Genomic DNA, 288358 nt, shown 5'->3' on the forward strand with positions numbered 1-288358 from the left:
CTGCTAGTTTTCAAGTAGCCCATTGCATTGCTTGCCATGGGAAACCTCTTTCAGAAGGAGAGTTTGTAAAACAAGCATTTTTAGAATGTAGTGCTACTCTGTTTTCAGATTTTAAAGAAAAAGACTTGATTATAAAGCTTATAAATGAGTTACCAATAAGTCGCAATACTATTAAAGATCGAGTAATAGAATTAGAAAGAAATATTTCTTCTCAAATACGTAACGACTTAAAGTCTGTAGAAATGTATTCGATTGCGTTAGATGAGAATACTGATGTAAATGGTTATGCACAACTAGCAGTTTTAGCTCGATATAATGGAGGCAATATAATGAAAGAAGAATTAATAAAACTAATAACATTGAAAGGAACGTGTACCGGTCTTGATATTTTTAAAGAATTTGATAATGCATTTAAAAAAGTGGAAATTGACCTACAAAAAATTGTTTCTGTAACAACAGACAGTGCTCCCAATATGGTTGGAAAAAACATTGGTTTTATTCAGCAGCTTAAGCAAAATATTAGACATTCTCTGATAGAATTTCATTGTATAATACACCAGCAAGTTCTATGTGCGAAGCAAGGTTTAAAAACATTTTCTAATGTAATGCCAGTTGTAATTAAAGTTATTAACTTTATAAACGCAAGAGGTCTTAATCAGTGAGAATTTGCACAATTATTAGAGGAAATTGAGTGCCAATATTCTGGAATTTTGACATATAACAATATTCGATGGCTCAGTTGCGGCCAAGTTCTTAATCGGTTTATCATTTTATTAGACGAAATAAAGCTCTTTTTGAATGAAAAAAAACAATAGTTATGACGAATTTTCAAATATAGATTGGCTAAATGATTTAATGTTCTTGTATGATATCACTCAGCATTTCAATTAACTGAATAAAAAACTTCAGGGACATGGACAAATTGCATTAATGATGTTTGAAAATATCAAAATATTTATGAAAAAACTTGAGATCTTTACTAAAGATTTGGAAATGAGCACCATGAAATATTTTCCTCAATTACAAAAACATTTTCAAAACACTAAAGATTTTGAAAATATATTCTTGACATTCAAGAAAATGCAATTAAAAAATATTTAACCACTTTGCAAGAAATAAAACAAGATTTCCATGAGAGATATAATCAATTTAAAAGTTTGGAAAATACATTTCGCTTTATTTTATGCCCACATAAAGCAGAGTACAATACAATGCAGCTAAACGATTTTATGTGGCTAGTTATCACTAACTTAGAAATGGAATTAATTGAATTCCAAAGCAGCATAGTGTGGAAAAATAAATTTGAAAACTTGATTTTTGAAGTAGAAGAAAAAATTTCAGAAAGTAATGCAGATAGGCCTAATGAAGATCCCACACTAAAAGTTGAAAATATTATATTAAACGCATGGTATTCTTTACCGAACTATTTTACATGCATGACGAAACTGGCTAACGCTCTTCTCACAATGTTCGGGTCCACATATTCATATGAAAAATGGTTTTCCTCAATGAATTTTGTTAAATCTTCCAACAGGAATAAACATGGAAATGAATTGACTGCAAAATGTATTAAAGTAATGAACACGAAGTATGTACCTAATATTAAGAAACTGTCTGAAACTAAGCAACAACAAATTTCGCAATAAATATACTTTTATCAACTTTATTACACATACTGTATCTGTAATTATGTTAATTATTAATGAAGAATATTTCAAAATAAAAGTGTTTTCTTTTATTCCTTGCTCATTCAAATACTTTGTGCATTGGCAATACTGGTCATGATGTCACCTGGTGCGGTACAAGGTATCAAATCAAGTTTCGATATTTACCTTTTTTTTAGCTCTTCACTTGCAAAAGTTCAAGTTATAAATCAAAAAGGAAACTAAAACTTTTTTGGATTATTTCAAAAGTGAGAACCAAAAAGATTCAACTGTCAACTTTATCTCTTAACAAAATGTTTGATGTTTCCAAATAATTGGCAGCCTTTTTACCACTCCCCCCCCTTTCTAATTGAGGGCACTAACTTATGACTCATGGGCTAGTATTTAAAAAATAAATAAAAAATAATTGACCCACTCTTCAAAACGTTCGCCCTCACTGTTCTATAAGGTGGAACAAACTGATAATGTTATCAGTTCGTTCAAATTCAAAATGGGAAGCATTCAAAGAATTAATCTTGAAAGCTACTAGGCTTTATATACCAACTAAGAAATATTGTTCAAGGTTTAGGCCTAAATGGATGTCAGATGAACTAATGAGATGGCAGAGAAGAAATATGCATGGGATACATATAAATTAATTGGTGAAATGGAAGCTTATGATAGATATAAGCTGGTCTGTAATCAAGGCACAAAGGAGATTAGGCAGGCAAAGGCAGACTATGAGATATTTTTTTGGCAAAGGATGCAAAGGAAAACAGCAAAGAATTCTTTACCTATGTAAACTGTAGAAGGAAAGGGATGAATCAGATTGGTCCACTGGATATTGATGGTTCAACTGTTGATGATCTTGCTCAGGTGGCTAACAAACTAAATGAGTATTTTACATCTACATTCGGCGCCTCAGTAGCCAGGTGGGAAGGAGCAGCAGTGCGTAGCACACGCTTCTTGATTAGACCGGGGTTCAAACCCGTCACCACCAAATACAGAGGATGCGGAAAGGTCATGGAATAACTACCGCATATCCCGGAGCAATATGGCCTTAGTTGCTAATGCTCCTAAAAACCAAATAACAAACAAACAAACATCTACATTCACACGAGTCGTTATTTAGGGAGTGTAATGCCAGAGGTGAATTGAACTCTGGCAGTGAGCTAGATCATTTTGTAATAACTGAGAGGAAAGTGGAGGAGAAATTGTTGAAGATAAACATTAAAAAGGCACCTGGGGTGGATGGGATCTATCCAGTTATATTAAAGGAGGCAGCAAAGGAAGTAAGCAAACCCTTAGCCATAATTATGAGAGCTTATTTGGACTCAGGGGAGGTACCCATGGACTGGAGATGTGCAAATGTGATCCCAATTCACATAGGAGGATCAAAGGGCGACAGAAGTAATTATAGACCTGTTAGTTTAACTTCTGTTCCAGGAAAATTAATGGAGGCACTACTTTTATTTGCAGGATCATCTAGACAAGACTTCAGTTATAGCTCGGACACACCATGGTTTTGTTAAGGGAAAGTCTTGCCTGACCAGTTTGATTGGATACTATGATGTGGTTACAAAGAAACTGGATGTGGAGAATAACTTTGATATCATATATTTGGATCTTAAAAAAGCTTTTGATACTGTTGCACATGGAACACTGCTGAACAAATTGGAGCAGTGTGGCATTGGAGGCAAATTGCTGCTATGGATAAGGGGGTGGTTGAGGGGGAGAAGACAGAGAGTGGTAATCAATGGACACTGCTCATCGTGGACTAATGTTATTAGTGGAGTCCCTCAGGGTTCAGTATTGGGTCCATTATTGTTTTCTGTATTTATAAATGATATTGATGATGGTATATCAAGCTTAATGTCAAAGTTTGCAGACGATACGAAGGTTGGCAGGGTTATTAAGGACACTAATGACAGTACACTGCTGCAACAGGATCTAGAAAAGTTGAGCAGATAGGCTGAGAGGTAGCAAATGAAGTTTAACATTGATGAATGTAAAGTACTGCATATGGGAAGCAGTAACCCCAGAGTAATGTATGAACTCCGTGGTACTATACTGACAGTGGTAGAGAACGAAAAGGTCCTTGGGGTAATTATACAGGCAGATATGAAGTTTCTGAGCAGTTCAGACGGTCTGCAATCGTAGCTCATGGTGTCTTGTCAATAATATACAGGAATTTTTCTAGCAGGCATAAGGAGATGATATTATCCCCTTGTATAAGGCAATGGTCAGGCCACACTTGAGTACTGTATACAGGTCTGGAGGCCTCATTTTAAGAAGGATGTAGAGCTATTGGAACAAGTACAGAGAAGGGCAACAAGATTAGTGAATGGAACAAAGTTTATTAGTGGAGTCCCTCAGGGTTCAGTGTTGGGTCAATTTTATTGTTTTCTGTATTTATAAATAATATTGATGATGGTATATCAAGCTTAATGTCCAAGTTTGCAGATGATACAGAGGTTGGCATGGTTGTTAAGGACACTACTGAATGAGAGATGCCGCTGCAACAGGATCTGTAAAGGTTGAACAGATGGGCTGGGAGGTGACAAATGAAGTTTAACATTAACAAATATAAAAGACTACATATGGGAAACAGCAACCCCAGAGCAATGTATCAACTCTGTGGTACTACACTGACAGTGGTAGAGAATGAAAAGGACCTGGGGGTAATTGTGCAGGCAGATATGAAGTTCTCTGAGCAGTGCAGATGGGCTGCAAGAGTAGCTCATGGTGTCTAGTCAATGATATACAGGAATTTTTCTAGAAGGAATAAGGAGGTGATTATTCCCTTGTATAAGGCAATGGTCAGGACACACCATGAGTACTGTATACAGGTCTGGAGGCCTCATTTCAAGAAGGATGTAGAGCTGCTGGAACGAGTACAGAGAAGGGCAACAAGATTAGTGATTGGAACAAAGGGTTGCTCTTACAAAGAAAGGCTTAAGTTTTGCAAATTACAGTGTCTGGAGACTAGGCACTGGCGAGGTGATCTGATAGAGGTGTATAAAGCCTTGAATGGTTTGAGCATGCTCAATGTTGACGGGATTCTTCCTCTTGCTCGGAATAATTACCTGAGAGGGCATAAATTCAAATTGAGGAAAGACAGATGTAGGATAGATGTGCGGAAATTTGCCTTTAGCCAGCGGGTAATTGGTTGTTGGAACAGACTTCCATCCCTTGTTGTGGAAGTTGATAGCCTAAATAAATTTAGGGCTCAGCTGGACAGGTATTTCGAACGAACGGAGGGGAAAGTGGAAGTTTTTTTTATTTATTTTTGGCTGATGCTGCATAAGCTTGCTTTCTTGCATCATATGCCTCTACTAATGCTAATGGGTTGCTCTTATGAAGAAAGGCTTAAGTTTTGCAAATTACAGTGTCTGGAGACTAGGCACCTGCAAGATGATCTGATTGAGGTGTGTAAAGCCTTGACACACAACAGGATCTTGAAAAGTTGAATGGTTTGAGCATGCTCAATGCTGATGGGATTCTTCTTCTTGCTCAGAATAATCACCTGAGAGGGCAAATTCAAATTGAGGAAAGACAGATGTGGGATAGATGTGCGAAAGTTTGCCTTTAGCCAGCGGGTAGTTGGTTGGTGGAACAGACTTCCATCTTTTGTTGTGGAAGTTGATAGCCTAAATAAAATTAAGGCTTGACTGGACAGGTATTTGGAACGAACAGAGGGGTGAAATGGGGGAGTTTTTTTTTTTTTTTTTGGCTGATGTTGCATAAGCTTGCTTTCTTGCATCATCATCATGTGCCTCTACTTGTTTGTTTGTTATTTGGTTTTTAGGAGCATTAGCAACTAAGGCCATATTGCTCCGGGAATATGCGGTGGTCATTCCCTTGACCTTTCTGCATCCTCTGTATTTGGTGGTGACGGGCTCGAACCCCGGTCTAATCAAGAAGCGTGTGCTACGCACTGTTGCTCCTTTCCACCTGTCTACGGAGGCGCCATGTGCCTCTACTATGCTAATGCTACTTTCTAGGTTTGGATGACAAGGGAAGTGATAGATGAATGTAACAGAATGGAGTAAAGAGATTAGTATTAATAGTGACAAATGATGAAAGCATGCATCAGCCAAAAAATAAAAAATCTCATTTCACCAATCCATTGCCTTCCATAGTTTGCCTAGTTCTTCCTTGAGTTTAATCAAACTACCACTACTTCCACCACAGTGGATGGTTGCTTGTTCCCAATATTAAGCCACAGGGGAGAGAGAGAGAGAGAGAGAGGTCAAAAAGAGGAGATTTGAGATTAGGAAGTCTCTGATATGGAATATTAGCATTTTCATATGCATAAATATGATCTTTGAATCAGAAGAATTCATAGAGCAAACAGTTGGGGTATATGTTATGAGTGTTGCTTGAGATAACTGTAATTAAGATTGTGTCAATAAAAATAAGTGGAGTTTTGCAGCTTGTAGATGGTAATGACAACTTGATATGACATTTCAAGATGCATCTTGTAGATGGTAATGTCATAATAAAAAATTGTTAATAATTCATGTGATTATGGACTATTTCTTGGATTTATGCCAAAAATATTGGATGGTGTAGTTTGTGTCATGTAACTGCTTGTGTGAATTGTCCTCAAAAGAGAGTTAAATGAGCATGTGTGCCAGTGGATGTTTATTAAAAATGTTTAAAACTTTAATAACTTTGCTACAAATAGCATTATTTGTAATTATCCCATTTTAGTGTTAAAATAAAAGATTAGATTTAATATTTAACCCTCACATTCATTTGAAAGTTAAATATTAAAATATGTGTTAGAAATGTGTCAGTATGGCTTTTAATGTCTCCAGCAAAAATTTTCAGTTTCATTCTGCATCACTGATTATCTTTTAATTGGAGAAGTATAGCCATAAAAAAAAAAATCTTACACAAAATGAACCATACATTTTACAAAATCATGTATTATTTTCCAGTAGAGTTTTGATTGTTTTTATTTCTGTTGCTGTGTGGTGGAAGTGACGTAATTAGAGAAATGATTTTTTCAATAACAAAACTGTTATTAATAATGATATTCATTTTCATTATCCATTATTTGCCTCCCTTGTTCTCCAAACTCATGGAATCACTGAGAACTTTGACTTTCTCTGAAACCTAACTTTCTCCAGTGTAATTTTTCTTTGTGATATTAATGTTCAGAACTTCAGCTGACTTTCATATGGATCAACTATTTGTAGGTATGATGCAGATTTTGTTATTATTACTAATATTCCCACAAAACCTTTTCATTTACATGCTACAATACCATAGAATCCTAAGTATTTACTCAGCATTTTTAATCTTTTCCTGCCTAACAAACCTTAAAAAGAGTAATTGAAAAACTAAGTTTTTCAATTACTCTTTTTAAATTATGCTTTTCTTATTGTGATCTTTAAACTCTGTTTTTAGTTTAACCAATGATTTCTCACACTACTGTTTCATGATTCATATAACCACAATGGATTATTGAGGTGAGTTGCCGTCTCTTTATTAAGCTTTGACTAAATGCATATTTCTTGTCATGAACTTCGGCATCTTAAGCTTTTGCTAACTCTTTTCTTAAAAGTACATAATCAATGTTAGTCACCCTCTAGGTTTTCCTAGGGTAATTCTATATTCTATTCAGAATATAGAATAATATGCCAGTTTATATGATATCTCTCCTTTTTTTTTTTTACAATAGTATTAAGATGATATCTCTTACATACAGTTGAACAGCTTATATGCTTCTGTGACTTCTTTTGTTGAGTGTTCTATAGGGTTAATATAATACTCTTGAGTGCTGGAAGGTTAATGTAATACTCTCCAATGTATAGATTCTATGCTCTTGTATATATAAAGTGAAGTAGCCTTTTGTTAGTAATATTCGATTAATTTGTTAACCCTAGGGTTACCATCTTCTGCACTCATAAAAAGAGGACATTTACATGTTTTGGGGCAAATAAAAGAGGACAAAAAGTTCATCTTGGATTAAAAAAGAGGACAGAAAAGAGGACAAATATATTATGCAAATAATAAAATAAAGACAACGTAAACCACATTTACTGATGTTTAAGATTAGTACATTCATATTTGTCTTGAGAAATTATTTCTTTCAATAGCTCTGGATTGCCTCTCAAATATGTGTAAAAATCAACACATGACATGTTTGAAATTGTATTGCAAAAACAAAATACCTTTTACAGAATTGACATTTAACCTATTCCTTTCTTTCGTCCACTGACTTTGCATTAGAGAGAATACTCTCTCTACATTTGCATTGTGAGGAGGAATTACAAAGAAAAACTGGGCAATTTTCAACAATTCTGAATGGATTCAATATTTTTTGAATTACTAAAATATTTGGCCTACTTTTCATGTATAAGCATGTTTTTAAAGTCGTTATTATTCATTTGACCCTCAAAAAATTTCTTCAAATTGTTAAATAGGTCAAAACACTTAACATCATCAATTGTTACCCCTTTGTCAATCAAGTAGGAAATAGAACATTCTACATCGTTCCAGCTTGGTACTGCATCCATTTTCATCCACATAAAACAAGAAATGGATTCCATATAGTGAAGCCACTTATCTAAATATTCCATGCAATTTCTATACAGATTTTTTTTGTATCACTAGAAAAATTTTCACATTCAAGTACAAGTTCTTCATCATGTTTATTGTATAGCATTTCCTTTATTCTTAATGGCATGAAGTTGTGATCCATCCATTTCGAGATAATTTCTTTCACCGAGACTAAGACATCTACCACTTCTGCAGCTGAGTTACTTTCTCTTTCAATTCATTGTATGTGTGTATGGAATACACTCATAAGTGATTGCATGAACCAAAGATGAATCTCACTAAATCCATTTTCAAAGAACCTTTTAATCATAATGGGAGGTTTTCTTGGGATAGAAAATAAGCCTGAAAAGCTGGAAACATATCTATGAGCCTTGTGATGCTTGGAAATAATGAAAGCCATCTCGGCTTGCTGTGAGAAAGGAGCTGTCTATATTCAATCTCAACAAACTCACAGTATTCCTTAAGCTCTTCAGTACGGATGTATAATTATGAAAATACTGATAAATTTTAAAAACAATGTTCTCTACATCAACTTCCCAAAGTCTGCGGCATTCTGAAGACAATTGTTCAAAATATGTGCAGGGCAGCCCACTCCAATCGAAGTCTTATTATGTAACAATTTCTTTAATTTTGCAAAAACATTATTCCCTTCTTCATTTCATCTCAGTCCTCCAAACATTGTATTGCAATTGTCCCCAGTGAATGCAATACATTTTTCACACAAACCATTATTTTCAAGAGTTTCTTTAACATATGTAGAAATGGTATCTGCAGTCTCCTTAGGCATCTTCTGTAATTTCAATTAATTTTGTTTGTAACCCTCCTTCATTTACATCAAAATACTGAATAATTAATGGGAAGATTTTTTTCAGAACCATGATTACTTCCATCAGTTGAGACCCCACAGTATGCAATTTTATTTTCTTTTAAAGTCTTTACAGTAACATTAAGAAAATGATTTGCAAGTACAAAGTTTACAATGGCTTCTGTCTTGGTTCTAGTGCAGGAAAATCTTTTTGCTATCTCAGAATCAAAAAATACATGTTTTTAACATGACAGTTTTGCAATCCATTGATTTGTAACTACTATGTGAAAAGCAAAGGTACCCTCTGCAGCAGCCAGATCATATTCTATTTTACCGACAACTTTGACAAAAAAATCTGTAACCTTTCCGAAGAGGCCTCACCTTGAACTACTTTCTTGTGCTTCTCAGTTTCAATGTGATGCTTCAAATGACTAACCCCTTTATTGACTACTGAAACATATGTCCCCATTCTGCAAACTTTACATTCAGCTTCCCATTCCTCTCGGCCAGATACAAAACATGGAAATTTGTTTTTCATCTCTTCTGTAAAAATGCACTTTCTTTTAGGCATTTTAGGGGAAGTATAGTCTTTATAATATTAATTTTTATAATTGAAATAATAATAAATATTTTTTATTGTAAGTAGTGAAGCATAAATTTTATTAAGGTTAGGTTATGTTTTACATTCACAACTAAACTAACCTAATTGCAGAAAAGTACCTACAGGTATAAAGATGGATAATAAATATTTTTGTAATTAAAGTGAAAAACAGTATTTTAAAAAAAGGTAAACTTTGGTATTAAATAAACTAGTCTGCCTCTTGATATACTTATCAAGTATATCAAGAGGCAGATATACTTATCAAGTATATCTGCTATACTTATCAAGTATATCAAGATATACTTATCGATATACTTGATATATTGATCGATTTGTATCAAGTATATCAAGAGACCTTGATATAAGGATCGTTGATAAGTATACCAAATTTAGTCGACAGTACGCAACTTTCGATCAATTTGGTGTGCACACAGCTCAAATCCACGTTTTCATATGCTGCAATCAATTTCTAGAGAAAACAGTCCCTCTAACCAATATTTATTTGACATGTTGGAATTCCTGTAATTTATATATCGTTTTCTAGCACACCATCTGATCTTCACGCGTTATCTACTCTCTAAACCAAAATATTGTATTGCTAGACTATATAAAATTTATATGTGCGTAAATTCTGAAGCAGCCGTGGGTTGGTAACAATCTCAATGCACTAAACTGAGCGTCGTCAGGGTCTTCTGCCTAATTTTCAACATGGAAAAAATTGAATTGAAGAATCGTCTCCTATTCCGAAAAAGATTCTGTATAACGTAACTCGGTAGTTTTCGTCAAGCTTGCATTAAAAAAATGGCGTATAATATCAAAATCCAGGCATTTAGACAAATTTATAAAAATCCACCCGGACAAAAATTTTAGACAAAAAATCGAGACAAATCCGGTTAAAAGAGGACAGATGGTAACCTTAGTTAACCCCCTTACTTGGCCCATAGTGGATCTGAAACTGTTGCCAAATTTGATTAATTAGTTGAAAAATTATTTTTGTGTGAATGTACTTGTCCATCTGTTTCATAAATTCAAAATTTTAGAACTCTTTTAATGTAGTTTAAGTAAACTAAATTCAAATAACAAGTTGTTTGAAGTGCGTGCACGTGTGTGTTATGAAAACTCCAAACACAAAAGGTATTAGAACCTATAGCTCTTAGTACCATGCGTGAGTTGAAGATTGGAAAGATGAAAGAAGATACTTATTGACATTAGACTTGGATTTCTGTAGATTGTAATTTTCAGGAATATGCATGAAGAGAAGTCATTCCAGAAAGCTGTTGGTGAAGGGATAAATGAGGAACAAGAAAAGTTCCTGTGGATAGTAAATGGATGTTGACTGGTTTGGAAGAGAGAGGGAGAATTATAGAATCCAATTCAGAAGAACAGTATCTATGAAAGTATCTATAAAAAAAGGCATGCAGCAGAAACAAAATCTCTGTGAGACAGAGTGAAGAGACCTTATAAGAGATGAGTCATTGATTAACCCGACTGCTTCTTTTGAATGGAGTCTAGAAGCCTGAGAGAGAGGTTTCAGGGTACCACCCAAGATGTGGGAACAGTATTCCCTGGTAGGTTGGATTTGAGATATATACAATGAGTAATTGTTTAGAAGAAAAGTATTACCAAAAGTGAGATTAGAAGTCAGGGATATGCGATCATGTATGGAAATCTGAGTGTCGTTGAAGATAAGACATAGGAGCAGAACAATCCTTTTTTCTGAATAATTGAATAATTGAAACCAAATTTCAGAATAATTGAAACAAACTAAGTTATCTTTGACACATTGGAGAATTACATTTCAGAAATTGGTAGTGGGTATTTGATTTGGAAAGTGGAATGTGCAATGTGCTATCATCAACAAAATTATGGATAGGATTTCCAGTCAATAAGATCATTAATATATAATGAGAAAAGAGTGGGAGAATGAAATGAACCTTGGGAAACCCTGGTATCAGTGGATAAGTTGGAAAGCAGAGAGCCACCTACCATCACCTGCATTGATGGTCAGAGAGAAAACTGGATATCCAATTGCAAAAAATGTCAACAATCCATAAGATGGAAGCTTATTTAGTGGAGACCTTCATCCAAACATGATCAAAAGACTTTGAAATGTTGAGAGCAACTGCTTGAGTTTCACCAAACTTTTCCACTGAATTTTCCCATATATGGTTAATATAAACCAGTATATTACTAGTGCATCAACACTGGCCGAACCTATGGAAATCATTTATCAGATGGAAGGGTTCGAGATAATTTAGGAGTTGGCAGGTTGTGGAATTTCCCCATTTCTTTAGAAAGAGTAGAAGTAAGTGCAATGGGATGATAATTGGATGGAAGGGATTTATCAACCTTTTTAGGAACTGGCTGGATATGAGCAAACTTCTAAGCAGAAGGAAAATACCAGTGGAATAAGAGAGTGTAAAAAGGTGACACAGAACAGGAGTAAGTTTGGCAGCACAGGTTTTGAGACTAAGTGGAGAAATACCATTAGGACCTGGAGCTTTCTTGGCATCAGGATTGTTCAAAATTCTTCTGACATCCCTTATTGATGGAAGACAAAGGAATTGAGACATATGCAGTGTATTGCGAATGGTAGGAGGTAGTTTACTAAGAATCATCAATACAAGAATTAGAAGAAAAGTAGGATGCTAGCAGGCTGGCTTTATCTTTAGCTGAGGTGGTAATAGTACATCAGGTTTTAACAGATGTGGGAGATGGGCAAAAGTTGTGGCCATTAGCTTTGGCAAAAAATCAGAATGGCCAACCTTCTTGTTTGGACAAGAAGCAAGTTTTTTACTCTTAGCCTGTTCCAGATCCAGTTTGGACTGATTAATAAAGACTTTACAATTGTTGTGAGCTTTGGTGTAGGGAGAAAATGAACCTGGAGATTTGGATGCCCAGCAGTTGTGATAAGAAACATTTTTCTCTTGAATTTAACCCTTCAACTTCAGCTTTCTGGAACTACTTACCTTCACTCATATTTCCTGAAAATAACAATCTACAGGAATTCATATGTAATGAACCCAGATCTTCAACCCAAGCATGGTACCAAGTACTATAGGTTCTAATACATCTCGTGTTTCGGGTTTTCATTAAAAAAAAAAAAAAAAAAAAAAACTGATCTGAGCAAACATTAGAAGATTTAAACAGTACTGCAGTCAAGGAAAAGAAGAATAGAAATCTTACAGATCATTTTTCATTCTTGCTATGCCAAACAACATGAGGCTGAGAGTGTACACAAGAGAAAGGTCATCACCAGGTTGTGATCTGGGGTGCCTATGAAGATTACTCACCTCAACCATGTAGTTGGAAGGAGATTGTTCGTGAGGAAAAAGGTCAAAAGTGTAGGTGGTGTCATTAGAATTGTCTGGTTTTCTGGTAGGAAAATGAACAATCTGTGCAAGGTCATTAGTAATTGCAAAAGCTTCAGCATCTCGACCAACTGGGTCTGCGTGACTAGAAAACTGAAGCCAGTTGGAGTTGTGAAAATTAAAATTGCCAAGGAAAATGGAATGGAGAAAGTCAAACTTTGAAGAGTGGAAGTCAGATAGATCCAAATGATTAGTGGAATTGAGAGATCAGTAGAGGCAACTGAATTTGACAGAATGGGATAGATTTTTCTAAGCTAGAGATGATCAAAAAGAGGACAATCCAAATTACTGGGAATGGCAGAACTGACTTATGCACAAGTAGCACTTTTGAAGTGAAAAGAATCTTACAGTGAATAATTAGCACAACTGAAATGAGCAGTGGTTAATTCAACTGATAATTAGGATTGTCATAAAAAGTGTTTGGCTTGGCAGACTAAGTGGAAATGGACATCATTGAGATTGTAACTGAGACCACATATATTTGTGAAATGAATAAGGAAGTGTTTGGGAGGCTTGGATTTTTTTTGCAGATAAGGTTTTGTTCTATTAATTTGGATATTCAAGATGCATTCAGTTCTAAAGATAAGATATGGCAGGACATGTTTCATAAAATAATGCAATTTTTAGATATGGCATACACGCAAGAATATACCCTGCTCTTTAACATAACCATTTACCCCAGGGGGCTTACATCTGGTGAATATGGGCTTGGAAAACCCAGGGTCCTGAGCTGGATATCATTATTTTTCTCTTTTTTGGTTATTCCCTTCTACTTCTGATTCTCTCTCTCTCACATATGGTAATGTGGGAATTTTTTTTTGGCTGGTGCAGCATAAGCCTCAGGCTTCCTTGCACCATATGGCTAATAATAATAACATGGCCTAGACCAGTGGTGTGCAGATTTATTTTGCTCGCAACCCCCTTTATTGAATATAAAATTGACACAACTCCTCAATGTAAACCCCGAGATAGAATGACCAAATTTTTAGAATCAAAATGGCATTTTATAAATTATATAGTAGAAATTTTTTTTCAAGTTCTGAGAAAGGAATAAAAACGTTGCTTCCTTTTTAATTTACACATTAAAATAATTGTTTAATATTTTAATTGAATACAGTAAAAACAGATCAAATTCTTATTCTTCAATTAAATTTACAAAACACTAAAAAATGAACAATAACAAATCAAAACACTTAATGAGCGGGATGAGCCTGGATAACCGATAATATTTGGTCCATATTTGACTCAATATTTGAAATTTCTAATCCCATGTCATCTGGATCAAGTCTGGAATGCTGTTTTGTTTTTATAGCTGTTAATTTTGAGAAACCAACCTCACATAACTATGTAGACCCGAAAGGTATCAGTGTTTATATTGCCATTTTCAGTAATTCTGGATACTCGTCTCGAAGAGAAAGCCAAAATTTTTCACAAGTTGTAGTCTTGAAACGAGCACGTAACGCTTCGTCAGATGACAGGTCAATAAGATCTTCCTTTTGCTGAATGGCAATTTCGGGGCATGAAGAAATATCGAAAGCAAAGCAAGCGATCACGAATCCAATACATCTTTTTTTCTGTAGAAACATTAAATCGTTTGGAAAAATTCTTAATTAGCATTGTCAGGTGGGTGGCAATGATATCCCTAAATTGTAAAATGTCAATATTATTGCTTTTAACAAAATCAGAAAAACGTGGGAACATTTCAGTATTGTTATGCTCAAATTCAGTTTTCCAAAGATTATGCTTCTCTTTGAAAGCTTCTGTTTTATCACTGAGTATTAATATATTTGCTCCCCATCCTTGAAGATTTAATTTACATTATTAAGTATTTTAAATATATCAACAAGAAAACTAAGTTTCCGAAGCCAGTTTTGATTTGTAAACAGTTGAGCAAGGCTCTCATTTGTATCTGATAAAAACAATAAAACTGTTTGAGACACTTTACCAGTGGACAACCACCTCACTTTCATGTATAAAAGAAGCGTTTCATAAGTGGATCCCATTTCATTGCAAAGAATAGTGAAAAGTCTGCTATTTAAACTTCTACTTTTAATGAAGTTGATCACACTTACTGCATCTTTCAAAACTTCGTGCAAATCAGTTTGCATTTCCTTCGTTACTAATGCTTCCCTGTGTATAATGCAATGATTAAAAACTATATTTGGAGCAATTTCCTTTACTTTGCCTTTTAAACCTCTATTTTCTCCTGTTAATGCAACCACACCATTAGTACAAATCACAACACAGTTGTTCCACATTAGATTATTTGTTTGAAAGAAAATATAACATCAAAAATCTTCTCACCCATCATTCTTCTTTCCAAAGCTTCGCAAAATATAAAATCCTTCAAAATATCTCCCTCGTAGCAGTATCTGACATATACAATAAGTTGAGCAAGGTTTGAAATATCTGTGGATTCATCTAACTGGGTCGGAAAACTGCTAGCTTGGGGGGAGACAAAGACCAATAGATTGACAGTAGCCACTGGCAGAGGTGAAAGAGATTCTTGCACTGCTTCTATTAGAATGAGCAGAAGCCAGAAAAACAAGATGCATGGTATTTCAGAGACTGCTGGGAGCCATTGCGGTACAAGTAAACACATGGGTTGTGTTAGGGTAGCTAAGAATAGAAACAGGTGCAGGTATACTTGCGTGTACACCAATGCTAGGAGTTTAGTAAATAAATTTGATGAATTTGAGGTATTGCTCAAAACATCGAAGGCAGATATTGTTGGGATATCAGAGACGTGGTGTCACACAGATATAAGGGATGCAGAACTGCAATTCGGGGAGTACAACGTCTACAGAAAGGATAGACAGGATAGGAAGGGAGGAGGGGTTATGCTATTAGTTAAGAAACACATAAAAACCAAGGAAGTGAAGCCAGTCGACATCGCTGGACAGTGCAGTGTGGAGTCAGTTTGGTGTGACATAAACATTGGGAGATCAAAATTGAGAGGAGGAGTGTGCTATAGACCTAATGACTCTGATGAGTATAATAAGGAACTGTACAGGGAAATAGAGTGGGCCAGTAAATCAGAGTGTCTTATAATGGGAGATTTTAATTTCCCAGATATTGACTGGAATTTGGGGGCTGGTTACTCACACACTAGCAGGACTTTTGTGGATTTATTGGATGATTGTTTTCTACATCAGCATGTTCGGGAGGCAACTAGAGGGAGTAATACTCTTGATTTGATTATCAGCAGTGATTCTTCATGCATTAAGAATCTGCAGATAAATGAACCACTAGGTGGCAGTGATCACAGTGTGCTGAAGTGGGATTTACTCAAAGAGGTAACTACCATTAGGTGTAAAGGGAAGGGTTATTGCTTCCGTAAAGGCGACTACGATGGACTGAGACAGTATTTAAATTCTATACAGTGGGACCAACTGATGATGTTACCAACAGCAAATTCAAAATGGGAAGCATTCAAAGAACTTATCTTGGGAGCTACTAGGCTTTACATACCAACTAAGAAATATTGTTCAAGGTTTAGGCCAAAATGGATGTCAGATGAACTAATGAGGCATATGGCAGAGAACAAAAATGCATGGGATACATACAAATTAACACATGAAACAGAAGCCTATGATAGATACAAGTTGATATGCAACCAAGTTACAAAGGAGGTTAGGCAGGCGAAGGCAGATTACGAGAAATCCTTGGCAAGGGATGCAAAGAAAAACAGCAAAGAGTTCTTTACTTATGTAAACTCTAGAAGGAAGGGGATGAATCAGATTGGTCCACTTGATATTGATGGGTCAAGTGTTGATGATCCTGCTCAGGTAGCTAACAAACTAAATGAATATTTTGCATCGACATTCACACATGAGGAGTTATTCAGCGAGGGGAATGCCAGAGGTGTATTCAACTCTAGCAGTAAGCTACAGTAATCTTGAAATAACTGGGAGTAAAGTGGAGGAGAGATTGTTGAAGATAAACACAAGAAAGGCACCCGCGGTGGATGGGATCTATCCAGTTATATTAAAGGAGGCAGCAAAGGAAGTAAGCAAACCCTTAGCCATAATTATGAGAGCTTCTTTGGACTCAGGGGAGGTACCCATAGACTGGAAATGTGCAAATGTGACCCCAATTCACAAAGGAGGATCAAAGTCTGACACAAGTAATTATAGACCTGTGAGCTTAACTTCTGTTCCAGGAAAATTAATGGAGGCACTGGTTAAAGAAGCACTGCAGGATCATTTAGACAAGACTTCAGTTATAGCTCAGACACTGCATGGTTTTGTTAAGGGCAAGTCTTGCCTGACCAACTTGATTGGATACTATGATGCAGTCACAAAAGAACTGGATGCAGGGAATAACTTTGATATTATATACTTGGAACTTAGAAAGGCTTTTGATACTGTTGCACATGGAAGACTGCTACACAAATTGGAGCAGTGTGACATTGGAGGCAAATTACTGCTATGGATAAAGGGGTGGTTGAGGGGGAGAAGACAGAGAGTGGTAATCAATGGACACTGCTCATCGTGGACTGATGTTATTAGTGGAGTCCCTCAGGGCTCAGTGTTGGGTCCATTATTGTTTTCTGTATTTATAAATGATATCGATGATGGTATATCAGGCTTAATGTCCAAGTTTGCAGACGATACAAAGGTTGGCAGGGTTGTCAAGGACACTACTGACACTATGCTGCTGCAACAGGATCTGGAAAGGTTGAGCAGATGGGCTGAGAGGTGGCAAATGAAGTTTAACATTGACAAATGTAAAGTACTACACATGGGAAACAGCAACCCCAGAGCAACGTATCAACTCTGTGGTACTAAACTGACAGTGGTAGAGAATGAAAGGGACTTGGGGGTGGTTGTGCAGGCAGATATGAAGTTCTCTGAACAGTGCAGACGGGCTGCAAGAGTAGCTCATGGAGTATTGTCAATGATATACAGGAATTTTTCCAGCAGGGATAAGGAGGTGATTATTCCATTGTATAAGGCGATGGTCAGGCCACACCTAGAGTACTGTATACAGGTCTGGAGGCCTCATTTCAAGAAGGATGTAGAGCTGCTGGAACGAGTACAGAGAAGGGCAACAAGATTAGTGAATGGAACAAAGGGGTGCTCTTACGAAGAAAGGCTTAAGTTTTGCAAATTACAGTGTCTGGAGACTAGGCACCAGCGAGGTGATCTGATAGAGGTGTATAAAGCCTTGAATGGTTTAAGCATGCTCAATGCTGATGGGATTCTTCCTCTAGCTCAGAAAAATCACCTGAGAGGGCATAAATTCAAATTGAGGAAAGACAGATGTAGGATAGACGTGCGGAAATTTGCCTTTAGCCAGCGGGTGGTTGGTTGGTGGAACAGACTTCCATCCCTTGTGGTGGAGGTTGATAGCCTAAATAAGTTTAAGGCTCAGCTGGACAGGTATTTTGAACAAACAGAGGGGTGAAGTGGAAGTGGGTTTTTTTTTTTTTTTTTGGCTGATGCTGCATAAGCTTGCTTTCTTGCATCAAATGCCTCTACTAATGCTAATGCTAACTGTATTGCAAAAATTGGACTTTCTCTCAATCGATTTAATAAATGAATTTTATGTTGTCCATGATATCTGTGGTGAGACTGTGTCTCTGTATAGAGGAATGGTTTTTAAATCATTGCTGTACTTTTCTCTATGTATAATTGAAATCATTTTTATTGCAGCAGGCAGAACAAGAGATTCGGCAATAATGTGGTTTCAAATTTTTTCCTATTAAATACAAAACTTCCACCGAAGCTCTTAAAGCTTTACAAGGAACTGCCATATGTTTCTTCATTAAAGATTTCTGACCTTGTATGGTGTCAGCATGGCTTTTGAAAAAGGATTGTTTTTTTTTTTTTTTTAATTAGCTCTGGATGTTTCATATGTCTTTTTAATTTAACAGTTATCATGCTTTTGTTAGCCAGTTTTTCATAACATATTATGCAGATAGGCCATTGCTTATTATGAACAACACTGTAGGTGAAGCCATACTTCATAAATTCCTCCTAATATTTTCTATCCTTTTTCATTCCTTTTGATTTGAAATATGATGGCTCTCTACCAGAAATTGATGGTTGCATTACACTTAAAATAATGTTAGTGTCCAAATTTTCACATGATGTAATATTTCTTACTTTATTAGCTTCTGAAATACCTGTAGAAATATTATTGTTGTCACTCCTCGGCCGTTTTGTTCTGATTACCCAGTTGTTCATGGTAAATATATATTTTTTTCTTCTTAAAAACAATGATAGTAACAATTAAGTGTGCAATATAAAAAGTAGAAAAACACATCCAGGTTGATATGAAAGCACCAAATTATAAAGTGCTGTAATATAGGAAGCATGCATGCATTAAGAGCTAAAGGGATTAATTGAGTAGTACTACTCAGTTGCTGAGTAGTACTGAGAAGCGCACTAGTCAGCTGCTTTTTGTATGTCCATTATGAGTGAGCAAATTAAGGCGTAGTAGTAGGGCTCATTTGTATCTCAGAATTTTAGCATTAGCATCAGTTGAGGCATATGATGCAAGAAAGCAAGCTTATATAGCATCAGCCAAAAAAAAAAAAAAAAACTTCCCATTTCACAAATCTGGTCGCTCCAAATGTTTGTCTAGTTCAGCCTTAAATTTATTTAAGCTATCAACTTCCACAACAACCCCTCGACGTGGGCACCTGTACGTGGTGAGGGGACCTCCCAGTGATGCTGCTGGTCTTCCAAATTAGCATCACTGGGATCCAATGCCCATACCTCGGTCCAGGGTTACATCATTGGAATCCGGCGTGTGCAGCCATGCACCGTGACCCATGGAAACTCGGAAAGCGGGATCCTGGTGGTTGAGGGGCCCAGCCTTGATACAGCACTTTGGCCCCCTGCTTCAACAAGACGGGTGGTCCTTACTGCTAGAGTCAACTGCGTTCCAATAAGTCTCTCTCCCTTTGGTCTTGGGACAGGATCAAGGCTTATTGGAAACATGGGTATGGTGCTCCTAATCAAACTGGGTGTACCCTCATAGGGCTCTGTGGTGAGTGAGGTACTTAGAGCATCGGAAATTTTTATCTTACTCATATGAGTAATTTAAATTCTATTTCTTCTGGGGCCCAACAAGGCCCCTACCTAATCGAGATGAAAACACAGAAAACACCTCTGTAAAAAGAGCCAGAACTGAGGATACACCACCATCAGTGACACCGCTCTTCCTCATTCTCCATTCCACCAGAGAGCAGTCAATTATGAAGATGTCACCCTTTATCCAGAAAGGATTAGAAGGGTTGGCAGGATCACCTAAATCTGTAAAATGACTGCGTACTGGCGACCTTTTGGTCGAAGCTACAAATAAGAAACAGGCGGAAAAAATCTTGAAAGCCACATCAATAGGAGGAATACCTATCACTGTAACCTCCCACAAAACTTTGAACTCTTCACAAGGTGTCATTTCAGAGTGGGACCTTCTTCATGGCTCTGAAATAGAGATCTGCTCTGAATTGAAAGAACAAGGAGTGACGGCTGTCAAAAGAATATCAATGTGAAAGAATGGGAATCTCGTCCCTACCCGAGTTCTCAACCTAACTTTTAACACCCCACGGCCTCCAAGTTCCATTAAGGCAGGATACTTAAACTGCCCAATGAGGATTTACATTCCAAACCCACTGAGTGGCCAAAAATAAGGCCACTCACAAACAGCCTGTCGTGGAAACCCTGTCTGTGCTTGATGTGGTGCGAAAGACCACAAGAGCAAGGAATGTTCAGCTTCCAAACCGATTTGTGTAAATTGCCAAGGAGAGCATCCTGCCTACTCCAGAGCATGCCAGCAGTAGAAGGATGAAAAAGAGATCCAAAAACTAAAAACAGAGCTGAATATCTCCTATCCAGAGGCTAGAAAACGCATCTAACCAATAAATAGCGGGAAGCCTTCATATGCTCAGAAGGTTTCTGCGAAGTGCGCTATTGGTAGACAAACTGAGATGACTATACCACCAAGAGACTCATTCACTCCGATTGCACGCTATTTATTGAGTTCACAAAAGCCCACCAAAAAAACACAATCAGCTGCCACTCCTATATCTGTACCTCCTAGTACCACCAAGTAGTAAAGAAGAGCCACCAGTAATACCAGAAACAATGGATGTAGAGGAAAAGGAGGTACCAGACGAATCAGTCTTGGAACTCTTTGTGGAGGAAAAAGTGGACACGGGACAGCGTCCATACTTCCCCAAAAAAGAGAAATCCAAGACTGACAAAAGTAAGCTCTCAGCACCTTGGAAGCCACCTGATGCCAAAATAATGGCTAAATTCCTACAATGGAATTGCCGTGGATTCTGGCAAAATATTGATGACATCAAGACCCTCCTGCAAAAGCACGAGCCAGTTTTCTTATGCCTGCAGGAGACTTACCTAAAGGCAAATGATGATCCCACCATACATAATATCACACTTTTTCGTAAGGATAGAATTGCCATTGGTTCTGCCCATGGAGGAGTGGCTATCCTTGTGGGCAACCAGACCTCAGTTCAACCTTTGATACTTACAACCAGCATAGAGGCTGTTGCAATTTACCTTACAGTGGGAATTTTATTAACCATCTATTCTATTTATTTGCCACCTGGGAGTGACATCTCCCAGAAAAACCTTGATGATCTTGTAATGCAGTTGCCTTCCTCTTTCTTACTTCTCAGGGATTTCAATGAACATAATACCCTGTCGAGTAGTGCTAGCATCAATGGAAGGGAACGAGTCATAGAGCGTATGCTAAATGACAATGACCTCTCCCTTCTAAATATTGGAACAAACACCTTCCACATGCCTACCCTTACGTTTTCTGCCATTGATCTATCTATTTGCTCTCCTTCTCTTCTCCCTTCACTCACTTGGGAAGTGGAGGAGAACCCACATAGAAGTGATCACTTCCCTGTGATAACCTACTTACACACTGGGAGACCATGTCTACCTTTCAGGTTACCATGGTGAAAGTTTAATCAGGCTGACTGGAGTGCTTTTCAACAACTGGCAAATTTTGACATCTCTGCTATCAGTCAGGAGCCTATCAATGATGCAGTCACGTACATAACAGAAAATATTGTCTATGCAGCTGCAACTACAATTCCAAAAACGTCCACCCAGTTTCCTCTGTTTCCAAAACCATGGTGGAATCCAGAATGCACAGCAGCCAAAAAGGCTCAAAACAAAGCTTGGGGGATATTTCGACGATATCCTACCACGGTCAATCTATTAGCCTTTAAACATGCATGAGCTAAAGCATGCTACATCTGCTGTCAGAGTCAAAAGGAATCATGGATCCGTTTCACATCATCCATCACCCAGATGACCAGCCCTAAGGTGGTCTGGGAAAAAATCCGGAAAAGGAAGGTTAAATACACAGCACATCCCTCATCGGTCCTGGAATATAATGGATGTACTATTGCAGACTCTACTGCAATAGCCAGTGCTCTTGGGGAAACATTTTCTAACATCTCTGCCAACATCGTCTTAAAACACAACACTGAAAAACAGGCCCTTAAGTTCACATCGAAGGGTTCTCACCACTGTTGGACCAGACAACATCCATTAGGAAATGATCAAACATCTTTCACCAGAATCCATGGACGTTCTGCTCTTCCTGTACAACAGAATCTTTCTTGAAGAGCATTTTCTGGATACCTGGTGCAAAGCAACTATTCTTGCTTTTTTCCAAACCAGGAAAGAATCCTAAATCTCCAAAAAACTATCGTCCTATTGCTCTGACTAGCTGTCTATGCAAAAATTGGAGAGAATGGTCAATGCTTGTCTCTTATGGTATTTAGAATCGAATGACCTTCTCTCCCACTTTCAGTGTGGCTTCCAAAGAAAGAGGTCCACACTGGACCACTTAATTAGACTGGAAACTTCTATCCGAGATGCTTTCCTATAAAGAGAACACTTCGTATCCATCTTTTTTGATATGGAAAAAGTGTACGACACAACTTGGAGATTTGGTATTTTAAAAGGCCTTTACAACCTTGGTCTAAGAGGTCATCTCGTGTAGAATCAGTTCGTGTAGAATCCACCTTTTCCCGGCCCTTTTGCCAAGAGGAGGGGGGGTACCACGAGGATCAGTCTTACGTGTCACGCTTTTTGCCATTAAAATAAATTCTATTTCTGAACAACTTCCTCCAACTATAAACAGTGCACTCTACGTCGATGACTTCAGCATATTTTCTCAATCATGCAATATGAGGGTTATTGAGAGACAACTGCAACAAGCTATTGATCATCTTAACTCCTGGGCCAAGGCCAATGGTTTCAGCTTCTCATCAGAGAAGACTGCTTACATCCATTTTTGTCACAAACGTAACCTCCACCCTGAGCCTGAATTACGACTTGGACAAGGCACCATTCCAGTTGTATCAGAGATGAAATTCTTGGGGCTCATTTTTGACAAAAAGCTGACATTTGTCCAACACATTCATCAGCTACGCAGAAAGTGCAAGAGAGGGCTTAACATTCTCTGCTCTCTCTCTTCTACCTCTTGGGGTGCAGACCAATGCACTCTACTCCGTCTATATCGTGCACTTGTACACTCAAAATTAGATTATGGGTCTCAGGTATATGCATCTGCCAGAAATAGCACTGTTTGTTGGCTTAACCCCATCCATCATCAAGCCATTTGTATTGCTACTAGTGTATTCAGAACATCGCCTGTCCAAAGTCTGTATGTCGAAGCAAATGAACCACCCTTGTCACTTCGACGAATGCAGTTGTCTCTACAATATGCCTTCAAGCTGAAATCCTTGCCAGACCACCCCACGTGAACATCAGTTTTTGAGCCACTATGGGAAAATCTTTATAACACACAATGCACTGCCAATCGCCCTTTCGGCATTCGTGTTCAAGAGCTACTCAATGAGCTTAACATCTCGGTAGACAAGGTTGCTCGATCACCAAAGCAGCCCCTTCCACCCTTGCATGCGCAAACACCGGCATGTGACTTCTCACTCAACATTGTCACGAAGTCTAATACTCCGTCTTCTGTCTACCTTCAGCTCTATTCACAACACCGTGCAGAACATTCTGAATTCTTGCCAGTTTACACAGATGGCTTGAAGTGGGATCTGCTGCTGTTTTTCCAGATAATACTATATCAGAGCAGCATTTACACTGCAGAGCATTTACACTCTTGACTGCAGCATTTACACTGCAGAGCTACATGCTATAGAGTTAGCTCTAGATCACATAAGAAAACACCGATACCAACAGTGTATTATATATGCTGACTCAGTGAGCCCACTACAGGCTTTATCAGCGGTGTCACACACTGATCATCCAATCCTGTCCCCGAATTCAGCAGATAATATATATCCTCTACGTAGGTGGATCCGATATCTGCTTCTGCTGGATCCCCAGTCACATCGGGATTAGAGGAAATGATTTGGCTGACACTGCAGCCAAATCAGCAGCCCTGATGGATAATCTTGACCTGTCCCCTATACAGACTACAGGCAAGTGATCCGTAGTAACTTACAATCTCAGTGGCAAGATTCGTGGTATCGCCTAATTACTACAAACAAACTATGTCAAATTAAGACTGTGATCCATCCTTGGCGGTCCAGCTTACGCAGGGATTGCAAAGAGGAAGTTGTTCTTGCTCGGCTCCGCATAGGATACTGTCATCTGACACACTTCTTTTTGTTGAGGGCTGATGACCTCCTATGTGTGAGCAATGTGACACCATTTTATCTGTTCAACATATTTTATGTGATTGTACCAGTTTTAGAAATGCTTGTATCTGACTGAGCCATATACACTCAGTCAGATTTTAATGACAATGACAATGTGTCAGCAGTTTTTAAATTTTTAAAATTGGTTAATATACATACTCATATAAAATATATAATTTGCTTTTATTATCTTATTGATTTTATTTATTGATATGCCTTTATATATATATATATAAGCTAAATTAAAATAGGATATTGCTTTTTCTATTATAGGATTTCATTATTTTTTTCTATTTTCTATTATAGGATTTCATTATTTTTTTCTATTTTCTATTTATAGGATTTTCTATTATTTTTCTTATTTATTTTAATATATATTTCAGTAATTTTTATTTCTCTATTTAATTTTTGGATTAATTTGATCATATATATATATATGTATATATATATATATATATACACTTTCGATGAAGTAACCTTTTTAAAAGGTTACCAATCTCGTGTTACTTGAATTTTCACCTTTTCATGGTGAAAATTCAAGTAACATGAGAGTAACCTTGCTGTTTTTGCGCCACAAAATTCCAAATCAAATCCACAACAATATTAGTCTGTTCTGTTCAACTACCCACTGGCTAAAGACAAACTTCCGCACATCTATTCTACAACTGTCTTTCCTCAATTTGAATATGTGCCAAATCAGGTTCTTAATCTGAGCAAGTGGAAGTATCCCATCAGCCTTGAGCCTGCTCAAACCATTCAAGGCCTTATACACCTCAATCAGATTAACTCGATGCTGCAACTTGCAGAACTTAAGCCTCTCTTGGTAAGAGCACCCCTTTGTTCCTCTCACCAATCTTGTTGCCTTTCTCTGTATATGTTCTATCAACAAAACATCCTTCCTAAAATGAGGCCTCCAGACCTGTACATAGTACTCAAGGTGTGTGGCCTGACCATTGCTTTACACAAGGGGATATATAGGAATTTTGCTAGTCTCTGCTAGCAAAATTCCTATTTATTATTGACAAAACTCCATGACCTGCTCTGGCAGCCTATCTGCACTGCTCAGAGAACTTCATATCTGGCTGCACAACTGCTCCAGGTCTTTTTCATTCCCTATCTCCCTGAGTGCAGTACCCATACGCAGTACCTTGCATTTATCAATGTTAAACTTAAATTACCACTTCTCAGCCCATCTGCCTAACTTTTCTACATCCTGTTGCAATAGCATACTGTTTTTACTGTCATTAAAAACCCTGCCAACCTTTGTATCATCTGCAAACTTGGACATTAAGCCTGATATGCCTTCATCGATACCATTGATAAATACACAAAACATCAATAGGCTCTGCACCGAACCCTGGTGGACTCCACTAATAACATTAGTCCATGTAGAGCGGTGTCCATTTAATACCACTCTCTGCCATCTCCCACTGTATCCCTTTATCCATTGCAGCAACTTACCCTTAATGCCATACTGCTCCAATTTGTAAAGCAGTCTTCCGTGTGCAACGGTATCAAAAGCTTTCCTGAAATCCAAGTACAGGTTGTTCCTGACTTTGAGTTAATTCGTTCCTAACGCACGCTCGTCAATTGGAAATTTATTACCCATAGACATAATATAAAAAAATAGGGGTTATGTTCTCAATAATGAAATTAGTTAGCTAATTAGTTTGTTTAAACAATGACTGATTTACCCAAAGAAAGGAAAACATAGCCTGTAAAATAAAGCAGATTATAATAATAAAGTAATTATTTATGACTTACAAATGTTAAAGAATGTTTATCCTTTGTCATCATCGCCTAAATGCACACTCGTTGATCACTCAGTATTGGCTTGGCACTCGTTGGTTTGTTGCACAAGGAGGAGTCTTCTTTGGAAATGCTTCAAGAGGCATTTGTTTCCAAGACAATCTTCTATTTTCTTTATCAATTTCAATAGCATATGTAAGCATTTTTTAATGGAACGCACAAATTGCAATTAACACAATTTGTGCGGAGTAACAAGGAATGAAGAGAAGATTCTGAAAATTTATTTGTTTTTTTGTACGATTGAAAATTTCAGTAAAGGAGAAACACATTTAGCATTAGTAGAGGCATTTGATGCAAGAAAGCAAGCTTATGCAGCATCAGCCAAAAAAAAAAAACAAAAAAAAACCACTTCCACTTCACCCCTCTGTTCGTTCGAAATACCTGTCCAGCTGAGCCTTAAACTTATTTAGGCTATCAACTTCCACGACAAGGGATGGAAGTCTGTTCCACCAACCAACCACCCGCTGGCTAAAGGCAAATTTCCGCACGTCTATCCTACATCTGTCTTTCCTCATTTCACCATAACACAAAATCACACAATTCCAGTTATTGGCATTTTTGCAAATGCAATAACATTGAGTTTATAATTGCTTGTAGTAACAGAAAAGCCCCAATAAACCAGAAAGTGCAAATTGTTTTTATTGTTTTATGGTTGTGATCTTCGGAAATGTGCTTTAAAAAAATATCACAAAGCCATTCAAAATTGGTTCTTATAACAGAACATGGGATAACGATGAAAGTGTAGTGCGTTTTAATGATTTGAATTGGTAACTAATGATTTGAATTGGTAACTAATGCAATTTTACACTATAAAAACGACCTTGTAGAGAGTTATATAGTGAAAATTTCAACTTCCGAGGTCATGGAACAAAATACCAAAAAACAGTATGTTATTGGGTTCACATTATGATATTTTCACTATATGATGGTGTCTCTGGAACAGATTAATATTGTAAAGCGGGGAACACTGTATACTACGCGCGTGGTTTGAAATGCCGCATTTTATGAATGTTTAACATTCATTTTTTGCAATTAATGTTCATATTTTTGATTTTGTTGATACAGTACTTGATACTTGGGGGGGGGGGAGATCGAAAACCCGGGAACTCATAAAGTGGGAACTGCCTGTATATGATATCAAAATTATTTTTTGCATCCAGTTCCTTTGTGATCACATCATAGTATCCAATCAAATTGGTTAGACAAGACTTCCCCTTAACAAACCCATGCTGTGTCTGAACCATTACTGCAGTCTTGTCTAGGTGATCCTGCATCATTTCTTTAAATAGTGACTCCATTATTTTCCCCAGAACAGAATTTAAAGTAACAGGTCTATAATTATTTGTGTCACCCTTTGAATCGCCTTTGTGAATTGGGGATACATTTGCACGTCTTCAGTCAATGGGGATCTCCCTGAATCTAAGGGTGCTCTCATAATTATGACTGAGGGTTTACTAACTTCCCTCGCTGCCTCCTTCAATATAACTGGATAGATTCCATCTACCCCAGGTTCTTTTTTTATGTTTAACTTCAACAATTTATCCTCCACGTTGCTCTGTTATTACAAAATCATTTAGCTCCTTGTTAGAATTTTTGTAAACTTCTGTCCTACCTTCCTTACAGAATTCCTAATGTGTGAATGTAGATGCAAAATACTCAATCAGTTTGTCAGCTATATGAGCAGGACCATCAACAGTTGAACCAACATCAATTGGACCGATCTGATTTGTCCCCTTCCTTCTAGAACTTATATAAGTAAAGAAATCTTTGCTGTTTTTCTTTGCGTCCTTTGCCAAGGATTTCTCGTAATCAGCCTTTGATTGCCTCATTTGTGACTTTATTACAGACTAGCTTATATCTGCGATAGGATTCTGTGTCACCTGATAATTTATATGCATCCTACACATTTTTCTTCCCTGCCACATGCCTCATTAGTTCATCTGACATCCATTTAGGTCTAATTCTTGAACAGTATTTCTTAGTTGGTATGAAAAGCCTAGTAGCTTCCAATCTTAATTCCTTGTAGGCTTCCCATTTAGAATTCTCTGTTTTAAACATCATCAGTTGTTTCTAGTGGTTCCTTTATCTGCAAATTCTTAATGCATGAATAATCACTGCTGATAATCAGATCATGAGTATTGCACCCTCTGATTGCCCCTCGAACATGTTGCTGTAGAAAACAATCCTCCAGCAACATGTTCAAGGGGCAACCAGAGGGAGTAACTCTTCAGTGTTAAGTCTCTAGGAGAAATCTCGATCAGCTAGTGTATATAATCTTGCCGCCTCTCCTCTACCAGTTAGTTTTTATGTTATTAGCTCGAGTAGTAAGGTCTCTACTTCTACAGTATTTAAAAAGTAATTTTAACAGCAAGTTTTTATCTTTCATGTGCACAAAAAATAAATTTATTTTAAAATTTCTGTGACACCCTTTAATTTATCTGGCAACCCCTCTGTGGGTTGTGCCCAACAGTTTACACACCACTGGCCTAGACAATGCCCTGACCACACACACACACACGCACACACACACACACACACACACACACTATTCACTAACTGGTATGGCACCTCCGTGGGCAGGAGCAGCAGTCTAATCAAGAAGCGTAGCACACACTTCTTGATTAGACCGGGGTTCGAGCCCATGACCACGAAATACGAAGGATGCAGAAAGGTCAGGGAAAGAACATCACATATCCCTGGAGCAAATATGGCCTTAGTTGCTAATGCTCCTAAAAAAAACCAAATAACATAAAAACTAACTGGTAGAGGAGAGGCGGAAAATTTATATACACTAGCTGATCTAGATTTCTCCTAGAGACTTACCACTGAAGAATCAATTATACTGAATGATGGAAGAGATGGGGATGGATTTGACAGAGCTCTGCTCTGGAGACCAAACATGGATTTCACCACTTCAAGCCTCCATTAGCAAAGTAGTGGGAGTACTGCACCAGTACCACCACTTTTACCAGAGTCATCTACTTAGTATCATCTGGTAACAGGGTGTGGATGCCGCACCTCTGCCCCTGCTTACATTGGTTCACACCTGGGTGGTGGTCACCTCCAAATATTAGGTACCATACTTCAGGACTTGAACACTGGGTTTACACCCAATGTTACTAACAGTCCCACCACTGTGAAGGTGCAAACAGAGGATTTAGTTGTTGTAGAACAACCAAATTCATTCTGCAACAACTGTTCTTCAATTTTTTCCCTTGACTCAAGTGTCACCCAAATATTGGCATTTTAGTCTCTCTATAGCAAGCCCTAGCTTGGCATAGCTGATAGAACGTCTGTGAATGAAAGCACCAGCTTGTCATATCTGAGAGAATGATCAGGGATAATGTTATAAATTTTATGAAGTTGAGATCTGATATATACTAATACATAGAAAAAACTGGCTATTTTAATCATAGCTTCAGTTTTGTTAACTTTTTTGCCTTATAGTGCTTGGCACACCCAAAGTCCTGAGTGGATATCATCATTCTTCTCTTCCTTGGTGATTCCCTTTTATTTCTGACTCTCTCTCTCTCTCTCTCTCTCACTCAGGGTAGTTCAGAAATTTTTTTTTGGCTGGTGCAGCATAAGCCTCAGGCTTCCTTGCACCATATGGCTAATAATAATAATATTAATAATATTGTGGTTTGTGCATGTGCAATGGAAGTGGTTATGCAGCGTACCAATTTGTTCTTGAATTCCAACACGTATCTTACTGTTGTTGCTTCATCCAGTTTGTATGGTTGCTGTGGTCATTACTCTTGAAAGAAAGTACTGTATCTGTACTGCTGCCTGTTTGACTGTTTTATAGTAGATCATTAAACCTTTTCTAATTCTTGATTTTAATATTTTCTTTATTTGCTTTCTGTATGACTTTCCAGCTGTGTTATTGAGGCTTTCTTGAAGAAACAATGAACAGTCAAATTAATTATTTTATATTGCTTGATTTTATTGTTTTCTTTCTGTCCACCTCCATGTAACTTTTTTTTTTTTTTTTTTTTTTTCTATTTATGCCCTGCATTAATACAGAACACTGAACAGCTCACTCTTGTTTCACTGATTACTCTTATCCATTAAGCTGCATCCCAAAATGATCACAATAAGCAGTGTGCACTGTATGCCTTATAAACAAGTTGTATTAGTGAAAGTATCTGAAATTCTAGTAAGTAGCCTCAACCCTATAAATAATTTGCAGTGATCTCTACCTCATCTGACAGGTGGGCTCACTTAAGGTTTTTTCCCTTATTATTCTAACTTATTAACAGCTGCTTATTTCTGATAAAAGCACGTTTTTTTTTTTTTAATATTAATTCTTAATAGTTTTGCCAATGCATTTGTGTATTGTACACAAACAAGTTATCAGTATTTCGAAATATATCTGTTGCATGAACTTTCTCTTTCAGTTTGTTGGTGTTTGGTTGACTGTCCGGTATCGTAACCAGAAAGATCCTCGTGCTAACCCTAGAGCTTTCTTGTAAAACTAACTATACTCACCCAAGAGGTATGGTCTGCTACTAACAGAAGTGTTTGTTATACCCTTGTATGGGATTACTGTCATTATTTCAAGTGCTGCCAGCATAGATGCTATCACTATGAAATATTCATTTAGAAACTGACATTTAAATTAACCATACTAACTGTCCTTTTTTTTTTTTTTTTTTTCATTATTCTCTCTGTAATAGTTTCAGCCCAAATACTTAAATATGTTTACATGATTAGAACATCAAAAATTATAGTTTTCATAGGTAAAAGCTCAAAATAGAATTGAATTGTATTAGAATTGAATCTTTATATGCTTAATTTAATGGTGTAAATGAGTTTGTTGCATCATGGATCAAAAATAAGAATCTAACAACTTCTAATAATCCAAATAAGCACTAATTCAGCATAATTGCTATGAAAAAGTCATTCAAGATTTAAATTGTTTAGCTTTGCTGTTAAATGCAAGCTTAAGGTAATCTTCATCTACTTTTGATTAGTGGATACATCCAATATTCCATGTTAGTGAAGTGCAGAGATAGATTTTGCAGTGAAAAAATCTGGACAAACCAGTTATATTTTATTGCTGCTGTAGTCTGAATTATATGCCATCACTTCTCATTAATTGTTGCTAAATTGATAAAATTGCAGAAAAATAATTTACTGTCTCATTGTTACATATTGGTCTGCCTGTAAAAAGCAAAAGATGTAGAAAATAACACAGACTAGTTGGTGTTTATAACTTTTTTTTAATACAAGCATTAAAATATTTTATATTATCATTTAAATGTTTAAAATATTTCCAAACCAACTGATTCTTATTCTGTGCAAATGGAGTAGGAAATAAAGATGTTTAAGCAGAATCTCATATTTATGTATATGATTTTATACATAAATATGAGAGTTTATATTCAGTGATGCACAAGCATTCTGTTTTGTATTTAGAAAAGTTTACAGGAAATTGATAAGATAGTTGATTTAATTATGCACATATTATGTTTATCTTATAGGTGGGATGCAAATAACCTTTAAAATTTTGTTAAATTAAAATAAGTAAATAAAAAAATAAAATTAATTTTTAACTAATGTAGCAAAATTAACTTCCTATACTATGTATAAAAATTTATTATTATTATTAGCCATATGGTGCAAGGAAGCTTGAGGCTTATGCTGCACCAGCCAAAAAAAAAAAAAAAAAAATTTGAGTTACCCTGAGAGAGAGAGAGAGAGAGAGAGAGAGAGAGAGAGTGTGTCAAAGGGAATAATCAAGAAAGAAAAATGATGATATCCAGCTCAGGACCCTGGGTGTGCCAAGCCCATACTGACCAGACGTAAATGAAACTACAACTGTTGAGATCATGTGTTTTCTAATAATTTTATTTAAAAGTTTAATTTTGTTATAATTTAAATCAGTGTTTTCAGACTCTTTTGAATCACCACTCATGCATTTTTGATAAAATAAATCTTTAAAAAGATATCAAATTGAACCATGTGTATTAATCCCACAAACATTAAAATAACCATCTGACAGACATTTTAATGTGTGCTTAGTGCCGTAGCCGAGTGATCAACCATGGAGTTCATAAGTACACATGCTTTGAGCTGAGATTCAAGCCCATGACTGCTAAATACAGTGCTCTTTCTTGTATTCTGTCTAACTTGTGAACTCCTGACTGTGGTCGTCCCGAAGTATAAACATAAAAGTTGTTAGGCCTGACATACCCAAGTGATCAGGAGCGAATGTGCAGTGGCACACGCTCATTGAGTGGATCGTGATTCAAATCCATGACTGCTAAATACAATTAATGATTATATTCATGATTTATCATAAACCTCTGACTTGGTGGTTATGCCAGAATATAAACATGAACTTTTTAGCTCATGGCCCTGCTGCCCTGATGAGAATAGACTAGTAATACATTGTAACCAAAAATGGACCCTTAATGGAAATAAAGATTATTTATTTATTTTATTTATTTATTTATTTATTTTTTTGATAAATCCCTTCCCAACTAGATACAAGATACAAGGTAGGGAAAGCCAACAAGAACAATGATATTTTCTTCTGTCACAAGCAGATGTAGAGAGGGCATTTTCTTTTTCTGCCAAAGTTTCCAATCCACCTTGGAATACACTCATGTAGTAATTCTGTTATCCATCCTGTAATCACATTTTTCTGGTATGGCTGACTTCAGTGAAATTTCTTCCAACTCTGAGGTTTCTGCTTCTAAATTATTACCTTCATTTCATTCTCCCTTGAATATTGTGCACCAGTTATCTGAAGAACTGGAAACTTTCGCATTCCATTATAATAGTAAAATTACAAAAGATGCTATGGCTTTTATGCAATACAGATAATGTTCTCTTGAGGATATTACAATCTTAATGCCCAAAATGGAAGGTTACTGCTAAAATTGATGAACTACAAACATGCCTCGTTGATCTCTCTTCTCATCACGTCTCCTATATCATTGCTTCCTTCTTTTGTTGATGTGTTCAAAAATTCTGCTTCCTCTAAATTACCTACACTCTGAATCAAACGGAAACCTTTCCATTTAAATCCATCTACTTCTTCTGAAACTGCTTCCTCCACTGCTGTTTCTTCTTCATCTTTTTTTTTTTTTTTTTTCCAGGTTCTTTATTTGTTGCCCAATCTCAAATTAGCAACCAAAATTTTATTATTTTAAAGGCCCACTGAAAACTTGAGCTTTAACACCATCCATGACATAAAAGCAGAAATAACTAAGAAAAAAAAACCTTAAAAAAAAACTCATTTAGAGAAGTTAAAATCAAGGCAGTGCAACTAACAAGAAATAAAGGAGTCACTTAGTAACTCCCAGGAAGGTAGTCAAAATTTTCTCCTGTCCTGCTTTCTCTTTTTGATACAGTTGTTTCCTGTGATACTCCAAAAAAAGTTAGATCTACTATTTTATTCTGTGACTTGGACAAGAACTATTCTAACTAAAGATTAATGTTTGGTTTATTTATATTATAAAAATCTGAAAGTTTCATATTTCTTAATAGGAGATTGAAAAATTACCTTCAGATTTAAAATTAGTTCCACCTATAATTCTCTTATAAACTGTATTCTTGCATTATCCACAAAAATTTACAAAGTTGTCTCTTCTCTTGACTGCCTGTCCTCTGGATGGACATTGCATAAATTCAAACGATTTACTATCGTTTCCAAATGTTATAATGCGATGTAAAGACATTTAAATCTTGCAAATTGGAATTCGCCTGTGGCTGTTGTGCTGAAACAGGATGAACCTTTGTTGACTTTTCATACAAAAATGGAATGTCCTTCATGCCTAAATTATAAAAGAAGAAAGAAAGAAATCTCATAATCATTCTATATAAGACCAGCCATCTCCCAAATACATTAGAACAACTGAACTTGTATGTAATAAAACAATTTATGGCTAATACACCCAAAACCTAAATGTTCCAAGAAATTTTCATTAAAAGTAGCTTAGTATGATGCAACACTCAAAATCTGATGCTAATGAGCTTCACAAATCATTTGAGCAAAACTCTATATAATCTGCATCCAGGAACTTTATTATATCCATGATAACTCTCGCATCATCCAGTGTAATCTCAATGATGCTCATTCCATCATAATGGGTTTTAATAAAGACAAGGACATTATGAAGATTACTGGGTTTTGTGATAAATTTTCCGCTCTTCTTCAACTGATGGATAATCTCCTTTTTCTAATCTTGTTTATGCCTACTTTCTGCAGATCTTCCACCTTTTCTAAGTATTTAAAAAAAGTTAGACACCATTGGAATTTCCCAACTGATAATTATGATTGATGCTAATACTTCATGGTTTTCCTCTTCTGATCAGAAAGACCTTTTTGTTAGAGAACTTTTTATTTGCCTATTACATTATTGTATTAAACCAACCAAATCAACTTACTATCTTCTCCAATTTGATACAGGAATCTAACATTGATTTTTACCATTGCCTCTCCTATACCTGCTTCAAATATTCCTAATTAGATATTCATTATTGATTTCAAATGTGACCACTGAGTAATTGGGTGTGAATTTATTCCTGCTACTTATATTAACACACACCTCCAAATGACATAATACGATTCTCATTAAAAATATGAAATGGCTGGCATTAGCATAGGCACATGATGCAAGAAAGCAAGCTTATATAGCAGGGGTGGCCAATGAGTCGATCGCAGATTTAATTTTGGTCAATCACAATGAATTTTAAATATACAGTCATCCCTCGATTTGTGCACCTTGTGCAATGAAATTTTTGAGATGGTTGATCGCGGCACATTTTAAAGGAAAAAAGTAGATCACATTACAAATTAAGTTGGCCACTCCTGTTATATAGCATCAGCCAAAAAAAAAGCCCATTATTTCACCCATCCACTCGCTCCAAATGTTTGTCAAGTTCTGCCTTGAATCTGTTTAACCTATCAACTTGTACAACGACAGATGGAAGTTTGTTCCAGCAATCAACCACCCGCTAGCTAAAAGTAAACTTCCGCACATCTATCCTACAAACGTCTTTCCTCAATTTGAATTTATGCCCTCTCAGGCAATTATTCTGAGCAAGAGAAAGAATCCCGTCCACATTGAGCATGCTCAAACCATTCAAGGCTTTATACACCTCAATCAGATCACCTCGAAGGTGCCTAGTCTCCAGACACTGTAATTTGCCAAAACTTAAGCCTTTCTTCGTAACACGCAACCCTTTGTTCCATTCACTAATCTTGTTGCCCTTCTCTATACTCGTTTCAACAGCTCTACATTATTCTTAAAATGATACCTCCAGACCTGTATACAGTACTCAAGGTGTGGCCTGACCATTGCCTTATACAAGGGGATAATCATCTCCTTATCCCTGGTAGAAAAATTCCTGTATATCATTGACAAGACACCATGAGCTACTCTTGCAGATCGTCTGCGCTGCTCAGAAAACTTCATATCTGCCTGCACAATTACCCCAAGGTCCTTTTCATTCTCTAGCACTGTCAGTGTGGTACCACAGAGTTGATACATTACTCTGGAATTACTGCTTCCCATATGTAGTACTTTACATTTGTCAATGTTAAACTTCATTTGCCACCTCTCATACCATCTGCTCAACTTTTTTCGATCCTGTTGCAGCAGTGTACTGTCATTAACAACCTTGCCAACCTTCGTATCGTCTGCAAACTTGGACATTAAGCCTGATATACCATCATCAGTATCATTTATAAATACAGAAAACAACAATGGACCCAACACTGAACCCTGAGGGATTCCACTAATAACATTAGTCCACGAACAGCAGTGTCAATTAATTACCACTCTCTGTCTTCTCCCACTGAATCATCCCTTTATCAATAGCAGCAATTTGCCTCCAATGCCACACTGCTCCAATTTGTGCAGCAGTCTTCCATGTGCAACAGTATCAAAGGCTTTTCTAAGATCCAAATATATGATATCAAAGTTATTCTTTGCATGCAGTTCCTTTGTGACTACATCATAGTATCCAATCAAATTAGTCAAGAAAAGACTTCCCCTTAACAAACCGATGCTGTGTCCTAGCTATAACTGAAGCCTTGTCTAGATGATACTGCAATGCTTCTTTAACCAGTGCCTCCATTAATTTTCCTGGAACAGAAATTAAACTAACAGGTCTGTAATTACCTGTGTCTCCCTTTGTGGATTGGGGTCACATTTGCACCTCTCCAGTCCACGTGTACTTCCCGAGTCCAAAGAAGCTCTCATATTTATGGCTAAGGGTTTGCTTACTTCCTTTGCTGACTCCTTTAATAAATCTGGATAGATTCCATCCACCCGAGGTGCCTTTCTTGTGTTTATCTTCAACAATTTCTCCTCCACTTTACTCTCAGTTATTACAAGATTATTTAGCTTACTGCCAGAGTTGAATACACCTCTGGCATTCCCCTCGCTGAATAACTCCTCATGTGTGAATGTTGATGCAAAATATTCATTTAGTTTGTTAGCTATCTGAGCAGGATCATCAACAGTTGAACCATCGATATCAAGTGGACCAATCTGATTCATCCCCTTCCTTCAATAGGTTACATAAGTAAAGGACACTCTTTGCTGTTTTTCTTTGCATCCTTTGCCAAAGATTTCTCGTAATCTGCCTTCACCTGCCTAACCTCCTTTGTAACTTGGTTACAGACCAGATTATATCTATCATAGGCTTCTGTGTCACATGTTAATTTATATGTATCCCGTGCATTTTTCTTCTCTGGCACAGTCTAATTAGTTCATCTGACATCCATTTAGGCCTAAATCTTGAACAATATTTGTTAGTTGGTATGTAAAGCCTAGTAGCTTCCAAGATTAATTCTTTGAATGCTTCCCATTTTGAATTTGCTGTTGGTAAATTCAAAAAATCAGTTGGTTCCACAGTATAGAATTTAAATACTGTCTCAGACCACCGTAGTCACCTTTACGAAAGCAAAAACCCTTCCCTTTACCCTTGATTGTAGTTACCTCTTTGAGTAAATCCCACTTCAGCACACTGATTACTGCAACCTAGTGGTTCCTTTATCTGCAGATTCTTAATGCATGGGCGCCTCCGTAGCCAGGTGGGAAGGAGCAGCAGTGCGTATCACATGCTTCTTGATTAGACTGGGGTTCGAGCCCGTCACCACCAAATACGAGGATGCGGAAAGGTTAGGGAATGACCACCGCATATCCTGGAGCAATATGGCCTTAGTTGCTAATGCTCCTAAAAAAAAAATAAAACAAAAACATCTTAATGCATGAAGAATCACTGCTGATAATCAAATCAAGAGTATTACTCCCTCTAGTTGCCTCCCGAACATGCTGATGTAGAAAACAATTATCCAATAAATCCGCTAAAACCTTGCTAGTGTGTGAGTGACCAACCCACAATTTCCAGTCAATATCTGGGAAATTAAATTCCCCCATTATAAGACTCTCTGATTTACTGGCCCACTCTATTTTCCTGTACAGTTTCTTATTATACTCATCAGAGTCATTAGGCCTATAACACACTCCTGCTCTAAATTTTGATCTCCCAATGCTTATGTCACACCAAACTGACTCAACACTGCACTGTCCAGTGATATCGACTGGCTTCGCTTCCTTGACCCTTGTATTTTATGTGTTTCTTAATTAATAGCATAATCCCTTCTCCCTTCCTATCCTGTCTATCCTTTCTGTACACATTGTACTCCCTAAATTCCAGTTCTGCATTCCTTATATCTGTGTGACACCACATCTCTGATATTCCAACAATATCTGCCTTTGATGTTTTGACCAACACCTCAAATTTATGAAATTTATGTACCAAATCCCTAGCATTGGTGTACATGCAAGTATACATGCACCTGTTCCTATTCTTAGCTACACTAACACAGCCGATGTATTTACTTGTTCCGCAATGACTCCCAGCAGCATCTGGAATCCCCTGCACCTTGTTTTCCTGGCTGCTGCTGATTCCAATAGAAGCAGTGCAAAAATCACTTTCACCCCTGCCAGCGACGACTGTTAATCTATTAGTCCTTGTATCCCCTCAAGCTAATAGTTTTCCGACCCACCTAACACAGTGCCTCAATAGCATCAGCAATCAAGGCAGTGTTAGGTAGTGTACAGGGATGTGATACACTATAAGTGTATCCCATCCCTGTAGACTTTGTAAGAGATGGATCAGTAATTAATGTGATTGCCCTCTTTTGAATAGAGTATAGAAGTTTTAGAGGTTTTGGGGGTACAACCCCAGATGTAGGAACAATATTCCATGGTAGGGCGGATTTGAGATTTGTATACTGAGTAGTTGTTTAGAAGAAAAGTAATGCTGAAAGAAAAAGAGACAACCCTGCTTTTTTGATGCAGATAAAGCAATATTTTTGATGTGTTTATGCCAAGAGAGAAATTAGAATCAGGGTAATCTTTAACAGAGATGTGTACAGATCTTGTCTAGAAATCTGAGTGATTTCTAGATAAGATTGTAGAAAAGTTTTTCCAAAATTTTTCAAAATATTGAAAATTCATAAAAATGAAAGCTTTGAACATAAATGCATTCTTTGGCTTGGTTGCTCAATATAAGAGTGAAATTATTTCAAATAGGAATTAAACAAAAAAAAAAACTTGCTGATATACCATCATCAGTATCATTTATAAATACAGAAAACAACATTGGACCCAACACTGAACCCTGAGGGACTTCACTAATAACATTAGTCCACGAAAAGCAATGTCCATTGATTACCACTCTGTCTTCTCCACTCAACCATCCCTTTATCCATAGCAGCAATTTGCCTCCAATGCCATACTGCTCCAGTTTGTGCAACAGTATCAAAGGCTTTTCTATGATCCAAATATATGATATCAAAGTTATTCTTTGCATCCAGTTTCTTTGTGACTACATCATAGTATCCAATCAAATTAGTCAGACAAGACTTAGCATTAGCATTAGCATTAGTAGAGGCATATGATGCAAGAAAGCAAGCTTATTCAGCATCAGCCAAAAAAAAAAAAAAAAAAAAAAAACCCTCTCCCATTTCACCCCTCCGTTCGTTCGAAATACCTGTCCAGTTGAGCTTTAAATTTGTTTAGGCTATCAACTTCAACAACAAGTGATGGAAGTCGGTTCCACCAACCAACCACCTGCTGGCCAAAGGCAAATTTCCGCACATCTATCCGACATCCGTCCTTCCTCAATTTGAATTTATGCCCTCTGAGGTGATTATTCTGAGAAAGATGAAGAATCCCATTGGCATTGAGCATGCTCAAACCATTCAAAGCCTTATACACCTCTATCAGATCACCTCGCCGGTGCCTAGTCTCCAGACTCTGTAATTTGCAAAACTTAAGCCTTTCTTCGTAAGAGCAACCCTTTGTTCCATTTACTAATCTTGTTGCCCTTCTCTGTACCCGTTCCAGCAGCTCTACATCCTTCTTGAAATGAGGCCTCCAGACCTGTATACAGTACTCAAGATGTGGCCTAACCATTGCCTTATACAAGGGAATAATCACCTCCTTATCCCTGCTAGAAAAATTCCTGTATATCATTGACAAGACACCATGAGCTACTCTTGCAGCTCGTCTGCACTGCTCAGAGAACTTCATATCTTCCTGCACAATTACCCCCAGGTCCTTTTCATTCTCCACCACTGTCAGTGTAGTACCGCAGAGTTGATACGTTGCTCTGGGGTTACTGTTTCCCATATGTAGTACTTTACATTTGTCAATGTTAAACTTCATTTGCCACCTCTCAGCCCATCTGTTCAACCTTTCCAGATCCTGTTGCAGCAGCATAGTGTCAGTAGTGTCTTTAACGACCCTGCCAACCTTTGTATCGTCTGCAAACTTAGACATTAAACTTGATATCCCATCATCAATATCATTCATAAACACCGAAAACAACAATGGACCCAACACTGAACCTTGAGGAACTCCACTAATAACATTAGTCCACGTTGAGCAGTGTCCATTGATTACCACTCTCTGTCTTCTGCCACTCAACCATCCCCTTATCCACAGCAGCAATTTGCCTCCAATGCCACGCTGCTCTAATTTGTGCAGCAGTCTTCCATGTGCAACAGTATCAAAAGCCTTTCTAAGATCCAAATATATAATATCAAAGTTATTCCCTGCATCCAGTTCTTTTGTGACTACATCATAGTATCCAATAAATTGGTCAGGCAAGACCTGCCCTTAACAAAACCATGCTGCGTCTGAGCTATAACTGAATTCTTGTCTAGATGATCCTGCAGTGCTTCTTTAACCAGTGCCTCCATTAATTTACCTGGAACAGAAGTTAAACTAACAGGTCTATAATTACTTGTGTCAGCCTTTGATCCTCCTTTGTGAATTGGGCTTACATTTGCACATCTCCAGTCTATGGGTACCTCCCCTGAGTCCAAAGAAGCTCTCATAATTATGGCTAGGGGTTTGCATACTTCCTTTGCTGCCTCCTTTAATATAACTGGATAGATCCCATCCACCCCAGGTGCCTTTTTTATGTTTATCCTCAACAATCTCTCCTCCACTTTCCTCTCAGTTATTACAAAATCATCCAGCTCACTGCCAATGTTTACTTTACCTACATCATTCTCCTTCCTGAATAACTCCTCATGCGTGAATGTAGATGCAAAATACTCGTTTAGATTGTTAGCCACCTAAGCAGGATCCTCAACTGTTGAACCATCAATATCCAGTGGACCAATCTGATTCATCCCTTTCCTTCTCGAGTTCAAGTATGTAAAGAACTCCTTTCTGTTTTTCTTTGCATCCTTTGCCAAGGATTTTTCGTAGTCTGCCTTTGCCTGCCTAATCTCCTTTGTGACTTGGTTACAGACCAACTTATATCTATCATAGGCTTCCATGCCACCCATTAATTTGTATGTATCCCATGCATTTTTCTTCTCTGCCACATGTCTCATTAGTCCATCTGACAACCATTTAGGCCTAAACCTTGAACAATATTTCTTAGTTGGTATGTAAAGCCTGGTAGCCACCAAGATTAGTTCCTTGAATGCTTCCCATTTTGAGTTTGCTGTTGGTAACATCATCAGTTGGTCCCACTGTATAGAATTTAAATACTGTCTCAGACCATCATAGTCGCCTTTACGAAAACAAAAACCCTTCCCTTTACCTCTGATGGTAGTTACCTCCTTGAGTAAATCCCACTTCAACACACTGTGATCACTGCCACCTAGTGGTTCATTTATCTGCAGGTTCTTAATGCATGAAGAATCACTACTGATAATCAGATCAAGAGTATTGCTCCCTCTTGTTGCCTCACGAACATGCTGATGTAGAAAACAATCATTCAATAAATCCACAAAAGCCTTGCTAGTGTGCGAGTGACCAACCCACAAATTCCAGTCAATATCTGGGAAATTAAAATCCCCCATTATAAGACTCTCTGATTTACTGGCCCACTCTATTTCCCTGTACAATATATTATTATACTCATCAGAGTCATTAGGCCTATAGCACACTCCTACTCTCAATTTTGATTTCCCTATGCTTATGTCACACCAAACTGACTCGACACTGCCCTGTCCATCGACTTCCCCTCAACAAACCCATGCTGTGTCCATGCGATAACTGAAGTCTTGTCTAGATGATCCTGCAATGCTTCTGTAACCAGTGCCTCCTGGTTAAACTAACCAGGTCTGTCTCCCTTTTTTAACCTGTGTCCCCCTTTGATCCTCCTTTGTGGATTGGGGTCACATTTCCACAATTCCAGTCCATGGGTACCTCCCCTGAGTCCACGGAAGCTCTCATAATTATGGCTAAGGGTTTGCTTACTTCCTTTGCTGCCTCCTTTAATATAACAGGATTGATTCCAGTCATCCCAGGTGCCTTTCTTGTGTGTATCTTCAACAATTTCTCCTCCACTTTACTCTCAGTTATTACAAGATTATTTAGCTTACTGCCAGACGTGTTGCTGTTATACACCTCTGGCATTCCCCCTCCCTGAATAACTCCTCATGTGTGAATGTCGATGCAAAATATTCATTCAGTTTGTTATCTACCTGATCAGGATCATCAACAGTTGAACCATTGATATCAAGTGGACCAATCTGATTCATCCCCTTCTTTCTAGAGTTTACATAAGTAAAGAACTCTGCTGTTATTCTTTGCATCCTTTGCCAAAGATTTCTTGTAATTTCCTTCGCCTGCCTAACCTCCTTTGTAACTTGATTACAGACCAGCTTATATCTATCATGGGCTTCTGTGTCACATGTTAATTTATATGTATCCCATGCTTTTTCTTCTCTGTCACATGTCTAATTAGTTCATCTGAAATCCATTTAGGCCTAAATCTTGAACAATATTTCTTTGTTGGTATGAAAAGCCTAGTGGCTTCCAAGATTAATTCTTTGAATTTTGAATTTGCTGTTGGTAACATCATCAGTTGGTTCCACCGTATAGAATTTAAATACTGTCTCAGACCACCGTAGTCACCTTTACAAAAGCAAAAACCTTCCATTTAGAGGTGACTACCTTGATGGTAGTTACCTCTTTGAGTAAATCCCACTTCAGTACACTGTGATCACTGCCACCTAGTGGTTCCTTTATCTGCAGATTCTTGATGCATGAATAATCACTACTGATAATCAGATCAAGAGAATTACTCCCTCTTGTTGTCTCCCGAACATGCTCCTGTAGAAAACAATCATCCAATAAATCCATAAAAGCCTTGCTGGTGTGAGAGTGACCAACTCACAAATTCAAATCAATATCTGGGAAATTAAAATCCCCCATTATAAGACACACTGTTTACTGGCCCACTCTATTTGTTTGCACAATTGCTCATTATACAGATTCATTGGGCCTATAACACACACACCTTCTCTCATTTTTCCTTTCCCAGTGCTTATGTCACACCAAACACACTCATTGCATTGTCCACCAACATCAATTAGATGCACCTCCTTAGATTTTGTGTTTCTTAACTAACAGCATAACCCCCCCCCTCCTGTCCTGTCTATCCTTTCTGTACACATAGTACTGCTCAAATTCCCATTCTGCACTTATGTCTCTGATATCCAAACAATATCTGCCTTTGATGTCTTGACTAGCACTTCAAGCTCGTCGAATTTATTAACTATACTCCTAGCATTGGTGTACATGCACCTGTTTGTACTCTTAGTTACCCTAACACAGCCCATGTATTTACTTGTTCCACTATGACTCCCAGCAGTCCTGGAAATTCCCATTGCCTTGCTTTCCAGGCTGCTGCCCAATTGCATTTCAATAGAAGTAGTGCAAGAATCACTTTTACCTCTGCCAGCGGTTACTGTTAATCTATTAGTCCGTGTATCATCCCCAAGGTAAACCTAAATCTTTCAAGCCTACTGTTCTGCTTGCTCATTTAAGTAAACTTCTCAAAAGTCTTCTAGCCCAAAGATGCTTTACTCTTTTTTTTCAAGATCATCTCTAACAGACACTATGGATTTACTCTAGGAAAGAGCTTCTAAGATATCCTTGTTGAACCGTATCAGTCAGTCCTCAATAATAACTACATTCACCATCTTTCATATTACTGCCACTATTTTTCTAATGGAAATGTTACAGTTACCACCAAATATCAATCCATCTCTAGACCTGTTACCTATGGTTGCCCTCATAGTTTCATTCTTAGGCCCCTCATTTGGATCATTGCCTTGATGAATGAATTTCTTTAGATAATCCTAATTAGATGACCATTATTGATTGAATATTTAATGACTACTAAGTGATTAGCTTTGAATTTATTCTTACTATTTACCTTAATGCACCCACCAAATGACAAAACAATTCTCATTAAAAAATATGAAAGGCTGAAATTTGTCAATTCAGTTAAAACCAACTTTTCTGATTTCAGTTTTTCTGCTTTGTCAGCCCAAGATGTTCCCTTCCTTTTTTTTTTTTTTTTTTTTTTTTTTTTGAGAATGCCACATATAACGCATCTGCTACAAAAAAGAAAGCTTATAGCTTATGCAGATGACCTTTCTATTCATATTTATGAAATTTATAGAGAGAGAATATAAAATGACCTCCTAATCTTCCCAGAGCGACCTTTCTTGGATATCTATTAATAAGCCCAAAGTTTCTACAAATAAATCAAAAATTATAATTCTGATTAGATTGATTAATTGTACAGCTTAAAGTTTGAAGTACTGTTGATTATCTATTAAATTCTAAGCAACGCGCTTATTATCTTAGGATCTCAGACGTGAGTACTAAGATAATAATCTTTGCTAAGAATTTAATTCTGAATAGATCGCCTGTTGTAAAAATATCTCTGTGATACAATCTCTCTCTCTCTCTCTACTTACAGCTAGTTCCACAAAGCTAACTTAGAGTTAGCTTCTTGGAGTTATCGGGGATTAACTCAAGCCCAGCTTTTGATATTAAGAACTCAAGGTTTGAACTTAAGAACCCTCGCTCTACTACTCCAGAGAACCATTTATGTTCCTATTGTCACCTTTGCCACCAGTCTTGTTCCTCATTGCAACAAAGAAAACAGTACATTCTCATCTTAATTTTAAAAAGTTTATTTAGTTTTACAGTTATTTTTGCAAATGACAAAGAAATTTTCTCCTTTTAATGTCAAGAAATTGCTGTACTGTTTCTTCTACAGCTCTTCAAGTTCTCCATCTTATTTACAGCAGTATGTATTATAATCTTTAATAAGCCCTTGCTTACAGCATTGTAGGAATTTCCATCTGTAACAATATTGATGCCAGATCACAAGTTGAAAGTAAGGCTGATGAGGCTTTAAGTAAGTTAGCAGACTGGTCCAAAAAACATAAGTTGATAATATCTAATGAAAAGACTGTCCAAATGTTATTAAAAGGAAAACTGAGTATGAATCGAGCTCCTACTGTGAGGCTTCTGGGTGATGCAGTTCGTTACGTGAGAGTAACTAAATATCTTGGACTCAAAATAGAAGAACGGTTGTATTTTACCGAACATGTTAAGTATTTAAAAGAAAAAATTCGGATATTGTATGCTAAGCTCCGGAGGTTGGTGCGTACTGAATGGGGGATAAAGGGTAGAGCCATAAATCTATTATATGAATGTTTGTTCCTTCCAATCATAATGTACGCCTCTGGGGCTTGGGTGCACAGGATACCAATCGTAATCATTCAGAAACATTTGATCCAAGCTCAAAGATTCGCATTATTAGGAATAACTCGAGCGTGTCGAACTGTCTCCTCAGAGGCCTTGCAGGTGGTCTCGGGCAGGGTCCCTGTTCAGTCAATGGTTTTGCTGGCGGGTCTGCTGTTCCTAACAAAAAGAAATATAAATAGAACATATTTAGGTATAACATCTTGTCCTGATAATACAAGGACTTATTCAAAATTAGATGTAAAATTGGAAAAGAAAAGGATTATGAAAGAAATTTTAATTAAATGGCAGGAAAATTGGGATATGTCCGATAAAGGACGACAGACCTATGAGTTCTTTCCGAGTGTAGAAATTGTGGATATGAAGAAGAAACCATGGCTACAGTTTGGATTGAACTCGATGTTTCTATTGACTGGACATGGACTCGCCTTGAGGCTAAATCAGTTGGGGCTGGTGGACAGTGGACTTTGTCAGGTAGTCCAGAGACATCATTGCATATTATGGATTAATCAAGATTAATCTTTCTTATGGGAGGTCAAGTGGCCGATTTAAAGTTTAATTAATTTGTGTTATATTATTTTGAATAATAAAATATTTTAAATTAGACTAGCAAAAATTACCATTTTCATGACATTAACCATGGATGGACTTCGGTCCAGGGAATGGTCGTCTGAAAATGGGAACTTAATGGAATGTAACAATATTGATATTAATGTCAAATCCAAAAGATGCTGGACTGAACTCGCACAAATTTTGCTAACAGATGGACAAACTCCACTAAGGGAGCTGTTATAAATTATTTATTCCTAATGCTACATTTGCTAACTACTAAAAATATCAAAAATGGTCTTCGTGCCACATATTTATTAACAGGCTATGGCTCTGTCATCTCTGAAGTATTTGATTTATTACCTTTGCCTGCAACTTCAAGTCATTAGCAACCGACTTGTTTCTGGAAACAAACATAAATTAATTCAAAATCGTGAGGTCTTCTCTGCTTTTCAGACCTTCAACAATTCAGCTTTTACTAGATGATGTAAAATTCTCCTTAACCTCTACCCTAATATTATCTCATTCAGATTTTCTTTTATATAACGATGATGCTACCTTGCATCAACACTTTACTGGTATCCTGTTCGTTCTTTGGACATCCATTTAATTCGACAGTACAGCTACATCTGGATCTCCTACCTGGGCTAGGACTCTAGTATCAGTCATAAAAATAATTAATTAAAAAAAAATAATAATAATAGATAAATAATAAAATAAAATAAACTACTGATTTGGCACCCTCCTTACATAGGTGTCTATTCAGCTGACCTTTGTTCCCCCAAGATGTTCCTCAACTATCCATTGAGGTAACTCATTCCAGTTATTAATAACCTGATGTCTAAAAGAAAACTTCTTCCAATTCAGTCTAAACCTCTTCGCCCTAAGTTGAATATATGGCCCCTTGTTCTGGAATCATCTAAGCAGTGAAAATTCCACCCCCATTCATTTTACTTTCACCACTGAGCTTTATACACCTCAGCCAAGTTGCCTAAGGTGCTTAATTTCCAAGCTCCATAGCCCATATATTCAGTCCTTCATGTGGATGCTGTTTTGCTGATCTCATCATGCAGGCATCCCATCTTTGGACCAATTTGAGAAGCCTAATGTCTTTTTTTTTTTTTAGGTGGGATCCCCATACTTGAATGCAGTATTCCAAGTGTGTTCTTACAATTGATACAGTGATATTATGACTTCCCTATCTCTTACGTTTATGGCACACCATGGGCTTCTTTGCTCTTACTGTATGTCTGACTGTATCGTAACTTCCAAATCCCTTTCTTCCTGTGCTGTTTTTTGCTCAACCACACCATGTGTATAAGTTATTTTGGGTTTGCTATTTCTCCAAATACAAGACTTGCATTTTGCTGCATTAAAACGTAGCTGCCACTTTTCTGACCATCGTTGAAATCTGTGTAAGTTGTCCTGAAGAAGCTCTGCTTTGTGATGATTATTGACATCGTCTTCAAATATTGACATCATGCACTGTATCCTGGTGTCATTTAGGAAAATCAAAAACAGCAGTGGTCCAAGTACTGATCCTTGGGGAATATCACTTCTTAACCCAATCTGAAGAACAACCATTAATCACAACCCTCCTGCTCTGCAACCATCCTGTGTTCCATTCTGTCGGTCTCCATTTGAGGATTTTCCAGTTTGCTGAAATCAGAGTAGGCACTTCCAGCTTTACTTGTTCAGAATGGATTCATTTGAAAAGATCCGTAGACTTTTTGGACTGACTATTTTCACTTGTTTATGAACCCTTTTTTTTTTTTGGCCATGACAAAATTATTGTTATGCATGTGAGGTTTAGATCAGTCTTATGCAGCATTGTTGTTGGTACCACCAATTTGACTGCTGCTGGTATAAGTTTTATTTTTATTTTATTTATTTCTTTTTAAAATTTAATTTTACTTTATTGATTAATTTAATTTTATTTGATTCTGCTGTTATATATATTTTTTATTCTTAGGGAAGGACTGTTGACATGGCTGACTTCTCTTACAGAAACATTTGAGGCAAATACATGCTTGTGGCACTTTTTTATTTATTTTTTGCTGGTCCCAGGTTGTGGTGGGTGGGATTTTCTGGCCTCGTCACTTGAGTATAAATGGAGAAATTCTGACCACATCAGTTGTGTTACTAACAATGGAGAAAATTAAATAGGTACCTGTAAAATAAAAGTAAAATTAAATCAAATAATACAGGTAGTTCCCGACTTTATGAGTTAATTCGTTCCTAGTCCACGCTCCTAAAGCGAAAATTCGTAAAGCGGAAATTTATTTCCCATAATGTTATAATGTTAAAAATAGGGGTTACATTCTCAACAATGAAATTAGTTAGCTAATTAGTTTATGCTTAAACAATGATAGATTTATCCAAAGAAATGAAAACGTAGCCTGTAAAATCAAGCAAATTATAATAATAAAGAAATTATTTATGACTTTCAAATGTTAAAGAATGTTTATTCTTCATCATCATCGTTGACTAAATGCACACTCGTTGATCATTCAATATTGGCTTGGTACTCGCCGGTTTGTTGCACAAGGAGTAGTCTTCTTCAGAAATGCTTCAAGAGGCGTTTGTTTCCAAGATAATCATCTCTTTTCTTTATAAATTTCAATAGCATACATAAGCATCTGTTTTTTAACGGAACGCACAAATTGCAACTAAGATGATTTGCGTGGAGTAACAAGTTTACAAAGCTTTAAAAAAAAAGGAATGAAGAGAATATTCTGAAAATTTATTTATGTTTTTTATACGATTGAAGATTTCACTAAAGGGGAAAAACACATTTCACCATAATAACGTAAAATCCCACACAATTCCAGCTATCGGTATTTTTGCAAATGCAATAACATCAAGTTTACTACCCATTTGTAATTGAAACTAACAAGAACACTAACAGAAAAGCTTAATAAACCGGAAAGTGTAAATTGTTTTTATTGTTTTATGGTTGTGACCTCCAGAAATGTGTTTTAGAAAAATATCATAAAGGTGTTCAAAATTGATTCTTATAACAGAACATATGATAACAATGAAAGTGTAGTGCATTGATTGTGCTTGAAAGTGTAATGATTTGAATTAGTAACTAATAATACAATTTTTACTATAAAACCGACCTTTCAAAGAGTTATATGGCAAAAATTTCAATTTTCGAGGTCGTGGAACTAATTACCAAAAAACGTGTTATTGGGTTCACATTACAATATTTTCATGATATGATGGTGTCTGAAGTGGGGTGCACTGTATTGTATAGTTACAAGTGTGGTTTTAAATGCAGGATTGCAATTAATGTTCATATTTTCGATTTTGTTGATACTTGAAAAAAAAAAAACTCATAAAGTGGGAACTGCCTGTATATATAGTACTTAATGCTACAAAGAAGTTAGCAAATTAGTTCTCTGCATATTAATAACATGAATAAATGTTATATATCATGTAATAAATACACTGGGAACTAATTTGCTAACTTCTTTAGTTCACCGATACTGCCAGGCTGACATTTACTCCCCTCAGCCCATATCACTGGCTCCTGCTTTAACCACAGTAAGTTGTCCTCCATTGTCTGTATCCTTTCGTCTTCATTTCACATTACTTTTGTTTAAATTCCTCTTGTGTTGCTTGCTATTTTAATTTTATTTTATCTAATTGTATCTTAATTTTTACTTTTATTTTTATTTTAATCTGGTTTTTATTCCTTTCCGTTTTGGTCTCTGTTGGGTCGGCTATGAAATATTTCTTATCAGAAACTTCTTGCTGTATTTCCTTTGGTTTTGGCTGCTGACATAGTTAAAATCATTGGATTTATAGCATTAAGTACTATATGTATTGGTGCCTCCGTAGCCAGGTGGGAAGGAGCAGCAGTGCATAGCACACGCTTCTTGATTAGACCGGGGTTCAAGCCCGTCACCACCAAATACGGAGGATGCGGAATGGTCAGGGAATGACCACCGCATATCCCGGAGCAATATGGCCTTAGTTGCTAATGCTCCTAAAAACCAAATAACAAACAAACAAACTATATGTATTATTTTTATTTAATTTAATTTTATTTTAAGGTACTTATTTAATTTTTTCTGTTGTTACTACATCTGATGTGGTCAGAATTTTCCATTCGCACTCTAATCCACTTATTTATATCCATTATGGTCGTTGGGTATTTCTGCTATTACTAGCAGTGACTCTTGTCCATAAAGCATCCCAATTTTTTAATTATCATTCTTTTCAAGCCGTTACTATTCACTACAACCACCTGTTATTAATACATTATTTATATACATATATTGTGCATAAATTTTATTTGATTTATGGTTTTTATTTAGGACGGGATGCATTTCAGTCATTAAGGCCGGACTGTGTGCTTAGCAACTGGTATGCTAGCAGAGGTCGGTTAGCCTATGTTGAATTTAAATTTAAATTGCTAAAAGAATTATCACAAGACAATAGCTAGCTAAAAACTTATATGGCAAAGCACTTAGAAACAATAAAGTTAAACAAGTAGACAATAGTAACAGGCCACAAAAGATTACCAAATTTGAAACACTCCTCACTGAATAGGACAAGGATCCTATTAACATTAAAACCATCCACAACACACTTTTTGCTCTAAAGCACAGCAAACTAAAAGCCCTAAATTAGATCTGCCAACAATACTCCCTCAAAAGCCTTCACCTAAAACACACCATAGAAGACGTAATTAGATTTAAAATCAGATACACCAGTCCTGAAAAAAAAAAAAACAAAAGAATTCTGCATGATAAAATATCAAAACTGCATATTCAGCCATGTTAACCTTAAAGATATTATTTATGAAACCACAAAATGCCTACCTATTGACAAAATCAAAATATAAATTAGGTATAGTTATACAAGACCCATTGGACTGGCCGTATGCAACTATAAAAACACTATAGCAAACCTGAATAATACTGAACACCCCTGTTACTGCAAAGAAACCAAATACAAAGCATTTGTTGATCCACATCACAAAACATTCTTACAGGCGACCTTAATATAGTTGAAGATCGTGCATTAAAAGAAATTATGGGTAAAGGTATGAAATTCAGACCTAACACCCATACCAACCTTAAAAGCATACATGGTTCGATCAGATTAGACTTACTACATAGGCGCATTATAGCCACAGCAGCTTATGCACCGTTAAACCCCCATAACACACACACACTGGACTTACTACAGTTTGCATACAGATTAGCTTATAAATACAATATGCCCAAGGAAGCTTTCCAAATCTGGATTAACACCACTTGAGAACACATAATAGCAAGATTTAGAGACATCATACAATATCAGTATAATTACAAACATTACAACCTAAAAGCAATAAATAAAAATATTAAAGACTAGCAAAATAAATTTGTTATTACCAGCACAGACAGAGCCAATAACAGTTTCAGTATAATTTGCAAAAAATTTTACAGACACACTCAAAAAGGAATTTAACAACAAACAACAGTGATATGTATAAAATTACCAGAGCCACCCCAGTACTATTACAAAAAAACTTATAGCTATGCACAAAAACGTTAAACTAAAAATAGATAATGCCAAATTTCCATTTGTCTATTGGATCCCAAAATTCCATAAAAACCCAGTAGGCAGCAGGTTCATCACTACATGTAGAAACAGCTACCTTAAAAACCCCAGTAAAAAACTGGAGAACAAACTAAGATTAATAACCACCCAACTCACAAACGCAAAATTCATTTCAGGCAACTGAAACTATATAGAATACCTCAAAAATAATAATATCCATAAAGCGTACACTTACGATTTCAAAAACCTATTCACCCATATCACACGATAATTAAAAAAAAGTACTAACTGACTTATGTAGAATATTAGGAAATACTAGACTGTAGTAAACGATACTGGCTAGACCTTATAACATTGTGTAATTAACAATTATATACTAATGGGCGATAGCATCTATATGCAAAGTAGAGGAGTGGTAATGGGAGTGAGTAGCTCTTGTTCCATTGCCAACCTATACTTGCACTACTATGAAAGCACAATAAAAGATAATATAATATTCTACAGATATATAGACGATGTTTTGGCTGTCGATTATGACCAATTCAATGACTTGGCATTGGAAATATATCCCCCAGATCTGACCATCGAACGCACTAATCCTACAAGCCATCTACCTGGAAAGTAGGTTATAATTAAAGAAAATAAAGTCTGCACAAGACACTTTGACAAAAGAGACCACTTTAACCATTAAACTAACAAATTGGGACACAAATTTAAAAATAAATAAATAAATAATAAATTTTCTGTTTATACTCCGGCACGACAACAAAGTCAGTAGAGTTTACAATAAATCGTCAATACAAATATTTATCGTATTTAGTAGTCACGGGCTTGAACCCCGGTCACTCAAGGAATGCGTGCTATTCATTCTTGCTCCTGACCACTCGGCTACATCAGGCCTAGCAAAGCAAATGCATGGAAATGGTATTAGAAACCAAACCAACAGAGTAATACGAATTTGTAATAACCTGGAATATATACTGGAGACATTAATAAAACTAAAAGACAATTTAATGAAGAATAAAATTCCGATTAATTTTATCAGATTCCATATAAACGCAGCCATCCAAGCCAATATAAACCGACATCATGCAGGCATCAATCCAAATAGGCTCACAGAGCAACTATTTCGGCCCTTATTAGACCCCCCCCCCCATTTATTGTGCTCAGACAAGGCTCATTATCTGATCGCACTGTAACCTGGATGTCCAAATTCAAAGCCCTAAAAAGATAACAACAATAATATAGTTAACAGACTGCTGACCTTGACTATTCCATAGAAAATTAAACCGGATATTATAATACAAATACGCATCACACTTTGCTCAGCCTACAGATGACAATCAGAATAAATTCCTTGGCACCATAAGGATATCACAACAGTGGGAGGATGTAAATATGTATATAGTTATCCCGCTGGGCATAAGTTGGCTGTTATGCTGTAGAAAGGTTATACCGGTCCTTGCCCAGCAGATAACATAGAATAAAAAAAAAAAAAAAAAAAAAAATTCAATAAGTGTTAAAAAATTTAATAAATGTTATTAAATAAGTCCCCATATGCATTTACCCCCAATCTTAACATCTTTTACATATGTAATTCTTAATACCAGCATACAATAAGTAGATCGATTAATTAATTAAAGTACAATTACGTTTACTGACAAATATGCTAAATTAGACCAGAGGTCACGCACAACCATCTATAAAATCGGAATGTTGAGCTGACTGAAGGCTTTTTGTACCGACCACAGTTCGCAATGGTTACAGGTAAATGCGTATTATACTGATGCATACCCATTGGGCTTTGGGTCCCAATCCCAGTTTACTGTTAACAGCAAATAATTTGGATTTCAGAAATTAAAAATATACTTATAATCCAGTATACCTAAACCTAAAAACTTAATATGATAAAGATCTAGTAAAACTGTTATTGGGACTACAGAAACCCCCAGGTCCTTTTCATTCTCTACCACTTTCAGTGTAGTATTACAGAGTTGATACGTTGCTCTGGGGTTGCTGTTTCCCCATATGTAGCACTTTACATTTGTCAATGTTAAACTTCATTTGCCACCTCTCAGCCGACCTGCTCAACCTTTCCAAATCCTGTTGCAGCAGAATAGCGTCAGTAGTGTCCTTAACAACCCTGCCAACCTTTGTATCGTCTGCAAACTTGGACATTAAGCTTGATATACCATCATCAGTATCATTTATAAATACAGAAAACAACAATGGACCCAACACTGAACCCTGAGGGACTCCACTAATAACATAAGTCCACGATGAGCAGTGTCCATTGATTACCACTCTACTATCTTCTCCCCCTCAAACACCCCTTTATCCATAGCAGCAATTTTCCTCCAATGCCACTCTGCTCCAAATTGTGCAGCAGTCTTCCATGTGCAACAGTATCAAAAGCTTTTCTAAGATCCAAATATATAATATCAAAGTTATTCTCTGCATCCAGTTCTTTTGTGACTGCATCATAGTATCCAATCAAATTGGTCAGGCAAGACTTTCCCTTAACAAAACCATGCTGTGTCCGAGCTATAACTGAAGTGTTGTTTAGATGATCCTGCAGTGCTTCTTTAATCAGTTCCTCCATTAATTTTCCTGGAACAGAAGTTAAACTCACAGGTCTATAATTACTTGTGTCAGTCTTTGATCCTCCTTTGTGAATTGGGGTCACATTTGCACATCTCCAGTCTATGGGCCCCCCCCTGAGCCCAAGGAAGCTCTCATAATTATGGCTAAGGGTTTGCTTACTTCCTTTGCTGCCTCCTTTAATATAACTGGATAGATCCCATCCACCCAGGTGCCTTTCTTGTGTTTATCTTCAACCATTTCTCTTCCACTTTACTCTCAGTTATTACAAGATTATCTAGCTTACTGCCAGAGTTGAATACACCTCTGGCATTCCCCTCCCTGAATAACTCCTCATGTGTGAATGTTGATGCAAAATATTCATTTAGTTTGTGAGCTACCTGAGCAAGATCGTCAACAATTGAACCATCGATATCAAGTGGACCAATCTGATTCATCCCCTTCCTTCTAGAGTTTACATAAGTAAAGGATTCTTTGCTGTTTTTCTTTGCATGCTTTGCCAAAGATTTCTCGTAATCTGCCTTCACCTGCCTAACCTCCTTTGTAACTTGGTTACAGATCAACTTATTTCTATCATAGGCTTCTGTGTCACATGTTAATTTATATGTACCCTATGCATTTTTCTTCTCTACCATATGTCTCATTAGTTCATCTGACATCAATTGCCTAAACGTTGAACAATATTTCTTAGTTGGTATGTAAAACCTAGTAGCTTCCAAGATAAGTTCTTTGAATGCTACCCATTTTGAAATTACTGTTGGTAACATCATCAGTAGGTCCCACTGTATAGAATTTAAATACTGTCTCAGATCATTGTAGTTGCCTTTACGAAAGCAAAAATCCTTCCCTTCATCCCTGATGGTAGTTACTTCTTTGAGTAAATCCCACTTCGGCACACTGTGATCACTGCCACCTAGTGGCTCCTTTATCTGCAGATTCTTAATGCATGAAGAATCACTACTGATAATCAAATCAAGAGTATTACTCCCTCTAGTTGCCTCCCGAACATGCTGATGTAGAAAACATCAGCATGTTCGGGAAATCACCCAATAAATCCACAAAAGCCTTGCTATTGTATGTGTGACCAACCCACAAATTCCAGTCAATATCTGGGAAATTAAATTCCCCCATTATAAGACTCTCTGATTTACTGGCCCACTCTATTTCCCTGTACAGTTTCTTATTATACTCATCAGATTCATTAGGCCTATAACACATTCCTGCTCTAAATTTTGATCTCCCAATGCTTATGTCACCCCAAACTGACTCGACACTGCACTGTCCAGCGATGTTGACTGGCTTCACTTCCTTGGATTTTATGTGTTTTTTAACTAATAGCGTAACCTCTCCTCCCTTGCTATCCTGTCTATCCTTTCTGTACACATTGTACTCCTCAAATTCCAGTTCTGCATTCCTTATATCTGTGTGACACCACGTCTCCGATATAACAACAATATCCTCCTTTGATGCTTTGAGCAATACCTCAAATTCATCAAATTTATTTACCAAACTCCTAGCATTGGTGTACACGCACGTATACATGCACCTGTTCCTATTCTTAGCTACCGTAACACAACCCATGTGTTTACTTGTACCCCAATGATTCCCTGCAGTCTCTGAAATATCCTGCATCTTATTTTCAAGGCTGCGGCTCATTCCAATAGAAGCAATGCAAGAATCACTTTCACCTCTGCCAGTGGCTACTGTTAATCTATTAGTCCTTGTATCCCTCCAATCTAGCAGTTTTCCGACCCACCTAACACTGCCTCGATAGCATCAGCAAACATTCTTGCACCCTTTATGTTTAAGTGTATCCCATCCCTGTAGAAGCAGTCTCTCCTGTTAAGAAGTAAAGACCAGGCTGAAAAAAATTTTACCCCTTGAGCCTTGCACAATCCTTCCAGGGCCGAATTGATCGACATGGCTCTCATCATATACTCCCTCCTATCGTGTCTGGGCAGAATTGCAGACCCTTTCAAATTCAACCCTAATTCACGTCTTTTTTTCAACAGTGACGTGTACTTGTTAAGTAATTCTGTCAGTCTCCTACTCTTAATATCATTAGTGCCAACATGTACAACTATATCACCTTTTGTGCCCTTAAAAGATGATATCCTTAAAAGAAGTATGGCGCTTTGTTTTTAATTGTCACATATGAGCCGTTCTCTTAATTTGGTAAATGTATAGTCTACATCTGCATTGGTGTATAGCGATACGTCAGATGATGCTAAGATACAAGAAGGAAAAATATAAGAAATCTAACCTTGTGAGAGGTGATATTGTCACCTCCAAAAGATTCACACAGTTGAAAGTGCAGAATACAGCCCATGTTTACTCCTTAATTAATATTAAAATATCGAACACAAGATATCTTAGCATCATTTAGAGTGACCACCTTTGAAACACTTGCATAGAATGGTTCCATATTGGCTTTTTTGCCAATGTTGAACCTGAAAAATGTAAAATTTCTACATGTAATTGAGTTGCATCATGGGAACTAGAAAAACATATATAGAAACTGCTTTCTCCATAATGAATCAACTGATGATAATAAAAAAGCGTTCCAGCTCTTGTTCACAGTGATTTTAGACATTGATTCATTATATGTCTATCATTGGGCAAAGTGCACTATCTCCATGCAATTTAATTTTTACCAGTTTAATATCCACATCTTTTAATTTTACTCATCAATTTATAAGCAGTTTTGGAAGTAAGTTCCAATAATTTAAGTTCCTGTTTTTTAATGTCGTTCAATCTTTCAACTAAAGGTCACCCTTAATATTAATATAGTAAAATCTGTTTTTCAGTAACCATTAAAAAACCAGAATATGTTAGGTTGACTGTTGATAACTTGGTAGACACGTATCATTTCATATGGAGGGCAGCTCCTCAATATCAATTCAACTCTGCCATAGTACACTGTGATATAGAACTCTGTAAAATAGCCAGCAGTATATCTGACTTATATTTGTATAGTGTATTTGTTGTTATTTAGTTGTTTCTAAACAACAACTAAACCAGAAACAACGGCTGTCTAGCACTCTTCTATGCCACGAGGAGGCAGGCATAACTAAGCACAAACTGATAGATCTTGACTATCAGACTGAATGTCCAAAGTGAGTTTGGAATTATTCAAGACAATTCTGTGCTGAGTATAAATCACATTAATAAAAATCTATTAATTCTTGTGTCCCAGACCCCATGTGCCAAGCGTTATAGTGAACAAGCAATTTCCGAGTGTTTACTCAAAGCCACAGTTCTTTTTCAGTTTTTTACATTTTTACATTCTTGTTAATCAATAACAAACTTAGTCTTACCAATTGTAAGCAAGTTTAAGAAAGGAAACCACCTTTCTTTCTTTTTCCTTAAGACTGACACTAATCTTTATTGTGCTTGGTCACTCTAGTGGCACTGCTCCTGCCTCCTGTGGCAGGGCCAGTAACCTGGGAGAAGAAATCCATTCTCCCAGGGCTGAAAGGAGCAAAAATGGATAACAAAATGCTTCCACCTTTAGAGCCATCAAGCTCATAACTAGCAACAAATAACACTGTAAACAATCCCTCAAGAGGAGATGCCAGCTTTCCTCATCTTACATTCACTATCAGATCAGCCTCCAAGCAAATTATCACCCTTCCTAGTGCAAAAATGCGTCTGCTGCTGGTTCACCTAAATCAGTAAGGTGACTCCAGTCAGGTGATGTGATAGATACTACTCACCTCAACATCCTGTGAAGCTATTAAAGCTTACATCCTTTGGAGGACACCCAATAAAAGTTACTTCCCATGCCACCTTAAACTCCTCTAAGGGAGTAATAACAGAATGGGACATTACTTGTATCAGAGAAGGAAATTGCCCAAGAATTACATGATCAAAAAGTCATCCAAGCAAGGAGAATCAAGATGCAAAAAGATGGTTCCAACAAGGAGTATAATTTTTACTTTTAGCACTCCTAACTTACTAACATCTGTGAAAGCAGGGTACCTACATTGCCATGTCAGACCATACATTCCAAATCCCATCAGGTGCTACAAATGCCAAAAAATACGGACACCCACAAACTACATGTCGAGCTGAGTCAGTATGTCCCAACTGTGGTTCAAAGGATCATAACTGATCTGACTGCACCATTACCACTCCGCATTGCCCAAACTGTAAGAGTAACCACCTGCCTTTCTCAAAAATATGTGAACTATGGAAGCAAGGGAAAAAAATTCAAAAATGTAAGGTAGAAAACAAAGTGACATACTCAGAAGTGAGAAGACAGATAATCAAAACTTAGACAAAGCTCACATATTCCACAGCAGCTCAACATTTCCAGTCGGTAGGGATCTAGACTGAAGTATCAGTTCCTCCAAATATATCTATTGCAAATTGGGCATGCTTGTTGCTCTCTATTTCAAAACAGTGTCCTATACAACAAACAAGTGAACAGGCCAGTATTACCCCAATTACCATACCAACCAATGTTTCGTCAACAGTACAACCAAAAGTGACAGAAACCATGCAATTGTAGTCATCACTCTCCACTGGAATGGACATCATGATTCTGATGATATCACTCTCACATTAGCTTCTATACATCTTCCTCCTAATTTCTCATTCTCCTTGGATGACTTAGAAAACCTGAAACCTAAAAAGATGGACGTGACCTGTCCCATCTTTCCTAAGAAAGACAAAACAAAAATAGATCGATACGAGCAAACTGCAACTAAAAAACTGTCAGAATTGAAAACAACCCATAAAACCACTTAATGGAAACTTTCCTTCAGTGAAATTGTAGAGGCTTTTGTAATGCAAAAGATGATTTACAGGATCTTATCAATTGGTATGAACCAGCTGGTATAGGCTTGCTCTTTTAAATTCATGACTGTTTCCTACTCTGAAAAATTATACTATCTTCAGATGCGATAGGAGTATTGACACACCAGCTCATGGAGGGGTAGCTATTATTGTCAGAAACACATTCCATCCAAACATGTTTTGCTTCAGACTCCTTTTGAAGTAGTGGAAGTGTGCATTGTAATTGGTATCACTCTCACAATAGCTTCTATGTATCTCCCTCCTAATAGATCAGCTGTTATCACCCTTCTGCTTATTCAGTGACTTCAATGCTCATCATCCGCTATGGGGATCTCCAACAATAGACGAAAGGGGCAAGCTAATAGAATCCCTGCTGGATGCTCATCTTATCCTGTTAAACACTGGTGAACCCACCTATATCCATTTTTCTACAGGAACCATTACTGCAACAGACCTTTCTGTTTTCCATTTGTATATACCAATAAGGAGTGGTCAGTTCTTAGTAACTCACTAAACAGTGATCATTTACTAATCCTTTGCAAGGTTCAAACAAGAGTAAACTTTTCCCCATCTTGATGCTCCAACTGGAAATCCAGTAGAGCACACTGGCATGAATACACCTCTCTAATTCAGTTTGATGATGATATGACCCAGACCCAGCCCATTGATATAAGGTATGTTCGTGTCAGACGGCGCCTGGGATTTCTCCCATCTCCGCATATGTTCGCTGTATCGAGGACAGTACACTGTCAAGCCAAAGACTTGAAAGTTTGTGGGCCATGTCTGTGCAGTGTGATCTGTTGTGCCCATTGTTTGTCTGGCTTATTGGCCGCCAGTCCCCTGGTGGGGCCCGACGTTGCCCATACCTTGCCACATGGAGGCTAACCGGGTGTCCAGAATCATGACGAGTTGCTCCGGCTATATGTCACTGATCATGTTTTACTCTTTTTTTTTTTTTTTTTTAATGACCAGGTTTTGGTGCATTATAGCCTTAGTTGCTAATGTGCCAATAAAACCCAACCAACCAACTGATCATATAACCCACTAGATATTACAAGCTGCTGCTTCTGCAATACCTAAATCTCTTCCTGGGAAATGCAAGCATAGCAGTTACTGGTGGAATCAGGAATACACACATGCTAAACAAGAAAAAAATCAAGCTTGGAATTTGTTTTGAAAATTCTCTGCAACTGGTAATCTTATTAACTTTAAAAGGCTGAATGCCAAGTTCCAGAAAATAAAAAGAAAAGTAAAGAAAGATGCCTGGATAATTTTACTTCCACCATTAAAAAGGACACGGACAATAGACTCATCCGGAAGAAAATCCAAGCACTTATTGGAAAATACGTGCAGTCCCCAGCCTCAATCCTAAACTGGAAAGGACAGGAACTGTTCGCACCAAAAGAAATAGCAAGTGCATTAGGCAAATCATTTGCCAGTATATAAGCATCCACACCTTTCAAAATGTTAAGGCATCTGCAGAACAACAAAAATTAACTTTTCTACTAAGGTATCACATCTGTACAACCTTAGCCTTTCACTTTAATTGAATTTAGAATCTCTCAACAAAACATTCACTACTGCTGCTGGGCCAGATGGAGTCTGCTATATAATGTTAAAAAAACTAAATAACAAAGCAATAAGATCCCTTTTGAAATTCTACGAGAGAATACTTTTAGAAAATAGTTAACTGCACTCCTGGTGTCACTCAATTGTCCTAGCTTTTCCAAAACCAGGGAAGGATCATACCATCCTGCATAATTGCAGGCTATTTTCACTGACTAGCTGTTTAGGCAAAGTCTTAGAAAAAATGGTATGGAGGTGTCTAATGTGGTTTCTGGAAAGCAACACTCTGCTGAACAGAAATCAGTATGGGTTTCGGAAGAATCACAACCTTATATGTGATAATCAAAGCAGAAGCAAACATCCGCAATGCTTTCGTAAGGAGACAACTCCTGGTCGTGGTTAATCTTGATATCGAGAAAGCCTTCGACACCTCATGGCAATATGGTGTCCTTCAGGACTTCCATTATTTTGGATTGAGGGGGTAGTTACCCCAATTTATACAAAACTTTCTACACTGCAGAACGTTTCAAGTCAGATATATGAATAGTTCATCCAAATCATTTGAACAAGAAGAGCGTGTATTACAGGGTTCCATTCTAAGTGCAACATTATTCACAATAAGAATTACTAATATGACACAACACATACCAAAAACAGTTGAATAATACATATTTGCTGATGACCTCATTATCTCTTGTCAGTCGCAAACTGAATGCCATTGAAAGGCAACTTCAACTATCCCTAGCCAGAATGGAATCATGGGCACAACGGAATGGATATTCCTTAGCAGAAAATAGACTGCAATTCATTTCTGAAAAATACATAAACTACATCCGGATCCTGAAATATATTTAAAAAATAACCTGATTCCTCTTAACAACAATTTTTGTTTGATGGGTTTCCAGACAATAAACTGAATTTTTCGAATCATATAGCCTACCTTAGAACAGCCTGTCTAAAGAAATTGAGAACATCTTAAGAGCTGTCTCCGCTAATTCTTGGGGTGCTGATAGACACTCCCCATCACATCTCTATAGAATTTTAATTCGGTCACACTTAGATTATGGATCACCTGTGTATGACTCCACAAAGAACAGTTCCCTGTTGCATCTAAATACAATTCAACATAGTGCTCTAAGGATAGCCGTAGGAGCCTTCAGAATGTCTCCGGTCCACAGCCTGTATATTAAGGCAAATGAATCCCCATTGCACCTCAGGCAAAAAACCTTACTTTGTAATTATGCTGCAAAAATTAAAAGTATTCCATCTCATCCCAGCTGGGATGAGAATTAAAAGTATTCCATCTCATCCCAGCTGGGATGAGATGGAATACTTTTAATTTTTGCAGCATAATTACAAAGTAAGGTTTTTTGCCTGACCCATACTGTTTGATCCCCAATATGTAACGTTATGCCGTAATAAACCTAATGAAAACCGTCTTGCAGGTCTTCAATTGCAAGAGATCATGAGCAGTTGGAATATTAACTTTCAGCATATCCTTGATGACTATGCTTCTCTTGAACCTCCCTGGATTCAATTCTCACCTCGTGATACTTTCTGAGATGGGGAAAAGACTCCCTGTCAAACAACTACTTTCAGCAGCTACATGAAGCCCACATCTTAGAAAACTTAGAGAAACTATTTATTTTCATTGATAGTTCCAAAACAGATGAAGCCATAGATGCCGCAGCAATTTCTTCTACCTTTTCAATATCTGTATCTCTTCCTACCGAAGGCAGTATCTATACCACAGAATTATATGCAATAAAACTGGTCCTAGATAATATAACCAGCGGCATTTCAAGCAATCTCTGATATACACTGACTCTTTGAGTGCAGTCACCGCCATTCAGTCTGTTACTTCTCCCCACCATCCCATTCTAAAACACATCCGATACAGACTATATCAATGTCAAACCAGATAGTCACCTTCTGCTGGATCCCTAGTCATGTCGTCATCCCAAGAAATGAAAGTGTGGATCCTGCTGCTAATCATCCTGACAGTGGATCATTCTGCCATCTAAAAGTTCCATACACATTATAAATCCACTGTTAAAACAGCATATAGGACTCAGTGGTCAGAACTGTGACAAACTCAAGTCAATAATAAACTATTCTATATTAAAAAAGAACAACTATGGACTTCTAGTTTCAGCAGAAGCAGTCAAGAAGTCATTTTAGCAAGGCTCGAGTTGGTCATTCTTATACAACTCATCTGTTCTTGCTTATGGGAGAGAATCCTCCTCAATGTCCCATCTGTCAGACCCAACTAACAATTAAACATTCTAATAGGATGCCCTCAGTACTCAAATATCCGAAAATCCAGTTTTTATTCTCTATCCAGTTTGCAAGACCCTTTAACTCTGTTACACATACTTGGCAAAAATGCAAATTTTGAATAACTGTTTCAATATTTGAAATGCATAAATTTATATAACCATCTCTGAAAGCCATAATATAAAAGTTTCAGTCACAAGAAAATCATGAACAGGCACAATATGACCTAGGATACCCTTACAACAACATGTCCCCAGATCCAAGGCCAATTTCCAGATCCATTGAAGGTGGTGCTATTCCAGTGGGTGGTAACATCCCATAATCCATAGCGACTCAAACCAAGGATGCCAGCGAGATAAAAAAAAAATTAAAGTGTTCGTTATAGTAATTTTCAATAATAATACCATGATAAGTTACCAGTTAATAACAAGATTAATGATTAATCCTGCCATCTAGCTAGAATAATTTGAGAGCATCTATATTTTCAGCCTTGAGATCATAATTTTTTGCAGATAAAATAGTAAAAACTAGTGTAAATTAAAACTCATCCAGTGTGATAGTGCTGGAAATGACCTACAGGCATGTATCATGCAAGCAAAAAAAAAAAAAAAGACCCGAAGTATAGCCGGTTTGTTTGTGAAGGTAACTAATTTTGAATAACTGTGAATCCAAGCAAGAGCAGCATAAGAATAGATGGGTAAAATGGCATATTTGAAATTCAATTTTCATTGTTTACAAATTTAAACACCAGTCTTGGTTAACCTGCATTAGATTATGGATCAAAAAGTTCCAATCTTTTGTAAGATATGAGATATGTGGCCAAAAAGTTAAGCTATTATTAGTGGTGAAGAAATTTAGTTGTACCAGCATACAAACTAGTTTTACTGTCCATTTTAATGTGGAGGTATTGTAGGCAATAATGATGACCATATGCCAGATAATAGTAATAGAAATCTTAAGGTTACTGGAATTTTCCAGAAAACACCATCACAAATGAATTCATTGGCATTATATTCCAGTTGTAGTTTTGAATTGCAGTAATGGCCAAAAGTCTCTGAAAGTTTCCATGTCAAACAGAACATGCACAACAGGAGGAAAAACACTGGCTCACCTTCTGACAGAACTGCCTTCTGCCGATCTGGGGCGCATTTTATTAGGAACAAGAAAGGGCATGTTAAAACTTCACCTAGAGGCTACTGTAAATAAGGGTAAGCCTTTCTATAGCAAAAAATCAGAGGACGTCATCAACTCACTCAATCTGAGCAGTTGGCTCGACCATATAACTAGGTTCGTGGCTCAGCCAGAATCCACTGGACCAATGGAATTCCCAATCAATCCAATTTCAACAGACCCCTTAAATTCAGTTCAGCTCACCAAATATCAGCTGAATGATGCAATAAATATTTTAGCACCTACAGCTGCATTCGGCATCGATCGACGAGATTCCTCAGTTTATACTGAAATGCCTGAGTACATTTATTGTTGATCCCATTCTGTTATTTAACAAAGTCTATCAAAAATTCTTCCCTACTATATGGCATGTCTGTCTAGCTGACTACACAAATGCCATAATCCTACAGAAAATCCAGAACCGCAAGCTCTTCTTTTCCAGTTTCGGCCTTCACATCAATCTTGAGAAGTCGAAACCACTTTCTCACTCAAACGGAACCCATCAATGGTGCAACCCAATCTAAGAGGATCCACAATTTCTGCTGTTCAGCAACACACCGATCTGAGCGTTATTTTTGACGAGAAGCTCTCCTTTCTACCACACATAGATCACCTGCAAATAAAATTCTGTCGACTTCGGTGGATGCTTAAGCAACAACTTATGCATGTCCATGACCAGACTGTTGGGTGCAGATATATTAAGACGTGTCTCTCCGTTCATACTTTATGGCCCAGAAGTCTGGACCTCAACTGCTAAAATGCATCTGAGACGGTTTGTGGACAAATTTTGGCTACTGAAGTGGGCCCATGGAAATTTCGGCTTCCCCCTGCCAAGGACCACTCAGGTGGCATCAGCTTTAAACATCGGTCTTCCTACCATGAGAGAAGACTCATCTTTGCTGTAAAAATGATTGTTGGCATTATTTTGGAACCAGACCTCTGGGCTAACTGCGGATGGAGAATCCCAGTACCAGTCCTTCGGGCCACCCCAAACCGGTTAAAGTTATCTGATCAGTTCTTACCCGTGTAAATGCTGCAGTTCATACACTCCTTGGATGCCAACCTCTACAAGTTTGCAGTCAATAAAAAATATAGTCAGAACTTACTTCATCGATTTCCTTCACAGGACCGAAGTTAACTGCTCCCGAAGATCTGTCCATCACTACATTGTTCCAACTTTCTGCACTTGCTCAGATGACTCCAGCACTGTAAAAGGACTACTCCCTGGAGAATAATTTAACTTGATAACATGCTGTTGCGTATATATTTTCATATGTAAATTTGTCATTTTTTTCTTTATTGTTTAATCCTACACTTGTATAATTAGTAATAATATTGTTTTTTTCTCCTATCTCATCATCCTTGTTTATTACATTGTATTAGCCTTTACTATAAATCCCTAGCTTGTAGCCATGAAGGGTACTGTGTACGGCATGTGCCTTTTGTATGCAATAAAGAGTTCTTCATAAAAGATAAGGGCATGATCATCAGTAAATACAAAAAATGTAATTCTAGTACTACTTAGACAACTACTGGTTAAAAACCACATTAACATTAATAATAGCATATGATGCAAGAAAGCAAGCTTATACAGCATTGGCAAAAAAAAAAATAAATAATTTCTTTTCACCTATCCATTCCCTCCAGTAGTTTTTCTAGTTTTTCGTTGAACTTATTTAAGCTATCAAATTCCAGAACAACAGAGGAAGTTTATTCCATCAATCAACAATTTGCTGGCTAAATGCAAACTTTCTCATATATATTCTGAAACTGCCCTTCCTCAACTTGAATTTATGCCCCCTCATTGTGCATACTCTGGGCAAGAGGAAGAATCCCATCAGAATAGAACTTGCTGATTTCATTCAAAGCCTTAAATACCTCAATCATAACTACTGGCAGGTGGCTAGTCTCCAGATGCTGCAATTTGCAGGAAACCTTTCTTGGTAAGAGCACCCCTCCTTTTCCCTTGCCAATCTCATTGCCCTTTGTATTTGTTAGAGGTTCTAAATCCTTCCTGAAATGAGGCCTTCAGACCTATATGCAGTACTCACAATGTAGCCTGACCATTACCTTATACAATGGGATAATCACGTCCTTGTACCTGCTATCATAATTCCTGTACATCATTGACAAAACCCCATGAGATATCCTGGCAGCCTATATGCACTATTCAGAGGACATCGCATCTGACTGCACAATTACTCCCAGGTATTTTTCATTTTCCACTATTCTGAGCATAGTACCACACAGTTAGTACATTGCTCTGAGACTATGGCTACCAATATACAGTAATTTGCATTTGTCAATATTAAACTTCAGTTGCCATTTCTCAGCCCATCTGCCTAACTTTTCTAGACTCTGTGGCAATAGCATATTGTCATTAACCACCCTGCCAATCTTTGTATCATCTGCAAACTTGGACACTAAACCTGATAAACCTTCATCAATATCACTGATGGTAAAAATATGATTATCTTTATAGGTGAAAAATGGCATTAAGACCCCTCATGACCACATGGATGGAAATTGTAAAATAGTAAGCATGTGTAGTGGTTCCAGACTTTTTTCGGACACCCTGTAGAAAACAATGGGCCCAACACTGAACCCTGGGGAATTCCACTAATAACATTAGTCCACAACGAGCAGTGTCCATTGATTACTACTCTATAGACTGCTGCACAAATTAGAGCAGTATGGCATGAAGGGCTGTTAACTTGCCTTTCATGCCATACTGCTCTAATTTATACAGCAGTCTATTATGTACAAAAGTACAGTATCAAAAGCTTTCCTCAAATCCAAGTATACGATATCAAAATTATTTTTAGCATCCATTTCCTTTGTGACATTATAGTATCGAGTCAATTGGTTAGAAAGATTTCCTCTTAACAAACCCATGCAGTCTTGTCTAGATGATCCTGCTTACTTCTTTAACCAGTGACTCCATTATTTTAATTGGAATATAAGTTAAACTAACAGGTTTCTATTTACTTGTGTCAACCTTGATCCCCCCTTTGTGAATTGGGGATTGCTTTTTACATCTCCAGTTGCATGGAAGAAAATATGCCCATGGCATGTGAAATGCTTTGATGGATTTGAAAAAGACAAATCATACGAAGAGGTTACAGATAAGATTGTAAAGGTTGCAGAGCTACTTCAGTTTTAGGTTGATGCCAAAGACGAGGAGTTAACAGAGGAAGAAGAGAAGGAATTATCTAACGAAAAACTTATTGACTTGCAGGCAGCAATAGTCAAAGAAGAAAATGCTAACAAAGCTCAAGGTGAACCAAATGAGCCAAGACACTTCATCACCAGAGAGAGATGACAGGGCATTTCGTGAAATTGCACAAAAGCAATTTCTTGACAGCGAGCGGTTCTTAAAAGGTAACAGAGGGGTGAATGATATGCTTGCTTGCTTCAAAGAAATCTACAATGAAAAACAAAAAAGCCACCGTCCAGTCATCCATTAATATGTTCTTTAAGGTTGCAGCGCACCTTTTAATCTCCACAGTCCTCAACCTACCTGGTGTACTTCTCAGCTGAAGACGTTGATTCGGGAAATAATGCTTGAGAGGCAAAAATTACTGACATAATGCCTGTCTCCTCTCTTTTTTTGTAATTTTATAATTTTTAAATTGCATGCTTTTGTAATTTTTCCTGCACGTGAGATAAATAATTGAATAAATACAATAAATCGTTCTATTTACATGTTCATCGAACATTTCTTTTTTGATTCAATCAATTCAGTGAGCACAGTTGTGAGTGCTGCACAAGCATGGGGGAAATTCCAAATTAAGTAAAATCCAACATATGCAGCATTTCACAAAACCCAACCCTTACCTAAGTCAGGGAGTTCCTGTATATATATATATATATATACACACAGGGTGTCTCAAAAATACATGGCATAACTTCAGGAATGAGTTCCATATGTAAACAATAAAAATATTGTATATCAACATAGTTCCGGAAATGCTTAGTTCCCGAGTTATTAACCAGAATGTCTTATCTTCCGCGGGTGATTTCCTTCATCACAAGATACTGACAGAATCTGGTGGTTCTCCATTCTGACCATGTACTCAAATCAGGAGCAAGCAGATATGCACTTTATTTACAGTTTGTCGGACGGCAATGCTCTGGAGGCTCATCGTTTGTACCATGAACGGTTCCCAGAATGAAGATGTCCAGACAGGAAACCGTTTGAAGGTATCCATCGACGCCTTTATGAACATGGGACCTTTACACCTCGTGCTGCCGACAGAGGATGATTAAGATCTACGACTCCTAAAGTAGAGGGGTGGACCAACTGCCTGATCTCCATGCTCACTGATTTAAACCCACCAGATTTCTTATGTGCTTACTTCCTTGGCCGTCTCCTTTAATATAACTGGATAGATGCAAAATCATTAAGGACATGACTAGATGCAAAATCATTTTACAATTATTGCAAAATCAGTAAGCTGCGTGCTAGAGTTTAATAAACTTCTGTCCTTCACTTCCCTAAAGAATTCTTGGGGGGGTTACAAAGACTAATAGATTAACAGTAGCCACTGGCAGAGGTGAAGTGATTCTTGCACTGCTTCTATTGGAATGAGCAACAGCCTGGAAAATAGGCAGGATATTTCAGAGACTGTTGGGAGTCATTGCGGTACGAGTAAACACATGGGTTGTGTTAGTGTAGCTAAGATTACAACCAGGTGCATGTATACTTGCGTGTACACCAAGGCTGGGAGTTCAGTAAATAAATTTTATTAATTTGAGGTATTGCTCAAAACAACAAAGGCAGATATTGATAAGACATCAGAGACATGGTCACACAGATATAAGGAATGCAGAACTGGAATTTGGGGAGTACATTGTGTACAGAAAGGATAGGAAGGGAGGAGGGGTTATGCTATTAGTTAAGGAACACATAAAATCCAAGGAGGTGAAGCCAGTTGATATCGCTGGACAGTGCAGTGTCGAGTCAGCTTGGCGTGACATAAGCATTGAGAGATCAAAATTTAGAGTAGGAGTGTGTTATAGGCCTAATGACTCTGATGAGTATAATAAGAAACTGTACAGGGAAATAGAGTGGGCCAGTAAATCAGAGAGTCTTATAATGGGGGTATTTAATTTCCCAGATATTGACTGGAATTTGTGGGTTGTCACTCACACAATAGCAAGGCTTTTGTGGATAATTGTTTTCTACATCAGCATGTTAGGGAGGCAACTAGAGGGAGTAATACAAAGGGTTGCTCTTACGAAGAAACGCTTAAGTTTTACAAATTACAGTATCTGGAAATTGCATTAAGAATCTGCAGATAAAGGAACCACTAGGTGACAGTGATCACAGTGTTCTGAAGTGGGATTTACTCAAAGAGATAACTACCATCAGGGGTAAAGGGAAGGGTTTTTGCTTTCGTAAAGGAGACTACGATGGTCTGAGACAGTATTTAAATTCTATACGGTGGAACCAACAGCAAATTCAAAATGGGAAGCATTCAAAAATTTAATCTTGGAAGCTACTAGGCTTTACATGCCAACTAAGAAATATTGTTCAAGGTTTACGCCTAAATGGATGTCAGATGAACTAATGAGACATATGGCAGAGAAGAAAAATGCATGGGATACATATAAATTAATGGGTAACATGGAAGCTTATGATAGATATAAGCTGGTCTGTAACCAAGTCACAAAGGAGATTAGGCAGATTATGAGAAATCTTTGGCAAAGGATACAAAGAAAAATAGCAAAGAGTTCTTTACCTATGTAAACTCTAGAAGGAAAGGGATGAATCAGATTGGTCCACTGGATATTGATGGTTCAACTGTTGATCCTGCTCAGATGGCTAACAAACTAAATGAGTATTTTGCATCTACATTCACACGAGGAGTTCTTCAGGGAGGGGAATACCAGAGGTGAATTAAACTCTTTAAGTGAGCTAGATGATTTTGTAATAACTGAGGAAAGTGGAAGAGAAATTGTTGAACATAAACATAAAAAAGGCACCAGGGGAGGATAGGATCTATCCAGTTATATTAAAGGAGGCAGCAAAGTAAATTATGAGAGCTTCTTTGAAATCAGGTGAGGTACCCAATGGAGATGTGCAAATGTGACCCCAATTCACAAAGGAGGATCAAAGGGCGACAAGTAATTATAGACCTGTTAGTTTAACTTCTATTCCAGGGAAATTAATGGAGACACTGGTTAAAGAAGCACTGCAGGATCATCTAGATAAGACTTCAGTTAATAGCTGAGACACAGCATGGTTTTGTTACGGGAAAGTCTTCCTGACACCAATTTGATTGGATACTATGATGTGGTCACAGAGGAACTGGATGCAGGGAATAACTTTGATGTCGTATATTTGGATCTTAGAAAGGCTTTTAATACTGTTGAACCTGGAAGACTGCTGAACAAATTGGAACAGTGTGGCATTGAAGGTAAATTGCTGCTATGGATAAAGGATGGTTGAGTGGGAGAAGACAGAGAGTTGTAATCAATGGACACTGCTCATCATGGACTAATGTTATTAGGTGGAGTCCCTCAGAGTTCAGTGTTGGGTCCATTGTTGTTTTCTGTATTTATAAATGATATTGATATCAAGCTTAATGTCCATGTTTGCAGATGATACGAAGGTTGTTGTTAAGGACACTATTGACGCTATTCTGCTGCAACAGGATTTGGAAAGGTTGAGCAGATGGGCTGAGAGGTGGCAAATAAAGTTTAACATTGACATGTAAAGTACTACATATGGGAAGCTGTAACTCCAGATTAACGTACCAACTCTGTGGTACTACAATTACAGTGGTACAGAACCAAAAGGACCTGGGGAGGAATTGTGCAGGCAGATATGAAGTTTTCTGAGCAGTGCAGACGGTCTGCAAGAGTATCTCATGGTGTCTTGTCAATGATATACAGGAATTTTTCTAGCAGGGATAAGAAGGTGATTATCCCCTTTTAGAAGACAATGGTCAGGCCACACCTTGAGTACTGTATACAGGTCTGGAGGCTTCATTTTAAGAAGGATGTAGAGCTGTTCGAACGAGTACAGAGATGGGAAACAAGATTAGAGAATGGAACAAAGGGTTGCTCTTACGAAGAAACGCTTAAGTTTTACAAATTACAGTATCTGGAAACTAGGCACCTGCGAGATGATCTGATTGAGGTGTATAAAGCCTTGAATGGTTTGAGCATGCTCTGCTGATGGGATTCCTCCTCTTTCTCAGAATAATAACCTGAAAGGGTATAAATTGAAATTGAGGAAAGACGGTTGTAGGGTAGATGTGCGGAAGTTTGCCTTTGGCCAGCGGGTAGTTGGCTGGTTGGTGGAACAGACTTCCATCCTTTGTTGTGGAAGTTGATAGCCTAAATAAATTTAAAGCTGAGCTGAACAGGTACTTGGATTGAACGGAGGGGTGAAATGGGAGGGTTTGTTTTTTTTTTTTTTTTGGCTGATGCTGCATGTGCTTGCTTTCTTGCATCATATGCCTCTACTAATACAAATGCTAATGGTAATTCCTGATTTATGAATGTAGATTCAAAATACTCATTCAGTTTGTCAGCTATCTGAACAGGATCATCAACAATTGAACCATCGATAAAATGAGGACCAATCTGATTCACCCCTTTCTTCTAGAGTTTATATAAATTAAGAAGTGCTTGCTGTTTTTCTTAGCATCATTTGCCAAAGATGTCTCGTAATCTGCTTTCACTTGCCTAACCTTTATGACTTCATTACAGATTAGCTTGTTTCTACTATAGGCTTCTGGTGGCCTGACAATTTATTTTCATCCTAAGCATTTTTCTTCTCTGCCATGAGTCTCATTAGTTCATCTGACTTCCATCTGGGACTAAACCTAGAGCAGTATTTCTTAGATTGAACAAAACGCCTAATAGATTCTAAAATTACTTACCTGAATGCTTCTCATTTAGAATTTGCTGTTGGTAACATCATCAGTTGGTTCCATTGACCCACTGCATAGAACCTAAAAAAATCTCTGAGACCAATGTAGTCACCTTTACGAAGCCAATAACCCTTCCCTTTAACCCTGATGGTAGTTACATCTTTAAGTAAATACCACATCAGTACACTGTGATCACTGCCACCTAGTGTTTCGTTTATCTGTAAATTTTTAATGCATGGATAATCACTGCTGATAATCAGATCAATAGTGTTACTTCTTCTTGTTGCCTCTCTAACATGCTGCTGTAGAAAACAATCATCCAATAAATCCATAAAAGCCTTGCTAGTGTGTGAGAGTCACCAAACTACAAGTTCCAAACAATGTCTAGGAAGTTAAAATCGCCTCTTATCATGCAATCTGATTTACTGGCATTTTCTATTTCCCTGTACAATTTTTCGTCGTACTCATTAGAATCATTAGGCCCATAATATACTCCTACTGTCATATTTGCTATAAAGGTAAAGTGCAGCCATTATCAACCCACTGCAGGATGGAAGCCTCCTCAACAATTCATGCTGAGGGAAATGGACCATAATTTGCCATGCTGGTCTGTTGTGGGTCAGCAGATTGACCGTATTCAGCAGTCAGGGGCTTGAACCCCCGGTCTACTCAAAGAGCATGTGCTACTGCACTCCCACTCCAGACCACTCGGCTACGGAGGCTATAATACGCTCCTACTGTCATATTTGCTCTAATACGCTCCTGCTGTCATATTTGCTATAATATGTTCGTACTGTCATTTGCTTATCTCATACTAAACTGACTGAAGGTACCACTTCCATCTGTGTTAACTGGATGCATTTCATTAGATTTTGTGTTTCCTAATTAACAACATAACCCCTTTTCCCTTCCAATCCTTTTTGTACACTTTGTACTACCTAAATTCCAAGACTGCTTTCTTTATATCTGTGTGATACCACGTCTCTGATTGACCAACAGTATTTGCCTTTGATTAGTTCAAATTCATCAAATTTATTTACTGTACTCTGAGAGTTGGTGTACATGCTAGTACCGGGTGATTATAAAATAAGTTTCTCTATTCTGGATACCCTTGTGTCAAAATGGTTAGAGGTAGCGCAGTGAAATCGGTGGGTATGTCATTTAGGGCATGAGAAAGCGATTTGTAGAAGGAAAAAAATTAGTTCAAATTCGGCCATCAGGATAAAATCAGCGCTGCTCATGTAAAAGTTGTCATTTACTTCAAGACACACTGCTTAAGAAAATGATATCCTGTTAGATAAAAGCAGAATTCCAATCCCACCGTCAATAACCATTATGGCTCTTACAAAAAAGCTAACGTGCTCTTTTAGTAGAACTGTTCTACCAGAATATTAGTAATGCTAATGCAGCACTATGTAAATTTTGGAAACTTAAAAGTTTGTCTAAAGGACCTTTGACATCAGTACAGCTTCAAAAACCAATAAAGAACTTTGAGCGACCGGTGAGTTAGGTATAATTCCAGGCCTGGGACAACCATATATCGGAAATAGCGGTTGCAATGGTCACAATGCGAAACAGAGGTGTGTCAAGAGACTTACACCTTCCTTGGTCTACTTTACGTAAAATGCTTAGAATAATTTTACGCTGGTTCCGTACAAGATTCACATAATATAAGTACTAAAGTCTTGTGATCAGCAACAACGAATAGACTTCGCTTTACGATTTCTGGCTCGTATGGAACTTGATGATACATGGGCTCGAATTATCTTGTTATCTGATGAGGCACAGTCGTTCTTCATGGAGCTATAAATGCACAAAATTGCCGAATATGGGGAACTCTTCTATCTGCTGTGCATGAAAGATCACTACAAAATTCATATGTTACAGTATGGTGTGGATTCACAGCAGGGTTTATAATAGGATCAGTTTTCTTTGAAGAGTACACCTCATGGTGTCGTTCATCATCATCATCAGCCATTTTCAATCCACTGCAGGATGAAGGCCTCTCCAGCAACTTTCCAGTTCCTTCTGTTTTGAGCACTGGCCATCCATTTACTACTCAAAAACTCATGAATTTCATCTATCCATCACCGCCTTTGTCTTCCAGGTTTTCTTCTAGCTCCTCTTGGGTACCATTCTGTTATTTTCTTAGTCCATCTGTCATCATGTCTTCGAGCTATGTGTCCTGCCCAAGACCATTTAATTCTTTAGTTTTGATAAGAATGTCCTTTACTTGAGTTTGCTGCCTAATCCATGTGATTCTCTTCTTATCTAACAGTCTGATTCCCAATATAATTCGTTCCATTCTTCGCTGTGTAGTTCTTAGCTTCTCTTCCATTCTTTTGGTGAGTGCCCAAGTTTCACTTCCATAAGTCATGGTGGGGAGTATACATTGATTCATTATTTTACGTTTCAGACAAACTGGATGTGACTATATTTCCTGAATGCTATCCATCCAAAATTTATTCTTCTCTTGACTTCCAGCCATTTATCATTATTACAGCTAATAACTTGTCCCAGATAAGTATATGACTCCACCTTTTCAATTACTGCTCCATCAATCATTATTTCCCTTTCCGTGGCATACTTGTTCATCATTACTTTTGTTTTAGCCATGTTCATCTTTAGTCCAAAATCCTTACTAACTGTGCATAACTGATTAAGATTTTCCTCTAATTCTTTGGGATCGTGGCTTATGACCACAATGTCATCTGCAAATCGTAAATGGTTTAGGTACTCTCCGTTCACATTGACTCCTTTCTGCGACCAGTCTAATCTTCTGAAAGCTTCCTCAAGGGCAGCAGTAAACAGCTTCGGAGATATTGTGTCTCCTTGTCGAACTCCTTTCTCGATTTTAAATTTGCTACTGTCTTTGTCTAGTCTAATAATGGATGTAGCACTCTCATATATTTTCTTCAAAATCATAATATATGGAGTATCTATACCCTGTCTTTCCAGTGCCCGAAACATTGCCTTATGCTGTATGGAGTCAAATGCCTTTTCATAATCCACAAATGCCAGGCATAATGGTGTTTTATATTCATTTGCTTTCTCCATTAGCTGTGATATTACGTGAAGGTGATCCATAGTTGAGAATCCCGTCCTAAAGCCAGCTTGCTCTTTCGGTTGATTCTCATCAAGTATTCTTTCTAATCTGTTAGTAATGACCCTTGTGAACAACTTGTAGATATGGGATAACAAGCTAATTGGTCTATAATTTCCAATTTCTGATTTATCTCCTTTCTTATGCAGCAAAACTATGATTGCATTATTCCACTGCTTAGGCATCACACCTTTTCTAATGCACTTTGTGAAGAGCCTTGCCAGTTTTTGTGTTATGTCTGTTATGTTTTTGTGTTATGTCTTTTTGTGTTATGTTTTTGTGTTATGTCTTAGCACTTTGTGAAGAGCCTTGCCAGTTTTTGTGTTATGGTGTCGTTAGGAGTGCTGTAACTAGTGCACGGTACTGCGCTCTTCTAAGAGTTCACATCATTTCCCCCTTTGCAAGAAATACAATGTTTGGAGATAGTAGTGTTCATGCAAGAGGGTGCCCCTTCCCACAGTCAACAAACGAAGCAACTGCTCTGTTCAACAAAATAGCCTCGATTTATATTGTTGAACCCCTTTTACATATTTCCCAACGCATAGTGGAAACTGGGACCGTCCCATCTCTTTGGAGGACTTACTATGTCAAATCGGTTCCAACAAACAAACATCCAAAGTTACCAGCTGATTTCTGTCTTATATCCATCGGATGCTCCCTCCTGAAAATCTTTGAAAAGCTGTTACTTCCTTCAATAATTGACCACTGCCTCCGTGACAGAACATTACATCTAGACACCTTGTTTCACCACCGCTGTACAATAACAAACTTTCTTGACACTGTTTCGGATTCAACATGCCATCAGTAAAAGATCTCAAATAGACATCATTTTCTTTGACATAAAATCAGCTTTCGACAATGTTTCAATTCAAACACTGCTTCATTTATTAAAGAACTACTACAAGGCAACTCCCTCACTAATCTCCATCCTTCACAATCTCCTTCACGAAAGGATACTGATAATATCCCATAGTTGCTACCAGACTATGACAACGGTAAGAAGAGGAGTACCACAAGGTAGAGTGTTATCTACCACGCTCTTTCCACTAATCTTACAACAATTTCTAACGAGGTTTACAAACTTCAGCTCTTACCTGATGAAGATGTCTTACCTGTTGATTCTTGAAGTTGTTCATCTTATCTGATGACATTAAAAGCGTTCAAGAAATAAATGAAAACACTGCTACAGAAATCAATCAACTTGTTGACTACTTAGATATGGCAGGGTTCCAATTAAATCAGAAAAAGGTAATACCAAATATCTGTAACCAAGAAGCGGAACAAAAATGATATGCAATCTCCAATAAATGGCAATAAGGTCACAAAGGTTTCAACTCACATGGATCTTGGTCTCACCTGTGACGAAAACCCCTCTTTCCAGGACCATTTCATATATATATACAAAAAGGAAAACATATGCAGCCTTCTGGGCGTCCGGCAGGAACTTGTTGGTTGCCAAAATACATCCCTAAAATGCAAATACATTGAAAGGTGTCTCACTCCCATCGCTTTATACGCATCTGAGTTATGGTCTTCAACCTCAAATTATTGTAAAGAAATATCTGGCAATTGAATATTGAGTTCATCTCCAGATCTGTTCTACATGCGACATGAACATGGCACCATGGAAGATCAAAATTCCAGAAAAGGACCTAATCACTCTTGCCAAACTGTTAACTAATAGGATTGGTTCTCCGAACGTAAAAGAAATCAGCATATTCTCAAGTACCCATCAAAGAAAATGACAGGGAAAACTGTATACTAACTCTGTCCGCCTTAGAGATATTTCCCTGCAAACATTAGGTAACATTTTAACAATCTGCAAGTTAACCCTAACAAACCATTAGATAACAAGAAATGTACGAAGAATATCCTGGAAGACTTGCACTGACCTCGAGTGAATCTTGGCAAACACGACCAAGTCTCTCCATCTACAGACGCATAAAATTCTCTGAAGTTCAAGAATTTGGCTGTCATTTAATAGATTGAATTTATGTAAAGTTAATTAATTCTCTGTATCTATGTAAATGTAAGTTTTCTCCCTCTTGTAAATATCAATGATATTGATGAAGGTATATCAGGCTTAATGTCGAAGTTTGCAGATGACACGAAGGTTGGCAGGGTTGTTAATGACAGTAATGGCAGTGTGCTACTGCAACAGGATCTAGATAATTTGGGCAGATGGGCTAAGAAGTGGCAACTGAAGTTTAACCTTGACAAATGCAAAGTACTGCATATGGGTAGAAGTAACCCCAGAGAAACGTACCAACTGTGTGGTACTACACTTAAGGTGGTAGAAAATGAAAAAGACCTGGGAGTAATTGTGCAGTCAGATATGAAGTTTTCTGAGCAATGTAGACAGGCTGCTAGGGCAGGTCATGGGGTTTTGTCAATGATATATAGGAATTTTGCTAGCAGGGAAAAGGAGGTGATTGTCCCTCTGTATAAGGCAATGGTCAGGCCACGCCTTGAGTACTGCGTACAGGTCTGGAGGCCTCATTTTAGGAAGGATGTAGATTTGCTTGAGCGTGTACAGAGAAGAGCAACACGATTGGTGAGGGGAATGAAGGGATCCTCTTACCAAGAGAGGCTTAAATTCTGCAAATTGCAGTGGCTGGAGACTAGGCACCTGCGCGGTGATCTGATTGAGGTCTATAAGGCCTTGAATGGGTTGAGCACGCTGAATTCTGATGGGATCCTCCCACTTGTTCAGAATACGAACCTACGGGGACATAAGTTCAAATTAAGAAAGGATAGATGTAGAATAGATGTGCGGAAATTTGCCTTTAGCCAGCGGGTGGTTAATTGCTGGAACAAACTTCCATCTGTCGTTGTGGAAGTTGATAGGTTAAATAAATTTAAGGAGGAACTGGACAGGCAATTGGAGGGTATGGTGTGATTTTTTTTTTTTTTTTTTTGGCTGATGCTGCATAAGCTCCTACACTTGCTTTCTTGCATCAAGTGCCACTACTACTACTACTACTACTACTACTACTATCTATACATATGCTGTTCCAACTCAAGGCAAGCGCTTTGCCAAACGTTATCTATTGTCCTTTTTATGTATTTATTTTTCAATTATAATTCTATGTAAACCCTTCTAGCCAACCAGCTGTACAGGGGATGAAATCAAGCTTAATAAACTGAATAATAATAAAAATAATATTCGAAATGATCGCATCATTTCTATGGAGTTTCCGGAGCCCGATCGCCAGATTCCAATCCGTGTGATTTCTGGCAATGGGGATAACGGAAAAGACAGAATTTAGCGTAGCGGCATACAGACGCTTCTCAATTTGATAGTATGCATTAAACAGCGTGTAGCCAACATCCCCATGAGATGCTGTGCGAAACTGTCGCACGCAGTCTTCAGTTTTCAGAATGTCATCTCAAGTGAAGGAAAGCACATACAACAATATCTGGAGATATCTGAATTCTGATATTAAAATATAATCCTAAGTTATATATTTCATCTCATGTTTACAGTGCTAATTTCTGCCCTGGTTGCGGAAATTTGAACTTTTTTTTTTTCTACTCTGTGGCTGAGTTATTCGGCCTCAGGCGTAGATAGCAAGGTCCCCCCCTCCCCCCAGAAACTGGCAAAGCAGGCAAATCGTCCAGAGAACACGTGCAATTTACAGACACGGATACAGATTTATGTAATCAGTTACGGGCGAATCCATTGTAATAATACACAGGTTTTCAAAGAAAGTGCAACACCTAGGAATTTCTCATTTTAACCATTTTTCGCGATGGTATGTTACATTAATGACTAGAATCACAAATAGAAATATAAAAAAAGATATTTATTATAGTTAAGGCAAAGCTAAGTAATATTTGACAGGTGCTCTCAAAATATTCCAAAATGAGCATTTACAACCTTTATACAACAGTTTTGGAACACACAACAATTATGGCTGAAATGTTGTCCCTTAAATACAAGCCCTCAATTTGCTTCAGTTTATCATTTTAAAGGGAGAACAGACTGAAAAGTTCACCAGGTGAAAACTAATATTTAGTTGAACTGCCATTGGCTCTGATGACAGCAGCACACCGTCGAGGCATTAACAAGATCAATTTCTGAAGATATACAACTGACAGTTCACAGTTTCAAACACGAATTATGGCTTATTATTATTGCTCGCGTATTATTTCTCCCTGATTGGGGTGGGGGATTTCCACTCCGTAACCGGTACTGCTACCAAGTACACAGGGTGGTTGTAATGTCTGGTGTTACTGTTGGTTGAGGAAATCTCTGACTATCCTACAGGTGTTCAGGATTGCAACTTTCCAGAGTTGTAGGTGTTCTCTGGAAGACCTATTGCCGCTAGGCTGCTATGTAGAGTCTTTGGTACCATTCCGGTGGTTGACACGATGATCGGGATGGTCGATACTTCTTGAATATTCCACATCTCCTTGACCACATGTCTCAGGTTCGAGTACTTCCTAATTTTTTTCCTCATGGGTTTTCTGGATATTGCTAGTGTTGGGCACTGTCAATCAGATAGGTAGCCTTTTCCATCTTGTCCACAAGAGTTATGTCTGGTCTGTTGAGTGGGATGGTCTTATCCGTTATTATGGCGCAGTCCCAGTACAGCTTGTGGTTTCGGGTCTCTAGTACTGCCTGGAGTTCGTACTTGGAGTGTCTTCTTGGCCCATCATTCTAACTTCGCTTCTTGGGAGGGAGGGGTTCCCTCGCTTAGGTTGAGTGGGGTATACCATTTACCTATCTTCCTTATGGCCTGGTGGAGTGGTGCTGTGTTCTCGAAATAACCCTGAATTCAGGTTAACTATCGTTGTTTTCTGTTGCTCTATCAGGCGCCCTCTTTCCGAGCTATTTTTTGTCTCTCCACTGCTAAATACAGGTGGTGTTGGCAGCTCTTGGTCATCATTGTCCATGTCTTTCCCATATCTTCTAGCCCGGTGTTAGTCCAATCTATGACCTCAAAGGAGTATGTTAGTACTGGAGCTGCATAGGTGTTTATGGCTTTAACTGTGTTCCCTCCGTTCAATTATACTTTCAGCAGGCTTCTCAGTCTCTGATGATATTTTTCTGTCAGACATTTCTTGATTTCCTTGTGCTCTAACTGCTGAGCCTGCATCATTCCTAGGTATTTGTAGGTCTCTCCTGCTGTCATAGCCTCGATCTCTTTACCAGTCAGAAGTTTGTAATTTTGGCCAACTAATTTTCCCTGGTGCAGTATGTGGCTCTTGCATTTTTCTAGACCAAATTCCATCCTGATATCCTTGCTGAATTCTTCAGTGATCCGCAGTAGTTGCTGGAGCTGCATCTCGATTGCCCCGTTGAGCTTGATGTCTTCCATGTACATCAGGTTGATGAGGGTGTACAGGTTCTTTCTTCCTTCATTGAGGTTATATCCATACTTCCTGCCGTTAAGCATGCTGGATAGCGGGTTGAGTGCTAGATAGAACCACAGTAGGCTCAGAGCATCTCCCTGAAAGATTCCGCTTCTAATTGGCCTGGTGATATTCTCGACCTTAATGGTGGTTCTTCATTTTGCCATTGTTGCTCCTAGGAAGTTTGTCACTATCGCATTTAACTTGTAGATCTTTATGGTGATCGATATAGGCCGTGTATAGGTTGTGGTGCTTCTTGTAGGCTTGCTCCATAACTGTGGCATCTATGGTTAATTGCTCCTTGCATCCTTTCTGCTGTTCGGCTATTATGTTCTGACTCTCTAAGTGGTCTGATAACTTCTTGGTTATACAGCTGATCAGTATCTTGTACATCATTTGGAGGCAGGTGATTGGCCTGTATTTCGCCAGGTTTCTCGTATCTTCATGCTTAGGCTTCAGATATGTGATTCCTTCGCTGAGAAACTTCGGTATTGTCTCTGGGTGCCTTATCATTTGAGTGAACTGCTCTGCTAGGTGCTTGTGTGTGTGCAGCGGAGCTTCTTGTACCTGTAGTTGTGGATGTTATTAATCCTTGTGGTTCGCCAGTTGTGGGTGTTTCTGATCGACGGTTTTACTTCTTTGCGAATCTCCCACTCTCTCATCCATTGTATGTCCTTGGTTTTCTTCCGTTCTACTTCTATCCAGGGTGCTCTGCTGTTATGTCTTACTTCACTGCTCTAGATATTTCCCCAGAACTCCTCGATCATCTTTTTCTCGGGTGGTTCGTTTCCTGTTTTCTCATCTTCACCTAGTTTCCTGTAGAAAGCTCTTTGGTCGTTGTCGGAGATTCGGTTTAGTTTCCGCTGGGAGCTCTCTTTGTATTGATGTATCTCTTGCTGAGTGCGAGGAGGTTCTGTTTCACTGTGACCAAGTATTCTCCTATTCTCTGATTTCTGGTGTCATGTTTGCTGTGGATGCTGTTCACCTTTCCAATTAATTTCTTACTTCTGTTACCCTGTTGGTACTTGGGCAACTGACCTACCTTGACTCTTATTTCTTCTATCTTCTGCTGAAATCTTCTTTCCCAAGCTAGCAGTTCCTTATGTTTTTGGTTCTGCTGCTGGTCTCTCGTTTCTTTTCGATTAACCTCAGTGGCTGCTGTGGCAGCACAGTATATGGCTGTTTGGATAGCCTTCAGCGTTGCATCATTGTTGTCAAGGTAATGTGGCATTATTTGCCAATTGAGGTGGTCTGTTACTCTCCACAGGATTTTATTTGGCCTCTGCTTTGGTATCATGGGTTCTTGTGGGGTCCATTCCTTCTAATTCTCTTACTTCATATCTTTCAACTTCAGCTACTGTGGGATTGTATTTCTTCTTGGTGTTCCTACTCTTGTTCCATGGTATGCTGTTCCTCTTCTGGTTCCATATGGACTACATTCTTTGTGCTTTGTAGTTGATTGCTGACATCCTGCTTGAATTTTTCCAAAATGGCAGGAGCTATTAGGTTCTTCATGACAATGGTCCTCCTTTAGTCCGCTAATCGCTGTTCAGTGACCTGAATATCTGGGTATAATTCCAACAACTTGGTATGTACATATTGTCATATCGGTCTCTAGCCTTGTTATTTGATTATATGCTCGCATGATGTATGTATTCATTTCAATGCTCCACTTCATGCATTGGCGTTTTCTTCCTTCCTGGGTGGTCATTAGTGCAGTTTCGCAGGAAGCACTTCCAGTTGGTGGGGCCTGGATAGTCTTGTGGTAGCCTTGTGGCGGACATGGCACTGTCTTGCTTGGGAGACTGTCTCCAACTAATCGAATGGACCCCTCTGCCTAAGACCTGAACGTAAATGACTTTATCCTGCGCCACACTCGATGCAGTATGAATAATATTTCTCTGCGACATCATCCATCTATGTAGGTGGACTTGTTTAGTTTCGGCTTTTGTCCAGTGGTTTATTTTATTTATTTTCAGTTCTCGCGAGTGACACGAGATGGCGCCAATATTTGCCTCACCCGTCATTCTGGCTTTGGGGAAGGTAAGTCCAATGGGATAACTCGCGATTTTTTTTTTTTTATCATCATTTAATATTAAATCGGTCTCCCAGCGTGATTGAGCCGCGTTCGCTTCCACCAAGGGCGAGCCCGAGGTATCTCAGGCTGGTAGTTCAGTGTCTTAACCACTAGGCCATTGCACCCCTTTTATTATAATAATTATTATTATAGGGAAGCGGGAGGCTTATGCTGCACCAGCCAAAGAAAAGCAAAAATTCCCGAGTTACTCTGAGAGAGAGAAAGAGGGAGAAGTAGAAAGGAATCACCAAAAAGAGAAGAATGATGATATCTTGCTCAGGACCCTGGGTTTGTCAGGCCCATACCGACCAGTTATGAGCCCAGGGGGGTTACGAAGGATCTTTCGTTTCTTTCTGGCAACTGCAGATTCCACACGATGTCAACACTTCTCTAAATGATTCAGATGCAGGCTGTTCCTGGCCAGTTAACAGTTGTAATGGACCGTTCTTCCACCCATTTTTTCACCTGTAACAAATGTAAACACATTACTGTCGAACAACTAATGCAGAAATGAAGTTAAAGTAACTACAGAAATGTCTACTTAACTTTTTGCCGGATGACAAGGAGCAGAGTCGTCCTGAAAGATGCAATTACTTGGCAGGTTGACATGGTCTCTAATGGTTGGCAGAAATTTGCCTTCCAATATTTATTGTGAGGAAATGAGGCGAGAACTCAGTGTTGTTATGGGCCTATATAAGAGCCCACTAAGTATCTAAATTTAGGCGCCCATCAAGCTCTCAGCTGCCCAAATCATCACCAGAGCTTGCACTTGATCATCACGCAACACAGCAGCAACCGCAAAGGCATAATGCTTTCGTTTGGTTTTGGTTTTTTTTTTTTTTTTTTTTTTAGGAGCATTAGCAACTAAGGCCATATTGCTCCGTGGATATACGGTGGTCATTCCCTGACCTTTCCGCATCCTCCGTATTTGGTGATCACTTGCTCGAACCCCGGTCTAATCAAGAAGCATGTGCTACGCACTGCTGCTTCTGCCCACCTGGCTACGGAGGCACCAGGCATAATGCACTGGCCCCAGAGGAACTAGTTATTGTTGGTGACTCTATTGTCAGGGAAACGAGGAACATGCTATGTAAAAAGGATAGGTGAAAAAGGACCAGAGTATCTCTGCCAGGGGCAAAGGTTGATGATGTAGCGCGGATATCTTTTAAGGGCACAAAAGGTGACACACGTTTGCACTAATGATATTAAGAGTAGGAGACCGACAGAATTACTTAAGTACAGGTCACTGTTGATGAAAACCCGTGAATTAGAGTTCAATTTGAAAATGTCTGCAATTCTGCCCAGACACGATAGGAGGGAGTATATGATGAGAGCCTTGTCGATCAATTCGGCCCTGGAAAGATTGTGCAAGGCTCAAGGGATAGAATTTATTTCAGCCTGGTCTGTACTTGTTAACAGGAAAGAGTGCTTCTACAGGGATAGGATACATTTAAATAGAAAGGTTGCAAGAATATTTGCTGATGTTATCGAGGCAGTGTTAGGTATGTCGGAAAACTGCTAGATTGGAGGAAAAAAGGACTAATAGACTAGTAGCCACTGGCAGAGGTGAAGTGATTCTTGCACTGCTTCTATTGGAATGAACAGCAACCAGGAAAACAAGATGCAGTGTATTTCAGAGACCGCTGGGAGTCATTGCGGTACAAGTAAATACATGGATTATGTTAGTGTAGCTAAGAATAGAAACAGATGCATTTATACTTGCATGTACACCAATGCTAGGAGTTTGGTAAATAAATTTGATGAATTTGAGGTGTTGCTCAAAACATCAAAGGCAGATATTGTTAGGATATCAGGAGGGAAAGCCGGAGGTGAGATAAACTCTGGTAGTGAGCTAGATGATTTTGTAATAACAGAGGAAAGTGGAGGAGAAATTGTTGAAGATGAACATAAAAAGGGCACCCTGGGTGGATGGGATCTATCCAGTTATATGAAATGGGGCAGCAAAGGAAGTAAGCAAACCCTTAGCCTTAATTATGAGAGCTTCTTTGGACTCGGGAGGTATCCATGGACTGGAGACGTGCAAATATGACTTCAGTTGACAAAGAAGGATCAAAGGGCGAGACGTAATTATAGACCTGCTAGTTTAACTTCTATTCCAGGAAAATTAATGGAGGCGCTGGTTAAAGAAGCACTGGAGGATCATCTAGACAAGAATTCAGTTATGGCTTGATCACAGCATGGTTTTGTTAAGGGAAAGTCTTGCCTGACCAATTTTATTTGATAGTATGATGTGGTCACAAAGGAACTGGATGCATGGAATAACTTTGATATCATATATTTGGATCGTAGAAAGGCTTTTGATACAGTTGCACATGGAAGATGGATGAAAAATTGGAGCAGTGTGGCATTGGAGGCAAATTGCTGCTATGGATAAAGGGAGGGTTGAGTGGGTGAAGACAGAGTGTTGTAATCAATGGACACTGCTCATCATGGACTGAAGTTATTAGTGGAGTCCCTAAGAGTTCAGTGTTGGGTCCATTGTGTTTTCTGTATTTATAAATAATATTGATGATGGCATATCAAGCTTAATGTCCAAGTTTGCAGAAGATAGAAGGTTGTCAGGGTTAAGGACACTACTGAAGCTATTCTGCTGCAATAGGATTTATAAAAGTTGAGCCGATGGGCTAAGAGGTGGCAAATGAAGTCAATGTTAACCACGGGTTAACATTGACAAATTTAAAGTACTACCTATGGGAAGCAGTAACCTCAGAGTGACGTATCAACTCTGTGGTACTACACTGACACGGGTAGAGAACGAAAATTTGAAGTTTCCAAGCAATGCAGACGGCTGCAAGAGTAGCTCTTAGTGTCTTGTCAATGATATATACAGGTATTTTTCTAGCAGGGATAAGGAGGTGATTATCCCCTTGTATAAGGCAATGGTCAGGCAACACCTTGAGTACTGTATACAGGTCTGGTGGCCTCATTTTAAGAAGTATGTAGAGCTGCTGAAACGAGTACAGAGAAGTGCAACAAGATTAGTGAATGGAACAAAGTGTTGCTCTTACAAAGAAAGATTTAACTTTTGCAAATTACAAGGTCTGAAGACTAGGCACCTGCGAGGTGATCAGATTGAAATGTATAAAGCCTTGAATGGTTTGAACATGCTCAGTGCTGATGGGATTTTCCTCTTGTTCAGAATAATCACCTAAGAGAGCATAAATTCAAAGTGAGGAAACACAGATGTAGGATAGATTTGCAGAAATTTTCCTTTAGTCAGCGGGTAGTTGGTTGGTGGAACAGACTTCTATCCTTTGTTGTGGAATTTGGTAGCCTAAATAAATTTAAGGCTGAGGTGGACAAGTATTTGAAACGAATGGAGGGGTGAAATGAGAGAGCTTTTTTTTTTGTTTGGATAATGCTGCATAAGCTTATTTTCTTGCATTGTATGCCTCTACTAATGCTAATGCTCATATAGCCAAGTATCCATTGGCATTTATGGAAACTTTTATAAACTGCAAGTGACCTACTCCAGGATATGAAATGCATCCCCATATCATTTGGCTGGTAGGCAATTTCATACACACCATACAGTAAGGATGTTACTCTTCACCATGGCTACGTGAATTGTTTGTCTCCCATCTGAGCCATGCACGTTGAATTTCTTCTCATCCGAGAAATTTACTGACTTCCACTGCACGGAGGTCCATTTTTATATGCTCCTTACACCAGATTAATCGAACTTTTCTTTTTGATGTGAGGAGGGGCTTTTTCTTTGGACGATGAGCTACAATTCCATTTTTCAAGAGGCGTCTTCTGATTGTTACTGCATTTACTACCACTCCTGTATGTTCTTCCCATTCTCTTATCAACTCAGATGAAGAAGTTTTACTATTTTTAAGTAATAAGCGCTTAAAAACCTGTTTTGATGTAGATATTCATTTGCGTCCGTTTCCATTTTTCCTATCAGCAGATCTAGTATTCTTGAGTTTGTAGAGAAATCAACTCACTGCCAACTGGTTAAAAGACATTCATATAAGTGATGTGATGTGAAGAACATTCTTCCAAACAAAGCAACAATAGCACTGTTCCTTCGTGGCGTAAAATGCACTTAACTCGCCATCTTGATAGAAGCAAGAAATTACTGCAACTCTTGCAGAACATGCTTATACAGGGTGTCTCAAAAATATTGGTACAAACATTTAGGGGAGGTAGGTAAAATCTAAAGGAATGTGAATCGTATAGGAACCCATAACCGGAAACGTTACCGTAAGTCAGTAGACGGTGCTGTTCATCAGTTTGCGAGAGGGGAAAATATTCTGGTTTACTCATTCAAGCTTTAGCCGCCGCACGAAGAGCATGCATCAGTATACGAACTGTGAGCTGGCAGACATGAACCTATTGTATGGATTAGCAGAGGGCAATGGACGAGCCGCTCAACGAATTTATGGTGAATGCTTCCCAGACAGACATGTACCGGACCGCCATTTGTTTGCACATGTGCATCAAAATTTGTGTGATTATGGGTCATTTAGAGATAAAAGGAGTAGTGCAGGCGGACCACATTCAACGCAAACTCCCGCCATGGAAGAAAGTGAATGTGTTAAATGCTATCAGAATAATTCTACTACCAGCACACATGCCGTTGCCTCTGCCTTAGGAGTGTCTCGTTGCAGTGTACAGCATGTCTGGCATGACGATTCCTTACACCCCTTTCATCTCCAAAGGGTTCAGTTACTGCTCCCCCAAGATCATCCTGCACGTGTGGCTTTTGCGCAGTGGTTTCTCCAAGAAAGTGTTCAAGACTTCAATTTTCCAGCCTATGTTTTGTTAGCGGATGAGGCTTATTCAATCAGCACAATGCTCATGTGTGGGCTCACGACAACCTACACGGTGTGCGCCTCTATGCGGCACCACATCGCTACGTAAGAAATGTATGGGCAGGTATGGTCGGTTACTGCTTAGTCGGCCCATGCCTGTTACCATCCCGAATGAACTCCGCTAAATATCGGATCTTTCTTGAACAAGTTCTACCAGAGTTACTTTAGGATGTTCCAGCAAATGTGAAATGCAACATTTGGTTTCAACATGACGAGTTGCCTGCCCGTTATGGAAGGTGTGTTCGTGACCATTTGAACAGGCGTTTTGGGCGTCGATGGATTGGCCGTGGTGGACCTGTTGCCTGGCCCCCACGCTCACCTGATTTATCGAGCCTTGATTTCTTTCTGTGGGGGACCCTCAAATCTGTCGTGTATGAATCGCCTGTGGAGACGGAAATGGATCTCGTGGCGAGACTCATCTGCTCTGCTGCTACTGTCAAGGAAACTCCAGGTGTGTTCGACAGTGTCCGCCAATCCATGCTGCGTGGGTGTCACGCATGCATAGTATCTCATAGTGGAACCTTCGAGCATCTGTTGTAACATCAAGAAATGTATCCATCTCGTACTTCATTGTTAATATTATGTCAAATAAATGTTTGCCACTAATTAATGTCTTGTGTCATTTCTGCTTCTTGTGCCTCTGCTACTACTTTCCTGTGACGTTTCCGGTTATGGGTTCCTATGCAATTCACATCCCTTTAGATGTTACCTACCTTCCCTAAATGTTTGTACCAATATTTTTAAGACACCCTGTATAGCTGAAAATAACAGCTGATGCAGTCTGTAAGAAATATTGCCTTTTACTTATATTATTCGGATGACAATTACTATTTTAAGGAGTGATGCATTTTTTTGAACACAAGTGTATAATAATAATCTGTTGATATTGGCTTTGTACACTCAGCGTCCTGAGCTGGACATCATCATTCTTCTCTTCTTAATGATTCCCCTCTACTTTTCTTTCTCTCTCTGTCTCTCTCAGGGCAACTCGGGAATATTTTTTTGCTGGAGCAGTATAAGTCTCAGGCTTCCTTGCCCCCTATAGATAATAATAATAAAAATTATTATTTTTAATAATTTTAATTATTATTACAGGGAGAAAGGGGTCTGATAGAGCAACAGATAAAAGTGATAGTTAACTTGAAGGATTACTTCTAGAACAACACAGCCCCACTCCACCAGGCCATAAGGAAGATAGATAAGTGGTATACCGTATACCCCACCCAACCTAAGCGAGGAACAAGACAGCACAAGAAACGAAGTTAGAAAAATCGGCAAAGAAGACAATCCATGGCAGACACTACAATGACCTCCATCGCGACCATATCGATATCGTTGCTTCCAATGAATGGCTCCCAAGCGATACGCTCTACCCCGAGACTAAAGGATTATTGCTGGCCATCCAAGACGAGGTAGTGAACACCTGAAACTATAGAAAATACATCACAAAGGAGCCCAGAATATCAGATGACATATGTCGATGATGCCCCCCTGAACTCAGAAACAATCCAACACATCACTGCGGGATGCAAGGTGATCATCTAGACTGAGTACACTCATACACACAACCAGGTAGCGAGGATAATACATCAGAAGCTAGAGAGGAAATCCCAGTTGGACAAAGAAAGTGTACCATACTACAAGTACGAACCTCATGCAGTACTAAAGACCCAAACCCACAAGCTGTACTGGGACATTGCCATAATAACGGATAAGGCCATCCTGCACAACAGACGACATAACCCTTGGGGACAAGATGGAAAAAGCTACCTACCTGATTGAAATTGCCGTGCCCAACCCTAGCAATGTCCAGAAAACTCATGAGGAAAAAATTTGGAAGTACACGAACCTGGGACATGTGGCATATGGAAGAAGTATCAACCATCCCAATCATCGTGTCAACCACCAGTATGGTACCAAAGACTCTACATAGCAGCCTAACAGCAATAAGTCTCCCAGAGAACTCCTACAAGGAACTCCAGACAGTCGCAATCCTGAACACCTGTAGGATAATCAGTGATTTCTTCGACTGACAGTAACACTAGACATTACAACCACTCTGTGTACTTGGTAAAAGTCCCCGTCACAGAGTGGAATCCCCCAATCAAAGAGAAATAATATAAGAGCAACAACAATAATAATAATAACACCAGGAACTGCAGAAAACACTTCACCTAGCAGCCCGGAGTATTCGATGACACGTCGGTAAAGCCACTTTACCACAGGGATGGTCCAACACATCACCTTGAGATGCAAGGTAATCACCCAGACAGAATACACTCATACACACGACCAGGTAGCCAGTATAATACATCAGAAGCTTGCAAGGAAATACCATTTGATCGAAGAAAGTGTACCGTACTGTAAGTACGAACCCCAGGAAGTACTTGGAACTTCGACCCACAAGCTGTAATGGGACCATGCCATAATAACGGATAGGACAGTCCCGGAAAACAAACCGGACATAACCCTTGTGGACAAGAAGAAACATGGCTACCTATCTGATTGACATAGCGGTACCCAACACTGGCAACCTGCAAAAAACCAGTGGAGAAAAAATCAGGATCTACGCGAACCTAAGGAAGGAGATCAACGAGATGTAGCATATGCAAGAAGTAACGACCAACCAGATCATCGTGTCAACGATAGGTATCGAGCGAAAGACTATACATAATGGTCTAGCAATAATAGGTCTCACAGCGAACATTTACAAGAAACTCGAGAAATTCGCAAACCTGCACACCTGTAGGACAGTCAGAGAGTTCCTCGACCAACAGTAACACCAGATATAACAACAACCACCCTGTGTACTTGGTAGCAATACCTTTCACGAGGTGGAACCCACAATCAGGGAGAAATAACAATAATAAGGCTACTGTTCCACAGGTGTTTCCGTTATAGTGTGCTTGCTGGACATCATCCTTTAAATGATGATTGAGGCAATCAACTCTTACTATTATTCAACATTCAATGTGTAAAATAAGATTCCAGGTAAGTTCAATCACTAGTATTGGTTTTCCCGAAAATTGCCTGTGTTTTTTATGATCCACTAGTGGTTTAATTTTTAGGACAACAATCTCGTGTTCTCAAGGCCTATTCTGAATCATGGAGAGTAAGCTCGCAACATCAATGTGGCGCTGTGTTATTTATTCCGAGCTTCTTCCAGTAGTTAGACTTCAGAGTGCAGCAAAATTATGGCTCTTTCACTAAAAACACGTGCTATGGGTGTTGTCTGGCAAGAGAATGGCTAGTAGTCAAAGGTGAATAAACAAAACATGATTTATTAAGCATATCATACAAAATAGATAAAAGGAACAAATTGTTGTATCTTTAATATAGAAAAACAAACCCTATACCTTTATTACTAAATAACTATAGGTTAGAATATTTATTATACATGTCTGCCAACTGGTCTATGTTCTTCGTGTAGCCTTTGGTCGACACTATTGCTCATACTCTAAGTTATTGACAAACATCTCGCTGTCCAGGTAGTTAGGTACCAATGTAAAGTTGACATGTAAGTTTGACAATAACTGATTGTAATACACTTAATAGTGGGGCTTGTTGGTAATACATCTTAGGGTCTAAGCGCAATAAAATATACACTTATCATAGTGTGTACCTAGCAGGAGGGATGTCTATTAATGGCATCAGTAAATAAAGGGTAGGTCTTATTGTTGGACAGTTTCATTAGGTTAACTATCAGAAAACTAGGGTGGACTTACCAGAAAACTCCTGGGTATGTTCCGGGGGTTGGTAGTTCAGAGCAGCAGTCAGTCTCATACAATTCACAAGACGTACTCTCTATAGATTTTTTTCTTCTAGTTTTCCTCTCTCCATAAGCATTCTTTCTCTATCCGCTCAACAACAACCCTTCCTTCTCCCCTCTCCATATATATATGTCCCCCTATTTGAGTCTTGGCGCATCATAGCCGTAGTTGCTAATGCGCCAAAAAAATCCAAACAAACAAAACCCTATTTGAGTTTCCAGAATTTGTATTGGTTCACAGGTTATTTTTGCAGGGAGAAGAAAAAACACTCAGGGACTGTTATCTATGAGACCCGACACAGCCAAAAATGGGATTTATGAGGTTTGGGCAAACTTTATGTCGCGTAACGGGGTTACGTCTCCGGACTGTCCAGCAGAGATGTAACCCCGTTACCAGACATAAAGTTTGCCCACTCCTACACAAAGAATCTCCAAACAACAAGCACCCTGTAGTTACCTGGTTCAGATTACACTAAAAAGTATGTTCCTTACTAACATTACTCTCTTTTCCCTGATGAAAGTCACATACTTTCTTACCGCTTTTATAAATATTACGTGCATGACGTTCGTCCGATCCGATTGAGTGAAGATCTCTTGCCATGATCTGGCCGGACTCATTATGGTGGAATAATGTTTCAACTGCTGCTTTCCATAGCGCGGTATCATCGAGCCTGTGCTAGAGCGAAAGAAAAACAGCCTTCACAGGAAGTGGATGTTGTTCTACAAATATAGTAGTGGCGAAAGTATAGGGTGAGTTGGATCAGTGTCTGTTCTCAAAGGCGAATAAAAAGTAAAAATGAAGACATTTTTACACTTCTCCCCTCCATCGCTAGGTTTGGGCCAGGGAAAAGAAGAATTCTCATGACCAAAATTCAAGATACAGTCTGTCCTCGTATAGCATGATAGTTTCGTTCCTAGAAATCCTCGTGCAATGCAAAATCGTGCAATATAAACAACAGGCCCTATGGGAAAAGTAGGGTTAGGTGCCGACCACCCAAGATTGAACACACATTTGGAACCAAAACATTACCAAACACAATAAATAATCGGGTAATTTTAATCGTTATAAAATACGTAAGTATTTTATAACGTAAGTATTTTATAAAGTATTTTTAGTATTTTAAAAATACGTAAGTATTTTAAAAATACGTAAGTATTTTATAAAGTATTTTTAGTATTTTTTAATACTAAAAAAGTATTTTTTACGAATAAAATACGTATTTTATTCGTAAAAATATTATTATATTAAATAAAATAGTCGTAATAAAATACTTACGTATTTTATAATACGTAAGTACTGTATAAATTATAATACGTAAATCATAATAAAATATTGCCACTGCTTTTGCTTCTATCGAAGCAAACTTGCTTTTTGTTTGATTTTCTGTCCAAAGAGATGACAGCCGTTCCATCTCTTCCAATTCTTTGTGTCTTAATCTAATGGATTTTAATTACACTTTGAGTTGTTCCCGCTATGAAAGTTGTTTTTATTTTCTCCGCATTGTTTTTAATTCTCGGCGTTGCCTCATTTAGGTCTGTAGCAAGTACAATATCACATGGTCTTTCATTTCGCTCAAAGCGTTTCACAATTTCATATTTTTTCTCTATTGACAGAAGCGGACTGGCCATAAGTCTTACGGGGGAAACCACGGTGGGCCGGAGGCCGGTGTGATTTTGGCCATAAACCATAGTATGAGGCCACTATAAATTTTCCCGGGTAAGAATTTTTGATCCAGTCCGCCTCTGTTTATCGATATTGCTTTTTTTTTTCTCTCTGAATGCGCAGTGTCTTAGCCAGGACGCTTCCTTTTCACACCTTTTAAGTATTTTACTCATTTTTAGGGAATAAAGCACAATTACAAAACGAGGAGGCACGCTTGATACACATAAACAAAGCTGCGCGCGTGTAACAACTGAATAAATAACGCCGTAAAGGCCGAGATACACTATTAATTAACACCTCGCATTTTACTAAAGCACATTTTTGGAGGTTACTACCATAAAACAATAAAAACAATTTCCAGTTGCGTTTCTGCTAGTGGAATCTGTTATAAACTGGTAGTAAACTCCATCTAATTGCATTTGCATTTATATCGATAGCTGGAATTGTGTTGGTTTTTACGTTATTATGGTGAAATGTGTTTCCCCTTCACTGACATAAAACACATAAATACATTTTTAGAATCTTCTTCATTCCTATCGTGTTGCGTTCAGTTGGGGTGATTCCGCGTTCGACTGCCATTTCTTGTAAACACAAAGGCGAATCGTGTATAAGCGAATTTGGTTCGTGTTATATAAGATAACGTTCCCCTATTTATAAAGCGTGTATGATCGAATTCGTGTAATGCAAACACGTGTTATACGAGGACCGACTGTATTGCACATGCATGGGATTTTATTTTCTCTGGTGGGGAAAAAAAACATACCTCCTCTTACAATCTCGATGACCCTCAATTAACAATATTGCATCTAAAAGACATAGTGAGAGATTTACATCGGTTACACAAAATTTATTAAATCAACACCTTTCAAGAGAGAAAAAAAAATAAAAGGGAATTACAAGGTGTACTCCTGTATACAAACCATAGGTGGGTATAGATACTTTCTTGGTTATAATGTTCACACAACAAAAAGTTTATCTGTTCAATGTTAGAGGTGAAAATGTTCATAGTATGTTATGGTTTTATGTCGTCTTCACCACAAATCTCTGCTCCTATACGAATGAAAGATGCTGCTGATAGTACATCGCTGGCAGCTATCCTTGGGGTACAAGACTTCTGCATTGCACTGTAGGGGTAGATAGTCTCTCACTGAACTAGAATGGTGTGTAGAGTTCATCTTCATCAATTCTGACTTCCTTTCCACTGAGTTTCTCGAGGCTTCCTTTCCACTGAGTTTCTCAACATTACATGAAAGCATAAACAAACACTGGGTTAATATCTGTTCTGCATTTGAATATTTATACACATTATATCATCTACACCGGTGTTTCCCAACGTGGGTCCCACGCCCCACATGAGGGAAATTTGATTGTTCAGGGGGGCAATTCAAAAATTGCTCGTCTAGAGTTTAAAACAACCGCCTACTATGACTTAACTTGTACAAAAGAAGAATTGTTGGTAAAGTCTCTGTTTATTGCTCATACTGCAACTGTCAATCGTACTCTTGAGGCTAGTTATGAAATTTCTTTACTCATTGCTAAATCTAGGAAAAATCATACTATAGGAGAGAATTTAATCAAACCATCAATATCAGCATTTCTTAAAACAGTTCTGGAAAAAGATGACAAAGACGTGAAAGCTATGCCACTCAATAACAATACTGTTAGGAGAAGAATAGATGAAATGAGTGAAGATATTGAAATACAACTTGTTAGAAAGCTGAAAACAAGAAAATTCTCAGTGCAAATGGATGACTCAACTTTGAGAGACAATGAAGCCGTACTGATAACTTATGTAAGATATATTGATAAAGGTAATTTTTCTGAAGAAATGTTATTCTGTAAATCATTAGAGAGCACCACTACCTCCAAAGATATATATAATAAGCTAAAAAATTACTTAGATGACAATAATATATCAATGAAAAATATAACATCTTGCGCTGCAGATGGTGCTCCTAATATGATGGGCAAGAAAAATGGCTGCTTAAAATTGATGAAAGATGAGAATCCAGAAATGCTTCTTGTGCATTGTGTTATTCATAGGGAAAACTTGTGTCTCTACAAGCTTTTTTGTGAAGAACAAAATGAAGACCATGTGAGACTTTTACTTCACACTGAAGTATGGTGGCTCTCGAAAGGGAACTGCTTGAAAAGATTTATGGAACTATTTGATACTATTAGTGACGTTTTAAGTGACAAACCTAAAATGACGCATCTGTTAACAGTCGATGGTAAAGCATTTGTGAGTTATTTAGCCGATATCTTTGAAAAACTAAATATATTAAATAAACAACTTCAAGGAACAAATAAAACTCTCGTCGATGCAAAAGCGAAGACATTTGGTTTCATTACATTTATTAAATTATGTCAAAAATATATTTTAAAAAAAAATTTGAACAGTTTCGTTGTCTGCAAAAATGTGAAGTGACTGATACCGCTGTATTTGTTATTGTTGATCATCTGAAAATTCTGTCCGATGATTTAAAAGAAAGGTTTTTTGATTTAAAACAAATTGATTTTCCAACCTGAATGATGCAACCAATGTTAGTGGATTTGTCTGATGTATCAATGCAGTACCAAGAAGAATTCTCAGAAATGCAAAATGATGAGTCAGTTAAAACTTTATTCAATATAAAAGAAGCGATGCCATGGCTTTGTGATGAAACAGAAATTAAATACCCAAATTCAACCAACTTTGCAAGAGAGCTATTGTTACTGTTTCCATCTTCATATTTAGCTGAATGTGGATTTAGTGCCATAAATGATTTGTTACTAAAGAAAAGAAATCGACTGGATATCACAATGTTTATTATATGTTTTGAAAATTTACTTCCTATTTTTTTCTTAATTTTTCCTAATGATTTCTTCCTAAAACCTAAGTCTCGTGTCCTGAACAAGTTGTAATTAGGCTTCATTTAGGGAATAATTCAATTTTTGAATATAAAAAAATATATATATATTAGCATTAGCATTAGTAGAGGCATTTGATGCAAGAAAGCAAGCTTATGCAGCATCAGCCAAAAAAAAAAAAAAAAAAAAAAACCCACTTCCACTTCACCCCTCTGTTCGTTCAAAATACCTGTCCAGCTGAGCCTTAAACTTATTTAGGCTATCAACCTCCACCACAAGGGATGGCAGTCTGTTCCACCAACCAACCACCCGCTGGCTAAAGGCAAATTTCCGCACGTCTATCCTACATCTGTCTTTCCTCAATTTGAATTTATGCCCTCTCAGGTGATTTTTCTGAGCTAGAGGAAGAATCCCATCAGCATTGAGCATGCTTAAACCATTCAAGGCTTTATACACCTCTATCAGATCACCTCGCTGGTGCCAGACACTGTAATTTGCAAAACTTAAGCCTATCTTCGTAAGAGCACCCCTTTGTTCCATTCACTAATCTTGTTGCCCTTCTCTGTACTCGTTCCAGCAGCTCTACATCCTTCTTGAAATGAGGCCTCCAGACCTGTATACAGTACTCTAGGTGTGGCCTGACCATTGCCTTATACAATGGAATAATCACCTCCTTATCCCTGCTGGAAAAATTCCTGTATATCATTGACAATACTCCATGAGCTACCCTTGCAGCCCGTCTGCACTGCTCAGAGAACTTCATATCTGCCTGCACAATCACCCCCAAGTCCCTTTCATTCTCTACCACTGTCAGTGTAGTACCACAGAGTTGATATGTTGCTCTGGGGTTGCTTTTTCCCATGTGTAGTACTTTACATTTGTCAATGTTAAACTTCATTTGCCACCTCTCAGCCCATCTGCTCAACATTTCCAGATCCTGTTGCAGCAGCATAGTGTCAGTAGTGTCCTTGACAACCCTGCCAACCTTTGTATCATCTGCAAACTTGGACATTAAGCTTGATATACCATCATCAATATCATTTATAAATACAGAAAACAATAATGGACCCAACACTGAGCCCTGAGGGACTCCACTAACAACATTAGTCCACGATGAGCAGTGTCCATTGATTACCACTCTCTGTCTTCTCCCCCTCAACCACCCCTTTATCCATAGCAGCAATTTGCCTCCAATGTCACACTGCTCCAATTTGTGTAGCAGTCTTCCATGTGCAACAGTATCAAAAGCCTTTCTAAGATCCAAGTATATAATATCAAAGTTATTCCCTGCATCCAGTTCTTTTGTGACTGCATCATAGTATCCAATCAAGTTGGTCAGGCAAGACTTCCCCTTAACAAAACCATGCTGTGTCTGAGCTATAACTGAAGTCTTGTCTAAATGATCCTGCAGTGCTTCTTTAACCAGTGCCTCCATTAATTTTCCTGGAACAGAAGTTAAGCTCACAGGTCTATAATTACTTGTGTCAGCCTTTGATCCTCCTTTGTGAATTGGGGTCACATTTGCACATTTCCAGTCTATGGGTACCTCCCCTGAGTCCAAGGAAGCTCTCATAATTATGGCTAAGGGTTTGCTTACTTCCTTTGCTGCCTCCTTTAATATAACTGGATAGATCCCATCCATCCCGGGTGCCTTTCTTGTGTTTATCTTCAACAGTTTCTCCTCCACTTTACTCCCAGTTATTTCAAGATTCTGTAGCTTACTGCTAGAGTTGAATACACCTCTGGCATCCCCTTGCTGAATAACTCCTCATGTGTGAATGTCGATGCAAAATATTCATTTAGTTTGTTAGCTACCTGAGCAGGATCATCAACAGTTGACCCATCAATATCAAGTGGACCAATCTGATTCATCCCCTTCCTTCTAGAGTTTACATAAGTAAAGAACTCTTTGCTGTTTTTCTTTGCATCCCTTGCCAAGGATTTCTCGTAATCTGCCTTCGCCTGCCTAACCTCCTTTGTAACTTGGTTGCATATCAACTTGTATCTATCATAGGCTTCTGTGTCATGTGTTAATTTGTAAGTATCCCATGCATTTTTCTTCTCTGCCATATGCCTCATTAGTTCATCTGACATCCATTTTGGCCTAAACCTTGAACAATATTTCCTAGTTGGTATGTAAAGCCTAGTAGCTTCCAAGATAAGTTCTTTGAATGCTTCCCATTTTGAATTTGCTGTTGGTAACATCATCAGTTGGTCCCACTGTATAGAATTTAAATACTGTCTCAGTCCATCGTAGTCGCCTTTACGGAAGCAATAACCCTTCCCTTTACCCCTAATGGTAGTTACCTCTTTCAGTAAATCCCACTTCAGCACACTGTGATCACTGCCACCTAGTGGTTCATTTATCTGCAGATTCTTAATGCATGAAGAATCACTGCTGATAATCAAATCAAGAGTATTACTCCCTCTAGTTGCCTCCCGAACATGCTGATGTAGAAAACAATCCAATAAATCCACAAAAGCCCTGCTAGTGTGTGAGTAACCAGCCCCCAAATTCCAGTCAATATCTGGGAAATTAAAATCTCCCATTATAAGACTCTCTGATTTACTGGCCCACTCTATTTCCCTGTACAGTTCCTTATTATACTCATCAGGGTCATTAGGCCTATAGCACACTCCTACTCTCAATTCTGATCTCCCAATGCTTATGTCACACCAAACTGACTCAACACTGCACTGTCCAGCGATGTCGACTGGCTTCACTTCCTTGGTTTTTATGTGTTTCTTAACTAATAGCATAACCCCTCCCCCCTTCCTATCCTGTCTATCCTTTCTGTAGACGTTGTACTCCCCAAATTGCATTTCTGCATCCCTTATATCTGTGTGACACCACGCCTCTGATATCCCAACAATATCTGCCTTTGATGTTTTGAGCAATACCTCAAATTCATCAAATTTATTTACTAAACTCCTAGCATTGGTGTACACGCATGTATACCTGCACCTGTTTCTATTGTTAGCTACCCTAACACAACCCATGTGTTTACTTGTACCGCAATGGCTCCCAGCAGTCTCTGAAATACCATGCATCTTGTTTTTCAGGCTTCTGCTCATTCTAATAGAAGCTGTGCAAGAATCTCTTTCACCTCTGCCAGTGGCTACTGTCAATCTATTGGTCTTTGTCTCCCCCCAAGCTAGCAGTTTTCCGACCCACCTAACACTGCCTCGATAGCATCAGCAAATATTCTTGCACCCTTTCTATTTACGTGTATCCCATCCCTGTAGAAGCAATCTCTCCTGTTAACAAGTACAGTCCAGGCTGAAAAAAATTCTACCCCTTGAGTCTTGCACAATCTTTCCAGGGCCGAATTGATCGACAAGGCTCTCATCATATACTCCCTCCTATCGTGTCTGGGCAGAATTGCAGACACTTTCAAATTCAACCCTAATTCTCGGCTTTTGTTCAACAGTGACCTGTACTTGTTAAGTAATTCTGCCGGTCTCCTACTCTTAATATTATTAGTGCCAACGTGTACAACTATATCACCTTTTGTGCCCTTAAAAGATGATATTCGCTCTACAACGTCATCAACCTTTGCCCCTGGCAGACATACCCTGGTCCTGTTCCACCTATCTTTTTTATAAAGCATGTTCCCCGTTTCGGTGTTTCCCGTTACATAGGGGGCATCAGAATTTTAGAAAGACTTAGGTGGGGCATGGTAAAAAAAAGGTTGGGAAACACCGATCTACACTAATATCAACATAACACTGAATACATAGATGTAATTTTATACACTTATCCATATTTAGCAACATTTGTTTAAGCTAACATTCACCAAATGACATAATATAATAATAAAGGTACATTAGGATAACAACAGTAAGTTACAACTCTGTCTGCTTCATATATAAACAGTATGATTTCTAATAGTGGTTAAATACACGGCATTTACTTGATATTCATTGGTTACACATGCCTTAGGTAAAGAAAATAACATTGTATATATATCTATATAAAAAAAAAAAAAATTATCGCTTTTTACCAACAATCTAGATGACTTCAACTGGGGCCAACCACCCAGAATGAAGGCAAAAAACGACAAGAAGCATTATCTCAGCGTGAACTTTACTTAAGTTCACGCTGAGATAACATGCAAATTCAGCTCAGGGTCCTACTATAGGAACGGGTTTGGGATCCCGGGCATACCCGAGCCACAACTTATATCTTGTAATGTCTTTAAACTGTCCTACACTCTTTATTTTTATTTCTCCGAAATTATTAGGGCAATCCGAGGACGTAGGAGAAACTATTTCTTATCTATACCACTATTTTTTGCCTTTGTGGAGTTCAGGTTCTATTATTCCTACTCCTTTAGTTTTCTTCTTACTATCTGCATGTTTCTCTATGCGTTAATTTAATTATTTATTTTTACCGTATCCATCACATAGGGGGCACCACATATTATTTTGATGACTATTACATTATGTCCTAGATACGGTCAATATGTAGTATGTATTATATATTTAATCTTATTTTAATCATTAAATTGCGTTTTTTATTGGGTCAACGATGATTAATATATGCTTACATTTATATTTTACTTATATTTCTTACCTTTGATTCTAATATTTCTAAACTTTTATTATCATCATTCGATTTATTTATATTCGATTTACATTTGGCCTATACTGGTTTATATTTGGTTTAGATTTAAATTACTTAGCATATATTGATCATCACAGAAACAGAGAACCTCTTGTCGTTTTTTGCCTTCGTTCTGGGTGGTTGGCCCCAGTTGAAGTCATCTAGATTGTCGGTAAAAAGCGATACTTTTTTTTTGCGTTTTCTTAGGTCCCTGATGGTATTACTATTGGATTGATCTGCTTATTCTAATGGTTCTTTATATTATCCTTAATATTATAAACATTATGGGTGTATTGCATGATTGCTTGCAACTGCATTGACTCATAAATATTATTTACATATTAGTTACAGTTATTGTCGTTTTAACTTTCTTTCTTTATTTTTTATCAATAATTATAAATATATATATATATGTATATATAATTTGATACAATAATCATAATAAGTGCATGGACTGGTTACACATCGTGAATATTCTAACATATATTATATACCAGTTTAATGGACATTTGCCAGTTATATTTAGGCGCTAATCTGGTATGGACAGTCATCTCTCTCTTCCCTTTTTTTTGTTTATTTCTACTGATCTGTCCAATTCTTACTCATCCCACCATTCTGACTGGGCAGGACTACTTCTCATCTTCACCTCATGCTCAAGCCATTGGATGTAAAGATTAGCTGAGCGCACTGCACAGTACTCTGTTGGGTGATCCCAGTTGCATTGAAATTGGTCATTTCTCTCTGCCGGCAATGACTCTTTATTAGGGCAGGAGAAGTCCTTGATGTCTATGATGGTTTTAAATGGAAGGATTTCCTGGAGGTAGCATACCCTCTCCTCCCCTTCAGTAAGGATTGTCTGGTTTGATCTGGTGATTGGCCTGATCCATCACCCGAAAAATGTTGTGGTGAAAACTCCATGGGAGACCAAGTCGTTGGTCTCAGAGCCAAAGGTTGCAGAATTTCAACTGATTCACGAGTGAGGAAAACTTACCTGCTCTCTTCAGTACTGTATTTTTATGCAGTTTGTCGCAACCTATAATGGGGGAGAGAGCACTTTAGGTGAGAGAGCACTGTATCATTCTCTCTACTCCACAGCCAAGTGGAGTAGAGAGAATGATACAGTGGACGTTGGGTGCGCTCGCCATTAGATTGGATACACAAAACCATGACAGAGGTTTTGACTTGACAGGTCTTTTTAGAGATGCGTAGAAAGATTAAAACTCTGAAGAATGAGGGAGCTTTACAAGGAGAAGGATCGTTATTGTGTTTCTTCTGTGTTGAAGGAAAAAGACAATTTTTAGGAACAGGAGAGGTATGTAAGAGGGACAGTTTCTTTTTCTCTATTTATAGATTGACTATTGTGTTCTGAAACAAGTATGCATTCAACCCGAGATGTTTGCTGAGGATGATGATCCTAGAAACATTTTTGCTACTTAGTCAAGCCGATATCGAACTGTCAAGTGAAGCATGGGGTGTATACGTGTGTGTGAAATGACCAGACCCTCCGTGTCTCTGCATAAGTTCATTCCCCAGAACAGTTGTTCTATAATGAACTGTGGAAATTGCCTTAAGCAGTGGGTATCCAGAAATCCCTTTAAAAACAGCACCTTGATCCCACCAGCACATTTCATCTTGAAACAATCTTTAAAGGAAAATGGCTTTTCAGTTATTTATCAGTGCCAAAGAGGTGGGGAGAGTTGTGAATGCAGTAAAGAACGATGTAATGGAAGTATCGAGTGCTGTTACAAAACTGAGTGTAATCAGCAGGCTTCATGTATATGTCAGAGACAAGCAGCCGAAACGTATTGGCTAGCAGAGTGTGGATCGCAGACTGTTAGAATATGCCAGTTATTTCCTAGAAAATGTGCTTGACACCACCGATGGAAAATATGGATCAGGTCAGACCCATGAGACATGTTGTCTGATGAGCAAGCTCAGTTTGAAGAGCAAGGATTAGAGGTCACGTTTACAGACCCATATTAGAGAAGGGTACCTTGATAATAAGAAAATTTGGTAATCAAAGAACTTACATAATAAATAAAGAACCATTACAGGTAGAAGTACCACGTGAGTTCATGCTAACCCCAGGACCATTGAAGTTTCTTTTTATATCTCGACAAGGGAAGATAGTACAAGAAACAATACACTTGGCAGGAAGAGAGGAATGCAAGAAAATGGTTTGCATCTTTTGTTGGGAGTTGATAAACAATCGACACTGTTTTCCACCTATTGTATCTTATATAATATACCTAATTCTGGGTATTCTAGTAGCAACAATTGTCTGGTACTCTAAGTATATCATCAAATCCATGGGACAAACAGTTAAGGGACATTTCATGCTAGTTAGGGCCATGTGGAAAGTTTCGGACTGCCTGGCGCCTAAGAAGCTTGGCAGACCTTTCCACTGGGGCAGTTGTTAGGACAACCACAGGAATAGTGCAGGAATACTTAGAAGAACATATTCCCTTGGAGATGAGGCCAGTTTTGCAGTTCCTTTTATACATGTCAGCACTTATACTTATAGTTGATTCAACATGTACCAATCATCAGATTTTACATGCCAAAATAAAAGAATGCCAAGCACACTTATCTCGACCATGTAAAATCTCCACTAAAAGCCGTGTGACTTTATTAAACTTGGAATACTAGCAATGCCTATGGTTCATTTCTGACACCCAACAAACTCTTTTCCAATTGCAGTTAACCTTCAAACAAGTGCAGTATCACTGGCAGACAAAACAAATGTATTACACTTTCCCTACAGAACTTCATCTCATAAGTCAAGTTACTTGCCCACAGAATGCCTGTTGTGCGTGGGGCTTACATTGTGTTCCGGGATACCACTTTGTAAAAAAACAAAAGAGTAGGTTATTACCTACTCTTTTTTTTACAAAGCGGTATCCCGGAGTATCGAAATAGTAATAGTAACAAAATAGTAACGAAACCTACCTAGATCAGGCAGCTTTAGTGTCCAGACCAAAATACAGAGAAATCGGCGACACACAAGCGAATTATAGCGTTTCAAAACAGTTTATTTTTAACAATCAAATGATACAATGTCAATTCTATGAAGGAAAGGTTCAATTACAGAAAAGTGAATCTTATTTAGAACAGATGGTAGCTAGCAAAATTAATAAGCTCACAAAAACTCAAATTTCGTATCAGATAGAAATTGAGCCTTCTGGCAGGCTTACATCTAAAATGTTACACTCATCGCCATTAACATTGAATTTATCATTTTTTGAATTTGACTTTTACCTGGAAACCCATACGGTATGTCCTAAATTTGTTGAAGACATTACCAAACCAATTGGATGTTTTGTATGTGGTACACTAGCCTCCCTTACCTTTCAAGTATTTTCAACATGCCTTACTGGAACAGTTTCTGTAAACTTTCAAAGTATATTAGTGGCCACTAGGTCAGTTAAACTAACCCAAGAACCAACTACCTACACTATAAAATTCAAGACAGATATCAAATGCCACAATGAAAACTTGTGTCTAGTTGCTGGAACTATCACAGCCTGTAAAGACAGAATTTTGTCTAGAAGACCCAGCACTACAAGTAAGCCACCCAAACTTTTCACAAGTCTCTTACATATCAAGTTTTGCCACAGGGCAGTCACCTTGGACAGTGTGGTTTCATCAATTAATTGGAGGGCTCACTTCCTGAATCAAGATACCTATCATACTTCTATCAATAACTCTAGCTGGATTATTTGTTGTGTCATCCTGCATGGCATGTTTTCGTAAATAAAATATATATATATATATAATTTTTTTTGGCATAGAAGATGAAAGGCTGAAAGAAAAGAGTCAGAAGAGTAAATGAGTAGTGTAAACGAGAAGTGTAAATGACATAAGATAACCCCCCCCTCTCCTTTGATTAAAAAAAGGGGAGAGTACAAGCATGCAAATGAAGTAAATCTTTCATCTGAAAGGGAGGAGTGAGGAGAGAAAGAGAGTAAATTAGCCATAATTATGAGAGCTTCCTTGGACTCAGGGAAGGTACCCGCAGACTGGAGATGTGCAAATGTGACCCCCAATTCATAAAGGAGGATCAAAGGCTGACACAAGCAAATATAGACCTGTGAGTTTAACTTCTGTTCCAGGAAAATTAATGGAGGCACTAGTAAAAGAAGCACTGCAGGATCATTTAGACAAGACTTCAGTTATAGCTTGGACACAGCATGGTTTTGTTAAGGGGAAGTCTTGCCTGACCAATTTGATTGGATACTATGATACAGTCACAAAGGAACTGGATGCAGGGAATAACTTTGATATTATATACTTGGATCTTAGAAAGGCTTTTGATACTGTTGCACATGGAAGACTGCTGCACAAATTGGAGCAGTGTGACATTGGAGGCAAATTGCTGCTGTGGATAAAGGGGTGGCTGAGGGGGAGAAGACAGAGTTACCATTCTCTGTCTTCTCCCCCTCAGTCAATCAATGGACACTGCTCATCGTGGACTAATGTTATTAGTGGAGTCCCTCAGGGCTCAGTGTTGGGTCCATTATTGTTTTCTGTATTCATAAATGATATTGATGATGGTATATCAAGCTTAATGTCGAACTTTGCAGACGATACGAAGGTAGGCAGGGTTGTCAAGGACACTACTGACACTATGGTGCTGCAACAGGATCACCTGCAACAGGTGCTCTCTCCCCTCTTTAGGGGAGAGAGGAAGATGCTCTCTCCCCTAAAGAGGGGAGAGAGCACCTTACTCATCCCTGCAGAATTGGATATCAATGAAAGCCCAGTTGTTAAAGGGAATTGGGAATGACGTGAGGGGGCTTCTTGTTGAAGACATCTGGGAGAAGGAGGATCTCATCAGGGTTGGCTGAAAGGGGGCACTCCACCACTCCAATGCGGCATGCAGAAACCTGCACTTCACCCCTTTTATTCAGAAACTCTCCTGTTCGGGTTTCCGGTGCACGGTGGGGAGAGAACCTTTCCCTGGGGTTTTCTTCACATTTTCTTTTCAAGGGCTAGGCTTGTTTTATTCCCCTGCCGTTCTGCCAGCACTTGATGAGCTGTTGGGAAGGAAGCACCAATTCTGCCCTACAGAATCCTCACTGGGTGTCCATGCCTGGGGGAGAAATAATTTCAGGCCGACTGGGCACTAAGGTCTTCATATCCTCTGCGGGGACAACGTCTCGGTCCAGTCCTTCATGGGTTATAGCTCCCCACCACCAATGCAAAGGAGCGAGTAGGAAGGACCACATCTTGGCCAAAAAACTCTGTAAATCCTTACGAAGCATAGTTGGAGTGGCTATGAATGGTAAGAGAAAAAAATAGTAAGTGAAGAAAATAGTTCCATTTAGCATTAGCATTAGTAGAGGCATTTGATGCAAGAAAGCAAGCTTATGCAGCATCAGCCAAAAAAAAAAAAAAACCCACTTCCACTTCACCCCTCTGTTCGTTCAAAATACCCGTCCAGCTGAGCCTTAAACTTATTTCGGCTATCAACTTCCACGACAAGGGATGGAAGTCTGTTCCACCAACCAACCACTCGCTGGCTAAAGGCAAATTTCCACACGTCTATCCTACATCTGTCTTTCCTCAATTTGAATTTATGCCCTCTGAGGTGATTATTCTGAGCGAGAGGAAGAATCCCATCAGCATTGAGCATGCTGAAACCATTCAATGCTTTATACACCTCTATCAGATCACCTCGCTGGTGCCTAGTCTCCAGACACTGTAATTTGCAAAACTTAAGCCTTTCTTCGTAAGAGCACCCCTTTGTTCCATTCACTAATCTTGTTGCCCTTCTCTGTACTCGTTCCAGCAGCTCTACATCCTTCTTGAAATGAGGCCTCCAGACCTGTATACAGTACTCTAAGTGTGGCCTGACCATTGCCTTATACCAGGGAATAATCACCTCCTTATCCCTGCTAGAAAAATTCCTATGTATCATTGACAATACACCATGAGCTACTCTTGCATTCCGTCTGCACTGCTCAGAGAACTTCATATCTGCCTGCACAACCACCCCCAGGTCCCTTTCATTCTCTACCACTGTCAGTGTAGTACCACAGAGTTGATACGTTGCTCTGGGGTTGCTGTTTCCCATGTGTAGTACTTTACATTTGTCAATGTTAAACTTCATTTGCCACCTCTCAGCCAATCTGATCAACCTTTCCAGATCCTGTTGCAGCACCATAGTGTCAGTAGTGTCCTTGGCAACCCTGCCTACCTTCGTATCGTCTGCAAACTTCGACATTAAGTTTGATATACCATCATCAATATCATTTATGAATACAGAAAACAATAATGGACCCAGCACTGAGCCCTGAGGGACTCCACTAATAACATTTTTCCACGATGAGCAGTGTCCATTGATTACCACTCTCTGTCTTCTCCCCCTCAGCCACCCCTTTATCCACAGCACCAATTTGCCTCCAATGTCACACTGCTCCAATTTGTGCAGCAGTCTTCCATGTGCAACAGTATCAAAAGCCTTTCTAAGATCCAAGTATATAATATCAAAGTTATTCCCTGCATCCAGTTCCTTTGTGACTGCATCATAGTATCCAATCAAATTGGTCAGGCAAGACTTCCCCTTAACAAAACCATGCTGTGTCCGAGCTATAACTGAAGTCTTGTCTAAATGATCCTGCAGTGCTTCTTTAACTAGTGCCTCCATTAATTTTCCTGGAACAGAAGTTAAACTCACAGGTCTATATTTGCTTGTGTCAGCCTTTGATCCTCCTTTATGAATTGGGGGTCACATTTGCACATCTCCAGTCTGCGGGTACCTCCCCTGAGTCCAAGGAAGCTCTCATAATTATGGCTAATTTACTCTCTTTCTCTCCTCACTCCTCCCTTTCAGATGAAAGATTTACTTCATTTGCATGCTTGTACTCTCCCCTTTTTTTAATCAAAGGAGAGAGGGGTGGTATCTTATGTCATTTACACTTCTCATTTACACTACTCATTTACTCTCCTGACTCTTTTCTTTCAACCTTTCATCTTCTATGCCAAAAAAAAAATTATATATATATATATTTTTTATTTACGAAAACATGCCATGCAGGATGACACAACAAATAATCCAGCGAGAGTTATTGATAGAAGTATGATAGGTATCTTGATTCAGAAAGTGAGTTCTCCATCAATTAATTGATGAAACCACACTGTCCAAGGTGAGTGCCCTGTGGCAAAACTTGATATGTAAGAGACTTGTGAAAGTTTGGGTGGCTTACTTGTAGTGCTGGGTCTTCTAGACAAAATTCTGTCTTTACAGGCTGTGATAGTTCCAGCAACTAGACACAAGTTTTCATTGTGGCATTTGATATCTGTCATGAATTGGATAGTGTAGGTGGTTGGTTCTTGGGTTAGTTTAACTGACCTAGTGGCCACTAATATACTTTGAAAAATTTAAAGAAACTGTTCCAGTAAGGCATGTTGAAAATGCTTGAAAGGTAAGGGAGGCTAGTGTACCACATGCAAAACATCCAATTGGTTTGGTAATGTCTTCAACAAATTTAGGACATACCGTATGGGTTTCCAGGTAAAAGTCAAATTCAAAAAATGATAAATTCAATGTTAATGGCGATGAGTGTAACATTTTAGATGTAAGCCTGCCAGAAGGCTCAATTTCTATCTGATACGAAATTTGAGTTTTTGTGAGCTTATTAATTTTGCTAGCTACCATCTGTTCTAAATAAGATTCACTTTTCTGTAATTGAACCTTTCCTTCATAGAATTGACATTGTATCATTTGATTGTTAAAAATAAACTGTTTTGAAATGCTATAATTCACTTGTGTGTCGCCGATTTCTCTGTATTTTGGTCTGGACACTAAAGCTGCCTGATCTAGGTAGGTTTCGTTACTATTTTGTTACTATTACTATTTCGATACTCCGGGATACCGCTTTGTAAAAAAAAGAGTAGGTAATAACCTACTCTTTTGTTTTTTTACAAAGTGGTATCCCGGAACACAATTTAAGCCCCACGCACAACAGGCATTCTGTGGGCAAGTAACTTGACTTATGAGATGAAGTTCTGTAGGGAAAGTGTAATACATTTGTTTTGTCTGCCAGTGATACTGCACTTGTTTAAAGGTTAACTGCAATTGGAAAAGAGTTTGTTGGGTGTCAGAAATGAACCATAGGCATTGCTAGTATTCCAAGTTTAATAAAGTCACACGGGTTTTAGTGGAGATTTTACCTGGTCGAGATAAGTGTGCTTGGCATTCTTTTATTTTGGCATGTAAAATCTGATGATTGGTACATGTTGAATCAGCTATAAGTATAAGTGCTGACATGTATAAAAGGATCTGCAAGGGTGTGACCCGCAAAACTGGCCTCATCTCCAAGGGAATATGTTCTTCTAAGTATTCTTGCACTATTCCTGTGGTTGTCCTAACAACTGCCCCAGTGGAAAGGTCTGCCAAGCTTCTTAGGCGCCAGCAGTCCGAAACTTTCCACATGGCACTAACTAGCATGAAATGTCCCTTAACTGTTTGTCCCATGGATTTGATGATAAACTTAGAGTACCAGACAATTGTTGCTACTAGAATACCCAAAATTAGGTATATTATATAAGATACAATAGGTGGAAAACAGTGTCGATTGTTTATCAACTCCCAACAAAAGATGCAAACCATTTTCTTGCATTCCTCTCTTCCTGCCAAGTGTATTGTTTCTTGTACTATCTTCCCTTGTCGAGATATAAAAAGAAACTTCAATGGTCCTGGGGTTAGCATGAACTCACGTGGTACTTCTACCTGTAATGGTTCTTTATTTATTATGTAAGTTCTTTGATTACCAAATTTTCTTATTATCAAGGTACCCTTCTCTAATATGGGTCTGTAAACGTGACCTCTAATCCTTGCTCTTCAAACTGAGCTTGCTCATCAGACAACATGTCTCATGGGTCTGACCTGATCCATATTTTCCATCGGTGGTGTCAAGCACATTTTGTAGGAAATAACTGGATGATTCTAACAGTCTGCGATCCACACTCTGCTAGCCAATACGTTTCGGCTGCTTGTCTCTGACATATACATGAAGCCTGCTGATTACACTCAGTTTCGTAACAGTACTCGATACTTCCATTACACCATTCTTTACTGCATTCACAACTCTCCCCACCTCTTTGGCACTGATAAATAACTGAAATGCCATTTTCCTTTAAAGATTGTTTCAAGATAAAATGTGCTGGTGGGATCAAGGTGCTGTTTTTAAAGAGATTTCTGGATACCCACTGCTTAAAGGCAATTTCCACAGTTCATTATAGAACAACTGTTCTGGGGAACGAACTTACGCAGAGACACGGAGGGTCTGGTCATTTCACACACACGTATACACCCCATGCTTCACTTGACAGTTCGATATCGGCTTGACTAAGTAGCAAAAATGTTCCTAGGATCATCATACTCATCAATCATCTCGGGTTGAATGTCATACTTGTTTCAGAACACAATAGTCAATCTATAAATAGAGAAAAAGAAACTGTCCCTCTTACATACCTCTCCTCTTCCTAAAAATTGTCTTTTTCCTTCAACACAGAAGAAACACAATAACGATCCTTCTCCTTGTAAAGCTCCCTCATTCTTCATAGCTTTAATCTTCCTAAGCATCTCTAAAAAGACCTGTCAAGTCAAAACCTCTGTCATGGTTTTGTGTATCCAATCTCATGGGGAGCGGACCCAACATCCACTGTATCATTCTCTCTACTCCACTTGGCTGTTCTACTTGATCTGTATTTCCTTGTTCTTCAATATTTTGATCTGACGGTTCACCTCTCTGCATCTTCATTTCATTAGTGGGATTAATCTGTTCTATTTCCTCTCTTCTACTGGAAGCTGATTTGGGTACTATCACCTCATTTTGAAAGGGGGTGTAATAGTTACCACATGTGGAGTATGAGTTATATGACTGTGACTGCGCGAATTATAGCCATGTGACTGGGTCGGCATACGGGCAGTTTCATCTGACTCCTCAGACTGCTCTATCTCTGACTGCCTATTCTGATTCTTATTTGGGAGAGACATCAAAGGGATGGACACTAGAATAGTTAGCGTTTTAGTTGGTTGGGTTATCACAGGTGTGGGGTCTATTGATGGGATCAAATCACACTCTTCCACTATGGGATTCATCAAAGATCCAGGTTTCTTTTGGCCCTCTCTCTGTACACATTTGATCTGGTAGTTCAGTACTTTCCAATTCCTCTATTCTAATTTTGGGAAAAACTTTCCGATCAGCTACCTTCGTCAATCGATCTGTATGCACAATCTGCTTATCTTTTGGGTTATACAGATTCTGTATTTCCTAGTTAACCAGTGAGGTTTGACAGATCACTTGATAACGACCTGTACTCAAACGAGCCATTTTTTTTGTAGTCCTTACTTTTATCTTGGGAGTAAAAAGATAAATGAGCCTTCTTACACGGATATTCTTGTCTACAGCTATTGATGCTCTATGTTGTTCTTGCTTTTGCACTGCTTCTTCCAAATGTTGAGAGACAATCTCATAAGTTCCCTAAAGGCATGCACACATCTGCTCCGGATAATTTTCCAAAGATGTGTTTGGCATTCCATAGATCAGTGGGCAACATCAAATCTCTACCATAGATCACAAAGTTGGGTGATTCCTGTGTGGAACTGTGAGTTGCAGCATGGTACACCGCAACTGCCAGTGAGACCATGACATCTCATTCTGATTGAGCATCGTTGACTATATGTGACAAAATTGTTGCTAAAGTGCGATTCAACCATTCTACTTTAGCATTGCACTGAGGGTGAAAAGAAGATGTGTAGAGTTGATGGATATTTAGCTTCTCACACACACTTGCCATAAGAACGAAGACATGAAGTTACTACCTCGTTCTGTAAGTATGTTCTTAAGAATTCCATGTCTTGTGATCACATTGTTGATGAAAGCTGTGGCTACTTCATCAGCTTTTTGAGTCAGGAGTGGAATCACTTCAGCGTAATGGGTAAAATTACGCTGACAGGTCCACTGCTATCAACAGATATTTATGTCTTCTCAAAGTCATTGGAAGAAATCATAGAACGTCCAGGGACACTCTTACCCAATATGAGTTTTCAACAGGAACTCTTATCAGGACCGCTTTGGCCTTAGGGTTGTATCCTTTGTGCTCCATACAAGGTGGACATGACTCAATGTAGTTCTTCACATCACTGTATATACCTATCCAAAAAAAATTTCTAATTTTCTACAGTCTTCTGTAATGCTAAATGTCCCCCACTGAGAACATTGTCATGACATGATTTCAACACTTCTGTCTTCAAGCCAACTGGGACTACTAGTTGTTCAAATGGCTCGTCGTGTAGCTCCTTGGTCAGATAAAGTGAAATGACACAATATCCTATCTTCACTCAAATAAAAGGAATCTGGGATTTTCCTTGATGCCTGGAGTACCCCCTCCAGCTGTTCAATTAACTTCTTCAAATTCGGATCCTCTCTTTGAAGGTTTTATTCAAAGTTCTGGTTTGTTGATGTAGCATAACCAGTGATTCCAAAGTTACATCTGCTGATATAGGAGCAACTAATTCCGTAGTTTTTGATTTCTTTGGCTTTTTCTGTTTTTCGTCTTCCCCTAACACTTGCTTTTTCAGGACAATATACAAATTTATAATTGTACTCTTGTAACAACATGCTCCAATGCGCTAAACATGGTGATGGATTTTTCAGTTGGAGCAAATAGCTCAATGGTTGGTGATCCATTATCAGTGTGAGACTGTTGTACACTAGACGAGTTCTGAATTGCATTGCTGTGAAAACTATTGCCAAGGCTTCCTTTTCTGTGGTGCTATTTATTATCTCCAATTTCTTTAATAGCCTGGAAGCATAAGCAATGGGCTGTCTCAAAATCTCACCTACCTGCTGGTCTGACATGGCTGCAACAGCATAGGATGAAGCATCAGAAGAAACAAGAACGGTCTTTTGAAAACTGGATAAATCAACAGAGGTTGCGTTATCAAAGCAGTTTTCAGCTGGTCAAAGACCTGCTGAGTGGAGCTGTGCCAAACAAAAGGTGTTTCTTTCTTGGTAACTGCGTCAAAGGACGTGTTATTTCAACAAACTCTAGGATAAATTTTCTATAGAATCCTGCCATTCCAAGAAATGATCGGACTTGTTTGACTGTTCTTGGAATCGACACTCTCGGATTGCAGTGACATTGGCTAGATCTGGGCGGATACAATCTCCGCTGACTAAGTGGCTGAAATACTTGAACTGCCCTTCAGAAATTCACATTTTTTTGGCTTCAACTTAAGACCATATTCTCTCAGATGCTGGAAGACTTTCTGTAGCTTCATGACAAAATCAAAGTCAGCAGATGCGATCACAAGGTCATCCAGATATGCAAAGATTGAGTCTCTTTTCAGATCCTGTAGTGCCAAAGACAGTACGGACGAACGAACTCTAGGCATATTTCAGTCCAAATGGCATTTTCCGATATTGATAAAATAATTCACCAGTAAAAGCTGTTTTATGGCGATCTGATAGATGGACTTCGATTTGATGAAATCCACTTTCGAGGTCTAAAGAACTGAAATAACGCACTTGTCCAAGAATTTCTAAAATCTCTGACGTTGGGGATTGGGTAATTGTCTGCAAAATCTTTGCATTCAGCGTACGGAAATCAATACATAGACAGTATGATCCATCTTTTTCTTTACTAAAACAATTGGTGCTGAATATGTGGAATTATTGGGTTCAATGATATTCGACTTCAGAAGATCATTAACCTGCCTTCGAACTTCATCTTTCAACAAAAAAGGAACTCTGTAGGCCATTTGCTTTACTGGAATATTGTCGGTCAGTCTTATTCTGTGTTTAAACACCTTTGAATTACATAGCTGGGCTGGAGGCTTAGCGAACATATCCTTGTATTCATACAAGTCTGACAATTTGTGCCTTTGATCGTCTGTCAAATGATCAAGGTCAAAGTCTTATATAGTCACAGGAGATGCTCTCTTCTCATCTCCTTCCTCACCTGCAAATGTAACTGGATTATTATTAATGCTTTCAAGATTAGCAATTCCCTTTCCTTTTGGAAGGTGAAGTGGCTCAGTCGTCAGATTCGCAACATGCACTGAAATTTTTCCATCTGGACTTATTCTATCCACTGAACACCTAACAGTTAAATCATCCCGAAGCGAATTAAAATTAGGTTCTGCTAACACTAGTTGTTCGGTAGAAGTAGCAAGCTGGTTACAAAATACTGTTACTACTCTCTCTGAGGATGCTGGTAGCAAATGCTTACAGGTAAGTTTAGCTACAGAGGGTTTGGAACCCAAGTACTGTTCCCTAATACTTTCTTCTCTTAGGCAAATCCTTAATGGAACCAAACGTACTATTCCTTTACCCAAGTCTATCGTAAACAAAAATCGTCTTAAGACATTTAATCCCAATACAGTGGATTCCGGTTATTTGGGCCACCGGTTAATCGGGGCAGCCGTTTATTTGGGGCAAATCTTAAAAAACAAAAACCAATCGAGAAAATAGCCGGGGTTTACTTCGCTTAATTGGGACAAAATGCCGTTTAATCGGGGCAGGAGACCTCAGCACTGGAGATTACCCTACGATTGTCTCCGACCGTACCACGTAGTTCGGTCGGATTTTTGGAGGTCACAATCATAAAACAATAAAAACAATTAGCAGTCACCTGTTTGTTGGGCTTTTCTGTTAGTGCAGTCTATCATAAATGGACAGTAAACTCGATCTTATTGAATTTGCGATAATACCGGCAGCTGGAATTCTGTGGGTTATTATGGTAAAATGTGTTTACACTTCCATGGAATCTTCAATCATATAAAAAAATAATTTTCAGAATCTTCTCTTCATTCCTAGTTTTAAAGCTTCCTAATTTGTTACTCCGTTCTCACTTGCGCGTGTTGTGTTACTTGCAATTTGTGTGTGCCCTGTTCTTTGTTATTGATTGCTTATCTTTTTACTGTTTTAAATTTCAGTCCCCACCAACAAATGTCAGTGAACAGAAATGTCAACTAGTTTAGTTAGTATGTACATATTACAGTACGTATTAATTATTCCGATTATCACGTATATTCTTCCGATTTTCACGTATCATTTATTTTTTTAATTGGTAAGGTAATAAAGGGTAAATTTGTGCTTAATATATCTTTACTTTTATATCCTATGGATAATATTCCTCCTATTTTCGCTAATTAGAATCGCTGTTTAATAGAATTAAAATTCAATTCACAAACGTGATCACAATGACCGGCGCTTACTGCACATCGTATAGTGAACGGTACTTGACTATTTTGAGTTCGTCGTAACGTGATTTGATTGTACAGTGAACTAATTGTAAAGGGGGGGGGGGTAAATTGTATTTTACTATTTACGTGAAACTTCGGATAATTGGGGCAGCCGCTTAATCGGGCCAAAATGCACAGTCCCGATGTGTCCCAAATAACCGGAATCGACTGTATTATATCGTATTGCCCCTTAGAATTTCCAGAAGCTTCTAAAACGTTTTTCCGAAAGGTCTCACTTTTTAACTTAAGATTTGCCATAACTTCAGTATGTATTGGAACAACATACCCCGAAACACTGGTTACAGTCAGGTCTGGTGACCTTGGATTTAGTGATCTGTCATGCTTAATTTTGTTAAATAAATCTGTACTCATTAAACTGACACTTGCCCCAGTGGCTACGAGAAATTTGGCCTCAACGTTTTGAATAGATCCTATGATCAATGGTAATTTAGAATCATCTAAACTATATACTCCATGTTGCACGTTTTTATGATGGGCATAAGGATTATTGACTCTGTTCAAATTTGGCAAGGTGAAATGGTTCTATAACGTTGAAAGTCCCTTTTATTTTCTTCAGAAACCCGTCTTTGTCAGAAATACCTATCTATCTTGCCTGTAGCCTACACTGCCTACCAAAAATCGCTTTAGGCAGAGTTTGCCTCTGATTAAACTCGTTTATAGATATTCCCCTTCTTACCCTTGTATATAAGAGTCCATATTACTCCTATTTTGATTGTTATAATATGTTCTATCTCCCATTCTATCCCGATTTCCATTAAAATTGTAACCCTGTTAGCATAGGACGTCCCAATTTTGGGCAATGCAGTATATTTGTGCGCTCTGCGGTTCGTATATGGGCAAGTAGGAGGTAGTGGCATTGTTAGCATAGTACGTCCCAATTTTGGGCAATGCAGTATATTTGTGCGCTCTGCGGTTCGTATATGGGCAAGTAGGAGGTAGTGGCGTTGGCCGATAGTTGCAGGATCGATTGTGCCCTGTTTTGTCTCGACGGAAGTTTCAAATGTATAGTCCTAGCATAGCGCGGTGCAACGCGGCATTTCTCAGTGCAGTCATCGACCTCCGCCTTCAAGGTCATGCCATCACCTAGCAACATCCTGTCCAGCAGTAAATACATTAAGCTAAGCACCTCGCGATCGCTGGGAGGGGGAGAGGGATCCACAGTATTATTATTTTGACAGCGGTCCTTTTGATTCAGAGCAGCGAATTGCATCTTTAAACTATTAAGAGTAGCATTGTTTACTTTTAATGCCTCTAACGATTGTTGCAAGTCTTGTATAGGCTAAAGAATTTTTTTGAAATAACTTTCCTATTGATCCTAATTTCATCGCTGTTAGCATGACTAAAAATAGCATTAATTGGCTTATGTAAGTTCATTGTTGGTTTCTTCCAATCGTGAAATTGTGACTACCTGTAAAAAAGTTAGTGGGTTCTGGGAGAACACCATTCTTCTAATTTTATTTGAAATTCCCCTGAGAAATTGCAGCTACATTGCCTGATCCAGTATGGCTAAAGTTTCAGGAGAATCGCTTTGCATTTTAAAAGCCAGTCAAGCTAAAATTTTCACTCGTGCACTATAGCAGACCACGGATTCCAACAGACCTTGTATAGCTGTTGAAATTGGTGGAGACAGGTAACAATCAGTTCCCTTTTCTCAAACTGAGCCAAAAAGATATTTTTGAACACACTAATTGTTTTCCCTGCGTAATTCGATTGAGTTGGCCAAAAAATTCAGCTGCAACACATTGAATTTTCACTTACGTTACGGTGATTAATTGGCCGTCTCACCACAATGCCATTTCACTGACATTCTCTAGAGTCTCAAAAAACAAATGGATAGAAGGGCCTTCATCAGGTTTGCCAAAAAAAGATTGGCACAAGCCAAAGGTAACCCGCAATATTGGCCAAATGAGGCCTGCTAGAATCGGGAGAGGGACTGTTTGCTGTGTTCCAAATAAGGGGGATGATAAATCTACTTCTGTTGTTTGTGGGCTCTGTTCCTCCATTTTGAATTTATTAATATCTGGGTAAAATTAGGGTCCCCCAAAATAGTGTGACTTATCTTTATGTAGAGCTGAAAGGAACTATAACATTAGTAATCAACAAATTCTAAAAAGAAAAGTGTTACAACATATAGCAACTCTTTTTTTCCCTGATGTATATGTGTAAGATCATTAATAGTTGATAACTGTTGCTCAATATGAATGTTCCTGAAGACGTCTGTATTATTTGTATTGATGTGAAAGAGGGCTGCCGCTACCTATTCTCTGTAAACACAAAACCACCAACACTGTCAACCTGTAGTAGTAAGAAAGGTTGGCGCTTAGTCTCATCTTCTGTTCCCTGGTTTGTTCTACTGTAACTTTGCTCCTCAGTACACAACAATTAGAATTGTTCACTGGCATTCATGTAGAACGGTTTTTCCTCCCAAAAAAAATTCATCCTGTTCGCGATTAACATACGTGTTCCACAGGTGTTTCCGTTATAGTGTGCTTGCTGGACATCATCCTTTACATGATGATTGCGGCAACCAACTCTTACTATTATTCAACATTCAATATGTAAAATAAGGTTCCGGGCAAGATCAATCACTAATATTGGTGTTCCAGAAAATGCCTGTGTTTTATATATAATCGACTAGAGGTTTAGTTTGTAGGACAACAATCTTGTGTTCTCAAGACCTATTCTGAATCATGGAGAATAAGCTTGCAACATCAAGGTGGCACTGTGTAATTTACTCTGAGTTCCTTTAGCATTAGCATTAGCATTAGTAGAGGCATATGATGCAAGAAAGCAAGCTTATTCAGCATCAGCCAAAAAAAAAAAAAAACACACCACTCCCATTTCACCCCTCCGTTCGTTCAAAATACATGTCCAGTTGAGCCTTAAATTTGTTTAGGCTATCAACTTCAACAACAAGTGACGGAAGTCGGTTCCACCAACCAACCACCCGCTAGCCAAAGGCAAATTTCCGCACATCTATCCGACATCCGTCCTTCCTCAATTTGAATTTATGCCCTCTGAGGTGCTTATTTTGAGCAAGATGAAGATTCCCATTGGCATTGAGCATGCTCAAACCATTCACAGCCTTATACACCTCTATCAGATCACCTCGCCGGTGCCTAGTCTCCAGACTCTGTAATTTGCAAAACTTAAGCCTTTCTTCGTAAGAGCAACCCTTTGTTCCATTCATTAATCTTATTGCCCCTCTCTGTACCCGTTCCAGAAGCTCTACATCCTTCTTGAAATGAGGCCTCCAGACCTGTATACAGTACTCAAGATGTGGCCTAACCATTGCCTTATACAAGGGAATAATCACCTCCTTATCCCTACTAGAAAAATTCCTGTATATCATTGACAAGACACCATGAGCTACTCTTGCAGCTCGTCTGCACTGCTCAGAGAACTTCATATCTGCCTGCACAATTACCCCCAGGTCCTTTTCATTCTCCACCACTGTCAGTGTAGTACAGTAGAGTTGATATGTTGCTCTGGGGTTACTGTTTCCCATATGTAGTACTTTTCATTTATCAATGTTAAACTTCATTTGCCACCTCTCAGCCCATCTGTTCAACCTTTCCAGATCCTGTTGCAGCAGCATAGCATCAGTAGTGTCCTTAACAACCCTGCCAACCTTTGTATCATCTGCAAACTTGGACATTAAACTTGATATCCCATCATCAATATCATTCATAAACACCGAAAACAACAACGGACCCAACACTGAACCCTGAGGAACTCCACTAATAACATTAGTCCCCGTTGAGCAGTGTCTATTGATTAGCACTCTCTGTCTTCTGCCACTCAACCATCCCCTTATCCATAGCAGCAATTTGCCTCCAATGCCACACTGCTCCAATTTGTGCAGCAGTCTTCCATGTGCAACAGTATCAAAAGCCTTTCTAAGATCCAAATATATAATATCAAAGTTATTCCCTGCATCCAGTTCTTTTGTGACTACATCATAGTATCCAATCAAATTGGTCAGGCAAGACCTGCCCTTAACAAAACCATGCTGCGTCTGAGCTATAACTGAATTCTTGTCTAGATGATCCTGCAGTGCTTCTTTAACCAGTGCCTCCATTAATTTACCTTGAACAGAAGTTAAACTCACAGGTCTATAATTACTTGTGTCAGCCTTTGATCCTCCTTTGTGAATTGGGGTTACATTTGCACATCTCCAGTCTATGGGTACCTCCCCTGAGTCCAAAGAAGCTCTCATAATTATGGCTAGGGGTTTGCTTACTTCCTTTGCTGCCTCCTTTAATATAACTGGATAGATCCCATCGACCCCAGGTGCCTTTTTTATGTTTATCCTCAACAATCTCTCCTCCACTTTCCTCTCAGTTATTACAAAATCATCCAGCTCACTGCCAATGTTTACTTTACCTACATCATTCTCCTTCCTGAATAACTCCTCATGCGTGAATGTAGATGCAAAATACTTGTTTAGATTGTTAGCCACCTGAGCAGGATCCTCAACTGTTGAACCATCAATATCCAGTGGACCAATCTGATTGATCCCTTTCCTTCTTGAGTTTATATAAGTAAAGAACTCTTTTCAGTTTTTCTTTGCATCCTTTGCCAAGGATTTTTCATAGTCTGCCTTTGCCTGCCTAATCTCCTTTGTGACTTGGTTACAGACCAACTTATATCTATCATAGGCTTCCATGTCACCCATTAATTTGTATGTATCCCATGCATCTTTCTTCTCTGCCACAGGTCTCATTAGTTCATCTGACAACCATTTAGGCCTAAACCTTGAACAATATTTCTTAGTTGGTATGTAAAGCCTGGTAGCCTCCAAGATTAGTTCCTTGAATGCTTCCCGTAGTACCTCGTACTCCTTCCAGTAGTAAGACCTCAGAATGCCTCAAAATTATGGCTCTCTCATTAAAAACACGTGCTGTGGGTGTTGTGTGGCAAGAGAATGGCTAGGAGGCAAAGGTGACTAAACAAAACATAATTTATTAAGCATATCGTACAAAATAGATAACAGGAACAAATTGTTGTTTTTTAATATAGAAAAACAAACTCAATACCTTTATTACTAAATAACTATAGGTTAGAATATTTATTATACATGTCTGCCATCTGGTCTATGTTCTTTGTGTAGCCTTTGGTCAACACTATTTCTCGTACTCTTAGGAATCGACAAACATCTTGCTGTCCAGGTAGTTAGGTACCAGTGTAAAGTTGACATGTAAGTTTGACAATAACCGATTCTAATACACTTAATGGTGGGGCTTTTTGGTAATACAAATACATCTTAGGGTCTAAGCGCAATAAAATATACACTTATCATAGTGTGTACCTAGGAGGATGGATGTCTATTAATGATATCACTAAATTAAGGGTAGGTCTTATTGTTGGACAGTTTCATTAGGTTAACTATCAGAAAACTAGGTTGGACTTACCAGAAAACTCCTGCATATATTCTGAAGTTGGTAGTTCAGAGCAGCAGTCCGTCTCATTCAATTCACAAGACGTCTCTCTATAGATCTTTTTCTTCTAGTTTTCCTCTCTTTCCTAAGCGTTCTTTATCTATCCGCACAACAACAACCCTTCCTTCTCCCTCTCTATATATATATATGTCCCCCTATTTGAGTTTCTAGAACTTGTATTGGTTCACAGGTTATTTTTGCAGGGAGAAGAAAAAAAACCTAGAGACTGTCATCTAGAAGACCTGACAGCGAAAAATGGGATTTATGAGGAGTGGGCGAACTTTATGTCTGGTTATGAGACTACGTCTCCAGACTGCCCAGCGGAGATGTAACCCCATTATCAGACATAAAGTTCGCGCACTCCATAAAGAATCTCCAAACAACAAGCACCCCTTAGTTACCTGGTTCAGATTACACTAAAAAGTATGTTCCTTACTAATGTTACTCTGATTTCCCCGACGAAAGTCAAACACTTTCTCACCGTTTTTATAAATATTACGTGCACGACGTTCAACCGATCCGATTGAGTGATGATCTCTTGCTGTGATCCAGCCCGACTCATTGTGGTGGAATAGTGTTTCAACTGCTGCTTTCCATAATGCGGTGTCAACGATTGCATGCTAGAGTGAAAGAAAAGCAGCCTTCACAGGAAGTGGATGTTGTTCTACAAATATAGTAGTGGCAAAAGAATAGGGTAACTTTTAGCAGTGATTGCTCTCAAAGGCGAATAAAAATTAAAAATGAAGACATTTTACACTACCTACCAGATTAACATAGCAGTGCCCATCACTAGCAATGTCCAGAAAATCCATGAGGAAAAAATTAGGAAGTACATGAACCTGAGACATGAAGTCAAGGAGATGTGGCCTATACAAGAAGTATTGACCATCACGATCATCATGTAAACCACCGGTACAGTACCAAAGACTCTACATAGCAGCCTAGCAGCAATCGGTCTCCCAGAGAACATCTACAAGGAACTCCATAAAGTCAGAATCCTAAACACCTGTACGATAGTCAGAGATGTCCTAAACCAAGAGTAACACCAGACATTACAATCACCATGTGTACTTGGTAGCAGTACCCATCACAGAGTTGAATCCCACAATCAGGGAGAAATAATATAAGAGCAATAATAATAATAATAATAATTAATGGAAGGATTCATGCTGGCCATCCAAGACCAGGTAATCAACACCAGAAACTATAGAAAATATACCGCCAAGGAGCCCAAAATGTCAGATGACACATGTCAATAATGCCACCTGGCCTCAGAAATGATCGAACACATCAACGTGGGATGCTAGGTGATCACCCAGACTGATTACACTCATAGACATGACTAGGTAGCCATGATAATACAGCAGAAGCTAGCGAGGAAATGCCATTTGACCAAAGAAAGTGTACTGTACTACAAATACGAACCCCAGGCAGTACTAGAGACCCGAACCCACAAGCTGGATTGGGACCGCGCCATAATAACAGATAAGACCATCCCGCACAACAAACCGGACATTACCCTTTTGGACAAGATGGAAAAGGCTACCTACCTGATTGACATAGCTGGGCGCAACACTAACAAAATCCAGAAAACCCATGAGGAAAAAATTAGGAAGTACACGAACCTGGGACATGAGGTCAAGGAGATGTGGCATATTCAAGAAGTAGCGATCATCATGTCAACCACCGCTATGGTTCCAAAGACTCTACATAGCAGCCGCCTTGAAGCGTTAGGTCTCCTAGAGAACACCTACAAGGAACTCCAAAAAATCGCAATCCTAATTACCTGTCGGAGTCAGAGATTTCCCCGACCAACAGTAACACCAGACATTACAACTACCATGTGTACTTGGTAGCAGTATCCGTCATGGAGTGGAGTCCCCCAATCAGGGAGAAATAATATAAGAGCAATAATAATAATAATAATAATAATAATAATAATAATAATAATTAATTGAATACCACCATTAAGTTTGAAAATATCACAACCAGGCCAATACCCATCAAGAGAGGAATCATTCAGGGACATGCCCTAAGCCCATTGTGGTTCTCTCTAACACTTAACCCACTGTCTACCATGATCAACAGTATCAAGTACGGATACAACCTCAAAAAAGGAAGGAAAAACCTGTATAGTCTTACCCACCTGATTTAAATATATCACATCAAGCTCTACGCTGGAACCGAGAAGCACCTCTAGCAACCGAGAATTCAGCAATGATATTTGGATGGAATTGGTCTAGACATATGCAAAACTTACGGATTATACCAGGGAAAATTAGTCAACCGAAACTACTAGCTGTATTCTGGTAAAGAGATCGAAGTCATGACAGAGGGAGAGGTCTACTAATACTTGGGGGTGACGCAGGGTCAGCAGTTACAATACAACAAAATTAAAGTCTGCCTGATCAAAATATACCAGCAGAGACTGAGAAGCCTCCTGAAAGCAAAGCTGAATGGAGGGAACACAGTTAAAGCCATAGGCACCTATGCAGTCCCAGTGCTTACATAGTCCGTCTGGGTTATAGCTTGGACTAACAGCGAGCTGGAGGATATCACGAGAAAGACAAGGACAATGATGACAAAAGCTGCCAACTGAACCCGAAATCTGCTGTGGACAGACTGATAATTGTTGGGAAAGAAAGAGGAAGGGGTTTGACAGACCTCCTTGAACAACAGAAGATAACTATACTTAAACTGAAGGATTACTTCCAGAAACACACAGCAGCACTCGAGCAAGCCATAAGGAAGTTAAACGAGTGGTATACCCTACTCAAACTAAGCAAGGCTCCCTCAACGAGGAGGCACAAACGAAGCTAGAAAGATGGGCAGAGAAGATACTACAATGATTTCCATGAAGATCAGATAGATAAAATTGCTTCCAATGCATGGATCATGAGGGGGACGCTCTTCCCCGAGACTGAAGGATTTATGCTTGCCTTCCAAGACCAGATTATCAACACTAGGAACTTTAGAAAAAACATCGCCAAAGAGCCCGGAGCGTTAGATGACACATGGGGACGAGACCACGTGGCCTCAGAAACAAATCAACACATCACTGCGGGATGGAAGGTGATCACCCAGACTGAGTACACTCATAGACAACCAAGTAGCCAGGATAATACAACAGAAGCTAGCAAGGAAATACAAGTTGGTCGAAGCAGGTGTACAGTACTACAAGCACGAACCCCAGGCAGTATTAGTGATCCAACCTACAAGGTGTACTGTGACCATGCCATAATAACGGATAGGACAATCCTGCACAACAGAGCGGACATAACGCTTATGGACAAGAAGGAAAAAGCTACCTATTTGATTGACATAGCAAACCCAACACTGGCAACCTTCTAAACCCCCATGTCAGGAAGTACACGAACATAAGATTGAGATCAAAGAGATGTGGCCTATGCAACAAGTAACAACCCCATCCCGATCATTCAACCACAGATATGGTGCCAAAGACTCTATATAACATCCTAGCAGCAATAGGTCTCCCGGCGAACACCTACAAGGAACTCCAGAAAGTTGCAATCCTCAACACCTGTAGGACAGTGAGATATTTACTCAATCAACAGTAACACCAGACAAATACAACAAGCACCGTGTGTAATTGGTAGCATACCCGTCATGGTGTGGAACCCACAATCAGGTAGAAATAATATACGAGTAGAGCAATAATAATAATGTCTTCATCATCAATAGTATTAACATGTATGTCCTGGCTGCTTGTCTCTAATTTTCAGAGTATTTCATTTTGAGTTGTCAGGTTGGTGTGTGTGTGTGTGTGTGTGTGTGTGTGTGTGTGTGTGTGTGTGTGTGTGTGTGTGTGTGTGTGTGTGTGTGTGTGCGCGCGTGCGCAAAGCACCAAAGGATGTAAAGTTATGAGGCTCCAGTACGCTAAGGCTGAAACTGTGTGCATTTTTCGGTTGGTTTGTTGTTTGCTGTATGAAAATCCGAGTTTTTCTGAGACAAAAACCGTGGACCCGTTGCTAGCTAGTTATTGTATTAGGGGTTTAGGAGCATCAGCGAGTGCATATGTTCTGTGTCCCATGAATGAGAGAAGCTTTCCCATGATCATAACAGCAGTTGAGGGAAACCAATTTTAGAAGCTTCCACACTGTCCTTAGTGACGCCATGCTGATCCCTCTTAGGTGGCCTGGATGACACTGGTTTCAGTTCACCTGACCAGTGAGATTGTCAGACTTTTCTGACACAATCTGTCAAGAAGGCGATGAAGATCCCTGCATAAGGGGCTCTGGCGCTAAGATTTTAAGTACCTCACTTCATTGCCCATCTTCCTAACACACTGTTGCTTTGTAGTCCCTATCACTTGAAATATCTTTCACTGCTGTTAACTATCTGTCCTGTAGAGGGTGGGTTGCCTCTGCAGGGGCGGCCCTTCTCTCTTCCATTCTTCCAGTTCCTGCTGGAAGCCTTCCTATCATCTACCTTCTTGTCTTTCAGATACCTTCCAACACCAACTTTTTTATGCGTTTTCCCTAATAAGGGAGACCTTACTCTCCTGGCCTACCTCCCTCATGATACTGGACGTCATGATGGCGTTTCATGGGCCCTTAGACCTAAGGGCCAGATGAAAATTTTGCTTGACAGAATGCACAAAAAACACGAGAAAAAATAATGTCCATGTGGATGTTAGTCTTGCTGTTCCTAAGTAGTACTGGGTGGTTAACTGGGCCACCATGCATCGCTGCTCTTTTACGATACGAGTGAGACGCTCACCGCACGTCTACCAAACGTGGCTGTTACATATGTGACATTTGGTTGATTGTTCGACCGCTGCTGAGCCACTCCCGATAGCCAATATTAAGTGCTGCCGTTCTGTGACGGGTGTACAACAGAGTAGTGATCACTACCGTCCTTCCCAGTCAGTTCGAACTCGTCGGTGACCCAAGGAACTTTTATGGCTTTTTCCTCAGGTCTGAGTTAGTCGGTCACATCCGTTGCAAGCTTTTCTCTCAGAAACTCAGGTGTTTCGTCTGTCAAAACAGGAAAATCGACTAGAGAACACACTCTGTTTATGGACATAATTCGCATGGGTTTAAAATATCAACTTTGGGTGGCCTACTACAACTGTTATTACTTGCGTTGAGCCATATTCTAACCCTCTCATTGAAGAGCTGTGTGCGATGCTACAATTAACCTGTGGTCTGAGCAGACGGTTCTTTGCAGGGCTCTCCTGTCATGTTCCAATAGGTTTGGATGTTTCCATGTTATTTCATGGCCTTAGTCTGCTTCCATTTGCAGATTATTTCACATCATCATTCTTCTCTCTCTCTCTCTCTCTCTCTCTCTCTCTCTCTCTCTCTCTCTCTCTCTCTCTCTCTCTCTCTCTCTCTCTCAGGGTAACTTGGGATTTTTTTTTTTTTTGGCTTGTGCAGCGTAAGCACCTAATATTATTCCTTGCTGGAAGTATGTTAACCTTCTCAATCGCAACACGTTGCACTCACAGTTGTGTTACTGTCCCTTCTAAGGCCAACGAGCATATTTTATAGTTGCGTGTGATACCTGGTGAATGGGTAAGGAGAGACAACTATCAAAGGAGAGTGATATACGGACTGAGGTTCAATCCCATGAATGTTAAATGCGTTGTTGTTTTGAATATTCTATCTATCTTGTGACCTCCTCTGACTATGTTCTTCCAATAATATAAAACAGAATTTTTTTTTATATTTTATATTAATGGTAGGCAATGTATATCGATATTAATTCATGTCTTTCTAACCTTAAGCAGATATCTTTAATATAACTTAGGATTTTATACTTGGTGTATAAATCTATCTTCAAATTCCAGATGAATATTTAATACTTCTTATGCATCGCAATATACACTGAAGGGACAGAAATCATGGGATACCTACCTAGTAACGATAGGCCAACCTTTTGCTCTAATAAGGGCAGTGACAAGGCGAGGCATTGTGACTTACTAGTTCGCGAAATCCTTCCACAGGTATTTCCACCCACGGTTGCTGCATTGCTGTCTATAATTTCGTGACGTTCCTGGGTGGTAGGTCTGCACGGGTAACACAGTGGTATCGCCACTGTCCTCTAGACACCGGGTGGAAAAACCCAGATTTGAATTCTGTCGATATTGCAAGGAACTTTAATGGGTTTTTTTCACTCCGTGGCTGAGTTAGTCGGTCTCAGGCATAGATAGCAAGGTTCCCCTCCCCAGAAACTGGGATTTTTTCGTCTAGCAAAACAGGCATATTGATCTGCAAACATACGCAATGTACAGACACAAATACGGGTTTATGTAATCAATTCTTGGTAACCCTAATATAATAATAATAATAATAATAATAATAATAATAATAATAATAATAATAATAATAATACAAATTCTGGGTGGAGCATCCAAAGTTTGAACGGGGAGGTCATTCCATTGTGGGAAAATCTGTGGAATGCTCTTCGAACCACATTCCAGTCACTACAGCTCTGGGAAGAGGCACATTGTCCTGGTGGAAGAGTCCATTGCCCTGCGGGTGCACGATGACCATGAAGGGATGCAGATGGTCTGCAAAAATGGACACATTAGCATTAGCATTAGTAGAGGCATTTGATCCAAGAAAGCAAGCTTATGCAGCATCAGCCAAAAAAAAAAAAACACTTCCACTTCACCCCTCTGTTCGTTCGAAATACCTGTCCAGCTGAGCCTTAAACTTATTTAGGCTATCAACTTCCACGACAAGGGATGGAAGTCTGTTCCACCAACCAACCAACCACCAGCTGGCTAAAGGCAAATTTCCGCACTTCTATCCTACCTCTGTCTTTCCTCAATTTGAATTTATGCCCTCTCAGGTGATTAATCTGAGCGAGAGGAAGAATCCCATCAGCATTGAGCATGCTCAAACCATTCAAAGCTTTATACACCTCTATTAGATCACCTCGCTGGTGCCTAGTCTCCAGACACTGTAATTTGCAAAACTTAAGCCTTTCTTCGTAAGAGCACCCCTTTGTTCCATTCACTAATCTTGTTGCCCTTCTCTGTACTCGTTCCAGCAGCTCTACATCCTTCTTGAAATGAGGCCTCCAGATCTGTATACAGTACTCTAGGTGTGGCCTGACCATTGCCTTATGCAAGAGAATAATCACTTCCTTATCCCTGCTAGAAAAATTCCTATATATCATTGACAATACACCATGAGCTACTCTTGCAGCCCGTCTGCACTGCTCAGAGAACAACATATCTGCCTGCACAACCACCCCCCAGATCCCTTTCATTCTCTACCACTGTCAGTGTAGTACCACAGAGTTGATAAGTTGCTCTGGGATTGCTGTTTCCCATGTGTAGTACTTTACATTTGTCAATGTTAAACTTCATTTGCCACCTCTCAGCCCATCTGATCAACCTTTCCAGATCCTGTTGCAGCAGCATAGTGTCAGTAGTGTCCTTGACAACCCTGCCTACCTTTGTATCGTCTGCCAACTTCGACATTAAGCTTGATATACCATCATCAATATCATTTATAAATACAGAAAACAATAATGGACCGAACACTGAGCCCTGAGGGACTCCACTAATAACTCTAGTCCACGACGAGCAGTGTCCATTGATTACCACTCTCTGTCTTCTCCCCCTCATCCACCCCTTTATCCACAGCAGCAATTTGCCTCCAATGTCACACTGCTCCAATTTGTGCAGCAGTCTTCCATGTGCAACAGTATCAAAAGCCTCTCTAAGATCCAAGTATATAATATCAAAGTTATTTCCTGCATCCAGTTCCTTTGTGACTGCATCATAGTATCCAATCAAATTGGTCAAGCAAGACTTCCCCTTAACAAAACCATTCTGTGTCCGAGCTATAACTGAAGTCTTGTCTAAATGATCCTGTAGTGCTTCTTTAACTAGTGCCTCCATTAATTTTCCTGGAACAGAAGTTAAACTCCCAGGTCTATAATTACTTGTGTCAGCCTTTGATCCTCCTTTGTGAATTGGGGTGACATTTGCACACCTCCAGTCTGTGGGTACCTCCCCTGAGTCCAAGGAAGCTCTCATAATTATGGCTAAGGGTTTGCTTACTTCCTTTGCTGCCTCCTTTAATGTAACTGGATAGATCCCATCCATGCCTTTCTTGTGTTTATCTTCAACAATTTCTCCTCCACTTTACTCTCAGTTAATACAAGATTCTCTAGCTTACTGCTAGAGTTGAATACACCTCTGGCATTCCCCTCACTAAATAACTCCTCATGTGTGAATGTCGATGCAAAATATTCATTTAGTTTGTTAGCTACCTGAGCAGGATCATCAACAGTTGACCCATCAATATAAATAAATAAATAAATAAATTTTCTGTTTATACTCCGGCACGACAACCAAGTCAGTAGAGTTTACAATAAATCGTCAATACAAATATTTATCGTATTTAGTAGTCACAATATCAAGTGGACCAATCTGATTCATCCCCTACCTTCTAGAGTTTACCTTCTAGAGTTTGCATAAGTAAAGAACTCTTTGCTGTTTTTCTTTGCATCCCTTGCCAAAGATTTCTCGTAATCTGCCTTCGCCTGCCTAACCTCCTTTGTAACTTGGTTACAGATCAACTTGTATCTATCATAGGCTTCTGTGTGATGTGTTAATTTGTATGTATCCCATGCATGTTTCTTCTCTGCCATATGCCTCATTAGTTCATCTGACATTCATTTAGGCCTAAACCTTGAACAATATTTCTTAGTTGGTATGTTAAGCCTAGTAGCTTCCAAGATAAGTTCTTTGAATGCTTCCCATTTTGCATTTGCTGTTGGTAACATCATCAGTTGGTCCCACTGTATAGAATTTAAATACAGTCTCAGTCCATCGTAGTCGCCTTTAAGAAAGCAATAACCCTTCCCTTTACCCCTAATGGTAGTTACCTCTTTGAGTAAATCCCACTTCAGCACACTGTGATCACTGCCACCTAATGGTTCATTTATCTGCAGATGCAGATTCTTAATGCATGAAGAATCACTGATGATAATCAAATCAAGAGGATTCCTCCCTCTAGTTGCCTCCCGAACATGCTGATTTAGAAAACAATCATCCAATAAATCCACAAAAGCCTTGCTAGTGTGTGAGTGACCAGCCCTCGATTTCCAGTCAGTATCTGGGAAATTAAAATCTCCCATTATACGACTCTCTGATTTACTGGCCCACTCTATTTCCCTGTACAGTTCCTTATTATACTCATCAGAGTCATTAGGCCTATAGCACACTCTTACTCTTAATTATGATATCCCAATGCTTATGTCACACCAAACTGACTCGACACTGCACTGTCCAGTGATGTCCACTGCCTTCACTTCCTTGGATTTTATGTATTTCTTAACTAATAGCATAACCCCTCCTTCCTTCCTATCCAGTCTATCCTTTCTGTAGACGTTGTACTCCCCAAATTCCAGTTCTGCATTCCTTATATCTGTGTGACACCACGTCTCTGATATCCCAACAATATCCGAACATAACCTGGGCCATTCCGAAATGTGTCTAGATATTCTTGACGTGCCAGAGGTCCCAATGTGTGCCAGTTGAACAACTCCCTGTTGACATGACGGGGGCATAGCTTCGTGCAGTTTCTTCCAGATACGTACCTTTCCGCCCGCTCGAAATAATGGAAATGGGACTCATCGAACCAGGAGACCAGTCTGCAATCATCTAAAGTCCAATGGTGATGTTCTTTCACCAAGTTGAGGCGTAGATTTCTGTGTCGTGGTGTTAGCAATGGGAATGTGGTAGGTTGGTGGCTCCCATAACCTATTGTGGCTATTAATCACCTGATGGTCTTGGTGGAGACGGTTCTGGCCTCTCGTTGAAGTCGGCGGTTATTTGTGCTACTGTCGCTCTCCAGTTGGCTGAAACAATGCGAGACAGATGTCGACGGCCACGTTCATTCACTACCTTACTCCGCTCACAACGGAGTAAGGTAGTGAAGAGATATTATTCGATGAGATATTATTCGGGAAATGGAGTATGACCGATACACTCTTGATACTGTCGAACAGAGATAGTGCAATCTTTGTACCATCTCCTCGACAGTGACCCATGCATCAGGCATCCACTATCGTCCCTCTTTCAAAGTCGGTTAACTCAAGTCGTTTATCCATACTGACATCGAATTACCGTCTACATAAATGCAGTAATGTAGTTTACCTATATATATCTGCCAAGCGGTGGGTTCGTCCACTAGCGAGAGGGGTGACAGTGTCTCATTGCTCAGGTATCCCATGAATTCTGTCCTTTCAGGGTACCATAGCCCAGGAAAACGTTAGCAAACTTTCGACCTGGCTGCATTTGCACATACCGAAGAATCATAGAAAAAAAAAATAATAATAATAAAATTTAAAAAAAAATAAAATAAAAGTAAATAAAATAATAATAATAAATAAATAAAATAAATAAGGAAAGAAAACTGTGTTTCCTCAATAGATGGAGCCACGAGTCAGCTTTGTTTCAGGTATTTGTGTAATAGTTGGATTTTAATTTGATGCGGTGTTTACTGTTATTGGTTATTTTTTAAGTAGTTATTAATTTGGAGTTGACGTTAAGTCTGTGTGTAATGGGAAGTTTATGTAAAAAACGAATGAGTACTGATATCCCGACGATTTAGTGACCCAGCATCCGTATCACATTTACACGGTAAGTCGACTTATAAACTGAATCAAAGGAGGGAGCTAGTGAAAACAGCCGCCATTAATCGATATCTCCTCTCCAGTGATTTATTTTATATACCAAATAAAAGTTTTTATTTGAAATGTAAAATTAATCGAATTCGTAAGTTTCGTTGCGAATACCGACTGATAAAACAACTGACATTTTTACCAGTGTGTTTTTGTATTCATTGCTACCAGGCCATCTTATGTGGCTCAATCGCATCCAGGCGCCAGCTTTCAGGGGCAAGATGTACTGTATCATTGGGTCCTTTCATATATTTTGACAGCGACAAAATAAATTATTGATACCGTTTCTTGTAGCAGGCAGGTACGGTACTTTCTTGTTTGCATTCTGATTTTGAAAAGTTTTGACCACCGCCTGCATTGATACATTTGTAAAAGATGACAGCTGATTAGTTACCATGTTCAAATTTAACTATTACCTGGAGATTCATTTTCTTCTTCCTCCTGAGGGCAGGAAAGAAACTGAAGTCTGTAGAGATCTACAATGTAATTTTCTTTTATCACATTCTTCTTTATCTTTAAAAACCGGAGTTTTTAAACTGTAAACCTATAGTGTAAACCTGGCTGCATTTACACTTACCGAAGAATCATAGAAAAAAAAAATAATAATAAAAAAATAAAATAAATACAAGTAAATAAAATAATAAATAAATAAAATAAATAAGGAAAGAAAACCGAAAAACTCCAGCTAAAATCCTGTTGCTGATGTGAACTTAGTGAAAATCTGGTACAGTTTGGCCCACTTCATATGAATGAATTGCGCTTAACAGTTTATTATTATTTATTATAGGCTAATAAAACTGCACAGCATAATTCTGGGCACTCTCAGGTTAACAATATTTCTTTGGTACCACCATACTGCGGTGGTTATTTCAGCTACATGACAACATATGGGTCATTCACTACTCATGCTACTGTTACTAGGTGGAGAAGGGAGCCTAGTGGCTGACTTTGACATGAATAATTAATCTCCATACAGGAATCCAGTATGATTAGTATAAAACAGAGCTATGATGCTCAGTATGTTTGTGGTATTTCATATTTGTAGAAGAATAAGAGAATTGAGGTAAATTTCTCGTATTCTTCTACAAATATGGAAATCCAATATAACCATTCCAAGACATTTGCCTCGAAGCAATAATTAAATATCATAAAAGTTTCAGAAATAGTTAAATTCCCTCAGAACGATGAAAGAATATTCAGAATTGCAGCCTATTCTTATGTTGTTACTGCAAATAGAGTGGCATCACCCAAGAAACACATAGTATAGAACACCAAGAATTTAATATAAACAAAGTATATTTTTCAGAGATATGAAAGTTGCTTTGTTAGAAGGAGAGGAACAAAATTGGGAACTGTGTAATGTGACTTCAGATAGACCAGTGATGTAAAACCCAAAGTGAACAACAGTGCTGGTAAACAACATTCTGTTTGGAGGAATAAATCACTAAAAAGCACTTAACAGTTACTAAAAAGAAACTTGTGTGTTGCAGATTGCATAATTAATCTTAAACAACCACTCTTGGTTTTGATGTTAATATAATATCATTCTAACCCTTTCTGTTTTGGACTGACTATTTAATTTTTTTATTTTCTGAATACAATTTGAATTTTACATATATGGTGTTAAATTTTTTTTTGTTTTTTTTTTTTCTCCTCCTTATAGAGTAACTTTTAGCTATTATGATTTAAATCAGCTTGATTGCTGTTTAGATAAACTAATTATTTGCTTTTCCTTTTTGTATATCTTTGGTATTGTTTTATTATTTTCACAGTTATTTTTTTTCACCTGTAACACCTTTGCTTCAGTAATTTGGATTTAATTCTCTTCATCCTGTTAAACTGGTTATTGCTTGTAATGGTTAAGTCAAGAAAAAAAAAAAAAAGATTTAATAATTGCTTGGTAAACACTTGGTTTTAGTACTTTTTATGCAAAAATTTTATCTAAAAAAAAATAGTTTTGACTAAACAAAGCTAATTAGTTTCTGGTTGATTATTGTATATGGACATCATTATTGATTTTTAGATATACTGTATATATTAACAGTAATATCAAATAATTTAGGTTAATTGTAATAGGTATCATCATTACTGTTGTATCAACTATCATCATCATCATTATTATGTTTATTAGTTAATATGCTTGTTCAGTCCTACAGATGGATAAGGGAAAAAAAATCTGTATATACGTGGGTTGATCTATAATTAATGCTTCTTTGGCCAAAGAGGTATAAAGACAGCAGACAAATTTTATATCGATATCATTTATGATATAAATCAGGGGTGGGCAACATTTGGCCGGCGAACGTTCGTGATCTGGTCCATGGTCGTTTTCAAAATATGTATAATAAACTGCCCACCATTTATTATATATATTTTTCAATTAATGGAATTTCTGACATAAATTTAGAAAATACTCTGCACATTGCTATGACAAATATCGATGCAGATATCGGATTCACTGATAAAAATAAACATCTATCATTAAATATTATAAAAATTTAATGAGGATCTCTCATTAAATATTATAAAAATAAAATATTACAGTTTTTTTTTACTGGAATTGTATTTGTATTTTTGTAATTTTATCTTCAGTTTGTATTTTGTTTTTCTTATAATAAAATTAATTATATGTACAAATTTACAATAAATAACATAAAACAGTTTGGCAATTTTTTCATTATACATTATTTTAATAATCCTAAAAATTGTGGAAAGCTGAAAAGAAATTTGGCCAGTCTGTACCTCAGACATTTTATTTTGCCTGTCTTTTATAAAGGTTACCCACCTCTGATATAAATGTTGCTAATATGTTGTCTAACAGATGATACCTTTTTAAATTTTTTATATATTTTTTAAAATTTGTAAATGAAATCAAATCCTCCCATATAACTTTGCCTACTAATTAGGGCTTGCAAACCGGTTTTATAAAACCGGTTAAATCGGTTTTCATATTGAGTTGTTAAAACCGAAACCGAGCTTCTAAAACCGGATTCGAATATTTTCATAGTTAGCCCTCGAATATAGTTTTTTGTTACGCACATTTTCTTTTGTTTGTTGATTTGTCTGGATCGTTCAACTGCTTTATGTTTTAAACGTGTTTTTTTATTTTATTTCAAGGTACGAATCTCATGGGCAATGGGCCAAATCTAGGATGGAATACCTTTTATCTTCCCACCTGTATCATGGCACGTTGCAGGTGTACTCATTTACGACTGAATGAGTCGGAGCGATAGCGTAAAAGAAAATGCTCAACATTTCTCCCTTCCAACTATCTTGTTTGCCAGGCAAGTTATGGAACGCGCCTTATTGATGGTTACCCACTAGAAACCGATTCGCTGAATATTGCATCAAATTTCAATCGTAGAAAGTTTTTTGCTTCTTTATTCGTATTAAATTTGCGATCAAATGTTCTCCAAAAAGCAGCTTCACCAAATTTAGCTTTTATGTAATTTTGAAAATACAACAGATTTAATTGGGGGAAAAAAAATTGCGAGTAAATAAATAAAAAATTTCTTTCGTGAAAATTTTGAAACTTGCCTCGTCGTGTAGACTCTTCATTCAGTGCTTGCAGGAGTGACGCATAGTATTGTGCCTTTGTTATCTTCAATATTTTTATTTAAAATTGTTGGTGATATAAATTCCTACTAATTAATATTTATTACTCTTATGTCTAAGATGAAATCAAATGTATGGAATTATTTTGCTCGAAAAAGCAAAGATGAAGCACACTGTTCGAAATGTCAGAAGATAATGAAGTCGTCTGGAGGATCTACATCATCTTTGATGTTGCATTTAAAGAAAATGCATCAGATTGATATTAAACAAGATAACAGTGAACCTCCCTTAAAAATGGTAAGAACATTAGAAAACTTTATCATTAAAAAATCTATGGAAGAAGAGATTTCAAAATTAGCTGCTTTAGATGGATTTTCTTTTAATTCAATTGCCAAGAGTGAGTCTATACAATCAAGCCTTCACCTTCAGAGAAATAAATACGATAAATTACCACCAGCCTCAGTGAATGGAATTAAAAATATGGTTCTGAATTATTATAAAACTAAGAAAGAAAAACTCATTCAGCATTTCAAAAATTCATTGGTTATGGGGGCATGGTATTCATTGACTCTAGACGAATATACGTCTATACAAAATAAAAGGTACAGGTGGGCCTCGATTAACGCGATTAATTCGTCCCGCGAGCGCATCGCGCAAAACGGAAACGCGTTAATCGAATATCATAACCAATAGGAAAAATTATAATCGGTACTTGACCTTCTGGAATGTCCATAAAGAATTTTAAATAACTTTTAAATAATACCTTTTAAATAACTTTTTAACTGCATGCCATGTAAAAGATAATAAAAATTATAGAATTAAATGTTTATTGTTCAAAATATATAATGGAGAAACTAACTATTTGCTACAGAAATATTTGAACACAGTCGTTTGAAGAGTTTTGGCTTTCGTTTTTTCATCATACAATTTCCGATAGCCGACAACAAGCTTCTCTAGGCCCTGGCGAAATAACATGTTTCTTTCGATGTTAGGATCAACATCCATTACCTTTTGTTTAAGGTTCTCTGCGATACGAAAGATTTCGTCTAGTTCTTTTACCGTTATCTCCTTTGAGGTAACATTTTCATCTGGCTAACACTCTTTTTCTTCAGCTTCTTCGTGCGCACGCTGTTGCTCTATTTAAAGGAGATCATTGTCACTTAACTGTTCTAAATGCGAATTCAGTGATTCTCGAACGTTAGCCGCATCCAAGCCTTTGAAACCAAGTTCATTATCAATATTACCCCGCGCAAACGATTTTACTTGCTTCAAAGATGCAGTTCAATAACTTTTTGAACTGCATCTTTGAAGCAAGTAAAATCGTTTGCGCGGGGTAAAAGATGCTTCCAAACTGCTCTCATATTGCTGTCACTTCTCCCCATGCTGCATGAATGTTTTCAATGGCCAATCGTATGTTATGTTTTTTCCAAAATTCTGGTACAGAAATTGCATTATCTCCTGTTATAGCTTCAAGTGCCTGTGCAAAGGTTCTGCGGAGATAGTAAGCCTTGAAAGTTGCAATCGTCCCCTGGTCCATGGGTTGCAATAACGAAGTCGTATTCGCCGGTAAAAAAACAACTTTCACATTTTCATTTAAGTCACCAAGTGCAGAAGGATGTCCAGGTGCATTATCTAAAAGCAACAGAGCTTTAAAAGTAAGATTATTTTTCTTGCAATAGGCTTCAACTGTTGGACAGAAATAAGACGTAAACCAGTCTTCAAATAGGGCTTTGGTCATCCATGCTTTTTTATTTGAACGAAAAATGACTGGAAGAGTGCGATGGCTGATCCTTTTAAAGCCCTAGGATTTTGTGTACGGTACACAAGCATGGGTTTCAATTTAAAATCACTTTCAGCGTTACCTCCTAATAAAAGTGTTAGTCGATCTTTTGAGACTTTATACCCAGGTTGTGATGCTTCATTTGCAGCCAAATAAGTTTTAGTTGGCATCCGTTTTCCAAAATACGCCCGTTTCGTCTACATTAAATATTTGCCGATCATCGTATTCAGCATCCTGAATGATTTTTTGCAATTCTGCAGGAAATTTGGCTGCAGCATCTTCATCAGCACTAGCAGCTTCCCCTGTTACTTTAACATTATGCAGTCGTGCTCGATTTTTGAAACGTCCAAACCACCCTGAACTAGCAACAAACATTTCAGTCTCCCCTTGATATTTTGTTTCTTTGAGCTTAGTAAAAAGGTTAATAGCTTTGCTCTGAATATTGTCCTTAGATAATGGAATTCTTTTTTGATTGCAATCTTCTATCCAAATTGATAAAAGACTTTCCATTTCAATCATTATTAGAGTTCTGTTTCTGGTATTTTGTAAACAAAAGAAGATGATGAAACTTTACCTTTCTCTTTATATTTGTTCTTACGGCTCAAGATAGTTCGTACGGTAGACTCACTGTATCCTAGATCTCTTACGATTTTCGCATGGTTTGCACCACGTTCATGTTTTTTAATAACTTCAAGTTTATCAGCTAAAGTAATAACTTTTTGTTTTTTTTTTTATTACAATCACGTTTTTCACTCTTTCTTTTATCCATAATTAACAGGGATAGAAAATTAGAATTTTTAAATACGTCTGCACGTTACTTTATTAGGTGGAGACAAACAAGTAACACGTCTACTTAGTTGATGGAACACACTGAGGCGGGAAGCGGACAAACGCTTGTTTATTGGCAGTCAGACATTTAGTGCGTGATTCGAATCTTTTTCAACTATCAGAAATAAAAGATCGCGTTAACTGGAAATTTGAATCGCGTAAAGTAAAAAGTGGTATCATTTTTTCCAATCGCGGTAACTGAAAACCGTGGTAATCGAACTCGCGTTAAGCGAGGCCTGCCTGTATATGAATATAAATGTGCATTCAAAAGACAATCATTGGTCGTTAGGTCTTATTGAGATTAATGGTTCACTTGATAGCAGAAGAACTGAGCAAATTATGAATGGACACTTGAAGGAATTTGGTTTGAACTTGGATGAGGATATTGTTGCCTGCACCACCGATGGAGCAGCAATGATGATTAAGTTTGGCAAGAAAATTACGCCTAATTATCAATAATGTATAGCCCATTGTATACATCTGTCAGTTATAGATGTACTTTATGAAAAAGCAATCAATTATAGTGCCACAGTCTCTGAGTCTCCCAAAGACAATGAAGAAAATGAAAATAATGAAGAAAGTAGTGATGATGAAGAAGTTGAAGAAAGAGAGCAAGGCATGCTTTATCAAACCGACTTTACCGATGAGTTCATTTATTTCTTCAATCCAATGGCCAATATTGCACAAACTATTAACAAAGTCAGAAAAATTTGCAAGCTTTTTCGAAAATCGCCTACCAAAAATGACGTATTACAAAATTTTGTTAAAGCAAAATTTAATGGGAAAGAATATAAACTTATATTAGATTGCAAGACTAGATGAGATAGCACATTCTATATGATTGAGAGATTTTTGAAATTGAAAAATTGCATTCCAAATGCTCTATGTGCAGTACTGTCAATTGAAGCTGTGTCTGACGATGACTGGAAAACACTTGAATTGCTATGTGAAACTTTGCGACCAGTTGAAATGATTCTGAAGGCTATAACCTCAGAAGATACAGACTTACTTAAAGCAGAGTCTTCAATAGAATTTCTGCTCTAAGCTTGATACAGCAGAAAACCCATTTGCTTTAAAGTTTCACCAAAGCCTTTTGCAGCGTTACAATGCAAGTACGAAATTGCCAAACTGTAGCTTTGCTGAGCTATCTACACAACCCCAAAAAGTTTAGGAAAGAAGATTCAGGTTCAAGAACTTTTGATGTTCCAAGTAAGCAAGTTTTGAAAAAGCATGCTGAAGAGATTTATCAGAGATTATTTGCAAAACATTCCGAAGGAGTCTTAGCGTTGAATGAAGAAACTGAAAATAAACGAACTGTTCTTTTAGAAGAAAACAAAGACTCGTCTAGTTCTGATGTTGGTTTATTACACTATCATACTCATGCGAGAGTATGATAGTGTAATAAAGAGATTAACTGAAGAGCCTTAAAAATATCCGAGTGAATTGGAAATCAGAAAAGAATTTAATATTGTGGAGGCAACTAGCAGTAGAAGTGAAAAGCTGGAGAAAGTTTATTTTATAAAGCACTGCTGACCATTAAACCAACAAGTGTCCAATCTGAGAGAGTGTTTTCGATCACTGGTCTCTTTAACACAAAAATAAGGTCAAGTCTATCATTTCTGTGTTTTTTAAAGGATCATTTTCAGAAAAAAGCTGAGCAATAAATAGTAAAGTAATTTCCCCAAGCTGTTTTTTTTTTCACATTATTTATTATTTATTTATTATTATAGGGCTTATTATTTTTTTGTTTACTATACTAGAAGATAGTTTTTATTCAAAAGATTTGAATACTATTTGTAATTTTGTATAATCTCAAGCTGGTTACTTTTTTGGAGCATTTTAATTTTTTTATTTTTTTTTACTATAAGAGGTGATAGATTTTGTTTAAAAAATTTGATTACGATTTGTACAATCTACCCAAGATAAAATAAATACCTGTGTTATAAGCTTTTAATTATTTTCCCTAAGTCTGAGAAAATCGGTTTTAAAACCGGTTTTAAGAGTAAACTTCGGTTAAACTCGGTTTTGAAATTTCTCGGTTTTATGCACGCCCTACTACTAATATTCTCTACCTTGTTATACAGTATTTTTTTGTTTTGTTTTGTTTTTGTTTTGGTCTACTATGAATTACAAGAAATTTATTTTTTGTGTGGCATTTAACAGAAGCCACATGAGCAAAAGCATCGTTATTATGTTTATTAGTTAATATGCTTGTTCAGTCCTACAGATGGATAAGGGAAAAAAATCTGTATATACATGGGTTGATCTATAATTAATGCTTCTTTGGCCAAAGAGGTATAAAGACGGCAGACAGAATATTCCACTCTTGTAACAGATCTGTCTGGAGAATTTCATTTTTCTTTTTAACATCTTAGTTACATTTACAGCATATTTTCCTATACTGTAATGTGTTTAAAATGGCTAATACTCTTCTCTTTGAACATCCTTGTGATTGCATCATATGTGGTTGTCCTGTCTTTTTGAATCATTCACAGACCTTGGTCTCCTGCTTCTTTGCTGGTTGCAAGTTTCAGTGACTCCTTTAACATCTACAAGCATTGTTTATATCAAAAGTGCCTTATTGGTACTTTCTTCAATTTTTCATGAGTCTGGATAGCTCAGTTTTCTCTAGACTTAAAAAGAATCTACCATTGGTTGTTGGTGGAAACTGACATCAACTTGACTGGTAATAATTTCAGACCTCTAATAGGTAGAAACTTTTATTTTAGGATGTTTGTCTTAATATCTGTACTAGTAATATATAAAACTTCATGATGTTAACTAATTCAATTTATAATATATTTTATTGCTTAAGATCAACCCTTATGGGGTTGACTTATTGATCAACCCTTGTATACATATATATTAAAACTTTTTAATGCTTTTATTTATTTATTTTTCCTTTAAGTCATTTCAATTTGTTTGAGTTAACAGTTCAATATTATCATTATTATGACTTCTCATTATGCTGTTTTTGCTACACTAATGGGTATTGTGGTACCATGTGCTTGGAGTGGTTGTTGACTGGTTACTATTGTTATATTATTATCACTGTTGGCTGTGGAACTTCCTGACTGCCCTACAGGTTTTCAGGATCGCAGCTTTCTGGAGTTCCATGTAAGTGTTCTCTGTGAGGCCTTATGGCTCTCTATTAGGTTCTTATTGGGACTTTTGGCACCATGCAGGTGGTTAACATGGTGATCGCGATAGTCATTACTTATTTCATATACCACATTTCCTTGATGTCCTGTCTTAGGCTGTTTACTTCCTGATCTTTTCTTCAGAGGTTTTCTGCAGGCTGCTGGTGTTGGAAATATTATTAACCATATGCAAGGAAGTCTGAGGCTTATGCTGCACCAACCAAAAAAAAAAAATTCTGAATTACCCCAAGAGAGAGAAGTAGAAGGGAATCACCAAGAATGATGACTTGTCCATTATTATGGGATGATCACAGTATAGCTTGTGAGTTGGAGCCTATGGTATGGCCTTATTATTAAAAAAATCTTTTCTACTTTATGGGATTTTTTCTGCTCAGTAATGGGTATTGGTACCAAGTGCATGGGATGGTTGGTTGTGTCTGGTTACTATTATTATTGGTCGAGGAACTCTCTCTTGCTATCCTACAGATGTTCAGGATTCAACTTTCTGGAGTTCCATGTAAGTAGTCTCTGGGAGGCCTGTTGCTGCTAGGTTCTTATGGAGGCTCTTTGGCACCATGCCAATAATTGACACGGTGATTGGGATGGTCATTACTTGTTACATATGCCACATTTCTCTGACTTTGTCTTAATCTGTTTACTTCCTGATCTTTTCTTTGTAGGTTTTCAAGTAGGTATCCTTTTCCTTCTTTCGATGAGGGTTATGTCTGGCTTGTGTGTGATTTTCTTGTCTGTTATTATGCACAGTTCCAGTACAGTTTGTCAGTAGTGGGTCTCTAGTATGGCCTGGGGTTCATGCTTATAATATGGTACACTTGCCTTGTTCAACTGGTATTTATGATCTGATGTATTATCCTTTACCACCTGGTCGTGTCTGTGAGTGTATTCTGGGGCCAGGTGGCATCATCTGTCATTCTGCGGTCCTCGGCAGTGTATTTCCTAATGTTCATTACGTGGTCTTGGATGGTGAGCATGAATCCTACACTCTTGGGGGGAAGAACCTCCTGTTTGTGAGCCATGCATTGGAAGCAGTCTTATCTGTGTAATCTTGATAGAGATCATTTTAGTGCCTGTCATGGAGTGCTATCTTTGACTATGTTTTGGTCTTTGTTTCTTCTGTCTGTGTGGGTGGGGTCTCCTTGTTAAGGTTGTATGTTGTGTGCCATTTGTCTGGCTTTCTTGTGGCTCGTTATATTGATACTATGTTTTCCTGGAAGTAAACCCGCAGGTTCTTAATTGCCTTCTCTTGTTCAATGAGGTCTCAAATCCCTCCTTTGTGGGCTATGGTCATTCTTTCGATGGCCGACTTCAGGTGGTGTTAATGACTCTTAGTCATTATCACTGTCGATCTTATAATCTTCTCTGGCTCAGTGTTAGCCCAACTCCATGATCCCAAAGGAGTATGTTAGTATTGAAACTGCGTGACTGTGTTCCTACCATTCAGCTTTGATTTTAGCAGACTTCTCAGTCTCTGATGGTATTTCTCAATCAGGCGGGCCTTGATTGCCTTGTGTTCTAAAAGGAGGGAGACCCCCCCCCAGATGCCTCTCCCTCTGTCATGCCTTCAGTCTATACACTGTTCTTCTGCTGATAGTTTTATCCATCTGGATGTTCTTGATGCAGTCCATGAGTTTTGCATTTGTCCAGGCTAAATTGCATCCTGATAACAGTGCTGAACTCTTCAGTGACTGAAAAAGTTGAGTTGATTCTTGGTTGCGGCATACAGTCTGATGTCATTCATGTACATCAGGTGAGAATGAGTGTACTGGTTCTTCCTTCCTTCTTTTAGGGTATATCCATACTTACTGTTATTGAGCGTGGTGGACAGTGGGTTGAGTGCTAGATAGAACCATAGTGGAGTCTCCCTGGAAAATTCCTCTTCCGATGGGGATTGGTCTGGTTGTGATGTTTTTGACCTTGATAGTTGCTTCTAGGCAGTGTGTCAATGTTGGATTGACTTTGTAGATCTTCAGTGTCTCTATCAGCCAGCTTTGGGCATGGTGTCAAAAGCCTTGAAGTAGTCGATGTACCGTGTACAGGTTGCGGTGTGCTTGTAGGCAGTATTCCTTAACTGCAGCATTGGTGGTGAATTGCTCCTTGCATTCCTTCTGCTGGTTGGCCATGATGTTTTGGCTCTCCAAGTGGTCTGATAGTTATGCTGTTAGTCAGGATCTTGTGCAGTTTTGGGAGATAGGTGATTGGTCTATATTTTGAAAAGTTTGTGGTGGTGTTATTCTTAGCCTTCAGGTAGGCGATTCCTTGAGTCAGCAACTCTGGGATTGTGTCGGGGTGCTTGATGATATGGGTGAACTTCTCTTTCTCTGCTATGCACTTGTTTGTGTTGCCGAACTTCTTGTTATTGTTTGTTATTTGTTTTTTTTTTTGTTTTTTTAGGAGCATCAGCAACTAAGGCCATATTGCTCCGGGGATATGCGGTGGTCATTCCCTGACCTTTCTGCATCCTCCGTATTTGGTGGTCACGTGCTCGAACCCCAGTCTAATTAAGAAGCGTGTGCTACGCACTGCTGCTCCTGCCCACCTGGCTATGGAGGCACCCCGAACTTCTTGTACCAGTAGTTGTGGATGAGAGCAAAGTGGAGGAGAAATTGTTGAAGATAAACACAAGAAAGGCACCTGGGGTGGATGGGATCTATCCAGTTATATTAAAGGAGGCAGCAAAGGAGGTAAGCAAACCCTTAGCCATAATTATGAGAGCTTCCTTGGACTCAGGGGAGGTACCCATTGACTGGAGATGTGCAAATGTGACCCCAATTCACAAAGGGGGATCAAAGGCTGACACAAGTAATTATAGACCTGTGAGTTTAACTTCTGTTCCCGGAAAATTAATGGAGGCACTGGTGAAAGAAGCACTGCAGGATCATCTAGACAAGACTTCAGTTATAGCTAGGACACAGCATGGTTTTGTTAAGGGGAAGTCTTGCCTGACCAATTTGATTGGATACTATGATGCAGTCACAAAAGAACTGGATGCAGGGAATAACTTTGATATTATATACTTGGATCTTAGAAAGGCTTTTGATACTGTTGCACATGGAAGACTGCTGCACAAATTGGAGCAGTGTGGCATTGGAGGCAAGTTGCTGCTATGGATAAAGGGGTGGTTGAGGGGGAGAAGACAGAGAGTGGTAATCAATGGACACTGCTCATCGTGGACTAATGTTATTAGTGGAGTCCCTCAGGGTTCAGTATTGGGGCCTTTATTGTTTTCTGTATTTATAAATGATATTGATGATGGTATATCAGGCTTAATGTCCAAGTTTGCAGACGATACAAAGGTTGGCAGGGTTGTCAAGGACACTACTGACACTATGCTGCTGCAACAGGATTTGGAAAGGTTGAGCAGATGGGCTTCGAGGTGGCAAATGAAGTTTAACATTGACAAATGTAAAGTACTACATATGGGAAACAGCAACCCCAGAGCAACGTATCAACTCTGTGGTACTACACTGACAGTGGTAGAGAATGAAAGGGACCTGGGGGTGGTGGTGCAGGCAGATATGAAGTTCTCTGAGCAGTGCAGACGAGCTGCAAGAGTAGCTCATGGTGTATTGTCAATGATATATAGAAATTTTTCTAGCAGGGATAAGGAGGTGATTATTCCCTTGTATAAGGCAATGGTCAGGCCACACCTAGAGTACTGTATACAGGCCTGGAGGCCTCATTTCAGGAAGGATGTAGAGCTGCTGGAACGAGTACAGAGAAGGGCAACTAGATTGGTGAATGGGACAAAGGGGTTCTCTTACGAAGAAAGGCTTAAGTTTTGCAAATTACAGTGTCTGGAAACTAGGCACCAGCGGGGTGATCTGATAGAGGTGTACAAAGCCTTGAATGGTTTGAGCATGCTCAATGCTGATGGGATTCTTCCTCTAGCTCAGAAAAATCACCTGAGAGGGCATAAATTCAAATTGAGGAAAGACAGATGTAGGATAGATGTGCGGAAATTTGCCTTTAGCCAGCGGGTGGTTGGTGGGTGGAACAGACTTCCATCCCTTGTCGTGGAAGTTGATAGCCTAAATAAGTTTAAGGCTCAGCTGGACAGGTATTTCGAACGAACAGAGGGGTGAAGTGGAAGTGGTTATTTTTATTTATTTATGTTACTTTTTTTTTTTTTTTTTTTTTTTTTTTGGCTGATGCTGCATAAGCTTGCTTTCTTGCATCAAATGCCTCTACTAATGCTAATGCTAATGCTAATGCTAATGCTAATGCTCCGGGGATATGCGGTGGTCATTCCCTGACCTTTCTGCATCCTCCGTATTTGGTGGTCACGTGCTCGAACCCCAGTCTAATTAAGAAGCGTGTGCTACGCACTGCTGCTCCTGCCCACCTGGCTATGGAGGCACCCCGAACTTCTTGTACCAGTAGTTGTGGATGTTATATATTTCTGGGGTTGACCGGTTGTGGGCCTGCCTGATCAACTGTTGTACTTCTTCCTCCCAAATCTTCCATTCTGTCATCCATTGTTTTCTTCCATTCTAGTGGGGGGGGACTTGACCATTATGGCTAACTTTGCTGCTTCACAATTTGATCTAGAACTCTTATTAGACTCTCTTCTGTTTGGCGGTTCCATTGCCTTCCTTCTCTTCTTTTCTGATTTTCCTGTTGAAGTCTCTCTAGTTTTCATAAAATATCTTGTTTGTTTTCCTCTGGGCACACTCCGTGTAATGGCAAAGTGTCTTGCAGAGTGTCAAGGTATCCTTCGATCCTCCGATTATAGGTCTTGTGTGTACTGTGGATGTTCTGTTTCTTTAAGAGGGTCTTCGCTTTTCTGAGTAGCTTCTTATTTCTGTTACCCCGTTGATACTGGGTCAGTTTGGCCTATCTTCACTCATCTCTTCTATCTTCTGCTGCAGCCTTCTTTCCCAGGCTGGTGGATCCATGTCTTTGCATTTTGTTTTTTTTTTTTTCAGTTTTCTCTGGTTTCTCCTCCTTTTATCCTGGTGTGCTGCTGTCTGCACAGTAAATGGTTGGGCAGATAATGTCTAGTGTTACTTCATTGTTGGTGAAGTAATCCATTATTATTGATCAGTTGAGCTAGTCTGTGACTTACGACAGGATTGTGTTGGATCTCTGTTTTGGTATGGTGTGGGTCTTTGTGTGGTCCATTCCCCTCATTCTGCTAGGGGTTTCCACCGTTCTATTCTTGATATCACAACCTTGTCTGTTTCCAGTTAGGCTGCTCTAGATTGTAGATCTTGTATTTGGTATTATTTCTTCGGTTCTGGTTCGGTTGTGCCTGTATTTGTTGTTTTTGCAGTTGTTTGCTCACATCCTGCTTTGTTTTTTTCCAAGATTGCAGGAGCTATCAAGTTATTTGTGGCAATGGTTCATCTCTGGTCTGCTATTGCTATTCTGTGACTTTGAACAGTCAGGAACCATTCCATCCACTTGGTGTGTAGTTCCGTCCTGTACATTGTCTTGTTTATCTCTAACCGTTAATTCATAGTATGCTCACATGATGAACATATTTATTTTGATGCTCCATTTCATGGATTGGCTTCTTCCTTGCACCTCCGTAGCCAGGTGGGAAGGAGCAGCAGTGTGTAGCACACACTTCTTGATTAGACCGGGGTTCAAGCCCATCACCACCAAATACGGAGTATGCGGAAAGGTCAAGAATGACCTCCGCATATTCACGGAGCAATATGGCCTTAGTTGCTAATGCTCCTGAAAACCAAATAACAAACAAACAAACAAACAAACAAGCTTCTTCCTTCCTGGGTGATTACTGTTGCAATTTCATGACAAGCATTTCCAGTTAGATTAGTTGGGCTTGGGTGGTTTTGTCCTTTGCTTGTGGGAGACTGTCCCCAACTTTTCAAGCTGACCCCTCTGCCTTAGGCAGAGGGGTCAGCTTGAAAAGTTCTTCTTCAACTAATCCATGCCACTAGAACAGTACAGGCTTGCACAGACCTTCCAAATAAATAAATGAAAACATGATCATATTAATTTCTTTTCTTTTTTTTCTGGTTTCTGTATCAATTTTCTTCTGGCTTCTCAACCAATCTGTGTTACTAAACTAGCATACGACTTCAACAGCTTTCACAGCACTTATCTTTTCTTTTCTCTACTTGTAATTTTTTTTCTGGTTTCCCAACTCCCAATCATTCTGTACTGTTGAAACAACATTGGTTTTGACAGCCTTTAAAAGAAAAAGAAAAATTGTGGTTTCATTTTATCCCGTCTTCTTTTTCTGTGTCAGTCAGTAAGTATCTTTTGTCTTCCAAAATCTGTCAACCAAATCATACTGCTTGAATATGATTCATATTCAATAAGCGTAGCCAGGTGGGAAGGAGCAGTAGTGCATAGCACACGCTTCTTGATTAGACCGGGGTTCGAGCCCGTCACCACCAAATATGGAGAATGCGGAAAGGTCATGGAATGACCACCGTATATCCCGGAGCAATATGGCCTTAGTTGCTAATGCTCCTAAAAACCAAATAACAAACAACAAAACAAACATATTCAATAAGGCTTTTGATACTGTTGCACATGGAAGACTGCTGCATAAATTGGAGCAGTGCGGCACTGGAGGCAAATTGCTGCTGTGGATAAAGGGATGGTTGAGTGTGGTAATCAATGGACACTGCTCTTCGTGGACTAATGTTAGTGTTGGGTCCAGTGTTGTTTTCTGTATTTATAAATGATATTGATGATGGCATATCAGGCTTAATGTTCAAGTTTGCAGACGATACGAAGGTTGGCAGGGTTGTTAATGACAGTACGCTGCTGCAACAGGATCTAGAAAAGTTGCGCAGATGGGCTGAGAGGTGGCAAATGACGTTTAACATTGACAAATGTAAAGTACTACATGTGAGAAGCAGTAACCCCGGAGTAATGTATCAACTCTGTGGTACTACACTGACAGTGGTAGAAAATGAAAAGGATCTGGGGGTAATTGTGCAGGTAGATATGCAGTTTTCTGAGCAGTGCAGACAGTCTGCAAGAATAGCTCATGGTGTCTTGTCAATGATATAAAGGAATTTTTATAGCAGGGATAAGGAGGTGATTATCCCCTTGTATAAGGCAATGGTCAGACCACACCTTGAGTACTGTATACAGGTGTGGAGGCCTCATTTTAAGAAGGATGTAGAGCTGTTGGAATGAGTACAGGGAAGGGCAACAAGATTAGTGAATGGAACAAAGGGCTACTCTTATGAAGAAATGCTTAAGTTTTGCATATTACACTGTTTGGAGACTCGGTACCTGTGAGGTGATCTGATTGAAGTGTATAAAGCCTTGAATGGTTTGAGCATGCTCAATGTTGATGGGATTCTTGCTCAGAATAATCACCTGAGAGGACATAAATTCAAATTGAGGAAAGACAGTTGTAGGATAGATCTGCGGAACTTTGCCTTTAGCCAGCGGGTAGTTGACTTCCATGTTTTGTTGTGGAAGTTGATAGCCTAAATAAATTTAAGGCAGAGCTGGACGGGTATTTGGAACGAACGGAGGGGTGAAATCAGAGCGTATTTTCTGTCTGATGCTGCATAAGCTTGCTTTCTTGCATCGTACACCTCTGCTAATGCTAATAGCATAGGCCAACAGCCCAAAAAAGAAAAGAAAGAAGAAAAAAACAAAGCGAATTCAATAACTTTTCTACTGTGTAGTTTCTCTGTTAATGATTTTCTTTTGGTGTTTCTTCTATATTCCTAGCTTGCTAGAACAATGCAGGCTCTGTCAGCCACAAAAAAAAAAAAAAAAACTGGAAGCAGCAGCAGTCTGATAAATTCTGTCCCTCCCTCCACTTTGTGTTAGCATTAGCATTAGTAGAGGCATATGATGCAAGAAAGTAAGCTTATGCAGCATCAGCCAAAAACAAAAAAAAAAAAAAACCCCACTCCCATTTTACCTCTCTGTTTGTTCGAAATACCTGTCCAGCTGAGCATTAAATTTATTTAGGCTATCAACTTCCACAACAAGGGATGGAAGTCTGTTCCACCAACCAACTACCTGCTGGCTAAAGTCAAATTTCCGCACATGTATCCTACATCTGTCTTTCCTCAATTTGAATTTATGCCTTCTCGGGTGATTATTCTGAGCAAGAGGAATCGGCATTGAGCATGCTCAAACCATTCAAGGCTTTACATCTCTATCAGATTACCTCGCTGGTGCCTAGTCTCCAGACACTGTAATTTGCAAAACTTAAGCCTTTCTTCTTAAGAGCAACCCTTTGTTCCATTCACTAATCTTGTTGCCCTTCTCTGTACTTGTTCCAGCAGCTCTACATCCTTCTTGAAATGAGGCCTCCAGACCTGTATACAGTACTCAAGGTGTGGCCTGACCATTGCCTTATACAAGGGAATAATCGCCTCCTTATCCCTGCTAGAAAAATTCCTGTATATCTTTGACAACGACACCATGAGTGTTAATCAAATTTCTTGAACAAACCCAATTCTCCAATTCCATGTTTGCTAGAATAGAGCAGGCTTTGGAATTCTCCAAAAGAGAAAAGGAGCCTATCTTCATTAGCCTTCCTTTCTTGTTGTTTCTCTGTATTCTGCTTATATAAAACTGCATATGCTTTCAGGCGCCTCAGTAGCCAGGTGGGAAGGAGCAGCAGTGCGTAGCACACGCTTCTTGATTAGACCGGGGTTTGAGCCCGTCACCACCAAATACGGAGGATGCGGAAAGGTCAGGAAATGACCACCGCATATCCCGGAGCAATATGGCCTTAGTTGCTAATGCTCCTAAAAAAAAAGAAGCATATGCTTTCAACAGCTTTTACAGGGATGGTCTTCATTTCTCTTTCTTTTGCCTGGTTTCTGTGTATGTAATTTACTTCCAGTTTCCCAACCTTCAAACAATCCATCCTGCTAGAGCAGCATGGACTTTGATAGCCTAAAAAAAAAAAAAACACTTAATCTTAATTTTTTTTTTTCCATTCTTTTAGTTTGTGTTAATAAATTTTTTCCATCTTCTCAGTGTACAACTAACCAATCCTAGCTACTTGAAAAACAAGTATTTTAAAAGAATCCTCCCCTTCGGAAAAAAAAATTTCTCTGCATCTTGTCTCTGTGCTACCATCCTTTTAGGTAGCATTTTGGTTAGCGTCATGCCATGTGGAAAATGAGTGGTTTGAATCCCATCACAAAGGAGAAATTTTTATGGGGGTGTGTGTGTGTGTGTGTGTGTGTGTGTGTGTGTGTGTGTGTGTGTGTGTGTGTGTGGTGGTGTTTTTTTTTTTTTTAATGAAACCCCAAGCAGGAGAGGTATTAGTACTATAGTACTTAGAGAGGAACAGGCATTCTGTGTTATCAGACAGTCTAAAACACTGATGGGTTCAGTATCTTTCTATTTCAGAAAATTTAGGAGAAGTCCTGTTGACTTGCCTCCCTAAAATCCACTCATGCACACCTTCTTGATGGTAAGCCACGTTACTTCACTTAGGTGGCAACAAAGGTGTAGAATGGTTCTCTTCAAGACTCCTGGTCAGCTTGAAGAAGGAAAAGACCAAATCCTTCAGCACATGACAGCAAGATGAAAGAGATGGCCCTCAGTGCCCAGCAGCTTTCACTCCCCCTCTTACTGCAGCAAGAGGATCAGAGTGGAAGCAGAGGATGCTAAGAATCTCTGGATATGACCAGGCTGCCATGCAAGGAAACTGAACTTGGCCTGTTACAACATAAGATCGCTCATCGGTGAAGACAAGATATTAGAGCTGGAAAAGGAATTAGAAAATATGAATTGGAATATCATCGGTTTGGCTGAAACAAGAAGAAGAAATGAATCACTTATAAGTTTATCAGGTGGAAATTTGCTGTACACCAATGGAAACAGTAAAAGGAGCGAAGGTGGAGTTGGCTTTCTGGTCCGTAAAGATAAAAAAAACAACATTTTGGAATTCAAAAGTACATCACCAAGGGTGTCAAGATTACTACACAGGATTTCTATGAGGTACAAGCTGAAGGTTATAATGATTTTCGCACCAACATTGATGATGAAGAGGTTGAAGAAAAGTACACCGAAATTGAGTGTCTTCTAGATGAGCAGAAAACCCACTACACTATCATTATGGGGGATTTTAAGGATGGCACACGAAGCCTGGAGCGTAAGCTACCATTCACTTGTTGGAGCTGTCATCAGCGGGAGGGTTGTTTACAAATGCACTGCTGAATACTGCAGGCTAGTTTTTGTAGGTTCAATGGAGGCAGGGGATAAAACCAGAGTGCCTTATGCAAATCGAAGTTTCTTAGTCCATTATAAATTCAGTGTGGTTCTATTGAGTGTACGGCAACTCTCCCCCCCGGCCAAGAACACAACTCCGGTGTACTTATCAGAGGCGTGGATAGCGGATCACAGAAAGAGACAATGCCAAGGTTGGAAAGAGACAAAACAGCGCAGCAAAGGGAACTATAGGAAATTTTAGAATTGGTGAAAGATTTGTGCAATTTTCAGATTCTTGAGGAACACTTTTTTCAAGTAAAAAGAAATTCAAAGAAGAAAAAATTAGTCAAGAAACACGTGTCATGATGAACTGAAAATGACAAATGAAGAGCAAACACTGACAAAGAGAAAACTGAGTATACCGAGTTATGCAAAGCCATTAGAAAGAGACTCGAAGAAGACATAAGAAGATTTAACACAAGAAAAGTAGAACAAGTATTAAGGGAAAACAAAGGATTTAAGTCAGTAGCCACGAGCAGTAATACAGAAAGACAAATGACATTGAAACTGAAGAATAGCAATGGTGTACTTATAAATAGCAGAGAAGGCATAATTCAAATAGCAGCAGACTACTAAAGAGAATTATACAAGGAGCGACGGAATGATTGCCAGCAGTGGGGAAGATGGATTGCAAATTAGTAACACATAATGACATACCCGATACCCGGTAGAACATGCATTGAAGAAAATGAAGAATCAGAAAGTCCCAGGGGAAGGTGAAGTTACTGTATAGTTGTTAAAATTGGGAGGAAGAGACATGACACAAAAACTGGCAAGACTTCATAAAATGCATTAGAAAAGGTGTGATGCCTAAGGAGTGGAATAATGCAATCATAGTTTTGCTGCATAAGAAAGGAGATAAATCAGAAATTGGAAATTATAGACCAATTAGCTCGTTATCCCACATCTACAAATTGTTCACAAGGGTCATTACTAACAGATTAGGCGCCTCTGTAGCCAAGTGGGAAGGAGCAGCAGTGCGTAGTACACGCTTCTTGATTAGACCGGGGTTCGAGCCCGTCACCACCAAATACGGAGGATGCGGAAAGGTCAGGGAATGACCACCGCATATTCCCGGAGCAATATGGACTTATTTGCTAATGCTCCTAAAAAACCAAATAACAACTAACAGATTAGAAAGCATACTTGATGAGAATCAACTGAAAGAGCAAGTTGGCTTTAGGACAGGATTCTCAACTATCGATCACCTTCACATAATATCACAGCTAATGGAGAAAGCAAATGAATATAAAACACCATTATGCCTGTTGTTTGTGGATTACGAAAGGCATTTGGCTCCATACAGCATAAGGCAAATTAGCTGTAATAATGATAAATGGCTGGAAGTCAAGAGAAGAATAAATTTTGGATGGATAGCATTCAGGAAATATAGGGCAGGAACACACTATTATCACGTCACATGAATCTCGTCATAATAGTAGTACTCTGTGGTCCCTGTTTAGTGTAAACTGTGAAGTCGGTTGGAGAAGAAACTGTAACATAGTGTGGTCAGATTAAAATGATCTTGAGGCACTCATGCTTATGTTTGGGGTATTCATTCCTTGTTTAGGGGTACTCGCATTATATCTTAAGAAAACCGAACAATTTTAATAACAACCATTTTATTTCTATATTTTGTTGATTTTTACAATGCAAAATTAGTCAAATTTAATTAAAATTAACCGAATTATAGCCCGTGCTTTAATTCGTTTAATTCGGAAAATTTTATTGCAAGAGTTATAAACACTAAAGGAAACCTTTTATAAATATTAACATCAAATGTTTTACATAAATGTTTACAATACACATTCAATAAACCTGATTTATTTTATCAAAAAGAAAATATTTACCTAGCAATACTTTTCATTTGAGCGAATTTTCTTTAACAGTTTTTCATTTTTTATTGCACATGCGTAAAATTCTTTGCATGACATTTTGGGATTGGTTTTCTGCAACAGTTCTCCTTCAACATTTTTATTTCTATCCTTTTTCCATGCGTTAAACATTGAGCTAAATACCCACTCATGCATTGCATTTGAGTGAGGAAAAGCAAAGACAAAATATTTTTCTCTGTATTACGTACTTCGTACACATTTAAAATTTTTATCCAAATATCTGTGGTATTTTTGAGGTCTTTTGTCTCAATATTTCTGTGGAATTATTTCAACAGAACATATTCTTCATACAGCAAATTGATATTGACATTGGGAATTTTAAATAAAAAAGTTTGTTGCCTGTGCCTTAAACCATTAGAACGAAATAAAAAAGGAGTAGAATGTAAAAGGTTACAAAGTAAGCATAATATAAATATTCTGTAACCCCCTTTGTATATAGGATAAAATGTTGTTTTTTGAGTCTTTAAGGGTGCATTTCAACAACAACTTTATCGTCAATTAATTCTTTCTTCCTAAATAATCATCTCAACAGGTTGTTTTATGAGTTCTGCTTTTTTCAAATTCCCCATTTCAAACGTTAAAAAAAGGTGTATCTTGGAAATTTTATTATAATTCCAAAAGGGGTACGTCTGGAAACCTATAACATTGTATACGTGTCATTCTCCTTGAGGAAAACTGAAACGAAATGAATTGCCACAGTTCGTCCTCCTCTTCAGATTTTGAAGAAGATTTAGAAAATGCATGCGCTCCTCTTATAGCCGTGAAAAATAAGAGTACACATGGATACACGACATCAACTGGAAGAGAACAGAAAAAAGGTGAATTCCATCATTTACTGCAGGACTTGAAGATGAAAATTGTTTTAGGATGTACTTATGGATGAATAAAGAAGAATTTAATTTCTTTTACTATATATTCTAATTAAGGATGACATTCAAGGGCAAAATATGCAATTTCAAAATTCAATCAGCACTAAAGAAAAATTAGTTATATGTTTAAGGAAAGTTAAAATACTGCAAGTTTAATTTTGAATGAGGACTTATTCTGTCAAAATACGAAACAAAAATTTTTCATAAAATTTAATAACAAAAAACTTCTTCTCAACCCTAAAAATTGAACTTGTAAGAAATTGTTATGAGTTGTGCAAATTGAAATGATCGACTTGTTCGTCCTCTCAATTTGTAATTCTGTTGGTCTATTTTCCTCCTTTGGCCATTTGTGGGCGCCTCCGTAGCCAGGTGGGCAGGAGCAGCAGTGCGTAGCACATGCTTCTTGATTAGACCAGGGTTCGAGCCCGTCACCACCAAATACGGAGGATACGGAAAGGTCAGAAAATGACCACCGCATATCCCGGAGCAATATGGCCTTAATGCTCCTAAAAGCCAAATAACAAACAAACAAACTTGGCCATTTTTGAGCGTCCCATATGACTGGACATTTGCGGTGAGTATGCCGAGTAGCTGGTCAAAGTGGACGGTACTTCGGAATAGACACAGGAGCAACGTCCTTGATGTTGTTGTTATTTGTTTTCGGATATTCTTACTTGTGCACTGAAAACAGATTATTTACTTCTAATTTAATTTTTTATTAGCATTTCCTCCGCGCCTCCATAGCCAGGTGGGAAGGAGCAGCAGCAGTGCGTAACACAAACTCTTCTTGATTAGACCGGGGTTCGAGCCCGTCACCACCAAATACGGAGGATGTGGAAAGGTCAGGGAATGACCACTGCATATCCTCCAGCAATATGGCCTTAGTTGCTAATGCTCCTAAAAACCAAAATAACAAACAAGCATTTCCTCCATTTTCCTCTTGTCATGGCTAATAAAATTTCTGTTCGAACAGAAAAATCTGAGCTCCTGACAATGTCATTCGGCCTTGAAGCCTGACCAATTAGAACACTTCGTCTCCGAACAATAAAATAATGCTCCCCCACATTTGACGTTAGATTTGTATATGAGTGAAGTGAGAATAGTGTGTTTCTGCCCATAGTCACACGTTGAGGAGCAATATCCCGATTTGTCTGAAACGTAAAATAATGAACCAATGTATACTTCACTACCATGACTTATGGACGTGAAACTTGGGCACTCACCAAAAGAATGGAAGAGAAGCTGAGAACTACACAGCGAAGAATGGAACGAATTATACTGGGAATCAGACTGTTAGATAAGAAGAGAAACACATGGATTTGACAGCAAACTCAAGTAAAGGACATTCTTATCAAAACTAAAGAACTAAAATGGTCTTGGGTAGGACATATATCTCAAAGACACAATGACAGATGGACTAAGAAAATAACAGATTGGTACCCAAGAAGAGCTAGAAGAAAACCTGTATCATCTGTAAATAACAGTGACTTGTTCTTTGTATTTAAATATATCCCTGTATTAATTTCCTCTTTCCATTTACATATCATGTCCTTGATATATATGTTAAACAATGTTGGTGACAAGCTTTAACTCCTTGATTTATTATACTTTCTTCTGTTAATTTATTACCTGTATCTATTGCTATTTTTGTTCCTTGTTATAAACTCTGTATTATTTTTGTAAGATGCTTTTGGGTATCCTTTATTACTTAATATGTCCCATAGTTTTCATCCGTTTACTCAATCAAATGTGTTTTCATAATCTATAAATGCTAATCATCATCATCATCATCATCACCCTTTTTCAATCCACTGCAGGATGAAGGCCTCTCCAGCAACTTTCCAATTCCTTCTGTTTTGAGCACTGGCCATCCATTTACTACCCAAAAACTCATGAATTTCATCTATCCATCTCCGCCTTTGTCTTCCAGGTTTTCTTCTAGCTCCTCTTGGGTACCATTTTGTTATTTTCTTAGTCCATCTGTCAACATGTCTTCGAGCTATGTGTCCTGCCCAAGACCATTTAATTCTTTAGTTTTGATAAGAATGTCCTTTACTTGAGTTTGTTGCCTAATCCATGTGTTTCTCTTCTTATCTAACAGTCTGATTCCCAGTATAATTCGTTCCATTCTTCGCTGTGTAGTTCTCAGCTTCTCTTCCATTCTTTTGGTGAGTGCCCAAGTTTCACTTCCATAAGTCATGGTGGGGAGTATACATTGATTCATTATTTTACGTTTCAGACAAACTGGGATATTGCTCTTCAGTATGTGACTATATTTCCTGAATACTATCCAACAAAATTTATTCTTCTCTTGACTTCCAGCCATTTATCATTATTACAGCTAATAACTTGTCCCAGATAAGTATATGACTCCACCTTTTCAATTACTGCTCCATCAATCATTATTTCCCTTTCCGTGGCATACTTGTTCATCATTACTTTTGTTTTAGCCATATTCATCTTTAGTCCAAAATCCTTACCAACTGTGCATAACTGATTAAGATTTTCCTCTAATTCTTTGGGATCGTGGCTTATGACCACATTGTCATCTGCAAATCGTAAATGGTTTAAGTACTCTCCGTTCACATTGACTCTTTTCTGTGACCAGTCTAATCTTCTGAAAGCTTCCTCAAGGGCAGCAGTAAACAGCTTCGGAGATATTGTGTCTCCTTGTCGAACTCCTTTCTCGATTTTAAATTTCCTACTGTCTTTTTCTAGTCTAATAAAGGAGGTAGCACTCTCATATATTTTCTTCAAAATCATAATATATGGGGTATCTATGCCTTGTCTTTCCAGTGCCCGAAACATTGCCTTATGCTGTATGGAGTCAAATGTCTTTTCATAATCCACAAATGCCAGGCATAATGGTGTTTTATATTCATTTGCTTTCTCCATTAGCTGTGATATTACGTGAAGGCGATCCATAGTTGAGAATCCTGTCCTAAAGCCAGCTTGCTCTTTCGGTTGATTCTCATCAAGTATTCTTTCCAATCTGTTAGTAATGACCCTTGTGAACAACTTGTAGATGTAGGATAACAAGCTAATTGGTCTATAATTTCCAATTTCTGATTTATCTCCTTTCTTATGCAGCAAAACTATGTTTGCATTATTCCACTGATTAGGCTTCACACCTTTTCTAATGCACTTTGTGAAGAGCCTTGCCAGTTTTTTTTTGTTATGTCTCTTCCAATTTTAACAACTCTACAGTAACTTCATCTTTCCCTGGGGCTTTCCGATTCTTCATTTTCTTCAATGCATGTTCTACCTCATCAGGAAGAATATCGAGTATGTCGTATGTGTTGCTACTTTGCAATCCATCTTTCCTACTGCTGGTATCATTCCCTCGCTCCTTGTATAATTCTCTATAGTAGTCGTCTGCTATTTGAATTATGCTTTCTCTGCTGTTTATAAGTAAACCATCGCTATTCTTCAGTGTCAGTATCATTTGTCTTTCTGTATTACTCATGGCTGCTGATTTAAATCCTTTGTTTTCCCTTAATGCTTGTTCTACTTTTCTTGTGTTAAATCTTCTTATGTCCTCTCTGAGTCTCTTTCTAATGGCTTTGCATAACTGAGTATACTCAATTTTCTCCCTGTCAGTGTTTTTCTTGCTCTTCATTTGTCGTCTTCGGTTCATCATGACAAGTGTTTCTTGACTAATTTTTTCTTCTTTGGATTTCTTTTTCACTATAGGTTTCTTCGGCTTTATCACTTTCAGAAAGTTGTAATATTCCTCGTCGATATCTTGGTCCTGAGCAGTCTGCAGAAGCTCAAACTTGTTCTTAAGTTCCAGTACATACTGCTTTTTCTCCTCCTCTGTTATCTCAAAGACCTTTGTATTATTTACTCGAGTCAGTTTTTTCCTTTCTTTTCCTACATCTATATCAAGTGTACATCTTACCATTCTGTGGTCACTTCCAACATTTACCTTATTGAGGACGGTAACATCATTCACAATATATCTTTTGTTAGTGAGGATGAAGTCAATTTCATTAGTTGTTAATCCATTTGGACTCTTCCACGTCCTCTTTCTGTTCACCCTTTTCTTGAAAAAAGTGTTCATTACTGACAGTCCTTGAGATTCTGCAAATTCCACAAGTCTTTCACCTCTTTTATTTCTTTCACCAATTCCAAAATTTCCTATAGTTCCTCTTTCTGCGCTGTTTTGCCTTTTTCCAACCTTAGCATTGAAGTCCCCCATAATAATAGTGTAGTGGGTTTTCTGCTCATCTAGAAGACTCTCAATTTCGGTGTACATTTCTTCAACCTCTTCATCATCATGGCTCGATGTTGGTGCATAAATCATTATAATCTTTAGCTTGTACCTCTTAGAAATCTTGAGCATTAGTCGTGACAACCTTGGTGACGTACTTTTGAATTCCAAAATGTTGTTTTTAAAATCTTTATGGGCCAGAAACCCAACTCCACCTTCACTCCTTTCACTGTTTCCATTGGTGTACAGCAGATTTCCACTTGATAAGTGATTCATTTCTTCTTCTTGTTTCAGCCAAACCGATGATATTCCAATTCACATTTTCTAATTCCTTTTCCAGCTCTAATATCCTGCTAAATAAATGCTAAATGCATTTATAAATTAAACTCTTCGTTTTTCTATTATTTGTTTTAATACAAATATATTATCTGTACATGATCTTCCTTTTCTAATGGTAGTGTCATTATTTCCTGAACCTACGAGTATAATTATTGAAAATACATTAATTTATACCAATGGTGGGCTGCGAAGAGAAAAAAGAAATTGCAAACACCGGTCCGCACTTGAAAAAGTTTTGGAAACCCTCTTATAGTGGGTCTCCCTTTACTTTTTGCTCTGTTTATTTGCCATCTGGGAAAAACATCCTGGGGATGTTTTTCAGACCTTGATGATCTCATTAAGCCTCCTCATTTTTGTACTACTAGGGGATTTTAATGGAAATAATCTGTGGAGTAGTGTAGATATTGCTGCAGGGGGTGGGAGTATTGAGCAAACTGTACCAGCATGTCAGAAAAAATATTAGGGATATGAATATTCTAGACCTCATCATTACTCACAAATCAGATGACATCATAGGGCTTACAAGTTGTTAGTTGGAAGATGAAGAAAGATGTTGCAGTAGTTAAAGGTAAAGGCATGGGGTTTTACTTTCAGAAAAGGGATTATGGCAATTTAAGGCACTACACGGCATCTATTAATTGGATGGATTGCAGTGGTAGGGCAAATACATTAGAATTATGGAGAACCTTTTAAAGCAATAATCACAGAAGCCATGAACAAATATATACCGTTAAGAAAATGTACTGTGGGGCAGATACCGAGATGGATGAATACAGAGCTGGTCAGTCTAACAGAGCTGAAAAAGATAGCATGGGAAAGTTACAGAGCGATGAAAAGTACCGAAGCTTACAACAGCTACGTTGACCTGTAACAGTACATGGGGTCCTTGGTATCCTGAGTCCCTGCAGTTATGAGGATTTGAAAATTAAAGAATTAAAGCTTTTTCTGTTGAGAAAATTGACCAAGCACTTGAATATTTTTTGAGAACGATCTTCTTCATGATCGTGCAACAAATGTTAAGCGCAAAGTTAAGGACAATACTAAATGCTACAACACAATTTTGTCTGAAAAAATACAACAAAAAAAAAAAAAAACGAACTCTGGATTTATTCTTTATTCGTACAACTGAAAAATAGTGTAACTTCAATAAACTTTACTTAACCTTACGTTGTTTAACATATTATAATAAAAAATGTCTAATAAAATAATTTTCTCATTTTTCAGTTCCTTCATCCTTTTTTTACTACGTACAAGTACATAATAAACATTACTATAGATCGATGTAGATACACTTTGTCTACTCATCCTTCACGAGTTGCACTACCTCGAATAAGTGAAGCGTTACCCACCCACTGATGAAAAGCCAACCAGCTTTGAAATGGTGCCGTCTGGGTGGTGGTGCCCACCAAGAATAAGTAACAGTAGTCTTCTCTATTAGTGAAGCATTACTTATTTGAGGTAGTGCAATACATGGGCAATTTGTTGTGAAGGATGAGCACAATATGCGATACAGATGAAATGATGCTTTTCACACTACTATCATAGTTTTTCTTTAAGAGTTGTCTATGGTATATCTACATTGATATTATATAGATATGAAATCTTAAACTCTTTAAATATTATGCCTAGTTGCATTTAGTTTTATTTAAATAATAAACATTACAAAAATTGGTCCCCGTTTTAAGTTGAATTTTCTGGAACCAATTATCCTCGGATAACAAGGATCCCGTGTACCACGGATAGGTTAGGGAGACCAAGGCTGAGTCTGAGAAAGCACTGGCTAAAGAGCAAAGAAGAGAAATAAATAGTTTTTCATGTATGTAAATACAAAAAAGAAGATACTGGGTATAGAAAAGTCTCATTGCTGATGTATTCAATGGGTATTCTTCATCAGTCTATTGACAAACGACTCTTCGTGCCGAGGAGAGGGTATGCTGTTGAAACTAAGACGTGAAATTAGTGATTTCGAAATTACAGATGACTATTAGAAAAACTTTTGAGCCTGAAGGCCTGTAAGGCTTCTGAAGTTAGTAATTGAGGAGAAAATGATGCAAGAAAGCAAGCTTTAACGGCAACAGCCAAAAAAAAAAAAAAAAAAAATTGTTTTCACCTATCTATCCTCTCCAATAGTTTTTTTTTTAATTCTTCCTTGAATTTATTCAAACTATCCATTTCAAAAAAAAAAAAATGAATGGAAGCTTGGTCCAACAATCAGCCACCTTTGGCTGAAGGCAAACTTCCACATACACAGAATAGATATTCTGCAACCATCCTTCCTCAGTTTGAATTTAGGCCCCAGTGCATAGTCTGAGAAAGAAGAAGAATCCCAAAATGAGCATTGAGTTTGCTCAAGCCATCCAAAGCCCTAAGCACCTCAATCAGATCACCTCACAGATGACTAGTCTCTAGATGCCGCAATTTGCATAATTGAAAACTTTCTTGATAAGTCCTCTTTGTCCAGAAAGTCTGGATAAAGAGGGACAAAGACCCTCTTTATCCCTCTCACCAATCTCATTTTCCTTCTCTGTACCCATTCCAGCAACTCTTCATCCTTCCTATAATAAAGCCTTTAGACTTTATTCCTGAAGACCAGGAATAGGCATAGGAGCATGTATGCTTGCATGTATACCAATGCTAGAAGTATAGTAAATAAATTTGATGAATTTGAAGTGTTGGTCAAGACATCAAAGGCGGATATTGTTGGGATAGCAGAGACGTGGTGTCACAAAGATATAAGGAATGCAGAACTGGAATTTGGGGAGTACAATGTGTACAGAAAGGATAGACAGGACAGAAAGGGAGGGGGTGTTATGCTGTTAATTAAGAAAAACATAAAATCAAAGGAAGTGCACCCAGTTAATATAGATGAACAGTGCTCTGTTGAGTCAGTTTGGTGCGAGATAAGCACTGCGAAAGGAAAAATAAGGGTAGGAGTGTGTTATAGGCCTAATGACTTGAATGAGTACAATGAACAATTGTACAGAGAAATAGAGTGGGCCAGTAAATCTGAATGTCTTATAATGGGGGATTTTAACTTCCCAGATATTGACTGGAACTTGTGGGTTGGTCACTCACACACCAGTCAGACTTTTGTGGATTTATTGGATGATTGTTTTCTGCAGCAGCATGTTCGAGAGGCAACCAGAGAAAGTAACACTCTTGATCTGGTTATCAGCAGTGATCATTCGTGTATTAAGAATTTGCAGATAAAGGAACCACTAGGTGGCAGTGATCACAGTGTGCTGAAGTGGGATTTACTCAAAGAGGTAACTACCGTCAGGGGTAAAGGAAAGGGTTTTTGCTTCCGTAAAGGGGAGTACAGTGGTCTCAGACAGTTTTTAAATTCTGTACAGTGGGATCAACTGACGATGTTACCAACAGTAAATTCTAAGTGGGAAGCATTCAAGGAATTAATCGTGGAAGCTACTAGACTTTATATACCGATTAAGAAATATCGTTCAAGGTTTAGGCCTAAATGGTTATCAAATGAACTAATGAGACTCGTGACAGAGAAGAAAAATGCATGGGATGCATATAAATTATCAAGTGACTCAGAAGCCTATAGCAGATATAAGCTAGTCTGTAATCAGGTCACAAAGGAGGTTAGGCAGGCAAAGGCAGATTACGAGAAATCTTTGGAAAAAGATGCTAAGAAAAACAGCAAGGATTTCTTTACTTATATAAACTCTAAAAGGAAGGGGCTGAATATGATTGGTCCACTTGACATCGATGGTTCGACTGTTGATGATCCTGCTCAGATAGCAAACAAACTGAATGAGTATTTTGCATCTACATTCACACGTGAGGAATCATTACAGTTTGAAAATGGAAGAAGGTTATCAAATTGTAGCAGTGTGCTTAATGATTTTGTAATAACTGAGAGCAAAGTGGAGGAGAAATTGTTGAAGTTAAACATAAGAAAGGCACCTGGGGCGGATGGGATCTATCCAGTTATATTAAAGGAGGCGGCAAAGCAACTAAGCAAACCCTTAGCCATAATTATGAGAGCATCCTTGGACTCAGGGGTGGTTCCCACGGACTGGAGATGTGCAAATGTGTCCCCAATTCACAAAGGTGGATCGAAGGGTGACACGAGTAATTACAGACCAGTTAGTTTAACTTCTGTTCCGGGTAAAATAATGGAGTCACTGGTTAAAGATGCATTGCAGGATCATCTAGACAAGACTGCAGCAATAATTCAAACACAGCATGGGTTTGTTAAGGGAAAGTCTTGTCTGACAAATTTGATTGGTTATTATGATGTGGTCACAAAGGAACTGGATGCGAAAAATAATTTTGATATCATATACTTGGATTTCAGGAAAGCTTTTGACACTGTTGCGCATGGAAGACTACTGTACAAATTGGAGCAGAATGGTATTAAGGGTAAGTTGCTACAATGGATAAAAGGATGGTTAAGTGGGAGAAGACAGAGGGTGGTAATCAATGGGTGCTGCTCTTCATGGACTAATGTTATTAGTGGAGTCCCACAGGGTTCGGTGTTGGGTCCACTGTTGTTTTGTGTATTTATCAATGATATTGATGAAGGTATATCAGGCTTAATGTCGAAGTTTGCAGATGACACAAAGGTTGGCAGGGTTGTTAATGACGGTAATGGCAGTGTGCTACTGCAACAGGATCTAGATAATTTGGGCAGATGGGCTAAGAAGTGGCAACTGAAGTTCAACCTTGACAAATGCAAAGTACTGCATATGGGTAGAAGTAACCCCAGAGAAACGTACCAACTGTGTGGTACTACACTTAAGGTGGTAGAAAATGAAAAAGACCTGGGAGTAATTGTGCAGTCAGATATGAAGTTTTCTGAGCAATGCAGACAGGCTGCTAGGGCAGGTCATGGGGTTTTGTCAATGATATATAGGAATTTTGCTAGCAGGGAAAAGGAGGTGATTGTCCCTCTGTATAAGGCAATGGTCAGGCCACGCCTTGAGTACTGCGTACAGGTCTGGAGGCCTCATTTTAGGAAGGATGTAGATTTGCTTGAGCGTGTACAGAGAAGAGCAACACAATTGGTGAGGGGAATGAAGGGATTCTCTTACCAAGAGAGGCTTAAGTTCTGCAAATTGCAGTGGCTGGAGACTAGGCACCTGCGCGGTGATCTGATTGAGGTCTATAAGGCCTTGAATGGGTTGAGCACGCTGAATTCTGATGGGATCCTTCCACTTGTTCAGATTACGAACCTACGGGGACATAAGTTCAAATTAAGAAAGGACAGATGTAGAATAGATGTGCGGAAATTTGCCTTTAGCCAGCGGGTGGTTAATTGCTGGAACAAACTTCCATCTGTCGTTGTGGAAGTTGATAGGTTAAATAAATTTAAGGAGGAACTGGACAGGCATTTGGAGGGAATGGCGTGATGATTTTTTTTTTTTTTTTTGGCTGATGCTGCATAAGCTCCTACACTTGCTTTCTTGCATCATGTGCCACTACTACTACTACTACTACTACTATATTACTTGATTTGGCCTAACCATTGCCTTATACAGTCAGTCCTCGTATAGTACGATAGCTGTGTTCCTAGAAACCCTTGTGCAATGCAAAATCGTACAATACAAACAACAGGCCCTATGGGAAAAACAGGGTTAGGTGCCGGCCACCCAATATTGAACACACATTTGTAACCAAAACATTACCAAACACAATAAATAATCGTAATAAAATACTTACGTATTTTATTACGACTATTATGTAATAAAATATTGCTAATGCTTTTGCTTCTATCGTAAGCAAACTTGTTTTTTGTTTGATTTTCTATCCAAACAGATGACAGCCGTTCCATCTCTTCCAATTCTTTGTGTCTTAATCTAATGGATTTTAATTACACTTTGAGTTGCTCCTGCTATGAAAGTTGTTTTTATTTTCTCTGCATTCTTTGTAATTCTTGGTGTTGCCTCATTTAGGTCTGTAGCACATGCAATATCACATGGTCTTTCATTTCGCTCAAAGCGTTTCACAATTTCATATTTTTTCTCTATCAACAGAGGTGGACTGGCCATAAGCCTTGCCAGGGAAACCCCAGTGGGCCGGAGGCCGGTGTAATTTTGGCCATAAACGCTAGTATGAGGCCACTACAAATTTTCCCGGATAAGAACTTTTGACCCAGTCCGCCTCTGTTTATCGATATTGCTTTTCTTTTTCTCTCTGAATCTGCAGTGTCTTCACCAGGACGCTTCCTTTTCACACCTTTTAAGTATTTTACTCATTTTTAGGGAATAAAGCGCAATTACAAAACGAGGAGGCACGCTTGATACACATAAACAAAGCTGCGCGCGTGTAGCAACTGAATAGACAAAACCGTAAAGGCAGAGATACACTATTAACACCTCACATTTCTAGGGGTTACTACCATAAAACAATAAAAACAATTTCCAGTTGCGTTCCTGCTAGTGGAATCTGTTATAAACTGGTAGTAAACTAGTAATTGCATTTGCGATAATACCGATAGCTGAAATTGTGTGGGTTTTTACCTTATTACGGTTAAATGTGTTTCCCCTTCACTTATATAAAAAAACATAAATACATTTTCAGAATCTTCTCTTCATTCCTATTGTGTTGCGTTCAGTTGGGGTGATTTCGCGTTCGACTGCCATTTCTTGTAAACACAAAGGCGAATCGTGCATAAGCGAATTCGGTTCGTGTTATATAAGATATCGTTCCCCTATTTATAAATCGTGTATGATCGAATCCGTGTGGTGTAAACACGTGTTATACGAGGACTGACTGTACCAGTGTTTCCCAAACTGGGTTCCGTTGACCAGTTCCGGGGGGGGGGGGTCCACAAAACGTTGGTTAACCATATATATATATAAATGATAGGAGGTTATGCTTTAGTATGGAGAGAGAACAGCAGGTAGTGTAATCAACCAACGGGTTAGCTAAAATGGAAAGGCAGTCATAAAATAACACAATTCGAACCTGTAACACAGAAAGTCAAAAAATATTATATTATAAATACTTAGTGCTGTACTTCAAATTATTTCGACGTCGCTAACGGGGACCAGGCTTCAAAATGCAGCAAAAAGTAAGGCCACTGTTTCTAACATGAAATATATGTAGCACGTGGTAAAAAGATACCAGGTTTTTAGTTTATTGTTAATGTTCGGAAGCCAGGTTAATCGTAATGTTAACGTATATATCATGGCTGACCTGACAGAGGTGGAGAAATGATAGATAGTAAGCAATGTATAAGTAGTAAAAAATTACTAAAGATCATTGAAAGTTGAAATTGCAAGTGGAGCAGACTGTCATGAATCGTACTTACTGATTTTGCGAGTCGGAGGAGTGGGGGCGGTTGTCCGGTATACTGCGGGGAGAGAAAGAATGCTACGTGTTTGTTTCAATGATTATACAGTGTGTAGAAGCGACCTCGGGCATTGGAAAGCAATAAGACGTACGGGGTTGACTGGGGAATTAAAACAATGAGGCCACGCATCCTAGGAAAGGGGAGAATGGGCTAGCGACCCCGGACTACCTGAGCACTACTAATTCCTCTCATCCTCACTCTCCCTTTTACTGTTCTGAATCCCTATCTTTTATTTCTTGTGCGCAATTAGGTTTCGAAAGCATTATCAAGATGCTATTTTACTGTTATACATACTGACTTCACCTCATACAAAATTCAGCATCTTTTTCGTGCTGTTTTGTAAGTTATGCCTTCTCCCCTATCTTAGGACACGTGGCCTCATTGTGTTTAATCCCCCAGTCAACCGCATATGTCTTATTGCTTTCTAACGCCCGAAGTCGCTTCTACATACCATATAGTCATTGAAACAAGCACGTAGCATTCTTTCTCTTCCCGCAGTATACCGGACGACTGTCCCCACTCCTCCGGCTTGCAAAATCAGTAAATACGATTCATGACAGTCTGCTCCATCTCGCAATTTCAACTTCCAATGATCTTTAGTAATTTTTTACTAATTGCTTATTATCTATCATTTTTCCGCCTCTGTCGGGTCAGCCATGATATATACATTAGCATTACGATTAACCTGGCTTCCAAACATTAACAATAAACTAAAAACCTGTTATTTTTTTACCATGTGCTACATATATTTCATGTTAGAAACAGAGGCCTTACTTTTTGCTGCATTTTAACTGATTTTGAAGGCTGGTTCCGTTAGTGACGTTGAAATAATTTGAAGTACAGCACTAAGTACTTACAATATAATATTTTTTGACTTTCTGTGTTGCAGGTTCGAATTGTGTTATTTTATGACTGCCTTTCCATTTTAGCTAACCCATTGGTTGATTACACTACCTGCTGTTCTCTCTCCATACTAAAGCATAACCTCCTATCGTTTATTTATTTCTAGTCGTTGGTGCCTTCTACTCTACATAGTAGTAACCAGGTCTATATTCCTTCATATATTCCTCTTATTACAACTCCCATACCTATTACTTCTATTCTATAAATATAACATATGCATATGTTATATATAGGGGTCCACAAATTTTTTTGATTTTTGAAAGGGTCCGTAGATCTCAGTAGTTTGGGAACCACTGCCTTATATGATGGGATAATCACATCCTTGTATCTGCTAGCAAAATTCCTGTTGTGTATCATTGACAAAAACCCCACGAGCTGTCCTGGCAGCCTGTCTGCACTGTCCAGAGAAGTTCATATCAGATTCATAATTACCTCTAGGTCCTTTTCTGCTATCCTGAGTGTAGTACCACACAGTTGATACATTACTCTGGGATTACTGCTACCCATATTTAACATCTTGCATATGTCAATTGCCATTTCTCAGTCCATCTGCCTAATTTTTCTAGATCTTGTTGCACCAACATACCTTGATTACTGTTGTTAACCACCCTGCCACCTTTGTATTATCTGCAAATTTAGACATGAAGCCTATTATATCCTCATCAGTATCATTAATAAATACAGAAAAAAAAGCTGGTATGACACTGAACCTTGTGGAACTCTACTAATAATATTAGGCCACAAAGAGCAGTGTCCATTGATAACCACTCTCTGGCTTCTGCAACTCAACCATGCTGTTATCCATAGCAGTAACTCTTCGTTAATGCCATGCTGTTCTGATTTGTACAGAAGTTTATTTTTGTGCAACAGTATCAAAAATTTTCTCGAAATCCAAGTACAGTCGGACCTCTCTTTAACAAACTTCTATATAGCGAATTTTTCTATGTAGCGAACTTTTTTGATTTCCCCTTGATCATTACATTGAAAATAGTTTCTGTATATAACGATGAAAATTTCCATATAACGAACTGATTTCGAGAGACCTGGGTACATAGTTCACACCTCTGGCTTTCAAGCAATAAAGCTGATGCTTTAGCAAGCACAAATTAAGAGCTAAAACATTCTACAGTTTATTGTTTCATGTAAAATCCTGTAGAAGGAAACTGACCAAAGGCCTCTCCCAAAGTTTTGTTAACTGCTATTTCCATGTCTACAACCATTGACGAAGATTAAGGCATATTCCCGACACGGACATTGGTCAACCTGTTTTCTATTGTAAAATAAAAAAAATTGCTTTAAAATTTGGTATTCCTGCCAGTGGTGTGTTAACCATTCTGAAAAACTGTTTCAATTTTCAAACTATTCGAGGAAACAAGACCCAGTGGGAAGCATGCAAAATTATGCCTTTGTGAAGATGAAGCAGATTTTAAGTGGATGAAGTTGATTCGCAACAAACCTTGCCAATATCAGGGCCATTAATAAAAGAAAAAGCTATGGAGTATGCATCTTTTCTGGGGCATAAAACATTCTGGGCCAGTTAGCATTAGTAGAGGCATATGATGCAAGAAAGCAAGCTTATGCAGCATCAGCCAAAAAAAAAAAAAAAAAACTTCCACTTCACTCCTCCGTTCATTCGAAATACCTTTCCAGCTGAGCCTTAAATTTATTTAGGCTATCAACTTCTACAACAAGGGATGCAAGTCTGTTCCACCAACCAACTATCCGCTGGCTAAAGGCAAATTTCCGCACATATATCCTACATCTGTCTTTCCTCAATTTGAATTTATGCCCTCTCAGGTGATTATTCTGAGCAAGAGGAAGAATCCCATCAGCATTGAGCATGCTCAAACCATTCAAGGCTTTATACACCTCTATCAGATCACCTCCTCACCGGTGCCTAGTCTCCAGACACTGTAATTTGCAAAACCTAACCCTTTGTTCCATTCACTAATCTTGTTGCCCGTCTCTGTACTCGTTCCAGCAGCTCTACATCCTTCTTAAAATAAAGCCTCCAGACCTGTATACAGTACTCAAGGTGTGGCCTGACCATTGTCTTCTAAAAGGGGATAATCACCTCCTTATCTCTGCTAGAAAAATTCCTGTATATCATTGACAAGACACCATGAGCTACTCTTGTAGCCCATCTTCACTACTCAGAGAACTTCATATTTGCCTGCACAATTACCTCCAGGTCCTTTTCATTCTCTACCACTGTCAGTGTAGTACCACAGAGTTGATATGTTGTTCTGGGGTTGCTGTTTCCCATATGTAGTACTTTACATTTGTCAATGTTAAATTTCATTTTCCACCTCTCAGCCCATCTGCTCAACCTTTCCAGATCTTGTTGCAGCAGCATAGCATCTGTAGTGTCCTTAACAACCCTGCCAACCTTTGTATCGTCTGCAAACTTGGACATTAAGCTTGATATACCATCATCAATATTATTTATAAATACAGAAAACAATAATGGACCCAACACTGAACCCTGAGGGACTCCACTAATAACATTAGTCCATGTTGAGCAGTGTCCATTGATTACCACTCTCTGTCTTCTCCCCCTCAACCACCCCTTTATCCATAGCAGCAATTTGCCTCCAATGCCACACTGCTCCAATTTGTGCAGCAGTCTTCCATGTGCAACAGTATCAAAAGCCTTTCTAAGATCCAAGTATATAATATCAAAGTTATTCCCTGCATCCAGTTCTTTTGTGACTGCATCATAGTATCCAATTAAATTGGTCAGGCAAGACTTGTCAATTTGTCAATGTTCAACTTCAGTTGCCACTTCTCAGCCCATTTGCCCAACTTATCTAGATCCAGTTGGAGTAGCATACTGTCGTTAACAACCCTGCCAACCTTTGTATCATCTGCAAACTTGGACATTAAACCTGATATATACCTTGATCAATATCATTGATAAATATACAAAACAACAATGGGCCCAATACTTAACCCTGGGGAATTCCACATTAATATTTGTCACCGAAGAGCAGTGTCCATTGACTACCATTCTCTGTAGTCTCCCACTCAACCATCCCTTTATCCATTGTAGCAACTTACCCTTAATGCCATATCTCTCCAATTTGTACAGCAGTCTTCCATATACAGCAGTATCAAAAGCTTTCCTGAAATCCAAGTATATGATATCAAAATTATTTTTGGCATTCAGTTTATTTGTGACCACATCATAGTATCCAGTTTGATTGGATACTATGATGATCCTGCAATGCTTCTTTCCCCAGTGATTCCATTATTTCCCCGGAACACAAGTTAAACTAACAGGTCTATAGTTACTTGTGTCACCTTTTCAATTCCCCCCCCCCTTTGTGAATTGGTGATACATTGGCCACACCTCCAGTCCATGGGGACCTCTCTGACTCTAAGGATGCTCTCATAATTATGCGTAAGGGATTGCCTACTTCCCTTGCTGCCTCCTTCATTATAACTGGATAGATTCCATCTGCCCTAGGTGCCCTTTTTATGTTTAACTTCAACAATTTCTCTTCCACTCTGCTCTCGGTTATTACAAAACCACTTAGCTCCCTGTTAGAGTTTGATAAACTTCTGGCACTACCCTCATTGAATAACTCCTCGTGTGTGAATGCAGATGTAAAATGCTCATTCAGTTTAATGGCTACCTGAGCATGATCATCAATAGTCAACCCATCTGTGTTAAGTGGTCCAATCTGGTTCATCCCCTTCCTTCTAGAGTTTACATAAATAAAGAACTCTTTGCTGTTTTTCTTTGCATCCATTGCCAAAGACTTCTCGTAATCTGCCTTCACCTGCCTAACCTCCTGTGTAACTTGATTACAGACTAGTTTATATCTCCCATAGGATTCTGTGTCACCTGATACTTTATATCCCCCCCTTTTTTTCTTCTCTGCCACAAGCCTCATTAGTTCATATATATATATATGAACTAATGTGGTTCATAAATATGAACTAAGGCCTAAACCTTGAACAGTATTTCTTAGTTGGAATGAAAAGCCTAGTAGCCTCCAAAATTGAGTCCCTGAAGGCTTCCTATTTAGAATTCAACATTGGTAACATCATCAGTTGATCCCACTGAATTTAAAAATTGTCTGAGACTCCTGTAGTCACCTGTACGAAAGCAATAGCCCTTCCCTTTAGCCTTGATGGTAGTTACATCTTTAAGTAATTCCCACATCAGTACATTGTGATCACTGTCACCTAGTGCAGTGGTCTCAAACTGGCGGCCCGTGGGCCGCATCCGGCCCCCGAAGCAATTTTACACGGCCCGCAAATACATTTCAATTATGTATTTGTTGTAAATACGGTGCTTATATTCACTCTCATTTTGTTAAAAAGAAATTCCAGCCCGTCAGCTGCTTTCAGATAGTCCATTTGGCCTGCATGCAATTTGAGTTTGAGACCACTGACCTAGTGGTTTCTTTATCTGCAAATTCTTAATGCATGAATAATCACTGCTGATAATCAGATCAAGAGTATTACTCCCACTGGTTGCCTCTCGAACATGTTGCTGTAGAAAACGGTCATCCAATAAATCCACAAGTCTTGCCAGTGTGCGAGTGACTAACCCACAATTTCCAATCGATACCTGGAAAGTTAAAATCCTCCATTATAAGACATTCTGATTTACTTATTCACTCTATTTCTCTGCACAATTGCTCACTATACTAATCAGATTCATTTGGCCTTATAACTCACACCTACTCTCATTTTTCATTTCCCAGTCCCAAACAGACTCAACATTGCATTGTCTACTAATATCAATTGGATGCACTTCTTTGATTTTATGTTTCTTAACTAACAGCATAACCTCTCCTCCCTTCCTGTCATATCTATCCTTTCTGTACACATTGTACTCCCCAAATTCCAATTCTGCACTGCTTATGTCCGTGTTATATTTATTTGTTATTTGGTTTTTAGGAGCATTAGCAACTAAGGCCATATTGCTCCTGGGGTATGTGGTGGTCACGCGCTTGAACCCTTGGTCTAATCAAGAAGCGTGTGCTACGCACTTTTGCTCCTGCCCACCTGGCTACAGAGGCGAGCCCCCTTATGTCTGTGTGACACCACGTCTCTGATATCTCAACAATATCTGCCTTTGATGTCTTGACTAGCACTTCAAGCTCATTCCTGTTTTAGAAAGGTTGTCAAACATTTCACATTTCGTACATTTTTTTTTTGAGACCCTGCGTTGGAAAATCGCCCCCTTCATTTCTCCCCGGAGTCACAGCACTCTCGCTAGTCTGTGATCTTTGCTTCGCAGCACTGGTTTTTTAACTTAAACTTTTATTTCTTGAAATTGCTGCTTTTGACCTCTTTTTTTGTTATTTGCAAGAGGAGATGCAACATGTTACTACTCTGGTATAGCCACCTGTTCAACACAGCCTAAAACATGCCAATTAAAAAGCAGCCATTGTGTTGTTTGTTTATTTATTTCTTTAAATAATTAGAAGTTGAATTAAAATCTTTTAATTTTAGTTAAATTTAAAATTTGTAAAATTTGTTCCTTTAAATAATTTGGCGCTGAGTTGTTTAAAAGTACTCTGTAATGTTTTTAGACTAAACTGAGTATGGGGAACAGCTTTACCACTGAGAAAAAAGCAGTTGATTAGTCACAATTTAAGTTTAGAAATTTTAAGAAGTATCGAATAAAATAAAGTAGGAACACATTTAATGCATTAGATGTTTGATCACAGAATCAAACGTAATGCAGATGCCAAGTACTTGATGCCAAAGCTTGGACTTATCTCCAAATTAAAATATGCTACTGTTACCCACAGTTCGGTCAATAATATCATTTTAAATTGCATAGCATCACTTTCTAATACTACAAATTTAAAAATTCTGAGATAAGACACTTTTGGAACAACTCTTTTGAAGATTACTGGCTTCTCGTTAGCTGGAGAAACTGTATCTATAGGAATGGGATACACTTAAATAGAAAGGGTGCAAGAAAATTTGCTTATGCTATCGAGGCAGTGTTAGGTGAGGTGGAAAACTGCAGCTTGGGGAATACATGAACAAATAGATTAACAGTAGCCGCTGGCAGAGGTGAAAGTGATTCTTGCTCTGCTTCTATTGGAATGAGCACTAGCCTGGAAAACAAGATGCAGGGGATTTCAGAGACTGCTGGGAGTTGTTGTGGTACAAGTAAACACATGGGTTGTGTTATGGTAGCCAAGAATAGAAACAGGTGCATGTACACCAAAGCTAGGAATTTGGTAAATAAATTTGATGAATTTGAGGTGTTGGTCAAAACATCAGAGGCAGACGTTCGGATATCAGAGATGTGGTGTTACACAGATATAAGGGATGCAGAAATGGAATTTAAGGAGTACAATTTGTACTCCCTAAATTCCACTAGAATCCCTATTAGTTAAGAAATGCCTAAAATACAAGGAAGTACAGCCAATCAACATGGCTGGACAGTGCAGTGTCGAGTCAGTTTGGTGTGACGTAAGCACTGGAAAATCAAAATTGAGAGTAGGAGTCTGTTATGGGCCTAACGACTCTGATGAGTATAATAAACAACTGTGCAGGGAAATAGAGTGGGCCAGTAAATCGGGGAGTCTTATAATGGGGGATTTTAATTTCCCAGATATTGACTAGAATTTGTGGGTTGGTCACTCACAAAGCAGCAAGGCTTTTGTGGATTTATTGGATGATTGTTTTTTACAGCAGCATGTTCGGGAGCAACTAGAGGGAGTAATACTCTTTATCTGATTATCAGTAGTAATTCTTCATGAATTAAGCATCTGCAGATAAAGGAACCACTAGGTGGCAGTGATCACAGTGTGCTGAAGTGTGATTTACGTCAAGGAAGTAACTACCATCAAGGGTAAAGGGAAGGGTTTTTGCTTTAGTAAGGGCAACTATGGAGGTCTGAGACAGAATTTAAATTCTATACAGTGGGATGATGTTACCAACAGCAAATTCAAAATGGAAAGCATTCAAAGAAATTATCTTGAAAGCAACTAGACTTTTCATACCAACTAAGAAATATTGTTCAAGGTTTAGGCCTAAATGGATATCAGATGAACTATTGAGTCATGTGGCAGGGAAGAAAAATGCATGGGATACATATAAATTAATGGGTGCATGGAAGCTTATGACAGATATAAGCTGGTCTGTAACCAAGACACAAAGGAGGTTAGGCAGGCAAAGGTAGATTACGAGAAATCTTTCGCAAAGGAACAGTTGTACAGAGAAATAGAATGGGCCAGTAAATCAGAATGTCTTGTAATGGGAGATTTTAACTTTCCATATATTGACTGGAACTTGTGGATTGGTCACTCGCACGCTAGGAAGACTTTTGTGGGTTTATTGGAGTATTAGCATTAGCATTAGTAGAGGCATTTGATGCAAGAAAGCAAGCTTATGCAGCATCAGCCAAAAAAAAAAAAAAACCACTTCCACTTCGCCCCTCTGTTTGTTCAAAATATCTGTCCAGCTGAGCCTTAAACTTATTTAGGCTATCAACTTCTACGACAAGGGATGGAAGTCTGTTCCACCAACCAACCACCCGCTGGCTAAAGGGGGTGGTAGGTTGGTGGATTTCCGCACGTCTATCCTACATCTGTGTTTCCTCAATTTGAATTTATGCCCTCTCAGGTGATTATTCTGAGTGAGAGGAAGAATCCCATCAGCATTGAGCATGCTCTAACCATTCAAGGCTTTATACACCTCTATCAGATCACCTCGCTGGTGCCTAGTCTCCAGACACTGTAATTTGCAAAGCTTAAGCCTTTCTTCATAAGACCACCCCTTTGTTCCATTCACTAATCTTGTTGCCCTTCTCTGTACTCGTTCCAGCAGCTCTACATCCTTCTTGAAATGAGGCCTCCAGACCTGTATACAGTACTCTAGGTGTGGCCTGACCATTGCCTTATACAAGAGAATAATCACCTCCTTATCCCTGCAAGAAAAATTCCTGTATATCATTGATAATACACCATGAGCTACTCTTGCAGACCGTCTGCACTGCTCAGAGAACTTCATATTTGCCTGCACAACCACCCCCAGGTCCCTTTCATTCTCTACCACTGTCAGTGTAGTACCACAGAGTTGATACGTTGCTCTGGGGTTGCTGTTTCCCATGTGTAGTACTTTACATTTGTCAATGTTAAACTTCATTTGCCACCTCTCAGCCCATCTGCTCAACCTTTCCAGATCCAGTTGCAGCAGCATAGCCCCTCGACGTGGGCACCTGTACGTTGTGAGGGGACCTCCCAGTGACGCTGCTGGACTTCCAGACTAGCATCACTGGGATCCAACGCCCACAGCCTAGGTTCCGAGCTTACATCAATGGAATCCGGCGTGTTTGCCGTGCGCTGCGACCCGTGGAAATTCGGAAAGGGGGATCCTGGTGGTTGAGGGGCCCAGCTTCAATACACCACTTTGGCCCCTGCTTCGACAAGACGGGTGGTCCTGGAAGGCCCGGCTAGGATCAATCGGCTAGTAGGCTCGCCTGCAAGGGTCAACCGTGTCAATGCCACGCCCCTACCCTCATGGTCCGAGGGCCAGGATTCAGGCTGGCGGCGGTGTGGGTATAGTGTCTGGGTGACCCTGGCGTCCCACTCCCGAGCGCATTTATTGCATGCCGGGTAGTGGGCGTCCCTTTGGGCTCGGTGGTGGGTTGGGAGCCCGGGCACTGAACAATTAAAAAAACTCTATGAATCCTGATGAACTCATTTCTTCAGGGGCCCCAACCCGGTCCCTATCTGCAAACATAGACGAAGACCCAGATAGTACTATTAGTACAAAGAGGCAGCGAACAGAAGTACCATCAGGGCCTGTTCCATGGTTCCTGATTATGCACTCAACCGGTGAAAAACCGATTGGTAAAATGTCGCCCTTTTTTATTCAAGAAGGGTTAGATGGTTTAGCAGGTTCTCCCAAATCAGTTAAGAGGCTCCGTTCTGGAGACCTCTTAATTGAAACTAAAAATGACAGGCAATCCGAACATCTACTCCGAACAACATCAATCGGAGGAATACCTATAACAGTGACACCACACAGAACACTCAATTCATCGAGAGGTGTCATTTCGGAGTGGGACCTTAACGTAACCGAGGAGGAAATCTGCCCCGAATTAAAACCACAGGGAGTTATTGCCGTCAAGAGAATTACTGCGCGAAGGGATGGAAAAATAGTTAAAACCAGGAGCGTTATCCTGACTTTTAACTCTCCTAAACCTCCTGACGAGATAAAAGCTGGATACATCAACTGTTCAGTGCGTCCATACATTCCGAACCCTTTGCGGTGTTTTAAATGCCAGAAGTATGGACATTCTCAAATGGCCTGCCGTGGAGTCCTTGCATGCGCTCGATGCGGTGCAAAGGACCACGAAACAGCAGCATGTTCAGCCACAAAACCCACCTGTATTAACTGTGAGGGCGAACACCCGGCCTACTCACGAGCATGCCAGAGGTGGAAAGAAGAAAAAGAAATTCAACGGCTGAAGGCAGAGCTAAATATATCATACCAGGAGGCAAGGAAATCGGTCAAACCCCTGAATATCAACAAACCTACCTACGCCCAGAAGGTAGCAGGGAGATGTTCCGTCGGAACTCAGACGGACATGACCATTCCTCCAAAGGAGTCTTTCACTCCCATCGCGCGGTATCTCTTAACATCTCAAAAACCTGCACAAAAGGACCAATCAGCTGCCACTCCTATATCGGTACCTCCTAATGCTCCACAAGTAACAAAGGTAATTATGAAAGAAAAGAATAAGAAAGGGGAAGTCCCCCCTACTACCCAAGAAAAGATGGATGTGGAGCAGAAGGAGGTACCCGAAGATTCAGTCTTGGAACTCTTTGCGGAGGAGGAAATGGACACGGGACAGCGTCCATTCTTCCCCAAAAAAGACAAATCCAAGACTGATAAAAGTAAGCCCTCAGCACCTCGGAAGCTGCCTGATGGACCCACCAAGCCAAAATAATGGCTAAATTCCTACAATGGAATTGTCGTGGATTCCGGCGAAACATTGATGACATCAAGGCCCTCCTGCAAAAGCACGAGCCAGTTTGCTTTTGCTTGCAGGAGACATATCTAAAGGCAAATGATGATCCCACCATGCACAACATCACAGTTTTTCGAAAGGACAGAATTGCGGATGGCTCTGTACATGGGGGAGTGGCTATCCTTGTGGGTAACCAGACCCCAGTGCAGCCCTTGCTAATTACAAGCAGCATGGAGGCTGTTGCAATTCGCCTTTCAGTGGTATTTTTATTAACTGTGTGTTCCATTTATTTGCCACCTGGGACTGACATCACCCAGGCAGACCTTGATGATCTTCTAATGCAGCTGCCTCCCCCTTTCTTACTTCTCGGGGATTTTAACGGACATAACACCCTGTGGGGTAGTGCTAACATCAACGGAAGGGGAAGAGTCATAGAGCGGATGCTCAATGACAATGATCTTTCCCTTCTAAATACTGGAATAAACACCTTCTTCCACATGCCTACCCGTACTTTTTCTGCCATTGATCTCTCTATCTGCTCCCCTTCTCTACTCCCTTCACTCACTCGGGAAGTGGAGGAGAATCCATACGGAAGTGATCACTTCCCTGTGATAACCTCGTTACACAGCGGGAGACCATGTCTTCCCTTCAGGTTACCACGGTGGAAGATTGATCAGGCTGACTAGACTGCCTACCAACATCAGGCAAGTTTTGATCTTAGCACGGTCAGTCAAGAGCCTATCAATGATGCAGTTAAGTACATCACAGAAAATATTGTCCAAGCAGCTGCGAATGCTATTCCAAAAACATCTGCCCGGTTTCCACCATTTCCCAAACCTTGGTGGAATTCACAATGCACAGCAGCAAAAAAGGCTCAAAACAAAGCGTGGGGGATATTCCGCCGATATCCTACCACGAACAACCTTATAGCCTTCAAATGTGCACGAGCCAAAGCACGCTACATCCGTCGTCAGAGTCAAAAGGAATCGTGGATCCGTTTTACATCATCTATTAACCAGTCTACCAATTCTAAGGTAGTCTGGGATAAAATCCGGAAAATGAAGGGGAAATATACATCCCACCCTTCTTCAATCCTAGATTATAATGGATGCGCTATTGCAGATTCAACTGCAATAGCCAATGCTCTTGGGGAAACATTCTCTAACATCTCCGCAACATCTTCGTATTCCCCAGAGTTCCTGGTCCTGAAACATAAACTAGAAAAACAAGCACTTAATTTTAAGACCAAGGGCCTCTATCCCTACAACGGGGCATTCACTATAGAGGAACTGAAAAGAGCCCTCACTCTTTCCAAAGCAAGTGCTCTTCGACCAGATGGCATCCATTATGAAATGATTAAACATCTTTCACCAAAATCTTTGGATTGTCTGCTCCTTCTGTATAACAGAATCTTTACTGAAGGGCAGTTTCCGGACTCCTGGCGAAAGGCAATCGTTCTTGCCTTTCCTAAGCCAGGAAAGGATCCAAACGTCACCACCAATTATCGTCCCATTGCTCTGACTAGCTGTCTGTGCAAAATCCTGGAGAGAATGGTCAATTCTCGTTTAATATGGTATTTAGAATCAAATGACCTTCTCTCCAGCATCCAGTGCGGCTTCCGAAGGAACCGGTCCACTTTGGACCATCTTATTAGATTGGAAGCATCCATCCGGGATGCTTTCCTAAAACGCGAACACTTGGTGTCGGTGTTCTTTGACATGGAGAAAGCGTATGACACAACTTGGAGATTTGGCATTTTAAAAGATTTACATAGCCTAGGCCTAAGAGGACGTCTGCCCTGTTTTATTCAAAACTTTTTAGCCAATCGATCATTCCAAGTTCGTGTGGGATCCTCACTCTCTCGCTCTTTTAGCCAAGAGGAGGAAGTACCACAAGGATCCGTATTAAGTGTCACGCTTTTCGCCATCAAAATAAATTCCATCACAGAACAACTTCCTCCAACTGTAAACAGTGCCCTCTATGTTGATGACTTTAGCATTTTTTGCCAGTCGTGCAACATGAGGGTTATTGAAAGACAACTGCAGAAAGCCATTGATAGTCTGAATTCCTGGACACTTGCTAATGGCTTCAGGTTCTCGCCGGAGAAGACCGTTTGCGTACACTTTTGTCGCAAGCGTAATCTTCATCCTGAACCTGAATTAAGGCTTGGACAAAATGCAATTCCAGTAGCAGCGAACACAAAATTCTTGGGACTCATATTCGATAAAAAACTGACCTTCTTGGATCATATTCGTCAACTCCGCACAAAGTGCACACGCGGGCTTAATATTCTCCGCTCGCTCTCCTCTACATCTTGGGGAGCAGACAGATGCACCCTTCTTCGGCTTTACCGTGCACTTGTGCGATCCAAAGTAGATTATGAGTCCCAGGTATATTCCTCAGCCAGAGACAGTGTCCTGCGATGGCTGGATCCCGTCCATCATCAGGCCCTACGTATTGCTACTGGAGCATATCGCACATCTCCTGTCCAGAGCTTATACGTCGAAGCAAACGAACCACCGTTATCGCTTCGACGTAAGCAGTTGTCTTTAAATTATGCTTTAAAACTGAAATCCCTGCCAGACCATCCTACGTGGCCATTCGTTTTTGAGCCACGATGGGAAAATTTATACAATACTCGAAAGACTGCCAATCGTCCTTTTGGCATTCGTTTCCAAGAGCTACTCAAAGAACTTAATATCAAGGTAGACAAGGTTGCCGATACATCAAAGCAACCCTTTCCACCCTGGCATGCTCCTGTCCCGGCATGCGACTTGTCGCTTAGAAACTGGGGAAAGTCGGACACTCCATCATCTGTCTACCTGCAGCTTCATTCAGCACACCGAACTGAATATTCCGACTTCGCGCCAGTCTGCACAGACGGTTCGAAGTCAGAATCATATGTGGGATCTGCTGCTGTCTTTACAGACAGCACTATATCAGAGCAGATTCCCTCTGAATGCAGCATATTTACTGCAGAGCTGCACGCTGTAGAGTTAGCCTTGGATCACATTAGTGAATGCCAATTCCAACGGTTCATTTTATATTCCGACTCTCTTAGCATGTTACAGGCTTTAATATCTGTGAGATATAATCCTCATCCAGTTCTGTCTAGCATTCAGCAGAAGATTCACGTTCTCCATGAACGCGAATATGATATCCGCTTCTGCTGGATTTCTGTGGATATGATATCTGTGGATATGATATCCACAGATATCATATCCACAGATGAATATGATATCCATATTCATCTGTGGATATGATATCCACATTGGGATTAGGGGAAATGATTTGGCTGACGCCGCAGCCAAATCAGCAATTCCCAATAATAACCGCTGCCTGTCAGTCCCCTATACAGACTACAGGCCAATAGTACATCAAAAGATACATTCCCAATGGCAGGATTCTTGGAATAGACAGACTGCGAATAAGTTATATCGTATAAAGCCTGTAATTGAACCGTGGCAGTCTAGTCTGCGCAGCAATCGTAAGGAGGAAGTTGTTCTTGCCTGAACCCGCATAGGACACAGTCATTTGACTCATTCATTTTTGCTGAGGGCTGATGACCCTCCTATGTGTGTGTCCTGCGGCATAGTTTTAACTATCAGACACCTTTTAATTGACTGTCCAGATTTTAGCAATATCCGTTTTACCGCTTTTAACCATCTGACTGAGCCATATACACTCAGTCAGATTTTATCTGACAATGACAATGTGTCTGCTCTTTTTAGCTTTTTTAAATCAATAAAGGTTTTTACACGTATTTAAAATTTATACGTTATTGTTATTTCTTTGATTGATAAGCTTTTATTATATATCTGGACATGGTGACCTAATTACTTAGGTCACTGAAAGGATAAATGTTTAAATTTTTATATATTACCTGGTCTTGGCGCATTATAGCCTTAGATGCTAATGCGCCAAAAAAATCTAAACAAACAAGCAGCAGCATAGTGTCAGTAGTGTCCTTGACAACCCCGACTACCTTTGTATCGTCTGCAAACTTCAACATTAAGATTGATATACCCTCATCAATATCATTTATGAATACAGAAAACAATAATGGACCCAACACTGAGCCCTGAGGGACTCCATTAATAACATTAGTCCACGACGAGCAGTGTCCATTGATTACCACTCTCTGTCTTCTCCCCCTCAGCCACCCCTTTATCCACAGCAGCAATTTGCCTCCAATGCCACACTGCTCCAATTTGTGCAGCAGTCTTCCATGTGCAACAGTATCAAAAGCCTTTCTAAGATCCAAGTATATAATATCAAAGTTATTCCCTGCATCCAGTTCCTTTGTGACTGCATCATAGTATCCAATCAAATTGGTCAGGCAAGACTTCCCCTTAACAAAACCATGCTGTGTCCGAGCTATAGCTGAAGTCTTGTCTAAATGATCCTGCAGTGCTTCTTTAACTAGTGCCTCCCTTAATTTTCCTGGAACAGAAGTTAAACTCACAGGTCTATAATTACTTGTGTCAGCCTTTGATCCTCCTTTGTGAATTGGAATGACATTTGCACATCTCCAGTCTGTGGGTACCTCCCCTGAGTCCAAGGAAGCTCTCATAATTATGGCTAAGAGTTTGCTGCCTCCTTTAATATAACTGGATAGATCCCATCCACCCCGGGTGCCTTATCTTCAACAATTTCTCCTCCACTTTACTCTCAGTTATTACAAGATTCTCTAGCTTACTGCTAGAGTTGAATACACCTCTGGCTTTCCCCTCGCTAAATAACTCCTCATGTGTGAATGTCGATGCAAAATATTCATTTAGTTTGTTAGCTACCTGAGCAGGATCATCAACAGTTGACCCATCGATATCAAGTGGACCAATCTGATTCATCCCCTTCCTTCTAGAGTTTACATAAGTAAAGAACTCTTTGCTGTTTTTCTTTGCATCCCTTGCTAAAGATTTCTCGTAATCTGCCTTCGCCTGCCTAACTTCCTTTGTAACTTGGTTACAGATCAACTTGTATCTATCATAGGCTTCTGTGTCATGTGTTAATTTGTATTATGTATATAAAGTGCTTAGCATCATAATACACAGCCATTTCTGAATAAACAGAAAATTTTTAAGGTGGCATCGTTTTAGGTTATATCTCATATTGTGAATACCTTCACAACGAGTTGCCATGATATTGCACTACTTCGAATAAGTAACGCTTCACCTAAGGAGAAGACTAGTGTTACTTATTCTCAGATAGGTACCACCACCCAGACAGCACTGTTTCAGGGCTATTTGGCCCTTCGTCAGTGAGTGGGTAGGTACCCAAGTGATGCAATGATGGCAAAAACAGTTATGAAGTATAACTCCACAATATGAGAGATGCCTGATGGTGTATGATGTATTTAGACTAAGGTGCATTTAGGGCTAGAGCCTCAAGCTGCGAACAAATTTAGACTATGTATATAAAGTGCTTAGCATCATAATACACAGCCATTTCTGAATAAACAGAAAATTTTTAAGGTGGCATTGTTTTAGGTTATATCTCATATTGTGAATACCTTCACAACGAGTTGCCATGATATTGCACTACTTCGAATAAGTAACGCTTCACCTAAGGAGAAGACTAGTGTTACTTATTCTCAGATAGGTACCACCACCCAGACAGCACTGTTTCAGGGCTATTTGGCCCTTCGTCAGTGAGTGGGTCACAATATGAGATATAACCTAAAACGATGCCACCTTAAAAATTTTCTGTTTATTCAGAAATGGCTGTGTATTATGATGCTAAGCACTTTATATACATAGTCTAAATTTGTTCGCAGCTTGAGGCTCTAGCCCTAAATGCACCTTAGTCTAAATACATCATACACCATCAGGCATCTCTCATATTGTGGAGTTATACTTCATAACTGTTTTTGCCATCATTGCATCACTTGGGTACCTACCCACTCACTGACGAAGGGCCAAATAGCCCTGAAACAGTGCTGTCTGGGTGGTGGTACCTATCTGAGAATAAGTAACACTAGTCTTCTCCTTAGGTGAAGCGTTACTTATTCGAAGTAGTGCAATATCATGGCAACTCGTTGTGAAGGTATTCACAATATGAGATATAACCTAAAACGATGCCACCTTAAAAATTTTCTGTTTATTCAGAAATGGCTGTGTATTATGATGCTAAGCACTTTATATACATAGTTTAAATTTGTTCGCAGCTTGAGGCTCTAGCCCTAAATGCACCTTAGTCTAAATACATCATACACCATCAGGCATCTCTCATATTGTGGAGTTATACTTCATAACTGTTTTTGCCATCATTGCATCACTTGGGCACCTACCCACTCACTGACGAAGGGCCAAATAGCCCTGAAACAGTGCTGTCTGGGTGGTGGTACCTATCTGAGAATAAGTAACACTAGTCTTCTCCTTAGGTGAAGCGTTACTTATTCGAAGTAGTGCAATATCATGCAAACTCGTTGTGAAGGTATTCACAATATGAGATATAACCTAAAACGATGCCACCTTAAAAATTTTCTGTTTATTCAGAAATGGCTGTGTATTATGATGCTAAGCACTTTATATACATAGTCTAAATTTGTTCGCAGCTTGAGGCTCTAGCCCTAAATGCACCTTAGTTAATTTGTATGTATCCCATGCATGTTTCTTCTCTGCCATATGCCTCATCAGTTCATCTGACATCCATATAGGCCTAAGCCTTGAACAATATTTCTTAGTTGGTATGTATAGCCTAGTAGCTTCCAAGATAAGTTCTTTGAATGCTTCCCATTTTGCATTTGCTGTTGGTAACATCATCAGTTGGTCCCACTGTATAGAATTTAAATACTGTCTCAGTCCATCGTAGTCGCCTTTACGAAAGTAATAACCCTTCCCTTTACCCCTAATGGTAGTTACCTCTTTGAGTAAATCCCACTTCAGCACACTGTGATTACTGCCACCTAGTGGTTCATTTATCTGCAGATTCTTAATGCATGAAGAATCACTGCTGATAATCAAATCAAGAGTATTCTTCCCTCTAGTTGCCTCCTGAACATGCTGAAGTAGAAAACAATCATCCAATAAATCCACAAAAGCCATGCTAGTGTGTGAGTGACCAGCCCCCAAATTCCAGTCAGTATCTGGGAAATTAAAATCTCCCATTATAAGACTCTCTGATTTACTGGCCCACTCTATTTCCCTGTACAGTATCTTATTATACTCATCAGAGTCATTAGGCCTATAGCACACTCCTACTCTCAATTTTGATCTCCCAATGCTTATGTCACACCAAACTGACTCGACACTGCACTGTCCCGTGATGTCCACTGGCTTCACTTCCTTGGATTTTATGTATTTCTTAACTAATAGCATAACCCCTCCTCCCTTCCTATCCAGTCTATCCTTTCTGTAGATGTTGTACTCCCCAAATTCCAGTTCTGCATTCCTTATATCTGTGTGACACCATGTCTCTGATATCCCAACAATATCTGCCTTTGATGTTTTGAGCAATACCTCAAATTCATCAAATTTATTTACTAAACTCCTAGCATTGGTGTACACGCAAGTATACATGCACCTATTTCTATTCTTAGCTACCCTAACACAACCCATGTGTTTACTTATACTGCAATGACTCCCAGCAGTCTCTGAAATATCCTGCATCTTGTTTTTCAGGCTTCTGCTCATTCCAATAGAAGCAATGCAAGAATCTTTTTCACCTCTGCCAGTGGCTACTGTTAATCTATTCGTCTTTGTCTCCCCCCCAAGCTATCAGTTTTCCTAACCACCTAACACTGCCTCGATAGCATCAGCAAATATTCTTGCACCCTTTCTATTTAAGTGTATCCCATCCCTGTAGAAGCAATCTCTCCTGTTAACAAGTACAGTCCAGGCTGAAAAAAATTCTACCCCTTGAGCCTTGCACAATCTTTCTAGGGCCGAATTGATCAACAAGGCTCTCGTCATATACTCCCTCCTATCGTGTCTGGGCAGAATTGCAGACACTTTCAAATTCAACCCTATTTCACGGCTTTTTTTCAACAGTGACCTGTACTTGTTAAGCAATTCTGCCGGTCTCCTACTCTTGATATCATTAGTGCCAACGTGTACAACTATATCACCTTTTGTGCCCTTAAAAGATGATATCTGCTCTACAACATCATCAACCTTTGCCCCTGGCAGACATACCCTGGTCCTGTTCCACCTATCCATTTTACAAAGCATGTTCCCCGTTTCCCTGACAATAGAGTCACCAACAACTACTAGTTCCTTTGGGACCAGCGCATTCTGCCTTGGGGGTTGCCGCTGTGTTGCGCGACGGCCAAGTGCAAGCTCTGGTGTTGATGTTGGCAGCTGAGAGCTTGATGGGCCCCTCAATTTAGTTCCTTCGAGGGCATGCACCCTGTCCTTCAAGCTCTCATATAGGCCCATAAGAACACTGAGTTGTTGCCTGATTTTGATACACTCCTTGCATCGCGCACACACAAAGACATCCCCCATGGCAGTATCATGTCCCGTACCTGAATGCTCCACAAACATCATGCAAGCTGTGCATTTTAGAAGGCTGTGATTCAGAAGGCAACTGCCCCCCTCAGTTCTCCTCTGAGCCACAGCACTTCTATTTGCTTGAGCCTTTTGTTTTGCTGCTGTGGTCTGAGTCATGTTTCCTTTTAATTTAAATAAAATTTCAATTTTAGTTTATAACCCTAACTTATCTCCCAACACAGTTATAACGGGATATATATATTTTTTAGTGTCAAGTATTAATTATCTCCGAGTTCCCTTTATATAACTTCCGTATCAGTTATGTATTAATTAATTATGTTATGTTTGTAATCTAAGTCGGTATATGTATTTAGTTAAAAGTACAATTAAATGCCAACGAAGTTCAAGAAGTTTAATAGATTTTACCAATCACTGAAAATATTATAACCTATACTATACTAACGCTATCTAGGTTCGATATATGACGATCGTATGACAAAGACAAAGGCGGGAAGTTACGAACGGTAATCTATGGACACTTAAGTATTAATTAACTTTCAAATCTCGCTGTCTCAATTCAGAATAAACTAACGATCCTTACTAGGTCTATAAGCTACTTACAAAAAATAATTTGATGTAAAAAATATTCAATAAGCGGCTAAATATGGCTAAAAAAAAACTTCTCGTTCAGCGGAGTTGCGACTTGTAACACGTGTATACTCTTACTGATACTTTTATGCAATTGCAAGGCCGAGTAAAGAATAAATACACCAAATTAATCAGAAAATCACAAAATAATGCTATACTGCTAAATTTAAATCAACAGTTTTAGAAAAACAATAATTTCAAATCAATAAATAAGAAAAATCCACTTAGCAGCTTTGAACACGTCTGGCCCCTACTAGCCTCGTCAGCAGACTCGTATTATTTTCTACAGCAACATGTTTGAGAGGCAACCAGAGGGAGTAATACCCTTGATCTGATTATCAGCAGTGATTATTCATTCATTAAGGATAAAGGAACCACTAGGTGTCAGTGATCACAGTGGAATGATGTGCGATTTACTTAAAGATGTAACTACCATCGGGGGGGGGGCCACCTCCATAGCCAGGTGGGCATGAGCAGCAGTGTGTAGCACATGCTTCTTGGTTAGACTGTGGTTCGAGTCCATGACCACCAAATATAGAGAATGCAGAAAGATCAGGGAGTGACCACTGCATATCCCCGGAGCAATATGGCCTTAGTTTCTAATGCTCCTGAAAACCAACTAGCAAACCATCAAGGGTAAAGTGCAACAAGATTGGTGAGAGGAATAAATTGGTGAGCTTACAAAGAAAGGCTTGAGTTCAAATTTCAGCATCTGGAGACTAGGTACCTGCGAAGTGATCTGATTGATGTGTATAAGGCCTTGAATGGTTTAAACAGGCTTAATGCTGATGGGATACTTCAGCTTGCTCAAATTAAGAACCTGAGGGGGCATAGATTCAAATTGAGGAAAGACAGTTGTAGAATAGATGTGCAGAAGTTTACCTTTTGCCAGCAGGTAGTTGATTGCTGGTACAGACTTCCATCTGTTGTTGTGGAAGTTAATAGCTTAAATAAATTTAGGGCTGAACTAGACAAACATTTGGAGTGACCGATGGGCAAAATGAGAAGGTTTTTTTTTCTTTTTTGGCTGATGCTGTATAAGCTTGCTTTCTTGCATCATATGCCTGAACTAATGCTAATGCTAAGTCATTAACTCATAAGTGTGGCTCCTCAAGTCCAGTCAACTTTATTGTATATTTTGCAATAAAGATAGCTTTAAATTTTATTATAAGCAAAAGTTAAATTTTGTTCTTAGGGCAAAAGTTAAATTTTGTTCTTAGGGCAAAAGTTAAATTTTGTTCTTAGGGCAAAAGTTATATTTTGTTCATATATATGATACTTGAATCTTATGGTTTGTAAAAGAACAAGAGAAGTTTACCTCAATATCATCATCATCATCAGCCATTTTCAATCCACTGCAGGATGAAGGCCTCTCCAGCAACTTTCCAGTTCCTTCTGTTTTGATCACTGGCCATCCATTTACTACTCAAAAACTCATGAATTTCATCTATCCATCTCCGCCTTTGTCTTCCAGGTTTTCTTCTAGCTCCTCTTGGGTACCATTCTGTTATTTTCTTAGTCCATCTGTCATCATGTCTTCAAGCTATGTGTCCTGCCCAAGACCATTTTAGTTCTTTAATTTTGATAAGAATGTCCTTTACTTGAGTTTGCTGCCTAATCCATGTGATTCTCTTCTTATCTAACAGTCTGATTCCCAATATAAATCGTTCCATTCTTCGCTGTGTAGTTCTTAGCTTCTCTTCCATTCTTTTGGTGAGTGCCCAAGTTTCACTTCCATAAGTCAAGGTGGGGAGTATACATTGATTCATTATTTTACGTTTCAGACAAACTGGGATATTGCTCTTCAGTATGTGACTATATTTCCTGAATGCTATCCATCCAAAATTTATTCTTCTCTTGACTTCCAGCCATTTATCATTATTACAGCTAATAACTTGTCCCAGATAAGTATATGACTCCACCTTTTCAATTACTGCTCCTTCAATCATTATTTCCCTTTCCGTGGCATACTTGTTCATCATTACTTTTGTTTTAGCCATATTCATCTTTAGTCCAAAATCCTTACTAACTGTGCATAACTGATTAAGATTTTCCTCTAATTCTTTGGTATCGTGGCTTATGACCACAATGTCATCTGCAAATCGTAAATGGTTTAGGTACTCTCCGTTCACATTGACTCCTTTCTGCGACCAGTCTAATCTTCTGAAAGCTTCCTCAAGGGCAGCAGTAAACAGCTTCGGAGATATTGTGTCTCCTTGTCGAACTCCTTTCTCGATTTTAAATTTGCTACTGTCTTTGTCTAGTCTAATAAAGGATGTAGCACTCTCATATATTTTCTTCAAAATCATAATATATGGAGTATCTATGCCTTGTCTTTCCAGTGCCCGAAACATTGCCTTATGCTGTATGGAGTCAAATGCCTTTTCATAATCCACAAATGCCAGGCATAATGGTGTTTTATATTCATTTGCTTTCTCCATTAGCTGTGATATTACGTGAAGGTGATCCATAGTTGAGAATCCTGTCCTAAAGCCAGCTTGCTCTTTCGGTTGATTCTCATCAAGTATTCTTTCTAATCTGTTAGTAATGACCCTTGTGAACAACTTGTAGATGTAGGATCTCATCAGGAAGAATATCGGGTATGTCGTATGTGTTGCTACTTTGCAATCCATCTTCCCCACTGCTGGTATCATTCCCTCGCTCCTTATATAATTCTCTATAATAGTCTTCTGCTATTTGAATTATGCCTTCTCTGCTGTTTATAAGTACACCATCGCTATTCTTCAGTTTCAGTATCATTTGTCTTTCTGTATTACTGCTCATGGCTACTGATTTAAATCCTTTGTTTTCCCTTAATGCTTGTTCTACTTTTCTTGTGTTAAATCTTCTTATGTGCTCTCTGAGTCTCTTTCTAATGGCTTTGCATAACTCAGTATACTCAATTTTCTCCCTGTGAGTGTTTTTCTTGCTCTTCATTTGTCGTCTTTGGTTCATCATGACAAGTGTTTCTTGACTAATTTTTTCTTCTTTGGATTTCTGTTTCCCTGTAGGTTTCTTGGGCTTGATCACTTTCAGAAAGTTGTAATATTCCTCGTCGATATCTTGGTCCTGAGCAGTCTGCAGAAGCCCATACTTGTTCCTAGGTTCCAGTACATACTGCTTTTTCTCCTCTTCTGTTATCTCAAAGACCTTTGTATTATTTACTCGAGTCAGTTTTTTCCTTTCCTTTCCTGCATCTATATCAAGTGTACATCTTACCATTCTGTGATCACTTCCAACATTTACCTTATTCCGGACAGTAACATCATTCACAATATATCTTCTGTTAGTGAGGATGAAGTCGATTTCCTCAATATGATACGTAGAACAATCCATACGATACGCTCCAGATATTAAAACAAAAACAATTAAAAAATCGAAAATCTTACATTACAGTAAAAAATAATTAAAAATCAATTGAACACAATTAAAAATTAAGTTAATTAATTTAACGAAAAAAAATGCAAAACTATTTTCCTTCCTGAAGCTGATAATGCTTTTCGACTGTATGTCATGATCACTGGAATGAAAATTACTGAATAGGGGTGAGCATGAAACTTAAATAGATATTATTTATCTTTGCGCATGCGCATAAAAGACCACGGAGATTAGATATGGCTGACGAAAATTAACAGAATTCTCATGAAATTTAATTTCAATGGTTTCTGTAGTTAATAGTCCCGTATAATTACGTTGGACACTAAGTATTTTGGCCTCATTGAATAAAAAAAAAGTATGTTTTTCGTTAATGGCATGAAAGGCTAATTCTGATGCTGCTGAATGTGAAGCACGAACTAAGGCCGTGTGTTGACGAGTCGCAATCACTGCAAGAAATGTTGTTTACCAGATCATTTAGTGTTGTCGTGAAAAGGACTGAGCGATTGTTCAGTGTAGTGTGTAATTTTCGTATTGGCCTGGCCACAATTTTAAATTCTGTATCTTTAAAGAATCTGTTAAGCTGTTTGTGCCACTGTTTATCTGTTGCACAAACATTAGCATTAGGAAAGGCAAATGATGCAAGAAAGCAAGCTTATACAGCATCACCCAAAAAAAAAAAAAAAAAAACCCTTCTCGTTTCACCCATTTACTCACTCCAAATGTTTGTCTAGTTCTGCCTTGAATCTATTTAAGCTATCAAATTCAACAACAGATGGAAGTTTGATCCAACAATCAACCACCCGCTGGCTAAAGCCAAACTTCTGCACATGTATCCTACAACTGTCTTTCCTCAATTTGAATTTGTCCTCTGAGACGATCGTTCTGAGCACAAGGAAGAATCCCATCAGCATTGAGCATGCTCAAACCATTCAAGCTCTTGTATACCTCAATCAGACCACCTCGCAGGTGGTCTCAATTAGTCTCCAGAGACTAATTTGCAAAACGTAATCCTTTCTTCATAAGAGCAGCCCCATGTTCCATTCACTAATCTTGTTGCTCTTCTCTGTTCTTGTTCCAGGAGATCTACACCCTTCCTAAATGGAGGCCTCCAGCCTGTATACAAGATTCAAGGTGTGGCCTGACCATTGCCTTTTACAAGGGTATAATTACTTCCTTATCTATGCTATAAAAATTCCTGTATATTGTTGATAAGACACCATGAGCTACTGTTGCAGACTGTCTGCACTGCTCAGAAAAATTCATATCTGACTGCACAATTACCCCCAGTTCCTTTTCATTTTCTACCCCCAATTTTAAATTTGGTATCTTTAAAGAATCTGTTAAGCCATTTGTGCCACTGTTTATCTATGGCACAAACAGCTTAACAGATTCTTTCAAGATACCGAATTTAAAATTGTGGCCAGGCCAATATGGAAATTACACACTATACTGAACAATCGTTCAGTCCTTTTCTCGTTCAGAACACAAATAAATGACCTATGTGGTTTCCTATGAATTTTCGTGTTGTTAAATGTGAAATTAAATTCCATGAGAATCCTGTTAATGTTCGCCGGCCATATTGAATCTCCTATTCGTGGTCTTTTACGTGCATGCATGAAGACAAATAATCCCTATTTAAGAAGGTTCATACTGCTCACCCCTATTTGGTAATTTTCATTCTTGTGATCACAACACGCGGTCGAAAACATTGTCAGCTTCAGGAAGGAAAATCGTTTTGCAATTTTTTTTCGTTAAATTAATTTTTTACTTAATTTTTAATTGTGTTCAACTGATTTTTAATTATTTTTTACTGTAATGTAAGATTTTCAATTTTTTAATTGTTTTTGTTTTAAAATCTGATGAGTATCATACGGAAGTGTTCTACATATCATATTGAGGTAAACTTCTCTTGTTCTTTTACAAATGTTGATATAAAAGTAGAACGTATTGAGCATTATAGCTCTGGTTCATACTATCAAATAAATCTTATGGTTGTCCCAGTTGTTATGCAATTTTGTCTGCAAACATTTTATTTTTGAAACACCCTCTCATTGTACTGTTATATCTACAGAACAGTTGCTTCCCATTTACAAACTTTAGCTTTACAAATTACTTTTCAGGAATGCATGGTGTTCATAAATCAGATGGTTAATGTATCAGAAATGAGCAAGTCTGCTAGGGCTGATGCTACCAAGACTCTTTTTGAAGAATACAAACAAATTGAAGGGCTTTTCACAACATAGAAAATGACTTAATCCAGTTCCCATCCAATGCAGAAGCTGCCTAACTGAAGTGTAAGTTTGGCAAGTTAGTATTTTCTTTTATGATTGTTATTCGGTTTCATGTTTTAGAAAGATTTAATTCGTTAAATAAGAGTCTGCAATCGGTGAGTAACGATTTATGAGAAACTGTGATTCACTCCAATTTGTTAATTAAATATTTAAATGAATTAAGATGCAACTATGGTAATTTTCAAGAGCATACAAAATTGATTTATGCTACTTAGCTCAGAGGTGTCCAACCTTTATGAGTGAGGGGCCAGATTCCAAATTTTCAACTCTTTGATACAGTGAGAAAAATTTACAAAGATATATCCCAATTATCCAGCATATTTTCTCATATGTATACCATATCAAGATGCCTGCGTGTGCCTAGAAACGTGAGTATGTAAATGGACCTTTAAAAATACTTTGTGTTAATAGTACAATTGCAAAGAAAAAAATTTAATGAGTTATTATTCATTCGGTACACAAATAGACAAATTGCATTTTTAGTGAGATATTTGATACTGTTTTTGCTTGCACAAGAATTCAGAATTCGCTGGTACACTTGATGTAGCAATATGACATATAGCCACTCCTCGACTTGCGTAAATTCAACTTAAATTTTTGTCGGCCAGTGCAAACTTAAAAAAACCGTGGAAACGTATTTTGCAATACAAAGGAAATAAAAGGAGGACCCGACTAGGATGAGGAAAAAATATGTGGACGACGTAACTCCATAAGCCAAGTTCCTTAAAAAAACTACATACAATATTCGTTGTGTTTATATTGTGATTTATCCCTGTTTGGCATTGTAATTTCTAATTTATCTCTTGGTTGGTGCTCATAATAAATTAGTCAAATGAATGCATACTTGAGTACTGTTTCAGATCAGTGAACTGCGATCCGAAACAGTAGTTGTGCCGTCAGTTTTTTTTTTTTTTTTAACTCCATGTCAATCATCAAGAGGTTTCATTTTATTCCCGTGTACTTATTACAAATGATGAAGGGAAAGCTACCAAATAACAAAGGAAAGTGCAGTGGTGGCAGTACTAGGAAACAAAACAAAATTGATTTCGAAATGAAAATGATTAAAAAGTATGAAGCAAGGCAAAGTTTGTCATCTATTGCACTGGAATTAGGTCTCACTACTTCAACAGCAAAATTTGGCAATACTGTTTACTTTAAAATAGTATTCGCAATAGTGAATACTATTTTAAAGGACAGTGCACCTATAAAAGAATATGTTAAAGGATCAGTGCATTTAAATCAACAGTGATCACAAAACAGCATTCAGATGCTATATCGGAGATGGTAAAGCTATTAATAATAAAGATGGAAAATCAGATTTAGAACCAAGTTTTCCTGAGGTGTTTGTGCTGGCACTTGTCTTAATATTTTTATTGTACATTTCGAAGCACACTTTTGTAATTTTTCCTGCGTATGAGGTAAAAAAAAAAAAAAAAATTGGATAAATAATTGTATTTATATGTTCATCGAACATTTCTTTTTTGCTTCAATCTGATTTAATGTGCATTGTTGTGAATGCTGCATAAGCATTTAGGGAAATTCCAACTTACGTAAAATTCGCATTGTGCAAAGTTCTGTGGAACACAACTCTTACGTAAGTAGGGGGAGCGGCTATATATTGCATAAATGTTTTTCTGTCAGTAATGATTGTGACTTTGACTTTATATTTTTCATCAATGAAAAAAGGTTTTCACAACAATATGAGATGAAATAGATTGTGTTAGTGATGTAATCTTTTTGGCACTTAATATGTCTGCAGGGGGCACTGAATGTGCAGTATGACCAATGTAGAATGTGTTTAATGATTAAACACATTCTATCAGTTATAAAAGGTTTTGTACTCAAAGTTTATCTACCAACACTTAAGAAAGGTTGGTGGGCCAGATGACAACCTGCATGAGACTCAGATGCTGGCCTGCAGGCCTCATGTTGGACAACCCTGGCAACCTTTGTTAACTACTCTGGTAGTTAACAAAGATTAACTACGTGAGTAGTTAATAGACATGTGAAAACCCAGTTATTCTGGGTTTTCATGTGTTATTTCTCCCCACAGGTGCCTAGTCTCCAGTTGTTGCAATTTTCAGAACTGAAGCAGTCTTGGTAAGAGCACACCTTTGTTCCTCCTGACCAATCTTGTTGCCCTTCGTTCCAGCAGCTCTACATCCTAAAATAAGGCCTCCAGATCTGTATGCAGTACTCAACTTGTGTCCTGACCATTGCCTTGTACAATTCATTAATCACCTCCTTATCCCTGCTAGCAAAATTCCTCTATCAGCAGTTCCCAACCTTTTTTGACTTCTGAACCACTAAGCCTGTATTCTCTGAAATCATATACTAGTTCTGAATATTTATTGTAAAATATTTCCAGTACTACATTTTTATAAGCAATATTGCATAATAATATAAAATTATTAATAAGTACCTATACATAACAATGGTCTTTGAGGATGAAAAAAAAATTTAGTATGGGAAACATTTATTTAATGCGATATGCTGTGAGATAGTAAACTGATTTCAGTAGAACTTTGATTGGCCGTCAGGGTACGGGACTGAGACCATGATGGATAATAGAATATGTACATTAAAAGCATTATACATACAATAGAGCAGTCATCTAACTTGTTTATTTTATTACATAATACATAACCCAACGAAATTTAATTAAACTTTAATTAATATTTATTTTTTACTGGGTCATCAAAAAATCATAGTACAGATATCTACATACATAACTATTTTTAATATTTTGACTTACATTGATCTAGTAATGTCATAAAAAAATTTAAAAGAAAACAATATTACATAATTAAATTTTTTTTCTAAAAAGTCAGTTAATTTATTTTGTTTCATTACCCCTCGAGCCTTTTGGGAGGCAATGTTATGCAAAAGTAACACTTGCGTAGCATCTGCTTCTTCTTTTAGCTCGAACCACTCAGTGCACTTTGACAACATATCTTCAGCTTCACAGTGGCTAATTATGTTGGTTGTTTCATCAGAACCAGCTTTTTCTTCTTCAGTTTCAGAATCATCCAAAATTGTCATCGCTCTTTGCACAATTTCATTGCCATCTAAATCGCATCCAACATCCATTTTGTCCATATCCGTCCAATCATTTACTTCCTCCATCAAAATATTTTTAAAACCAGGAACATTCTAACATAACTGCAAAATTTCAGTTTCTTTTGGAATGGTTTCTGTATCAGTTGAATATATTTCTGGCCACAACTTATTCCAGCTTCTTTGTATTGTTTAAACTGGAACATCATTCCAGGCCTCAGTAACATTGAAAATTGCATCTTTTATACTGTAGCTTTTCCAAAACTCAATCACATCTAATTTCATTTCTGCCGAAACAAGCTTTTGAATGAACATTTTGCGATAACGTTTCATACTCTCGATCACTCCTTGGTCCATCGGTTGAATGAGAGATGTCGTGTTTGCTGGCAGAAAGTGGAATGATATTTTGCCATCATCGCTTTTTAAATCACATACATGTATGGGACGAGTAGACGCATTGTCCATCAGTAGCATTGCATATTGTGGTAAACCTTTTGATGGCAAATGTGATCTTACACATGGTACAAATATTTTATGAAACCAATCATGAAATATATCTTGGCTCATCCACGTGTTGCTTTGTGAGAAATATTTAACTGGCAAAGCATTTAAATTAATATTTTTAAATGATCTAGGCTTTTTTGGTTTCTTATAACAACCAAAGGCAGTTTATGACTGCTGCTGGCATTAGCACATACCATTATAGTGATGCGATCTTTTTTGCATCTTATATATCCCGGTGCCATATGTTCAGTCATTAGGCCAGTGTCTTTTGAGGTAGTGCCTTCCAATTGAGGCCACTCTCATCACAGTTGTATATTTGTTCTTTAAACTTCGATCAGCCATTTCCTTCTGTAGTTTTTCACGATAAACAAATTGCTGCACTATCTGCACTTAGCATTTCACCCCTGGATCAACGACTGTTGAATACCATAGTGAAACTTAAATTTGTCCAACCATCCGATGCTAGCCTTCCCTGCCTAGTTTTTTTATTGATTTCAACGACTTTTTTGATTATTATAAGTCCCGACAATGGAATTCTTTGGCTACATTTTTGAACAAACCATTGAAACATTGCGGTATCCAATTGTTAATTTTTAGCAAGCTTCAATGTTTTATGACTCTTAGCATTACTATCAGTGGTAAGGGCAACCTTCATCCCTGCAATAACTTATGCTGCAACAGTGTGGTACAGCCAAACGACGCTTGCCATCAATAGGAGAACTCTGAATATGATGCAAAGGACCATTTTATTAACAACTACACGAGCATGCAGAACAGTAAGCACACCAGCTTTCTGGAGCGCTCACCCTCAATCTGGAGGCTGTAAGAGCTGGCTTGCTCTTCCTGCACGCTAGGGGGGGTCACTGCCACCTTCCAGGATTTCATAATTGACCCGGCGAGTAGTACAAAAAAATAAAAAGTCCAATTACAGGCCTACCTACTTTGGGAGTGGCAACAAAGATGGACCGATACAACAAAATATACCCCAAGCAACTGGCCTGGTACTTTCCGGGGATGCATTTGACTTCGCTGCTTAAAGGTCATGGCCCCTTTAACGAGAAGCTGCTCGGGTTCGGCCTTGTTGAGAACCCCAACTGCATGTGTGGGGAGGTCAAGAACTGGAACCACTTGGTCTGCGACTGCCCAGAATACGAAGATCTCAGAAGCATCCTGATCACAAAGATACACTACCTTCCAAAAGGACTGGAATCCCACTTCATTGACACAGAAGAGGAATACAGGGCACTTTCTCAGTATGCGCAAGCACCTCTACGAGAAGAGAAAACTGCTAATTACCATAAATCGTGTCTGACGAAAGATCACCACAAGTTGAACTGTATAAAATACTATCCAGTGGAGTTACTACAGAGAAAACCCTGAGAAAAAGTGAAAAAAAAAGGACGGGGCTTACCCCATGAGCGACTGGACTGAAATCGACTCGACACTGAAGAAAAGAGACTTAATGCAACGCAGCTGCCAAACAGCATTTGGCGACTTGAAGAGGGTGCCCTAGCCTCCTTCATCTTTAATACCCCTATCCCCAGTGGGGGGGGACAGTCTTGTCTTCTTGCCGCTCCCACTTTCCCTCCTGGTGGGGTATGGGCATGCCCCACTGTGACCTGGAGTCGCCTCCTCTCTTGACTCCATACTTCTGACTTTTCCCCCCAGACCTCAGTCTCCCCACCCACTCTACCTGCACATACACAAGTGAATGCCCTACACATCGGAATAGATTTAATCATCTCCAAATTGCATTTTTGGCCCATATGCTCGGCCTTTCAGAAATTTAGAGTTATTCCTCATCGAAATTACCAAAAAAAAAAAAAAATTTTTTTTTTTGGTAAATTTGATGAGGAATAATGGGGTAAAAGTGGGGCAACGTTGGGCCTCAGCAGGGGTTCAATGTCTATACGACCAGATGAACAGTGGTACACTACACATATACTTTTAAATCTCTGGCATTTCCTAGCGAACTGGTTCACCCACAATGAAAACAATGCGGAGATGGGGGAAACTACTGGTGCCGTTTGACCCTGAACACAATTTACACTTTACCATCAGTGGTTTCCATTTTCAAAAACCACTGATGGTATTGTTTTAATAATGGGGTTTCCATTATGGAATAGGTTCTTCCTATTCCATAAATTGATGATATACATGTAGCACTTTCACCTTATCTTAGACAATTGATTATTTCAATTCTTTTTTTGTGACAATTCCAACACTACTCACTTACGTTTCTTGGTCATTTCAATGGGTTTACTGAATAAAAATTATTAAAATATGAAACAGGTTAAAGTACAACCATATACAGTGAGTTGTAAAGAAAGACCGTGTGACACATGGCGCCAATTAGCATTAGTAGAGGCATCCAATGCAAGAAAGCAAGCTTATGCAGCATCAGCCAAAAAAAAAAAAAAAAAAAAAAAAAAAACCACTTCCACTTCACCCCTCTGTTCGTTCAAAATACCCGTCCAGCTGAGCCTTAAACTTATTCAGGCTATCAACCTCCACGACAAGGGATGGAAGTCTGTTAAACCAACCATCCACCCGCTGGCTAAAGGCAAATTTCCGCACGTCTATCCTACATCTGTCTTTCCTCCTCTATCAGATCACCTCGCTGGTGCCTAGTCTTCAGACACTGTAATTTGCAAAACTTAAGCCTTTCTTCGTAAGAGCACCCCTTTGTTCCATTCACTAATCTTGTTGCCCTTCTCTGTACTCGTTCCAGCAGCTCTACATCCTTCTTGAAATGAGGCCTCCAGACCTGTATACAGTACTCTAGGTGTGGCCTGACCATTGCCTTATACAAGGGAATAATCACCTCCTTATCCCTGCTAGAAAAATTCCTATATATCATTGACAATACACCATGAGCTACTCTTGCAGCCCGTCTGCACTGCTCAGAGAACTTCATATCTGCCTGCACAACCACCCCCAGGTCCCTTTCATTCTCTACCACTGTCAGTGTAGTACCACAGAGTTGATACGTTGCTCTGGAGTTGCTGTTTCCCATGTGTAGTACTTTACATTTGTCAATGTTAAACTTCATTTGCCACCTCTCAGCCCATCTGCTCAACCTTTCCAGATCCTGTTGCAGCAGCATAGTGTCAGTAGTGTCCTTGACAACCCTGCCTACCTTTGTGTCGTCTGCCAACTTCGACATTAAGCTTGATATACCATCATCAATATCATTTATAAATACAGAAAACAATAATGGACCCAACACTGAGCCCTGAGGGACTCCACTAATAACATTAGTCCACGACGAGCAGTGTCCATTGATTACCACTCTCTGTCTTCTCCCCCTCAACCACCCCTTTATCCACAGCACCAATTTGCCTCCAGTGTCACACTGCTCCAATTTGTGCAGCAGTCTTCCATGTGCAACAGTATCAAAAGCCTTTCTAAGATCCAAGTATATAATATCAAAGTTATTCCCTGCTTCCAGTTCCTTTGTGACTGCATCATAGTATCCAATCAAATTGGTCAGGCAAGACTTCCCCTTAACAAAACCATGCTGTGTCCGAGCTATAACTGAAGTCTTGTCTAAATGATCCTGCAGTGCTTTTTTAACTAGTGCCTCCATTAATTTTCCTGGAACAAAAGTTAAACTCACAGGTCTATAATTACTTGTGTCAGCCTTGGATCCTCCTTTGTGAATTGGGGTCACATTTGCACTTCTCCAGTCAGTGGGTACCTTCCCTGAGTCCAAGGAAGCTCTCATAATTATGGCTAAGGGTTTGCTTACTTCCTCTGCTGCCTCCTTTAATATAACTGGATAGATCCATCCACCCCGGGTGCCTTTCTTGTGTTTATTTTCAACAATTTCTCCTCCACTTTACTCTCAGTTATTACAAGATTCTCTAGCTTACTGCTAGAGTTGAATACACCTCTGGCATTCCCCTCGCTAAATAACTCCTCATGTGTGAATGTCAATGCAAAATATTCATTTAGTTTTTTTAGCTACCTGAGCAGGATCATCAACAGTTGACCCATCGATATCAAGTGGACCAATCTGATTCATCCCCTTCCTTCTAGAGTTTACATAAGTAAAGAACTCTTTGCTGTTTTTCTTTGCATCCCTTGCTAAAGATTTCTCGTAATCTGCCTTCGCCTGCCTAATCTCCTTTGTAACTTGGTTACAAATCAACTTGTATCTATCATAGGCTTCTGTGTCATGTGTTAATTTGTATGTATCCCATGCATGTTTCTTCTCTGCCATATGCCTCATTAGTTCATCTGACATCCATTTAGGCCTAAACCTTGAACAATATTTCTTAGTTGGTATGTAAAGCCTAGTAGCTTCCAAGATAAGTTCTTTGAATGCTTCCCATTTTGCATTGAATCTCGCAATGAATTACGGCATAGTGGGGTTAAGTGATGGACAGTCGAAGTTCTACTGTATAAGGAATTGTGGGAAATGTGGTTTCCTTCACTGGCAATTCTTTACTTTATATTTAATTTTATTTTACTTTATTCTATCTTTGTTTATTATTAGTTATAATTTTTTATGAACTTTTTACCACAGCCCACAAGCTGCCCGACTGCTTTGTATGATCCGAGATCTTTGGGTTATAATGTCATTTACTACTTTTCATTTTTTGAGAAAATGTATATATCAATAGCTTATGAGCAATTACAAGGATACCTAATGATTAACACATCTATTATTAAAACACACAATTTTCTCTCTCCTTTTCAAATGAAACAATTTCAAATGAATTAATTTAATACTGAAATTGTCCAATCTTCACAAAGTTAAATACTGTTGTTTGTTAATACAAATTTAATAGTCTTAAATACAATCCTTTGTTACAATAAATTTCTCAAACTTTCATGGTGGTAAATAGACTTATGATCGATAATTCCTGTTTCATATATTGCTCCTTTCTAACATGCTATCTTAAACATTCTCTTATATTGGTTTAAGCAATGTATCTCTATGGTTTATCATCTAATAACCCTTATTGCTAATAATAATAAAAAAATAATAATTTTAATAAACTTAATAATTAAGTTAATGCCATCCTTTGTACTATTAATTTCTTAACTTAGTTCAACATAAAATTATCCTGAAAAGGCATTTGTAGAACTTACATTAATTATTTTAAGAAAGCCCATTCCTAAATGTACATTCTTCCTTTCAATAAGTTCTTCCCTTTACCCTTGATGTGACTCCTACAAATGGTATGGAAGGACCTGAATTAAGATCGCTTCAGCTGTGATGGAAGGAAATTTCGCCTTCATAATGCTTATATTACATTTTAAAATGCATTGGGTGACTCTTGTAGCATTCCCATAGCTCTAATATTTATTTCCTATTATCTCACTCATTAAAAAACTTGACTATATTGCACAAGGTAAATGTAACCTAGATAATGGGTTACATTTACTGGGCTGAACCTTTTGGTAACTCTCTAAAAGGCATCTAGATCAATTTGTATAATCTTGTTGCCTCTTCTCTGGTAGTGACTGCTTAAAGCAGGGAGTCATGTATGTATGGGGCATTGTCGAGGCAATGTTACATCAAGGAGCTGAGTATATTCTTGCTATATATGGGCCATACCAAAAATTTCATTACTTCAAACAACATTCCCCCCCCTCCCTCCCACCTTTTCTTTATTGCTGATTACATCATGCATAATAGTATTTGCCATACAGTGGAAGGAAGCCACAGGCTTTTGCTGCACTGGCAAAAAAAGTAAAACAAGTAGATAAGAAAATACAAATTGTATCCTTCACTTCTTGCACAGGTAACTTATCATTTGACCTTCGAATTCATTCAAACTTTCAGCCTCAACTACCTGCAAGGGCAACATATTCCTGCAATCAACAACTTGCTGGCTAAAAAAAACTCACTGTTATAAACTCACTAAAAGAAAACTCTCACCGTTATAAAGGATTCCAGAACCCCTAGTTCTGGAATTCTTTATAACAGTGAGAATTCCACCTTCATTCATTTTACTAAACCTCTCAGAGCCTTATAAACCTCAATCAGGTCACCTGTGAGGTGCCTGGTTGCCAAGCTCTGCTGCACATAATTGGAGTACAGTCATCCTACTGAGCTCACCATTAGAGTTGTCCGTCTTTGGACCCTTTCAAGACGCTCAATGTCTTTTTTCAGTTGAGGTCTCCATACTTGAACACAGTATTCCAAATGTGTTCTTATAATTGCCTTGTACAGTGGGATTATGACCCTCTCTATCTCTACAGGATAACATTCAATAAATCATTGATAGGACATGTGTTTATTTGTGGGTTGCTATTCCCAAAGTGTAAGACCTTGCATTTAGCAGCATTAAAACATAGCTGCCACTTCTGACCATCTTTGAAGTCTGTTCAAGTCATCCTCAATGAGTACTGCTTGGCACTGATCGTTAACAACTCTGCAAATCTTTGTCATCTGCAAATCTTTGTCAAAATCACACCTTTTATTCCTTCATCAATGTCATGTATGAAAATGAGAAACAACATTCATTCATTTTTAATTTATTAAGTAAAGTGACCCCTAGCCAAAAAAATCTGGCAAATCTGCCATACATATAGACATGGTATAGTACAGTATACAGTTATTAACAGTATTCTTATACACATCATACATTGTCATCAATATCAATTCACATCATCATCAATCAATTCAATTATTACATTACAAATCAACTATACTGCGCAGCTGTACATCCCCTCAGCTATAGCACAACGAATGGATAAATAGGCTACAACAGAAACCGATGAAGAGAGAACTGTCCACAGATGAACACAAGTATCATATCCTAGAGACTGATCATCGCCGGTGATCTCCAAAAGATAAACAGTTTAATGAACAGCCATCTACCAGGAGTCACAGAGCTCGACAGAAGTTACTCATATTAACCAACAAAACCAAGCTGGAAGAAGGTGTTATTGCAGGATAAAATCCATGAAAAACTCTGCTCCTGCCAACTGCATTGGCAGGAGCAGAAATGGACACCCACCCATGAAGGAAACAGAGTACCAACATCCTGTCTACCTCTGCAAAGAATTTTCTCTGTTCCTATATAAAAAATAACATACTGTTTCATGTAAATAAGAGGGTACAGTCCATCAATTCATCCATTATTCAACCTTAACTCATTCAATTGCAAAAATTCCTTCTTGGAAAAACTGAATTTGCAAAATTTTGAAAGGTAATAAAATTTTTCTTGTTTTAATAAGTACTGGCTCAATCCCATTCACCAGACAAATTATATTATCAACATTATTCAGTAAATCCAAACACAAATCAGCATATTCTAAATAATTAAACACAACATGTTCCCATGTTTGCAGATCACCACACGTACAGTTGCATCTTGCTACGATTCCAAGACTATTCAGTTTAGCAAAAAAATTATCCGTGACCTTAATCAGAATGTACAATGTAGTTTGTACATTCTGATTACCAGATCAGTTTAATATAATTCACACCATTAACATAAGGGAAAAATTTGAATGTTATTCTATCTTTTTCCAAACAAAATGGCAAAGCAGATTCCATCTGCTTTGCCATTTTTGTAAAAGGAGCTTCCAAATCCTCCTCATTTCATTTCTTAAGTCATTTAAAGCGTCAATTTTGATGCCCACCAACTCAGATTTTATACCTCTTCTCAAATAAAAGGATAAGCTTCTAAACACTAACTACAAATCAAGTGGCATTTTTCCAGCTAACACTTGCAAAGCTCTGTGGAAACTGTTCTGCAGCCCATAACCATTTTGAGTAACATAACTCGATTTTTCGAATAGAGCTTTCTGGTGTTGCTTACTTTGATTGCATGGCTAACCCAGATCGATGCACCGTACATAACAATCAGCAATAAAATACAGTCATTAATCAAATGGAGTGCTTTATCCCTGATTCCACCTGCGTTATTCTTCAAATCATCGAAATAAATTTCTTCACCTTCTCTGATATATAGTTAACATGCAAGATAAAGTTCAAGCCACTAGCAATACATATTCCCAAGTATTTAATCATTAATATCTGCTGTAAGGAAATACCATTAAGCCTTATGAAAGGAGGTCTACTAAGAACCAATTTTCCCTTTAACATCGTGATTTTAGTTCTGGATGTAGAGATTGTCAACCTATGTAAATTACACCATTTGCATAATTCTTTCAATATGCAATCAGATCTCATTTCAGTCTGGAGTTTCCGTCCACAAGTATTACCATATCATCTGCATAAGCTATTGTGTGCGAGTGGTCAAATTCTCTCTTGAGCCCATCTTCCAAAACCAAGTTCCACATTAAAGGACCAAACTGCCATACATATAGACATGGTATAGTACAGTATACAATTATTAACAATATTCTTATACACATCAGACATTGTATATCATCAATCAATTCAATTATTACATTACAAATCAACTATACTGTGCAATGGTCATCCTCTCAGCTACAACACAACGAACTGGACAAGTAGGCTACAACAGAAACCGAAGAAGAGACAACTATCCACAGATGAGCACAAGTATCACATCCTAGAGTCTGACCATTGCTGGTGATCTCCAAAAGATAAACAGTTTAACAAATAGTCATCTACCAGCAGTCAGAGAGCTCAACAGAAGTTACTCATATTAACTAGCAAAACCAAGCTGGAAGAAGGTGTTATTGAGGGATCAAATCCAAGTAAAACAACAACTAAGGCTTCTTGGTTGTTTTTCCCTGCAGACAGCCTCAAGTCACACGACGCATAGTCGATCCAAAGTTCGACTTAACTGTGCTGTGCAATCCCTAAAGCAATCTTTAATTATAGAGAAAATATTAAAAGAACATTTAGCCATGTGCAACATCATCAGTACACTGTCCCAACTAATGGAATCAAAGGCACCAGCAGAGTCTACAAAAATTCCCAAGGTATATTTATAATTTGATTTCCAAACATTGCAAACTAAAGAGGGGAGTGCATTCTCAGTACCCACACCAGGAGTGAAACCCTATTGTTTGTTAAAAATGCCAATATTACTTCTTTGGTAGATAGTAATCTGCTTGGCTAAAATCGTCTCATAAACTTTATCAAGACCAGGAAGCAATGCAATAGGTCTCTATGAAGCAGGTGAACTGGTTGACTTAGTTGGAGATTTTAAGATAATCTTGAGCAGGGCATCCTTCCATGAAGACCAAAATACACCATGTAGGTGGTATTTCACCGGTTTCATCAACCGGTGAAATACCACCACTTTGCTTATTGGAGGCTTGAAGTGGTGAAACCCATGTTTAGTCTCTAGAGCAAAGTTTCCCCCCTCCCCCTCCCCCCATACTTCTCCTTCAACCCTTGCTTTTTTAACCCAAGCACGGTACTAAGTACTATAGGTTCTAATACCTCTCGTGCTTGAGGTTCACATAAAAAAAAAAAAAATCTCTTAGACAGTTATTAAATGAATATTGTTTGTTAAAAATGCCAATATTACTTCTTTGGTAGATAGTAATCCGTTTGGCTAAAAGCTTCTCATAAACTTTATCAAGACCAGGAAGCAATGCAATAGGTCTCTATGAAGCAGGTGAACTGGTTGACTTAGTTGGAGATTTTAAGATAATCTTGAGCAGTGCATCCTTCCATGGAGACCGAAATACACCATCTCTTAGACAGTTATTAAAAACTTGTAAAAATTTGTTCGAATAAAGATTAGAGAACTTTTTGATTACATCTCCCTCCAGTATGTCCATACCTGGACATTTGTTATTTTTAATGGACTTAACAACAGTGAGAAGTTCATCCTTGGTAAAAAGGTAATTCTTCAATGCCATTACCATACGGCTCATTCAATGCATGTATATGATGATGTTCTAAATTAACACATGGGTTATCAGCCATGTTATCATTACCTATAAGATCTAAGATTGCACTCGTGGAATCTTCCCAATTACGCATCTCTGGGGGGTGCCTTCATAGCCAGGTGGGAAGAAGCAGCAGTGCATAGCACACGCTTCTTGATTAGGCCGGGGTTCGAGCCCGTAATCACCAAATACGGAGGATGCGGAAAGGTCAGGGAATGACCACCGCATATCCCGGAGCAATATGGCCTTAGTTGCTAATGCTCCTAAAAACCAAACAACAACAACAACACATCTCTATGGTTCCCTTGCCAATAGAATATATAACATCAGCAGCTGCTCTGAATTTGCCAGTACATATTTTATAAACCAATCCCCAAGGGTCATTATTTCCTGCTGTTTTCACTAACATTTTCCAGCAGTCATGTTGTTTACCAGTAGCATTCACATACTTGATACTTGTTACAAAGATTTTGATAATCTTTCTTTAATCGAATAACTTCCAAGGCACCTTCCTTGCGTTTGCTCTTCTGAAATTGCTTTCTAGCCTTATTAACCTGTTTTTTCCAGTAGAGTAAGCTGAGGTGTCCACCACTTAACTTGTCTATGTTTTATCTGTTTCTGTTTCATAGCAGCTACACACACTCATCATAGATAAGTTTTTGCAAAAACTCCACAGTTCTCACCTGTCATGTTAGATAACTCGGAGATCGCAATCATGGCCTGCTGAAGACTTCTCTCAAAGTTATCCCAGTTTTCATGCTTAACAGCAAAGCGTCGTAATTGATTCAATCCAACCCTGTTTTCCCTGTGTATTGATTTCATAAAATATCGTATGATGATCACTCAGTACTCAGTCAGATTTTACTTTTCATCCACAGACAAATCTAGTGGCAATTGATTTATGATTGATTCACCATATACTGTCCAAAAGGTGGACTCCTCCTCGGGTTGATTGTGAACTTCCATGCTGCTATCATATCATCTAAAGCTTTCCCACTATCATCAGTAGTGCCACTGAACCAAAGTGAACTTTTGGCATTAGAATCAATTGCAAACAATATGAGCAAATCTCCTAGCTTATCAAGAACACTATCCATATAAACTAAATATGGCTGAATTTCAGAGTTGTATTTAAAATATATTGAAACAAAATACAAATGCACCAACAGTAGACTGAATGTTAACACAAACCGCATGACTGCTACTTAAGGATTCAATTTTGGTTAATACTAGATCTTCTTCTTCAAGAGGAGTGTTCCCATTTACAATGGGTTTCCTCAGCCTACAAGTTATTTCTTGTCAGGAATTTTTTCCCGCCATAAAGTGCGGTTCAAGGTGTCTTGGTCGGTTAAGCCTCGGGCTGTCATGCACTCCCATACTCCATCCATCCATGTCCTCCTAGGTTTTCCTCTTCTCCTTCTTTCAGGAGGTATCCATTCCAGGATAGCCTTTGGATATCTGTTTTCTTGCATCTGTTTTACATGTCCATACCATGTTAGACTCTTTTCTTTGATGTTGTCAATATGTAGTCTTTTTCACTTCCATTTTTTTTCCTTATGTCTTCATTCCATTTTCTGTCTCTTCTAGAAGTTCCTGCTGAGCGTCACCAAAAATCCATTTCTGTGGAGAGCAATTTGTTTTCTGCTCGCCTATTCAATGTCCAGGTTTCTGCTCCATACAGTACAATCGTTTGAAATATAAGTTTCTTTGTTTTATTTAGGATATTTTTGCTCCACAGAAAAGAGTTTAACATGCCGATAGCCTTTCTGCCGTCTGTAATTCTCTTATTGATCTCTGCTTGGGATGATCCATCACTTTGTAAGATTGATCCCAAATATTTGAATTTATCGACTTGTTTGATTTTAAAACCTGCAATATTTAGAACGTTTCCTGGCCCTGAAGACAACATTTCAGTCTTGCTAAAATTGATTTTTAGACCCCATTGTTTATATTCCTCAAACAATTGACGACATGCATACTTTGCATCTTCTAAGTCTTGTGCTATCACCACCTGATCATCTGCAAAAAGTAAATTGTGAATATAGGTGTTCTTATTAATTGGCAATCCCATTTTATTACATTTTTTGACCAGGATCTTAGGCAGATGTCGATATAAATTTTGAAAAGTGTTGGTGACATGCAACAACCTTGTAGTAAGCCTTTTGAAGTGTGGAATTCAGGTGACAAAGCTGATCCCACTTTAATTCTGTATCTATTATTCCTGTAAATTGCCTTAATAATGTTAATCAGTTGTCCATCAATATTTGCCTCTTTCAGTGCTTCCCATAAGAGTTTTCTTGGAACACTGTCATATGCCGTTTCAAGGTCAATGAAAATCATAAAGATTTTTTTTCCTTTTGATTGGCATTTTTCAAGGATCTGTCGTATTGTTGAGATATGATCTATACATGACCTCCAAGCGGAAAAACCACTTTGTTCTTCTGATACCTCAATTTGGGCTTCTAAATTTCCTGATCCATTTTCTGAGAATCTTTAACAGATTCTCAGAAAATGGATCAGGAAATTTAGATTTGAACAGCTTTTCCGATCGCCCTTCTTATAAATTGATGTAATATATCCTGTTATCATTTCTTTCGGTATTTCTTCTCCTCTCAGTATACTATTTAACAGTTTTTGTATCAGAACAGCCACTCCTCTTCCTCCATATTTCAGAAGTTCCATGTAGACTCCTCCAGGTCCAGGTGATTTGCCATTCCTTCCTTCCTTTAGCAGGAGTTCCACTTCCCTAACAGAAACTTTTAAGCCCGAGTCTTCTACACAAAAATCCTCCATCGTCTTGAACTCTTCCCGGTCTTCTTTTAAAAGTCCTTCATAGTACTCCGTCCAGTCTTTCAAAGGTATTAATTGCAAACCAGCATTGTGTTTATTCTGTTTTCTCAAGTCTTTAAGGACCTTCCATGATTCCGCTGATTGCTTGAAGCCCAATTTGCTATTAATAGTTGCGCATTTCCTTTCCCATTCTTCATTTTTCGCTTCTACTACCAACCGATTGGCTATTTTCTTTTTTTCAACATAAATGTTCTTATATGCTTCATTCCTATCACCCAGCCATTTCTGATATGCAAGTTTCTTTTCCTCTACAGCAGCTCTTACTTTCTCTGTAATCCAGGTCTTTTTTGGTCCTTGACTCTTCTTTTTGCCTAGGATTTCTTGAGCAATTTTTTTAACAGTATTTTTTAAATATTCGTAGATTTCTTCAGTATTACCTTTTATCTCTTATGTTAATTGCAGCATCCAGTCTCTGGGTGAAGTTGTTTCTAATGCCGTTGCCCTGGAGTAGGTCAATGTTAAATTGATCCACTTGTAGCATTTTTTAAATATTCGTAGATTTCTTCAGTATTACCTTTTATCTCTTATGTTAATTGCAGCATCCAGTCTCTGTGTGAAGTTGTTTCTAATGCCGTTGCCCTGGAGTAGGTCAATGTTAAATTGATCCACTTGTAGCATTTCTCCTTCCCTGCATTGTTAGTTGTCCACTCATTTTCTTAATCCAGTTCCACCTCAGTGTTGTTTTAACAAGAAAATGGTCAGGTCCACATTCAGCTCCTCTATAAACTCTGACATCTTTCAATACATATGTCCCTGAATGTTTTGAAATAATGTAATCTATAACTGATCTAATTTGTCTTGTCTCCTGTGACCAAGTATATTTATGGATATCCTTGTGTTGGAAAAATGTGTTGTTTATTCTCAAGTCGAACTGTTCACAAAGATTGCATAGTCTATCTCCATTGTCATTCCTCTCTTTCTCTCCAAATCTTCCAATAACTTTGCTATTTTGTTCAGTTCCTACTCTTGCATTGAAATCTCCCATTAGAAATATCTCTTTGTTCTTAGGAATTTTTTCTATTAGTTCTCTCAGATCCTCCCAAAATTCATCCTTCAAGGTATCGGCGGTGTCATTAGTCGGGGCATATATTCCCAAAATACATATTTCTCTCCCGTACATTTTCAGTTCCAATGAGATCATTCTTTCATTAATAAATTGCCAGTTTTTGATGTGTCTCAATTTCTTTTTAACAGCAATAGAAACCCCTGCTCTTGCTCTTTCACTCTTATCAACTCCACTCCAAAAATGGTTGTATTCTCCCATTATTTCCTCTCCACATCCCTTTTTCTTTGTTTCTGATAACACGACGATGTCTAACTTGAATTTTTGCAGTTCATCCGAAAGAAAGTTTCCTTTAGTTGAAAGGCCTTGAATATTCCAGCATCCCAAAATCATAGTCCTTTTCCTTTTGCCGAGTCATTTCCGAAAGTGCAGTCCATTTTCATTTTCACTTGTAGGTCGTTTAGCATTTGTGTATTTTTTACACTGAACGAGGAGCTAGCGTGTTGCAGCAACCCCCAACCTGGATGGCCGGGGTATCTCTCTTAGTCTGGCCCCTACCCTTTGACCTGTCCGGCTTGGGAGGCCCTACCAGTAGCTAAGCTACCGCCGACTTAGCTCTCCAGGTCATCGGGACACGCAAGCCCCCCCACCGCGACAAGGTGGATAATACCATCGGTTAATACTAGATCAGAATTAAAAACGCTTATTGCAGCTCTCACTTCTGGACAAGGATTATATATGACCTTACAGGAAAGGGGATAACCAACTATCTTATCATTCACATAATAAGGTTCTTGGATGCAAGCAACATCAATATTTTTTCGTTGACATACAATTTTTATTTCATCCTCAACAGATCGAGAATGCTGCGCATTCAACTGCATTATTTTCAAACCTTTAAACAAACTTATATTGTGAGTGTACTGATTTGAGTTACAGTAATTCTGACTATCGGCCATAATTACGAAAGGAAACGTCCATACGCAGTTTAATTAGCACTCTTTGATATTCTGGACACTTTTTGTCAAAGACAGAATGGTCTCCCACATGATTTCTAGCAATACAGTTCGAACACGCATCCTCTCTGTTTTAATGTCTTTGCAATTTTTATATGTATATCCTTTCCCAGCACAATGGCTGCATATAGGATCTCGTTGTCTACATGCTTTGGTAGTATGTCCAAAACCCTGACAATTGTAGCATACCATCACAAGGTAGAAATCATTTAACCTATGACATCAGTCCAACAAACAAACACTACTGTTGCATTAGAAACATTCCCGGAGTCACTCCTGTTCCTGTTTATGAAGCGAACGGTGACCTCAGCAACCATCTCCTCTGTCGTCAATCCCGAATGCAAAAGATTTTTCTCATGCGTGTCGTGTAGAAGATCATCCTTCTGAACTTCCTTACTAACATCATACACAATTAACTTCACGTCTTTCGGGAAATCCAAAAGCTAATCCAAGATATGTCAATTGTTTGCACTTTTTTTATTTCTTCTATGTCTTTTTTAGTTTGCGTCTCTAAAACAATGCCACGATCAAATACTTTTCTTACCTTCTGTATCTTGACTCCTCTCAACGAATTTCTCATTTCCTTACCCATAGGGCCGCTGTGATCTTATGTGCTGCCAGTAAGTGAAATCCAATTTGCTGCCCGAAATTATTAATTTATTGAAAAAGAAAAGAATTGCAACATATCTCACATGTAATATAATGAAACAACAAACAAAAATAACAATCTTTCTGAAATTCTGGAAATAAACTTTAAATTCTAAATCACTGTAATTGTACTCTGTCACAATAATAAAATAAAAGGAAAATTATAATGTTAAAAAAAATTTTACAAATCTGTTTCCTTGCTTTAAGAAATGCAAATTTATTAATTATTTCATTTGTTTATTTGTTCCAAATGATCATATTCCATTGAAATTATTGTCAAATTAGAGTGTTGTTGTTGGTACATTGTCGATCGTAAATAATTTTTCATTAATTTTAATTTTGAAGAGCTCCGTTCACCTGAGCCAACTGAAACTGGAAAAATTGGCATTAGTAGTGGTATATGATGCAAGAAAGCAAGCTTATACAGCAGCATTAGCCAAAAAAAAAAAAAAAAAACATTTCCCATCCGCTCCAAAAGTTTGTCCAGTTCTTGCTTGAACTTATTTAAGCTATCAACTTCCACAACAGATGGATGTTTGTTCCACATTCAACAACTCGCTGGCTAAATTTCTGAACAATTGTTCTACAACCATCTTTCTTTAATTTGAATTTCTGCTCTCGCAAGTGCGTAATCTGAGCAAGAGGAAGCATCCCATCAACATTGAGCCTGCTCAACCCATTCAAGGCCTTATACACCTCGATCAGATCACCTCACAGAAGCATAGTCTTCAGAAGCTGCAATTTGCAGAACTTAAGCCTTTCTTGGTAAGAGCACCCCCTTTGTTCCCCTCATTTGCATAAAATTTTAATGCAACTGCTACATTTGAAAAAGTATCTAAAATTATTTTTAAAAATATCTTGTAACACTTCAATATATTGTCTTTAATATAAATTTGAAGTACTCTTCAAGTTCTTCAAATAATGCTAAACCAGCAATATCAGACTCGTTATGATCAATGTCATTTAATTTATTACATAAATATTTGCAAAGAATTAAGAAATCACTATATTACCTTTTTTTTTTTTTAATTCAGAAATATTATAAAATATTTTAAATATTTCTACATGTTCTTTCATATTTCTAAACCTTTCAGTTAATGGAAAAATTGTTGTGTCCATAATTTGAAAGAAAAAATTAATTTTGAAATTTTGTTGTGGATCCTGAATAGCTTCCTCTCTATGTTCATAATTGAAATGACGTCTTTTCAGTCATTTCAATTATGAACATAGAGAGGAAGATTTTCCTTACAGTGCTTACTTCTACTTCTGGAAATGAAGCGGCAGTGTCAGCGATAGTAGCCATATTATTAGCTGAATCGAGAATTTTTTGGAATGCTTTCTCTGTTTTCTCTGTTCTGTTTTCAGAACAGAGAAAGAAAACAACTTTCTCTGTTCTGTTTTATTGAAAATATTCCATGATTTCCCATTGGCAGGGGTGTAAGGCAAAGAAGTTCCATGTCCCCCCGTACTATTTGATTTATACGCAGAAGCACTGATAAAACAGTTCAAAGAAGAGCAGAAAGGAGGTGTAAAAGTAGGAAGGGGAAGATAAAGACAATATGATTTGCAGATGACTAGATATTGATTGCTAATAATGAAGAATTACAGAGTTCCTTGGACATCTTGAACAGCACATTAAAGGAGTAAAATATGAAGATTAACAGCAATAAAACCAAGGTAATGTTAATTTCAAAGTGGCTAGGAAGAATCAATACAACATTAGATGGAGTAATATTGGTACAGGTCAACAGATATAGATACTTGGGAAGCATAATAACAGAAATTGGGAAAAGCCTGGAAAAAATAAAAACAAGAATTGCAATGGGAAAGAAGCATTTAGTAATACAAAAGAACTATTGAGAAGAAATTTCAAGGAGGAATTAAGAAAGCAAATGATGAAAACATTAATATGGACTGTTGTATTAAATGGCTCCAAGACATGGACACTGGGAAAGAGGAGATTAGACACCTAGAAGCTTTCGAGATGTGGGTGTGGAAGAGAATGGAAAGGGTGAAATGGGTGGACAGAGTGAGAATGATATTTTGAGAAAAGTAGAAGAGAGAACATTAGTAAAGAATTAAGGAGGAGACAAAATGACTTTATAGGACACGTATTGAGAAGAGAAAGCATGCTGAGGAAAGGGATTGAGGGGTAGATGTGTGGGAAGAGAACTGTTGGGAGAAGGAGAATTGGTATGATGGATTCGACGGTAAGAGGAAATTATGCAGGAATTAAAAGTATAGCACAAGATAGAGAAGCATGGTGTCAATGAAGCCCTGAATCTGAATTGAATACTGGTAAATGATGGAAGTTGTGCTGTCTGATTGTATGAAACCAATCAGATGACCAGCGAGACTTCTAGGTATGTAGGACAAGTGGTTGGATAGGTTTTAAGGGTAACACTAAATTGCAGAATGGTAATCCTTTTGGCTCTTAATTCGGGATTAGCAGTAGCACTAATTGACTCAATAGGTGCGAACAATGCGTTCCCAGTAAAGTCTCGTAATCCGTTCATTACATGGAAATTTCTTCATTCTACTGAAACTTATAAATGTAATTACCCAGGGGAATTTTAAAAAATCACTAAATATCAGATTTTTCTATAATGAAGTTCATTAAACAGAGGTCCAACTTTATCTGTCAATTTTTTTTGGCACAAAAAAAAATTGACCTCCTGAACTGCTGCCCGTAAGCGACACTTACTTTGCCTATCCACTTGCAGTGGCCCTGCTTATCCACAGCAATTCAGGCATCTTTAGGCGTCATTAGGTTGAATTAATAAAACATGCTCGTCATCATATGATCTAGCTGCTTCATCGTCTGAGGAACTCACTTTCAAGCCAGTGTCCTTCGCGGCAGAAGCCACGTCACTTAACTACATCACTATAAAGTTTCAAATTTTGTTGGTTGTCCATATCTTGCCTATAATTCTGAGCAGATTGCTGCATACATTGTATCCATTTCTTAAATTTCTCATTCTGTATTCCAAGTTCCAAAATCATGGCCTCATCTAGACATCAAAAGATCCCATTTAGACAGTATCCCTCTGATTGAATTCCGATTGATACCACTCTCCTTGGCAAAAGAAATCTTCCAAATCTTTGCATAATTTAAATGTTATTTCTGTAAAACTATGAGTACAGATGACCCTCGATTTTGCGGACTAATAGGGGGAGGGTTGTCTGAAAAACCCAGGAGTCCAAATTTTCCAAATGAATATATAACGAAACATTGAACTGTATAGTACCCATAGTAAACATGATTAATATAATAGGTAGTATACATTGCACTACTTACTTATGTAAGTAGTGCAGTACGTAAAGATAAATATACTAGAATAAATAAATAATCTAACAAAAACAAAAATATAAAACTACTTTCTTTTACCTTGATGGAGATAGAACTGAGTTTTTTGTGCCGTGATCGTATAGTGGGACCTGAACTGGGTCAGTGGAGCTCCACTGAAGTGGCCTACTGTGATGATGAGCCAGGCTAGGATGAAGATGGGATAGGAGCAGCAACAGGTTTGAAGAATGTGTCCATCTTCATCTGTTTACCCCCCCCCCCCTTATGAAACTCTCTCTTAATGTACATAAATGGTGGTAGTGGGGCTGGATTTCACTGTTGTCTGAGAGAACCCACATTGGCTGGCTTTGCATTGTTCACAGAGTACATAACAAATTTGTGGGAAACCACAGAACTGCATAGCAATAACGCTATGTCCTATGCCCACTAAATTGTTTGACATACTGAATGACAAGATCGAGTGCCTCTCGTACTGCTGTCCTTTTTGATTTGTTAATAATTTCTTCTTCGTCATCACTGGACGCCCCCTCTGTGTCACCTGCTCTCACTTCATTAGCAATCTCCTCTGGTGTCAAGATCTGGTAGCTTGGATCTACGTAACTTTTCTCCAGCAGTCAGTTACATTTATTGGTAGGGACCGCCAGAATAACCCGGTCTCGTTTCTATTATACACCTGGGATAAGAGTAGGCTCTCCTTCTTTATCAGTTCATTGAGGTGCAGTCCGAAAGGCTCAATTGTGAATGTGTTGCAACAGACCCAGCTTCACCGTGCTCTTTCATGTTACACATGCCACACCATGCCAATTTCTAAATTTGAAATTGTTAATACCCACATGTTTAGCCAGTTTCTCAGCTGCAGTGCGTAAGGTAACACCAGTAACATTCACTCCACATGATCGCTCCTGCACATACCATTTGTAAACAGCTTCTTCTAGATCTTTATCTTTGCTTACTTTCATGTGCTTTCTGTCACTAACAGAATCCCATACCTTCAATATTATATACTTTAATGCAAAGCTTTGGAGCTTTCCTTTGGCCTTGAAAATATCAGGAATAGTTTGCTTTTTAACTCCATACTGTCCATAAACACTGGCCACTGAACTACCACTCTCAGGCTTTTTAATCAGCTCAACCTTTTGGCCGATACTCAAATGTGCATTCTTTCTTTTAACACTTGTTTGTTTTGAAGCTATTGCTGGTCACAAAAATGATTTGAAATATTACTAACGAGGGATAAATGTTGATAAAAGTGCACTGTTCTCACACTCCTGGCCAGGCTCAACAAAAACAATACTGCAGCTGTGCGCTCTAATTGGCAGACTTCCCGTGAATTATGGCCGGTGTCCGGAAAATGATGATATAGTGGAATTTCGATTATCCAGAATTTTGTCCAGGAAATTCAGATCCGCGAAATCAAAGGGAAACTGTACCCTCCGAAATCACCATCTCTGCGAGGCGGTTTCTCTCCCCAAAAGAAGTCATGATTTTGGACAACAGGATTAAAATTCATGTTTTTGTTCCTACTTTCTTTTGAACGCGATGACAAGATACTCACTTCAGTGTTGTTCCCTATCTCAGTTTTAGCTGAAGAATTTTTGTTTTTCTCAGCCAAATCCATATCACTCTGAACATTTTTCCTTAACTTTACGTAATTCCTTATCCCAGTCATTCTTAGGCTAATTGACCTTGACTTTCCTCCTCTTATTTTATCTTAAAACTAGAGACCTATTGCACAATGAACACAATGGCCAACTGAACTTCTTCCCCACCATAACATATATTTTGACGATGTGTTTTGATGGAATATTCAGGGGACCTATGTGGTATCAGAAGTGCAATGTCTTTATCATCCCTATTATTCTCAATATCCAATTCTGCTAACATGATATCATTACCTGAGATAACCTCCTCCCATTCTAACATCTTGTCACCTACACCTCTAGAAATAGAAGCTTTGAAAGATTTTTTTTGTAATTCATTCCAAGTCCTTGGAAGTTAAATTTCGCTATATTACTAAGCAGTTTATCTCTCTAAAAAGTCATATTTATAATGGAAATAGCACTACCCTTTCATCGTTATGATAAAATCATAATTGATCGTTATTATGAATCATAATTGATTCTTATAATGGAACATATGAATGTTCCATTATAAGAATCAATTTTGAACACCTTTGTGATATTTTTCTAAAGCACGTTTCTGAAGGTCACCACCATAAAACAATTTGCACTTTCTGGTTTATTGGGCTATTATATACTTTAATGATACTGTTTGTGCATCTAATTATAAATGGGTTGTAAACTCGATTTTATTGCATTTGCGATAATACCGATAACTGCAATTGTGTGGGTTTTTACGCTATTATGGTGAATGTGTTCTCCTTCACTGAAATCTTCAATCATATAAAATACAAATTTTCAGAAACAAGAGAAAGCGACCAACGAAAACTGCAAGTGGTGGTAGTGCCAGGAAACGAAATAAAATTGATTTAGAAACGAAGATGAAAATGATTAAGAAGTATGAAGCAGAACAAAGTTTGTTATCTATTGCAAGGGAATTAGGTTTGGCTGCTTCAACAGTGAATACTATTTTAAAGGACAGTGCACGTATAAAGGAATTTGTCAAAGGATCAAAAGCACTTAAGATCAACATTGATCACAAAACAAACAGTGTTCAGCTGCTATATCAAAGATGGAACAGCTGTTAATAATATGGAAAATCAGATTCAGAAGCGAGTGCCCCTGAGTCTAATGACCATTCAACAAAAGCAACAAGTATTTATAAAGATATTAAGGATGAGTACGGCGAACCCCAACCCAAGTTCGTGGCAAGCAATGGGTGGTTTAATGGGTTCAAGCATCACGCTGGTTTCCACAAAGTATGTGGTGAGGTCACCAGTGCTGATTCTGCAGCTACAGAGAAATTTTGTGATTTGTTGGAAAACATTAGTGATGAAGGCGGCTATTCAACGCAGCAAATTTTAACGTTTACAAGACTGCTTTGTATTGGAAAAAAAATGCCGGATCGAACATACATTGCCAAAGATGAAAAATAAAATGTCAGGTTTCAAGGCGCCAAAAGATAGGACCACGCTCTTTCTTGGGGCTAATGCAGCAGGATATTACAGATTAAAACCATTGCTTGCGTATCATTCTGGAAATCCTTGTGCATTTAAGGGCATCAATAAAGCCACCCTACCTACCAGTGCATTTCCGATCGAAACAGAGCATGGATAACAATATCCTTCTTTGAGGATTGGTTTAAATGCTATTTCATTCCTGAAGTTCAAAAATATTGTAAAGACAACAATGTCCCTTTCAAGATTTTGCTTATATTAGATAATGCTTCTGGACATCCTATGCATCTTGATGATTTCAATTCAAATGTGAGAGTCATATTTCTACTGCCAAACACTCATCCAACCTATGGATCAGGGTGTTATTTTGAATTTAAAAGCATACTATTTAAAGCAAAACATTTGCTCAGGCATTGTCTGCAGTAAACAGTGAGAAAAATTTTACATTAAGAGACTTGGAAATCTTACAATATTTACCACGCCATCTTAAACGTTAATAAGGCCTGGGTGGAAATTACTAAAAGTTGTTTAAATAGCACATGGAAGAAAATATGCCCACGGCACATAAAAGGCTTCGAAGGATTTGAAAAAGACGAATTATATGATGCGGTTACAGACAAGATTCTAAAGGTTGCAGAGTTACTTCAGTTAGAGTTAGAGTTTTTCCTCTATTAGGAAGAATGGATTAGTTAATAGAGGAAGAAGAGAAGGAATTATCTAATGAAGAACTTATTGACTTGCAGGCAGCAATAGTGAAAGAAGAAAATGTGGACGAAGCTTAAGATGATGCTCGAGGGGTAAAACTTACTGACATTATGCCTGTCTCCTCCCGTTTTTTTTGTAAATTTATAATTTTGAAATTTTTTTAAATTGCACGCTTTTGTAATTTTTCCTGGCCATAAAAAAAAAAAATTGAATAAATACAATAAATAATTCTATTTACATGTTTGTGGAACATTTCTTTTTTGATTCAATCAATTCAGCAAGCACAGTTGCGAGTGCTGCACAAGCATTGGAAAATTCCCCAACTTACAATGCGTTCCATGGAACCCAACTGTTACATAAGTCGGGGAGTTCCTGTATATACACACAAAATTTCGTTATAATCACTCTTCCTCCATATTTCCTTGTACATTAACTTCGATACATAACCTTGGTCCACAGATTGCTAAAAGAGTGATTTATTCACTAAAACATTAACTTCTTTAGGATTAACAGTACCTTCAAACTTATGGCTCTACACCTGCTTCTTTGTCACAAAAAGTTAACACACTCTTTCACTACGGCTGTTCCCAATCTTACCTTACATAAATCTACTTATCAGTCCTGCATATTACTTTTATGACTAACGAACAAATTTCAGGAGACTTACTTTTACTTTTTCTACTCGTTTTCACTTCTCTCCTTTCCTCAATAAGGTTCCTGGATTCCTTCAATCAGCTGTCTTCCTAATGGGCTTCTGCATAGCACCACTTTCTCCTTCCTCTCTTACTTTTCCTTGCATATGAAAGATCTTTCAAGCTCCTCGTTGCTGCACTTTATTTCTTTATGCATTCTTTTTCCCACGCAGATCTTCCACAGTTTCCCACTAAATACATTTCACTCCTTTACCATAAGCTACCATACTTTTTCTCTTCTTTCCACACCTTCCCCAACCAGACCCAGACTTTCTTTCCAACCACACTCCAAAAAAATTCTTTCTCTTCCCACTCTCTCTCTCCATATTTCTCCTTTTTATTTTTCCCTCTCCCTCCTTTCCTGACCAATCATCATCAATTTCACTTCCATCATCCTCCTAATTCGTCCAATTCTCCTTTTGTTGTCTCAGCACCATTCTGATTGGTCAGGCTCCGTTATTCATAGCGGAGACATTTGAATACTTAGAACTTCTTCTGACAGTCCTTGCATACCCCTTTTGTATACACTCTTTTCCCTATATACCCCTTTTGTTACACTCTTTTCCCAACCAGTTTTATATTACCTCTTTTGTTACACGTTTTATTGAAGTGACCGCCCTTGAAATTTATAAGAGTACACTTTGGGGTTGGCCTCTTTATTCTGCTCTATAATATCAAATCTTGGCTTGCCCTAGAATTCCAGACCTTTCTTCTTTGGAGTTCTAACCTTTATTGTGGGGGAAAGTGTCCCTTTTTTCAATTTCCTCAAGTGCAGCTCCTGCTCTATTTGCCACAAACAAAACAGTCTTCAGCTGACACTACAATTGTCCTGTTCATAGACCGAACTGCCCCCCCCCCCATGCATTTTGTCATCGATTGTTTACCCATTTCCCTCCCTCTGTAGCCACTCTTAACAAGATGAATGCATCATACATCAAACAAGTCCTGCTAAGTGCCTTTCAACACTCTTTTCCCAACCAGTTTTATATAATTCCAAAATTTATTCATAACAAAAATTATTCAATTTCAATTTAAATTTTGCACATTGCATTCCTCTTTCCAGTTTGAGAAACCTTGCCCCGCTCTATCAGCTCCAACTTCTCGATCTCCAGGTAATTCTCCAGTGGGGCAAAGACTACTAAGTTGATTTCAAACCTTCTAAAACTCAGTCTTGTCTTATATCTCGCAAAAAGAATTCTTCTGCTCCTATGCTTATCTTTGGTGATAATTTATAGGCAAGATGATCTCTCTCTTTTGGGGGTTATCTCTCTTTGCACCAGCACATTACAAATATTGCTTCCTCGTCATCTAAAAAACTTGGTTTCTGTTTCGTTCTTGGCATTACTTTTATTCCAAACAGCTGTTCGTTCTGTACAAATTGCAAATCCGCCCTACCATGGAATATTGTTCCGACATGTGGTGTGGTGTCCCCAAATCCTCTCTCAGGCTTCTTGATTCCATTCAGAAGAGGGCAGTTAGGTTAATTAATGATTCATCTCTAACAGTCTTTCTCCACTCTGTCTTATAGACATTCTGTTTTTGCTGCATGCCTTTTCTACAGATACTTCCATGGGCAGTGTTCGTCTGAATTGGCTTCTATAATTCCCGCTCTCTCTTTCAAAACATTCCGAACACATGCCATCACCAGCCAACATCCACTTACTGTCCAATTCAAACTCACAGAACCAACTTTTCATCTTCCTTGTTTATTCATTCAACTGCTGTTTTCTGAAACAACCTTCCTTCATACGTATTTCCTGAAAATTACAGTCTACAGAAGTTCAAGCCTAATGTCGACAAATATCTTTCGTCTTCTCAGCCTGCAACCTAAGCACAGTACTAAGTACTGTAGGTTCTAATACCTCTCGTGTTTGGGGTTTTCGTAAAAAAAAAAGAAAGAAAGAAAAAATAAATATGCTGCAAAGGAGACGGTTTCTCAACAACCAGTATATACTTTTGCAAGTGATTCCAAAAAAAAACCCATTTATTTCTATATCAATGCAGTGTGTTGTTATATGAGTAAATTGTAATAAATGTGTACGCATGGGTGTACTTATAAATGTGTGCAAAGGGAAACAATTTGCAGAAATTTATTCTGATTAAATTAAGTTTGGATTTTGGCATTCAACTCATTGTGCTCACTGTATTTTGTGTTTGAACACATTTTTTGCTTTTGAATCCTCCTTGAATAATTTTTCCAAATAAGATTGGAAAAAAATATCTTTGGTAAGAATTTGGATGTTTCTTTACTTATACACACACATACACACATGCCCATTTTTGTTTGGCTACATTTTTAAAATATTTTTTCCATATTAGTGAAAATGTCATCATTTTATGGTTCTGTACATGTAATATTTTGTAGGCAATTTAAAATTTCTTGGATTACCTAACATTGTTTATTCATTTAATTTCTTTTAATTTACTGTACTTCATAATTTAAATTTCAGATCAGACCACTTGGTGAGTAAAGTATAGAAGAAAATGAAGAATAGAGTGATATATGTTATGATCGCGGATAATGCTGAAAAATGTTTGAAACAACATTAGAACTTCAGAGCCATTTTGTAACTTGTGCTAACAGATTATCTAGTATGGAAACCCACTTGCTATCTGAAAATGATAGGGAAAAAACATCTACTTTGGAACAAAAACATAAAAATAATTTTCCTTTATCTAAACCACATAAAACCATGGGTGGCAAAGATAATATATTAACAGGTCGAGATTTTATAACTACCAACAGTTTAGCTTCTGAACAGTCAGAACAAGAAAATGTTATGGAGTGTCCACAAAAAGAAGGAATTCTGCCATTAGTTACAAACTTAGGTGAAGTTCAATCCTCTCCACCTTATGTGTGCAATTTGTGCCATATAGTGTTTGTACTTCATCACAGTTATAAGCGGCACTTGCGTGTACATATGGAAGGAAAAACATATGTGTGTGAAGTTTGTGGTAAACAATTTTTTCACTGTTATCTGCTTACACACCACCGAATAAGGTACCATGCCATACGTATGCAAGGAATGTGGCAATGCCATCTCTGTAATGTAGAGGTAAAACATATGACAACACTTCAGAGGCATTTTCAGAGGATGCATAGCCCTTCTAAAAATAAACATGAATTATCTGGTGCTGAAATAGCATACTTGCTTAAAAATAAAAAAGCTGCCTCACATTTTACAAAAAGCAATGATGTGAACAATTTACATAATATAAACAAAATATCAGTGCTTGATAATACATATACTGACAAACCTCTTACAGAGAATAAAATAATTGAACATCATTGTGAAAAGAAATTTACTACCATTTCTTCTTTAAAACATTTTCAAGTTTTTTGTTCTAGTCAGTCTTGGAAAGCAAATTTTCATAAGTTAGTTCTAAAAAAGCTACTTAAAAGACAAAGATTTATTTGTGAATTATGCAGAAAAGTATTTCTTTCGCGTAGCAATTATTTTGAGCATAAAAGTTTGCATACTCCCAGAAATATAAATGTGTGCCAATACTGTTGTCGGAGTTTTGTCTATTCAAAATCTCTTAAAACACATGAAAAAAAGCATAAATCAAATCCTCAGTATATATGTTATATATGTTGCCATCAGAGTGAAAGTTCATTATTGCTTAAGGCACATTTTGCTAAACATTCTTTTAAAATAAGCAGCAATGGACAGAATAAAGAAGTTGCTAATCTGGAACCTAAAATACTAGAAAAGAATTCATGGTTTTGCAAATTTTGTTGTAGAAAATTCTCCTCTGCTAATAACTATAAAAGACACATGCAGCTACATACGTTGCAAAAATTTAATTGTGGTTTTTGTGGGAAATTATCTGCATCACTTGCTTCCCACAAGCATCACACATCATCTCATACATTTGAATCAGTTATTTGCCTTAAGTGTAAAAGATCATTTGTAAATAAAGAACTATTAAATGAGCATTTTGAAAATTGTGTCCAAGAAAATATCTCTGAAAACCGTGGAGGTGTTCCAACAAGGCGTAGTGCAAGGTTGATGAATAAATTAAAGCACATAGAAGGAGCAAGCATAAACCATAATAAGGATAAATCAGCTTTTCCACCTAAAACATATAAAGAGAAAGAAACCAAAGAAGGCATGTTTGTTTGTGATATATGTGAAGGAACATTCATAAACAGATGCAGTTTTAGGAGGCATCAGAGGATGCATCAAAATGTTTATCTTCACTCTTGTCAGTTTTGCGGTAAATATTTTTTTCGGAAGGATCACTTGACACAGCATGAGTTTAGTGTACATTCCAAAAATACTGTTAATGTATACAACTGTTACTATTGTAAAGTGAAGTGTAGAAATGCAACATCTCTTAAAGATCATGTTAACAGAATTCACAAACAACCTGCCTTTGAGCCAAAAAGAAAAGCAAATGCTTTAATACATATGTATACCAAACGTCATAATGAAATGCTGTCATCATTTGATAGGTCCAGTACGGCAACAGAGTTAGACAAAAATCATAACGATCAGCCGACATTTAACAAATTGAAGCCTTGTTTAACTTCCAAAATTCAAGTTGCCTCATCTGACAGCAATTTAAAATTTACTGCAGCTTCTTCTGTTCAAAATCGGCATGTTTTAGTGATTGGTCAGGGAGAAGACATAGCTGCAAAACCCATTGAAGATGGCAAATCAGGTAACGATACGAGTAAAACCTATAAGTGTGGTAGGTGCTCAGTTTCTTTTAAAGATTTACAGGGAATATTAGACCACTTTAATGATATGCATGGTGTTGTTAAAATTGAGCAACAAGGTGAAAAACCTAGTCATACAGCTACCTATGATAATATAAAAAGAAATAAGAATAGCTGTGAAGATCTGTTAAAAACAGATGTAATTGCCATAGAAAATAAATTAAAAACTGACACATCAAAGAATGTGAGCAGGAAAGATGGTAACCTTACACCACAGGAGCTTAAAAATTTATGTATAAGTTCTAATGATGTAGAAAGGCCAAATCTGTGTTTTTTACAAGATCAGTTGAGAGACCAAGAAAACTGGAAAATGCCTTATCATTCCCCAGAACTTGATATTAATAATATCCACATTGCCTTAGAAGCTGCTTATCATGGACCATTTTGGCGCTGTGCCAATTGCAATAAACAATTCAGAAGCGCCAGTAGTTTTATTAATCATATTTGTGAAAAAACATTACTACCAACATCTCAGAAAGAGAATTCATGTTGTTATTGTTTGAAATGCTTTGAAAATAAAGCAACCTTGTCAGCACATGAAAAACTTGCTCATGTATTGGTTGATTGGTATCAGTGTTTAGTGTGTAGCACATCTGGTCCAAAGAAAAATATGATGGAACATATGTTGTCTCATATGTTTAAGGTTGGTAGCTTTGTTACAGATTGCAAAGATCAAAGTTATGACTTTGCACTTCCTTATTTGCTTGGATTGGTACCAAAGAATAATTCTAATATAAAAGATGCTTTGTATTTAGATCATCATGAAGCTGTTCATGATAGTGTTGATGAGGATGATATTGACAATTATGACTTCAATAACAGAGACCTTTTGAAACGGGAGAGGGAATATGACCATTTAGATGAAGAAATACCACTAAAAAAGATCTTGTGTAAAGAATGCAATACAATATATCCATGTTTATCTGTTCTATTTAAACATAACTGTGTCTCAAGTAAAAAAGGCCGCAGTCCCATTCCATGTTGTATCTCCAGGTGCAATGCTCAGTTTGCCACAAAAGGTGACATGATTACACACATTAAAAACTTTCATCACAGCCTAGTTTCCTCTTGTAAATCAACTGCTGCTATAACTTCGGAAGACAGTAAGCAAGAACTTAAATCAGTTTTATTGGGACCTAAAAATTTCAGTGGTCCCAAAGTACCCATTTGTACTGATGGTGAGAATATGAATATCTCAGAATCATCAATTCAGAATTTAGAAGGATATGAAGAATCCCAAGATTATGAGGAAATTACAGTTGAGCCATCACTGGATGTAATACAGGACATGATGGAATACAGTGAAGGTGAATGTTGCTAATTAAATGTTTTTTCTATTCTTGTTTTCTATTGTGCTTTAAGTTAATATCTAATATCTTTAATATTAGATACTTAATATTAGCAAAAAGAAATCTTGTCAGTTATTTGTATAGCTGCAATATGCTGAAAAATACTATAGAAATGCAAATTTAATTATTTCATATAGGTTTTTGCTAATTATACAGGGGACTGTAGACATAAACAAAATCTAGTGTAGATATTTCTAGTTGGAATTGTGTATAATAATGCATGTACAGAGTGGTTTTTAAATTCTTAAATATTTATACAGAGATATACATTTTATACGTATTATCTTACATTGTGGTATTTGGTCTTTCATGTGCCTGAATGTTTATTGTACTTTATTCAGTGTAAAATTTTATATAAAAACTTTTGTTGCTTTTCTTGAAAGTCTAACGTGTATAAATAAATTGCTTGTTGCTTGAGTGTATAATGTTTGTTTAACCATTTAAAATTTTTTCATTTAAAATATGAGGGATAGTTTCACAATATTTGACTTCACTTTATTCGTCAATATTTAAAAATTTTCCATAATCAGTGCATTATTAGTTGTAACTGCTGAAAACATTTTCATTTTGATCATATGTTGTAATTAGCGGGACTTTAAAAGTGACCGGTATCTGGGTGTGTTTATTCTTGTTTTATACAATTTAAAATTAAAAATTTGTTAGATCTCATTCTCATAATATCCCTTCAAGAATTCAGCTTCTTGACACTCTGAAGATATTACAGGAATACTTTGGATAGCACGGTTTCCAACTGCGCGGGTTTCGCTATAGCGCAGTTTACAAATTGAAAAAAAAAAAAACCGTTACGCACTGTTAATGTGTTATGGATTCAAGGCCACGCTGGCTGTTGTTGCAACTCCCATTATATCTATCCTTTCTGTACAATGTGTATAGGAAGGGAGGAGGTGTTATGCTGTTAATTAGGAAAAACATAAAATAAAAAGAAGTACATCCAGTTGATATACATGAACAGTGCACTGTTGAGTCAGTTTGGTGTGACATAAGCACTGCAAAAGCAAAAATAGGAGTAGGAGTGTGTTATAGGCCTAATGACTCGAATGAGTACAATGGACAATTGTACAGAGTGGGCTAGTAAATCAGAATGTCTTATAATGGGGGATTTTAACTTCCCAGATATTGACTGGAACTTGGGGATTGGTCACTCACACACTAGTAAGACTTTTGTGGATATATTGATTGATTGTTTTCTCCAGCAGCATGTTCGAGAGGCAACCAGAGAGGGTAATACTCGATCTGGTTATCAGCAGTGATCATTCGTGTATTAAGAATTTGCAGATAAAGAAACCACTAGGTGGCAGTGATCACAGTGTACTGATGTGGGATTTACTTAAAGATATAATTACCATCAGGGGTAAAGGAAAGGGTTTTTGCTTTTGTAAAGGTGAGTACAGTGGTCTCCGACAGTTTTTAAATTCTGTACAGTGGGATCAACTGACGATGTTACCAACAGTAAATTCTCTAAGTGGGAAGCATTCAAGGAATTAATCGTGGATGCTACTAAAAGTTTCATACCTATTAAGAAATATTGTTCAAGGTTAAGGCCTAAATAGTTATCAAATGAACTAATGAGACTCGTGACAGAAGAAAAATGCATGGGATGCATATAAATTATCAAGTGACTCAGAAGCCTATAGCAGATATAAGCTAGTCTGTAATCAGGTCACAAAGGAAGTTAGGCAGGCAAAGGCAGATTACGAGAAATCTTTGGAAAAAGATGCTAAGAAAAACAGCAAGGATTTCTTTACTTATATAAACTCTAAAAGAAAGGGGATGAATCTGATTGGTCCAGTGGATATCGATGGTGCGGCTGTTGATGATCCTGCTCAGATAGCAAACAAACTGAATGAATATTTTGCATCTACATTCACACATGAGGAGTTAAGATTTGAAGATGGCAGAAGGTTATCAAATTGTAGCAGGGTGCTTAATGATTTTGTAATAACTGAGAGCAAAGTGGAGGAGAAATTGTTGAAGTTAAACATAAGAAAGGCACTTGGGGTGGATGGAATCTATCCAGTTATATTAAAGGAGGCGGCAAAACAACTAAGCAAACCCTTAGCCATAATTATGAGAGCATCCTTGGACTCAGGGGAGGTCCCCACTGACTGGAGATGTGCAGATGTATCCCCAATTCACAAATGGGGATCGAAGGGTGACACGAGTAATTACAGACCAGTTAGTTTAACTTCTGTTCCAGGAAAATTAATGGAGTCACTGGTTAAAGATGTATTGCAGGATCATCTAGACAAGTCTGCAGCAATAATTCAGACACAGCATGGGTTTGTTAAGGGAAAGTCTTGCCTGACAAATTTGATAGGATATTATGATGTGGTTACAAAGGAACTGGATGCAAAAAATAATTTTGATATATTTGGATTTCAGGAAAGCTTTTGACACTGTTGCATATGGAAGACTATTGTACAAATTGGAGCAGAATGGTATTAAGGGTAAGTAAAGTGCAGCCATTATCAACCCACTGCAGGATGGAAGCCTCCTCAACAATTCATGTTGAGGGAAATGGACCATAATCTGCCACGCTGGTCCAGTGCGGGTTGGCATATCGACCGTATTCAGCAGTCAGGGGCTTGAACCCCGGTCTACTCAAAGAGCGTGTGCTACTGCACTCCCGCTCCTGCCCACTCGGCTACGGAGGCTAAGTTACTACAATGGATAAAAGGATGGCTGAGTGGGAGAAGACAGAGGGTGGTAATTAATGGGTGCTGCTCTTCGTGGACTAATGATATTATTGGAGTCCCACAGGGTTCGGTTTGGGTCCACTGTTGTTTTGTATATTTATCAATGAATTGATGAAGGTATATCAGGCTTAGTGTCGAAGTTTGCAGATAATACAAAGGTTGGCAGGGTTGTTAATGACAGTAATGGCAGTGTGCTACTGCAACAGGATCTAGATAATTTGGGCAGATGGGCTAAGAAGTGACAACTGAAGTTTAACCTTGACAAATGCAAAGTACTGTATATGGGTAGAAGTAACCCCAGAGAAACGTACCAACTGTGTGGTACTACACTTAAGGTGGTAGAAAATGAAAAAGACCTGGGAGTAATTGTGCAGTCAGATATGAAGTTTTCTGAGCAATGTAGACAGGCTGCCAGAGCAGGTCATGGGGTTTTGTCAATGATATATAGGAATTTTGCTAGCAGGGAGAAGGAGGTGATTGTCCCTCTGTATAAGGCAATGGTCAGGCCACGCCTTGAGTACTGCATACAGGTCTGGAGGCCTCATTTTAGGAAGGATGTAGATTTGCTTGAGCGTGTACAGAGAAGGGCAACAAGATTGGTGAGGGGAATGAAGGGATTCTCTTACCAAGAGAGGCTTAAGTTCTGCAAATTGCAGTGGCCAGAGACTCGGCACCTGCGTGGTGATCTGATTGAGGTATATATTAGGCCTTGAATGGGTTGAGCACTCTGAATTCTGTTGGGATCCTTCCACTTGTTCAGATTACGAACCTAAGGGGGCATAAATTCAAATTACGAAAAGACAGATGTAGAATAGATGTGCAGAAATTTTCCTTTAGCCAGCAGGTGGTTAATTGCTGGAACAAACTTCCATCTGTCGTGGAAGTTGATAGGTTAAATAAATTTAAGGAGGAACTGGACAGGCTTTTGGAGGGAATGGTGTGATTTTTTATTTTTATTTATTTTTTTCTTTTTGGTTGATGCTGCATGAGCTCATACACTGCTTTCTTGCATGACATGCCAATACTACTAGTATATACTGACTCTGCTAGCATTCACACATTAGGAAACACTCTCGATTCTGAGCAGTGAGGTCGTTCACTCTGCGTAAGCGGTACAAATATTTTTTTCTGTGTATTTTTTATTAAAGATTATTTTTTGAAAACGTTACATCTTTATTCGCAAACAGGAGGCAAAAAGGGCTGTGGCAATAGCAAAGGCGAGGGCAGTGGACGAGGCCTATGGGGAACTGGAAAGGAAAGAGGGAGATAGGCAACTGATGAGAATAGCCAAAGCGAGAGATAAGGCATCGAAGGACTTCTCATCAATAAAACAGATAAAAGATGAGAAGGGAGTGGTTATACAGGAACCGTAGAAGGTTAAGGAAAGGTGGAAAGACTATTTTAAGAAGCTATTAAAAAGAGCACTAATTTAAGAAGCTATTAAAACCCAAGAGCACTATGCGAGGATGGAGAGATGAATGTGAGGTAGTAGAAGGCATAAGCAGGAAAGAAGTGGAAAGCACACTCAGCAAAATGAATAGAGGGAAAGCAGTAGGTGCTGATCGGATACCAGTAGAGGTGTGGAGTAGTCTGGAAGTAGAAGGGATCGATATCCTATGGGACTTGATGGTAAAACTGTGGCAGCAGGAGACGATACACGACGAGTGGAGGAAAGTATACTTGTGCCAATCTTTAAAGGAAAGGGTGATGTGCAGGAATGTGGGAACTACAAGGGAATAAAGTTAATGTCGCATTTGATGAAGATCTGGGAAAGAATTGTGGAAGGAAGGTTAAGGCAGGAGATGGAAATAGGAGAGGAATGTGGTCTTTGCTTTAAGGCAGGTGATGGAAAGATACAGGGATATGCAAGTAGAGTTGCACATGGTGTTTATAGACCTGGAAAAAGCATATGATAGAGTGCCCAGACAAGAGGTATGGAGATGTATGAGGGAGAAGGGTACGTCGGAAAAGTATGTAAGGCTTGTGAAGGATATGTACGAGGGAGCGGTGACTCCGGTTAAGAGCAGTGACTCCGTTTAGGTATGACTGAGGGGTTCTCTGTAGAAGTTGGACTGCACCAGGGATCAGCTCTCAGCCCATATCTGTTTGATCTGGTAATGGATGTGTTGGTGAGAGAAGTGAAGAGTAGAGCGCCATGGGGTATGCTGTTCGCGGATGATATTGTACCGTGCGAATCATCCCAAGGAAAAGCAGAGAAGAAATTGGAGGAATGGAGGAAGCGGTGGAAGATAGAGGCATGAGGATAAGTAGAACAAAGACAGAATATATGGTATTCAATGGAGAAGTTGAGAATTCTATAAAACTGCAGGAGGAAAAGCTACCATCTATTTCGAAATTTAAGTATCTGACATCGATCGTTGAGAGGGATGGAGGATTGAGTGCAGAAATACAGCACAGGGTGCAATGTGGATGGTTGAACTGGAGAAAGATAGTATAGTGCTGTGTGATAAGAAAGTTAATTGTAGAATGAAGGGAAGAGTGTATAAGACTGCGGTTAGACCCGCATTGATATACAGTGCTGAGACATGGGCGATTACAAGGGCCCAAGAGAAGAAGATGCAAGTGGCGGAGATGAGGATGCTAAGATCGATGTGTGGTGTGACGAGGAAGGTTAAGAAATGACTACATTAGAGGTATGGTTAAGGTGGGTCTCTGAGTAAACAAATCTAGGTTGAGGTGGCTTGGTCATGTGGGACGAAGAAGTGAGGAGTATGTAGGAAGAGGTGTGAAAAGCTGGAGGTGATAGGGAAGAGGGGGAGACCTAAGCTGAGATGGAAGGACAAGGTGGCAGAGGATATGGAGGAGAGAGGAAGCCCTGGTTAGAAAGGAATGGAGGAAGAGAATTAAGGAAGGGAATGCCGACCCCATATGAACGTGGGAAGAAGGCGAGGACAAACAAGGAGAAGACACCTTTATACGCAAATATGAGTGGAAAGAAGAAATGTAATGGTGCTGAGAGTTCTAGATTCAATCATCAAACGAGGTACGAAAGTAAGGCAGGCGTTGCAAAATGACATTTGATGTTATAAAGAGATGTATGCAGATAAAAAGAAAAAAACTGTGCAAACTAAGCTGATCAGTTAATTTTCAAAATAAAAGTGCAGTACATACTTCACTTATATTCTTTTGGTATGTACATACTGCAATAAAAATCATTTCTGCTGTACTTACTAGTATTTTTCATTTTTATCATTTTAATTTCTTTTTTTTTTTTGCAAAAACTTTGTATGCATCAATTTATGGTAAACAAACACCTATATATTTTTGCAGCTAGACCCATATAATCAAATTGTCGGAACGCATTACTTTAAAATACATACTAATAATACCTCGATCAGCGCAGTATTTTTTTGGCACGAATTAACCGTGCTATGCGAGGTATTCCTGTACACTTATTTCTTGACAACTTGAAGATATTGCATTTATGTATTGTTCAAACACTTGTGGCACTTAGTTCAACAATTAAAATTTTAACTGGCGAGGATGACAGTGGTACCTTGTTTGCATTCCTAAAATAGTGAATTTCCGGAATAACATTTTGTGCCATTGCAGATGTTTCCAACATTTAATAGAACTGGGAAATCAGAATCTTCTTTTATGAATTGCAGTTATCCTTATAAATAATATGAACATTGGCCTAGATTTATTTATGATTCTCCACAGAGATGATATGTCAAAATTTCTACCTGCAATAATTAAATTAATTTTATTTTTTTAAACCAACTAGTGTGTCTTGTGAATGGGTATGTCTTTTGTAATTTTCTCACATTTGATGTTGTTTATAATTTGGCAATTGTGCATGTGCATATATATTGCTGCATGGTGCTGGCTAAAACTGGAAATTAAAATTCACATTTTTATCCATACGTACAGTTGCTTTAATAAATGGAATACTGAAACATGTAGGTGTATGGAACTTTCAACTGCTACCTGTATTCTTTGTCAATTTACAGTTAGCAATGGCTGGTACCCTTTGGTGTAACAGTCATTGCTAACTATAAATTGACATATCATCTCTGTGTATTTCACTTTGGTGACTGTCGGTAGTCATCAAAGTGAAATGTAAATTATATGAAAACCTGCATATCAAAATTCACTGATGTATAAACATATCTGTGAGCATCAACATCCCCTCTCCCACGTCCTTGGTGCATTTAATAATTTTGCTACTTATCACTCAGCTGGAGAGGTCTGGTTATTCTGGGTTTTTCATTACACATAATATTCTGATTGTTTGCAAATGGTAACACATATTTTGCCTAAGATTTTGATGTGCTATGAAACCAGTAATAAATAACACAACAATAAAATCAATATATGATATGTATACACATATCAATATATATTGATATGTGTACGCATCCACACACACAAGCTTAAATACATAACATGTCATATATTATAATCACAGGTACATCCATACACAGTATTACCTACATAAATCTATACATGCACATCAACATGAATGGATATGCCGACACACACACACACACACACACACACACACACACACACACACAACTGATTTTATGTTATGTAAACAAATTAGTGTGCACATACATACAGACAAATATATAGGAGGGGCAGGTCAGTATAAAGTTGCACAGAATCAACTGTGTTGAGCCACAGTCAGTCAATCTTCATTTTGTTTCACCAATACAATTTCCAATCTGTGTATGGTAGGTAGTCTTGGTTGCTGGAATTTCTATTGTTACTGGTAATTAAGCACCGACAAACTGTCAGTGACAATAGTGACAATTACCAGTGACAATAGTTTCCTGAAATCTTCAAGAAACCTACTGGTACTTTTTTGTTAATAAGTTTTGTCCTTTTTTGATTCCAGCTTTGATGGGAGTGGGTTATTATAGCTGGAATTAAAAAAGGACAAAACTTACTAACAAAAAAGTACCAGTAGGTTTCTTGAATATTTCAGGAAACTATTGTCTCTGGTAATTAAGCACTGACAGTTTGTCGGTACTTAATTACCAGTAACAATAGAAATTCCAGCAACCAAGACTACCATACACAGATTGGAAATTGTATTGGTGAAACAAAATGAAGATTGACTGCCTGTGGCTCAACACAGTTGATTCTGTGTAACTTTATACTGACCTGCCCCTCCTATATATTTGTCAGTAATTAAGTAATTAGTAAGCTTCCTGAAAACTTTTGGAAACCTACTGATACTCCGTTAAGTGTTTAATTGCCACTCTAACCACTCATCTTCCTTCCGAGCAGGGATCAAAAAGAATGACTCTGAATTATGAGAATATGCACCTCCAACAACTTAAAAGAGGAACTTCAAAAATGTCCTCATTCTTAATTATTTCACTGTGTGATTCATTGGTTGAATTATAACACACCACAGGTAACTTTAATAACCCTTTCCCACAAGCACAGTTTCTCAGACAAGTTTAACTTTAGCGTTAACATTAGTAGAGACATATGATGAAAGAAAGCAATCTTATGCAGCATCAGCCAAAAAAAAAAAAAAATGCTCCCATTTCACCCCTCCGTTCGTTCCAAATACGAACTCAGCCTTAAATTTATTTAGGCTATCAACTTCCACAACAAAAGATGGAAGTCTGTTCCACCAACCAACTACTCGCTGGCTAAAGGCAAACTTCCGCACATCTATCCTACAACTGTCTTTCCTCATTTTGAATTTATGCCCTCTCAGGTTAATTAAATCTGCATATCTCTTACTCTTAAGGTCATTTCAGAGGGAGTAACACTCTTGATCTGATTATCAGCACTGATTAGCATTAGCAAGGACACATGATGCAAGAAAGCAACACCCTTCTCATTTCACCCATCCATCCGCTCCAAATGTTTGTCTAGTTCTGCCTTGAACCTGTTTAAGCTGTCAACTCTACAACGACAGATGGAATTTTGTTCCAGCAGTCAACCATCCACTGACTAAAGGCAAACTTCCACACATCTATCCTACAAATGTCTTTCTTCAGTTTGAATTTATGCCCTCTAAGGCGATTATTTCAAACAAGAGGAAGAAACCTATCAGTATTGAGCATGCTCAAACCATTCAAGACTTTATACACCTCAATCAGATCACCTCACAAGTGGGTAGGAGCACCAGTGAGTAGCACACGCTTCTTGATTAGACTGGGGTCATGAGCCACCAAATACTGAGGATGTAGAAAGGTCAGGGAATGACTACCGCATATCCCCCTAGCAATATGGCCTTAGTTGCTAATGCTCCTAAAAACCAAATAACAACAACAACCACCTCACAGGTGCCTAGTCTCCTGACACTGTAATTTGCAAAACTTAAGCCTTTCTTCTTAAGACCGACCCTTTGCTCCATTCACTAATCTTGTTGCTCTTCTCTGTACTCGTTCCAACGGCTCTACATCCTTCTTAAAATGAGGCCTCCACACCTGTACACAGTACTCAAGGTGGGGCCTAACCATTGCCTTATACAATGGTATAATCGCCTACTTATCCCTGCTAGAAAAATTCCCGTTTATCATTGACAAGACACCATGAGCTACTCTTCAGACATTGCACTCTTCAGAAAACATAATTACCTGCACATTTACCCCAAGATCCTTTTCACTCTCTACCACTGTCAGGGTAGTGACACACAGTTTATACGTTACTCTGGAGTTACAGCTTCCCGTATGCAGTACTTTACAGTTGTCAATTTTAAATTTCAGTTGCCACCTCCCAGCTCATCTGCTCAACCTTTCTAGATCCTGTTGCATCTACGTACTGTCATAAGTGTCCTTAACAACCCTACCAACCTTCGTATCATCAGAAAACTTGGACATTAAGCCTGATATACCATCATCAATATCATTTATAAATACAGAAAACAACATTAGACTCAACACTGAACCTTGCGGGACTCCGCTCATAACATTAGTCCATTGATTACCACTCTGTCTTCTCCCACTCAACCATCTCTTTATCCATAGCAACTTGCTATGGATAAAGGGATGGTTGAGTATTTGCCTCCAATGCCACACTGGTCCAATTTGTGTACCAGTCTTCCATGTGCAACAATATCAAAACCCTTTCTAAGATCCAAATATATATCAAAGTTATTCCCTGCATCCAGTTCCTTTGTGACCACATCATAGTATCCAATCAAATTGATCAGGCAACACTTTCCCTTAACAAAATCATGCTGTGTCCGAGCTATAACTGAATTCTTGTCTACATGATTCTGCAGTGCTTCCATTAATAATCCTGGAACAGAAGTGAAACTAATAGGTCTATAATTACTTGTCACCATTTGATCCTCCTTTGTGAATTCGGTTCACATTTCACTTTTCCAGTCCATGGGTACCTCCCCTAATTTCAAGGAAGTTGTCATAATTATGGCTAAGGGTTTGCTTACTTCCTTTGCTGTCGTCTTTAATATAACTGGATAGATCCCTTCCACCCCATGTTCCTTTTTTATGTTTATCTTCAATATCTCCTCCACTTTCCTCTCAGTTATTACAAGATCATCTAGCTTACTGCAAGAGATTAGCATTAGCATTAGTAGAGGCATATGATGCAAGAAAGCAAGCTTATTCAGCATCAGCCAAAAAAAAAACACAACCACTACTCCCGTTTCACCCTTCCGTTCGATCAAAATACCTGTCCAGCTGAGCCTTAAATTTGTTTAGGCTATCAACTTCAACAACAAGTGATGGAAGTCTATTCCACAAACCAACTGCCCGCTGGCTAAAGGCAAATTTCCGCACATCTATCCGACATCCGTCCTTCCTCAATTTGAATTTATGCCCTCTCAGGCGATTATTCTGAGCAAGAGGAAGAATCCCATCAGCATTGAGCATGCTCAAGCCATTCAAACCTTATACACGTCTATCAGATCACCTCGCCGATGCCTAGTCTCCAGACTCTGTAATTTGCAAAACTCAAGCCTTTCTTCGAAAGAGCAACCCTTTGTTCCATTCACTAATCTTGTTGCCCTTCTCTGTACTCGTTCCAGCAGCTCTACATCCTTCTTGAAATGAGGCCTCCAGACCTGTATACAGTACTCAAGGTGTGGCCTGACCAATGCCTTATACAAGGGCATAATCACATCCCTATCCCTGCTAGAAAAATTCCTGTATATCATTGACAAGGCTGCTCAGAGAACTTCATATCTGCCTGCACAATTACCCCCAGGTCCTTTTCATTCTCTACCACTGTCAGCGTAGTACCACAGAGTTGATACGTTGATCTGGGGGTTACTGTTTCCCATATCTAGTACTTTACATTTGTCAATGTTAAACTTCATTTGCCACCTCTCAGCCCATCTGCTCAACCTTTCCAGATCCTGTTGCAACAGCATAGCATCAGTAGTGTCCTTGACAACCCTGCCAACCTTTGTATCGTCTGCAAACTTGGACATTAAGCTTGATATACTATCATCAATATCATTTTTAAATACAGAAAACAACAATTGACCCAACACTGAACCCTGAGGAACTCCACTAATAACATTACTCCACGTTGAGCAGTGTCCATTGATTACCACTCTCTGTCTTCTGCCACTCAACCATCCCTTTATCCATAGCAGCAATTTGCCTCCAATGCCACACTGCTCCAATTTGAGCAGCAGTCTTCCATGCGCAACAGTATCAAAAGCCTTTCTAAGATCCAAATATATAATATCAAAGTTATTCCCTGCATCCAGTTCTTTTCTGACTACATCATAGTATCCAATCAAATTGGTCAGACAAGACCTGCCCTTAACAAAACCATGCTGTGTCTGAGCTATAACTGAATTCTTGTCTAAATGATCCTGCAGTGCCTCTTTAACCAGTGCCTCCATTAATTTTCCTGGAACTGAAGTTAAACTAACAGGTCTATAATTACTTTTGTCAGGCTTTGATCCTCCTTTGTGAATTGGGGTTACATTTGCACATCTCCAGTCTATGGGTACCTCCCCTGAGTCCAAAGAAGCTCTCATAATTATGGCTAGGGGTTTGCTTACTTCCTTTGCTGCCTCCTTTAATATAACTGGATAGATCCCATCCACCCCGGGTGCCTTTTTTATGTTTATCCTCAACAATTTCTCCTCCACTTTCCTCTCAGTTATTAGAAAATCATCTAGCTCACTGCCGATGTTTACTTCACCTACGACATTCCCCTTCCTGAATAACTCCTCATGTGTGAATGTAGATGCAAAATACTCGTTTAGATTGTTAGCCACCTGAGCAGGATCCTCAACTGTTGAACCATCAACATCCAGTGGACCGATCTGATTCATCCCTTTCCTTCTTGAGTTTAAATAGGTAAAGAACTCTTTTCTGTTTTTCTTTGCATCCTTTGCCAAGGATTTCTCATAATCTGCCTTTGCCTGCCTAATCTCCTTTGTGATTTGGTTACAGACCAACTTATATCTATCATAGGCTTCCATGTCACCCATTAATTTGTATGTATCCCATGCATTTTTCTTCTCTGCCATATGTCTAATTAGTTCATCTGACAACCATTTAGGAATGAACCTTGAACAATATTTCTTGGTTGGTATGTAAAGCCTGATAGCGTCCAAGATTAGTTCCTTGAATGCTTCCCATTTAGAATTTGCTCTTGGTAACATCATCAGTTGGTCCCACTGTATAGAATTTAAATACTGTCTCAGTCCATCGTAGTCGCCTTTACGAAAGCAATAACCCTTCCCTTTACCCCTGATGGTAGTTACCTTCTTGAGTAAATCTCACTTCAGCACACTGTGATCACTGCCACCTAGTGGTTCCTTTATCTGCAGATTCTTAATGCATGAAGAATCACTACTGATAATCAGATCAAGAGTATTACTCCTTCTGGTTGCCTCCCGAACATGCTGGTGTAAAAAACAATCATCCAATAAATCCACAAAAGCCGTGCTAGTGTGTGAGTGACCAACCCACAAATTCCAGTCAATATTTGGAAATTAATATCCCCCATTATAAGACTCTCTGATTTACTGGCCCATTCTATTTCCCTGTACAGTATCTTATTATACTCATCAGAGTCTTTAGTCCTATAGCACACTCCTACTCTCAATTTTGATTTACCTATGCTTATGTCACACCAAACTGACTCGACACTGCCCTGTCCATCGATGTCGACTGGCTTCACTTCCTTGGATTTTATGTGTTTCTTAACTAATAGCATAACCCCTCCTCCCTTCCTATCCTGTCTATTCTTTCTGTAGACGTTGTACTCCCCAAATTCCAGTTCTGCATTCCTTATATCTCTGTGACACCACGTCTCTGATATCCCAACAATATCTGCCTTTGATGTTTTGAGCAATACCTCAAATTCATCAAATTTATTTACTAAACTAGCATTGGTGTACACGCAAGTATACATGCACCTGTTTCTATTCTTAGCTACCCTAACACAACACATGTGTTTACTTGTACCGCAATGACTTCCAGCAGTCTGTGAAATATCCTGCATCTTGTTTTTCAGGCTTCTGCTCATTCCAATAGAAGCAGTGCAAGAATCTCTTTCACCTCTGCCAGTGGCTACTGTTAATCTATTAGTATTTGTCTCCCCCCCAAGCTAGCAGTTTTCCGACCCACCTAACACTGCCTCGATAGCATCAGCAAATATTCTTGCACCCTTTCTATTTAAGTGTATCCCATCCCTGTAGAAGCAATCTCTCCTGTTAACAAGTACAGTCCAGGCTGAAAAAAATTCTACCCCTTGTGCCTTGCACAATCTTTCCAGGGCCGAATTGATCGACAGTGCTCTCATCATATACTCCCTCCTATCGTGTCTGGGCAGAATTGCAGACACTTTCAAATTCAACCCTACTTCACAGCTTTTTTTCAACAGTGACCTGTACTTGTTAAGTAATTCTGCTGGTCTCCTACTCTTAATATCATTAGTGCCAACGTGTATAACTATATCACCTTTTGTGCCCTTAAAAGATGATATCCGCTCTACAACGTCATCAACCTTTGCCCTGGCAGACATACCCTGGTCCTGTTCCACCTATCCTTTTTACAAAGCATGTTCCCTGTTTCCCTGACAATAGAGTCACCAACAACTACTAGTTCCTGTGGAACCAGCGCATTCCGATTAATTCACCTCTGGTATTTCCCCTCCCTGAATAACTCTTGTGTGGATGTAGATGCAAAATATTCATTTAGTTTGTTAGCCACCTGAGCAGGATCATCAACAGTTGAACCATCAATATCCAGTGGACCAATCTGATTCATCCCTTTCCTTCTACATAAGTTTACATAAGTAAAGAACTCCTTGCATCCTTTGCCAAACATTTCTCGTGATAGGCTTCCATGTCACCCAAATAATTTATATGTATCCCATGCATTTTTCTTCTCTGCCCCATGTCTCATTAGTTTATCTGACATCCATTTAAGCCTAAACCTTGAACAATATTTCTTTGTTGGTATGTAAAACCTAGTAGCTTCCAAAATAAATTCTTTGAATGCTTTCCATTTTGAATTTGCTGTTGATAACATCATTAGTTGGTCCCACCGTAAAGAATTTAAATACTGTCTCAGACCACCATAGTCGCCTTTACAAAAACTAAAACCCTTCCCTTTACTCCTGATGGTAGTTACCTCTGAGTAAATCCCACTTCAGCACACTGTGATCACTGCCACCTAGTGATTCCTTTATCTGCAGATGCTTAATGCATGAAGAATCGCTACTGATAATCAGATCCCTCCCTCTAGTATTACTCCCTCTAGTTGCTTCCCGAACATGCTAATAGAGAAAACAATCATCCAATAAATCCACAAAAGCCTTGCTGGTTTGTGAGTGACCAACCCACAAATTCCAGTCAATATCTGGGAAATTGAAATCCCCCATTATAAGTCTGATTTACTGGCCCACTCTATTTCCCTGTACAGTTTCTTATTATACTCATCAGAATCATTAGGCCTATAACACACTCCTCCTCTCAATTTTTATCTCCCAATGCTTATGTCACACCAAACTGACTCAACCATGTACTGTCCAGCGTTGTTGAAACTGGCTGCACTTCCTTGTATATTATTTGTTTCTTAACAAATAGCATAACCCCTCCTCCCTTCCTATTCTGTCTATCCTTCGTGTACATGTTGTACTCCCAAAATTCCATTTCTGCATTCCTTATATCTTTGTGACACCACGTCTCTGAAATCCCAATATCTGCCTTTGATGTTTCGAGCAACACCTCAAATTCATCAAATTTATTTACCAAACTCTAGCATTGGTGTATACGGAAGTATACATGCACCTGTTCCAATTCTTAGCTACCCTAACATAATCCATGTGTTTACTTGTACCGCAATAACTCCCAACAGTCTCTGAAATACCCTGGATCTTGTTTTCCAGGTTGCTGCTCATTCCAATAGAAGCAGTGCAAGAATCACTTTCACCTCTTCCAGTGGCTACTCTTAATCTTTTAGTCCTTGTATCCCCATAGGCTAGCAGTTTTCCGACCCACCTAAGACTGCCTCAATAGCATCATCAAATATTCTTGCACCCTTTCTATTTAAGTGTATCCCATTCCTGTTGAAGCAGTCTCTCCTGTTAACAAGTACAGACAAGGCTGAAAAAAATTTCTACTCCTTGCACAGTCTTTCCAGAGACGAATTGATCGACAAGGCTCTTCTCATATATTCCCTCCTATTGTGTCTGGGCAGAATTGCAGATACTTTCAAATTCAACCCCCTAATTCACGGCTTTTTTTTCAACGGTGACCTGTACTTGTTAAGTAATTCCACCAGTCTCCTACTGTTAATATCATTAGTGCCGACGTGTACAACATCACATTTTGGGCCTTGACGCTCTACAACGTCATTAACCTTTGCCCCTGGTTCTGTTCCACCTATCCTTTTTATTACATACTGTGTTCCCCATTTCCATGACAATAGAGTCACCAACAACTACTAGTTCCTATGGGACAAGCACAATCTGGCTTGAACATCACACAACACACAGGGTTGCTGCTGTGTTGCGTGATGTTCAAGTGCAAGCTCTGGCATTGATGTGGACAGCTGAGAGTTTGATGGTTCCCTCAATTTAGATCCTTCGAGCTCTCATACAAACCCATAACAACGCTGAGTTGTCACCTGATTTCCTCATACTCCTTATATTGTGTGCACACACAAAGACATTCTCCTTGACAATATCATGTCCCGTACCTGATTGCTCCACAAACATCAAGCAAGCAGTGCATTTTAAAAGGCTGTGATTCAGAGGGCAACTGCCCCCCTCAGTTCTACCCTGAGCCACAATACTCCCATTAGCTTGAGCCTTTTGCTTTGATGCTCAGTTCTGAGTCATGATTTCGATTCAATTTCAATAAAATTTCAATTCCGGTACAAAATTATAACCTAAACTTGTATCCCAATGCAGTTATAAACTATATCTATATATTTTTTTCAGTATCGAGTATTATCTCCGGGTTTCATTATATAACTCTGTATCAAGTTATGTGTTAATTAATAATGTTACATTTGTAATCTAAGTCATTATATGTATTTAGTTAAAAATTACAATTTAATTGACAATGAAGTTTAATAAGATTAATAAATTGTACTGATTAATTGATAATATTATATACTATACTATACTAACCTAATGCTATCTAGTACGGGATATAACGTATCGTATAACAATGACGGCAAGTTACGAATGGTAAATCTATGGACACTAAGTATTAATTAAATTCCAAAATCTCAGTGTCTCAATTCAGAATAAACCAAGGATCTTGACTAGGTCTATAAGCTACTTATAGAAAATAATTTAATATAACAATTAGTCAATAAAGCGGATCAATATGGCTAAAAACTTGCCATTTGCCAGAGCTGCAAAATTTGTAAAACACGTGTGGTGCTTCTGTGGCCAAATGCACAGGAGCAGCAGTGCGTAGCACAAGCTTCTTGATTAGACTGAGGTTCAAGCCCATGCCCACCAAATACGGAGGATATGAAAAGATCTGGGAATGACCACCGCATATCCCCGGAGCAATGTGGCCTTAGTTGCTATTGCTCCTAAAAACCAAATAAACAAAACACGTGGATTGGATACCCTTACCCACAGAGTCGTAAGATACAGTATGTACACTTGCTCACTTACTCCCAGCACCCTCATTGTATGAATATGGAACTAATGCAGCCATCAAAACCCAGAGTGTACTAACGTGCATGCCCAATGCTAATAAAGCCGTTACTGTATTTGATTAGTGTTAATTAATTTACATTGCTTTTATCGTTATTATAATTATTTGTGTAATTGTCTACTGACATTGTGGAAGTATTTCTTTTGTAACAAAGCTGGAGTACGATTCCACCGATTTCTGAAATAACATTTAAGGTGATTTTTTCTCAATAATTGATACAACTAGGAAATATTTAATGAAATATTTTAAAAAATCAAAAAAACATACTGTTAACTAATTCTGTTAATACTGTTTATAACTTATTACATTAATTAATGTGAATAATGTATTGATATTAATCAAAGTAATGGTTTATCGAATAATTAAATAATTTAAATCTAGATATTTCTAGACGACAGCTGGCACTTGTTTTAGTTTAGTCCACAAGAAAGTCATAAGCATGTTTCGGTCTTTATCTGTGTGAGTATCTTTCTTAAAACTCCGATATCATAATAATCTGAATTTTGATGCTAGAGTTGTAAGAAAGATACTAATATTTGTATTAGCAAAGGAAGCAAAACTTCTCTTGCAAATATGTCTTAGCATCCTTACAGTTTATGAAATCAAGGATTGTATTAAAGACTGACACACTTCTTTATTATTACTATTATTAATGTATTTAGTTTTGTTGCTTGTACTGGACATATAAGTCTTTAGTCTTGCTTTTAATTTTATGACTTAAATCAATATGCCTTTATTAAGTTTGTATTAATATATTGAATAAAGTATGCATAAATGGATGTGAAAATACGCAAAGTGCCAGTAACTGGATGGGTGAGGATAGTTGAAAAAGAAGTGTAGTAGATATGTGAATGGTGAAAGAATGTTAATATCCTAAAAGTTATGATGAATTAAGGAAATTATGGGCTGAATTACTAAGCCAATAGAATGTGGGAGAACTGTAAAGTAAAATTAGTACAGCAAATACCAATAAAACAAAAATAAAAGTAGAAAGTGGTACAGCTGTCATCGTGTATCAATATTTGTTTCAGCTGACGTCAGATCAAGCACCTTTCCCTTGCCTATATTCAGCCATTATCTAAATATGTTCCCCCCCCCCATATCTGATGACAGCTGTTCCACTTTTTATTTTTCGTTTATTGGTAGTTTGCTATAATAATTTTACATTACAGTTCTCCCCCCTTCTATTGGCTTAGTAATTCAGCCCATAATTTTCTTAATGCATCATAACTTTTAGGATATTAACGTTGTTTCACATATTTACTACAATTATTTTTCAACTATGCTCACCCTTCTAGTTACTGGCACTTTTTGTAACTTTCACATCCATTTATGCATACTTAATACAACTTATATATACTCTTGCATCCGTCATACCGGACTTCTTAATCTTTCGTTTACCGAAACCATATCATCAACTGAATATATCCATCCTGTGTAACTTTTTTAAACATTACCTTTTAATGAGTTAAATATATATATATATATATATATATATATATATATATAATATATATATATATACACACACACACACACACACACACATATATACAGGGTGTCTCAAAAATATTGGTACAAACATTTAGGGGAAGTAGGTAACATCTAAAGGAATGTGAATCGCATAGGAACCCATAACCGGAAATGTCACGGGAAAGTAGTAGTAGAGGCACAGGAAGCAGAAATGACAAGACAGTAATTAATGGCAAACGTTTATTTATTTGACATAATGTTAACAATGGAGTACGAGATGGATGCATTTCGTGATGTTACAACAGATGCTCGAAGGTTCAACCATGAGACGCGGTGCGTGCGTGACACCGACACAGCGACAAATATTAGTATATTAGTCCGCCTATCCATGCTGCGTGACACCGACGCAGCATGGATAGGCGGACACAGTCGAACACACCTGGAGTTTCTTTGACATTAGCAGCAGCGCAGACGAGTCTTGCCACGCAATTCATACACGATAGATTTGAGGCCCCCCCCCACAGAAATAAATCAAGGCTCGATAAATCAGGTGAGCGTGGGGCCAGGCAACGGGTCCACCACAGCCAATCCATCGACGCCCAAAACGCCTGTTCAAATGGTCACAAACACACTTTGCATAATGGGCAGGCACCCTGTCATGTTGAAACCAAATGTCTCACATTTTCTGGAATATTGTCAAGTAACCCTGGTAGAACTTGTTCAAGAAAGATCCGATATTTAGCGGAGTTCATGCAGGATGGTAACAAGTATGGATTGACTAAGCAGTCACCGACCGTACCTGCCCACACATTTATTGGGAAGCGATGTGCCGCATGGGGGTGCACACGGGGTGGGTTGTCGTGGCCCCACACATGCGCATTGTGCTGATTGAATAAGCCTTCCAGAGTGAAATAAGCCTCATCCGTGAACAAAACATAGGCTGGAAAATTCAAGTCTTGAACACTTTCTTGGAGAAACCACTGCAAAAGCCACATGTGCAGGGTGATCTTGGGGGAGCAGTAACTGAACCCTTTGGAGATGAATGGGGTGTAAGGACTCGTGCCAGACGCTGTACACTGGAATAAGACACTCTTAAGGTAGAGGCAACGGCACGTGTACTGGTAGTAGGATTATTCTGGACGGCATTCAAATAATATAAGACAATTGTGTACAATGCGTGTATCGATGCATGCTCTTTGTGCAGCGACTATCACACCGTCTAACGACTTACATTGACATTTCTGGTTATGGGTTCCTATGCAATTCACATTCCTTTAGATGTTACCTACTTCCCCTAAACATTTGTACCAATATTTTTGAGACACCCTGTATATACGAAAAATGCTAAATCACTTTTGTTAAAGATTAACTCAGTAATAAGGCAGTCAAAATTTAGTCACAGTTAGTGTCCCAAATTTTCCATTGATTCCAGATTCTTTGTATTTTTGTGTAGTATACAAAAAAAAATATATATATATATATATATTAGTGGCTCTGGATAGCAGCTAAATGTGCAGAGTTCATTTCATAGAATGCCAGGCCTAAAATAAATAAAGGAAAATAATCTAATAAAAATTAAAACCGAAGTCAAAAGGAGTTCAGTTCATTGAATTGAAACCTAAAACAAGAGTTGAGGTTAGTCAAAGTGACCAGATGTAGATTTATGGAGTTAAGATCAAATAAGTAATATTTTAAAATATAATGGCCAAACTTGGCCAAAATGTAGCCTAGAAGGAGATTAAGATAACAGTCAATGTGTACCAGTTGCAATAAACATTAAATAAAGAATTTATATATAAATACTACTGTATAAAATTGTGGGTGATTATAGCAGGTTTCAGTACAGTGAGACCAGTGCACCTGTCTCACTGTACTGAAACCTTTTATTATTACATACCTGAACCCAGTATTGTGTACGTAAAATTCTGTATTTATTAATGTTTATTTGTAAAAATAATGAGAAGTTTACCTCCTACATCCGTATTCTCCCTTTCCAATGTAAATTTGAGCCTAGAATGAATATTATTAAACGAATGTAAAATGACTTGGATAGTGCTACTATCGGTAATGACTAGAACATTGTCTAAATACCTTCATTAGTATGTGATACAGGGTAGAAAAGGCATCAAATGTATATGCTCAATCGTTGAGAGACAGATCTCCAATATTAAGCCACTCACCCTCGATCCCATTGGCAAACCAAACATTTGTACACCTTGTCTCGAAAGATGTATAGTTGGCCTCAACTAACAGTTTAATTAAGTGAAAAATTTCCTTCATAGGAAGCTTCATATGATATGCCTTTATTAAGTTAAGTATTGGTATCAAGTTATTATTTAACATCCCAAATAATATCTAATGTGTATTCAACGTTTACATCCGTATATAATGATGTAACATCTAGTGAGAATAAAATGTCATTGTCACCAAGTCTACAGTCCATAAGGTTATTAATAATGTATCGTTCTTAATCCCAAATTGTATTGCCTGTCTAAAGGGTTTTATAATGCTATATACATGTGTGGCTAAGGATGAAAATGGCGAGTTCCTGTAGGAGACAATAGGTCGAATAGGAAATCCAGTCTTGTGTAATTTTACCTGACCAGAATATTGTATGTTCTGGCCTTCAATTCCTTTAACTGGACCATAGTAATGTAGTCGTTTTTTTTTATACGTGGGTAACGTTTTATTGTATTGATTGACTAAATTGGTAAATAGTGCTGGATCTACTTCAAGATAAGTGGAGGTATCTGAAACAACTGGTTCTAACTTAGTAATATAATCTGGTTTATTGAGTGTTACCACTGTATCTCTTTTATCTGCCCTCTGTTTAATGTCATTATTTTTCCGAAGTTCACATAAAGCTGAACTGTCATGTGTATTCAATTTAGGAATTCACATTTCTTTTATGTTATTCACTTGGTTAACTTGTTGAATAAATAAATCTTTTTGTGGAACATTATGAAGTCCAAATTCAATATCAATTATGCACTGTTTTTTAGGTAGTTTTCGAGGTGGTAAATTATAATTTAATCCTTTGGATAAAAGTGAAATGTGGTCCTGCAATAGCGTATACGAGGAAGGATTTGTAACCTGTTGATATGTCTGTACGTTGAATGCTGGGTGTGGGGGTGTTTGCGAACTAGCTGACGTATTTTGTGGTAGCATGTGTGTATGCAGGGGGGTCATCACCCAACTTGTATGCACTTGGTTGCAAGCCCGTGACAATGTGTTAGAATTCGTATGAATGTCTTGACCCTCCCGATAATGTTTGTAATTTGTTAACTTGTGTTCTTTTATATCTGAGACCTGTGATTCCTATCGCAAATCTATGGAGGTCTTCAATGCAGACCAATCATTAGGATGTAGATAATTTTTTAATTTATCGCGATGCTTCCTAACCTGGGAAAGGTATTTTGGTTTATTAGAATATCAAGATTTTAAGGCAAGTTTAACAATATTACTTGATGTGGCAAGTGCTAGTTTTATGCCCAAAATATTTTTATTAATTGACCTTAGCAAACTTCGTGATGATGTCGTTCCAAAGTATACACTTTGGAACAACATCGGAAATTACACATTATACTGAACAATCGCTCAATCCTTTCCTCATTCGCAATGCAAATTAATGACCTAGTATACATTTCTTGCGGTGATTGCGACTCATCTTACCAAGGTTCAACGTGGTTTCCTTTGGATATTCGTGTTAATCAACATGCGGCCTCAGTTAGTACTTCTCGTTCAACCATTAGAATTGGCCTTTCATGGCGTTAACAAAAAACAGTTTTTTGTTTAACGAGGCCAAAATAATTTTAGTGTCCAACGTGTGCGACTATTAATTGCAGAAACAGAAATTAAATTACACGAAAATTCTGTTAATGTTCATTGGCCCTCTCATCTCCGATTCATGGGCTTTTGCACGCATGCGAGAAGAAAAATAATCCCTATTTAAGTTTCATACTCACCCCTATTCGGTAATTTTCATTCCTGTGGTCACAACATACGGTTGAAAAGTGTTGTCAACCTCAAGAAGGAAAATTGTTTTGCAATTTTTTTCGTTAAATTCATTTAATTTTCAATTGTGTTAAATTGATTTTTAATTATTATATATAAATTATTTGTTACTGTAATGTAAGTTTTTCGTTTTAATTTCTGAAGTATACGGAAGTGTTCTACGTACAGTCAGTCCTCGTATAGCACGATAGTTGTGTTCCTAGAAACCCTCGTGCAATATAAACAACAGGCCCTATGGGAAAAATAGGGTTAGGTGCCGACCACCCAAGATTGAACACACATTGGTAACCAAAACATTACCAAACACAATAAATAATCGTAATAAAATACTTACGTATTTGATAACGATTAAAATGCGTAATAGAAAATAATATTATAATTTTTATATTATATTTTATTATAATATAATAAATAATACAAAATATGTAAGTATTTTTTACGGATAAAATACGTATTTTATTACGACTATTACGTAATAAAATATTGCTAATGCTTTTGCTTCTATCGTAAGCAATCTTGTTTTTTGTTTGATTTTCTATCCAAACAGATGACAGCCGTTCCATCTCTTCCAATTCTTTGTCTTAATCTAATGGATTTTAATTACACTTTGAGTTGTTCCTGCGATGAAAGTTGTTTTTATTTTCTCTGCATTCTTTGTAATTCTCGGCGTTGCTTCATTTAGGTCTGTAGCACGTGCAATATCACATGGTCTTTAATTTTGCTCAAAGCGTTTCACAGTTTCATGTTTTTTCGCTATCGACAGTGGCGGACTGGCCATAAGCCTTACCGGGGAAACCCCGGTGGGCCCGAGGCCGGTGTGATTTTGGCCATAAATGTTAGTGTGAGGACACTACAAATTTTCCCGGATAAGAATTTTTTGATCCAGTCTGCCTCTGTTTATCGATATTGCTTTTTTTTTTTTTTTTTTCTATCTGAATCTGCAGTGTCTTCACCAGGACGCTTCCTTTTCACACCTTTTAAGTATTTTACTCATTTTTAGGGAATAAAGCACAATTACAAAATGAGGAGGCATGCTTGATATACATAAAGCTGCGCGCTTGTAGCAACTGAATAAACAACACCATAAAGGCAGAGATACACTATTAACACCTCGTATTTTACTAAAGCACATTTCTAGGGGTTACTACCATAAAATAGTAAAAACAATTTCCAGTTGCGTTTCTGCTAGTGGAATCTTATAAACTGATAGTAAAGTCGATCTTATTGAATTTGCGATAATACCGATAGCTGGAATTTTACGTTATTATGGTGAAATGTGTTTCCCCTTCACTGGTATAAAACATAAATACATTTTCAGAATCTTCTCTTCATTCCTATCGTGTTGCGTTCGACTGCCATTTCTTGTAAACACAGCGGCGAATCGTGCATAACCGAATTCGGTTCGTGTTATATAAGATATCGGTCCCCCCTATTTATAAATCGTGTATGATCGAATTCATGTAATGTAAACACGTTATACGAGGACTGACTGTACTATATTGAGGATAAACTTCTATTATTTTTACAAATAATACATTTGTGAAAACATAAGTAAATTACCATATTACTAAAGTATAAGAAGGCGAAAAAAGGGAAGGCAAAAATAAATGGATTTGAACTGAAGAAGGAGAAAATCACCATTTGCAGCATTCCCACGTGGCTATCATAACCTTCGTTTTCCTGTTTACTTATGTTTAAATTTCACTGTTCAGCCCTTTCATAGTGCCTTTTTTTGTACAGAAATATGAGTATTTCATGCTAATAATCAGTGAATCAATATAGTATCTATCACAACTACAAAACTATAAAATTCTTAGGAACTCCTTGCAATGTTCTGGCCTGTTTCCATGTTAGCATTAGCATTAGTAGAGGCATTTGATGCAAGAAAGCAAGCTTATGCAGCATCAGCCAAAAAAAAAAAAAAAACCACTTCCACTTCACCCCTCTGTTCGTTCAAAATACCTGTCCAGCTGAGCCTTAAACTTATTTAGGCTATCAACTTCCATGACAAGGGATGGAAGTTTGTTCCACCAACCACCCGCTGGCTAAAGGCAAATTTCCGCACGTCTATCCCTCAATTTGAATTTATGCCCTCTCAGGTGATTATTCTGAGCGAGAGGAAGAATCCCATCAGCATTGAGCATGCTCAAACCATTCAAGGCTTTATACACCTCTATCAGATCACCTCGCTGGTGCCTAGTCTCCAGACACTATAATTTGCAAAAAATTAGCCTTTCTTCGTAAGAGCACCCCTTTGTTCCATTCACTAATCTTGTTGCTTTTCTCTGTACTTGTTCCAGCAGCTCTACATCTTTCTTGAATTAAGGCCTCCAGACCTGTATACAGTACTCTAGGTGTGGCCTGACCATTGCCTTATACAAGGGAATAATCACCTCCTTATCCCTGCTAGAAAAATTCCTATATATCATTGACAATTAACCATGAGCTACTCTTGCAGCCCGTCTGCACTGCTCAGAGAACTTCATATCTGCCTGCACAACCACCCCCAGGTCCCTTTCATTCTCTACCACTGTCAGTGTAGTACCACAGAGTTGATACGTTGCTCTGGGGTTGCTGTTTCCCATGTGTAGTACTTTACATTTGTCAATGTTAAACTTCATTTGCCACCTCTCAGCCCATCTTCTCAACCTTTCCAGATCCAGTTGCAGCAGCATAGTGTCAGTAGTGTCCTTGACAACCCTGACTACCTTTGTATCGTCTGAAAACTTGAACATTAAGCTTGATATACCCTCATCAATATTATTTATGAATACAGAAAACAATAATGGACCCAACACTGAGCCCTGAGGGACTCCATTATAACATTAGTCCACGACGAGCAGTGTCCATTGATTACCATTCTCTGTCTTCTCCCCCTAAGCGCGCCTTGGTAGCCAGGTGGGAAGGAGCAGCAGTGCGCAGCACACGCTTCTTGATTAGACCGGGGTTCGAGCCCGTCACCACCAAATACGGAGGATGCGGAAAGGTCACGGAATGACCACCGCATATCCCGGAGCAACATGGCCTTAGTTGCTAATGCTCCTAAAAACCAAATAACAAATAACAAATCTCCCCCTCAGCCACCCCTTTATCCACAGCAGCAATTTGCCTCTAATGTCACACTGCTCCAATTTGTGCAGCAGTCTTCCACGTGCAACAGTATCAAAAGCCTTTCTAAGATCCAAGTATATAATATCAAAGTTATTCCCTGCATCCAGTTCCTTTGTGACTGCATCATAGTATCCAATCAAATTGGTCAGGCAAGACTTCCCCTTAACAAAACCATGCTGTGTCCGAGCTATAACTGAAGTCTTGTCTAAATGATCCTGCAGTGCTTCTTTAACTAGTGCCTCCATTAATTTTCCTGGAACAGAAGTTAAACTCACAGGTCTATAATTACTTGTGTCAACCTTTGATCCTCCTTTGTGAATTGGGGTCACATTTGCACATCTCCAGTCTGTGGGTACTTCCCCTGTCCAAGGAAGCTCTCATAATTATGACTAAGGGTTTGCTTACTTCCTTTGCTGCCTCCTTTAATATAACTGGATAGATCCCCTCCACCCCTGGTGCCTTTCTTGTGTTTATCTTCAACAATTTCTCCTCCACTTTACTCTCAGTTATTACAAGATTCTCTAGCTTACTGCTAGAGTTGAACACCTCTGGCTTTCCCCTCGCTAAATAACTCCTCATGTGTGAATGTCGATGCAAAATATTCATTTAGTTTGTTAGCTACCTGAGCAGGATCATCAACGGTTGACCCATCGATATCAAGTGGACCAATCTGATTCATCCCCTTCCTTCTAGAGTTTACATAAGTAAAGAACTCTTTGCTGTTTTTCTTTGCATCCCTTGCCAAAGATTTCTCGTAATGTGCCTTCGCCTGCCTAACCTCCTTTGTAACTTGGTTACAGATCAACTTGTATCTATCATAGGCTTCTGTGTCATGTGTTAATTTGTATGTGTCCCATGCATGTTTCTTCTCTGCCATATGCCTCATCATTTCATCTGACATGGCCCCGAGTGCCTAGCGAGTGATCTAGCGATTTACAAAGCGAATTTGAAAGCGTTTTTCTAAAGAGAAGTTGTTAAAGATATTTTCAAAGGCTTTACTTTCAAAGTTATTTATTTTCTGGCTGTTGTTAAATAAAGAAGGAAGCCTCCTACAAGAAAGGAAAGACACCTTTCTTTTGTATATATAACTACTTTTCTAACACACTAACCACTAACCTTTTATTGCTTGGTCACTGGTGGCACTGCTCCTGCCTCCACGTGGCTTGCCGGTAACCTAGGGGATAAATCAACCCTCGGGGCTAAAAGGAGCAGTAATGGAAACCAATGAATTTCCACGTCTAGAGCCCAAGAGTGCTCAATATGACAATCATGAACCCGACCATGACTTCTTCACCTCGAAGAGAATGAAAAAAGATGCAGGCAGACAGGAATCACCAGCCTTCCTGATTATCCATTCTCTGTCGACACAGCCTGTTAGCAAGCTCTCCCCTTTCATCATCCAACGATGCCTGGAACATTTAGCACCATCTACAAAAATGGTGAAACGTCTCCAATCCGGGGACTTGCTAATAGAGACTTCTCTCCCAAGACACTCTGAACAACTATTGAAACTCACCACTTTAAGCGGAATTCCAATACAAGTCACTCCACATAACACCCTGAATTCGTCCAAGGGAGTGATTACTGAGTGGGATCTACTGAACGTGTCTGAAGAAGAAATAGTACAAGAACTAAAGACACAAAATGTAACTCAAGCAGAATCATGATACGAAAAGATGGCACTTTAGTCCCAACATGTAACATAATTCTAACTTTCAATACACCGAATCTACCAGCATCAGTCAAAGCAGGTTACTTAAATTGCCGTGTTCGACCCTTTATCCCAAATCCCCTAAGATGCTACAAATGCCAGAAATTTGGTCACTCCCAGACAGCATGCCGTGGTGTTTCAACATGTCCAAACTGTGGCTCCACAACTCATACCCAGTTAGAATGCAAAGCACAAACTCCACAGTGTCCTAATTGCAGGGGAAGCCATCCAGCATACTCTAAAGAATGTGATCTCTGGAAGATAGGCAAAAAAATACAAAAATATAAGACTGAAAATAAAGTCTCCTATCAAGAAGCTAGGAAACAAATTAAACTAATCATGCCCAATAGCTCTTATGCCTCTGTTATCCACTCTCACCAATCAGTAGCATGTCAGACGGAAGTGTCACTCTCTCCAGATAAATCGATCGCAGACTGGGCTCGATCAGTTCTATCGACCCAGCCTACATCAAAGCCAAACACAGTTGATCAAAGTATGAATACACCTCTCACAGTTCCAACCCAAATCATAACCAAAGGTAAAGTAACAGAAAAACTGCAAAAATCAGATCCTGTCGAGGTTAATCAACCACCCTCAACAAGGATGGATACTGACGATACGACTACCCAAGACCTTCTTGAATTACATGCAGATGATGAAATGGAAGATAGCAATAATTCAACACGCCCCAATTTCCCCAGAAAAGAGAAACCTAAGCTGGATCGTCACAAACAACCCACTTATAAAAAGCAGTCAGATTCATCTCCCTCTTACAAATCCAAATAATGGAACTGTAGAGGCCTTCGCAATAACATCGATGATATCCATGAATTAATTCACCACTACAGACCTCTTGCAATGTGCTTGCAGGAAACGAATTTGACACCTCAGATCTCAATCAAAATCAAAAATTATACTTTGTTTAGACAAGACAGAGCTGGCACTAACAGTGCTCACGGAGGAGTAGCAATATTCGTGGATTCAAGCATCCCCTCCAGACGCATCCATTTGCAAACCTCCTTAGAAGCTGTTGCCACTCGCGTTGTAAATGGTATTACACTGACACTGGTTTCAATCTACCATCCACCAAACCATCAATATACCATTCAGGAAATTGAAGATTGCAGTTACCATCTCCATTTTGTATACTAGGAGACTTTAATGCCCACCATCCAATATGGGGTTCCCCTATATCAGACAGACGAGGGAAGCTTATTGAAATGTTGATAGACAGGCAGAATTTAACTTTACTAAATACTGGCTCTCCCACATATATCCATCTCCCTACAGGTTCAACTTCTGCAATAGACCTTACCATTTGTTCCCCAATCCTCTTTCCAAGTATAGATTGGATAACTCTAAGCGATCCTTATAGCAGCGACCACTATCCCATAATCTGCAAAATTCAAACATCCTGTTCCTTCCCAACAGAAAATCCAATTAAATGGAAATTTTCAAGAGCTGATTGGACAAAATACAGAATGCAAATATCATTTGACAACTACATCATTCAGTCCTGTTCCATCGACAGTGTTACTGAACACATCACAAATCAAATTCTGACAGCCGCATCCGCTGCCATTTCTCAATATCAAGTAAGAAATAGACGAAAAACAAATTATTGGTGGAATGAAGACTGCAACCATGCGAAAAAAAAGAAAAATAAAGCGTGGAACCTTTTCCGCAAACACCCAACCACCTCCAATCTTATTAGTTATAAACGACTTAGAGCAAAAGCTTGTTACATCAGACGTAAAGCGAAAAAAGAAAATTGGATTAAATTCGCCTCGTCAGTAAATAAAAATACTGATATCAGATTAATCTGGAGAAAAATAAAATGTTTAAACAGTAAATTCCCTCCTTTATCCACCCCACTACTGAACTGGAATGGACAGGAGCTTACTACTCCTACAGAAATATCAAATGCACTGGGAACCACATTTTCTCAGTTGTCCTCTTCTATCGCCTAGGATGATCAAACATTTCAAAAACTTAAAACAATTGCAGAGAAATCCAGACTAAATTTCACTGACAATTCCGCATTACCTTATAATAAACCATTTACCATGCTTGAGCTGCAACAATCCCTTAACAACTCAAGAAACAGTGCTGCTGGCCCAGATGGGATATACTATGTAATGCTGCGCAATTTGGATCAGAGATCACTCTCATTACTGCTCATATTTTTCAATCCAATTTTTTCCGAACATACCTTCCCAAGTTCCTGGAGTCATTCTTATGTACTAGCAATTGCAAAGCCCGGTAAAGATCATTCTGTTCCGCAAAATTACAGACCAATATCTCTTACCAGCTGTCTAAGCAAAACCCTCGAGAAAATGTTACATCGCCGTCTCACTTGGTTCCTCGAGTCCCAAAATTTGATTCACAACAACCAATTTGGATTCCGGAAAAATCGATCTTCATTGGATCTCATGATCAAAACCGAGACAAACATTAGAAATGCTTTCGTCAAGAAGCAACATCTCGTAATGGTCTGTTTTGATGTTGAGAAAGCCTTTGACACTACATGGCGATTGGGCCTCTTAAAAGATCTGCATTCTCTTGGCCTGAGAGGTAATTTACGATATTTTATCAAACATTTTCTACATCAGAGATCCTTTCAAGTTCGTTACCGGGGAACCCTCTCTAAGATCTTTACCCAAGAAGAAGGAATTCCGCAAGGGTCGGTTCTCAGTTTCACTTTATTTGCAATGAGAATGAACCACATAATTGAACTCATTCCGAAAACTGTAGATTCCTACCTTTTTGCAGATGATCTCTCAATATCCTGTCATTCCCAAAACATGCATTATATTGAACGCCAGCTACAAATATCAATTAATCGCATCCTGACCTGGATGACACAAAATGGCTATAGACTGTCCAGCCAGAAATCTGCTGCCATACACTTCTGTAACAGACGCAATATGCATCCTGAGCCCGAGCTCCACTTGAATAACCATCCTCTTCCCATAGCTAATTGTATTCGTCTACTAGGATTATTTTTCGACATCAAGTTAAACTTCCAAAAACACGTTGAATATCTCCGGACAAACTGTCAAAAGAAACTGAACATACTCAGAGTTTTATCAGCGACAACATGGGGAGCAGATCGTTACACCCTGCTTCACCTATACAGAACCATAATTAAATCACGCCTGGACTACGGGGCGCCTGTTTTCGATTCTACTAGGGAGAGTGTTTTATCTCGCCACAACCCTATTCAACATTCAGCTCTTAGATCAGCGTTAGGTGCGTTCAGAACATCTCCAGTGCAAAGTTTATATATCGAAGCCCATGAACCTCCTCTAAATATCAGGAGAAAGATGTTGCTGTTAAACTATGCAATCAAGATCCAAAGCCAGAGAACCCATCCTAATTGGTCAATACTTCATGATCCGCTGTATATGACCCTGTATAGAAACAAACCACAGACAGTTCGGCCTGCTGGTATTAGGCTAAAACATCTAACAGAAGATTGGGTGATACACTTCGATAAAATCTTGCAAGATCCTATAGATCCTGACCCTCCATGGTCTGTCATCATGCCATGTTGTGACAAGTATTTCCATCAGTGGGGTAAACACTCTCTATCAGACTTTACCATCCAGCAGCTACACATTGAACATGCTCAACATTATCCTGACTTCGCTAAAATATATACAGATGGATCGAAGTCTGAGAGTGGATCGGGGCAGCAGTGGTACTCCCTGATAAAATAATTTCTCAATCGCTTCCGACAGAGTGTAGTAGCTACACAACTGAATTATTTGCCATAAAGCTTGCATTAGAAAATGTCTTCCATATGTCAATTCAAAAGAGCATAATATACACAGACTCGCAAGGTTCCGTATGAGCATTGAAAAACAATTCCCCACCTACTCATCCGATACTAAAGCTCATCAAAACACAGTTGATACGTCTTAGAGAGCATCAGCAAAAGGTTATCTTCTGCTGGATCCCAGGCCATACCGGAATACCAGGTAATGAAATTGCAGATGATGCTGCCCAAAATCCATCCAGCCCAGCCCCAACTAATTCGCTAGTACCCGTCACAGATTATAAAATGAATATACAAAGAATATGTAAGGATCAATGGACTCTTCAGTGGCAAACACAATTCCATAATAAACTACTCCAAATAAAACCTTACCAAAATTATGGGCTTCTAGCTCTATAGCAAACAGACAAGAAGAAGTAATTCTAGCCAGAGCCAGAATCGGTCATACTCATTTAACCCATCTGTTTCTTTTGTCAGGAAATGATCCTCCCCAGTGTAATCATTGTCATACACCACTCGCAGTCAAACACATACTTCTGGACTGTACTCTATAATAATGCTCGACTAATGTCTTTCAATTCTCTGTCAAATTTAAAGGAAGCTTTGTCACTTCGCCATATCATAGGCGAAAATTCAAATCTTGCAGAATTCTTCTCCTTTCTAAAACGAATAAGATTGTATAACCGTATTTAACTGCTTCTAAATCAACAAACGCAGACTGTATGCATCACTTCCATAAGTGCAATATGGCCTAAGTAGCCATTGCACTTTAAACCCCAACAACAACAACTCATCTGACATCCATTTAGGCATAAACCTTGAACAATATTTCTTAGTTGGTATGTAAAGCCTAGTAGCTTCCAAGATAAGTTCTTTGAATGCTTCCCATTTTGCATTTGCTGTTGGTAACATCATTAGTTCGTCCCACTGTATAGAATTTAAATACTGTCTCAGTCCATCGTAGTCGCCTTTACGAAAGCAATATCCCTTCCCTTTACCCCTAATGGTAGTTACCTCTTTGAGTAAATCCCACTTCAGCACACTGTGATCACTGCCACCTAGTGGTTCCTTTATCTGCAGATTCTTAATGCATGAAGAATCACTGCTGATAATCAAATCAAGAGTATTACTCCCTCTAGTTGCCTCCCGAACATGCTGATGTAGAAAACAATCATCCAATAAATCCACAAAAGCCTTTCTAGTGTGTGAGTGACCAGCCCCCAAATTCCAGTCAATATCTGGGAAATTAAAATCTCCTATTATAAGACTCTCTGATTTACTGGCCTACTCTATTTCCCTGTACAGTTTCTTATTATACTCATCAGAGTCATTAGGCCTATAGCACACTCCTACTCTCAATTTTGATCTCCCAATACTTATGTCACACCAAACTGACTCGATACTGCACTGTCCAGCGATGTCCACTGGCTTCACTTCCTTGGATTTTATGTATTTCTTAACTAATAGCATAACCCCTCCTCCCTTCCTAACCAGTCTATCCTTTCTGTAGACGTTGTACTCTCCAAATTCCATTTCTGCATTCCTTATTTCTGTGTGACACCACGTCTCTGATGTCCCAACAATATCTGCCTTTGATGTTTTGAGCAATACCTCAAATTCATCAAATTTATTTACTAAACTCCTAGCATTGGTGTACACGCAAGTATACATGCACCTATTTCTATTCTTAGCTACCCTAACACAACCCATGTGTTTACTTGTACCGCAATGGCTCCCGGCAGTCTCTGAAATATCCTGCATCTTGTTTTTCAGGCTTCTGCTCATTCCAATAGAAGCAGTGCAAGAATCTCTTTCACCTTTGCCAGTGGCTACTGTTAATCTATTCGTCTTTGCCTCCCCCCCCCAAGCTAGCAGTTTTCCGACCCACCTAACACTGCCTCGATAGCACCAGCAAATATTCTTGCACCCTTTCTATTTAAGTGTATCCCATCCCTGTAGAAGCAATCAAACAAGAACAATGATGTCAAGAGCTGCCAACCCAACCAGAAATCTGTAGTGGCGGGACTGACAATTTCCCGGGAAGAGGGAGGCAGGGCCTGATAGACTTCATTGAGCAACAGAAGACAGCGATAGTTAACCTGAAGGATTACTTCCAGAAACACACAGCAGCACTCCACCAGGCCATAAAGAAGATAGACAAGCGGTATACCCCACTCAACCTAAGCAAGGTGTCCCCCCAACCACTAGGTACAAACTGAAGATAGAAATATGGCAAAGAAGACACTCCATGGCAAACACTACAATGATCTCCATCAATATCACATAGATAAAATTTCTTCCAATGCATGGCTCACGAGCGGGACGCTCATCCCCGAGACTGAAGGATTCATACTCGCCATCCAAGACCAGGCAATCAACACCAGGAACTATAGAAAATACATCGCCAAGGAGCCCGGAGTGTCTGATGACACATGTCGCGATGCCACCTCCTCCTGGCCTCAAAAACGATCCAACTCATCACCGCGGGGTGCAAGGTGGTCACCCAGACTGAGTACACACATAGACACGACCAAACAGTCAGCATAATACATCAGAAGTTAGCAAGGAAATACCAGTTGATCGAAGAAAGTGTACCGTAGTACAAGTGCGAACCCCAGGCAGTACTAGAAACCCCAATCCACAAGCTGTACTGTGACTGCACCATAATAACGGATAGGACAATCCCGCAGAAGAGACTGGACATAACCCTTGTGGACAAGAAGGAAAAGGCTACCTATCTGATTGACATAGCGGTACCGAACACTGGCAATCTTCAGAAAACCCATGGTGTAAAAATCAGCAACTACACGAACGGAGGCAGGAGATCAAAGAGAGATCAAAGGCAGGAGATCAAAGAGATGTGGCATATGCAACGAGTAACAGCCATCCTGGTCATCGTGTCAACTACAGGTATGGTTCCAAAGACCCTACATAACAGCCTAGCAGCAATAGGTCTCCCTGCGAACACCTACAAGGAACTCCAGAAAGTTGCAATCCTGAACACCTATAGGATAGTCAAGAGTTTCTAGACCAACAGTAACACCAGACATAACAACCACCCTGTGTACTTGGTAGCAATACCCGTCACGAGGTGGAACGCCCAATCAGGGAGAAATAATATAAGACCAATAATAATAATAACATCATTCTCTGTAGTGAATACAGCATAACTTAGCTTAAATTTTATATTTGCACATTAAATACCTATGCTGATGCAGTATGAGTAACTATGTGCAGAAGTTTAAAATCGTTTTCATGGTAGTTTTTTCTGTAGAAATCTTCAATTTATTAGTGCCAACCCATCTCTCCAATCTCAAGGGTTCCTTCATTTCTGTCCTCAATAATTCTTCTTGAATTTCCAGATAGCATACAATACCAGATACAATAGCAAAGGCTACCTTATAACAATAATCCATATTTAATGCCAACCATTGATTGAATACAAATTCCAGAACAAAGGTCCTAAAATAGACCCTTCGGGCATCCCCTATTAATTGTCTTCCTATATAAATAATGTTTGGATTTTATGATTAAAGGCCTAGATTGTAAATAACTCTGAATCGCCTTATAGAGATTGTTAGGACATTTCAGTTTCTGTAAAGATAAAAGGATACTTGGATGCTATACTGTGTCGAAAGCTACTTCGAAATCTATAAACAATGCAAGTTCGTGTTTACTGCTAGAATTTTTAATTTAACCTACTAAATCATTTATAGTATCTTCAGTCGATATTAATTTTTTAAACCCATACTGACAAAAGCCAATATCTCTTACCTACTAACTAGCAGCCCGTTCAACCTTAATTGAATCAGTCGCTGAAAAATTTACCTAAATTAGGTAAAAGAGAGATAGGCCTATAACTTCTTGAGCTTGATAAATCCTTACCTGGCTTCTGTAACAGTTTCTGTAAGAGCCAGTTTCCAAAAAACTGGAAACACTCCCTTAATCAAACGTTTATTCTACATGTTGAGCAATACCATCGGACATATTTCGAATAGTTTTAAAATACCATTATTCTCAACTAAATCAGGGCCAGGAGTTTTATTTACATTAATTTTCTTAGCAATCAGTTTTAATTCTTACTGCGGAAACAAACTGTTGTCGTACTATAATCAGTAATCTTATATTATTCTGCTCATTCGTATCTTCTCTTTTCTTGTCATCCGGAAACTCCGTGGCTGAGTTAGTCGGTCCCAGGCGTAAATGGCAAGGTTTTCCCCTCAGAAACTTTCGTCCAGCAAACGGACAAATCGACCATAGAACACACGCAATTAACAGACATAAGACAGCACGGCAGATGAATTTAATTATTCGGGTGGCCTAAATATTATAGTTTTTTTTTTTTTTTTTTTTTGTCATCCGGAACAACTGATCAATTATGAGCTTAATAGTAGAATTCCAATCAAAAGTCTCATTATTGCCTACCACAATTGTGTGCATTACTTCCAGGGTGGATATTTTATTAATTGTCATTTTATAGAGTACTCCCCAGGCATTACTATTACCAACTGTCTGCACAAATATTTTCCAAACTGAAACTTTATGTTCGTAATTGTACTTTTTTATAACAATTGGACTCGTTAGAACCCCAGGCTTTGTGCCGTTGATATTGCTTCCAAGCATCAAAAAACCTCTTTTCTTAATCAGCTTAATTCACTAGACCACCAAGGGACAATTTTAACCCTGTCCTTTCTTCTCCTTGTTGAACAAACTAATATTCTGAATAATGCATTTTACATAAAAAAGAGGACTCCTTTGAATCCAACGTTCAAATTTATACAATTGTTCAAAGTTATTACAATTACTACAAACATAATCAGAATTTATGCTATTAATCAGTCCTATTAATAATTATTATGCTATTAATTAGTCCAGTTTATTTTCTTAAATTGAAACTAGTTTCGCAGATGCTGTTACGATAGTCATTACAGCCAATACCATAAAAATGAAATATTATAGCCTTGTGGTCAATATGTGACAATTGCATATACTTTCCAATGACATTCTCGAATCGTTATTCCTGGCGAAGCTAACGTCACATCAATATTTGAATTACCATGAATATTATCGAAAGTAAATAACTGATCAGGCATATTTAACATTTAAGTTGTGTACTAATATGATGCATTTGCACTAACTTGTACATAGTTGTGTGACAAAATAAAATCCTCCATAAGCATACGTCTAGAGTCAATTATACCCAGTGGCGTAGCTACCATGTAGGCAGGCAAGGCAATTGCCTACGGGCCCTTTAGAGGGCCGGCGTCTTTGGTTGTCTCGCTTTTTGCAATTTTCATTAATTAAGTACGGGCCCGAACACGTTCTTTGCCTCCGGGCCCGAAAGAGGGTAAACCAAAAACGATTTTGCATTTGAATCCATAGCAATAACAATATTACTGTTTCCTATTTTATCTAACACTAATTCTAATCCATTGATTATATTCACAATGCTCTCAGATGGACAGCAATACACTGACAATAAATAAAATGAAATTTCCAATCAGAACATTTCCCCAGGGGGCTCACATCTGGTGAGTATGGTTTTGGCACACCCAGGGTCGTGAGCTGGATATCATCATTCTTCTCTTTCTTGATGATTCATTTCTACTTCTCTCTCTTTCTCTTTCTGAGGGGTACTCGGGAATTTTTTTTTTTTTTTGGCTGGTGCAGCATAAGCCTCAGGCTTCCTTGCACCATATGGATAATAATAATAATAATAATAATAATAATAATATCACACCACTTGGAGAGCCAGAATATAATGCGCAGAACCTGTGAATGGCCTACATCTATTAACACAAGGTTTTCTACTCCGTGCGTAATAGCTGGCTAACAGAGATGCTGAAGATCTACAAAGTCAATCCGATAGTGACAAACTTCCTAGGGGCAACGATGGGGAAATGTAGTACCACTATTAAGGTCTGGAACATCACAACGAGACCAATCCCCACCAGGAGAGATCTTTCGGGGAGATGCCCTGACTCACTGTGGTTCTGTCTAGCACTTAACCTACTGTCCACCATGCTCAACAGCAGCAAGTATGGATATAACCTCAGAGAAGGAAGGAAGAACCTGTACATCCTCTCCCACCTGATGTACATGGAGGATATTAAGCTCTATGCAGCAACTTAGAAGCACCTTCAGCAACTACTTCGGATCAATGAAGAATTCAACAATGATATCAGGATGGAATTTGGTCTAGACAAATGCAGTACCCACGGCCGAAACTACCAGCTGCAGACTAGTAAAAAGATCGAAGCCATGACAGAGGGAGAGACCTATAAATACCTGGAGAATGCACGCTCAGCAGTTAGAACAAGGTTTGCCTGACCGTAAAATACCACCGGAAGCCAGTTGAAAGCAAAGCCGAATGGTGGGAACACAGGTTAAGCCATAAACACCAATGCATCCGTAGTGCTAAAATACTCCTTCGGAGTAATAGATTAGATTAATACCGAGCTGGAAGATACCATGAGAAAGACAAGGACAATGATGACCAAGACCCGCCAACACCATCCGAAGTTAGTCCTGGAGAGACTAACAATTGCTCGGCAAGAGGGAGGAAGGGGTCTGATAGACCTCATCAAGCAATAGAAAACAGCGATATCTAACCTGAAGACCAGAAATACACAGCAGCACTCTATCAGGCCATAGGGAAGACAGACAAGCGGTATACCCTAGTCAAACTGAGTGAGGACTCCCCTCCCACCCAGATGGCACAAACGAATCTAGAAAGATGTGCAAAGACCCTCCATGGCAGACACTACACCTCCTCCTTCAAGATCACATAGATAAAATTTCTTCCAATGCATGGTTCATGAGGGTGATGCCCTTCCGCAAGACTGAAGACATGCTCGTCATCCAAGACCAAATAAAAATAAAATAAATTTTCTGTTTATACTCCGGGACGACCAAATGATCAGAGGAGTTCACAAGATAGACAGAATACAAGAAACAGCACCGTATTCAGCAGTCACGGGCTTGAACCCCGGTCACTCAAGGCACGTGTACTTATGCACCCGCGTGCCTGACCACTAGGCTACGGCGGCCTGAGTAATCAACACCAGAAACTATAGAAAATACTTCGCCAAGGAGCCCGGAGTATGAGATGACACATGTCGACGATGCCACCTGGCCTCAAAAACGCTCCAACACATCACCGCGGGATGGAAAGTGATAACCCACACCGAGTACACTTGTAGACACGACTAGGTAGCCACGATAATACACCAGAAGCTAGCTAGGAAATACAAGTTGATCAAATAAAGTGTACCGTATTAGAAGTACAAACCCCAGGCAGTACTACTGACTCCAATCCGTAGGCTGTACTGGGACCACGCCATAATAACGGATAAGAGAATTCCGCACAACAAACAGGACATACCCTTGTTGAGAAGAAGGAAAAGGCTACTTATCTGATTGTCATAACAGTGGCAACGTCCAGATAACCAATGAAAGAAAAATCAGAAAGTACACAGTGTTTTTGGGAGTGAGGTGCCACTGGTGGTTTGCCTCAACTGCGCCTTTTTTTTTTTTTATGTAAACCCCAAACACGAAAGGTATCAAAACCTATAGTACTTAGTACCGTGCATGGGTTGAAGGAGAAGTATGAGGGGAGGGGGATGCCAGAAACTTTGCTCTAGAGACTAAACATGGATTTCACCACTTCAAGCCTCCAATAAGCAAAGTGGTGGTATTTCACCGGTTGATGAAAGTCATCTACCACCTATCTCTTGTGAGAATAACAATATTCTGTATATGCAAGAAGTATATGGAGTGTGGGTTTATGTAGATTTATATCAGGTTCTGTTGTTCTTCTGGCTTCTTGGCCACAGGACCCCACATCACCTGTACGCACAATAGGAGGTGAGCCAGGCTATACAGTACAAATTGCTTCTCTGGCTGCTGCTACCAGGGTTGCCTAAGCTTCCTGGACAGAGACCAAGTTAAAAAAAAGAAAAGAAAAAAAGGAGGGGGAAGAAAAAGGGGGAGGAGAAAAAAAAGAGAGTTTGTTGCCATGAGACAAAGTCTTATAAGTTCATCAAGGTTGCACACAAGGGTCTAATTTAAGTTCTTTTTTTTTTAAATTGATTCTCATCGATATTTCCTCTGTTGGCCACTTGCTGGGTTTTCCATCGTCTTGCTCGAAGCATGTGAAGGCGTGGTAATCCTGTTCAGAGTCTAACAGATGTCTCTCTTGGTAGCTGTATTATCCTGGTAATAAGGATGCATTGTAGGTCGTCGTATAATGGACAGTCATACAACAGGTGTTGCCAACTCTACAGTCCCACACAGGAACAGGTCGGGTCCTCTGCAATGCCCAGCAAGCAGAGTTTGGATTTAATTGATCCGTATCTGGTCAGGGAAAGGTTGGGTACAGGCCGGGAGAGAATTAAAGGGAAGAACTCGGGTACGCTCTGCCAATGTCAGGGATAAGTTTTCGCATGCTTTTCTCTTTTAGGTGAGTTTGTCCATCTTTCTTGCCATACCTGCTGCAGATGGGTAACAAGGCGTTTCTTTTCTGCTCTGCGATGTTTCGCCGGATGCACTGTGAAGTCTAGGAAGGTATAGGGGATACCTTTGGACAGCTAGTACAGAAGCCCCAGTGGAGGATCTCAAAATCAAGTGGAAGGGCACCAGCCAAAGTCTGCAGTGCATGGGTGCTAACTGTGCAGAGGCACGGGTTATGGTTAAGAGGATTGAACGCTGAATGGTTTCGAGTGTCTTCCTGTTTGTGGCAGTTGTGGCCTTCGTGAACCAGTTGCCAGAGGCATAGGTAATAGCTGGAATAAATATGGCGTTGTAAAACAATGACAGATTGCGCCCTTTCAGTCTCCTACGTCGTGAGACATTCGCAACCAAGGCAGCATAATTTCTGATCTTTGGCATCAAATATTTATGATGTGGTTCGAATGCTAGGTTTGGATCAAGGATGAATCCAAGATATTTTAACTGGGCTGTTAGTTTAACTGTTTTACCTTCAATTTTTATTTGTGGTGCTCATCGGATATGTAGAGAACCCTTCAGCAGTATAGAGCTCGTTTTGGTTCAGGCGATCCTGAGGTAGTGCAATCCTCCCAAGTTTTAAAGAAGTTGTAGACAGTGGTTTGCCATGTTCGCAAGGTATGTCCTCTAGGGTTGACAGTGAGAATGAGGTCATCAGCAAAAGCTTACAAACCAACCTCGCCCAGATCAGTGTGGAGAAAATCATCCATGACAATATTTCACAAGAGTGGAGAGAAACTAACGGTCCCAGGAGAGAACCTGGGGCAGCCCCTGTAAACCTGCCTTGTGAGTTGCTGGAGTGGTGTATTGATATACAGGGTGATTCACTACCAGTGCGACAAACTTGCAGGAGGTGTAGGGGGCGCAAAGACCAATCGGAATCACATAGCATTGCAGGGTCCGAAATGCCTTCGTCATGCGGTAGAGGACGTTGAACGGGAAGTTGCGTGAAGAGCGATCCCGCTGGAAGTCAGCATTTTCGAACCGATTCCCGAGGCAGTAGGATGAACGAGTATTCAAACGTTGAACTGGCCGACATGCACCTCGTTTATGTCGGCCATTACAGGCCTGCGGACTGTAATGGGCGCGCCGCTCTGCGCTTGTACCAGGAACGTTTCCCGCACAGGCGTGCTCCTCATCATACAATTTTCGCACGTGTGCACAGAAGGTTACGTGAGACTGGTTGTTTCACGAGAGATACCATGAATCGAGAGCGAACGACGAGGATGCCAGACAATTAGGAGAATGTCTTATGTCTTGCACAAGGCAATCCGAGCACTCGAGCGATAGGCCAACGATTGGGTATTTCCCAGTCCACTGTATGGAGGATACTGTCAACAAACCAAATGAGTTCATACCATCAGCAACCCGTCAGATCATTGGAGCCTGCGGATTATCCACTCCGGAGGACTTTTGCTACTTGGTTTCTTCAACAGAAATGGTTCGCAAATGCTGACTTCCAGCGGGATCGCTGTTCACACGACCTCCCGTTCAAAGTCCTCTACCGCATGACGAAGGCATTTCAGACCCTACAATGCTATATGATTCTGATTCGTCTTTGTGCCCCTACACCTCTTGCAAGTTTGTCGCACTGGTATTGAATCACCCTGTATACAGATCTGTTAGAGAGATATTGATATTTATTACTTAAAGCGGTCCCAGCCAACCAATGGCAACCCCGCTGTCAGTTACACATTATTTGGCAGTACTCTTATATACTCCCTCTCCTGTTTGCCCAAGTACAAGGATGGGAAAAACCTGCCATTACCAAAAAAGATTGATATGAACAAATTGAAAAATAATCAAATTACATAAAAAAATGAAATATACATATAATTAAATTTCAAAGTCCAAACTTTATTGGAAAGATCTGCATCTGTTCACAGTCTGTTGGAAAGCCAGCAGCACTAGGAGCTGCCGAGAAGAGATATACCAGCGCCAGGAGCTGCCGAGAGCAGAAATTCCAGCACAAGGAGCTGCCCAGAACACAAATGCCAGCTTAAAGAGCTGGAGTTGCAGTGGATATAGCAGACTCAAGCCTCCACGATTTGACAGAATTCTAGGTAATTCGGCATACACCATACCGTATTACAAATTGAAGGCTTCCACATGCAGAAGTCTTCCGCCTAAGAAATATTGCAGTTGCAAAGGCTTGGAAAGCCAAGAAGTTTTCCTGTTTATCAACTAGAATTGTCTCGCAGCCTTCTACCATACGATTGAGATTACAAACCCGAGATACCAATTCAATTCGTAGATTGTAGAACTCCTCACAGTTGTACATAATATGTTCCCATGATTCTCTTTCGCCACAATGGCAACTAGATCTTTCATCAATTCCTAAATCATGCAACTTGGCATTAATCGAACCATGACCAGTTAATAAGAACATAGCTTGTAAGTTTGGGGTAAACCATTTGAATTTTATCGAGGCTGCATTTCTTAAATCTGGGAAAAAAATTTTGTGTAATCTGCCCATTATCACAAACACTCCAACGCTCTTGCTAGACTTTTACCAAAGCATCCCAGATTCTTGTCCTTTCCTTCCAGGGATCTGCCAAAATGTCCACCTGTATATTCAGAAAAGAACAGGGAATGCCACGGCAGATGAAGTAAGCCAATGCACAATACAATAAATGCAGATCAATAGGCAATTTTCCAGGCACAATCTGCAAAGCTAGGGTCGACACAGTTCTGCATGCCATGCACTTCCTAAGGAGCATTACTCTGAATGGAACTGAGCTTTCTACTAAATACTTTTTTTCCACTTACACCATACTGAAGTATGGTGCACCAATTTGGTTCAAACCAAATTGGTGCACCAATTTGGTTCAAACCAAATTGGTGCACCATACGTTACCATGGGAATATATATACACATTCATATAGCAAGTTCAGTGCCTTACCTTTTATTCCCTCAGCCAAATAGTCATTCGAGTAATCATCCCAATAAATTTCCTCACCTTTTCTGATAGATAAGTAACGTGAGTTGAAAGTCAAAGATCCGTCAAACATAATGCCTAGATATTTTAAGTACCTTGCCGATTTTAGGCTCGACCCATTCATTCTAACAACCGGGGGGTCTTCTACTCGAAAATTGATCCTTAAAGACCATTGTCCTTGTTTTGGTTCCTGATACAGTCAATTTATGTAACCTATACCAGTTATTAAGTTCAAGCAAAACCTGCTGTGACCTGGTTTCTAGTTGCATCCGTGTATTTCCTTCAATAAGCAACACAAGATCATCGGCATATGCCACCATCTCTGTATGCTCGAAGTCCCTATGCAAACCGTCCTCCAAAAATAGGTTCTACATTAGTGGTCCAAAAACCGATCCTTGTGGGCATTCCCTTGTCACCTCTCATACAATAGAATCAACCGAAGACTTAGCAGTCACTATACGGTGCGTGAAGTAATCCTTTACCACCCTAAAGATGAACAGCCTGCAAGTCTCAACATCATAAGAACGCTGCTCCATTGAATGGAGTCAAAAACTCCCTCAAAGTCAATAAAGATTCCAAGGAGATACTTACTGTTCGAACCTAATATATAGTTTCGCAATGCCCGAAGCACATCTTCTGTTCCACCACCTGGAGTAAAACCATATTATCTGCCAGACCAGCCTAAGTTTTTTTCAGTATAGTCAGTAATCCGTCTCGCCAGCATCCTTTCAAACACCTTTCCTAATCCAGGGAGGAGGGCAATAGGTCGATAGGATCGTGGATAACTCTTTGGCCTAGATGGTCCCTTCAGTATCAGCTTTAATAGGGCATACTTCGATGGTGATGAAAAGGCCCTGGTATCAGTCAATGAGCACGTTTAATTACCTTTCCTTCAATGAGGTCCATCCCTGAGCATTTATTGTTCCTTATGCGTTGTACTGCACCACAGAGTTCAATCTGGCAAAAGGGATCCTCGTCATGTACCCCAGAGTAAGCATGATTAAGCCTTTTCATCAACATCTATTCCTCATCGTCTTGCTCAGAGATAGTATCTCCAATCAGATGATCCAAAATTGCAGACATACTTTCTCTCCAACTCGTACTTTCCTGGTCAACACCTCCAATAGAGTGTGCTGTATGTCCATTATATATTTTAGTCTTGCTAGTACATAGCGTATAATTCCCCTTGGGTTGTTTTTTCACTGTTCTAACTAACGTTCTCTAGGCAGTTAATTTTGATTTAGCTGTCATACGCATGTATGCACTCCATATCCTCTGATACTCTACTTTAAGTACATTAACTTCCTCCTCCCCATTGTTACGCTTACTTCTTTGGTACCTTTTCCGCTCTTTATGAACCTGCTTCCAAAGATGGCTTAAATCACCAGACCACCATTTAACTGGAATCCTGTTACAGTTCTTTTGCTTCATAGATGTGCTGGAAGCCTCAAAGAGAGAGTGCTGATTTATTTTCTCCAGACATCTGACTGAATGCCCAAATACCCAGATTCCCAAGTCGACATCAATATATATATTCGTCAAACCTATTCCACTTTGCATTTTCGAAAGCAAATCGTCTTAACTGTTTTCCTGAGATGGAGTTAGTTTTGTTATGTCCCTGACAGAAAATACAATGGCCCGATGATCAGAGCAAACCCAGTCTGCTCTTAATTGCCAATCGTCCACGATACCAGCTGCCCTTACGTTACAGATTGTTAAGTCATTATTTGATTCTCCATTAACAATGAAGAAAGTACTATCTGAACTTGGTAGATTTTGTATAAACAATCCACAACAAGCCAAGAATTCATCTAGTTGACGACCACGATCATTTGTAATTCTATCAAACCACGATGCTGATCTTGCATTAGAATCCATCGCAAATATTACTGAATTAGTACCCAAACGATTTTGAACCAGTTCCATGTACCTGATGTAGAAATTAATGTCTGTTGAGTGATGACAATACTGTACATATAACATAGATATAATGATGCAAGATCTGACTCTACCCCTATGCACACTATCTGTGAATTGGTGACTCCGTAGCCAGGTGGGAAGGAGCAGCAGTGCGTAACACACGCTTCTTGATTAGACCCGGGTTCGAGCCCGTCACCACCAAATACGGAGGATGCGGAAAGGTCAGGGAATGACCACCGCATATCCCGGAGCAATATGGCCTTAGTTGCTAATGCTCCTAAAACCAAACAACAAACAAACCATCTGTGAAGAGCACAACGAATTTATAATAGTAATAACTATGTCCTTATTAAACACTACAATTGCAGCTCTTTAGCCTTGTTCATCTGCACAGAGTACACGTGTTGAAAGTGGATATCCTGTAGGCCGACCTTTCACTAAGTATGGTTCATTGTATGCAGGCTATATCAATATTCTCTCTGCTGCACACTAGTCTAACTTCATCAGCCACCGAATTTGATTTTTGAGCATTAATCTGTAGTATACGTAGGTTACCATTCGATTTTCCATTGTACTGATTAAGAATTAAGTGATTATCAATATCTGCCATTAACGTTATCAAATTGCCGTGCTCTTTCTTTGACCAACTTAAGTGCATTCAAGTATTCTGGATACTTTACTCCTTACAGAATGATTTGCAGGTCGATTTTTTGCCTTAAAATTGGAACAGATCGGTTGTTCTCACTGATGAGTACAGAATGTGTAGGAGTGTTCTATACCTGCACAGTGACTGCAGACAGGGTCTGTGCAATGTTCTAACTGTATGACCGAATCCCTGACAATTGTAGCAAAAAGTAACTAAATGAAAGTCATTGAACTTATACGACATGAGGCCAATGAAAATCCTACCATACAGTAACAAATGACTTCTAATAGGCCTTGATACCTGGAAGACCCAATTATTTCCTGTTTTTGCTTTATTAATACTACAAAAACGGACAAATATCTCCATCTTCACTTCCTCCCTAGAGAAGTTCATATTTAGTAAATTTTTGTTGTATAAGTCTTCTAACAGGTCTTCCTTGTTGATAGTTTTTTCCATATCATACAATATTAATTTTCGCCCTGTCTCTTTTGGAGTTGAGAGAACCACGCCCAATTGTTTAATGCTCTCGCATTCTAAATCTAAAACTAAATTGCACGATCCATGTAAAAATCCCCTTGATCTAGCATACTCAGTGTTCCATCGCATGGAGATAAACCAAGGGAAACAGTTGCTATGCATTTCATCAACTTCTCCAAATTCTTATTTGCCTTGGCTAAGTCAAGATCCTTCTGAACATTGTGCATAGTATATTTTGAAAAGTTGCACACGTTTACCTTTGGCACTTTTCATAGGCTGAGGGAATCTACTGCATGATGACGTAGCCATGCCCCGCGAGGTAGGGGTGCCCCTTGAACTGTCATCTATTCTATTAGATATATTTCGAAGCCTCACTGCTCTAAAACAGCCGGGAGACCGACTTCTGGAAGATAATGGAGTAACCATCCCCAAGTCACAAGTCATTTGCTAATCTTCACTTCTGCTTTCCTCTTCAGTATCTAGTTTAGTTAATGTTCCATCGGTTTTATTCTTAACGTTCTTTGGCGTACCATTTCCAGAACTTCTTTGAGGATGTTGCATCTGTTATTTTCTTATGACTCGCAACAGACATGTAGATTTCACTATATTCATCTTCTCCATTATCAACTTCCTCATCCCCAAATCCAATCATATCTCTTTCGCTATTTATAACTCCATTAATTTTTCCAATATTATTCAATTTGCCTGAACAGTTGCATCTAGAACAACATTGTCATTTAAGATCCTAAGCAATCGTTACTTCCCTTCACTATGTCTTGATCATTCCCTGCTGTGAGAGAGCAAAACTCATTCACCAATGTCCCATTCACATCAAAATCACACTCTTTTCCACTCAACAATATTTTATTGTCCTTTGTTTCCATAACTACTGTATTTTCCCGTATTTCCATATCTTCAACTAAACCCATACATATGGCCCCTAATTTATCATCCAAATGTCAGAGAGATAAGTTTTAATGATGCTATAGAGGTTTGTCGGTAAGTTTGCTTTCCAGAGACGGCCAAGCACGCTTGGCCACCAGAGCAAATCGAACGCCCCAGCGAGGCCAATAGAGATAACAAGAAGTATGCAAACTTAAGGCAGGAGATCAAAGAGATGGTGGCATATGGAACAAGTAACGACCATCCCGATCATCGTGTCAACCACCAGTATAGCGCCAAAGGCCCTTCATAACAGCCTAGCAACAATTGGTCTCCCAGCGGACACCTACAAGGAACTCAAGAAAATCGCAATCCCGAGCACTGTAGGGGATACAGAGAGTTCCTCAAGCAACAGTGACAACTACCACACTGTGTATTTGGTAGCAATAACTGTCACGAGGTGGAGTCCCCAATCAGGGAGAAATAATATGAGAGCAGCAGCAGCAGAAATAATAATAATGGAGTGCTTTTTTTGTTTTTTGGTAGTTGTTGGCGCATCGGCTTCTGTGGCCATAGTGCACCTCCCAAGGTTTTTTGCAGTACTTTGATCCAAGCCCGAGGCGGGATTCGAACCCGCGACCTTTGGGTTGCCAGGCAGGCACTCGTGGTGTGCAATGGCCAGTAGTTAAGACACTGGACTACCAGATTGATGGTCCCGGGTTCGAATTCCGCATCGGTGGAAGTGAACGCGGCTCTATTACGCTGGGAGACCAATATAATAATAATATTAAATGATTAAAAAAAAAACATCGCAAAAGTTACCCCATTGGACTTACCTTCCCCAAGGTGGGAGTGAAGGCAGATAATGGTGCCATCTGGTGTCACTCGCGAGAACTAAATAACTAAAAAAAATAAATAAACCACTGGACATAAGCCGAAGCTAAACAAGTCCACCTCCATAGATGGATGATGTCGCAGGTATATATTATTCATACTGCATCGAGTGTGGCGCAGGACAGAATCACTCGCGTTCAGGCCTTAGGCAGAGAGGGCGGTTCGAAAAGTTGCAGAGAGTCTCCCGAGAAAGACAGTGGAGCAAGTAGTGCTGCCCCCCGTAAGGCTACCACAAGAGAACGGCAAGACTATCCAACCCCACCAACTGGAAGTGTTTCCTGCGCAACTGCGCTAGTGACCACCCAGGAAGGAAGAAAACATTAGTGCATGAAATGTAGAATTGAAATGAATACATACATCTTTCGAGCATACAATGAAATAATCAGGCTACAGACCGATATGACAATGTTCAGATCGCCACTACCTACCAAGTGGTTGGAACAATACCTTGATATTCAGGTCACCGAACCGCGATTAGCAGACCAACCATCTTCACGAAACCTAATAGCAATCTGATACAACGCACAAAGAATATGGTCAATATGGAACCAGATGAGGAACAGCATAACAAGAAATACAACCCAGATTAGCTGAAGTGGAGAGAGACAACGAAGTCATGCTATCCAGAACAGAAGACGAGTGGAAGAAGTTCCTAACAGAATTCGAAGGAATGGACCCTACAAAAAACCTAAGCAGAGGCCAAATAAAATGCTGTGGAGAGTAACAGACCACCTCAATTGGCAAATAATGCCACATTACCTTGACAACACTGGAGGCTGTCCACACAGTCGTATACTGTGCTGCCATAGTAGCTACTAGGATTAATGGAAAAGAAACGAGAGATCGGCAGCAGAAGAACCAAAAACATAAGGAACCGCCAGCTTGGGAAAGAAGACTTCAGCAGAAGATAGAAGAATTAACAGTCAAGATACGTCAGTTAACCCAGCACCAACAGGGTAATAGAAGTAAGAAATTGATTGGAAAGGTGAAGAGCATCCTCAAGAGAGACAGCATCAACAGCAAACATGAGACCAGAAATCAGAGAATAGGAGAATACTTGGTCACAGTGAAGCAGAACCTCCACGCACTCAGCAAGAGACTATACCAATACAAAGAGAGCTCCCAGAGGAAAATAAACCGAATCTCCGACAAGGACCAAAGAGCCTTCTATAGGAAACTGGGTGAAGATGAGAAAACAGGAAACGCACTACCCGAGAAGAACACGATCGAGGAGTTCTGAGGAAATATTTGCAGCAGTGAAGTAAGACATAACAGCAGCGCACCCTAGATCGAAGTAGAACGGAAGAAAACTAACGGCATACAATAGATGAGAGAGTGGGAGATTCGCGAAGAAGTAACACAGTCGATCAGAAACACCCACAACTGGCGAACCACAAGGACTAATAACATCCACAACTACTGGTACAAGAAGTCCGCTGCACACACAAGCACCTAGCAGAGCAGTTCACTCTAATGATAAGGCACTCAGAGACAATCCCGAAGTTTCTCAGCGAAGGAATAACATATCTGAAGCCTAAAGATGAAGATACAAGAAACCTGGCGAAATACAGACCAATCACCTGTCTCCCAACGATGTACAAGATCCTGACCAGCTGCATAACCAAGAATATATCAGACCATTTAGAGAGTTAGAACATAATGGCCAAACATAAGATAGGATCCAAGCAAAGGATGCAAGGAGCAATTAATCATAGATGCCACAGTTATGAAGCAAGCCTACAATACGCACCGCAACCTATACACAGCTTAAATTAATAAATTAATTACCACAAGGCCTTGGATTCAATACTTCATAGAGGGCTAATAGAGACCCTGAAGATCTACAAGATCAATCCAATAGTGACAAACTTCCTAGGAGCAACAATGGCGAAACGGAGTACCACCATTAAGGTCGAGAACATCAAATCCAGGCCAATCGCCATTAGAAGAGGAATCTTTCAGGGAGATGCTCTGAGCCCACCGTGGTTCTGTCTATCATTCAACCCACTGCCCCCCATAAATTGCAGTAAGTAAGGATATAACCACAAAGAAGGAAGAAAGAACCCGTACAACTTCACCCGCCTGATGTACAGGGATGACAAGCTCTACGCGGCAACCGAGAAGCAACTCCAGCAACTACACCGGACTACCGAAGAATTGAGCAAGGACATCAGAATGGAGTTTGGTCTAGACCAATGGAAGACCCACACACTGCACCAGGGAAAATTAGTTGGCCGAAACTACCAGCAGCTGACTGGTAAAGAGATCGAAGCTATGACAGGAGGAGAGACCTACAAATACCTAGGGATGGTGCAGGCTGAGAAGTTAGAACACAAGGAAATCAAGAAGTGCGTGACCGAAAAATATCATCAGAGACTCAGAAGCCTGCTGAAACCAAAATTTAACGGAGGAAACACAGTTAAAGCCATAAACACCAGCTCCAGTACTAACATACACATTCGGGGTCATAGATTGGACTAACACCGAGCTAGAAGATATCATGTGAAAGGCAAGGACAATGATGACCAAGAGTCGCAAACACCACTCGAAGTCAGCAGTGGAGAGAATAACAATACCTCGGAAAGAGGGAGGAAGGGACCTCATACAGAAAACAGCGATAGTTAACCTGAAGGATTGGAAACTCCTCCCGCCCAGACGGTACAAGAAACGAAGTTAGAAAGATGGGCAATGAAGAAACATCATGGCATACATTACAATGACCTCCATCAAGATCACATCGATAACATTGCTTCCAATGCATGGCTCACAAGAGGGACGCTCTTCCCAGAGACTGAAGGATTCATGCTGGCCATCCAATACCATGTAATCAACACCAGAAACTATAGAAAATACATCGCAAAGGAGCCCGGAATATCAGATGACACATGGCGACGATGCCACCTGACCTCAGAAACGATTCAACACTTTACCGCGGAGTGCAACGGGATCACCCAGACTGAGTACACTCATAGACTCGACCAGGTAGCAGGATCTAGTGAGGAAATACCAGTTGATCAAAGAAAGTGTACCATACTACAAGTACGAACCCCAGGCAGTACTAGGGATCCCGAACCCACAAACTGTACTGTTACCGCGCCATAACAACGGATAAGACCCTCTCGCACAACAGACCGGACATAACCCTTGTGGACAAGATGGAAAAGGCTACCTACCTGATTGACATAACAGTGCCCAACAATAGCAATGTCCAGAAAACCCATGCGAAAACAATTAGGAAGTACACGAACCTGAGACATGAGATCAAGGAGATGTGGCATATGGAAGCAGTATCAACCATCCCAATCATCGTGTCAACCACCAGTATGGTACCAAAGACTCTACATAGCAGCCTAGCAGCAATACGTCTCCCAGAGAACATCTACTTAGGCGCATTATAGCCAAAGTAGCTTATGCGCCATCAAACCTCCATATCAACAAGAACATCTACAAGGAATTCCAGAAAGTCACAATCCTGAACACCTGTAGGATAATGAGAGATTTCCTCGACCGGCAATAACACCAGACATTACAACCATCCTGTGTACTTGGTAGCAGTACCTCTCATGGAGTGGAATCCCCCGATCAGGGAGAAATAATATAATAATAAAAATAAAAAAGGGGGCGCGCGATGGCCCACTGGTTACGACGCTGGACTACCAGCCTGATGATTAGGCACCTCCGTAGCCAGGTGGGAAAGAGCAACATAGCGTAGCACACACTTCTCGATTAAACCGGAGTTCGAGCCCGTCACGACCAAATACGGAGGATGCGAATGCTCAGGGAATGACCACCACATATTCCCGGAGCAATATGACTTGAGTTGTAATACTCCTAAAAACCAAATAAGAAACAAACAAACCAACAAACCAGACTGATGGACCCGGGTTCGAGTACCGCGTTGCCTGTAGCAAACGCGGCTACATCACACTGGGAGACCAGTATAATAATAGTAATAAATTAGAATAATAATAATAATTAATAAATTAATAAAAAAATAAACATCATGAAAGTTGCTCCAAGCCCAACTTGCACTTACATGCCTACCTAAAACAAGGCCTCCGTAGCCGAGTGGGCAGGAGCGGGAGTGCAGTAGCACACGCTCTATGAGTAGACCGGGGTTCAAGCCCTTGGCTACTGAATACGGTCGATCGGCCAACCCCCACTGGATCAGCGTGGCAGATTATGGTCCATTTCCCTCAACATGAATTGTTGAGGAGGCTTTCATCCTGCAGTGGGCATTAATAATGGCTGCACTTTACTTTTTACTTTTACCTACCTAAAGGTCGAAGTGGCGGATTCGGCAGATCGTGGCGCCATCTGGCGTCACTCCTGAGAACTATCACTCGACATAAGGCGAAGCTAAACAGATCCACTTCCATAAATGGATGATGTCGCTAATCATACTGCATCGACTGTGGCGCAGGATAAAGTCATTCGCGTTGAGGACTTAGGCAGAAGGTTTGGCTTAAAAAAATCTGAGACGGTCTCCCGAGAAAGGCAGTGGAGCGAGTGGTGCTGTCCCTTGTATGGGTTCACAAGAACATCCAGCCCCACCAGCTGGAAGTGCTTCCTGTGCAATTGAGCTAGTGACCACCCAGGAAGGGAGAAAACGTCAACTCATGAAGTGGAGCGTCGAAATGTATACGGACATCATGCAAGCATACTACAAAATAACGAAGCTGGAGATCGATATGACAACTTACAGGGCGAGACTACGTAGCAAGTGGCTGGAATGATTCGCGGATATTCACGTCATGGAACAGCGAATAGCGGACCAGAGAAGGACCATCGTCACCAAGAATATGATAGCTCCTGCAATCTTGAAAAAAATCAAGCAGGACGTGAGCGAACAACTACAAAGGATAAAGAATATGGAACCAGAGGAGGAAGAACATACCACTACCGAACCAGAGGAGAAAGATCAAGAAGAAATACAACCCACAGCAGCTGAATTGGAAAGAGACGAGGTCATGATATCCAGAATAGAGGACGAGTGGAAGAAGGCCCTTACAGAATTCGAAGGAATGGACCCCACAAAGAATCACGTAACAGCGAAGCAGATGCCGATGAGAACCTTGTGGAGAGTCACAAACCACCTGAATCGGCACATAATACCGCATTACCTCGACACAAATGGTGCAACACTGGAGGCCATCTACACAGCTGTGTATTGTACTGCGGTAGCAGCCACGAGGATTAACGGAGGGAAGCAAGTGAGCAACAGATTTGAGAGTCAAGATAGACCAATTTACCCACTACCAACGGGACAATAGGAGTAAGAAATTAATTGGAAAAGTAAAGAGCAGCCTGAAGAGAGGCAGCATCCACAACAAACATGAGACAAAAAAATCAGAGAATAGGAGAGTACTTGGCCAGATTGAAGCAGAACCTCCTTGCACTCAGCAAGAGACTACGCCGATACAGAAGGCGTCCAGAGAAAAATAAACTACCAAGTCTTCGAGGGAGACCAAAGAGAGCTTCTACAGGATTCACTGAGAATACCGGAAAGAATGGAACGAACCACTCGAGAAGATGACGATTGAGGAGTCCTGGGGAAACATTTGGAGTAGAGAAGTAAGATATAATAGCCAATCCACCTGGAGAGAAGTAGAACGAAAGAAAACCAAAATATATACAAAAAATGAGAGGGTGGTAGATTCGGGAAGGAGATTTAGTGGAAGAAGTAAAACAGATGATCAAGAACCCTCACAACTGGCGAACTCCAGGAATTGATAACTTCCACAACACCTGGTACAAGAAGCTCACTTGCACACACACACACACACACACACACACACACACACACACACACACACACACACACACACACACACACACACACACACACACACACACACACACACACACACACACACACACACAAGCACCTGGCAGAGCAGTCACCCGAAGGATAATGCACCCAGAGACAATCCCTAAGTTTCTCACTCAAGGAATCACATACCTAAAGAAGTCGAAGATACAAGGAATCCGGCGAAATATAGGCCAATCCCCTGCCTCCCAACAATGTACAAGGTTCTGACCAGCTGCATAACCAGGAAGAGATCAGACCACATAGGTTGCCAGAACATAATGGCCGAACAGCAGAAAGGATGCAAGCGGCTGTGCAAAGGATGCAAAGAGCAATTAACGATACACGCCGCCATTATAGAGAAAGCCTATGAGAAGCGCAGCAACCTGTACACCGCCTGTATCGATTACTTGAAGGCCTTCGATTCCGTGCCTCATAACTGGCTAATAGAGGCACTGAACATCTACAAAATCAATTCGATAGTGACAAACTTTCTACGAGAAACGATGGCGAAATAGGTACCACAGTTAAGGCCGAGAACATCACAACCAGATGAATCCTCATCAGGATTATTCTTTAAGGAGTATGCCCTGAGCCCACTGTGGTTCATTCTAGCACTTTTGTACAAATTTGTACATTCTTGTACAAATTGGAGCAGAATGGTATTAAGGGTAAGTTGCTACAATGGATAAAAGGACGGTCAAATGGGAGAAGAAAGAGGGTGGTAATCAATGGGTGCTGCTCTTCGTGGGCTAATGTTATTAGTGGAGTCCCACAGGGTTCGGTGTTGGGTCCACTGTTGTTTTGTATATTTATCAATGATATTGATGAAGGTATATCAGGCTTAATGTCGAACTTTGCAGATGATACAAATGTTAGCTGGGTTGTTAATGACAGTAAGGACAGTGTGCTACTGCAACAGGATCTAGAAAATTTGGGCAGATGGGATAAGAAGTGCCAACTAAAGTTTAACCTTGACAAATGCAAAATACTGCATATGGGTAGAAGTAATCCCAGAGAAATGTAACAACTGTGTGGTACTACATTTAAGGTGGTAGAAAATGAAAAAGACCTGGGAGTAATTTTCAGTCAGATATGAAGTTTTCTGAGCAATGCAGACAGGCTGCCAGGGCAGGTCATGGGGTTTTTTTCAATGATATATAGGAATTTTACTAGTAGATAAAAGGAGGTGATTTTCCCTCTGTATAAGGAAATGGTCAGGCCACGCCTTGAGTACTGCGTACAGGTCTGGAGGCCTCATTTTATGAAGGATGTAAATTTGCTTGAACGTGTACAGAGAAGGGCAACAAGATTGGTGAGGGGAATTTACCAAGAGAGGCTTAAGTTCTGCAAATTGCAGTGGCTGGAGACTAGACACCTGCACGGTGATCTGATTGAGGTGTATAAGGCCTTGAATTGGTTGAGCACACTGAATTCTGATGGGATCCTTCGACTTGTTCAGATTGTGAACCTAAGGGGGCATAAATTCAAATTAGGAAAAGAGAGATGTAGAATAGATGTGCGGAAATATGCTTTTAGCTAGTGGGTGGTTAATTGCTGGAACAAACTTCCATCTGTCGTTGTGGAAGTTAATAGGTTAAATAAATTTAAGGAGGAACTGGACTGGCATTTTGAGGTATAGTGTGATTTCTTTTTTTTTTTTTTTTTTGGCTGATGCTGCATAAGCTCATACACTTGCTTTCTTGCATCACATGCCTCTACTACTACTACTTAACCCACTATCCACCATGCTCAAAAGCAGCAAGTACGATATAACTTCAAAGAAAGAAGGAAGAACCTATATACCTTGACCCACCTGATATTCAAGGATGACATCAAGCGCTGTGAGAGAAACTGAGAAACAACTCTAGCAATAACCCCAGATCACCAAAGAATTCATCATTGGTATTAGGATGGAATTTGGTCTTGACAAATGCAAGATCTATGGATTGCATTAGGGAAAATTAGTCAAACAAAACTACCAGCTGCAGTCTTGTAAAGAGATCAAAGCGATGGCGGAGGGAGAGGCCTACAAATACTTGTCGACAATGAAGGCTGAGCAGTTACAGCACAAGGAAATTAAGGCCTGCCTGACCGAAAAATAACATCAGATTCTCAGAAGCCTGCTGAAAGCTAAGCTGAACAGAGAGCAACACACTTAAAGCCGTAAACTCCAATTCAGTCCCAGAACTCAGTCCCAATTCAGTACCAAAAAAAAAAATAAATTATTATATATAGTCCACCAAAATAATTAAATTCATCCGCCTTGCTGTGTCTTATATTTGTTAATTGCGTGTGTTCTGTGGTAGATATGTCTGTTTTGTAGGACGAAAAACTCCAGTTTCTGGGGAAAAATCTTGCTATCTACCCCTGAGACCGACAGCCACGCAGTGAATAAAGCCCATTAAAGTTTCTCGCTTCATTTAACCCGGTCCTTTTCCACCCGGTGTGGGGAGGACGGCGACGATACCACTGTGGTACCGGCGCAGACAAGTCCCAGTGTTAACATACTCCTTCGGAATAATGGATCGGACTAACACCGAACTGGAGGATATCATGAGAAAGACATGGACAATAATGACCAACACCTCCAACACCACCCGAAGTCAGCCATGGAGAGACTGACAATTGCTCGGAAAGAAGGAGGAAGGTGCCTGATAGACTTCTTCGAGCATCAGAAAGCAGCCAGTGCTAATCTGAAGGATTAATTCCAGAAATACATAGCAGCATTCAACCAGGCCATAAGTAAGATAGACAAACGACGTACCCTACTCAACCTAATCGAGGAATACCCCTCCCAACCAGAAGTCACAAACGTAGCTAGAAAGATGGGCAAAGAAGACAATTCATGGAAGACACTACCATGAATTCCATCAAATCATATAGATAAAATTTGTTCCAATGCACGGCTCATGAGAGGGACGCTCTTCCCGGAGACTAAAGGATTCATGCTCACTATCCAAGGCCAGTCAATGAACACTAGAAACTATAGAAAATACATCGCCATGGAGCCTGGAGTGTCCGATGACACATGTCTACGATGCCACCTGGTCTCAGAAACGATCCAACACATCACCGCGGGATGCAACTTGATAACCCAGACTGAGTACACTCATAGAGACGACCAGGATAATATATCAGAAGCTAGCAAGGATCTACCAGGTGATCAAAGATCTACGATGCCACCTGGTCTCAGAAACGATCCAACACATCACCGCGGGATGCAACTTGATTACCTAGACTGAGTACACTCATAGAGACGACCAGGATAATATATCAGAAGCTAGCAAGGATCTACTAGGTGATCAAAGAAAGTATACCATACTACAAGTCTGAACTCCAGGCAGTAGTAGAGACCCTAACCAACCAGCTGTACTTGAACCGCGCCGTAATAACGGATGAGACTTTTCCCATGGGTGAAACTGTCCCCATCCTGCATTACCAATGGGGAAATCAGGAAGTACACGAACCTAAGACAGGAGATCAAAGAGATGTGGTATATGGAACAAGTAACGACCATCCCAATCATCGTGTCAACCACCGGTATCGCGCCAAAGACCCTTGGCAACAGCCTAGCAGCAATAGGTCTCCTAGCGAACACCTATACCGAACTCCAGAAAGTAACAGCAGGCATGTGGTGAGTATGGGCTTGGCACACCTAGGGTCCTGAGGTGGTATCACCATTATTCTCTTTCTTGGTGATTCCCTTCTACTTCTGACTCTTGTTCTCTCTCTCTCTCAGGCTAATTCAGATTTTTTTTTTTTTTTTTTTTTTTTGCCTGGTACCAAGCACGGTTCTAATACCTCTCGTGTTTGGGGTTCACATAAAAAAAAAATAAATAAAAAATAAGCCTCAGGCTTCCTTGCACCATATGGCTAAAAAATAATAAAATAAACATAATAATACCCATCCTGTGTACTTGGTAGCAATACCCGTCACGAGGTGGAACCCCCAATCAGGGATAAATAATATAAGAGCAATAATAATAAGAATAATATTCTAGACTCCACCTTATACGTTCAGGAATGTTTTACAATTCTCTACCAAATTCAAGAGTATTCTACACCCTGCTAGATTTTTCTTAAACATTCTGGAAATATCTGAAATATTTGTTAAATAATGTTCCAGTTTTTTGAAATTTATACATAGAAAAAATTAATAAAAATTGGTAAACAAGTTGGTCCTGTTTTAATAAAATGTTTAAAAAAATACGAAAAATGAATTGTGATTCGAAACTTTTAGGCCGGAGTATATTTTTGTAGTTGGGCTAGTCGAGAACTTTTTTAATGGTTTCACGATTTCCTAGAAAATTAAACCTTACGACTTTTAGCTGAAGTGTTTTGGATTTGGAACAGAATGGTAATTGAGCGTTCTGAGTGGCTCAATGAATAAGTTTGGTAGACTTTCGGTAATGGATAGTGAGTATCAATTGAAGCAAACGGAGCTAGTTCCGAATTTCTCGTTTCTTCAAACTCTTGTTTGGGAGTGTGTCCAAAAGTTGTTTTTTGATAAGGTTGCTTTTTAATATTTTTATCCCTAAGCCGGATTCTGGGAAACTGCCTTTTTTTTTTTTTTTTTTTTTTTTATGATTATATCTGGGCTCTGGAGATAAGTTAGCATGCTCTAGACAACGTGAGTTGGTGTTTTCTCTATCAACTCTCAATTGCTTTTTTTTTACCTCTGAAAAGCAGATCGACTATTGTAGCTAAAGGTGCACTCATATGAAGTTTCTAATATATTTTTAAAAAAATGTTTAAAATGTTTCTTGTGTTAATTTGTGTTTTCTTGTGTTAATAAGTCATACAATTAACTAACGCAAGTCAATTGTATTTATAGTTTTCTTCGTGAGTAGGACGCATACTATTATATTTATATTTGGTAGGACAAATAAAGTTTCTATTACAAGAGATGAAAAAAAAAAAAAAAAAACTCAAAGGGATCTTGCTTAGATAAAACAGTATGTTGCAGAGTACGAACCTTTGAGGGGAAGCATGTAATATAGTAACGTTGTTCGGTTACAGAAGTTGTAGTTTCATTGCAGTTCAGACGAAAGATGACTCTAGGTAGGCAGTGAGTTTTTGAGGTTTCTCTTAGTGCATATTTCATTTGCTGGGGACATACTCATTCTGTCTCTCCCAATGGATGATATCAGGATAGATAACAGTTTGATCCAATAGCTTCTAACATGTAACTGTTACTATAACCAACATAATGTGCATTGTAAATAAATTAATAACTGAAGAAATTAAATTATTGTTAACATTTCTGAGTTATTTATACTGAATGTAAAATTTCCATCACTAATTGAACTGATATTTTAATACAGTAATGCACTTTTCATTGATTACTACAATTCCCTTCTTGGTGTTAAGTTGTTTGAGTGGTAGTAATGGCAAATGATGTAAGGAAGCAAACTTATACAGCATCAGCTAAAAAACACAAACCTCCCCACATCACTTGTCTCTCTTCTCTGATACTTTGTCTAATCTTAAAATAGCTGCATTGCTCTTGCACAATATCTTTCAAACGACAACCAAAAATTTATTCAAATCATCTGCTTTCACATTGTTTGATCTAAACAATAACACTTGCTGAAAGCAAATTTTTGTTCATCTATCCTGTAACCATCCTTTTTCAAAATAAATTTGCTTCCCCTTATGGAGTGTCTGAGAAAGTGCAAGAAATGTCTCAGTTTATTTTATTCAATCCATTTAAAGCCTTAAAACTTCAATCATTTGGCCTTATTGGCACTTAGTCATCAAATTCAGCAATTTGCAGAACTGAATCTTGGTAAGAGTACCGTTTTGTGCCTCTGATGATCTTGTTGCACTCATTCCAACAGACACACGTCCTTCTTAAAATGAGGCTTCCAGATGTATGTAGTATACAGTGACATAATTGCTTCCTTTTTGATGCTGGCAGAATTTCTGTATATCATTGACAGTACTCCACAAACTCTTCTAGCAGAATGTCTGTACTGCTTGGAGAACTGCATGTCAGACTGAACAGTTAATCCCCAGAACTTTTTTTCATATACTCCTTCTTCCTTGATTGTGGTACCACTCAATTAGTATGTTAATCTCAAGTGCAGTACCTTGCATTTATCACTGTTAACCTTCAGTTGTCACTTCACAGCTTTGCCTGGGTGGCTTCAGCCACCCAGCCATTCCTTCCATAATGCCACACTACTCCAATTTGTACAACAGTCTTTCATTTACTAAGTAATTTGGCTTAAGAGTAAACGTACAGGCAACTATTTAAACGTTATAGGTTGTATATATATTGACTATCTCAATAATATTACATATTATTGAGACAGTGAATTGGTGTGGCATTCTGAAGAGGTACCATATATCAGCTAATTACCTCTAATTATTATTAATTAATATACTATAAAATATAAGCTAACATACTGTAATTTTTTTTTCCCTCTCAGTTAACTTCATCGACCTACTGTGATATCTTTATATACATTATAATTTAATAACACTTAACGTTAATGACCAACATATTTCAATTTTAAAACATATACAGCCATTTCTGATTAACATAATTATAATACCCAGGTTTGTCGCTAGTGTGGATAGAAAATTATGCTCTTACGTAACCTGAGTACAAACTTTAGTCTTCACTCATAAATTCTTTCCTTCTTTTTACAAAATATTTCAACATTCTGAGCTGTTAGGGCTTTGAGGGTAGTAGCATTTATTTCTGTTCTAATTTTGTTTCCTGTTAGCAAAAATTGTCATACAATTCCTTTGTTTATAGCACACAATATTTAGACAAAAAAAAAAAAAAAGTTAAGAATAGTGTATGGGGATGTGTGTATATATATATTTAGCTCTTCTTGAACTAAATATTAAATAGATATATATACAATATTTTGCTCTTCTTGAACTAAATATTTAAAAATATATATATGTTTTAATATTTCTGTACATAATATATATATATATATATATATATATATATATATATAAAAAAACAAATAAGTGCATGCGTAATTTTTGAAATTTTGCTTGTTTAACGGTTTTATAAACTTTAAAATTGGAAAGACTAATGGTTTCATATTTATAATTTTTTTAACAGAATTGATAAAAGTTTTGGGTACTTGTTTGTTATCCGTCCACAAGTAGTTATGAGACATCACCACTCTAGCTGTGCAACCTTCACCGCCATTAAACTTATGTATGAACCACAAAAGGTAAATATACATATGCATAAATAAAAATAAAAAATATAAATATACACTGATTAGGTTATGTTATGTTAGAGTTACTTGTAACTTACACTGGCAGGAGAATAATAGACAAGTACTAAGTTTTGTTTAATTTAAAATAACAGGTATAAAATATATAACATTTTTAAACTTTAAAATTTTTATTACAAAAAAAAAACAAAACATACAATAATTGATGCACTTTGTTTGTAAAATGTCAAGCATTGGTATACTCCAATTAGAATTTAAAAAAAAACCAAAACCTCTTTTTTTATAAGTACAGATGACCCCTGCTTAACGCCGATAATTCGTTCCCGAAAAACAGAGTGCTAAGTGAATCAGCATGTTACCTTATGGAAAAATGGCAAGTGCCATATTCCCATAAGGTAACATGTATTTGTGAGTTGCAGTGTATGCCATAGGATATTTCCCAATAAACGGTAATGAAAAGATGCACAAATGTCGGTCAAAATATTTAATATTCAAAAATTTGTACATATAAAATATTCTATATTACATATGTATACAGTGGACCCCCACTCTACGATGGGTTCACTATGATCAAATAACTTTACAATGGACTCTCCATAATAAAATACCTTTCACTATGCAATATGTAGTAAGTGCAGGACATTGTCATCACACTTGCAAATTGAATTTTAATTCTATTTTAATTAATTAATTCTATTAAACGAAGCTTAAAAAATAGGAATTAAGAGAAGATTCTGAAAATTTATATAAAAAATTTGTTTTTTATATGATTTCAGTGACATTTCACCATAATAAGGTAAAAATCCACAGATTTCAATTAGAATTCCAGTTATCTATATTAACGCAAATGCAGGCGCCTCCATAGCCAGGTGGGAAGGAGCAGCAGTGCGTAGCACACGCTTCTTGATTAGACCGGGGTTCGAGCCCGTTACCACCAAATACGGAGGATGCGGAAAGGTCGGGGAATGACCACCGCATATCCTGGAGCAATATGGCCTTAGTTGCTAATGCTCCTAAAAACCAAATAACAAACGAACAGCGCAAATGCAATAAGATCGAGTTTACTACCCGTTTATAATAAATTGCACTAACAGAAAAGCCCAATAAATTGGAGAGTGCAAATTTTTTTTATTGTTTTATGGTCATTACCTCCAGAAATGTGCTTTAGAAAAATATTGTTTGATTGTCTCCGACCGGACCACGTGGTCCTTTGTCTCAGCCAATAGTAGCATTTCTAAATGTGTTGGGCACATGTTTTGTTTTCGTGTCCTTTAGTTCAAGTGATTTTTTTTGTGCTTACTTTCCATAAATTTACTGTATTGAATTCTTGAATGTGTAATATGGCCCCTAAAGAGTGCAGTAAGAAGAAAATTTCAATTAAAATTAAACAAGAAATAGTGAAAAAAACATGATGATGGTGCTAAAATTAGTTCATTGGTGCGCAAATATGGTTTTTCAGTCAACCATTTCTATCATAGTGAAACAAAAAGAAAACCATAAAAAAAGTAAGTGATGAATCTAGCACAGTCCAAAAAGGCAGAGAACTGATTGTAGAAATGGAAAGGCTTTTGTTGCTGTGGATAAAAGAAAAACAAATGAAGGGTGATACAGTTCCTGGACAATACATTTTCGAATGTGCAAAGCAGATTTTTGAGGTGTAAAGACTAAAACACCTTCAGCTAGTGATAATCGATATGGGGACTTTAAAGCCAGCAAAGGTTTGTTCGGCCGTTTTAGAAAAAGGTCCGATATTAAAAGTGTCATAAGACATGGAGAGGCTTGCAGTGCTGAAAATGAAGGTCTAGTTTCAAGAGCTTGTTGAGAGGGAGGGTTACCTTCCTCAACAAATCTTTAATACAGACAAAACGGGCCTCTTTTGGAAAAGAATGCCTAGGTGAACATATATCACAAAAGAAGAGGCCTCGTTGCCTGGTCATAAGCCTATGAAGGATAGACTTACTCTGCTATTGGGGTCCAATGCCTGTTGTGATTTTAAACCTAAGCCAATGTTAGTTTACCACTCAGAAACTCTGAGTGTTTAAACAACAAAAGATCATCAGAAGCAAGTTGGGTGCCTTCTGGCAGTGTAACGAGAAGGCCTGGGTGACAGTCAAAGGTTACTTAGAAAAAAACAAACTTCCTTTAAAGGCACTGTTAATTTTTGGATAATGCTCCAGGTCATGATCCCGAACTTGCCCGATCTCTGAAGTAGCAATTTAACTTTGCTACTGTCAAATTTCTCCCACCCATTACCACCCCTCTGCTTCAGCCGATGATTCAGCAAGTGATTGCCAACTTTAAAAAAATTTACACAAAGAAGATGCTTGCGAAGTGCTTTGAAGAGACTTCAGGAGACAGAGCCATCACCTTAAAGGAATTCTGGAAGACCAGGTTTAACATCTTAGACTGTGTACAAATGATTATCAGTTCTTGGAATGAAGTTTCAGCCTAGTACCTCAATGCAGCCTGGAAGAACTTATGGCCTTCGGCCCTCCATGATTTTGAAAGATATGAAGCTGAAGGTGTTCTAGAGCAGGAAATTATCACTCTCTGTGAGTCCTTGGCTCTAGAGATTGATGTGGAAGAGTTAATTGCGGACCACGGAAGGGAGTTGACAACAGAGAAGCTCCAGGAATTAGAGCAGATGGGCGAGCATGATGTGGTGGAGATGAGGAACATGAGGATGACCGTGTAGCAACAACTCAAGAAATTAAGGACATCTTTGCTGCGTGGGATATTGCGAAGAGGACATTAAGAAAAAGACCCAGATATTGAAACCACTGAATTGATGACCTCCAAATTTGAAGATCAGGTGTTAAGTTATTTCAAGAACCTTCAGAGAAAGTGCCAAAAAGCAAACCATTTTGGATAGTTTTTATACCATAAATAGCAAGAGGCAGCGATCAGAAATAACACCAGACCTGAAGGTTGTCCTGATATTTTGATGGTAAAAGATTCTCTTCCAGCTCCATCACCAAACCACCATTGACCATCACCAAACTACCTTTTCCAATGTAAGTTAAATGAAAATTACGATTTTTGTTTTTTTAATGTTTATAATTATCATTTTAAACATTTTGGGGGTGGGGAACAAGTGAAAATGTGTGGCACTATCAGCATTTTTTATCTTTTTTCTTAATTTGTATCATGCTCTTCTGTTTATTCCGCACCACAATTTTAGGGTGAGTTATTTTTAGATAAAAGGTGTGTAGTGTAGACTGAAAATTACGGTATTCAGTATTCTGTATAAAACTAATACAATTTCTATTATAAAAATCACATTTTACAGAGATAAATAGCTTAGTTATATAGCGAAAATTTCAACTTCCAAGGACTTGCAACGAATTATCAAAAAACAGTGTGTTATTGGATTCACATTACAATATTTTTGTAATACGATGGTGTCTCTGGAATGAATTAATATCGTAAAGCAGGGGTCCACTGTATAATTATGTGGAAGTAATTACATCATAATTAAACTTAAAATGCCAATTAAAATCATGAATTTATTAATCTGATGGTACTGGGCTCTTGAGTTTTTGCATCTTTGGACTGAAAAGTGTGTTGATTTTGGTTTGACTTTGTCCCTCTTCCTCTCATACAAAATCATGTTGGAATTCATTTCTTTTTTTAAATTTCTTATTAGTTTGGAACTTTGTTCAAAGTCAGGGTTGTTCTCCCAGAAATAATCACACATTTTTTTCAAACTGTTCAAATGCTTCACTAAGGCCTTTTGCAGTCAGCAACTTTATCGGTTCTTCATCTGTAGGATCTTGATCATCTTCTCCCTCAATTGCACGTTCTTGTTCTTCTGTCATTTCCATGAGTTCTTCATTAGAGAGCCATCCCTGTCGTTGTCGATTATCTCTTGTGCGTCATTATCGTCAATTTTGTCCAATCCTGCTTCTCTTCCGAGCTCAACAATTTGCGCTTTAACATTCTCAACCGAATCATAAGGTTCTTGGGAATTCTTTATGCAATCCTACCAAACTTTCCTCCACACTCCATTCATAGTTTTCTGAATCACTTCATCCCAGGCACCTGAAATGTTGTAGATGGCAGTTTTAATGTCTTAGGATTTCCAAAACTCCATTAGGCTTGGTACATTTTCACCAGTGTTAATGGCTTTCATAGCTTGAAAAAAGGTGTTTCTTAAGCGTTAAATGTGGCAATAACACCTTGGTCCACTGGTTGGATCAGAGAGTGTTTGGAGGAATGTAAAAATTTTTATATTCAAGTCTTCTAAGCTATCTTTGCTTAGATTACCCGGTATGTTGTCCATGATCAGAATTGCTTTGTAATCAATGTTATTTTTTGCACAATATCTTTACACTGCAAGACAGAAGGCAAACTACCAATCAACGAAAAGAGGCGTAGTACCCAAGCTTTTTTATTGGCCTTCCAACTTACAGGTAGGTTTTATTTAGTGAAACCTTTAAGAGCCCTTGGATTTTCTGAATGGTAAACTAAAAGGGGTTTTAATTTAAAATCCTCTGCAGTGTTACCAACCGACAATAAAGTCAACTGATCCTTTGCCACTTTGAAGCTTGGAATGTTTTTTTTTCTTCTTTCGATATGAAACTTTTTTAGGCATTTGTTTCCAAAAAAAGTCCTGTTTCATCTATGTTACAAACTTGTTGAGCAGTATAACACCCCTCTTCAATAATTTTAACAAGTTCTTTTTAAAAGTTTTGGCTCCTTTATCTGCACTTGCGGCTTCTCGCTGGATTGCTATTTTGTGTAGATTATAGTGCTTTTTAAATCTATCGAACCAGCCCTTACTAGCATTAATTGGTTCCACATTTTTATGAGGTGAGTTTGCTTCAGATCGTCATATAGGCTAATCACTTTTTCTTTAAACATGCTCAAAATTCAATTTGAAAAAGAATTCAGTTCAAAAATAATTCAAACTGTACACAGGTAAAACACCATTATAACGAGTTGTTATAGTGAGATACAGGTTATAATATAAGAGCAGATTTATAGTGAATCAGCGTAAAGTGAACCGCATTATATATCACTCTCTACCACTGTCAGTGTACTACCACACAGTCGATACGTTACTCTGG

General features: G+C 38.6%; 2 protein-coding genes and 1 long non-coding RNA gene across 8 annotated transcripts in view; all 3 read left to right on the top strand.

Annotated features, from left to right (window-relative positions):
* Tsp97E (Tetraspanin 97E) overlaps positions 1-48370 on the top strand; it is a 340699-nt gene extending 292329 nt beyond the window's left edge. For 3 of the 6 annotated variants that reach the window (XM_090370671.1, XM_090370670.1, XM_090370672.1), the window contains exon 6: positions 30871-31101. In XM_090370671.1, coding sequence (XP_090226797.1) covers positions 30871-30945 — 75 coding nt within the window. In that variant the 3' untranslated portion in view covers positions 30946-31101. Of the gene's footprint in view, positions 1-30496; positions 30607-30870; positions 31102-44743; positions 45042-48058 lie in introns of those variants that run through there. The other 3 variants (XM_090370673.1, XM_090370674.1, XM_090370675.1) reach the window with 3 other exon arrangements.
* An 82031-nt stretch (positions 48371-130401) lies between these two features.
* Positions 130402-220258, top strand: LOC150088289 (uncharacterized). The gene is made up of 3 exons (XR_016546787.1): positions 130402-130561; positions 190185-190358; positions 219465-220258. It is a non-coding gene; the product is annotated as an uncharacterized LOC150088289 (long non-coding RNA).
* A 60760-nt stretch (positions 220259-281018) lies between these two features.
* LOC150088290 (uncharacterized) overlaps positions 281019-288358 on the top strand; it is a 53222-nt gene continuing 45882 nt past the window's right edge. The window contains exons 1-2 of the mRNA XM_090370105.1: positions 281019-281142; positions 283169-283283. The gene's annotated coding sequence lies outside the window, so the exon portion shown is untranslated. The remainder of the gene's footprint in view (positions 281143-283168; positions 283284-288358) is intronic.

This window comes from Mastigoproctus giganteus, chromosome 3 (genome assembly GCF_048544385.1).
Source record: "Mastigoproctus giganteus isolate SK-2022 chromosome 3, ASM4854438v1, whole genome shotgun sequence".
In the NCBI taxonomy this organism is placed as follows: domain Eukaryota; kingdom Metazoa; phylum Arthropoda; class Arachnida; order Uropygi; family Thelyphonidae; genus Mastigoproctus; species Mastigoproctus giganteus.